The sequence below is a fragment of the Oryx dammah genome, unplaced genomic scaffold (genome assembly GCF_014754425.2).
Source record: "Oryx dammah isolate SB20612 unplaced genomic scaffold, SCBI_Odam_1.1 HiC_scaffold_26, whole genome shotgun sequence".
Lineage (NCBI taxonomy): Eukaryota > Metazoa > Chordata > Mammalia > Artiodactyla > Bovidae > Oryx > Oryx dammah.
Window position 1 is genome coordinate 43,774,272 of NW_024070210.1, and position 238,272 is coordinate 44,012,543.

The 238,272-nt window shown below is 38.1% G+C and overlaps 1 protein-coding gene across 2 annotated transcripts; it reads right to left on the reverse strand.

The window, feature by feature from the left end:
• Positions 1-12,215: 12,215 nt before the first annotated feature.
• On the reverse strand, positions 12,216-189,548 carry DMXL2 (Dmx like 2). 2 transcript variants are annotated; one of them, XM_040226515.1, is made up of 44 exons: positions 189,208-189,548; positions 151,730-151,855; positions 149,229-149,300; positions 145,903-145,981; positions 144,941-145,076; positions 144,246-144,312; positions 96,289-96,467; positions 94,410-94,593; positions 91,754-91,928; positions 87,684-87,923; positions 86,680-86,951; positions 85,147-85,843; positions 84,720-84,841; positions 78,864-78,953; positions 75,925-76,042; positions 72,199-72,318; positions 69,713-69,940; positions 65,966-67,642; positions 63,078-63,188; positions 59,634-59,803; positions 56,813-56,910; positions 56,217-56,382; positions 52,917-53,181; positions 47,229-48,310; positions 46,637-46,828; positions 43,525-43,601; positions 41,894-42,021; positions 38,780-39,028; positions 33,537-33,715; positions 29,070-29,200; positions 28,524-28,609; positions 27,859-28,060; positions 26,737-26,854; positions 23,204-23,266; positions 22,324-22,410; positions 22,119-22,240; positions 20,816-20,954; positions 20,092-20,152; positions 19,830-19,957; positions 18,095-18,172; positions 16,714-16,805; positions 15,988-16,040; positions 14,350-14,567; positions 12,216-13,676 (listed from the first exon to the last, which is right to left on the reverse strand). In XM_040226515.1, the coding sequence occupies exons 1-44, from the start codon at positions 189,292-189,294 to the stop codon at positions 13,467-13,469; spliced, it is 9,174 nt and encodes a 3,057-aa protein (XP_040082449.1). In that variant the 5' UTR covers positions 189,295-189,548; the 3' UTR covers positions 12,216-13,466. The 2 variants fall into 2 exon arrangements, with proteins under 2 accessions (XP_040082449.1, XP_040082450.1); XM_040226516.1 differs by lacking the exon at positions 23,204-23,266.
• Between the last annotated feature and the right edge of the window lie 48,724 nt (positions 189,549-238,272).

Below are 238,272 nucleotides of genomic sequence, written 5' to 3' on the forward strand. Positions count from 1 at the left end.
TCAGCTTTAGCATCATTCCTTCCAAAGAAATCCCAGGGCGGATCTCCTTCAGAATGGACTGGTTGGATCTCCCTGCAGTCCAAGGGACTCTCAAGAGTCTTCTCCAACACCACACTTCAAAAGCATCAATTCTTCGGCATTCAGCTTTCTTCACAGTCCAACTCTCACATCCATACATGACCACAGGAAAAACCATAGCCTTGACTAGACGGACCTTAGTCAGCAAAGTAATGTCTCTGCTTTTGAATATACTATCTAGGTTGGTCATAACTTTTCTTCCAAGGAGTAAGCGTCTTTTAATTTCATGGCTGCAGTCAACATCTGCAGTGATTTTGGAGCCCCCCAAAGATAAAGTCTGACACTGTTTCACCATTTATTTCCCATGAAGTGATGGGACCGGATGCCATGATCTTTGTTTTCTGAATGTTGAGCTTTAAGCCAACGTTTTCACTCTCCACTTTCACTTTCATCAAGAGGCTTTTTAGTTCCTCTTCACTTTCTGCCATAAGGGTGGTGTCATCTGCATATCTGAGGTTATTGAGATTTCTCCCAGCAATCTTGATTCCAGCTTGTGTTTCATCCAGTCCAGTGTTTCTCATGATGTACTCCGCATAGAAGTTAAGTAAGCAGGGTGACAATATACAGCCTTGACGTACTCCTTTTCCTATGTGGAACCAGTCTGTTGTTCCATGTCCAGTTCGAACTGTTGCTTCCTGACCTGCATACAGATTTCTCAAGAGGTAGGTCAGGTGGTCTGGTATGCCCATCTCTTTCAGAATTTTCCACAGTTGATTGTGATCCACACAATCAAAGGCTTTGGCATAGTCAATAAAGCAGAAATAGATGTTTTTCTGGAACTCTCTTGCTTTTTCCATGATCCAGAGGATGTTGGCAATTTGATCTTCGGTTCCTCTGCCTTTTCTAAAACCAGCTTGAACATCAGGGAGTTCACGGTTCACGTATTGCTGAAGCCTGGTTTGGAGAATTTTGAGCATTACTTTACTAGCATGTGAGATGAGTGCAATTGTGTGGTAGTTTGAGCATTCTTTGGCATTGCCTTTCTTTGGGATTGGAATGAAAACTGACCTTTTCCAGTCCTGTGGCCACTGCTGAGTTTTCCAAATTTGCTGGCATATTGAGTGCAGCACTTTTACAGCATCATCTTTCAGGATTTAAAACAGCTCAACTGGAATTCCATCCCCTCCACTAGCTTTGTTCATAGTGATGCTTTCTAAGGCCCACTTGACTTCACATTCCAGGATGTCTGGCTCTAGATTAGTGATCACATCATCATGATTATCTGGGTCGTGAAGATCCTTTTTGTACATTCTTCCGTGTATTCTTGCCACCTCTTCTTAATATCTTCTGCTTCTGTTAGGTCCACACCATTTCTGTCCTTTATCAAGCCCATCTTGGCATGAAATGTTCCCTTGGTATCTCTAATTTTCTTGAAGAGATCTCTAGTCTTTCCCATTCTGTTGTTTACCTCTATTTCTTTGCATTGATTGCTGAAGAAAGCCTTCTTATCTCTTCTTGCTGTTCTTTGGAACTCTGCATTCAGATGCTTGTATCTTTCCTTTTCTCCTTTGCTTTTCACTTCTCTTCTTTTCACAGCTATTTGTAAGGCCTCCCCAGACAGCCATTTTGCTTTTTTGCATTTTCCATGGGGATGGTCTTGATCCCTGTCTCCTGTACAATGTCACAAACCTCATTCCATAGTTCATCAGGCACTCTATCTACCAGATCTAGGCCCTTAAATCTATTTCTCACTTCCACTGTATAATCATAAGGGATTTGATTAAGGTCATACCTGAATGGTCTAGCGGTTTTCCCTACTTTCTTCAATTTGAGTCTGAATTTGGGAATAAGGAGTTCATGATCTGAGCCACAGTCAGCTCCTGGTCTTGTTTTTGTTGACTGTATAGAGCTTCTCCATCTTTTGCTGCAGAGAATATAATCAATCTGATTTCGGTGTTGACCATCTGGTGATGTCCACGTGTAGAGTCTTCTCTTGTGTTGTTGGAAAAGGGTGTTTGCTATGACCAGTGCATTTTCTTGGCAAAACTCTATTAGTCTTTGCCTTGCTTCATTCCACATTCCAAGGCCAAATTTTCCTGTTATTCCAGGTGTTTCTTGACTTCCTACTTTTGCATTCCAGTCTCCTATAATGAAAAGGACATCTTTTTTTGGTGTTAGTTCTAAAAGATCTTGTAGGTCTTCATAGAACTGTTCAACTTCAGCTTGTTCAGCGTTACTGGTTGGGGCATAGACTTGGATAACTTTGATATTGAATGGTTTGCCTTGGAGACGAACAGAGATCATTCTGTCATTTTTGAGACTGCATCCAAGTACTGCATTTCAGACTCTTTTGTTGACCATGATGGCTACTCCAGTTCTTCTGAGGGATTCCTGCCCGCAGTAGTAGATATAATGGTCATCTGCGTTAAATTCACCCATTCCAGTCCATTTTAGTTCGCTGATTCCTAGAATGTTGACGTTCATCCTTGCCATCTCTTGTTTGACCACTTCCAATTTGCCTTGATTCATGGACCTGACATTCCAGGTTCCTATGCAATATTGCTCTTTACAGCAACAGATCTTGCTTCTGTCACCAGTCACATCCACAACTGGGTATTGTTTTTGCTTTGGCTCCATCCCTTCATTCTTTCTGGAGTTATTTCTCCACTGATCTCCAGCATCATATTGGGCACCTAATGACCTGGGGAGTTCCTCTTTCAGTATCCTATCATTTTGCCTTTTCAAACTGTTCATGGGGTTCTCAAGGCAAGAATACTGAAGTGGCTTGCCAGTGGACCACATTCTGTCAGACCTCTCCACCATGACCCGCCCATCTTGGGTTGCCCCGCAGGCATGGCTTGGTTTCATTGAGTTAGACAAGGTTGTGGTCCTAGTGTGATTAGACTGACTAGTTTTCTGTGAGTATGGTTTCAGTGTGTCTACCCTCTGATGCCCTCTTGCAACACCTACCATCTTACTTGGGTTTCTCTTACCTTGGGCGTGGGGTATCTCTTCACGGCTGCTCCAGCAAAGCACAGCCGCTGCTCCTTAGCTTGGACGAGGGGTATCTCCTGCTGCCGTTCCTGACCTTCAATGTGGGATAGCTCCTCTAGGCCCTCCTGTGCCTGCACAGCCACCGCTCCTCGGGTTGCTCCTCCCGGCTGCCGGCCCTGGCCTCGGGCTCAGGGTGGCTCCTCAGGGTCACCGCCCCTGGCCTCGGACTTGGGGTAGCTCCTCCAGGCTGCCGCCCTGACCTCGGACGGGGGGTGTCTCCTCCCGGCCGCCATTGACCTCGGACGCAGGGTAGCTCCTCTCGGCCGCCGCCCCTGACCTCAGATGCGGGCTAGCTCCTCCCAGCCGCCACTGACCTCAGATGCAGGGTAGCTCCTCTCAGCCGTTCCTGCGCCGTCACAGCCTTGCACTCTAGGCCGCTGCCCCTGGCCTTGGACATGGGGTAGCTCCTCTCTGCCACGCTTAGCGCGCCGGCTCACAGCCGCCTGCGCTCAGTGCGCCGGCTCGCAGCCACCTTGCAGTAGATGGCCTGTTTTTAAAAATAGTTTTATTGGAACATAGCTACATCCATTCCTTTATGTATAGACTGTGGCTGCACTTATGGTATAACAACAGTCATGTAGTTTCAACAGAGACTTCATAACTTGCAACAGGAAACCATTTACCTTTCGCCCCTTAAGTTTACACCATCTGTATCTAATGTAATGAACAACATGTTTTGTTTACATCTACTATCTTTCTGTTGTCTCATGTGTCCTTTGCACCCTTTTTTCCCTTGTGCTGCTATCTTTTGGAGGAGTGAAAACTTGTATGTAATTTCACCTTATGTCCTTTCTGGCTTAGCAGTTATAAGTTCTTTCTGTGTTCTTTCACTTTAGTTTAACTGTGTATCTTTATCACAGTCCACCTCAACTATATGCCATTTTATGTGCAGTATTTGACAACCTACTTTCATTCTCCTCTCCTGGCCTCTTTGATATTGGTGTCATGTATTTCACCAGTATATAGGTTATAAAACCAGAAATGTTTATATTATTTTTGCTTCAGGGAATCTGATTGTCTTTTAAACAGAGGTAAATAGTGAGGTCAAAGTCTTTATATAATTTCCCAATATACTTACTTTTGTTCTTAAGTCTTTTGTGAAGGTCTAGACCTCCCTGTGGTACCATTTTCTTTTGGCTTGAAGGACTGATTTTCCTTTATATTCCTTTCACATTTCTTCTATATGGATGTGCAGTTGACAAACTGACCATTTTCATATTTGAGACTTCATGTTTAGGGGGAGCAGGCAATCAATTTGTTGGTTGGATTTTTCCTCCAGTTTTATGGACATATAATTATAACATTAATTTTAATCCATGCAACAGTGATTTTATACATACTTTATGTATATATGTAATGTGAAACGATCACAGTAAGTTTACTTAATATCCAACATCTGACACAGGTAAAAAAAAAAAAAATTGTGGTGAGAACTTCCAAGACCTAGTCTCTTATCAGCTTACAAATCAGCAGTACAGTATTTTCATTTATATTATCTATACTCAGCATGCTGTGAATTAAATACTCAAGACTTAATCTATAACTGAAAGTTTGTTCCTTATAACCACTTTCTTCTTTTTCCCCTACTACCAACAACCTCCCCCTTGCAACCACCAACCAGTTCTCTTGTCTATGAGTTTGGGGGGTTTTATTTTACTTTTTGTTTTTCATTAGTTTTTAATGGCATATAGTTTCTTTACAATGTTTGCTTCTTCGGAAGAGAAACTGAATCAGCTATATGATTACACACATACACCTAACTGACCTATATGTGTAAACATACATACATATGGACCATATACACATATAGACTTAACTGATCACATGGATCACAACCTTGTCTAACTCAATGAAACTATGACCATGATGTGTAGGGTCAACCAAGACATATGGGTCATGATGGAGAGTTTAGACAAAGTGTGGTCCACTGGAGGAGGGAATGGCAAACTACTTCAGCATTCTTGCCATGAGAACCCCATGAACGGTATGAGAAGGCAAAAAGAGGTGACACTGAAAGATGAGCTCCCCAGTTCGGCAGGTACATAATGCGCTACTGGGGAAGAGTGGAGAAATAGCTACAGAAGGAACAGAGAGGCTTTTGTGATTAGAAGTGCAGTGCATGTTGGGGTCCCTGTGTTTTCTTGAATGATAGATTTCTCGGAATCTAGAGCCAGGTGTAGAAATGTCAGCTCCTTGACTGACCTCTCTTGACAGTGTTTGGGCAGGTATTTGGAGGCTGTCCTTTCTTCTGGGCATTGACCATGTATACCCAGGGATAGGTAGTGGGGTTCCTTTCCTCCAGGCAGTCTCCCACATTTACTGTTTGTAGCCCTGTGAGGATGCTAACTAACCAGTAGGATTTGATTTCTTCTTGTCCTTCTAATGGACATGCCTGCAGTCATTAGGAATGTGGAAGCATTTTGGTTTCTTACTGAGGTTTAAGTTTTCTGGTTTTGATTGTTCCTTCAAAGGTGTGAAGATAATATAGCAATTGACTTCCTGAAGTTCCATCTCGGCCAAAATTTATTTCTGCAATACCCATCCCGGGACAAGTCCTAAGGGCAGCCATTATGGTTAACAGCCCCCCATGCCCTGTGGACTCTAGGTGCCCCTAAGCCCTGGCTGTCCAGTTGTACTGACAGGACATGTCCACAAGCAGGTAGCATTTTCCCACATCCACCTTGGGTTCCTAGTGCAACCAGAGCCTTAGGGAATGCCAGGTTCCTGGGCCGTGCCTTCCGGTGCAATGTGTCTCAGCAAACACCTAGGGGCTTGTGTCCCACAACTTCCTCTCCTTAAAGCTATACACTCTTGCATTTTAACTAATCCCAACAGGTCCAGAGCACCCAGATCTAGACACCAAGGTGCCTAGGAAGCTGCACTTTCAGGAAGGAAGCTTGAGCTGGGAACCTTAGCACCAGGAAAGGGTGGAGGTCAGTTGACTATTGCTTCCAAGATCCTCCAGGCCTTGATTCCACTCTGGACTCTGGTCCCAGTCACAGCTAAGCAGATACTAGAGGTTGAAAAGGGGTCGCCAGGAAGGGCACCCTGCCAGGCTGTCTCGACCTCACCCTGTCCCAACCTGGGACATAAGCCTGCATAGACTCCTGGTATAGGAGAAACATCAAATAAAGTAGGTTTGAGGGGATACAGTAGGAATTGCTTTTCTTTCTTTTCCTTTGACATTGTGCCCATGTTGTATAGTCAATTCGCTATTCTGTGCTCATCAGTGTACAGACCTCTGATACAGGTATGATGGTAACTATAGGGTGTATCTATGTTTCTGGGGTTTTTTTGTCACAGAGCTTCTTGCAGAAGGTCATGCCCCCTGCTGAGCACAAGGTCCTTGTGGATTATCTATGTCTGACACAGTTTTCAGTGTATATGAGGAAGGAAAGAGACTATCTCTGTGGATTACCTTTAGAGATTGCCATTTCTGTGGTCGGGTCAGAGATAGAAACTTCTGTGTATATGTGAAAAACAAATGAAAGAAAATAAGCAAGCTGATAATTCTGGTGGATTATCTATGATGGATACAGATTTCTCTCTTTCTGTTAGCCTGGACCCCCTAATTCATCTCCACCCCCTTCACTTCTGGATTTGTCTTTTTTTTTTTTTCTGTTTCCCTTGGTATGAGATAGGACGTTCTCAGGGTCTCTCTTTGGGGTGTAAATTCGATCCTACGTTTATTTTTTTTCAGTCCAGAGGGGGACATCATGGGCCCTGTGGTCTTCTGCTGTCTGGCTGAGTCTCTGGAACATAGAATCCTTCAATTTCCATCCCTGTGGCTTCCAGGGGCATAACATCCCTGTCTCTCACTGGGGTTTTCTCTGGCCGAGTAATAGTCCATCCCTTACAGGCAGCACATCTTGTTGAAGCTCTAACGTATTGGTGAGGATTTTTGCTGTTTCTCTGTCTTGGTTCCTGTGAATATTACTGCAATGCCTGCGGATGTGCACGTCTCTTTCTGAATGATGGGTTTCTAGGGCTTTAAGCCCAGGGGTGGGAATGTCAGGGCCTAGGCTTAGTCTCTCTTGAGAACTTTTTGGCAGGCATTCTAAGACTGTCCATTTTTCTGGGAGTTGCCAGTGAACCTGCACACCGACAGTGTCGGGGTTTCCCTTTGCTCCAGGCCCTCTTCCGCACTTAGTGCCTATAGCCTTGTGACAACACCTAACTTGCCTGGTGGATCTGATGTCTCCTTGTCCCTTTGACTGGTATTCCTTCAAGAATTACAGATCTTGAGTCTTTTGCCCTGAGTGTAGTATTATGTGCTTTTTGTTGTTCCTTCCAGTGTGTGTTGGAAAATTTACCTGTGCAGTTGGCCATCTGAAAAGTCCAAGGTGTGCAATACCTGCCGCAGGACAGGTCCTAAGAACAGTGGTTATCATTCACAGCTCCCTAAGCCTTGTGACTTACAGGTGCCCCTAAGCAAATGTGGTGCCATTATACTTACAGGTAGTGTCCACAAGGTTACAGCACTATTCCTGCCCACGTCAGGTTCCTGGGTCAAACAGAGCCTTAGCCAAAGCTAGCTTCCTAGGTTTGAATTTGCGTGGAATATGCCTGAGGCAAACTTCTTAGTCTTGTTCGCTCTGTGACTTCCCCCGGTGCTTTATATGCCAGACACCCAACTAATCAGATCCCTGGTCTCATCAAAGGGGCTGGACATGGAAGCCTAGCGTGCTGCAGTTCATGGGGTCGCAAAGAGTTGGACACAACTGCATGACTGACAGACTATACAGGTAGCCTGAGGCAGTTATCCAGTCCCTAAAGGAAAAGAGTCTCTCACAAGCTTATTTCCTCTAACTCTTTGTGTCAGCCTGCATACTCTTAATTCCCTTAAGAGTGGTGGGTGTGGGTGTGGGTGGGTGTGGGTGTGTGTGTGTATGTGTGTGTGTGTAGCTTAAGTTGAAGAATCCACCATGAAGTCCAAAGACATATCTAGTATCAGTAATATGCCTACCATGTATTTCTCTGAGTCCGTGGGAATCTGTGTGAAGTATTTAGATTATCTGTAGAGAAACCCAGGTGTTGTGAGAGGGCATCAGAGGGCAGACACACTGAAACCATACTCACAGAAAACTAGTCAATCTGATCACACAGAGCACAGCCTTGTCTAACTCAATGAAACTAAGCTATGCCGTGTGGGGCCACCCAAGACAGACAGGTCATGGTGGAGAGGTCTGACAGAATGTGGTCCACTGGAGAAGGGAATGGCAAACCACTTCAGTATTCTTGCCTTGAGAACCCCATGAACAGTATGAAAAGGCAAAATGATAGGATACTGAAAGAGGAACTCCCCAGGTCGGTAGGTGCCCAATATGCTACTGGAGATCAGTGGAGAAATAACCAGAAAGAATGAAGGGATGGAGCCAAAGCAAAAACAATACCCAGTTGTGGATGTGACTGGTGATAAAAGCAAGGTCCAATGATGTAAAGAGAAATATTGCATAGGAACCTGGAATGTTAGGTCCATGAATCTAAAGGAGATCAGTCCTGGGTGTTCATTGGAAGGACTGATGCTAAAACTGAAACTCCAATACTTTGGCCACCTCATGCAAAGAGTTGACTCATTGACTCACAAAGACTCTGATGCTGGGAGGGATTGAGGGCAGGAGAAGGGGACAACAGAGGATGAGATGGCTGGATGGCATCGCCGACTTGATGGACACGAGTTTGAGTGAACTCCGGGAGTTGGTGATGGACAGGGAGGCCTGGCGTGCTGCAATTCATGGGGTCGCAAGGAATCAGACATGATGAGCGACTGAACTGAACTGAGGGCAATATTTACAAAACAATGCAGGGCTATGTGGGTTTGAACTGAGGAGAGAAACTCATTTGAATTCTTACACTGCAGAGTTTGAGTCTCAACTGTCTTATCTATAAAACAGGGATTTTGAAATCTATTTAACAATAAAAACAATGCCTCATGGGTTTGTTTTGGGGGCTCTAGCATTGATGTTTTCACTGCTATGGCCTGAGTTCAATCCCTGGTCATGGAACTAAAATCCCACCAGCCATGTGGTACAGAGAAAAAAGAAGAAAAAAAAAAAAAAAAAAAAAAAGAAAGAAAAAAACAAGGAAAAGAATTATGCTGGATTTTTTTGTCTTTCAGACCAGCAAAAACTGTGGAAATCTCACTAACAGGTCTGCCTTGCAAGAAATGGTTAAAGTTCTTCAAGAGATAGAAAATTATATGGATCAGAAACTTGTATCTACATAAAGATTGGAAAAGAAATAGAAAAAATAAATGTAGGTAAGATCTTATTTTTTTATTCATAATTGATTTCCATACGTAACTGTTAAAGGTAATAACAGAGACAATGTACCAAGATGATGGAAAATGGAAGTGAATGATAGCAATGTTACAGAAGTGGCAGAGAGGCACCGTGAACAGTATAGTGCACCTGTACTATCTATGAAGCGGTATACTGTTAGGTGAAAGTAACTTAAATTTGTGGCAAATGTATAAGAAAAATTTTAGAGCAGCCACTTAAACTCGTTTTACAGAAGTATAATAGATTTAATAATAGAAGATAAAGTTGAATCACATTAAATGCTCAACTAACATCAGAGAAGGCAGAAAAGATTTTTTTAAAGTGCAACAAAGAGAAAACAGTTATAGCTGTATTAATATTTACCATTTTCTTCTCAATAATCACTTTAAATGTAAATGATCTAAACATACCAGTAAAAGACAGGATTTAAAAAAGACAACAACAACCACAACAAAACCCAAGACCCAACACCTACAGTAAAGACACAGATTAAAAGTAAAGAAATGGAGAAAGGTAAACTATGCAAACATGAATCAGAAGAAAACTAAAAGAGCTATGTTAATTTCAGACAAAATAAGACTTCAGAACAAGTAAAATATATCTACTTTTTTAGATTCTTTTCCCATATAGGCCATTAGAGTACTGAGTAGAGTTCTCTGTACGGTACAGTTGGTCCTTATGGTTTATATACGCTGCTAAGTCGCTTCAGTCGTGTCCGACTCTATGCAACCCCACAGACGGCAGCCCACCAGGCTCCCCCGTCCTTGGGATTCTCCAGGCAAGAACACTGGAGTGGGTTGCCATTTCCTTCTCTAATGAATAAAAGTGGAAGTGAAGTCACCCCGTCATGTCCGACTCTTAGCGACCCCATGGACTGCAGCCCACCTGGCTCCTCCATCCATGGGATTTTCTAGGCAAGAGTACTGGAGTGGGTGCCACTGTCTTCTCCGATATTTTATATATAGTATTGCCTATATGTCAGTCCCAATCTTCCAATTTATCCCTGCCTTCCCTTACCCCCCGGTAACCGTAAGTTTGTTTACTACATCTGTAACTCTACTTCTGTTGTGTTAAATAAGTTCATTTGTATCCTTTTTTAGACTCCTCATGAAAACAATATCATATGCTATTTATCTTTCTCTGACTTCATTCTGTATAACAATCTCTCGGTCCATCCATGTTGCTGCAAATGCATTTTTTTAATGGCTGCATTATCCATCTTTTCATGAACATTTAGGTTGCCTCCATGTTCTGGCTGTTGTGAAACAGTGCTGCAATGCACACTGGGATGCATGAACCTTTTTGAGTTATAGTCTTCTCTGGATATATGCCCAGGAGTAGTATCAGTTTACACAGATCAGAATGGCCAACATCAAAAATCTACAAACAATAAGAGCTGGAGCGGGTATGGAGAAATGGGAACCCTCCTACACTGTTGGGCAGGAATGTAAATTCCAGCAGCCATTATGGAAAACAGTATGGAGGTTCCTCAAAAAAACCCTAAAACTAGATTTAGCATATATGATCCTGAAATCCCATTCCTGGGCATATATCCAGAAAAGATGAAAACTCTAATTTGAAATACAAGCACCCAGTGTTCATTGTAGCACTGTTTACAACAGATGAATGGATAAAGAAAATATGGTATACATATACAATGGGATACTATGCAGCCATTAAAAAGAATGAAATACTGCCATTTGCAGTAATATGGATAGACCTTCAGATTTTCATACTAAGTAAACCTTCAGAGAAAGATAAATGATATCATTTATATGTGGAATCTAAAAAAATAATACAAATGAACTTATTTACAAAACAGAAATAGACTTACAGACATAGAAAACAAACTTAAGGTTACCAAAGGGGAAAGAAAGGTGGTATGGGGGATAAATCAGGAGGATGGGATTAACAGATACACACCACCTATATATAAAATAGATAAACAAGGATTTACTGTATAGCACAGAGAACTGCATTAAATATAATGGAAAAGAACTGGAAAATATATATATAACTGAATCACTTTTTAAAAAATTTAAATTTATTTATTTTAATTGGAGGCTAATTACTTTACAATATTTTATTGATTTTGCCATACATCAACTGCACACCTAACACAGTATTGTAAACCATCTACAATTTTGAAAAATTCTATTACCTTACAGATTGACCAAATCACCGGGTACTATTTTAGTATGATACATACAGGGATGGAGAGAATGCAACATATAGAAGTTACTGTATGCAGAACTGTGGTAAGTGTATATGGATGCATGCTCAGTCATGTCTGACTCTTTTGTGACCCCATGAACTGCCGCCCGCCAAACTCCTTTGTCCCTAGGATTTTCCAGGCAAGAATACTGGAGCGGGTTGCCATTTCCTCCTCCAGGGGATCTTCCTGACCCAAGGATCACACACTTGTCTCCTGCGTTGCAGGCAGATTCTTTACCTGCTTAGCCACTGGGGAAAGCCCCAGTAAGTGTATGTGTATACCTACAATTTTTGTCGCATTTGTGTTCCTACATATTTAGGCATCCTCCCTTTTCTTCACCTCTACATGAGCACTATCCCCAGCTTAGTTCCTTCACCAGTGTGGACACCAAAATGCACTCTAACTTCAATCAACAAGAAGATAAAGTAATGTTAGTTCTTACCCTACTGAATCCCAACATTGCATGCCTTCTGTCTGGTCACCTCTATATCCCGTTTCCTAAAATGGCTTTTCATATAGAAGGCACTCATAAATATTTGTAAATGAATGAACTGCCCAATATCTTAAGAATTTTCCAATAGTTAAGCAAAGTTTTATTAAAATGATCTCAACTGTTATAAATATTATCAAAGAATGCCACACCAAACTGAGTTAAAACTCTAACAAATAACATTTATTTTTCTTTTACATATGTATTTCACAGCCTAAATACCACACTGCCTTCAGAGAAGGTGCTTTGATGCCATTATATTTTACTATTTACTGCACAGGCATTAAACATTCTCATTAACATGATGAGACAATTTGCTGGTAAACATTTAAACACACAGACACTGGTTTCAATATTTCAAGAACATATTTTTGGTTACAACCAAGAAGTACATCAAAATATGACAACATTGGCTAATATTTTTCAAGCAAATAATATTTAACTCTGCATAGTTTATACAATAGGCTGTGATAATAAATAATATCACCAATCTCATCAACTATTAATTGGCCACAAAAAGCCTAACATTCATTTTAATTATGATATGAAATGCTCTACTGGTGTAGTTTCAACATAGCCTTCAAATGTTGTGGGTGTTTGACCTTGAATAGTGAAAAGAAAAAGTACTAAACTGGACTAAAAAAAGAAGTATTAACTTGGTATGGTTTGGTTAACTACAAATATGTCATGTCCAACTATTACATTCCTAACATGAAGGCAAATATTTAAATAGAAAAACTAGCAGTCCAAAAAATGTGAATGTGCAAACTGTGAGGAAAACATTGCATTTAAATTTGCACTCATTTGCAAATTACAGTACTAGCTCAGTATAAACACTACAGGAAAAATATTCAGCAGGAAAGAATGGGAACAACCTCTCACAGCAGAGAACTAGTCACTGAACACGGCTCCAAAGCTTAGAGTGTTTCTGGTGACCTGGAGCTTCAAACTCTTTATGACTGTTCTTCACTCAACAAAGGAGACTGCAGGCATGCTACAATCAGTGGTAAGAATAGGAAGAAAAACCTGAAACAGCAACATTTTCTTCCTAGATTTGGTGTAAAAGTCTTCTCATTATTATAACTTAGTTACAGGCTAACTTCTAACCTTGATTGTTTTCTGAGTCAGGTTTGCTAAATGCTGTAAAGAATAGCTACCTTCATACAATACTAGGTTTTTGCTTTATTTAAATATTGTCAGCATGATAAAAGGTTACATGCACAGTCATTCTACCAGCCCACATAGGCACAACTCGGCCTAACACTCACCTTCGATCAGATTCTACACAGAGATTCTCTGTATTGTTTTCAGTGGGTAAACAACTGCTTGGAAAGCAGAAATGCCTAATAATTTCTGCAGGGTGTTTTTAACTAAAGTGTTTATAAAAATAAAGCCCCAACCTTTAAGCCTACAGAATGTCAAGAATTCTATGAGGGATGTTAAAAGCACTGGGCAAAACCCTGGTTTTCAATGTCCCGTCTGCCCCACAGGAGAAGATCCGGTTGCCCTGGGTGATGTTGATCTGCATGACTCCAGCCCCCAGGTTCCTGAATATGGACTGTTTAGCGTGTTCATTTTTAAATGAATGAATTAGGCCATGGCCTGTCAATCTCCAAACCTAGTTTAGAGGAAAACGTGAAAACAAAAAGCGTAAGTCTTTTAAGAAAGAGATGAGAAACTTTCAAAAACATGGCCTTCACTTGTGTTATCCCAGCCCAAATGACCTCTGTAAAGCCCAAACTTCCCCCTCAACTACCTCCTTCCCAACAGCTTATTTAATTAGAAATACTACTACTCAACAAGGCTCATTTACAATCCTTACAGTTCCCTGTACCTTCTTTCAAATTCCTTTTTTTCACATCCTCTTATTTCATATTAACCATATATAACCCCATCTCTAGTTCAATTAAATACATTCCTAACATACTAAGCTTTGGCCCTGGGGCAGTATAAAAGAACAGTACTGCTTCACTCATCTGGAAACCTCAACTGTGCAAAATAGAGTCAGGGACTGGAGACAGACAGAAATGGGGAGAGGGGAGGAGGTTCCCAGAAACTCCATGCGTTAATTAAACACATAGAGTTCTTTAAAGCTTTTTAATGACCTGAGAGTATGCTGAGTTCATCTGGTTTTCTAGGTCCTAACAAGAACCACACAGAAGGAAGGAAGCAAGAGACAGACAGTGTTCGCACAGAGGGTGGTGAGTTTTTTGCTTTGGTTCCCCTTCCCAATCAGCCTTGATAGAAGATAAACATAAAAGCACATTTGCACATCTCTCATACTGACTCACCTTGATGTTACCTTCTGCTGAACCTGTAGTAAAATACTCCTCACAGGGGTCAAGAGCCAGTGCCTTAATAGCAGAGTCATGCGCCTGGAATGTGTGCATTAGCTGTCTCTGCCTGATGTCAAAAATGCAGATGTATCCTTTCCTGCCTCCAGATATGAGGAGTTGCTGTTTTGGTGCATACTGAAGCACCGTGGCACCATGATCGTGGCATGTGAAACCTGAAGAGAAGCATCAAGAGCCTTTCCCAAACCATGTCTACTTTGGCACTGCTGGTAATTTTTAAATACAGATTTCAGTAATACAGAAACTACTGTCACAGTTTCCCTTCTAAATTTCTATAATCATGATCAAAGTAAAAAGATTGTAAGCACTGACAGAAAAAACTTCTTATTCATAACCTCAGTATGAAAACACACATATACACAGGAAGTTTAAGCCCTAACTAAGCTGTACTGTCTCCTAAGAATGCAGAAGCCAAAATGCAGAGGAGAACAAGCTTCTCAGTGATACTCGATGTCTTTACTAATACCCACCAATGACAAGTATTCACCCTTTCACAGTCCCTGTCCATACATAAAGCCTCATCAAAAATTGTCTAGAGCGCAGGGAACAATATTTAATATCATGTGATAAACCATAATGGAAAAGAATGTAGGTACAACTGAATCTCTTTGCTATATAGCAGAAATTAACATTGTAAAACAACTATTCTTCTTAACGAAGTAATTAAAACTACACTAGTGTGAAAACTGCCAGCTACAAATTAAGAAGCTATCCTTCCTGGGACTCTCTGCATTCTAATATGATTAAAGCCTTAATTTAAAAGATGTTAATAATTATTCACTAAAAAAAGAAATTTTCAATCAAAATTGAAAATTACATCTCTCAAATAATACATCTTCATCGTAAAAGAAATCCTTTTTTTTTTTTTTAAGTCCCCCTAGCTTTGTTTAACTCAAAACTTACTAGAGCTTTGAGCATTTTTGGTGGCATTGTGTGGAAAACTGATCTTTTGGATGGCAATCTGGAAACACTGTCACAAAAGGAATAATGTTCAATTGGCATTGTTCATACTTCTAATTCATCATAAGGTTAACTTTCATTTTATGGTTAGGTTTAATTCTTTAAAATATGATCTCATTTCTGTTGAGCTCAATAAATACTTTGCCACTAAATCCTTCAACAGCCTTGACTCTGCGACCATATGGACTGAAGCCCACCAGGCTCCTCTGTCCGTGGGATTCCACAGGCAAGAAAACTGGAGTGGATTGCCATGACCTCCTTCAGGGGATCTTCCCAACCCAGGGATCGAACTCTCGTCTCCTGTGACTGCTGCATTGGCAGGTGGGTTCTTTACCACTGGCACCATCTGGGAAGACTTGTTAGTAGCACCACTCCCTATATTATATTTTCTGAAGGGAATACAACACAAAGATTATTCTAGCCTAGCTGGATCTCTGTGACCATACATATTTACCTCAGCAAGCCAGCCAGCATTCCAGTTAACTTTTAGAACTTTATTCATTCTATATATTTCTCCATTTTTAACCTGTGAACAAACTATACACACTGAACTTACTAGTTAAAACCAGGAAAGCACTCTGTCATAGCATAATGAAAATCGAAGAGTTGACTCACCATGAATGAGGCTGTTTCCGGGTGTTATCAATGTGTCCCAGAGGCATACATTTCTAATAAAAATACATCATAGATAAGTTGTTCTAAGTCATCACTGGGATAAACTATGTCTTTACCTCAAATATTTTCACTTATTGAGTCTTATGGTTTTTGGTTCACTTACATTTATAAAGCAGTGATTCTCAACTAGGATGAGGGTAGAGGTTAGGACTGAGAATATATCTTTTCCAAGAGTCTATCCTTTCCAAACTATAGGGTTCTGTGTCTCACATGGTCCCACTTGACTCGTCCCCATCTCATCTCCTGGCCCTCTCTCTTTTCCATTATTACTCCAGGGAAAATGAGACATTATTTCCTGAGTAGAAGAGATGCTTCTCTATCCCTGGGCATCAACACCACAAGGAAATGAGGGGTATCATTCATGGGCACATGCTGCCAATGAAAACAATTGAAGGCAAAGAAAATGTTGAGAATGCTACAGAGTCTCAAAAATCTGCCAGTATTTAATACCAGTTACAAAGAATTCCACATACTTATTAGTAGATTACATTGGGAGTAATTTTGGCCTGTTTCTGATAAGGAAAACTGCTCAAAAGAATTTGTAACAAAGTTTTTGTATTTCTGAGGTTGAAAAACCTGACTAAATATAGAAATCCATACTTTCTAGCAAGAGTACCTTTCTGCCTAAAATAGGCTTATTTCTGGTTTGCATCTTTGTCAACCCACCTATTGTCATTGGAGTGTCCAGATGTAGCAACTAGACTTGAAGAGGTAACAAATGCAAAGTCACTTGCGGCTTTACTGTGGCACTGCCAGCTCTGTGGGGACGAAGTGCAGCTGCTGTTATCTCAGAACCCAGTAAGATGTGGTACAGCACGCACACACACACACACAGCTCAGCTAATCATTTACGACATGCAAAAGCTGTAGACAGTTTTAAAAATCTAGAATAAAGAGTAAATGATAGGATTTGCTGTCATCTTCACATTATTTGGCTAATATCAAACAAGCTAGTAAAAACCTCCAACTTTTTTTAAGATTATGTAACAAAGGGATAAAACAAGTACATGAATTTAAGCAAGCAATTTAATTAAGGGCCCAGGCAATTTTAGGGCTTATCTCAAATACATTTAATAAGCTTTAATAATATTAAATCATAACAGCCACCATCCAAAGAGGAACAACTCCTACATGCCCATCTAGTCTTAGACCTGAAGGACTCAAGTCAAACTGTAACCTTAATATAGATATCTAGTGTCCTTAACCACCTCTATGGGCCCTGCCTTTACTCCAGGTAGAGCAATAATAAAAAAACAAAGTCAAAAGTGGTCCTTCAAAATAATACACAGGTTTAAGGTTGCCCAAGACTGCCTGAAGATGTTCCAGAGCTGTAGCAAACCACTTACTGAGACAGACATGACTCTCCTTTTTGGATCAGGTGTGGAAGAACAGAAACTTGGAGGTGAGGAGTCAGGAGAAGGAGCAGGGTATTTAAAATAAGACAGACATTTTTCTGTTTGGAATTATTTTGGTATATTACAGAAATGACAAGGACCAGAGGGTAGATTGAAGGTCACTTCCACTTCTATAAAGATTTTATGACACAGTCTATATGTATTAATTTAAGAGAACCATCTCCAGACATGCTCAACTGCATCATCAAATGACTGAAATGGGATTTGGATTAATGGTTGAAGTCGCCTATGGGGATCGGTTATTTTAAAATCTAGTAAGTAATATTCTGGAGCAAATTGGCATGCATGGAACTGTCTGGTTCTTATTATAGTACCTAAAATGAATCACTATAAAATTCTACCATTAAGAAGTTATAGATTTCAAAATGGATGAAAGTATAATAAAAATGTATCTTAAATAGTAGTACACACAGGGAAGGCCCCTAAAAATTTTCAAATACAATGGTTGAGGCTGTGAAAACCAAAGTTTTGGTTATTCTGATCTAGAATGAGGACAATGATGGGTGCTGGGCTGCGGTTCCTGGCAGAGTGGTCCCTTTTCCAAAAGATCTACCAGTGGCATTTGCTGTCTGAAACCCTTCACAAACAAGGCAGCCTCTGCACGTACCCTGGGAATACTGAGTGATACTTACCATATAAGGTTTAGGATTTGACGAAGTTTGGTTTACTTGCCAGATACTCAGAAAACCCTCTCCATCTGCAACACCACACTGTAAGAATAGTGTGAATATTAAACACAGCTTCTGAGTAGCCAGGTCAAGGTTAAAACCACTTATCAAGAGGAGAGTAACTCAGTCCCACTTTACCAACATCCTGCCTGTATGTATGTTCCTGCTGCGGTAGTTCTCAGTCAGTTCAGTCGCTCAGTTGTGTCCGACTCTAGATTGCAGCCCTATGAATCACAGCACGCCAGGCCTCCCTGTCCATCGTCAACTCCCAGAGTTTACCCAAACTCATGTCCATCGAGTCAGTGATGCCATCCAGCCATCTCATCCTCTGTCATCCCCTTCTCCTCCTGCCTTCAATCCTTCCTAGCTCAGGGTCTTTTCCAATGAGTCAGTTCTTCGCATCAGGTGGCCAAAGTATTGGAGTTTCAGCTTCAGCATCAGTTCTTCCAATGAATATTCAGGACTAATTTCCTTTAGGATGGACTGGTTGAATCTCCTTACAGTCCAAGGGACTCTCAAGAGTCTTCTCCAACACCACAGTTCAAAAGCATCAATTCTTCGGTGCTCAGCTTTCTTCACAGTCCAACTCTCACATCCACACATGACCACTGGAAAAACCACAGCCTTGACTAGATGGACCTTTGTTGGCAAAGTAATGTCTCTGCTTTTTAATATGCTGTCTAGGTTGGTCTCAGGAAACCCCAAGCACTGCAAATATCCTGCCACCTTTTAAAGGCTTTTCCATGCCTATTTCACTGCTTTACTCCAAATTTCTATAGTATAATTTGGGGGGGGGGGAACCTGGTTTCTCTCAGGTGCCTAACTTCACACAGGGGCACCATCAATACATGCAACAAAAACAGAATTCTTTACAATCACAGAATATTTAGTGTATCTGTAAGTAGATAATTAATTGATCCACACAAAATTCTGTGGATTTATGCTCTTATTAGAGCCAAAGGGCTATATAAACAGACACCAAACTGCCTCAGTTCAGTTGCTCACTTGTATCCACCCTCTGTGACTCCATGGACTGCAGCAAGTCAGGCTTCCCTGTCCATTGCCAACTTCCAGACCTTGCTCAAGCTCATGTCTATCGAGTTGGTGATGCCATCCAACCATCTCATCCTCTGTCATCCCCTTCTCCTCCTACCTTCAATCCTTCCCAGCATCAGGGTCTTTTCAAATGAGTCAGTTCTTTCCATCAGGTGGCCAAAGTATTGGAGTTTCAGCGTCAGTCCTTCCAATGAATATTCAAGACTGGTTTCCTTTAGCATGGACTGGCTGGATTTCTTTGCAGTCCAAGAGACACTAAACAGTCTTCTCCAACACCATAGTTTAAAAGCATCAATTCTTTGGCGCTCAGCTTTCTTTATAGTCCAACTCTCACATCTATATATGACTACTGGAAAAACCATAGCCTTGACTAGACAGACCTTTGTCAGCAAAATGAAGTCTCTGCTTTTTAATATGCTGTGTAGGTTGATCACAACTTTTCTTCCAAGGAGCAAGTGTCTTTTACTTTCATGGCTGCCACCAACATCTGAAGTGATTTTGGAGCACCCCAAAACTAAACTGCCTGCTAAGCTTAAATTTATAGTGACTGAATTTGTTTTTAGATGTAGCTTTACTAGCCATTTATTCATATATACCCACAATTATTTTCCGATGAATTTAGTAGTAACCCCCTAGAACTAACCTTGTTGCCCTGTGAATTAAAATATAATCTGGTGACTCTTGCATTGCCGGCTTGGCGGAAACAGACAAGCTGCTGAGGTCGTGTCCACTCAAACATTCGTACACTGCCATCCTGAGCACCTGTAAGATCTGAGACACAAGAGGAAAAGCAAAACCTTAAGATATAAAGCTAAAGAAAGGGTTCCAATACTTCCAATTCTATAAGCCAGCTTCAAAATGGTAGAAGCCACTCACAGTTCTTTGATGATGAATAAAACACTTACAGTACTGATGGACTGGGTGTGACGTCATTCTTTTAACATTATGGAGATTTCTTTTCATAAGCTTTAAAAAAAGATGAAAATGAATTTATATTGTGGCATCACAGAAGAGATAGGAAGGATATGCTTCAGGCCACATCTAATTCTATAATTCTAATAACATTTATTCTCTCACACTGGATTATTACTAAAATAAACCCTGTTGTGGATTTTCTGACCCCCTAAATACATGACCCTTGTCTGAACAGGCTGGGGAAGCAGTCACTTGATGGCTTGGCCCTGGTCTGTGTGGACTGTGAGGACACTGAGCAGCTTCATCTAGAGATAAAGGGAACTCTCCTCCAAGTGCCCGTCCCTGAGGACAATCAGAACTATCTCCAGATTCTTCAGAGCAGAACATGAGAATGGGACCCCTTGACTACCATGATTAACAATGTTATTGGTGCACTTTTCAAACAAAGAGTAGACACGAATTCCTTTCTGTCTCAGTTTACCACCATGTGCCTCTCAGTTTGCTCATTTATAAAATGAAAATCACCTAGGTTGTTATGACAAAAAAAAAGCATGCACCTGAGACAAACTCAGCACGCTAGCTATCGTCACTGTGGTGTACTAACTTCTGGTCAGGGCTCAGATCTGCAGCCCACCATTCCTATGTCAGAGTCACTTAAACCTAGTTTTGAGCGAGTCCATATCCAGAAACCATACCTAATAGTAAATGACATACCACACTAGCTCCAGTGCTAGTCTGTCCACTGCCCAGCCATGGCAGAGATGAAGATGGATGCACCTGACTTGCTGAATAGGATGTTGCAGTGGGTTGATAAAGAGTTGTAGTGGAACCACGATAATCAATATCATCTGAACTGTGGAAAACATTCGTGTGTTACTGTGAAAGTTCCATTTTTCAACACAAATTCCAATTACAGACCTTTTTATCTACCCAAAGGACAGTCTTTATTTTAAAAACATGAATAAATATCCATGAGGAAAACTTAGGTACAAGTCCTAATCATCGCCAATTTTAGTACTGGTTAACTTTTTGCATTTAGGCAAAATGTAAGTTAAATGTTTGGGGGAATTTTGTTGTTGTACAAATTACAGCAAATGTTTGTTTTGAAGTATTTAACACAGATTGGCTTTTTATCCTGTATAGAAAAAGATTGTATGTTCTCTTCAAGTACAGATACCCATTTATAAAATTCATACATTTTAAAGAAATCTGAGTTAAAAGTTTCCCTAGAGTGAGGTATTAGTTATCACATTAAAATGTTAATTTTTAATTGTTATATAACACAGTTCCATCTATCTTGAAGTATGACTGCAACTTAGTTATATTCTATACTAACAAGTGAGAACCACAACAGTGGAAGAGGCTATCCTGGCACCATTCCCAGTACATAAAATTTCCAAGAGTCTGGAGAAAAGAAGAGGGAGGGCAAACGTGGAGGAGACACCCCAAAATAGGAAAGTGTTCCTGCACTCTTGGTGCAGTGTCCAGAGTTTTACTGAAAAGTAAGGCTGTCTACATTTTTATCTTAAAAAAAAAAAAAGGTATGCTTATAAGGAGATAAGAAACACTGAAAATTAGTAAATATGACTCTGTCTACTTAATATATTTGTATATTCTGCTTTTTACAGTAATTGTCCAAATCAGCTAAATTTATTTACCACTGTGTAAATTTCTGACATTTCTTTGGAGTTAAATGTCAGTAATTAGCATTAGGCTTTGAGGATTATTCTGACTCAAACCCTAGGAATAGCTCAGGGTCTACCGGAAGAAGTAGGAGTACTTTGTACACTGAAGTAAAGGAGAGCCTTTTATTGGTAGCTAAACCAATTATGTTTGTCTCCTTCTCAAATGAAGGGAGAGAGACACACATAGTTTTCAAGACAATTCAAATCACAAGCATAACCATTTAATAGACTCTTTGAAGAAAGCTATATTTAAAATTGACTACTATACCCTGTGCAAAATGTTTTTGGTGTTAAAAATAAATAAATGAATTGACTACATAAGGTAATCAAACCTTTTGGATTCTCTGTCATAGTCTTCTCCAATCCATATGTATGATTGACAGGCCAGTAGAGAAGTAATATCGAGCTCTTGCACATCATGTGTTGAAGCCAAAACAATTTCATTACAGTTTGCCTATAAAGCAAAGGCAGAGTCAATAACTAAGCAATTTCACTAAATCAAAGTACTACATTCTTCATAATGACTGAAGCATTTACCTTATTAATGGAAAATGCCATGATCATATCCGACTCCTTATGAATGATTTTTGCCTTTCCGCCTGGATAGCCCAGATCTGCTTCAACCTACAAGACACATGTCAGCAGTTTTAGTTGTCACAGCACAGCTTTATAAAGATACACGTATATCCCACAAAACTTTAAAGGACAAGAAGAAAATGTAGCAGCAGCAAGAAAGAAGGTACCAGTAATTTTAGTGTGTTGATAATTAAATGTGGAATTAGCTTTGATTCTCTGATGCCCTGTAATCACCCCAGTTACAAAATTTCTATTTGATTACAGGATATTGAGTAACTGTCACAAAAGATTAGCTAACATAATTTTCATTAGTGTTTATAACAGAAAATGTGTCTCTTGTCTCTTCCCAAAGTGCACAAAGATACAGCAGCAAGAATGTGAGAGAAAAAGACACAGAAAGACAATGGAGTCACGTAAGAAATGAAATATTTTTAAATAAGGGTGATGAGATAGGAGTAAGAAGTTGGAGAGAAGAACAGTTAGAAAGGAATGAAGGAGATGGATGAGACGAAAGTGTTATGCTTAGAGTCAAAGGTGACAGGAAGGAAACAAGAGCCAGAATCAAGAAGGAGGAAACATAAAGCAATCATGCTTTAGAATAGATTTTGAAAAAGGACAGAAGTGAAGATGCGACAGGAAGCAACAAGGAGAAGAACCAACTGCAAGAGAGCTCAAGCCTGACACAGTGGAGCATCTCCTACCCTGCGCCACTGAGGCGTGTGGGGGCAATGAGCACTCTGACTAGTTAGCCAGCTGGGCAGATCATGGTTAGTATCAGAGATGCGGGGTTAGCTCCTTGAACTTTAAAGAATGAGCTAAATTTGAGAGCATGGAACACTACCTTGATGTGGCAATCTTCTGCTACGCAGTTTTGTTTGACCTGCTCCACATGTTCTTCTATAGACTTAAACAACACCACATCGTCACAAATGCAAAACACACACATGAAACGGAATTACAAAAAAAAAAAAAAAGAAAATCTTCAAATTGAAATGGACACTCCATCACTTAAAGATGGTAAAAATGAATTTACAAGCACAACATTAAGAATTAAACTGAGTAAAATGTGATATCAGATAAAACACAACACAAAACATGCAAAATTTATGTATTATACATTTAAAAGCAATTTCAAAATAAAAATTCATTAAATTCATTATTTGTATGTCAGTTATATAACTTGGAAGTTCTAACTGTAAACTCAAAAAAAAAAAAAAACCAAAAATTTGAAAAATAAAACCTATTTATACAAGCAGATGCATTCTCTACTATATAGATTCCTATCCTTATAGGCGTTTATTTCAAGTAAAAAATGAACACTTTTTTTCCCTAAACACAGATTAAAACTACTGATAATTATTTCATTCTTACTCAGAAGGAATATATCCATGAAGAGAGATTCAAGGATTAAAATTCACATCAACCATTTACTACACATAATCTTGGATTTTTCTCCTTACAAGTACATGTTTGATGAGCTGAGACTTGGTAAAGAAATCACACAAATAACTTTGCTCCTGGTTGATGACGGGGCCATTAGGGATGCCTATAATCAGAAGTGGTATTTCTGCTCTGCTGTGGAAACCTCTGAAGATTTCATCGCAGCAACATATTCCTCCTAATACCAAAACTTCCTGAAGTGTCGGCTTCTCTTTCAGCCAACATGCCCAACGCCCCACCCCTTCTGTGACTGCCCAAGGGCTGCTGCAGCTGACGCTGAAGGAATGGGACATGTGTGCAGAGGGTGACTCAGCAGAAGCCAACTGCTGAAGACCCTATCTACCTTTAATCAAGGGGCTAAGCTTCCCACACTTACCGATTTCACAGACTTGTTCTGTAGAGTAGTCTCTAACACACTCAGTGAGTAAACATATCTTCTAGTGATTCTAAAATTTCAGCATTTCTCAGAATTTTATTTTTATTAAGTGATTTTTAAAAATTAGCCAACATTTTAGCATTCTTAGGATTATTTTGTCAATTTTGGTAATTAATTCACTAGATTTACCAAACATATAGACCACCAATATCCTATTTAATAATCTAAAAAGATAAACCACTCTTATTATATGGGTAGTTTTAATAAATTTTGCATATTTCTGAATTAAATTACCAATTTTATTTTGTCCTAACAGCCTTAACATTGTTTTTATAATGTTTTTTCATAAATGAAAACCATTTTTCAGCAGATCTGTGCTTTCAACACAGTAGCCACTAACCATATGTGGCTGTTTAAATAAAATTAAAAATTCAGTTCCTCAATCACACTAGCCATATTTCAACTGCTCAACAACCACATGTGGCTGATGACTACTATACTGTAAAGAACAGATACAAATTTCCATCATCACAGAAAGTTCTACTGGACAGTACTGAACAAGACACTGGGCTTCGCAGGTGGCACAGTGATAAAGAACCACTTGCCAATGCAGTAAACACACGAGATGGACGTTCGATCCAGGGTTGGGAAGATCCCCTGAAGGAGGAAATGGCAACCCACTCCAGTATTCTTGCCTGGGAAATTCCATGGACAGGGGAGCCTGGTGGGCTATAGTCCATGGAGTCACAGTCAGACACGACTGAGCGACTGAACACGAAGCATGAACAAGATACTGATTTCATTCAACAATTTAAATTCAAAGGTACAAAAGGGTACATGATAAAAATTCTTCCATGTAAAGCCCCAGCCACGTACTTCCCATGCTGGAGCCAACCAACACTTACATAAACAGCATTTTAAGAAATGTTCAATTTATGTCTGTCCCACGTCCCTGTACCTGGAGAGCCTCTTCTGGTAGAAAAACAAAAAAGTACATACAGCTTGGCCTGCTGATTCCAAGAGCACAGAGATGGAGGGTCACAGAGAAGTGGAGGTAAGGGGCAGAATCGGGGAGACTTTTGTTAAGAATGAGGGAAACCAGAAAGGAGACAACAGATCCTGAATCGCAAGACAAGTACTGAGGGTCCAAACAACCTTGACCCTGGCTTCCCACAGCACTCTGAGGCTCTGATGGTTCAACAAAACAAAACTGCCAGAAACCTTATGAACAACTAAAGCATACTTTTAAGAAATCAGTCAATAATTTGAAGAACTAACACTCAGAAAATTGATCCTTCCATAAACTGGCTTGAACTGGCTTTCTGTGAATAACAGAGCTCTAATTAAGCAATATCTTTTATCTTAAATCTATTTCTTAGACTTTCTATATCTTATTTTATGGGATTTGGACTCAGTATCACTATAGAAAATACAGTAAACAACAGATTAAATGCGAGGAAATGAATTTAGCTCTGGGGTTCCCTCAACAAAACTCTACATCAATAATTTCCATACCATTGGGGTCTTTTGTTATCAAAAAAGCTTATAAGATACAAAAGAATCCCTATACTTCATTCCTCCAGTTCCTCACTTAAGTACATAATTTTTAAATCCACAGAAAAAATAAATGACTGTTGACCAGAACTGACCACAATGGCCATCCAAGTGAGTGAATGATTAGTGAAAAGAATGAGTTTGGTTCTGCTGCCATAGGCATGGGGAACATTTGAGAGGCAATTCTATTTTCTACCTTGGGAAACTGAACCACATAGACTGTCCCTCTTGGTGTGAAATATAATTCATTTTTCTTTTCTCACTGTTTTTGCCAAATCTTTAATCACATCTTACACTCAGAACACTCTTCAAACTGCTCATTAGCTCATTAAATAGCCAAATGGACTGAAAGGCTTATATAAACCATCTGCGTACCCCTCATTTTATAATGAGATCATTTTAAGGTCGAAAGTGCCACTCTCTCAAATTCATGATTCTTCTTGAACCCTGTATGGCATTACATTACTAACTTATATTTAGCCTAACAATCCCCATGCAATGTAGAATCTCTGCCTCACTTTTTAAAAGTAATCTCCATCTCACATTTGGTATTTCTGTAGTTTAATCTCTCTCACAAAATTATCTTGAGTTTGTTGCTTCTACAGTTTATCCTGTTCATTTCTAAATGCTAAGTAAATAAAGAGTTATGCTGCATTTTCAATTAAATGACATTTGGAGAATCATAACATATAGTATACTCATTTATATATTAAATTCCCTAAGCCATCCCTCACAATGTTTGTTACATGTAAAATCCCAATGGCAAATATTAGAAAGGACATATCAACTTTCATTTAATTATACAGGATTTATCCAAGGACCTATGTTGTTTCATTGTTATGAAATAAAAATTATCCGAAGTTTGGTACAATGTTACCTATGATGTATGAAAGATAATGAGTTCAAACCAAAAGTAAATTTCAAATAAATCAAGCACTAGAATCATTAAAAATGTTAAAGAAAACTAAATGAAAATTATGAGAGATTTTTTTTCCCCAAAATACCTCACTCTGCTTTCTTTTCTTAGTGAAAATATATCTCATGAATGTCTCTTGAAGTACTTCTTGTTTAACAAGGAAATGCCAAAGTCGTTTGGCTGGAAGTGCAGAAGAATCCCGGGATCTAGTTAAAAAAAACAAAAACAATGTATCACACTATTTTAGTATATAGAAAATGTTTCATTATTTGCAGATAATTTTTTAAAACCTTCATTATTGCAAAGAAAATATAGCATTAAGCTCAACAAAATTTAATGTTTCACTTTGAATTTTTAGTTCTATAAATTGTTCCTTCATCTGGCAGTTAATTCTCTAATTGCTGATTCTCCAAATGGACAAGCTGAGCTGAGAGTCAAATGAATCTCTTTTTATTCTTTTTTTAAATTATCCTTTAGGTTGGATCTGATGGTTATAGCATATCACCAATGAATATAAAGTCCCACATTTAACAGCCTAGCAAACTAAAAAGCCTTGCTCTTTCAAATTTATGAACAATACTCTACATCATGGCCAGCTGCCTCAAAAACAGGATGCTGCTTATCAAAAGGGGCTTCCCAGGTAGCATTAGCGATAAAGAACCCATCTGCCAAAAGACAAGAAATAAGAGGTTCGATCCCTGAAGGAAGGGATGGCAACCCATTCCAGTATTCTTGCCTGCTGAATCCCATGGACAAAGGATCCTGATGGGATATAGTCCATGGGCTAGTAAAGAGTCAGACATGACTGAAGTGATTTAAGCACACAGCACACAGATGAACAGATAGAAGATCAATACATCAATAAAAAAACCTTACTGTGTTTAGCATTAAATTACAGACAAAAGGTCAGTAGCATCTTATTTGCATATGTAGACTGTTATCCCAAAGCATTTAAGACTTCTTAAAATGATGACAAAAATAAAGGTTTCTTCCTGATTATAAAATTGTCTATGGAATTGTATATGTAATAGGGGAAAAATAATTTTCTATCCAGAATTCAGATATTTTCTTTGGCATAAACTGCTAGAAACGGGATTGCAAATTCAAGGTCATGCATGGTTTAAAGGCTACTGGCATAATATTGTGCCAAACTGTCTTCCAGAAAGGTTAAGCTGAGCTACACTTATTAGCATTATAAGAGAATTCTTACTTGAATGGAGTATTTTCAGGTTCTAGCATTGCTTTATTTCGAAGACTAGCTGGTCCAGCTCCAACTGAAAGATCAGTTGGATATGTGTTGATATAGTTGGGGGGAGGACCTTCAAAATGATCCATTTTCTCTTGTAAGATCTGCTCCCAATTCTCCAAGTTTTTAATCACAGCAATACCTAATGGTGATGTTACAGGCAACTCTAAAATGTAATAGAATATATTTTACTTTGATTAAAGATGTTGACCATCCCCACATATTTACAAAATCCAAACTGTTAGAGCCGAAACATCTGAAAATAGAAATAAATCTGAAAATGTTAATCTAACATCATTTGGATTATTAATGCTTTGAACAAAAGACCAACTTTCTAATATGAGCTGAGAAAATGTTCTGATGCTTTTAACAAAAGACCAGCTTTCTAATATGAGCTGAGAAAATGTTCCACTTCTACAGGCTGGTTTCCTGGTTTTTCTTCCAACCTTCCAGGTAGTCAGTAATTCTCACATTGTGAACTAAAAATCACACACTGGAACCTAAGATAAACAAGACACCTCATAACATCTCCAATGCAGTTTTTTTTTTTTTTTTTCAGTTCTTTTATATGGATCTTGTAACAAGAAACTTGGTAATTATTACCATTAATTTTCAAATTCCAAACTTACCAGAAAATTCCAATCCAGCAATGGGAAAGAAATTCCTGACATTGTGAAGTGCAAGCTTAACCATTGTCAAATGTAGAAGAGCCCAGCTGTTCAAACAGAATAAAAAAAATTCTCCTTAACTGAAAACTAAAATCATGAGAACATAGTACTGTGTCAATTGTTTGGCCCAATCTCCCACCCAGAAAATAAGCTGTTTTTTCCTAACCATTTACTATTAAAAAAAAAATAGTACTTTTGCAGTATCTGAAAATAAAAGATATGCAACAATGGAAAGGGTTGTATTACACAGCCACATGGAATCTAACAGCATATCAATAAATTACGTATTTTTCTCACTAAAAATGTTTTTGCCAGCTATTCTTTGAAACAAGATGTGAAATACTCTACTATCTAGCAAAACCTCAAAAGTAAAGAATTCCTAACCTGAAAGTATAAGTCAATTCTTGTATAAATTCATGATATAATAGTAACGTTGCTTAAAACCAGTAATATCAGGAATTTTTACAAAAGAAAAGGCAGAAAGAAAAAGAAGAAAGCCTCATTTACCTATAAGAGTTAGGGTCTTGGTGCTCCTGTATCTGTATATCTGAAAAAAAAGCATCATCTTCTTCTTCATCACTATGAATGCTTTCATCAGAATCATATATAACTCCACTATCAGACAAAGGGAGAAATGGCTGCAATAAAATGTGAAGTTATTTTTGAATGTATAATTGGGTTATTTTTATCCTAACTTAATAATGAACCACTTAATAAAGTGGTGTCAATCTAAATTAAAATTTTCTTTTAAAAATTATACTAGACCTGGGAAAGTCAAGAAACCAAGTTAAAACTCTAAGATTCAATAATAGCTACATATAACACAAATATTTTTTAAATTAATAGTCTTTTTCTTATATATCAGCAACAACTAGTTCAAAAACTCTGAAGAAAAAAAAGTAATTAAGAAACATAATACCAAAGGAAAAACTTGATGAAAACTGTGAGAGCTATGGTGAAGGAAATTACAAATCCCTTTAAAATCTAAATAAGGAGACTAAAGCATTAAAAATAATGATTCTTTAATTTATGTGTTTTAGGTAATTGCAATAAAAATTTCCATAGGGATTTCTTTCCCTTTTTTGAAACTTGATAATGACTGTAAAGTTCACAGGGAAGAAAAAAATAGGTAAGATTAGCTGAGAAATCTGTCTAAAGTGAAAGATAAGGTTTCTTAGTGAATATTAAAATCAGTAATTAAAACAAGTGCAGTCTAGCGATTGATCGATGGGAAAATATAGTCCAAGAAGAGCATATAAATAAGAAATTAATTGTAGGACACAGGTAACATCTTAAGTTGTTGGGAGGGAAGGAAAGACAACTACTTGTAAGGGTGGGAAGAGAGGATAAGGAGGGCACTAAAGTCTGATTCTCACTTCACTCTAGATGAACAGGAGAGTTAAAAGTTAAAAAGAATGAGGAGGAGGAGGGAACAAAGGAAGACGAGAAGATAGCAAAAGCAAACATTTATTAGTGGGAAGAACTTCGCTTAAAAACAATGTAACATCATTTTATAAAAGTATGGATAGACATGACTAAATAAACTTCCTAAAACTTCTGAATGTTAAAAACACAAACAGAATTAAAAGGCAAATAAACTGGGAAAAGTATCACAAGTAAGATAAATTGCTAATATCCTTAATAGTTCATTAAAAGTAAGAAAAATATTACAGTTCTAATAGATAATTTAGTTACGAATATGAAAAGTCAGTTCCTCAAAGTAGAAAACCTAATGGCTGTAGATTCATTAACATTTTTATATCACTATAACAAGAAATAAAAATTTAACCAAATTAACAAAAATGAAAAAGGAATACTTAATGAGAGTAAAGTCATATGTGTGCTCACTATTATCAGAGTATAAATCAGTAATCTGGAGATATATATCAAAAGCCTTTGACCCAGTACTTCTTAATTACATAATCAGAATGTGAATAGGCTTTTCAAAACAGATTATTAATCTCAGCATTATTTATAAAAATGAAAAAATAAATATAGCAAAAGGCTAATAGGAAAATGGCTATGTAAACTATAACATACTCACCAAACTGAATAGTTATTTCACGATTCACATTTTGAGATAGATTCTTAATACCTATTTTTTATAATTTTAAAAAATTCAACATTTGATCAGCTAAGTCAAAATGTGATCCTTTAAAAGGACACACTGTCTATGCAGCAACAGCTCCAAAGTATTTTTGGGCAGTTTGATACCTTTTATATCTGAAGCAGCCTTACCAGAAAAGAGAAAATCTAAAATTGACAAAGGAGTATTTTTTAAGACTTCAAAATGATAAATGATTTTAACAAACAAAATTTGCCTAAAACTAATAAACTTAAAATCTGTAGGGCAAATAAAAATGCCCCCTTCCTTTTGAACCTCCTTCCCACCTGCCACCACATCCCACCCTCGAGGTTATCACAGAGCACCAGTTTGAGCTCCCTGCACCATACAGCAAACTCCTACTGGCTATCTATTTTACATATGGTAATATGTTTCAATACTACTCTCTCCATTCATTCTACCCTCTTCTTCATTCACTGCATCTACAAGCCCATTTTCTATGTCTCCATTGCTGCCCTGCAAATAGGTTCATCAGTAACATCTTTCTAGATTCCATATACACACATTAATACAAGATATTTTTCTCTTTCTGACCTACTTCACACTGTAAAATAGGCTCTAGGTCCATCTACCTCACTAGAACTGACTTGTTTGTGTTCCTTTTTATGACTAAGTAATATTCCATTGTATATATGTACCACAACTTCTTTATCCATTCATCTGTCGATGGATACCTAGGTTGCTTCCGTGTCCTGGCTATCATAAGTAGTGCTGCAGTGAACACTGGGGTACATGTGTCTTTTTCAATTATGGTTTTCTCAGGGTATATGCAAAGAAGGAAATGGCACCCCACTCCAATACTCTTGCCTGGAAAATCTCATGGATAGAGGAGCCTGGTAGGCTGCAGTCCATGGGGTCACTTTCACTTTTCACTTTCATGCATCGGAGAAGGAAACAGCAACCCACTCCAGTGTCCTTGCCTGGAGAATCCCAGGGACGGGGGAGCCTGGTGGGCTGTCGTCTACGGGGTCACACAGAGTCAGACAAGACTGAAGTGACTTAGCAGCAGCAGCAGCAGCAGGGTATATGCCCAGTAGTGGAACTGTTGGGTCATATGGTAGTTTTATTTTTAGTTTCTTAAGGGCTACTGTTTCTCTATAGTGGCTGTACCAACTGACATTCCCGCTAAGAGTGTAGGAGGGTCCCCTTTTCTCCACACCCTCTCCAGTGCTCATTGTTTGTAGACTTTTTGATGATTGCCATTCAGACTGGTGTGAGATGATACATCATTGGAGTTTTGATTTGCATTATAAAATTTCCAGCAGATCCTTGCTTCAAGCCCTTGACATTTGAAATAGTTGGATACTTGATGAGGAAATTTAACTTGCTTCCAGAATTATAAAAATATCAGCTTTATAAAATGTATCTATTCATGGAGGTACTTTCTCTAATTTGGGATCAAAATGTAAAATGTTTACACAGGATAACTGCAGAGGATTAAAATATTCAATACATAAAACATGTTTAAATCCATAATAACAAAAGTCACTTGCTTCCTCTGAAGGATGCTAGAGAATCAACTCATCACTTTGAAAACTGGTACAAAAAGCAAAGAATAAAGCATTTATCCTGTATTTCTCTTTCAAAATGCACTTCAGGTTAACCAAATAGGATGAATAAGGAAGTATTTCAGCAAATAAATAAAACTCCCCAAATTTACGATAATGGATTCAGGCAAAGATCATCAGTTAACATCCCAAAAAAGAATGTATCCTGGTGGAAATACACAAAACCACCTATGAAGTAATCCTGTACTCCCTTTTCCCTACCTAATCATGGTGGAATGTGATAATGTCTCTAAATTTAATTCTCACTTTACAGAAAAACAGAAAATCAGAAGAATATGGTCAAAACACCAAACACAGGGATGCCATCAGCAAGCCACTGAGAATTTTTAAATGACAAATTCTGGAGCAAAAAAAGGGGCAGGGGTAAATTTAACAAACTGAGGTGGGGTAGAACCTACAGATTAAAAGAGACTTAAGACATATCAACCAACTGTAATATATGAATCATTCTGGATCCTGATTTAACAAACCAACTGTTCAAAAACATTTAAGGTATAATGGGGGAAAATGTGAACATTCTCTGGATACTTGATAGTAAAGAACCGTGTGTGAGTGTATGTGTATGTAAATGTGAGTGTTTATGTGTGTGTCTATGTGAGAGAGAGAGAGATAATGCTCGTGTGTTACTGGTTCAAAACACTTCTTTTTAAAAAATACATAATGAAATATTTATGAATGGAATTTCAGGTTTGGATTTGCTCCCAAACAATCTTGGGAGTGGGAAGAATTAAAATGCAACAGAGGTAAAGAAGGAAACCTATCAACAGAATGTGAAGTGCTCAAAAAACCAAGTGCAGAAAAGCACACACCCAGCACTGTACAAAATGGGACTATGTAGGATCTAGTCACCATGAGTATCCTGATCCCCAGAGAAGTTCCCTCTGCTTTGGAGAAATAGATATGTCATGGGGCCTCATGAAACCCATGGTCTAATGAAACTCTCAAATATCCATCCACCTTCTCCTGCTCTAATTTCATGCTGACCAAAGTAACTACTGACAATCGGAAGGGATGCTAGATGGTAGATATAAGTATTCCAGTCCCTAGAAAAGATGATGCTGATTATGTTAGTAAACTGAGTTCTGGTTTATACTTAAGTCCCATATGATTTTAATTTGTCTCAACCATATCAAGTGTCTGATCATTCCTGAATGATTATTCAGCTTCTGGAGCTGAGAGATGAAATGTCTAAACTATGGTGATTCAACCCAGAAGCTGCCCCATCATTCCTATGTGATGCAAACAGACACACATACAGAGTGCATTCCTCAGGCCCCTTACCTTTGCAACAAAATAATCCCACATACTAAGTTCAGGAGGAATAAACTTTTCTTTGTAAGATGGTCTTTCTGCAGGCACAGGTGGTGGGGTAGTGTCCTTTACAGGTCTTCCAGGGACCAGCATTCGCATGTTAAACCTCCTACGGTGTTTATCTATGTCTTCAGAAGGAACAGGAGGTGCTGAATTTAAAGACAGGAAAAAAAAAAATCCCATTCTTATTTTCCATTATTAATTCAAAGAGTTAACCTTTCTTTTCAGCCTTGAAAAGAACATTCTTGCCATGTTTTTAGTTTCCACTAAATTACTTGTATCTGTGCTTGTAAACTTTTCTAGTCACTGCATCAGTTTTCAAGCAATCATGACAGAGACGCAGACAAGGATAGACTATAAAAGATTAACTTGCAATGAAGCAGCCTATGTGCCATTAATAGACAGAATAAGGATTCAAGCAATTCTATACGTATCAAATAAATGATGTATATTCAACAAGTAGTAAGGAGAGCACTGAATGAATATGTAGGATACAAAGCATGTCTTAAAAGAAAAGCACAGGCTCAATGTGAAAAGAGGAAGAAACAAATGATCAATGGCTTGGCTAAATGAGGAATAATTTTCTTTTGCTAGACAGGTGGTCAGGGATGGGAGTAACAAGGATACTGTGGAGTTAGGCATGGACTAGCCTGTGGATAGAAAGCTGGGAGCTCATCCTGTGGGCCATTCTCATGAAGGCATCTTGAATAAGGCACGTGATGAGATAAAATCTGCACGATCAATGAGGATGGTACGGCCTGAACTAGCACAGTGGGTGGTAAAGACCGAAAGGAAGGTTTAGATGTGAGAAATACATAAAAGGAATATCAAAAGAATTCAGGACTAACTGGATATGAGATAGCCAGAAAGTCAGCCTGGTCCTCTCCTGAGGCTCCCTGTTACAGAAAATGATAATTCTATCTCAAGTTCATTTTGATGAACATGACCACTTTTCACTCTGTCCATCACTAGGCTATACCACTTTTATCTTTTTTAATTGAGGTGGAATTTACATAAAATTAACCATTTTACAATGTACAGTTCAGTGGCATTTAGTACATTCATACTGTTGTGCAATCAATATCCCTATCTAGCTGCAAAGTGTTCTCACCACACCAAATGAAAACCCCACACTAATCAAACAATCACTCCCCATTCCTCCCTCCCCCTAGCCCATGGCAACCACCAATATGCTTTCTGTCTCTATGGATTTACCTATTCTGAATATTTCATATAAATGGAAGCATGCGCTGTGTAACCTTTTGTGTCTGGCTTCTTAAACTAAGCATCATATTTTTAAGGTGCATGCTGGTTACAGCATGTGTTAATATTCACTCTTTTTTATGCTGGATTACGTTCCATTGTACTTATATACCACATTTTGTCTATCCATTCACTCTTGATGGTAACCCACAATTATCTTTCTTTTGGGAGAATACTTTTTTTCTCTTTTTAATTTTTACAGCATTGTGTTGGTTTCAGCCACACAACAACGCAAATCAGCCATAATTATACAAACACCCCCTCCCTCCCTCGCCTCCCTCTCCTCCCCGATCCCATCCCTCCAGGTCGTCACAGAGCACCAGAGTGGGCTCCTTGTACTACACAGCAACTTCTCACCAGCTGTCCATCTTACACCTGATAGTGTACGTATGTTGACGTTACTTTCTCCATTTGCTCCACGCTCCCCCTCCCCCACTGTGTCCACAAGTCTGTTCTCTACATCTGCGTCTCCATTCCTTCCCTGGAAACAGGTTCATCAATAGCATTTTTCTGGATTCCATACATATGTGTTAATATACCATATTTGTTTTTCTCTTTCTGACTTACTTCACTATGTATAATAGGCTCTAGGTTCATCCACCTCACTAGAACTGATTCAAATTTGTTCTTCACAATTATCTTTTAAGTGGCTATTCCCACAGCCTCCCACACGGGCTCCTTACTTTTATTCTTTCACACAGACTATTTTCCACACAGAAATCAGAGTGGGTCTTTTGAACATCTAAATCAGATTACATCACTCTTCTGCTTAAAATCCTCTAGTAGTTTCCTATCTTCCTTTAGAATAACAGTGATAATAAATGACCCATGAAGCCTCCAGTTACTTATCTCATCTCTGACCACACTCCCTGGCTCAGGATAGCCATCTGACCAGTACGACAGTTCCTGGAAAAAGTCAAATTAGTCCAACCTCATGAATTTTGCACTCACTTCTCCATCTGCCTGAAATGCTCTGGCCCCACATATCTACACAATCTTATCCCTGACTTCCCTAGGACTCTAATTAAATGTCATCTATTCAGAAATGTGTCTTCTGACCACCCTAACTAAACTCTTCCCACCCTCTTTTCCCTCATCATTCTCTGTCTACTCACTCTGTTATATTTTTATTGTAGTTCTTCAGTTCAGTTCAGTCGCTCAGTCGTGTCCAACTCTTTGTGACCCCATGAATTGCAGCACGCCAGGCCTGCCTGTCCATCACCAACTCCCGGAGTTCACTCAGACTTATGTCCATCGAGTCCATGATGCCATCCAGCCATCTCATCCTCAGTCGTCCCCTTCTCCTCCTGCCCCCAATCTCTCCCAGCATCAGAGTCTTTTCCAATGAGTCAACTCTTCACATGAGGTGGCCAAAGTACTGGAGTTTCAGCTTTAGCATCATTCCTTCCAAAGAAATCCCAGGCTGATCTCCTTCAGAATGGACTGGTTGGATCTCCTTGCAGTCCAAGAGACTCTCAAGAGTCTTCTCCAACATCACACTTCAAACGCATCAATTCTTCAGTGCTCAGCCTTCTTCACAGTCCAACTCTCACATCCATACATGACCACAGGAAAAACCATAGCCTTGACTAGACGGACCTTAGTCGGCAAAGTAATGTCTCTGCTTTTGAATATGCTATCTAGGTTGGTCATAACTTTTCTTCCAAGAAGTGTCTTTTAACTTCATGGCTGCAGTCACCATCTGCAGTGATTTTGGAGCCCCCAAAAATAAAGTCTGACACTGTTTCCACTGTTTCCCCATCTATTTCCCATGAAGTGATGGGACCAGATGCCATGATCTTCGTTTTCTGAATGTTGAGCTTTAAGCCAACTTTTTCACTCTCCTCTTTCACTTTCATCAAGAGGCTTTTTAGTTCCTCTTCATTTTCTGCCATAAGGGTGGTGTCATCTGCATATCTGAGGTTATTGATATTTCTCCTGGCAATCTTGATTCCAGCTTGTGTTTCTTCCACCCCAGCGTTTCTCATGATGTACTCTGCATAGAAGTTAAATAAGCAGGGTGACAATATACAGCCTTGACGTACTCCTTTTCCTATGTGGAACCAGTCTGTTGTTCCATGTCCAGTTCTAACTGTTGCTTCCTGACCTGCATACAGATTTCTCAAGAGGCAGGTTAGGTGGTCTGGGATTCCCATCTCTTTCAGAATTTTCCACAGTTGATTGTGATCCACACAGTCAAAGGCTTTGGCATAGTCAATAAAGCAGAAATAGATGTTTTTCTGGAACTCTCTTGCTTTTTCCATGATCCAGCAGATGTTGGCAATTTGATCTCTGGTTCCTCTACCTTTTCTAAAACCAGCTTGAACATCAGCGAGTTCACGGTTCACATATCGCTGAAGTCTGACTTGGAGAATTTTGAGCATTACTTTACTAGCATGTGAGATGAGTGCAACTGTGCGGTAGTTTGAGCATTCTTTGGCATTGCCTTTCTTTGGGATTGGAATGAAAACTGACCTTTTCCAGTCCTGTGGCCACCTGAAATACTATCATTTGTTAATTGTGTGTTTACCTCTACTAGGTGTAAGCTTCATGAAAGTATGGAGTTGTCTGTTTTGTTCACCATACCCCAAAGGCCTGGCATATGGCAGGTGTAAGTGAATGTAAACATGAATATGTCCTCAGAAGTTTAAGCATGATGATTTGATGAGTGAATTACCATGAAACAATAATAGTAAATTCAAGAAGAGAAAAGAAGTGATTTGGGAGGAAAACTTTTAAATTTACAGTGGATTACAACTGGATAGGAAGATGGAGATGAGTCATATCCACATATAACAGGAGTGGAGACAATGGGAGTCAGTAAGATCATCTCCCTTACTTTGATTTACATGGGAACTTATTCATTTGATTCCATCTTGGGCACCAAGGACACAGGTTAGAACCTGTGCCTTTAGCTAGTGGCTCTCTGAGCCACTATCTCATCATCTGTAACATGACCATTTCTATGGATGAATTAAGACAGGCAATTTCTGTGTTACAGCACCAAGGTGGAAAACGTTCCCATGGCATCAGTCTATATCTTACCATCCTACCATCTTAAAAAGTGGACTAAAAATATATTCTCATCCATAAGGAAAAAAAAAAAAGAGCACAGAAAATGGAATTCAAAAACCATGTGCATGATTGGAACAGCCTGAGTATGACCATGAGCTTAGTCTGAAGCTACCTGCTGGTATACTCTGTAAGGACTATGAGGATTTATCTAAATCTTCTCTACTTAAAAACTTTTTCTTTAAACTTTTAAAAAATAAGTGTGGTAACTTAAAATAAAAGCTGAGAAAAGAATGTGGGTTGCAAAAAAAATAATTCTCAATTAATATTTCTACCTTTTAAACAAACACATTGCTAAAGAAAGTTCTAAAGAATATTGACTAGGATACAGATTAGCTTACTATTCCATAGTTAAGAAATCTTTAACTTTTCATGCTATGTTACAGATAACACCCTTGATGCTTTTACTTACTGCAATCAACAAACCTTGAGTGTTTTTCTTATGTATGCCTATATATCATGGCAGTGAGTTCAGACCTAACTCAACTGTGTGCAGTACGGAAAGTCCAAAAATCTTAGCCCAGTTATTTATGATAATGACCAAAACTTATTAAGAAAGCTTTTATAAACTCAAAATCACCATGATAAACTATAAAAAATAAAAACTATCCTTTTCCATGACCTCATTCCTCAACACTATTTCCTCACTTAACTTTACCTTTCCTTTTTTCTTTTTTATTCTTTTCAAATTTATCAAAAGATGTTAAACTGAAACTGTACTCTTTATTCTAATATGAGATTATTTATTATTCTAAGAGTGATTATACATTAAACATCACTGATTTTCAAAACAAAAATTCTTAAAACATTAAAAAAAATCTTTAAGAAATTATTTATACTTATATACAATATACTTATTGTTATCAAATTTATCTTACCTGAAATATTTTCAGATTGTCTTTGAGGCTTCACAACAAGTTTCACACCTCCTCCAAAAACAGCAGCCCACATTCGGTTATTTAATGGGTGGGCTGCAAGTCGAAACAATTCATTGGAAGAATTTGTGGCAAGAGCATGTATCAATAAACTCAAGTACACAGCGACAACAGCTTCACACAACAAAATATTCAATTTTGGTTGGTCTTCATCTTGGGCTGAACTCAAGAGATTAATAAGTGAACTCACACCTGTAAGAGTATATAATATTAAAAGAAGTATATCAGCGTAAAGTTCCAGAAGGGAAACAAATCCAAATCTGCAATTAAACCACAATTATGTATCTATATTATACTATATATATAGTATCAATATACACACATGGATATATATATATAATCTCTCCACAGTTTTAGTCCACTTATGCATGCAGGCTCAGTTGCTTCAGTCGTGTCCAACTCTGCAACCCTATGAACTGTAACCCACCAGGTTCCTCTGTCCATGGGATTTACCAGGCAAGAATATTGGAGTGGGTTCCCATTTCCTTCTCTAGGGGATCTTCCCAACCCAGGGACTGAACCAGATCTCTTACATCTCCTGCAAAGCAGGAGATTCTGGGTTCAATTGCAGAGTCAGGAAGATCCCCTGGAGAAGGAAATGGCAAACCACTTGAGTATTCTTGTCTGGAAAATCCCATGGACAGAGGAGACTGGCGGGCTATAGTCCACGGGGTCACAAGAGTTGGACACGACTTAGTGACTAAATCACCATCCATAGTTTGAACAAAATAAATGACAGAAATGGCTTATAACCTACAGAATAAAACAAAAATCCATTCATCCACACTGAAATAATAAATGACTGAATAAACAAAAAGAAAAGAAAGCTCTTCCTTACAGCGCAATTTCAACTAATAGGTAGAAGGAAGCATAGAATTAGAAAATCACCACTGAGTAATCTCCACAGTTATATTTGATTCAGGCAGGAGTCATCACTGAACATTATAATTAGCAGGTAAAAGTATGACATTTTACACAATCCTCAAACACTCTCTTCAAAAGATACTTATGAATTGCAAAGGAGAATAATTTTGCAAAGGAGAAATCTGGGAGAAACTACCACACGAAGCGGTCAGAGTTAATGGCACCAGTGCTGGGACCAAAGTGGCATCATGTGCCTCTTGCTATTTTGCACTGAGAAGGGTACAATCTCTCTTCATAACCTGAATCTAATATTAACATCAGAAAAACCCAAACATAAGAACATTTTAAAAAATAATTGGCTAGTACTCTTTCAAAGTGTCAAAGTCATGAGAGACAAAGAAAGGAGGACTGCATATTAGAGGAGATTCATGAGACAATACAACTAAGAATATAACATGGAAGACCTCAGTGAGATGATAGGTGAAACTGTCAAAAAAAGAAAAAAACCCTACAGGTTAGACAACAGTATTGTATCAATATTAAGATGCTGAATTTCCTAACATATCCTAAACTGTCATAACAATGTTAAGTTTAATAAGAGAATGCCTATTTTTCAGTTCAGTCGCTCAGTCATTTCTGACTCTGCGACCTCATGAATCGCAACATGCCAGGCCTCCGTGTCCATTACCAACTTCCAGAGTTCACTCAAACTCATGTCCATCGAGTCGGTGATGCCATCCTCATCCTCAGTCGTCCTCTTCTCCTCCTGCCCCCAATCCCTCCCGGCATCAGGGTATTTTCCAATGAGTCAACTCTTCGCATGAGGTGGCCAAAGTATTGGAGTTTCAGCTTCAGCATCAGTCCTTCCAATGAACACTCAGGACTAATCTTCTTCAGGATGGACTGGTTGGATCTCCTTGCAGTCCAAGAGACTCTCAAGAGTCTTCTCCAACACCACAGTTCAAAAGCATCAATTCTTCTATACTCAGCTTTCTTCACAGTCCAACTCTCACATCCATACATGACCACAGGAAAAAACATAGCCTTGACTAGATGGACCTTTGTTGGCAAAGTAATGTCTCTGCTTTTTAATATGCTATCAAGGTTGGTCATAACTTTCCTTCCAAGGAGTAAGCATCTTTTAATTTCATGGCTGCAATCACCATCTGCAGTGATTTTGGAGCCCCCAGAAATAAAGTCTGACACCGTTTCCACTGTTTCCCCATCTATTTCCCATGAAGTGATGGGGCCAGATGCCTATTTTTAGGAAAGATAAACTGATATGTGTAAAGGGGCATCATGTCTACAACTTATCCTCAAATATTTCAGAAAAAAGTATATATATATATCCACACAGACACACAATAAGTGAGAGAGAGAGGAGAAATGAATGATAAGGCAAGTATGGTAAAATGTCTACACTGGGAAATTTGGGTGAAGATTATACAAAAATTCTTTGTGCCATTTTTGAAACTTCTACAAGTTTGAAATTACTTCAATAAAAAGTCTAAACAACAATGTTTTGAGAGACTTATGTATAAAATAATTTTAAATACACACTCTGAGTCTGTCACTGCCTCTGCTGCCCTGCTACAAAGATCATTAACATGTAATCATAGATATAGATTATGAGTAGAAATTTATAAAACTACAGTAAAACTTAAATGACATGGCAAATGAGGAAAGGATGTTGAGAGCAGAGGTTTGAAATAACTGATACTGAGAGTGAGAAAGAGCTAACCAGAGGAAAAGGACTGGCAGATACCATGACATATATGTCACAGGACGGTCACTCCTGTCCTACATATATACCGACACTCTTGAGAATAACTATATTCTGATACATCTGTGAGAAAACCTGTGTGATACTGGCTCTCTAAGACTCTAACTCAGGACGTCTAAGGATAAGAAACGCAATTGTGCTCACCCTTGGGAAAGATGTTAAACCTTGCTTTTTTATGCTGGTCAGCACAGCTGGTTTTTGAAGCCTTAACTTTCTGAATCTTCAGACAACATTACAGTACTTAAGAATTCCTAATCCATGGCAGAAAATATCATCAAAAACAAACAAATAAAAAGTGATTCACCAAATCCACAAACAACAACAATCAGGGAACCAGTTAGTAGGTTTGTAAAAAGGAGTTTCCAAATAGAAAATATAAACAAAAATAAAAACAGCACTCGAGTTCTCACCAGGCCATTGAGCAGGAGAAGAATTTGGTGTTGCATGTTCTTCAATGCTTTCTGTCCTTAGTCTTCGACGATCACTTAAAAGAAGGCCTTGATAAGCCATTCCTGTAACCTGGTTTCCTTCTGTTTGACTGCCAAACCAAACAAAATTCCGTTATTTATCGTCCACAGAGGTAATAAGCAAGTATACCTTAAACACACTTTTTAAATAACTGTAGCAAAAACAAAACTCTTAAAACTGAATTCAATGTTCCAATAATAACTTATTTCAGAAAGTTTAATTAGTTACAAATATTTATTGATAGTTTTTTAAAACAAAATACCAAATGTTCTATTTGGGCAGATGACATTTAGTCTTTAAAACCTTTCCCAAATGCCGCTTAAAACTTAAAAATCTTTTCCATATTCACTTCTTTGTATTTTAAAAGTCTGCTCTAAGGAGATTACTGTTGGTATCAGGAATATCAGAAAGTTTCAGCAACTATTTTGTTGTATTCTTAGTCCTGCCAAGTTGTGCAAGCTCAATTCTGAATTAAAAGGTCAACTAAAATCTGCAGGAAACTATTTTAGAAAAACCAAATCCTAAAGTCAAATATGCCCAAATATTTACTTTCCTCATCTTTATGGAGTGGGGAAAATACAAAAGAAGAAAATAAATCTGACTTCTCAGAGAGTCAATCACAGCCTAAGAACTAGAAAAGATATATTTAAACAAAATGTATTTGGATTCTCATCTGGCACCATTTTAAGCAGTGACTGATATCAAACAAATTGTCTTTGATCATTAAGGTGATCACTGTCAACTAAATAAACTCTTTTTCTTATTTACACTTCCAAGTTTTGAGAGTTCACTTAGACATGGCCTTACTAGGCTAACATCAGAGTTAGGCCATTTTGAGAGTTAACTCCTTATGCAATAACAGTCTTCCCACAAGAGGCTGCTGAATTTATAAGAAAAAAAATCTAGATAAATGTTTAATATACATTTAGTGTGATTCTATTTATAGTACAAACTTTTCATTTATTAACGTAATTCATTTAAGTCTAGGTCATCTTTCTGACTGATTCAATTTCTTACTACTTATATTGCCCTGGTCATTAAAATATAAAGTATACACTGATGAAGGCAATTAGACATTTAACAAAATTTCAAACCATTACAACACTTGATAAAAGCTGATATCACTTTTAAAGACTGATACCGAAATAGGTAAGTAAAATTGATTTTAATAATTCAATGCTAGGAATGTACTTTATCATTTTTCAAAAGTTTTTCCTCTTTCAACTGAAAACCAAACAAACAGGAACTGATCTAATGCCAAAGGAATAGTTCCTAAGGGAGAAAAAAATTAGAAAACTTCATATTATAAATTACTTTGGATAATGGATACTTTTTTTGAAAACAAAAAGAAGATGGTGATGATAATTTTCCTTTACTATTTGTCATTTTCTATTTGTCTCTGTTGTTGCTAGGTGATTGCTAAACAATTATTTTCCATTCTCATAAAGTACACACGGTGGTCATACTCCAGGATTTTTCAGTCCCTTGGAAGCAGAACCTTAATATAACTGTGGTACAGTTTAATGTTTTTGCTGTATAAATACTATTTGGGTGATTTTTTTTTTTTTTTTACCTGTAGCTATGACTGTCACATAATGCTTGGTAAATTGATGCAGAAAGTGATGCTGCTAATGAATGAAGTGTGTGCACCTAAAACCAAAACAGCCACAATTACATTTTGTACTGATATTTCTACAAACAGTAGTAGGTTAAAGATCAGAAAATACCCAAGAAACTAGCAATATCATAAATAAGACTAGATCCTACATAAGACTACTAACCCTACCTTAAAGCTTCTAAAATAACACTCACCTAATTTAATATGCATTCTTACAACAAAGTTAACTGATTTATACACATATTATTCAAATATTTGTTACTGTGAACCTGCCGTTTTGCAGGCCTTGAGCAAAGTGTCAACGTTCACATTGCTGAGACTGTCCTAGCCTGCTAATGAATAGCTTAAATAGTAATACTAAAAAAAAACAGAACCAAAATTAGCAGATAATTTTCAGAGCTTTTATTTAAACTTGCCTTATGAAATTCCCCTTGATGAAACTGAAGAACTGATCTTATCAATAAGAATGAATTAAATGTTTAGAAAATGTATCAATCACTGTGTGAAATGGTTAATTTCCCAGAAAGCAAGACATCCACTTAAAAGTAATGCAGTCTGAAATTTTTAAATTTTGATAGTTTAAAAAATTATCAATATAATATAAAAACCTACAATGCCATGCTGAATCAACACTTTGACTCATACAATCTTAAAATCTGAAGGGATCTTAGAAATAGTTTCATACTTCTTCAAAGCTTATCCAAATTTCCAGGAACTAGAAATGTTAACTTAGACTAAATTAAATGCCAACTTAATTATGAGCATTGAATGAATTTTCTACTTTTCCATATTCACCTATCAAATGATTTACGTAATCTCAACAGGGGCTTCCCCAGGTAGTGCTAGTGGTAAAGATCATGCCTGACAATGCAGGAGATGAAAGAGACATGGGTTCGATCCCCAGGTCAGGATGATCCCCCAGAGGAGGGCATGGCAACCCACTCCAGTGTTCTTGTCTGCAAAATCCCATTGACAGAGGAGCCTGGGGGACTCCAGTCCACAGAGTCACAAAGAGTTGGACACACCTGAAGTGACTTAGCATGCATGCAATAGGATGACATGACCAGCAAAGCTTGGGTTCTTCAGAAACACATACTACCAGAGACTGAATGTGCATTTCATACAAAAAAAATTTTAAAGAAAAAATGCTGGGGAACTGAACTGACATCAGCCACTGGAACTGGAAAAAGCACAGGCTAACACAGAGGAAGTTTGATCAAATCTCCAGATCCTGCCATACTCCCTAGGGTTTCTTAGCATCTACCTGCTTTTACATTTTCAGCACAGGATATAGTTTTAATTTGGGGTAGTTAATTCTATATATTGTCACCCTGCTTATTTACTTATATGCACAAGTACATCATGAGAAATGCTGGGCTGGATGAAGCACAAGCTGAAATCAAGATTGCTGGGAGAAATATCAATAACCTCAGATATGCAGATGACACCACCCTTATGGCAGAAAGTGAAGAACTAAAGAGCCTCTTGATGAAAGTGAAAGAGGAGAGTGAAAAAGTTGGCTTAAAGCTCAACATTCAGAAAACTAAAATCATGGCATCCAGTCCCATCACTTCATGGCAAGTAGGTGGGGAAACAGTGGAAACACTGGCTGACATTATTGTTTTGGGCTCCAAAATCACTGCAGATGGTGACTGCAGCTATGAAATAAAAAAACGCTTACTCCTTGGAAGGAAAGTTATGACCAACCTAGACAGCATATACAAACCAGAGACATTACTTTGCCAAACAAAGGTCCATCTAGTCAAGGTTATAGTTTTTCCAGTAGTCACGTATGGATGTGAAAGTTGGACTATAAAGAAAGCTGAGTACCAAAGAATTGATGCTTTTGAACTGTGGTGTTAGAGAAGACTCTGGAGAGTCCCTTGGACTGCAAGGAGATCCAATCAATCCATCCTATAGGAGATAAGTCCTAAGTGTTCAATGGAAGGACTGATGTTGAAGCTGAAACTCCAAAACTGTGGCCACCTGATGTGAAGAGCTGACTCATTTGAAAAGACCCTGATGCTGGGAAAGATTGAAGTCAGGAGGCGAAGAGGACGACAGAAGATGAGATGGTTGGATGGCATCACCGACTCCATGGAGATGAGTTCGACTAAACTCCAGGAGTTGGTGATAGACAGGGAGGCCTTGTATGCTGTCATCCATGGGGTCGCAAAGAGTCGGACACAACTGAGCGACTGAACTGAATTCTGACCATATTCTCATTACCCTGAACTACTGCAGTTTCCAACAAAACAAAATCCTCAGGCAGATAGCAATGAGACTACTTTCGCTGGGACCACTTCTAATTAGTCATGGTTTTCCCCAAGATACTTCCTGAACTTACATTTTCATAATATCCCAGCATGTAAGGAACAGTTATAAATATTTCTACATAATGATTCATTTAAATGAGATGGGGATCTAAAGGAATATGTGTTAAGAATACTATATAGAAAACAAATTAATTGTTACCAAAAAAGTATCTGCCTGTCTTAAAGGAAGACAGTAACTTTTCCACAAGTAAGAAGAAACTATTATATTAGATTCAGGTGTACAGCATAGTGGTTCAATATTTTTATACATAATTCTAAAATAATGGCTATATTTTCCTGTGCTATATCTTTGTTGCTTAATTATTTTATACTAAGTATTTTACACTTAATTGTTTATATCTCTTAACTCCCTAACCCTAACGTGCCCCCATACACATATGCACACTTTGTTAACCACTGTTTGTTTTCTATGTCTGTGATTCCATTTCTATTTTGTTACATAGTCATTTTTTTTTGATTCCGCATATAAGGGATAACATACAGTATTTGTCTTTCTATCTGACTTATTTTACTTAGCATAATATTCCATCCAGTATGGCAAATGGCAGAATTTCAAGAATGTTTACTTTCAAATTACATTCATTGGACAAACAGTCTTGAACTGATCAGGCTCAGAAGGCAGCAAATAAGAACACTTTCAATATTTCTTCTAAGTTCAAACCAGAAGAGAAGTATAACTTATTTACCTTCTCAGCATGTACAATACCAAATGATCATAAACTTTACATTACCTTCACATCTTCAATACTGGGATGAGGTGGTGTTTTCATCTGAACAATAGTATAGAGTATATCATGGATGTGATTATTTAAGTACAATACAGGATTAGCTATGACTGTTTTTGTTGAAGCAATACTTGCTGAAAGCAGAGGTAGAGTGGTAGGCAGTGGTAGTGGAGACTGGAGCTGCTTCACTGTAGTTTCCTGTGAGTGACAGTAGGTTATTTTTCCCAAAGTGGTTAAAATGCCAAGGAGAAAAAAAAGCAATTAAAAGTTATATGATAAAAACACTGGCAATAAACATGAGTAAAAGCAATATGTTGATGTACTTGCTCATTCTACAAAAACTGGCATACCAGGTACTATGTGTGATGTAGAAGGTATAGAGATGAGTTTGACACGGCTGTGCTCTCAAGCTTTTAGCCTACTTCTATTTATCAAAACTTTTGTCTAAAAATATGTATGCACAGTGTAAATATCTGCTTCTATGAATAGAGGAGCTGATGTTAAAATTAACTGGTAGAAAGAGCTTTAAAACTATAAGTGAAAGAGTTACTGAAATTATTAAAATAACCAAGATTGAGAACAAATGTAAGGTGGATACCTGCTGTGATTCTTGTAGCAAGAATTTGAGCTCCATTCGTACTGAGGCCAGACCACCACCTTGGGCTCCATGGAGGCTACAGTAACTAAGAAACACTCGAAGGAGGTCTTGGTTCTTGTGTAGCCATGACTTCCGTCTTTCTGCGTGCTCTCGTTTAGCCTGGAGTCTCCGCCTTTCTATCTGGTGTCGCTCATAGGAGCCAATATCTGGTTTGTCCACCTTCTCTTCCTGATCTAGAAGATCACTCTCTTCTTTGGAATACATTTTACTGGCATATTCTTTAATAACCGATTCATGATTACATATTTCATGCAAGGCAGCAATTTCCTTTTCAAGCCAGTTGTAGAGCTGAAATCTGAGTTTTCCTCCATCTACTTCATAACCGGTAGCCAATGTTCTTAGTTCAGTCATAAGGATCTTTAAACAAGCTCTGAATTTTAGTTGTTCAGCAATCACATCAACTTCAGTATCACCTTCAAGATGATCCTCTTCCTGAGGGGTCAATAACACATTAGGGTCTGGAGTTTTCTGATCTTCTTGTCTGTCTTTTTTCCTGACATCTGTACTTTTCATTACTAAACCAACAGCATCTTCTTCCTCTTCTTCTAAGGCACTATCATGCTCTTCACCCCAATCAAGAGTAAGAGGTTCCTCTTCTATCCTTACGACTGGCTGACTCCAGTCAATCTGTGATGAAGTGACATTTGACCAATCAGTGCCAAAACTTCTATCACTGTCACTCAGAGCTTTTGATTCTGAAGGTACAGCATCCATCTTTTTAGAAATGAAGTCAGGCTGATCTTTTTTTGAGGGTAAGGCAGACACTTTGGTAACTTTTGGAATTTTGGAGAGTACCTCCAAGGCTAAAACAGGGCATCCAACTTTAAAATGAGCATTGGCTGTAGTAAAGAATAATTTTCTTTCTATGAGGTTAATTTTATCAACAAAGTTCTTCTCAGTTTTGAGACCTACAGTTGCCAAAGTTCCTTCAGGGGAGACAAGGTTTCTTCGAATAAGCAAAGGATGAGTTCGAAGGTAGTTGTAGAAACTAAACACCACTGGGTTACAAGACTTGATGATAACTATAGAAATCAAACAGAGACAATTGCAAGGTATGATGTTAATTTGTAATTATGTTACAAAAGAATAAAGTGTGTCAGCACTTCCTCAAAATAAAGAAAACTTAATTATTAACCTAGGATTAGTTGAACTATGGTACATCCACACAATATAGCTGAAATTAAAATTTCCCTGTGATATCCAGAATATATTAAGTGAAAGAAGATTCAGAATAGCATATATAGTAAGCCATCTTTTATTTAAAAAATTAGAAAAATTAAAAACACATCTATACACACACACATTTTTTAATAGAAAAAGAATACACAATTTTTTTTCAACTGGTCCCCTAAAAAGGGAGGGTAAAACAGGGTAGAAAGATGAGGAAAGATGATAGATTCCTCTAAAAATACCTTCATTTTATTTCAAAACCAGTTAACGTTTTATATAATTCTAAAAGGAAATTTACTTTTTAAAAATTTACAATAAAAGCAAAATTACACAAATGATTCTTTGCATCAAGCTGGTACCATAATCACAAGACAGGAACTAAAAAGTGACTTAAAAATTTATGTAATATGACAGACCATCCTGAGTCATATATACCATCAAAACAAAAAACTGAAAAAAAAAAAAAGAAATGCTTCAACTGTTCTCAGTAACCATGCTGTTACAAAAATATCTGCATCATTATTCTGAAACTATTACATATATAATATAAAACAGCAAATAATTATGTTAATGTCATAAGCATCCAAGCTTTTCATGATACACATTTTTGAAATATCAGAACTCTATATCTGAAATTAGAAATGTCAGTGTGAACACACGTACCCCAGGGTGGAAAATTTTTCCTAGCTTCATTCATTGAAATAACCTAGGCACAATGGCCACACCTATAGCAACGGGGATCCCTGTGTTCAGGCTGTGGTGTCTAAATATCACTCCCAACTAAAAGGAACCAGGATTCTTTGGAGGATTGGTCGTTTCCAGGTCTTGGGCAGGAGATGTATAAGATGAGCCTGAAACATCTTACCATACCAGAAAGCAAAGAAACTATCAAAGAAAAATGTCAAATTCAAGGACTTAAAGAGACTCTGATAATCTGAGCATCCATAATAACAACCAGCAATATTAAAACACAACTCTATCTTAATCTGTGAATTCAAAATAACCTTAAAAAATGAAAGCTAATTGGTCACTTTTCTAGGATGCTAGAGAACCAAGCTATTATTTCGAAAACTAGTAAATATGAAGAATCAAACACTTATATTCCTTTTACTATGTATACGGCTGGAATTGAGTAATCAGGTCATTGCCAAGGGAGACTTACTCTACAGAAGCATTCCAGCTCAAAAAGTAAGGATAAAATGACAAATTTAGAATATTATCATTTTACAAAAACTAATAAAATAAGGGATGTAGATGGCAGTCACTGATAGCTGTTAATTCCACAAAAAGCAAAATAAGCTGACACTATGAGTTCCTTGAGGGTTTCCCTGGTGGCTCAGATGGTAAAGAATCTGCCTGCAATGCAGGAGACCCAGGTTCAATCATTTGGATGGAAAGAAGAGAATGGAATGGCAACCCACTCCAGTATTCTTGCCTGGAGCATACCATGGAGCACGCCATGGAAGCACGCCAGAGGAGCCTGGCATGCTACAGCCCACGGGGTCACAAAGAGTCGGACACAACTGAGCAACTAACACTTTCAAATGAGTTCCCTGGTGGAAGTGCTCTACCTATCTATTAAATATTTCTGCCAAAAAAACCTACTAAAATCCTCTAAAATCCTCTAAAATCTTACTTACCAATTTATAGGAAATACAGAGAAACAGAGGAGGGAAAAACATTAAATGAAACAACAAGAATACAACCAGCAAAATCTAAAACTCAGGAAACTACAGGACAATCAATCTGACTTCTTTAACAAATAAACTGGGGGGTGAGGCACGCTGCAGTAACTAAATATGGATGAAAACTGACATAAGAGGCACCTCAACCAATCACATGATACAGGCCTCATCTGGATCTTGGGTCAAACAAATCAACTGTATAAGATTTTATAAGACAACCAGGGAAATCTGAACACTGAGGATTTGATTACTCACAAAACTGTGTTATGTGTTATACCTGATATGTGCTATGTTCTTTAGAGTCTGTATTTTTTTAGAGATGCATGTTGCAATATTTACAGACGAAATGATCTGTTGGGTTTGCTTCAAAATATATCTATACAGTAAGTTCCCTACATACAAACCTTCAAACTGCAAACTTTCAAAGATGTGAACAGGCATTTGCATGTTTAGTTCACGTTTAGTGAACTTTTCAAGATACCATATAATTAAAAATGTTTTATTATTTTTTGTGTTTATGTATTATTTGTGTGAAAAATATTAGAAATCTATTACAGTACAGTATTAATATAGCTGACTGTGTTACATGGGTATAACTGTTTATGTATACATTAACATTTCCCCAATAACAACCTCTTAAAAGTTAACCTGAAAAATATTAAGAAATAAATAGAATCTTCCTTCTGTAAAAATGTGTATCTTTTATTAAAATTACTTGGGTAGCTCAGATATTTTTCTTCTAAAGGTTTTATTTCCTTTAAAATTTTTTTTAATATTTACAGTCATCCCCCCCTTGGCTGCAGTTTTGCTTCCACAGTTTCAGTTACCTGAGGTCAAAAATTTGGACCTCAACTGAGGTCCAAAAATATTCAATGGAAAATTCCAGAAGCAAACAATTCATAAGTTTTCAAACTGTGAGTTGTTCTGAGAAGTAAGATGAAATCTCCCACCATCCTGCTCCATCCTCCCCAGGACAGGGATCATCATCCTTTGTCCAGAGTGTTCCATCCACTAGTCACTTAGTAGCCACTGTGATTATCAGATCCCCTAGCACGGCATCAAGTGCTTGCATTCAAGTCCCCCTCATTTTACTTAATAACAAAGAGCCCCACATGCAAGAGTAGTGATGCTGGCAGTTCATCTATGCCAAAGAGAAGCTACAAGTGCTTCCTTTATATGAAAATTAGAAAGTTCTCTATTTAGCAAGGAAAGCAAAAAATTCATAAGCCAAGGGTACTATGGTCTATGGTCAGAAAAAATCTTCTATCCACAAAATTGTGAAGAACGAAAAAGAAATTCATGTTAGTTTTTCTGTCACACTTCAAACTGCAGAAGTTATGGGCACAGTACATGATAAGTGCTTTGTTAAAATGGAAAAGGCATTAAAATTGTAAAATAAGATTCTGAGTGAGAAAACCCACATTCTCATCTTTCATTACAGTATATTGTTGTTATAATTGTTCTCTTTTATTATTAGTCACTACTGTTAATCCCTTACTGTGCCTAATTTATAAATTAGACTTTATCTCATATATATATGAAAAAACATAGTTTATATAGGATGTGGTACTATCCACCATTTCAGAAATCCACTAGGGGTCCTAGAACATAATCCCTGTGGATAAGAGGGGACTACTGTATTAAATTATTACATTTCTTTTTGTAAAGAAGAAAGTAAAAAATGAGCCTGAATCTCTTTATTCATTTAAGCTCTTTAAGTATTTAAAAATAACACATAAAATTATAACTAAGGAAAGTACAAAATGAAAAGTAAAAGCTTGTATCTCTCCACTCCTATTCCTAAAAGGTAACCAGTGCCAATTTAGTTTATGATTTGTTCCAGAAAACAAAAAAGGGAGAGGGAGTGGCAAATCAGACACAGTCTGTGTGTGCACACAGTACGTGTGTATGACATATGTACATAAATACAACAAGGACCATATTGGGTTTTTTTCTTTTTGCAATAAAAAAAGGTTAATTACAACATTGTAGTGGGTTTTGCCATACATTGACATGAATCAGCCATGGGTGTACATGTGTTTCCCATCCTGAACCCCACTCCCACCTCCTGCCCCATCCCATCTCTCACGGTCATCCCAGTGCACCAGCCCTGAGCACCCTGTCTCATGCATCGAACCTGGACTGGTGATCTGTTTCACATATGATAATATACATGTTTCAATGCTATTCTCTCAAATCATACCACCCTTGCCTTCTCCCACAGAGTCCAAAAGACTGTTCTGTGCATCTGTGTCTCTTTTGCTGTCTCGCATATAGAGTCACTGTTACCATCTTTCTAAATTCCATGGAATATTACTCAGCCATTAAAAGGAATACATTTGAATCAGTTCTAATGAGGCAGATGAAACTGGAGCCTATTATACAGAGTGAAGTAAGTTAGAAACAGCTTTGTAATGTGGGAACATGCTGTATGCTTCAGTTTAATATATATGAAATTAGAATAGTATGGTAATCTTATATACCTTGATATATAGCTATGAGAGTAAAAACGTGTGTGAAGTCTTCTTAGTACTACTAAAATTATGACAACAAAATGCCAGATTCAATCACAGGTAGTAAGTGACTGAACCTCTAGCCACACAAAAAATTTTGGTACTCATTTCTCAACGATGAGGTGGGGGGGGGTGGGGGAGGATGGGGTGTGTGTGTGTGTGTGTATTATCTAAGTATATGTATTATCTATTCATATGTATTATCTAATCAGAAACTGCCTTTTAAAAAAGAAAAAAGAGAAACCCACAAAATGTCCTACCTTGATGTTCATCATCCTCCTTCGGTGTCTGTTCTAATAACGTGTCCAATGCTCGGGTGTAATCTTTCATTACCCAGTAAGCAAGACTACGGAGGAAAGGATCAGGATGTAATCTTTCACAATCGAATCCTGAGCCATCCTTTTGGCAACCCAAAATCTTCTGATTTAGGATGGACAGATAAGTGGAAGAAGTCTCAAAATCAGATTCATATAAACGGGCAATTACCATGGCTAGTTGGATATCTTCCATTTTTTCAAGACATACCTATAAATTTAAATATTAAGAAATACTTAATGATAATTATTTAGAGATATGAAATATCCCACTGAACTCCTGAAATTATACACTATTTACATTATCAGAGTAGAGGAAAGAGGTCCAGAGGCTGAGAGAGTGACTACGAAATAGCAAGAAATTTAAGAAACTAGAACTTAGTTTTCCGGGAGAAATATCAATAACCTCAGATATGCAGATGACACCACCCTTACGGAAGAAAGTGAAGAGGAACTAAAAAGTCTCTTGATGAAAGTGAAAGAGGAGAGTGAAAAGGCTGGCTTAAAGCTCAACATTCAGAAAATGAAGATCATGGCATCTGGTCCCATCACTTCATGGGAAATAGATGGGGAAAGAGTGACTGACTTTATTTTTGGGGGCTCCAAAATCACTGCAGATGGTGACTGCAGCCATGAAATTAAAAGACGCTTACTCCTTGGAAGGAAAGTTATGATCAACTTAGATAGCATATTAAAAAGCAGAGATATTAGTTTGCCAACAAAGGTCCGTCTAATCAAGGCTATGGCTTTTCCAGTGGTTATGTATGGATGTGAGAGTTGGACTGTGAAGAAAGCCGAGCACTGAAGAATTGATGCTTTTGAACTGTGGTGCTGGAGAAGACTCTTGAGAGTCCCTTGGACTGCAAGGAAATCCAGCCAGTCCATCCTAAAGGAGATCAGTCCTGGGTGTTCATTGGAAGGACTGATGCTGAAGCTGAAACTCCAGTACTTTGGCCACCTCATGCGAAGAGTTGACTCATTGGAAAAGACTCTGATGCTGGGAGGGATTGGGGGCAGGAGGAGAAGGGGACGACAGAGGATGAGATGGCTGGATGGCATCACTGACTCAATGGACATGAGTTTGAGTGAACTCCGGGAGTTGGTGATGGACAGGGAAGCCTGGCGTGCTGCGATTCATGGGGTCGCAAAGAGTCGGACACAACTGAGCGACTGAACTGAGAACTTAGTAGCTTCCAACCTAGAAAGTTCATTTATAAAATACGCATAAAAGAAGGTATATCAGTACTATCTCAGATTTGGATTAAACAAGGTTCATTTTTAAATTAAATAACACCTGTGATATTCGACTTTATATAATCAGTTCCTCTTAATTTCCAAATATATTCCCATATAAAAACACAATTCAGTTCAGTTTAGTTGCTCAGTCATGTCCGACTCTTTGCAACCCCATGAATTGCAGCACACCAGGCCTCCCTGTCTATCACCAACTTCCAGAGTTCACTCAAACTCATGTCCATCGAGTCAGTGATTCCATCCAGCCATCTCATCCTCTGTCGTCCCCTTCTCCTCCTGCCCCCAATCCCTCCCACCATCAGGGTCTTTTCCAATGAGTCAACTTTTCGCATGAGGTGGCCAAAGTACTGGAGTTTCAGCTTCAGCATCAGTCCTTCCAATGAACACCCAGGACTGATCTCCTTTAGGATGGACTGGCTGGATTTCCTTGCAGTCCAAGGGACTCTCAAGAGTCTTCTCCAACATCACAGTTCAAAAGCATCAATTCTTCAGTGCTCTGCTTTCTTCACAGTCCAACTCTCACATCCATACATAACCACTGGAAAAGCCATAGCCTTGATTAGATGGACCTTTGTTGGCAAACTAATATCTCTGCTTTTTAATATGCTATCTAAGTTGATCATAACTTTCCTTCCAAGGAGTAAGCGTCTTTTAATTTCATGGCTGCAGTCACCATCTGCAGGGATTTTGGAGCCCCCAAAAATAAAGTCAGTCACTCTTTCCCCATCTATTTCCCATGAAGTGATGGGACCAGATGCCATGATCTTCATTTTCTGAATGTTGAGCTTTAAGCCAGCCTTTTCACTCTCCTCTTTCACTTTCATCAAGAGACTTTTTAGTTCCTCTTCACTTTCTTCCGTAAGGGTGGTGTCATCTGCATATCTGAGGTTATTGATATTTCTCCTGGCAATCTTGATTCCAGCTCATGCTTCTTCCAGCCCAGCGTTTCTCATGATGTACTCTGCATAGAAGTTAAATAAGCAGGGTGACAATATACAGCCTTGACGTACTCCTTTTCCTATTTGGAACCAGTCTGTTGTTTCATGTCCAGTTCTGTTATTACTATATTAAAAGAATCTTCTATTTACATAGCAAGTAGCTTAAGAAATAAAGCTACATACGCTATTCTTACTCTCTCTTGAGTTTGTATTCTAAAGTAACTACTCATCTGAGAATCTGAGATCCTTCAGGCAATATGAGCATCTCAATCAATATTTCTCTTCCTGCCTGAGTATTTTCTAGGCTAAACTTCCCATTTGAAAATTATAAATATTTGTTATTTTAAAAAGTTACACACCTTGAGATAATTTTGAAAATAGGACTAATTCTACACATAGAGTACTTTCACTTTGTTGGATATTTTCTATGATGTATTATTCCAATTACATTTTTCCTTCACCTGTTTGGATTATTCATTATAACTGATATCCTAAGAAGACTATTTCATAAATAGAAATATTTGTAATTACTCTCTTAATCAGCTATCAAGATTCTATATCCAAAAATGCAAAGTTTTATCTCTTCCCACTCATCTTCCAATATCTAAGATGACTACAAAACAGTACAAACTGTATCTCAGTTCTTTAGCTATGAATTTCATTTAGAAGAAAAAGAACTTAAAATATCTGCCTGTCTATACCAAGTAAGGGGACTCTGAACTGACCTGTGCATACTTTGAATAGTTTAGCATCACAAGATGGCCAGGAAGAAGATATTCATAAACCACTTTTTCTACATATTTATAATTGAAATGCATACCTTGGAATGCAGTATTCTCTATATAAAATGTCCCATTTATGCTTCTCACTTGCATCTGTTTATAATTCCATTGTCACAGTGCCAATGTAACAATGTGACACAGTTATAACTTCTGTGTTTATTCTCTACCCTCTATCCTTACAAACACATGACCAAACATTACAATCTACTCTATGACCTTCCCAGATTTTCAAGCTCTTACAGGTATTTCATAGCACCTTTTCTCAGTCATACCTCAATGGCATCTTTCAATGAACCAGCTAGCAAGAAAAAAGCAGCAGATTGTTCAAAGCGTTGTTTTCCAAGCAAAGAGAAAGCATTTTTCAAAGCAGCTTTACGCCATCTATCTTCATTAAAGTTGTGGCTGAAAAATGTTGTCATTTTTTCATCATGCTGTGACCTGGGTACCAGAGGACAAACATAGGTGATTAAACCAAATTTCAAATATTTAATCCTGTACAGAATATATGAAAATAGACAATGAAAATCTCAAACAGCCAGCTAAAAGAAGAACAGTAACAACTTTAGGGAGATGTATTTGTTATCAAGCTTCGCTTCATTTCTTCTAATAAGGAGAAAACTCAAAATACATACACGTAAGTAGGAAGCAAGAGCACTCTACTTTCCCAATTGTTTTCATCAACTTATTTTTAACAATATCCCACTCTTTAGTTAAGCTCAAATAATACAGTGCTTATTTTTCTCTAATAAGGGGACCAAGGCACAAATAAGGAAACTGATTTATCCAAGTACTTTCAAAAGTGTTACATCTTCGATTCACAGCACAATCTTAATTCCATTAAATCATATTAAGTGTTGAACCAATTTACCTAAACAGACCCCACACAACTGCTTTCTTCTTCATTGAAAGGTAGAATAATGCAGCATCCAAGGCATCATTGTTACGCTGAAAAGAAGCTTTGGCAACCTAAATGGTCAATAAAAAGCTGAATTAACTATTTGATAAAAGAATTCCAACAATTAATGTTTCCCTACTACTTCCATGGCTGACAGAAACTATGAAGATGGGAAGAACTGACTCTCTTCCACAATCTCCAGTAGCTTATAACATATGCTCCTAGAGACAACCCTGGGCATACCTGTAATTACAATAAAAACAGTAACAGCAACTAGTATTTACTGACTACTTACCATGTACCAGGCACCTTTCATTTGTCTTACTGAATCACCATGATCCAAGAACTACTACTACTATCCCCATTTTACATGAGGCAACTGAGACACAGGGAGGTTAACTGAATTAGTTGAAGTCACACAGTAAATAAGCGGTGCAAAGGCATTAGAAACCAGATAGTGATAAAACTAACATAGGAAACAGTAAAGAAGGCAGAATATTTGATAGACATGACTTATTCTTTTTGGCCATGTTGCTCAGCTTGCCAGATCTTAGTTTTGTGTCCAGAGATTGAACCTGGGTCCCCAGAAGTAGAAGCACAGAGTCCTAACCACTGGACTACCAGAGAATTCCTGGTGAGACCTTTTCTTAAAAATTAAGCATATTAAATTCCTTAATGTTTTGTTAAAGTTAAAATGTTGACTTCTATGGTATATATATATATACACATATATATATATTGGAGAAGGAAATGGCAACCCACTCCAGTATTCTTGCCTGGAGAATCCCAGGGATGGAGGAGCCTAGTGGGCTGCCGTCTATGGGGTCGCACAGAGTCGGACACGACTGAAGCGACTTAGCAGCAGCAGCATGTGATTTCATAATATTGATAGACGTCTATGAACAAATATCAATTATACTCACACACACATTTAAAAAACTACAGGCAAAAATAAATGTTCTTTTTTTAAAAAAACAAACATAACTTGGTATTTTTCAATCAAATTTGACAGTTCTGAAGGACTGACACATGCTTTCTGGCATGTAATTAAAATATAGATGGTTGAAGCTCTGTTATTTTGAACAGGCTTCAAATTTTAGTTCTTAGAAATTTCATGAGAAAAAAGTCTCAATGAATACATAATTCCCCATGTACCATAACAGACAACCCCCTTTGAGCCATATGGCCAAACTTGCTAAATTATGCAGAACCAATGAACTCGATGTAAATTTAAAAATTATTAACCCAGTAACATTATTGTATATATCATACTGTTTCGAACACAGTAACATGCAGACCATATACTTCTCAAACATACCAAGCTAATATCTGCATAAAACTAAGTTTAGAAGCGAAACGATATGTTTTTTCAGCTAACATTGCCTGATGGTAGAGTAGAACGCTACCAAGGCATGGGAGAGACAGGGGAAGATACCTAAAAGTCACATCACAAAAATGCTTTACTTTCAATGCTTTTATTTCTCTTCCCCCTTTTTAAGCATTTTCTCTGCCTTCAATTATTTTAGTACTTCAATATTTAATAATTTTTACAAGAATTTTTATTCATCTTCAGTTAATGATTTATAACATACATTTCAAGAGAAAAAAATCTTATATATCCTTTTGATTGAATTTTAAGAGATAAATTACTTGTGGAAATTAATTATATAAAAAATACTCAATTTATAATGACAAAACACATTGTTGATAAAAAACTATAGAGACTTTGTTGGCAACATCTGAACATTTCAGAGAAAATGTGATCTCCTCATTTTCCCTTTGCTTCAGGATATGGAAAAAATTTAACGGGGACTTCTCTGGTTGTCCAGTGGTTAGAATTTGCCACTTTCACTGCCGAGGGCACAGGTTCAATCCCTGGTCTGGGAATTAACTACCCCAAACCATTCAGTGCGGCAAAACAAAAAAAATATTTCTGAGAGTGGAAGTGAGGGATGTGTGTTTTAGATAAGTTTGCCAGGTGATTCGTCAGACACTAAAATTTGAGAACTACTACTTTAGAGTAAATTCCTCTTGAAAGAAATGAATTCATACTCCACAAATGTATCATGAATTGTACTTCTGAGAACTTCAGTGGACTGGTTACCCAACCTCTCTGAGTCGTAGTTCTATCAGGTGGAAAATCGAGATAGTAACATGCAGCTGATGAGAAGATAACATGAAATATTTTATGAAAAGCAACTAGAACCAAGCCTGGTACACAAAAAGCGCTCAGTCATGGTCAGTTTCTGCCAACACTGAAATAACTTCCAGCTTCTACTAAAAATTTTTAAACATTTTTTTCTACTAGAAAACTGATTTCAAAAACCCATCTTAAAATTTATAGCATGTTTCATTTGCTGCCATAGGTATCTTCCTCAAGTGCCACAAATAAAAACTTTTTGAATGGTATTTTACATGTGCAAAGGAAGTTTGTTATGTATTAACCTAGCCATGCAGAGAATCTGTTTTATACAAACAATGTTTTTTCTATCTAATGTATACAACTGACATACAGTTTGTATTTTTCTAAACCAGGACACATCTCAACTGATAGCAGAATATACTATATTCCATAAGTATTATATACTTAGTATATATGGTAAAAGACAACTGATATACTGAATGGAGAGTTTATAAAGGTCAAGATTCAGAAATGTCCAAAAATTTTTATTTAAGAAATTCTCAAGATCTCAAGATGTACAGATGAATCCCTCACCACAGGTTTTCTGGGAAGATAATATCTTTTATGCTGTAAGAAAATACTTAACTCCAAAATTCAATGACATACACTTACCTTTTCAATGCATCTTCGAAGAGTGTTGATATTCCTGACCCACCAACCTATTCCCATAGCTCTCAACTCAGACCACTGAGGGTCCCCTCTCTGAATTGCTGGAATCATATTAATCAGCTCCTCCTCAGCCTCAGAATGAAAAGCCCAGGCAAAATGGCAAGTAGATACACCTAAATTAGAAACACAAAATAATAAGCATCAGAACTCTATCAAAACAAACAAAAATAATTTTCTACATACTCATGTATTTATTCCTCCTGGAAAGAATTTTCAAGCAGAAAAAAAGTATGAAAGGATTTCTTCATTCAGACTTTTATAGTGTAAGTATCTAAATACAAGATCACTGACAGGAAACACAAAACCAAATTCTTTTTCTGAAATGTATTTGCTGGAAGAATGGAAACATTAAAACCTAATCACTAGAAAGAAAGATATTTGAATATTGAGCCATTCATACGTTTTCACACATACCAAACCAATCAAGAATAAAAGGTCTGGTCAAGCCTATGTGCTCCATGAACATGCAGGTCCCATTTCACAGTGCCACCTCCTTGCAGACCATATCCATCACTACTGGACACTGAAAACTGCCCCATCCATCCCTCTGGCCAAGAAGCTACACGTATTACCTGAGAGCAAACTCTAACCTTAATGACAGCCCCAGGGAAGAACTGTTAGGAAGCTCATTCCTCTGTCTTTGGTGTCTCCTTTAAAAAGAGTTTAAAGCTGCCTAATTACTGATGGTATACAGCAAATACTTTTTTGCCCTGATAAAAAAAAAACTGACAGGGATCTAGGCTGTCAGTTAGAGGCAACAAAATGGATTTAGTGACACCCTCCATGAGTTTGTCAATAGCTGAATGACTGGCTTTTTCCACTTGGAGCAGGTGAAAAAGAAACATGACCGAAGTGACCCACAGAGTGATGTGAGACAGTGAGAATGCTACCGGAAGAGCCCTGAGGATCCAGGAAAGAAGCCAGGCAGTCAAACCAGCCATCCGTGAGAATCCCTTTGGAAATAAAGAAATGCCTGAGACCAATGACAGTCTCATAGTCACAGTACTACACAGGACTCTCAACACATTTCTCATTGCTACCATTTATATACAACTGTGTTTGAAATCGTATCACAAAATCAATGCAAAAAGCCTTAACTGTCCCTATAAAAATAGAGGAAAATGAACAAAACTTAAAAACGTCAATTTGTATTTTGTCAGACCCTAAAATGCAGATTAATTCTCTATTTAAATCTGTCTGGGGCTTTCCTCACAGCTCAGTTGGTAAAGAATCTGCCTACAATGCAGGAGACCTGGGTTTGATTCCTGGGTCAGGAAAATTCCCTGGAGAAGGAAATGGCCACCCACTCCAGGATTCTTGCCTAGAGAATCCCATGGACAGAGGAGCCTAGCAGGCTATAGTCCATGGGTTCACAAGAGTTGGACACGACTTAGCAACACCACCACCACCACCACCAAATCTGTCTGGTTTAAGAAATAGTCAAGTGTATAAAATAACTATTAAAAAATTAACACTGATTTAGAAATTGCTATTATAAGCCAATGCAAAATGCATACTTTTGCTGACACAAATATTTTAATATAAAATAACAATATAAAATATACCCTATACCCTTAAATGAATTTCATTGATTAAATTTTTGGTATAACTAAAGGGAAACCAAAATACACACAGGCATGTCAGAGAAATTTGGTTCAAAAATAAGATTAAGAGAGCAGTGACTGTATTTGGAAACCTAACTGTTAGAAAAAAGGTATTAAGAAGAAAAAAATCAGGCACACCAACAGGCACTTATTTTTATTTGTCTACCAACATCAGGCTATTCTTTGCAATATATCTTTGTTCTTCTTTAGCTTGTCTACTAGCTACTTAGACCCTGATACTGGGAAAGATTAAGGGCAGGAAGAGAAGGGAGGGACAGAGGATGAGATGGTTGGATGGCATCACCAACTCAATGGACCTGAGTTTGAGCAAACTCTGGGAGATAGTGAAGGATGGGGAAGCCTGGTGTGCTGTCACAAGAGTTCATGGGGACATAAGAGTCAAACACGACTTAGTGACTGAACAACTAGCTACTTAAGTTTTTCCCTGAAAACTGTTCCCCAGACCATCACCGACAATACCAGTCACTTTTCCCATCTCCAGTGTTTTAACTGTACTAAAGGGAAAATGGAATTTGACAAAGCTTTAGCAATTTGAGGTGTTTTAAATCTCCTTAGGCAATGTACATAATCGTCATTGAGTGATTCAGTACCATCTGACCATCATTTAAAACTAAAATTTTAAATATTAAAACTAAAATTTGAGATACCATTTTTTAACCTATTCCAAATGGCATAGATTGTTCTAAATGATAATATCAAGTATTGCAATGAGTTGAGTTTTGGCATCATTAACATTGGTTCTGGGAATTTAAGTTAGCACAGTCTTTCTGAAAGTAGCAATATTTATAAGTGTTAAGAATTTTCAAGCCCTTTGGTTCAGTGGTTTTACCACTAGAAAACTAATATGAGGAAGTAATTAGATATATATGAATATTTATATGTAAAGTTGTAAGGTCATTCAGTAGCATGATAATTCAAGTAAGAAAAAACAGCAAAATTTGTATTTTCAGAAAAAAAGTAAAGGACAGATGAATTATAGTTTAAAAACATGATAGACTATTAGACAGCTGTTAGAATCATATTTTCAAAAAAAGCATTTATTGACAGTAAAGGGTAAATACTATGGGTAAGAATAATGAACTATAAAGCCTGATATTCTAGGTCCTATAATATTAAAGAATATTTTATGGAGCTGTATCCAAAATGCTGGTTTCAAAAGGGACATAGCCCACTACACTGGAATTCTAGTTCAAACTCTAATAATAAACCACCTATATCTTGCCAGGTCACTTTAAACTCTACAGTTTTGATTTTTTAATCCCTAAGTTAGGGGGCTGATATAAGTCTATATATCTTAAATCAGAGTGGCAGTGTGCTGGAAGTATGCAAATCTACTGGGTTACTGTATGGCAGATATTCCTGAAACATCAACTTTAGTTGTGAGTAAATAACTTAGAACATAATGCTTATATTAAAGTAAACACAAGTAACAATTCATAGGGCAAAATTTTTAAAGAAAGCCTATCAGATATCATAGAAATTCAGGACCACTTTAGGTTATAAAACCAGACTACCCAGTTTACTCCTAAACTACTATGACTTTTGATGACTGAAGTCTGAAAAACTAAGACAGATGAGCAAAAGTCACAGAGTACAGCTGAAAAATAACACAGTAAAAGGGTAAGTGGGTACCCTGAGACAGGAAGATCTTAAGGCTAGTGATGGGTATGCATGTGATGACTTATCTAATGTTTATACACAACAGTGAGTATACCAACCACTTCAATATGAAATAAAAATTGCACAAAGGTTCAAACAATACCTTGATGAAGTAGCTGTACTCGGTATAAAGGAGGCAGCGATGTCAAAAGGCAAGTGTGCAAGCGCATCGCCAATAAGTACCGTAAACCACACTCATCCAATGTGTCTCTTCCTTTAAAGAGGAAATAAATTTAAGGGAAAAGGAATGCAACAGGTCATAAACCAATGGAAAGTTAGAAAATAAACATTAAATAATAACTTACAAAAAATACATATTTTGTATAGTTAGGTATATTTTTTAAAAATATTTTCTATGTGAATTTTTCCTATTTTAAAAAATAGGAATTACATAATAAAGTAAAATTATTTTTTATATTATTAAATAGGTAATATTTTCTAGATTGGTTAGCTCAAATGAAATACGGTACTATCCATATTTGAAATTTGACTCCTCAGGCTAGTGTTACCAAGTTAAGGTTGAACTTCAATTCTGATTTCACAAATGTGCTCAAAAGTTGAGCAGAGGTATGAAAGCATGGTAAGTTTGTTCAAAATTATAGCCACTGTTGGATAAAAGCAACAGAAAAATACTAACAGCACCTAGCCCAGTAACTGCCACTTAGGAAGTACTCAAGAGTATTGAATCAAATATTTTCTTGAAGAAAATAAAACATCTTAAACTGTCAAAGTTCCAGCTCTGCTTCCCATTAGCTGTAGTTGTTCATACACTCATTCATGTACCCATTTAACAAATTAAGCATCTGCTACATTGGAGGCACAGTTTAGGTACTGCAGATTTGGCAGGACTAAGGCAAGGTCCCTACTTCCAGGGTGCTTACATCTTAGGAGACAGGCACAAACAACAAAGAAGTAATGTGTCTAGTGGAAAATTAATGCTACAGAGAAAAATAAAGCCGGACTGGGAGAAAAGGGAGTACTGGAGTAAGAGGGTTCTATTTTATATTATGCGACCAGGGAAGAACTATCCACCAAGATGACATTTCAGCTCAAATCTGAGGTGGTTAGGGAGTGGAGGGTGCCTAAATCTGGAAGACAAGTATTCTGTGCAGGGGAAACAGTATGTACAAAGATGTTGAGACGAGTGCGCCTGGTGTGTTTGTGGGACAGCAGGGAAGCCAATGCAGTAGAGTGATATGAATACTGATCACCTGGAGCCTTGAAGACCACTGAAGGATTTGGCTCTTTTTCTAAAGGGACATGGGAAGCCACCAGTGTTTGTTGAGCAGAGGTGAGATTTAAGGTGATTTTGTTTTAAAACAATCACTAGTTCCCTTGTGACGGACAGACTGAGGCAACAGGAGTGAATCAGTTTTAGGAGATTTTGTCAGTAATTAGGCAGGATGTGACAGTGACTTGGACCAGAGTGGTAACAGGAAAGGTGATGAGAAATGTCTGCAGTCTCCACACAGTAGAACTAACAGCATACGCCAATGGACTAGATTGGGGTGTGAGAGAAAGCTGAGTTCGGAATACCTCTAGGTTGTCTCACCTGAACAATGGGAGGGATTCATTTACTTAGAATCTATCAACTGAGATAAGTAACTATTTAATCTCTGAGCTTCAGTTTCCCACCTGTGAAATGGAGACATTCATTCCTGCCTTATCCACCTCATGCAAGTCTGTGATAGGAGGAACCACTTTTATATTGCCTAACTAAGGATACAGTTTTGTATCTGAAAATTTAAACTGTTTTTCACAGATTATGACATAGCTCTTTTCTTAACACCCCAGAGTAAAATCTCTAATATATACTAATAAATATTAAGTTGGCAACAAAGGCTTAAGGCTCTTCTGGGAAGAATCCTGCTCTACTGCACACAACCTCATAATGATTCAAAAAAATTTTAATTACTAGAGTTATAAAATAAGTCATAGGCAAAATCCTCTAAAAGTCACTAGTTATTTGAATCTACAAAGAACTTTGGAGACACATTTTAAGGGTGTAAGTCTATATGAAGAGAGATATTCCAGGTAGCTTTAGGAACAGACTTTTTTCCTCAAACATGTAAATCTTTAAATAATTAAAAGAGTACAGGCTTGGAGGCAATGATTTATCCACATCTGAATCCCACTTCTGCCATTTACTATCTATGAGATCTTGTATGTTCTGGAATCTCTCAGTGTCTTATTCTAAAAAAATCAAGTATAATAACGGCTACCTACTAGCAGATTGTTGTGATAATTAAATAGGATAAAGTACATGAAGCTCCTGGCACAGAGCAATTTTTCACTCCTCCACAGTATTTACTGAATGAATGAATGATCAATCATTTTTGGTTTCCTTTGCTAATGTCATCATTTAGAATCAACACCATTACTTCAACTATCTGCATAAAAAAGAATGGCATCTCGTTTCAGGACGTAGCCAAAATTTTTCTGGTTACAGAATGAATTAAGCAAGACACGTATTACATTTAAATGTATGAAAACCTCTTTCTCAAGACTTTTTGGAGAAAATTAGGTGATTATAAAAAAATTATTTGTACCTAGAAATGTGAAGATGAACAAGTTGTGTCGGGGGAGTTGGGGTGGGGGGCGCTCCTTACAAACCTGGTGGTTCAATAGCAAAATTAACAAATGGGGCATTTTTATCGCTAAAAGCAAAATAAAAATAAACCATTGGAATCAATCTGTTAAAAAAAAAAAAAGACTGTATGTCCAAAATGATATGAGTTTCAGGATAAAAACTCAGGTGAGGATGCACAAAGATATCACAAATACATAAAGTTATGTGCACAAGTCAGAGTCTACCCCAACTGTCTTTTCTTTCACAACTGATCATTTTACCTAATATTAACTGTCAACTAGAGAGAACATTTCCCTGTAAGGTTTAAAGAAAGATTGCAATTTAATACATGAGTCATTATATAAATAACACAGACAGTTCTATTGACAAAAACTTTATAAATTTTTAGTGAGAGTATTTACCTGAGTAACACTTATCTCTGTTTTCATCAAGCTCAGTACTGGTGGTAGCCACCGTGTCAGCCAAAGCTACAAGGAACATTTGCTCCAAACGGGTAAGGCCTGGTAGACTTGAGTGCATGAGATGACTAGAAAGTACTCTAGCATGTTCTTGGCCAAAGTAAGCTGGCCCATATTGAGAAAGATTTATTACTTTTGATTTGTTGTCTCTCTTTTCTGGCTCTAAGTCGATATCATCTGTTGTTATATCCTGGATTTGGAACAGCTCTGAGTACTGGTCCTCTGGTTGACTTTCTGCATGATCTTCATAGCTCTGTGGTACTTTGGTACTTTCTTCTGAAACTCTGTAGGTTGTATCTTGATCGGCAGCAAGCAATGCATACAAGGGTAGTGGAGGAATAGAATCTATCTCAGTATAATCTCGAGTACCATCTTTGCCTATGGTAACTGTATCCTTTGCTGTACTGCCACTTACACTAATGGTTCGAGAGAGGTGTCGCTTAGTTCCTTCTCCGGCATCAGCATCTCTAACTATTGCAACTTCTCCTGCAATGCATTTTACTAAATGAGAGAGAATAGCTTTGGCCCTGCGAACCTTCCCTAAATCCATCAATTCCAACAGCTGGGTGGGATGATACTGTGGGAGAGTAGGGGAAAGGACATGTGCAGCTTCAAATAAGCCACCATCTTGAACTACAGTTGGTGAACAAAACACATCATCAGCAACAGCCGTTCCTTCAGCAATACTTTTTCTTGACAACATACTAGATTTAAAGGCAGAATGATCTTGTATTGCTGTCTCTTCTGCATCAGAACCATCAGTGTCAACATCTCCAAATCTGACAGCGTGCTTCCACTGCGCATATACGTGCATTTCACAATCCATTCCTACCACCAAGATCCCATCTCTTACCCAAGAGAGAGAGACAGGCAATGAAGGTGTACCATCAACAGAGGACACTAAGTCTATAGATCTAAGAAGAACCCATCGTGACCTAACTCCTTGCTTGATACTTCCACCTAGTGGTAAAGTAATGACAGCTACTCCATCCTTACTATTTGTTTGCTCAGTCACAATTCCTGAAAGCCGCCCATACATGAAGATATTAGCACCGACCCCCACTGTGAGAATGTGGGAACCATCTTCTTTTGATACCCAGTCCAAATGTACTAAATGTTTGATATTCGGAATAAGATATCTATCCTTGCTCAAAAGTGCATCTGATTTGCTGTACACAAAGAGATTACTGTCAACACTGACCCGTGAATCAAGTACACTCCCAACTTTGACCAAATCATCAAGATGAATTGTTTGTTCTAAAACCCATTCTGACCCTCCAGTAGATTCACATTCGAATATGCAAACATGCATGGAAAATTCTTTCGAAACAAAACCATTGTGGTGGATTGGTTGTTTGTAAGCCACTGCAAGGCGACCCGTGTATGAACAGCTAACAGCAACTGGTCTTCCCACGATGCTCACTGTACTGGTATTATCTTCTCCTTCGTCGTTCATCAAGGGCCATCTTCTCCAATGATAGGTTTCCTTCTCATCACCTTTACACTGTAGGTTGGTTTCCATACAACATTTCCAGAAGCGTACTTTATTGTCAGAACAAGTTGTAACAACTAAATAAGGTGCAAGGCACACTGGATAAATTGAAGAGGAACTCAAATGGCCTTAAAAAAGAAAAAGTAGGTCATCATAATAAGAGAGTCACAAAATAATATGCTAATACTCAAAGTCTAGAATATGATTAATTCAAATCCACTATGAACTTGTTCAGAATAACTCTGTAGTCCCTTACTAAATCAAATATTTCATTAAAATAAAACTCAAAATCAATTAAACAAGTCAAAGTTTAACCAATCAATAAACTTGTTATCTGCTATAAATTACATCTTTACCACACACACTTCACTGGACTTTCATGCTGTATCTTTTATCACTTTCATCATAAATACATTAACAGTCACTAGAATTTTCCCTTCAAATTCCTCTAACTGGCCCTCAAATAATCCAGACACTAGATCTACTCCACCGCAAAATGCTTTCAGTCAACCAGACAGACATTAGATCTCACCTTTTTCACAGGTTTAATTCATGCTCTCCTAACAGTGAACTAGAACCATCATATTTATCCCTGATGGCCAAAAGATTAACACTTCCCATTTATTGTCAACGATAACATGAGGGGTAACAGTGATTAAGACTGGGATCAGAAAGCCTGGATTCAAGTTCCAGTCTATCAACATGTTCCTAACAGTGGGAAACCCACTTAAACATCTGAGTCTGTTCTACCTATCTAATGGGGATTATGTTACTACTTCCCTTGGAGTGTTACTGTCCAGTAAGATGTTTGAAAGTATTTTATAAAGTCCCTGCAAAATAGAAATTATCATTATTAATTCTAATAAACTTATTTGAGTATATTGTGAACTTTCCAAATACTTTCAAAGTTTCAAAAGCTAGGGATGAGTAAGAGAATCTCATACTCAAAATCATTCACCAGTAACCAGAATAGTCTTGAACCTCTGATTCTGAGTCTTCAAAAACACTATTCTAGGAACTCCTCAATCACAAATTCCACAAATGACAGATCATTTTAAACTCAGATGTCAGTCCTACTCTCCAAACTATTTTATCCACCTTGCTAAAGTCAGTATCACTTTAGGCAAACCAAACTATAAACTTGTGTCCTGTATTTTCCCCCCAAAGTATCTGCCAACTCCTGTTCAAACATACTTAATAATAGCACAATGTGGATGAAAAGCCTTAATATTTTTTTAAAAAAAGCTTTAATAATTTACATATGAACATATATGTTCTTTGCAATTTTGCTATCACAATATCTCAGATGGTAAGGAATCTGCCTTCAATGCAGGAGATGTGGATTTGATCCCTGGGTCAGGAAGATCCCCTGAAGAAGGGAATGAATGGCTAGCCACTCCAGTATTCTTGCCTGTAGAATTCCTTGGAAACGACAGTGCAGGCAAGAAACCATGCATTAAAACATTCACACCATAATCTGACAAGCTGATTGTATTTATTTTATATTTATCACAGGAAATAATTTCTAATATATACATGTTTCTAAAAAGATGCATCAATAGTAGAAAACAAATCTTTCTTTTTAATTTTTTAATTTATACTGCAGTGGTGGCTCAGACAGTATAGAATCTGCCTACAATTCAGGAGATGTGGGTTTGATCCCTGGGTCAGGAAGACCTCTGGAGAAGGAAATGCTTACCCAATCCAGTATTCTTGCCTGGGGAATTCCATGGACAGAGAAGCCTGGCGGGCTACAGTCTATGGGGTCACAAACAGTCGGACGTGACTGAGAGACTAACACTTTCTTTCACTTTTCATAGCTAGTTAACAATGTTGTGATAGTTTCAGGTGGATAGCAAAGGGGTTCAGCCATATATATACATGTATCCATTCTCCTCCAAATTCCCCTCCCATACAGGCTGCCACATAACATTGAGCAGAGTTCCCTGTGCTATACAGTAGGACCTTGTTGGTTATCCATTTAAATACAGCAGTATGTACATGTCCAGCCCACACTCCCTAACTATCCCTTCCTCCATCCTCCCCCTACTAGTAATCATAAGTTCATTTTCTAAGTCTGTGAGTCTGTTAGAAAACAAAACTTTTAGTGTCAACTTTATACCTGTTTCAGAAGAGTTCATCCATCTTATGCACTGAAGACTGCTCTGAGCTATAAGTGTCCAGTTTTAACATCTTACCTGCTGAAGGTGTTGCTCTTATTACTTCAACTCCTACTGGGAGATCAAGAGGTTGGCTATATACCAATCTAGAACTCAGAATCAGTTTACTAGCAGTTTGAAGGTTGGCAATTGATGAGGAATGTGACATGGGGCTCACACTAGGAGAGGTTTCTGGAGAAGAGTCTACATGCTTCTGTCCAGGGACTGAAAGCAGACTCTCTGATGAAACACCTTCTGAAGCTTTAGCTTTGAAAACAAATTATGAAATACATTACTATCATCACTGTGTACATGAACTAGAACAACACTTTGTTATAATATAAGAAATATAGTTTCTTCAAAGTATTCTGGAGACAAGATCAAGTTTAAAATTTTCCTTGAGATAATTTTCTTAAACCATTTTACCCTTTCTTAGCATCATCAATTACATCACAGGGATACTGTCAGTGAAGAAGCACAACATGTAAGATATAGGGAAAAAAAAACTTAAGTTCCCTAGTTTCACTGTTTTCAACCTTGAAAACACATAAAAATCTTGAGGAAGCTTTAACATGAAGATTCTCAGGCCTAAACATAGAAACACTGAGTCAGTTGTTCTGGGGTAGATTCCAGAAATCTGGATTAATAAGCAGCCAAGGTGTTTCTGAAGGAGATAGGTCATAAATCAAATTGACAAATAACAAGGTACTGACTCACTTAAGAGAAGAAGATTTTTAAATTTGGAAAGCTTAATGATTTTCCTAAGCTCCTATAATTAGCTAGTGGCAAAGAAGACACTAAAATACCAGCCTATCAACTATCAAATGCTGAAACAATAAACACGATTTCAAGAACATAGGAAACTTCAGACAAACTTCAGACAGTACTAGTTGAATGGCTTTGTAAGCACAGTGATCTTGATCTTTGTTTAAAAAGTTTCCAGCTTTCAAATTTAGGTCAAGTGAAAAATCTCTAAGCAGATTTAGTTATCTGTGCTTCTGTGACATGTATGAGATACTCTGCAACATTTATTTATTATATTTGTATGTTCATCTCACCCTCTGTGCCTATCTCTAGAAAATACTATATTTTCTGGTAGGTTAAGAACTCTCTTCCTTGAGGGTATTACGTAAGTGAAATAAGTCAAATGGAAAAACACAAATATCATATGGTTTCACTCATATGTGGAATATTTTTAAGTAATAAGTGAACAAACAAAACAAAGACTAACACAGAAACGGAGAAAAGACTGGTAGTCACCAGAGGGGAAAGAGGGTGTGTGTGTGGGGTGGGGGTGTGAAACGGGTAAAGGGAGTCAACTCTATGGTGACAGATGGAAACCAGACTTTTGGTGGTGAGCAAACTGTCGTGTATATAGAAGTCAAATTAACTGTTGTACACATGAAACTTATATAATGCTATCAACCTCAATTTAAAAAAAAGAAATAAAATTCTCTTCCTGACAAGATTTTAGATCCTTCTACTCCTGCCTTTCTGTGAAACAACACATATGCCAAGAATTAACTCCAAAGGCTTTGAAAAGTTGTGGGGATTCCTCATACCACAAGAGGATTAGGCTCAACCAGGCATGGGTAAAGGTTCTACTGCATCATTTGGCTTCTTCAATGCCAGTTCAGGGCCCAGTTAGAACTGCTATTTACATAGTTACATGATGATGTTGATTATCAAGGGAACAAAAAACATATACACTAGTATTTTTCTGTAATGTTTAGTATGTATAAAATCATTAAAATTATATAAAAATCAATTTTCAAAATTCTCAAAAATTTTGGATTAATCAATTTAAGGCAGATGCAGTTTGATAAGGCTAACCATGCAATTATTCATTTAAATTCTCTCTCAGGAAGTCAAAGTTTGTTTTAAAAAGAAAGATTCATAATCAATTTCTGTACTTCATATTATACATCTTCTGGTTTGCAAAAACATCAATATGAATATGAATGGCAAAAGTGTGGCTGAAATTTTTTTTTAAATCACTGCTACATTTCCTAATATTCCACAAAATCAGTTCCACCCTTTGGAACTTCAGAATCACATTTTTCTAAATAGCAAATCTGTTTCTTTTAAAGATGCTATAGCAAAAAAAAAAAAAAAAATAAAAAAAAATAAAGATGCTATAGCAAATGTGCACAGTATCAGATGACAGTGTTTATTAACCAACAAAAAATTATAATATTAATTTTACAGGCAAAACTGACTTATACAGACATGGTATCTAGAACAGAGTCATACTAGACCTTTAGTACATACTAATTAAAAATCAATCAAATTTATTAATTCAATATGTCTAATGTACCCATTTGGTTTGTTTTTAGATTAACCTGTTTCATTAACAATTTATGGCCCTATAATTAAAAGTTTGGCATATACATACTTCAACTCAGCAATTCAATTTATAGTTCACTGGATCATCATTTTAAAGAGTTAACCAACCTAAAGCATGTCCAGTAAAAATGTATTTATCTCATATTATCTCTACATAAAATTGTTATATAATTACTTACCTAAACATGCCTGTATGGATTTAAGATGAAGGTGCCACATGTGGAGAATAGAGCAATTATCACTGTCCTTTTCAATTACTACTAGAAAGAACTTTTCTGAAAATGGTGGTGGCCGATATCCTATTGTTAAAGGAAAAGAAATATTTAAGTTAACATGTTTCTATAGGCAACCCACTCTAGTACCCTTGCCTGGAAAATCTCACGGACAGAGGAGCCTGGTAGGCTACAGTCCATGGGATCACAAAGAGTCGGACACGACTGAGTGACTTCACATGTTCACATGTTTCTATAGAGTTAAGAGAAAGACATTTGTTTAAACAAAATCTCTTGGTATGTATAGAAGCTGGAAGGAAACAGAAGAAAAGATGTTTAGAAACAGTTTTATATCTTTTGTGCTAAAAGTTAAGTGGCTATCAAAGACTAATGGGGCTATGTCATTAAGTACAAAAGCCAACATGAATGGATGCCTACTGATCAAAGATGGGACCATCTGAGCAACAAAGAATAAAAATGAACACAATTTATTAAAACACATTCATAAAAATACCAAAAATAAGAGGGCACTTAAAGATAAGTGAAGAAAGGAAGGACAGGAAGGACCAAAAGGAAGAAATGAAAGGAAGAGAGAGAGAGAAAGCAAGAGGGAGAGAGGGAGCAAGTCAGCCTCATTGGATGCCCCTGGAAGTAACTGAGGTACTAACTCCTTAAAGGGAAAACTGGAAATTAAATGCAAAGAATGAAGTAAACATATATTCTGCTTTTTCTATATGTAAGATATGTAAGACAGTCATGGTTAGTGGGCTGACTGTGGTGGTACAGAAGAGACTTTTTAGAAATTTTACATTTTATGAAAAGATTATTTGTGAACACAATTTTTCTGTTGACAATTACATTTTTCATATAAGATAATGAGATCTACAAAGGACAGCAAAAACTTTCTTGAAAAATGTAAACCTGTACATTATATGAAGTTACGGGTGTGAGACCTTTGAAAACTGTAAAGCACCACAGAATTTAAAGAATATTTCATTCAATGAAAAGAAAGAATAGAAAAAAATGAAAACTCATAATGGCAATTCATTGGCAAGGAGCACTGCTAAAATACAAATTGTGGCCTCTGAATACCATGCTCCACGGGAAGGAACAATTCGGGGGCGGGGGGTGACTCCATTCTTGCAAAGGCTATTTACAAGAGAAGCCTGGTATATCTTGCTGTGCCTGAAAGAAAGCAAATTATCAAAACTAATGGGGTTGTGTCAAAAGGACTCAGGACCAGCTGAAAGTATCTTCACCAGTCTAATACAGGACAATGTGAACATTAAAATTATGATTGCACTGACTGAAATATGTTAAGTATATAAAAATTAATGATTGATATATCTTTGTGTGCATATTATTCAATAAAGAGTTTTTCTAAAATGGGTTCATAATGACACACAAAATAAAAAGAAAGACAACAACATTCATCCGTAACCACTGACAGGAACCTGGGAACAAACTCCTTTGACACCATCAATTAAAGAGAAAGAACTAAGCACTTACTCTACCTTTTCTAAAAAGAACTCTATTTCAAGACAGCCAAAAAGCTCTTGTGGACAAGGAAAAGCTTTTCCTTCCAAATGCTTTCCAGCTAATAAATGGGAATTGACAAAACTAAAAAATCATACTTGAAAATCCTTAATGAAATAATTGACTGAAAAGCAGCAATATCAATGGAAGAAACCATGAGATAATAGATTGCTGGCATATTTTACACTGGCGCCACCAGGTGAATTTTCTGAACCCTAGCATCACTAAAAACGAGATCCTAACATTATGTTCTTTCTTATGTCCTTCTGTGATGGACATAAGAGCTCATTTGCACTTCACAGGAAAAATTTTAAATGACATCCACAAGTAACTGGTCAGAAAAACTGCTATAAAATAACTTTCTCTAAAACAAATTAGTGGCATGATAGGAGTATAAAGGGGGATTACTTTAGCTTAAAAGGCTCCTAGAAATGAAACACTATGTGTGGACTCTATATGGATATGGATCCAAACAAATTAAGAAAAAACAATGCTGGGCTTCCTTGGTGGCTCGGTGGTAAAGAATCTGTCTGCCAATGCAAGAGACACGGGTTTCATCCCTGATCTGGGAAGAACCCATATGCCATGGGGCAACTAAGCCTATGCACCACAACTACTGAGCCGGTGCTCTAGAGCCCGGGAACTGCAACTCCTGAGCCCGTGTGCTGCAACTGCTAAAGCCTGTGCTCTGCAACAAGATAAGCCACCACAATGAGAAGCCCATGTATCACTAGAGAATAGCCCCCACTTGCCACAGCTAGAGAAAAGCCCATGCAGCAACAAAGGCCTAGCATAGCTGAAAACAAAACACTTAACAGTGTATAGAATGCAGCAGGGAAAGGGAAGAGGAGAAACACACACTTCAAGCCCCTTAAGGAAACAGCTATAAAATCAAGAACATTGAGGAAACCGTACAAAAACTAAAGGAGATGTACGTATACCTATGGCTGATTCATGCTGATGTTTGAGCTAGCCTCACAGAGTACAGGAACTCATTCTGATTTTCCACTAAAGGAAATGAAATTAACCATACAAATTCAGTAGAAATGTCTTCCTTAAAAGTCTATACATAATTCTGTGATAAAAGCTATACTCAGAAAATAAAGTATGACCTTCTAATATTTACAAGCTATAACCAGACAAAGTATCTGGAAACTCTTCGAAAATTAAAAACTATTCATCACAGAAAATGAATTCTTAAAGTAGGACATATCTTTCCTACCTTCAAACAGAAAGTATTCTACTCAGTATGGCTATTTTCAAATTTCACTTTCAAATAGAACATGAATGTTTTATAATTGCAAAGTTGTAACCTCTAAAAGGAATATTTTAAGCTAAATAATAAAAGTTTAAACAGCATATGGTTTACATTTGTACATTTTATTTTTAATTGGAGGTTAATTTCTTTACAATATTTGATGGTGTTTGCCATACATCAACATGAATCAGCCATAGGTATACATATGTCCCCTCCCTCTTAAACCTCCCTCCCCATCCCACCCCTGAATGGCCTTAGGAGAACTACTTTCTCTCAAGAAGAAAGAAATACAACCCTTCAGAAAGGAAATCTATGAGACAGTACCTTTAATGCACAGAGTACCTGAGTTTCCTGATATACCATACAACATAGTATCTTCCTTCTACAGTCATCAATAATCTTTATTAAACTTATACTACAATTAATTGGCTTCCTTAAGACACCACAGGGATACCTACTAACAATCAAAATAATTTAACTGTAGTATTGAACAATCAAGGTTAAGTTTTTAAACAATTAAACTAGATTCCATGTAACATTTATTGGCAAAAGGCTATGTCACCAGTAAAAGTATCTTTCAAAATATAATTTTTAGGGAGGGTGGGGGAGAATGGGTACATGTATATGTATGGCTGAGTCCCTTTGCTGTCCACCTGAAACTATCACAGCATTATTAATCAGTTACATCCCAATACAAAATTAAAAGTTTAATTAAAAAATAAATATATCCAATTTTTACCCACATATGTTCTTTACCCAGAAAAACACAATAATGACAGAACTGGTGTATTTGTCAAAAATCATGAGAGTGATGACTTGATAAAAGACCTACACTCAGTGAAAGTTTAGAGTTTTTTTAAGATTAAGGTAGCAAACTCAAGACTATTTTTTAAAAGTACCTTGGGATGGTTGAAAAAATATTTCTGTTTCCTTTTTTTCCATATCTTCCTTATGTGGTTTATATCCTCTAATGAAGTCTTCTTGAAACACATGAAGCAACTGTGTATTTGAGCCACACTACAAATATGAAAAGAAATAAAGTTTTATCTTTGCAATTCCGTATCTTCCACTCACTACCTCTCCAAGAACCCTAATATAGAAGAAATAAATCCAACAATTTCTATTCTTTATAGAATAACTAAGTACAGTGGGAAAAACAAGAGAAAAAATCATTAGATAATTTACTTTCAAATATTCTATAGTCAATAGCAGAACTGTGAAACTAATAAAAACAAATCAATAGGTTTGCATCTCGGAAAAAGAAATACTGCCAAAAAACAAATTAAAAAAAGAAAAAAACAGGTTTCAAGGCCGGATGGAGAAGGCCATGAAGACCATATTAAGCACACTACTACAGGTTCCTTTTTCTTATTCCACTTGAGAACCAGAAAAAGAAAACCCAGAAAATTCCTCAAAGTACTTTCAAAAATTCTGTCTTGTAGGAATTATGAAGAATCCCAAAACAGCCAGTGGGAATGACACACCTGTGAAAAAATGTATCTACATTTAAGTAAGTAGGATTTCTAAAAGAATGGATGAAACATCACAATCAGCTGATTCTACATAATCATGTGGGACCACACAGAGAAGAAGAGTAAAGATGATCACAAATAGCTACTTAGAATCACAAAAGTGAACTGAAATTCAAAGAAAGGCTAAATCCAAACAAAAACTTACTGTGGAAGTAAGTCAAGACAATTAATTAGATGGCTGTCCCATGGATTTCAAGGAGGGGAAGCAACTGTGATAATCCTGGCACTCAACAGATGGGCTACAATCTTAGGATATAAAGCAAATCAGCCTCCTTTCATAGTAGAAGGAAATTAAAGGACTACTGATCAGATTGACCAACAAATTTTTAATGAAAATTATAAGGTATTTTTATGTCTCTCTATATAGAAACACTAAAAAAAAAACAAAACCTTCACAGTCAAAGCATAAACAGTCATCTCCTCCAGGAAAGAATGTTGCTGTTGTTGTTTAGTCGCTAAGTTGAATCCAACCTTCTGCAACCCCATGGACTGTACCCTGCCAGGCACCCCTGTCCATGAGTAAGTAGGTTGCCATTTCCTTCTCCAGGGGATCTTCCCAACCCAGGGACTGACTAGAAGGCAGATTCTTTACCATTGAGCCACGAGGGATGCCCAAATGTGAGAAAAGGGAAGGGTGATGCCTTTATGGATACAAAAATAATACAGCACACTGGAAACAAATGTAAAATGAGTTTTAAAATTTGTAATTTATAAGCATAAGCCATTTGTCAGTGCTTGCAGTTTACCAGCTCTTGTGATAAAGATAGCCACAAATGGAAAGGGGAAAAAAATCTTCAATAAGAATGAAGTAAAAATCAAAATGCTAAGTGAAAAAGGTCTGTAATAATATACCATAGTGAAGAGTAGAGAAGGGGGTACACTGGGGAAATGAATTTAACAGCCAGTTCACTAAAACTTAAGACATTTATGGGAATGAAGCTAATACACTCTTCTCCTATATCCCTATGGAGTAAAAAAAGGAAATTATAGGTTAAGGGTTTCCTGAAATTAGTAATGTCTGGCAGCCACATTTCTGTTGCCAAGAGCTGATGCGGTCATTTCTCCACAGTGGTGGAAACTTTTCCTGACATAATGTGCGAGGACTATGAAAAAATAATGACCTAACTCTGTATTTGTTTTTAAATATGGTCAGCTCTTTCTTCATTTCCTTGTTTGAAAATTGTTGGCAACTTCCTCACCAAAGTAACCTTTTCTCATATTTGGAATGAATATACTACTCTATCCTCTTCAGTCCGTAAACATGATCCTGAAGAAACAAATATCCTGAGGGCTATGATGGGATTTACAAACTCCCCATAGACAAAAGCATTCTCCTTCTTTCCTAAGTCAACCAGGGAAGAACAGTGCCCACATCAAAGAACTGTGATTAGAGAGTAAATGCACGCTTTGATCCTACTTCTATCTTCATTTTAATGGATCTCATAAGAAATATATAATACTCAGCCTAACAAGCCAAACACTCCAAAGGCATCTACTGAGCTGCAGTAAGTAATAATATATGGAATTTAGAAAGATGGTAGCGATAACCCTGTATGCGAGACAGCAAGAGAGACACAGATGTATAGAACAGTCTTTTGGACTCTGTGGGAAAGGAGAGGGAGAGGGTGGGATGATTTGGGAGAATGGCACTGAAACATGTATAATATCATAAATGAAATGAATTGCCAGTCGAGGTTCGATGCATGACACTGGATGCTTGCAGCTGGTGCACTGAGACGACCCAGAGGGATGGTACGGGGAAGGAGGAGGGAGGGGGGTTCAGGATGGGGAACACATGTATACCTGTGGCAGATTCATGTTGATGTATGTATGGCAAAACAATACAATATTGTAAAGTGATTAACCTCCAATTAAATAAATTTATATTAAAAAAAAAAGAAAAACCAGAAACTGAGCCTCTATGCAGCTGGACTCTACATAAATTATAAATTTTCACTACGGAAATCAAAAGAAGTTGGCTATATTTAGTATCAAACAACAGAATTACTCTCTGAATGAAATACAGTTGACCTCTGAACAACACGTAAGAATGATATACGTCCACTTCAGTGGGAATTTTTTCAATAGTAAATATTATAGTACTACATGATCTGCAGCTAGTTGGATATACAGATGCAGAACTGAGGACGTGGAGAGCCGACTGTTAAGTTATAAGTGAATTTTCTATAGTGAGAAGGGTCAGTGCCCCTAATTCCCACGTTCAAGGTTCAACTGTGTATCATATGCCAGTAAAGCACTCTGGGATAAAGCAAGTTAATATCACCAATTCACAAACACGTTTTTACTTGGTTGGTTATTGCATCAAGTTCAATGATACAGCCAGGTCGAGCAGTTGACTGTTGGCTCACAATATTAAACACTTCTCCAATAAGTTTCTGTTAAAAAAAGAAAGAAAGAAAAGGTTCATAGTCAATAATATATCTACTGTCAGTATGACACAGCATCTTGGATATTTAAGGCTCTTCTAAATAGTCACTGATTTGCAATGCCAATTCACAAATTCAAAGAAATATTTCAACTTTTTATACTCACTCTCATTTTTTAAATTAACTAAGCAAAAAAACCTATAGTGATTACATAAGCAGTATACAATTTCAAGACATCTAGTTCTTTGAACATGTCTTCATTTAGCAACCTTAATGTTCCAACACAGACCTGGCTGAGGACATGGCCCTATGCCTATGTGGATGGCTGCAGATCTACAATGCTAGTTAAAAATACAATCTTGCTAGGGCTTGTACTTGCCGTCAATGATAGGCACAAAGGATGAGAAGAAGTGGGACTCTGTGACTTGGGATGGAGATGTGTAAACAGAGGAAGCCTAACTCTGGATCCCCAAACCACAAAATCTTTCTGCTAAAAAATAAAATAAATAAATAAAACAGTCTTCCTTCCTTCTCCTTTCCAAGCAGCCCTCTCTTGCACAGAAGTCTTTCAGTTACTTCACCTGAAGCAATTACTTCTCGTGGAGATGCCCATTCTCCTCAGCACTACCTCCACTCTTACTGCCTTCAGAGCACTCAGAGTAGTAAGATCCCAGCTTAGCCCAGCATGTAAGTACAAGGTCAGCTATGGGAAAGTAGCAATATACACTGGAGTTGTAGAATCTTTCCAATTTATATCAGCAGAATTCCAGAGGGCGTGCAGATTCTAGGGTTATTAGACAAAGACAAAATAAGTGCTTGGGTAGGGATGAATTTATTGTTATGGGTACATTCACCCAAGATTCAGGATTTTAAATGTTAGTTCAGACACCTGGAAGTGCTGCCAACAGTCTGCCGGGTTTGTCCATTTAAAACCTGGACTCAACTGTGACCTACAATTAGTGAGTTTAGAACACTGGAATTTTTCTAACACACCATGAATCTTTGCTCCTTACAAGTGTGGTCACTGGAGCAGCAGCTTTTTACAAATGCAGTCTCTTAGACTCCAAAGATAATACACGTGTATTTTAATAAGCTCTCTAGATGATTCATGGGCATGCTGAAGTTTAAGAAGTACTGTTGCAGATCAATGGTTCTCAGCCTTGAACTATGGTTCAACTATGAACAATGGTTCTCAGCATACTGAACTAATAATCTCTGGTGCTTAGGTCCTACTTGTAGATACTGACTTATTGGTTCTTGGGTATAATCTGATCATCAGGCATTTTACAAGCTCTTCAGCTACATCCAGCATATAGCCATGGTTGATATCCCCTTACAGGAATATCTATCTGCCAGCATTATAACTAACAGACAACCGAATGCCTTGTTCAATGCTACAGGATCCCACTCAATGTCACCTTCAATTTTAAGGGGGCATCAAAAGCTCAAAAATCAAGATAAATACATTCTTAATGTAGTATTTTAAATAAAAATTAATACAGTAAATAATAGTGAAGAAAAAGTAGCAAATGTTTTAATACAGGATCCAACAGTGTCCTGATGAGCCATACTGGAGCCTAAGACAAAAGCAAAACTGCACAGACATGTTTTCATACATTTTTTTAAGGTTAATTTTTTTCAGAACATTAAAGTGGTTGAAAAACATTAAAAAATGAAAGGTAGTATATTGAAACTCACAAAATCATTTTAAATTTATTTTTACCAAAAATAATTTAACTTCAGCTTACCAAAACTTCTTTTTGCAGGGCAACATTGTGACTGGATTTTTTTTTTTTAAGTTCCCAAGTCCACTTCTAAGTATGGATAAGACTGCACTAAGCAAAATTTGTGAATTGGTTCTAGAAAATCCAAACACAATGCTGACTTTATATTGCATATTACTGACACTGCATGTCACTTAAAACTATTTGAGATGAAATTTCTTTAAGACTTAAATTATCAAAATATTTAAAAACCAAGTCAGTGGCTGGTTTTTGTAAACAAGATTATCCATATAACATTATTTTTATCCAGTGAGCACTTCTAAATCTAAAGCATTTCAGTTAATTTTTCACATCTTCATTTTGAACATGAAATTAGTGTGCTGTAGTAGTCAGAATAATGGCCCCAAAAGGTATCTACATTCTAATCCTTAGGACTTATGAATATGTTACTTTACATGGCAAAAAAAAAAAAAGTACATATGTGATTAAAGATCTTGATATGAAGAGGTTATCCTGTATTATGTCCAATATAATCTTTATAAAAAGAGAGGAAATATGGTTTGATTTGGAGAAAGAAGAAGCAGACACCAGAAAGAGAAAAGGATTTGAAAATATTATGTACTATGTTGCTATCTTCAAAAGGCAAGATGGGGAAGAAAGACAAGAAATACAGGTAGCCTGTGAAGCTGGAAAAGGTTTAAAAAAAAAAAAAAAAGACTCTCCTCTAATGTCTCCAGAGAGACCATGGCTTGGCCAATATCTTGGTTTTAGAGCCTCTGACCTCAAAGATATAATAAACGTTGTTTTAAGTCACCACATTTGTGGAATTTTGTTACATCAGCAGTAGGAAACTAATACAGATATCCACCAACAATTTTATCTGACATGTACTTTTCTAATAATAATTAATATCACATCTGATAATGTATTTCCAACTTTTTTCCATTCATTTCAGATTCATTTCACACGTCTTGCTATAATTTTATACCCACAAAACATACTTTCTTCTTTCCAAGTTTCTCCTTCTTACTCATTTTAAGTTACAACTCTCAACTGATAAACAGATTTATAAACAGAAAATTTCAAATAGAGAAAATTAGATAAGCAGATTTTTTTTTCACAACTTTGGTACGTGTTCTTTTTGTTTTTTAATTTTGCCTGTGGGGCTCTTTGTTGTAGCACTCAGGGGTTCCTCTTGTTGCAGAGCATGGCCTCTAGAGTGTGGGGTTTTGGTAGCTGTGGCATACCAGCTTAGTTGCCCCAGGGCACGTGGGATCTTTGTAGACGAGGGATCGAACCCATGTCCCGTGAATTGGCAGGTGGATTCTTAACCACTGGACCACCAGGCAAGTCCTGTCTCTGGGGTCTTCTGTTCAAGAATTTAGCTTATGAAAGTAGAAAGGGTCAAAAATTTTCTACAATGAATAAATATTACATTTTAACTTTAAAAAAATGAAAATGGAAGGTTTACGAAAAAACTACATTTGTAACTACACTGGAGCAGAAGACCAAGATAAATTTTAAAATTCCAAGAACGTATTCATCTGCTCTAAATGAAATTTCTATTTTCCTGGAAAAATAATGCCCAGGTTATTGATACATTTTGCCAGTGAGAAGAATGAACCATAGAGTATGTTCTCTGAGAAATTATGGGGATTGCCACAGCCAAAAGACAAAAAGCAGCCAAATGTTATAATTTTCAAAAAGGAAAACAGCATACTTCTGTAAGCTAGAATAAAGAGCCTGATGTCTATTTAGTACATTTTAATCATCAAAAGACATCAGGGTACACACAATCTACTGTACATTAAAACAATCTCATACAAATCTGACTTCCTTTTTTGACTACAAGAGATTTGGCAGACAGGATGTATTTTATTTGCATGACAAGCTGACTCATGCAAATACTTGGGATAAGCTGAAGAAATATTCTAGACAATAAAAAATGGAGAAAGATTTCAAATGTATATTGCTAGGTCCTTTCTTCAGCTCAGTACATTTAACATTTCTGTAATAAAATTCAGAAATTACGTCTGAATTTCATCTAATTGACTTAGATGAAAACGCAGAACAACATTCATTGAACAGGCTGATGATGTAAGTCATACAGAAGTAACACAAATAACAGAATCTGGATTCAAAAAGATACTAAACACCTCTACTACTGAGTGAAATGTAATAGGGAAGTAAGGCTATATTTGAGTCTCAAATTCAAATGCACAAATATAAGATGGCTTGCTAGCAAAAAAAAAAAAAGACTGATATTTAATTGAAAGCTCAATATGAATTAATTACATACAAAGAATGTGGCATGACTGACAAGACATAATCTACTGAGAGAGGGCATAATACTGCTATATTCTAGAGATCCTACAATTTCCAGCATATAAACAAACCGAAAGTTGCTTAGAACAGTAACCAGGGTCAAATACAAAGCAGTTAGATAAATTTATGGGCAGAGGAGCAGCAGGTCTGGCCTGAGGGAACAAATTTGGGGATTACAAGATAGGTGTCTGAGGTGATCTCTCATGTAAGAAATGTTGTTGTTTAGTCACTCAGTCATGCCTGACTCTTGAGATCTCATGGACTGTAGCCCGCCAGGCTTCTCTGTCCATGGGATTTACCAGGCAGGAATATTGGAGTGGGATCCTTCTCCAGGGGATCTTCTTGATATAGGGATTGACCCCATGTCTCCTACACTGGCAGGTGGATTCTTTACCACTGAGCCACCTGAGAAGCCCATAAGAAACATTAGACTTACTCTAAATGAAACTACAGCTAACCAGTAGATTTTAAGGATTACAAATTTAATTTCAATATAACTGTGATGGTAATTCAAAGACTGAATGTGCTGCATTTAGAGTGGAGTTTCCCTCCTCCGAAGTCAGAAGACAAGCTGGCAGGAATGTGGTGGAGAGAAACAAAGCATCAGACAGCTAGTTAGACTAGGGGAACTTCAAGTCTTCCACCTACATAATTTTAAGATGCTACTTTTCTAGACTTTCTCTATGTCAACCTTGTGACTCCAATCCAATTATCACTGTTTTTGGAACAAGACTTAGTTAGCCATGTACTTTCCTGTACCCACTTTCAGGCCATCCTCTCACTCAACAAAGACTAAGGATCTATCTTTCTAAATCTTATGCATTTATCAAAAATGAACTCGAATACTGTCCTTAATAAAAACTTCTATGGCTACCCTAATCTGATCTCTCTCACCTCTGAATTATGAAATAGTGTTTGCCAATTGATTATATATCACCTTCAGATACCTCTTCTGTCTTAAACTGTTATTTAAACTTTTAATAATTTCTCTCAACTAAATTTAAATCTCCTTAAAGGCAGACACTGTAGTCCCTATACATCTAGGGACACATGATAGGCATTCAAGAACAGTCACTGATTTTCAATATTGGGAGCATTTTTATTAGAACAGCTATTTTATAAAAAGCCATGTTTTCACAGCTAAATGGAAAATTCACCATTCAAATCTGAGTATTAACTAACATGCATGACTTCCAGCTGAAATACAGAACGAGTGGAATGAGATACTGCCACCCACTGATAACATATTCTAAGCACAGGACTTTTTAAAATAATAACTCAAGCTAAGAAAAGTTCAAATTTTCCCAACCTAAACATAGAGCTTGGTGAAGCTCCCTTAAAACCTTTCTTGAACAAAGAAAAATTAACGGAACCAAATGAGAGAGTGAAAAATGTCAAGAAAAAAATATATTTTAGGAAAAAAATTCATATTTATTTCTTTAAATGTAAAATTGATGTGTGCTGTATAAACTGTAATTTTTTTCTGGATTACAGGGATTCTAGTTCTTTGACAAGGGATTGAATCTGGGCTACAGCAGTGAAGGCATCACTAGATGGTAATTTTGACTCATTTACCTTGAAACACAAATTAAGGAAAAACAAACTAGTTACAGAGAGCCCAGAACAGATGCTTACTCCCTGAACACCTACTAACAAATGAAAGTCCTAGACAAAAGAGAATGGCTTCTTAGCTTAGATATATTAATAAAAATTAAGAAATACTTACTGAAGATTCTGGATCTGACAGTTCATCCAATAATTTCCTTGCATCTACTACAGCTTGGTAGAGTCTCAGATTTTTGCCATCAGAAGCAACAAAGCAAGCACTAGCAGAATTGCAATACGTGCCTGATAAAGTAAACACTCTGCATTATAATATATATATCTTTTACTAACTGAAGTACAAGAAAAAAAATTCCATAACCATGGTCCAGAATCACAATGAAATGGATACAATTAATAAATATAAAATTATCAACAAAAAATTCAATAGAAAATAGGTTATGAGCAAAAAAATTAAAAACAAACTTTTAGAAACTCTAAAGTCAGATACCTACATTTCAATACTTATTAAAAGCCCCCTAATAATAATAAATATAAATTACTTTGTATATAAATAACAGTTTTAAAGATTTATTAATTTTAACACTTACCAAGACAGTAACTGGGAACAAGAGTTGGAAGCCAAGCAACATTAGAGAAGGCTGAAGTATGTAAAGAGTTAATTCGTGCCAACTCTGACACTCCTCCAGTGTATGACAAGGGTCCTATTGGGTCCACACGCCACAGAATAAGTTCACTGTAGATGGCATTCGGGTCATGAAATGTACGCGTTGCTGCATTTCTGAGAGGTTGTTTCAAGGAACCCTTTATGTGTCTTACAGGATCTATCAATCTACTTAATTTACTGTCTGAGTCCCACTGAAAATCTGATTCAGGAGTCAACAGAGCATTATGATGAGATGATGTCAATAATAATGGTAAAACGGAATGACATGCCAGATCATTGAGGTGAAATCGATGACCACAATATCTAAATTTGTGAGATACGGTTAGAACAGTGGTAAAGGCAGACTTATCAGCAAACGTGACTGCCCACTGATTGAGAGAGCCATCTATGTGTTTAGAGACCATCATTACTGTGGGAGCTAAAATGTTCATATTTGTACTGTGTGATCCAGAGTGCGTCAGTGATCCACGAGGACTGCGTTCAGCCAGCATGTCTTGGTGTAAGGGAGTGTGGTGAGAATCTTTCACAGCATTTATACAGGCATACATCATGATATTTTTACTAAGAGAGCTTGCATCACCAGATGGAAATGCAACAGGAATCCGAGAAGAAAAAGAAACCTGAAAAACACAATTATTATGACTCAGTGTAAGTAGTTTGTCTCCTCTCAAAGTCTTCTAAAAATACTTTAATTTTCAAAATGTCAAACCTCAGCTTCCTAACAAAAAATATCATTTTCAACTTCATTATGTTCTAATCCTTTCCCTCTATTTATATAATATCATCTCTATTCATAGCCTATGAGGAGAGTGAATAGTTGCAGGTGTCTTGCCTGTACATCTAAATGACTACAACTACAAATCTAAACAAATATTGTTCAGAAAGGTAACAGATAAAGATAGCTAGATTTAATGAATAAAACTGGAGAAGTGGGGGGACTCATCCTGAGTCACATTTTTAGGATAACTTCTTGAGTGTTAAGGTCATTTTAGTCGTGTCCGACTCTGTACCCTATGGACAGCAGCCCTCCAGGCTCCTCTGTACATGGGACTCTCCAGTCAAGAATACTGGAGTGGGTTGCCATCCCTTCCTCCAGGGGATGTTCCCACCCAGTGATTGAACCCACATTTCTTATGTCTCCTGCATTGGCTACCTGGGAAGCCCCCTAGGGTAATTTCTTAAGTTTATTCAAAATACTGTTAATTCCTAGGGAAAAAACCTAATATACACATATTCAGACATTCACTATTGCATTTCATAGTTAAATTTACTTTACTTGAATTAATCAAGTTTGTAAAATTGGCTATTATTGATTCCCTTTGGGAGCAAGTTATTCTCTTCTCAGTTGCTTATCAAAAATAAAATGGCTAAATATTTCTGAAAAACTGCTAAATCTGAACGGCATCTGTTTCACTTTTTTAAGAAATGTAAAAACTGCTTCATCAGTAAAATATACCTGGACTTGTCTAAATATTCCAGGATTATATTCATCCAAATACTTTACATGCCACACTAGGAAGGTACCGTCTACTGGGTGTATGGTAAAAAGCATGTCAGGATTCTTATTCCATTCAGCTAGGAGCATTTCGATCTTCCGATCAAGCAGGACCGTAGGCAGTGGCATTGATATAATAGGCCGTGAATAGGTTCTAGGACTTCCCTCTCTTTCCGCATCTTCATGTTCTGATGATCCTGTTCCTGCTTCAGATTCTCTATCTAGGGATAATTCTAAGTCAGAAAATAAATTCATCAATACATACTAATAATACTATAAAAATTCATTTACATACTCAGTCAGTTCAATCGCTCAGTCATGCCTGACTCTTTGCAAACCCATTAACTGTACCCTACCAGGCTCCTCCTTTCATGGAATTTTCCAGGCAAGAGTACTGGAGTGGGTTGCTATTTCCTTCTCCAGTGGATGTTTCCAACCCAGGGATTGAACCCAGGTCTCCCACATTGCAGGCAGAGGCTTCACCCTCTGAGCCACCAAGGAAGCCTTTTTACATACGAGACAATCAATAAACAACATACTATCTTTAGAGATCATGAATCCCTTTACCAATTTATGGCCAGGGGAAAAAAAAACAAGGAAGGAAATTATTTTCTGGTCTGAACTGAAACTTACTACATTTCTTAGTTTTAGATAAATCAAAATTTCATTCACACTATCACATTATCTTTATCATTTCTATTATTAGCAAAACCTGTCCCCCACCACATACTCCCTACCCCACCAAAAAACAATGCTTGCAAAGTAATACATTATTCAAAGCAATACATTATAACAAAGCAAAGTTAGAGGGTAGATGGTCCATATTAGATGATCAGAAAAGACCTGAGGAATGAATGGAAAAGTGAAACGGAAGGAGAGGAGGAAGGAAAGATTACAAACCAAAAGTGGCTTCACAAAAAGCTGTCAGCCAGAAAAAAAAAAAAACCTGAATACAGGATACTCACCATGATCTAGTTTCATATGTAAACCCCTCTCTCTCTCCTCTTGTGAACGTTCCTCATCTTCTTTATCACCTTCGTCACTTTCATGATCTACCTGCCTTTCAGAAAGTTTTCTTAATTGCTGCATAAATATTTCAGTAGATGATGTAAAATGAAATTCTTTGTTGTTTAACCAATGAACTACAAAGCCCCCATTTCCATCATCAATGTTAAATACAGTGCCAACCAAGACATTTGGAATATCTGTGGAATTAAAAAAGATAAAATTTCTATATCAATTCTTAACATCTTTTAAAATACTACATGTATTAGTCTTAGAAAGACTAATTCCATTACACAAAAAATGTGCTAAACAAAAAGTAAATATAACTCTAGCAGGATTTGAAATTTTAATTAAATTTAATGGTAAATGAATTACTGGCATAGACTTACATGGAATTAATCATTTAAAAGCCAAACACACCAAATGCACAAACTTTTATCGAATCCTGGTTTGGGGACAAGGGAACAGAAAGATATAACAGAAAAGCAATTCTAAAAGACATTTTTGAGATGACTGAAATTTAACTATGATGATTAGAGACCATGGAATTATTTCTAATTTTCTTAGGTACAATAATGATATTCTGATTATGTGAGAGAATTTCCTTATTCTTAGGAGACACTTGCTAAATTATGTAAGAGTGATGTGCTATGATGTGTTACTTTGAAAACATTAAGAAAAAATTTCACTCACACACCCTCACATACACACATACATATGTGTGTATACACAGAGAGAATAAAGCAATTGGGAAAATGTTAGCAACTGTTGAATCAAAGTGGGTGAAATGAGTGTTCACTGTACTATTCTTCCAACTTGGTTGACTGTTTTAAACTTTCCTTAAAAGTTGAGGCAAATAATGCTAAGAAAGAACGCAGGAAGGCAAGCAAACTTCGAAGTATAGCAGATTTTCTCCATGTGGGGTAACTGAAATTCATGCTATAGATCAGTTCATGCGAAATAGTACAATTCAAAAACAACAACGACAATCTCCTTAATCCCAAATCAAATTATAAAGAATCCACTCAGTAGAAAGAAAAAAGACTGTCCTCTGCAAAAGAAGTGAGAATCTAAAGATGAAATAAGTAATATATTCTATAAGTGTTTTATTCATAAATATCAATGTTAAATAAAGCTCCAAAGTGTTCTTTTTTTCCCAATTCCTAGGTTACAAGCCTGGTTTTCTAACAGAAATTAAACAAATCAAATAAAATAAGAAATGTAAATTAACAATCCTATAAAACAGTACATCCCCTACATACCTATGTACTAGGTAAAAATCCAAATCTTCACCCAAATCTTACATTGGACAAATATTCTGACTCTAAGATATCTTAAAAGATAACTGAGAGATAACTGTCTTGAGACTTTTTTTTGAAGAATGATTATTCTAAATTAGTGGGATTTAAAGAGAAATAACAAATGCATTAAAAAAAAGAATGTAGATGGTAACAGTAACTATACCATTATAATATACTCTTTTTATCAGAAGATACGTTTTGAAATATTTAGGTAATGTTGTAAAATGAAGGAAAATGCCAGTGACTACACACGAAGAGAGAGAATAAAAGCAAACATGATGAAAGGTTAATGACTGAATTTGGGTAAAGAGCACATGGGTATTCACTATACTATGCTTTCAGCTTTACTCTAAGGTTGAGAGGTTTTCCTTAAAAAAAAAAAAAAGGCAGAGAAGTTCTGCAATATAAATTTATTTGTATTTAACAAACAATTAGGTCAACCTAAATGTATAACAAACAGTACCTATAAACACACGATGTTAAATATTTGTACAAAATAATTTTTAAAATAATGTGTAGATAAGTTAGGATGAAGATGGTTAAAATTGGCTAAATGGTGAAAATTAATAAAAATGCTAGAAGACAAGGCCTAATGGCCACAAGAACACATCTAGTACTTAGACTCAATGATATAACAGAATGCCTATACACAAGGAATGATCCTGTGATCCTATTTCATTTGATTAGAATAGTATATACAGGTAAAATGCAAAACTTTCTAACACAGTATCTGCATACTATCACTGATCGTTTTTTGTTTGAACTTAAGTCTTCATCATAGTCAATAACTCAAGATAAGGTTCTTTTACAAAGGTTGAAAATCTATAAAAATCTACAACCACCACCATTTTGAAAACAAGTAGTGTTATAAATCTTAGAATACAATTTTAAGATGTTAGGTCAGAAAAGATAATCTATTAAAAAAAACATTTAATCAAGTAGCACAGCAAACTTCTATTACTCAATAGAAGTATAATGCAAACCACAAATACAAGGCCAATATATAATTTTTACTTTAATAGCCACATTATATAAACAGGTAAACTTAATTTTAATAATATATTTTATCTGACCCAATATATGTAAAATATAATCATTTCAACATGTAATCAATTTAAATAAAATTATTAATATGAGATCTTATACTATTTCATTGTTTTCTAAAGTCTTAAAAACCCAGTGTGTGTTTTAGAGCATATCTCAGTTTGGACTATCCACATTGCAATTGTTCAAACAGCTACATGTGGTTCATGGCCACCACACTGAACAACACACACCTATATCCACTACTATTCAATACAATGGGGGTAAGCATCTGAAGGCCAGTCCAGGTTCGATGCATGACGCTGGAGGCTTGGGGCTGGGTGCACTGAGACGACCCAGAGGGATGGTACGGGGAGGGAGGAGGGAGAGGGGTTCAGGATGTGGCGGATTCATGTTGATGTATGGCAAAACCAATACAATACTGTAAAGTAATGAACTTCCAATTAAAATAATAAATTTATATTTTTAAAAAATAATAAAGGTCACTTTTTCACAACTCCATCTGCTGAGTATCATCTTTTACAAATAAATATTTTAAAATAAAATCCTGTCTTCACCCTGAAGCAACAGACTGCCATTTCAATAAAACATACCTATGTTTAGTTGCTAAATCATGCCTGACTCTTTTGCAACCCCATGGACTATAGCCTACCATGCTCCCCTGACCATAGATTTCCCAGGCAAGAATACTGGAATGGGTTGCCATGTCCTTCTCCAGGGGTCTTCCCAATCCAGGGATTGAACCAGCATCTCCTGCATTGGCAGGTGGACTCTTTAACAATGAACCACCAGGGAAGCCCCATAACCACAGGTGCGCATGCTCAGTCATGTCTGACTCTTCGTGAGTCCATGGATGTAGCCTGCCAGGCTCCTCTGTCCATGGGATTTTCCAGGCAAGAATACTGGAGTGGCTTGCCATTTTCTCCTCCAGGGGATCTTCCCGACCCAGGGATCAAACCCACATCCCCTGCATCTCCCGTACTGGCGGGTGGATTCTTTACCCACTGCACCATCTGGGAAGCCCAGATAAATCCCTCCTATAAGTCTGTACAAATATAGTTCTTCTAGCAATATAATATGAAACTCCAAGGCATTATCACATGTTTTTCATGCAGAAAGAAAACAATGACTTAAACAGAAGTTTTAAATATGCTCTTGCCAACAATGAACCTGCCTCAAAATACTTCTCAACTACAGGGGAAGAAAAAAGCAAAAATAAAATATAAAGGTTAGAAGAAAAACTATCTCGAATGCAGGACAAGAAAGTGTATGAGAGTATAAAACAAGATATGCTGAAATATAAAGGAAACTATACAAAAATAAAGTTATAAAGAAGAGTTGAGAAGAGAGAATAATAGTGAAAATACAGAAGGAAGGAAGGAATATCACACTAATTAACCAAGCTGCCAGTTCTGGTCATCCCCAGGTTCAACTAAAGCTCTAATTTACTTAGAAACTTTGCTATATTCTAGACAAACTAAGGTATTCAAAAATACTTATCCGAAATTATTCCCTGAGAATCACAGTCTCAATTTAAGAAATGGCATCTTATATTTCTATTCTAATTAAGATGTATTTTAAAAGGAAACATGGAGTTATTAATATAAAAACAGGTTATAAAAGTAGTCCTACTTTTCTATTTATTTATTTCATCAGATAGTAAGTAAAACTTTACTATCCTTTACCTGTGGCGGGGTTGATGCTTGCTGCAATGTGAAAATGACACAGTGCATTTGCGTGGTGGGAAATATGTCTTTGAACTTCATGTGTTGTCGTCTGGTCAGGCTTTAATTCAGTGTGAGTTACAAGAACAGAAGATCTCCTTTGTCCTTTTCTTAAATTTTTCAAATGGTGTATCGTCTAAAACAGAAAAATAATTACTAAATCTGGGAATAATTACCAAGTCTGGGAAGTCTAACTAATGTTGATCAAAGTACTTTTGATAATTAAGGATCTTATAATTTTCCTTTCTGTAAAACCTCTCTTATAGGAAAATTTAACTACAATAGAACAACTCTGAATATATTCTCCATTGGCCTTGCAAATTTTATAGTTCAAGGCAGCAGTTGCTCAAAAACACTTATTATCTACAGAAACTGCTATAAAGATTAGGAATCCAAAGTCTAGTTTTTTGGGGATATCCCAGTACTGAGATGAAATTTACTAGTCATATGAGTGTTTAAAAAAAATTCCAAATCTTCCTACCAGAAAGAATATTCCTCCTCAAAATTCTCACTGTTCTCTAGGCAAGAATATCAAAGTGGGTTGCAATTTCCTTCTCCAGGAGATCTTCCTGACCCAGGGATCAAACCCAGGTCTCCTGCATTGCAGGCAGATTCTTTACCTTCTGAGCCACCAGGGGAGACCCAAGGACTACATAGCCAGCTAAATAATCACATCTAACCTCTATTATAAAGACAAAAAGAGGGTACAAAAATACAGAATAACAACGGGAAGCCTTAACTTAGTGTAGCCAGAAAAGACCTCATGAAAGTGATGACCTATGGAATTTGTTTAAATTGTGATAGGTATCTATGATAAAAATTCTGTACTGACATACCCCATCATCTGAACTATTCTGACATGGGGCCATGTCAACTCTTGGCACCATCTTTTCTCCACATCGTAACTCCACCTCATGGCACTTCCTTATTGTGTCACATAACCACCCCCAAAACCATGCCTAATAATATTTAATAATATACCATTCTTTTCATTTATTCCTCACATTCAGTTAAATAAAATGTAGCATCCTTTCAGTTATTTCTGTGTTAAGGTAAAATATCTGCACCATCCTTTCAATTCCACAGCTCTTGTCCCTTTTCGTGTGAAAAACAGTATCAGTTCTATGGTGTGTCCTCTGTCTCTGGTCTCCCTGTTTATTTCTTTGATTATACCTATCAAATTATTTTCACTCGATCTTTGACATTTATCATTATTTTAAATTAGATTGGCAAGGCCAATTATTTTCTCCTAGAAACAAAAGGTATAATTTAAGTATATATAGAATTATATATACCTTACAGTTAGGAGTTTTGTAGGAAAGGGTGTTAGAAAGCAAAATAACTTGTAAGTCAGGTAATCAGGCTTTTTCTATTAAAAACAATTTTAACACTACTATTGAACAACATTTTATTAAAAGAGTGCAAAACTGTCAAATCACTGATTACATATTACATTTTTGCTTTTACTGTATGTGGCAGTAATTAAGTTTAACAAATACTTGAAAAGTAATTTATTAGGTAACATGCAGGATACAAAAATATCTAAAAGTCCTTAAGCCTCCAAAAGCTTATAATAGTTTAAAGATAAAATGTTACAGAAGTATATATAAATTATTGTAAACATCTAGTAAATAAAATACTTTTCCCTACTAAATTGCAATCAATATCAAAACATACTATAACTCTGTTCTGACTTCTTTTAATTTCATTTATGATTTAAATGTTGAAAAAATGTATAAATATTGCCTAATTACAGATAGTATCAGAGCAGGACTACTTTATATAAAATTTTAAAAGACCATATCCTTAAGCCTATCAAACCCCCAAAATACTTCTGCCTGCTGAAAATGCAAAAACTATTTTGGCTATGCAACCATTAAAGTGTTCATGTAAATATGCAATGTAAAAGTATAATTAGTAATGTCGAGAGATATTTATAACACATTAAGTATAAAAAGCAAGTTATAAACATTACTACAATCTCAATCTTATAAATAAAGAAAAAAATGCACAAACACACATACTGGAAGAGTTGGATTATAAACTCATTTTTATTCTTTTTCCTAATCTAATTTTAGAATAAGCATAAGTAATGTGTTTATCTCATTTTATTCCCTAATCATAATGGGCACAATAGTTCACACTATATTATAAAAATCTAACTTCTTAGAAAGCACTTTTATAGTATATTTAAAAATTAAAAATATTATTTCACTTTCAAAATAGTAAACCATGAAAATTATGCAATTATATAAGTTCACTTAATATCTTAACACTTTTATTCTTATTCACAGTCATTTTTAACTTTATTTTCTAATTATAAGTCACTCTTAGTAAAATTCACTCCTCACGAACAAAAGCAAAATATTTGTTTATTTTTTAAAGGTTATCGTGGTATTTTATTTTTTTTTATCTTTCGGCTGTGCCATGCAGCTTGCAAGATCTTATTTCCCTGACCAGGGACTGAACCTGGGCCCTGGCAGAGAAAGCACCTAGTCCTAACCACTGGACCATGAGGGAATTCCCCACAAAATATTTTTAATTACAACCAATTTCAAGGACTTTTACATGACACATTATCTTCAAGATTCATTTACTGTTTTATATAATACAGTACCTCAAGAGCATGCTGTATTCTGTCTTTCTGTTTTCCAGCATGAGTAAGGTTGCTGGAAACGCTGGAAGTGGTAGTCTCACAAATCTGCTCACCCAAAAGACAGTCTTCTGGAAGTAAGGTTTCTGCCCAGAGCCGGCAGACACCATCATGGCATGAAGTTAATAACACATTACAGACAGAACCTCTAATGATAAAGAGAAATAAACAGAAGTTACTATGAATACCAATGCCATCAAAAATTAAAGGCTATTCATAGTTCCTCATGCTTAAAGATGACATTAGTACAAAACTAACAATATATCTACCTGCAGTTCTTTTTCCAATAATGATAATAGATTTCTACTGACTATTTCACACTCTCAACACCCATTTATTACCTGCTCAGACCTGCAAGGTGGCAGGCTGGACTCAGGATGCAATCTGTTACCATGAAATAAGAACAACCTAACTGACCGACACTCACCTTAATACATTCAACTTAAACTCTGAATAGCTAAACTGAATGACAGTATAGTATGCGTCCAACTGTTTTAGAAGTTACACTGCGTGGAGAAAAAGTATCAATCAAAGAGCCTGAAATCACACACAGTATGGCTGAACACCACAAAAACTAGGAAGTAGGGGTGACAAAGGAAACAAATAAATTAATGCCAGATTATATACATGTGCTGCTTGAAAACAAGGCTCTGGAAGATTAGTATCTCCTAAACAAAACAAAAACAGCAAAAGGAAACCTACATTTCTGTCATTACAAATTACAGAATGACCATAATAAAAGATCATTAATTATTAAACTATGTGGTTTACCACAGTAGTCGCTTTATCCTTCTTATAATCTAAACAGTTATGAATAGGGAAACAAATGTATTAATAAAACTGTAAGGAGACTGTAATTTCAAACTATAAATCAATTTCCATTAAGTTAAGCAAAAATGTCACAGTATCAAGCAGCTGAAGTGACTTAACTTCTCATCATGAAAAAAAAAAGCACAAAAAGTTTTCCTGTTAAAAAAATGCTTACACAGAATCTGACTCAGTCAAAGGTAAAGTGTTCTGCAAATGTTTTCCATAGGTGCAAATAACTTAAGCAGATTAAGTTAGAATGGCCTTTTATTTAGATTCCAAAACTGTATACATTCCCCATGTTATCATTTACTGAGCCCCACACTGAGTGTGCTGTATTTCCCACCAAGGGCAAATGGTGCTCAGATATACTTAGCAGATGAAATAACCCTTCCTCAAGAATGAATACAGATTTCTAAGCAAGAATTTTTAGAACTTAAATATAATACAAGAATCATTTGTTTAGTCTATTTTATAGCTTGCTTAATCTTTCAAATGCTTTTAAAAGATGCTATAACAATGAGAAAAATTTGATAAGTTTCTGTTGCTAGCCTTAAGAAAAATTTGGGACACTTTATTCACTGTATGTGATTACACTTTACCAGCATGTGGATTACTAACAGTTTATTACTATGTTTTATTCTTCCTTAATGTGTGCTTTTCTGTTACCTGCAAACGTTTGCTTCTTAGAATCTATTGCTGCTGCTAATACTGACAATACTAGCTAATGCTGCCTGGGCACACACAATGTGCAAAGGCCTGTATAAGCATTCACACGCACTCACATATTTTAGTCTCTCACAACTCTCTGAGGCAGGTACTATTGCTACCCTCATCTATAAGGGTAAAAAGAGCTTAAGAAATTTAGTCAAAAGCTCACAAAGCTGGTAACAACAGCAAAATCTGAATTCAGGAAGTTGATACCCAGAACTTATGCTCTTAACTGTCACCATATCAATCAAAAGAACTTTTGTTTTCATTATTTTTATAAACATATAAGTATACAAAATGAAGTTATATGACACATTCGTCTAACCTGGGCATATACTTGCTAGTTTTACGCCATGAAAAACCTGTTACAGCTCGTGGATGTGCCAAATACACAAAGGAAAACTGAGTAGACGCCTGTCTCCTTTTCACTTCATGATGATCCTGAGGTATAATTGAAGACTTCCAACCAGTCATAGGATACCACACTTTCAAAAGACAATCATCCTGTAAAAATATATAGGCCAATATAAAATTAATTTGTATACAAACAATTCAAAATTTAAGTGGTTTGAACAGAAGCTTTAAAAATTAACCTATATATTAAAAACACATATAAAGTTTATATATATAGTATAGAACTAAATCTAGTAATAAAATGATGCTTATTACTCTAAATGATACCATTCATGAAGGATAAATGGACCAGATGCTCATTATCAATATTCTCTACACAGAGGTGGTTTTCAAATAGAGATTGAAGCCAAACTCCCCCACTTCAATACACCAGGGTCCTCCCTGTAAAGAAAAGACTCAAAAGACTCTGAAACCAGATGATAGCTTGGATAAGAAAGAAGCCATGTTATCTGGCACTGTTATCCTTTTCTCCTTTCTGAAGAGATCGGAAAGGATGAGTCAAATCTTTTTTAAAAAATTTCTTCTTGTTCTAAGTCAGGATGCAGCAAACTTTTCCTGTAAAGGGCCAAGTAAGTTTTGTGGACCACACAGCCTCTGATACAGATTTTTCTTGGTTTTGTGTTTGTTGTGTTTTTTTTTTCTTTATAATCCTTTAAAAATGTAAAATCCATTCCTGGCTCATGGGCCATATGTGTTCTTATGATGAGAAGGCATTTAGGCAGTTTATGGGAACCACCTTTATGCCCACTTAAGATATTTACAGGTATACCAATAGGCACTGACAATCATTTTTCTTAGCTCTAAGAATTTTGTTAAAAGGCCTAAACAATTTTATCTTATTTAACAGGAACTATCTCTTTTATAGTGCTTCATCCTCAATGGTGAAAAGTTTATAAAGGAAAATAATAAAATAACATTTATGGGAAAAAAATCTCAATCTCTAAGAAACAATGAAATTATGTGTTTCTGAGAAGTGTGTATAGGTGAAAATATTTTCATCTGAACTGGACAAACACTTCTGCCTCTTTTCCATTTTAGTATTCATTCTCAATATATATTACATAATGTATGTTTCTACTGAGGGGTCATTTATTCGGATATCTGATACACACAACAGATCTCTTTAAGTACTTACTCTGAGACAAAGCACTTAACCATGCACTAGTTGCTTTCCTTCAAATACCTTTCTCACCTAGTATAGTTTTCACCTTCCCAAATTTACTGCACAATCCATGTCAGTAGTTTCAGATTATGTACCATAAAAACCCTTAATGCACCTGAGAGCCCCTAAGGAGTCAAAAAGGAAAGTCACAGAGTCTCCACAACCAAGGCAATCTATTAGCCCCTTCTCCTATTCCCACTAGCTTCCCCCCTAGTGAAGCAGCCTCAACACTTTTATATATTACTATCTAAAACTCTAAAACCACAAAGAATTAAACTAGAAATCAGTACTAGAGAGAAAATTCTCAAGTATTTATAAACTAATCAAAACACTTCTAAATTACAAGAGAGAATTTTATATATGTTGAACTGAAGGAAAATAAAAACAAAACATCAAACTTGGAGGGTTGTAGCTACATGAGCGCTTAGAAGGAAATGTATAGCTTTAGATGCTATACATCAAGAAAGAAGAAAAGTCACAAATCAATGGTTTAAGCTTCAACCTGAAGCATCAAGTAAAAGAAGAGCAAAGAGAACTCACATTAAAGAGATAAGAGGAAGAATGAAAACCAAAGAAATAAAATACGAAAAAAAATCAAGAAATCAATTAATCCAAAAGCTATTTTGAAAAGATCAATAAAATTTATGATCTAGAGTGATCAAAAATATTTAGAGAGAAAACACAAATTACTGTTATCAAGAATGAAAAATAGGACATTACTACAGATCCCATAAACAACAAAGGAACTGGGGAATATCATGAACCATTTTATCCCAATCAATTCAACAATGTATGTTAAATCCCTTAAAAGATAATTTCAAAACAACTGACAAAGGAGGAAATAGAAAACCTGAATAGTTCTACATCTATTAGAGATGTTGAATTCACAATTTGAAATATGCTCACCAAAGGACAAAACAAAACCCTAAAACTGTAACTAAAATACTAGCCTAGATGGCTTTACTGATGAATTTTACCAAACATTTAAGGAAGAAATAGCACCAATCCTTCACAAACTGTTTCAGAAAATTAAGGAAAAAATGATCTCATTGTATAAGAGCATTATTATTAGTCAGACACCAAAACCAAAGACGTAAAAAAACTATATATGAATATGTTTCATAAACAAAGATGCAAACACCTTTAAACTTAATCCAGCAGTATGTTAAAAAACAAGTTTTGAACAAGTGGAGTTTATCCCAGCAAAGAGAAGTGGGTTTAACATTGGAAAAATCAGTAACTGCATTTCATCATATTATTGATAACAGAATGAAAAAGAAAACTTACATAATTATCTCACTATATGCAGAAAAAGCACTTGACAAAAGTAAACACTAATTTATGGAGGAAAAATAACATTCTCAACACACAGAAATAAGAAAAATAAAAGGGAATATATCACATGATCAAGTTGAGTGACTACGATAAACCTTCAATGCTTTTCCTGTAAAACTGGGAGCAATAAAAGAACATCTGTTCTCATTGTTTCTATTCAACAAATTGGATTAGATGTCCTAGTACTTGGTGATATATTGGGTAAGGGAAAAAATAAAAGGCATACGGATTAGAAAGGAAGAAGTAAAACTGTCTTTATTCACTAAATCCTAAGAAAACTACCCAAAAAGGTTGCTAGAACTGATAAGCAAGGTCATGAGATTAAGGCTAAAAATTCAAAAATCAATTCTATTTCTATATGTTACCAATAATTAGAAGTGCAATTTCTGTAAATACATTTTACATTAGAAAGATAAATTGTGTACACTGAAAATGATGAAATGCTGCTCAGAGAAAGAAAACCTAAATAAAAAGAGAAATATACCACATCTGTAGATAAGAAGACCAACTATTACTAATGTAGAATTCTTCTCAAGTTGATCTGTAGAGATACAATGTAAACACTATCAAAATCACAGCAGGTTTTTTTTTTTTTTGGTAGAAACTGACAAAATCTGTAAGGAAATCAAAGGACTGGCACCACCAAAAATATTTGAAAAGAAAAAAGTTAAGAGGAGTAACAGACTTCGAAACAGAGTTTGGGATGGTTATGTACACACTGCTATATTTAAAATGGATAACCGACAAGGCCCTACTGTATAGCACCCGGAACTCTACTCAGTGTTGTATGACTGTATGGAAGGGAGGGCCGTTTTGCAGGGAATGGGTACACATATATGTATGGCTAGTTCCCTTCACTTTCAACTGAAACTATCACAACATTCTTAATCAACTATCAGTTCAGTTCAGTTGCTCAGTCGTGTCCGACTCTTTGTGACCCCATGAACAGTAGCACACCAGCCTCCCTATCCATCACCAACTGCTGGAGTCTGCCCAAACCCATGTCCATTGAGTGAGTGATGCCATCCAAACATCTCATCCTCTGTCATCCCCTTCTCCTCCTACCCTAAATCTTTCCCAGCATCAGGGTCTTTTCAAATGAGTCAGCTCTTCGCATCAGGTGGCCAAAGTATTGGAGTTTCAGCTTCAGTATCAGTCCTTCCAAAGAACACCCAGGACTGATTTCCTTTAGGATAGACTGGTTGGATCTCCTTGAAGTCCAAGGGACTCTCAAGAGTCTTCTCCAACACCACAGTTCAAAAGCATCAATTCTTTGGTGCTCACCTTTCTTTACAGTCCAACTCTCACATCCATACATGACCACTGGAAAAACCATAGCCTTGACTAGACGGACCTTTGTTGACAAAGTAATGTCTCTGCTTTTTAATATGCTGTCTAGGCTGGTTATAACTTTCCTTCCAAGGAGTAAGTGTCTTTTAATTTCATGACTGCAATCACCATCTGCAGTGATTTTGGAGCCCAGAAAAATAAAGTCTGACACTGTTTTCACTGTTTCCCCATCTATTGGAGATGAAGTGATGGGACTGGATGCCATGATCTTCGTTTCTGAATGTTGAGCTTTAAGCCAACTTTTTCGCTCTCCTCTTTCACTTTCATCAAGAGACTCTTTAGTTCTTCACTTTCTGCCATAAGGGTGGTGTCATCTGCATATCTGAGGATATTGATATTTCTCCCGGCAATCTTGATTCCAGCTTGTGTTTCTTCCAGCCCAGCATGTCTCATGATGTACTCTGCATATAAGTTCAACAAGCAGGGTGACAATATACAGCCTTGACATACTCCTTTTCCTATATGGAACCAGTCTACTGTTCATGTCCAGTTCTAACTGTTGCTTCCTGACCTGCATACAGATTTCTCAAGAGGCAGGTCAAGTGGTCTGGTATTCCCATCTCTTTCAGAATTTTCCACAGTTGATTGTGATCCACACAGTCAAAGGCTTTGGCATAGTCAATAAAGCAGAAATAGATGTTTTTCTGGAACTCTCTTGCTTTTTCCATGATCCAGAGGATGTTGACAACTCTGGTTCCTCTGCCTTTTCTAGAACCAGCTTGAACATCTGAAATTTATGGTTCATGTACTGCTGAAGCCTGGCTTGGGAGAATTTTGAACATTACTTTACTAGCATGTGAGATGAGTGCAACTGTGCAGTAGTTTGAGCATTCTTTGGCATTGCCTTTGGGATTGGAATGAAAACTGACCTTTTCCAGTCCTGTGGCCACTGCTGAGTTGTCCAAATTTGCTGGCATATTGAGTGCAGCACTTTCATGGCATCATCTTTCAGGATTTGAAATAGCTCAACTGGAATGCCATCACCTCCACTAGCTTTGTTCATAGTGATGCTTCCTAAGGCCCACCTGACTTCACATTCCAGGATGTCTGGCTTTAGGTGAGTGTCAGTGATCACACATCATCATGATTATCTGGGTCTTGAAGATCTTTTCTGGACAGTTCTTCTGTGTATTCTTGCCATCCTTTATTGAGTCCATCTGTGCATGAAATGTTCCCTTGGTACCTCTAATTTTCTTGAAGAGATATCTAGTCTTTCCCAGCCTACTGTTTTCCTCTATTTCCTTGCATTGATCACTGAGGAAGCCTTTCTTATCTCTCCTTGCTATTCTTTGGAACTCTGCATTCAAATGGGTATATCTTTCCTTTTCTCCTTTGCTTTTTCACTTCTCTTCTTTTCACAGCTATTTGTAAGGCCTCCTCAGACAGCCATTTTGCCTTTTTGCATTTCTTTTTCTTGGGGATAGTCTTGATCCCTGTCTCCTGTACAATGTCATGAACCTCTGTCCACAGTTCATCAGGCACTCTATCTATCAGATCTAGTCCCTTAAATCTATTTCTCACTTCCGCTGTATAGTCATAAGGGATTTGATTTAGGTCATACCTGACTGGTCTAGTGGTTTTCCCCACTTTCTTCACTTTAAGTCTGAATTTGGCAATAAGGAGTTTATGATCAACTATACTCCAATACAAAATAAAAGTTCCAAAAAAAAGAATAGCTGAGGAGTATATATGTTCACAGAAGTATTTTATTTAATAAATATAATTCCCAAAGGGGAAAAAAAAGTTACAGGAGTCATACTACTCGATTTAAAGCTAACTATAAAGTCATTGTAATCAAGACACATACCATTAGCATAAAGGCATATATATATATACACACATACACACACACACATAAATGTGTGTGTTAACTTATATATGGAACAAAATAAGGAAGCCAAGAACAGATCCACATATGTATGGAAAACTGATTCTCAACAAAGTTGTCTAGGACATTCAATGGAGAATGGATTCTCTTTTCAAAATGTAACTGGAATTATCTTGATATCCCCTTGGGAAAAAGCTGACTTCAAACCAAATGCAAAAAAAAAAAAAAATCCCAAAATGTAAAAATCAAAACTCTAAGGGCTTCTGGTTCAAGATGGTGGAATAGAAGGACATACACTCATGTCCTCTTGTGAGAGCACCAAAACAGTAACTAGCTGTTGAACAATGATCGACAGGACACTGGAACCCACCAAAAAAAGATACCCAATGTCCAAAGACAAAGAAGAAGCCACAGCAGATGGTCGGAGGGGCACAATGACAATAAAATCAAATCCCATATCTGACAAGTGTGTGACACACAGACTGGATAACAAAGAAGTTCTCACACTGTTGTGAAGGCTCTGAACCCAACATCAGGCTTCGCAGCCTAGGGATCTGACAAACAGACTGGAATCCCCAGAGAATCTAGTGTTGAGGGCCAGTAGGATTTGATTACAGGACTTATAAAGGACTGGGGAAACAAGAGACTCCAGCCTGGAAAGGCATAAACAAAATTTTGCACGCGCCAAGACCCAGGGGAGAGAAGCAGTGACCCCACAGGAGACTGAACCAAAACTACGTGCTAGTGTTGGAGGGCCTCCTGTGGAGACATGGGTCAGCAGCGGCTCACCACAAGGACAGGGGCACTGGAAGGTTTCCCTTGGCACAAACCCTTTTGAAGTTCACTGTTAACCCAACCATAGAGTCCACAGACCCTAGAGCTTGGTTACCTCATGCCAAACAACTACCAGGGAGCAGTGCAATTCCACCCATCAGCAGATAATTGGATTAAAGCTTTACTGAGCAAGGCCTTGCCCACCAGAGCAAGATCCAGTTTTTCCCATGCCACTCCCTCCCATCAAGACGCTTACAGAAGCCTCAGCCTTATCCATCAGAGAGAAGACAGAAACCATATAGGTTTCTCAAGAGGCAGGTCAGGTGGTCTGTTATTCCCATCTCTTTCAGAATTTTCCACAGTTTACTGTGATCTACACAGTCAAAGGCTTTGGCATAGTCAATAAAGTAGAAATAGATGTTTTTTCTGGAACTCTCTTGTTTTTTCCATGATCCAGCGGATGCTGGCAATTTGATCTCTGGGTTCCTCTGCCTTTTCGAAAACCAGCTTGAACATCTGGAAGTTCATGGTTCACGTATTGCTGAAGCCTGGCTTGGAGAATTTTGAGCATTACTTTACTAGCGTGTGAGATGAGTGCAATTGTGCGATAGTTTGAGCATTCTTTGGCATTGCCTTTCTTTGGGATTGGAATGAAAACTGACCTTTTCCAGTCCTGTGGCCACTGCTGAATTTTTAATTCCCTTAAATGTAAATGGATTAAATGCACCAACCAAAAGACATAGACTGGCTGGGAGATGAAAACACGTGCATGTATGCACTTCCACTTACCACAACACTCTACTTGACACCCTCCCCAAAATTGTTTTATATTATTAAGTTAATCATGTTCCCATTATGAATTACAATTGTAATTATTTTTTGTCTGGCTATTGACTGTGAAAACTGATAAACATCTTTTACTGTTGTGATGATTTAACTACTTCTCACTTAATATCACTGACTCATTTGGTCAACAGAAAAATAAGAACTCTATATAACCAAAACTAGGATCTCATAAGAAAGCCTGTAATCACTTTTTAAAATCCAGATTCATATGAGAATTATCTTGAAATCTTTTGAAAAATACAAATACTCAGGCATTGCTTTTTTTCTCCAGAGCTCCAGATATGTTTCTAATGAACAGTCCTGTTTAAAAACAACTGGACTATATGATGATCATTTATTTTTATATAGTATGTTTCACTTTTTCTATTTCATATTCATTGCTCCCATTTCATTTAGTTTATGTTCTCCAATTTCTCCATCATTTTTTTTGCTATTCTTTTCAAGCCTTTATCAACTGTAGTAAAGCTTTTATATATATATAACTATGTACTATATATATATTAGAAAACATCAATTTTTTCCTAACTGAAAAAAAATTATGACATTTTGATTCCACTTGTTTGACTTAGTATGAGTAGAATGCTATTATTTCTAATAAAAAAATAGATAGGCAATAAGCAACAAAGGTTTACGGTATAACATAGGGAACTATAGTCAATATCTTATAATAACCTATGATAGAAAATAATTTGAAAAATTATATATGTGTACTTTTATAATTGAATCACCTTGCTGTGCACTTGGAACAGTGTAAGTCAACTATACTTCAATAAAATATACATATATATATTCTTTTAAACTGTAAAACTTCTAAGAGAAAACACAGTAAAATATCTTTGTGATTTCAGGATAGACAAAAAAATTTTTTTTTAATGACAAAGAATTTTTTAAATCTAGGCCATAAAGAGCACACACCAATATTTAAAAAATTATGTTGGATTTCTTCAAAGTTAAAAACTTCTACACATCAAAAGATCATGGTATATGGTCCCACCACTTCATGGCAAATAGATGGAGAAAAAATGGAAACAGTGACAGGCTTTTTTCCTGGATTCCAAATTCACTGTGGATGATGACTGCAGCCATGAAATTAAAAGACGCTTGCTCCTTGGAAGAAAAGCAAGACAAACCTAGATAGCGTATTAAAAAGCAAAGACATTACTTTGCCTGCAAAGGTGTGTACAGTCAAAGCTATGGTTTTTCCAGTAGTCATGCACAAATATGAGAGCAGGACAATAAAAAAAGGCTGAGTGCCAAAGAATTGATGCCTTCAAACTGTGGTGCTGGAGAAGATTCTTGAGAGTCCCTTGGACAGCAAGGAGATCAAACCAGTCAATCCCAAAGGAAATCTACCCTGAATATTCACTGGAAGGACTGATGCTGAAGCTGAAGCTCCAATACTTTGGCCACATAATGAGAAGAGCTGACTCACTGGAAAAGACCCTGATGCAGAGATAGATCAAAGGCAGGATGAGAAGGGGACAACAGAAGATGAACTTGTTAGATGGCACAGCCAACTCAATGGACATGAGTTTGAGCAAACTCCAAGAGAATGGTGAAGGACAGGGAAGTCTGGCAAGCTGCAGTCCATGGGATCACAAAAAGTTGGACACAACTGAGTGACTGAACAACATACATCAAAAGACACCATTTAAAAAAATTAAAAAGCAAGTCATAATCTGGGAGGAAATATCTACATTTATCTTTCTTTTTTCAAATTTTTAAAAATTTATTTAATTGGAGGCTAATAACAATATTATAGTGGCTTTTGTCATACATTTATATGAATTAGCCATGGGTGTACATGTGTTCCCCATCCTGAACACCCCTCCCCATCCCATCCCTCAGGGTCAACCCAGTGCACCAGCCCTGAGCACCCTGTCTCATGTATCAAACCTGGACTGGGAATCTATTTCACATAGGGCAATATACATGTTTCAATGCTATTCTCTCAAATCATCCCACCCTTACCTTCTCCCACAGAGTCCAAAAGTCTGTTCTTTACCTCTGTGTCTCTTTTGCTGCCTCGCATATAGGGTCATTGTTACCATCTTTCTAAATTCCATATGTATGCATTAATATACTATATTGGGTGTTTTTCTTTCTGACTTAACTTCACTCTGTAAAATAGGCTCGAGTTTCATCCACTTCATTAGAACTGATTCTAATGCATTCTTTTTAATAGCTGAGTAATATTCCATTGTGTATATGTACCACAGCTTTCTTATCCATTCGTCTGTCGATGGACATCTAGGTTGCTTCCATGTCCTGGCTATTGTAAACAGTGCTGCAATGAACATTGGGGTACACGTGTCTCTTTCAATTCTGGTTTTCTCAGTGTGTATGCCCAGCAGTGGGATTGCTGGGTTGTATGGCAGTTCTATTTCCAATTTTTTAAGGTATCTCCACACTGTTCTCCATAGTGGCTGTATTAGTTTGCATTCCCACCAACAGTGTAACAGGGTTCTCTTTTCTCCTCAACCTCTCCAGCATTTATTGTTTGTAGACTTTTTGATAGCAGGCATTCTGACTGGTGTGAGATGGTACCTCATTGAGGTTTTGATTTGCATTTCTCTGATAAGGAGTGATGTTGAGCATCTTTTCATGTGTTTGTTAGCCATTTGTATGTCCTCTTTGGAGAAATGTCTGTTTAGTTCTTTGGCCCACTTTTTAATTGGGTCACTTATTTTTCTAGAATTGAGCTGCAGGAGTTGCTTATTTTTGAGATTGTCAGTTGCTTCATTTGCTATTATTTTCTCTCATTCTTGAGGCTGTCTTTTCACCTTGCTTATAGTTTCCTTCATTGTGCAAAAGCTTTTAAGTTTAATTAGGTCCCATTTGTTTATTTTTGCTTTTATTTCCATTACTCTGGGAGCTGGGTCATAGAGGATCCTGTTGTGATTTATGTCAGAGAGTGTTTTGCCTATGTTTTCTTCTGGGAGTTTTATAGTTTCTGGTCTTACATTTACATCTTTAACCCATTTTGAGCTTATTTTTTTGTATGGTGTTAAAAAGTGCTCTAGTTTCATTCTTTTACAAGTGGTTGACCAGTTTTCCCAGCACCACTTGTTAAAGAGATTGTCTTTAATCCATTGTATACTCTTGCCTCCTTTGTCAAAGATAAGGTGCCCATATGTGTGTGGATTTATCTCTGGGCTTTCTATTTTGTTCCACTGATCTATATTTCTTTCTGTGCCAGTACCATACTGTCTTGATGACTGTAGCTTTGTAGTGTAGTCTAAAGTCAGACAGGTTGATTCCTCCAGTTCCAATCTTCTTTCTCAAGAATGCTTTGGCTATTTGAGAGTTTTTGTATTTCCATATAAATTGTGAAATTATTTGTTCTAGTTCTGTGAAAAATACCATTGGTAGCTTGATAGGGATTGCATTAAATCTATAGATCGCTTTGTGTAGTATACTCATTTTTACTATATTGATTCTTCCGATCCATGAACATGGTATATTTCTCCATCTATTTGTGTCATCTTTGATTTCTTTCATCAGTGTTTTATAGTTTTCTATATATAGGTCTTTTGTTTCTTTAGGTAGTTTTATTCCTAAGTATTTTATTCTTTTCGTTACAATGGTAAATGGAATTGTTTCCTTAATTTCTCTTTCTGCTTTCTCATTGTTAGTGTATATGAATGCAAGGGATTTCTGTGTGTTGATTTTATATCCTGCAACTTTACTATATTCATTGATTAGCTCTAGTAATTTTCTGGTGGAGTCTTTAGGGTTTTCTACATAAAGGATCATGTCATCTGCAAACAGTGAGAATTTTACTTCTTTTCCAATCTGGGTTCCTTTTATTTCTTTTTCTTCTCTGATTGCTGTGGCTAAAACTTTCAAAACTATGTTAAATAGCAGTGGTGAGAGGGGGCATCTTTGTCTTCTTCCTGACTTTAGGAGAAATGCTTTCAATTTTTCACCAGTGAGGATACTGTTTGCTGTGGGTTTATTATATATGGATTTTATTACATTGAGGTATGTTCCTTCTATGCCTTCTTTCTGGAGAGTTTTTATCATAAATGGGTGCTGAATTTTGTCAAAGGCTTTCTCTGCATCTATTGAGATGATTATATGGTTTTTATCTTTCAATTTGTTAATGTGGTGTATCACATTGATTGATTTGCAAATGGTGAAGAATCCTTGCATTCCTGGGATAAAGCCCACTTGGTCATGATGTATGATCTTTTTAATACGTTGTTGGATTCTGTTTGCTAGAATTTTGTTAAGGATTTTTGCATCTATGTTCATCAGTGATGCTGGCCTGTAGTTTTCTTTTTCTGTGGCATCTTTGTCTGGTTTTCGTATTAGGATGATGGTGGCCTCATAGAATGAGTTTGGAAGTTTACCTTCCTCTGCAATTTTCTGGAAGAGTCTGAGTAGGATAGGTGTTAGCTCTTCTCTAAATTTTTGGTAGAATTCAGCTGTGAAGCCATCTGGTCCTGGGCTTTTGTTTGTTGGAAGATTTTTTATTACAGTTTTGATTTCCATGTTTGTGATGGATCTGTTAAGATTTTCTACTTCTTCCTGGTTCAGTTTTAGAAAGTTATACTTTTCTAAGTATGTGTCCATTTCTTCCAAGTTGTTTATTTTACTGGCATATACTTGCTGATAGTAATCTGTTATGATCCTTTGTATTTCTGTGTTGTCTGTTGTGATTTCTCCATTTTCATTTCTAATTTTGTTGATTTGATTCTTCTCCCTTTTTTTCTTGATGAGTGTGGCGAATGGTTTATTTATATTCTCAAAAACCCAACTTTTAGCTTTGCTGATTTTTGCTATGATCTCCTTTGTTTCTTTTGCATTTTTCTTTCCTTCTACTAACCCTGGGGTTCTTCTTCTTTTTCTAGTTGCTTTAGGTGTAGAGGTAGATTATTTGATTTTTCTCCTGTTTCTTGAGGTAAGCTTGTGTTACTATGAACCTTCCCCTTAGCACTGCTTTTATTGAATCCCATAGATTTGGGGTTGTTGTTTTCATTTTCATTCATTTCTATGCATATTTTGATTTTTTTTTATTTCTTGTGATTTGTTGGTTATTCAGAAGTGTGCTGTGTAGCCTCCATATGTTTGTATTTTTAATAGTTTTTTTTCCTGTAGTTGACATCTAATCTTACCACATTGTGATCAGAAAAGATGTTTGAGATGATTTCAATTTTTTAATTTTTGAATTTACCAAGGCTAGATTTATGGCCAAGATGTGATCTATCCTGGAGAAGTTTCCGTGTGCACTTGAGAAAAAGGTCAAATTCATTGTTTTAGGGTGAAATTTCCTATAGATATCAATTAGGTCTAACTGGTCCTTTATATCATTTAAAGTTTGTGTCTCCTTGCTAATTTTCTGTTTAGTTGATCTATCCATCAGTGTGAGTGGGGTATTAAAGTCTCCCACTATTATGGTGTTACTGTTAATTTCCCCTTTCATACCTGTTAGCATTTGCCTTACATATTGCGGTGCTCGTATGTTGGGTGCATATATAATTGTTATTTCTTCTTCTTGGATTGATCCTTTGATCTTTATGTAGTGTCCTTCTTTGTCTCTTTTCATGGCCTTTATTTCAAAGTCTATTTTATCTGATATGAGTATTGCTACTCCTGCTTTCTTTTATTCTCCATTTGCATGAAATATCTTTTTCCAGCCCTTTACTTTCAGTCTGTATGTGTCCCTTGTTTTGAGGCGGGTCTCTTGTAGATAGTATATATAGGGGTCTTGTTTTTGTATCTATTCAGCCAGTCTCTGTCTTTTGGTTGGGGCATTCAACCCATTTACATTTAAGGTAATTATTGATAAGTATGATCCCATTGCCATTTACTTTGTTGTTTTGGGTTCGAGTTTATAAACCTTTTCTGTGTTTCCTGTCTAGAGAAGATCCTTTAGCATTTGTAGAAGAGCTGGTTTGGTGGTCCTGAATTCTCTCAGCTTTTGCTTGTCTGTAAAGCTTTTGATTTCTCCTTCATATTTGAATGAGATCCTTGCTGGGTACAGTAATCTGGGCTGTAGGTTTTTCTCTTTCATCACTTTAAGTAGTTCCTGACATTCCCTTCTGGCCTGAAGAGTTTCTATTGAAAGATTAGCCATTATCCTTATGGGAATCCCCTTGTGTGTTATTTGTTGTTTTCCCCTTGCTGCTTTTAATATATTATTTGTTTTATCTTTAATTAATTTGAATAATATGTGTCTTGGGGTGTTTTGTCTTGGGTTTATCCTATTTGGGACTCTCTGAGTTTCTTGGACTTGGGTGGCTATTTCCTTCCCCACTTTTGGTAAGTTTTCAACTATTATCTCAAGAATTTTCTTATGGCCTCTCTTTTTGTCTTTTTCTTCTGGGACTCCTATGATTTGAATGTCGGGGTGTTTAACATTGTCCAGAGGACTCTGAGGTTGTCTTCATTTAATTCTTTTTTTCTTTTTTCCTGTCTGCATCATTTATTTCCACCATTCTACCTACCACCTCACTTATCCTATCTTCCACCTCTGTTATTCTACTGTTGGTTCCCTCCAGAGTGCTTCTGATCTCAGTTATTGCATTATCCATTATTGATTGATTCATTTTTATTTCTTCTAGGTCCTTGTTAAACTTTTCTTGCATCTTCTCAATCCTTGTTTCCAGACTATTTATCTGTAACTCCATTTTGTTTTCAAGATTTTGATCATTTTTACTATCATTATTCTGAATTCTTTTTCAGATATACTCCCTATCTCCTCCTCTTTTGTTTGGTTTGGTAGACATTTATCATGCTCCTTTACCTGATGAATATTTCTCTGCCTTTTCATCTTGTTTAGACTGCTGTGTTTGGGGTGGCCTTTCTGTAGGCTGGAAGTTTGTGGTTCCTCTTTATTGTGGAGGTTCCTCCCTGTGGGTGGGGTTGGACGAGTGGCTTGTCAAAGTTTGCTGTGTGGGTGTTCTGGTGGGTGGAGCTGGATCTCTTCTCGCTGGAGTGCAATGAAGTGTCCAGTAGTGAGTTTTGAGGTGTCTATGGGTTTGGTGTGACTTTTGGCTGCCTGTATTTTAATGCTCAGTGGTATGTCCCTGTGTCGTTGGAGAATTAGCTTGGTATGTCTTGCTCTGAAACCTGTTGGCTCTTGGGTGGAGCTTGGTTTCAGTGTAGGTATGGAGGCTCTTGGATGAGCTCGTCGATTAATGTTTCTTGGAGTCAGGAGTTTTCCGGTATTCTCAAGTTTTGGATTTAAGCCTCCTGCCTCTGGTTTGCAGTCTTATAGTAGCCTCAAGACCTCTCCATCCATACAGCACTGATGATGAAACATCTATGTTAATAGTGGAAAGATTCTCCACAGTGAGGGACACCCAGAGAGGCTGAGTTACATGGAGAAGAGAAGAGGGAGGAGGGAGTCAGAGGTGACAAGGAGGAGAAGAGGAGGAATCAAAAGGGGAGAGAGCAAGCTAGCCAGTAATCAATTCCCTATTTGCTCTCCACAGTCTGGAACACTCAGAGAGGTTCACGGAGTTACACAGAGAAGAGAAGGGGGAGGAAGGCGATAGAGGTGACCTGGGAGAGCAGAGGGGGAGTCAAAAGTAGAGAGACCAATCTAGCAAGTAATCAGTTCCCTAAGTGCTCTCCACAGCCCAGAACACCCAAAGAGAGTCAAAGAGTTAAGCAGAGAAGAGAAGGGGTAGGGAGGAGATAGAGGTGACCTGGGGGAGAAAAAGGAGAGTCAAAAGGGGAGAAAGCAATCAAGTCAGTAATCACACTCCTACGTAAAAATGGGTACTGATGATTGGATTCCTAAAGATACAAAATTCATAACAAATACCAAAAAGCAAAGATTAAAAATCCAGAGGAGAGATTAGACTCTCAAAAATACAATATTAAAAAAAAAAAAAAAAAAAATTGCAAAAATTATGAAATACATATATATGAAATTTGCTTTAAAATAGGGTCTTTTTTGGCAAGGTAATAGTAGGTTTTAAAAATTAAAATTAAAGGAGTAATAAAGAACTTTAAATTTTAAAAAATTTTAATTAAAAAATGATAATAGTAAAATATATTTACAGGAATTTCTCTGGAGCTTTTGAGGGCAGTGTGGGGTCAGTTCAGTTTCAGATAGTTCCTTGTTCCAGCTTATACTTCTTCTTAAGGTCTACAGGCCCCTTCCAATGTAGTCAGTGCTTACTACACAATTTTAATCTGTTGCACCTGTCACTTCCAAAGCAGTTCCCTCTTTGTTTACTTGGCTGCTTCTGTTTGCAAGTCTCTTCAGTGTCTAATTTCCACCCTGACACAAGGGGGTGAAGGTGGTCATTTATTTAGGCTCACTTGTTCAGTTGTGCTGTGGGGAGGGAGGAACACTGCAAACAAAGATCACTGGCATATCTGGGGAGTGCTCGCAGTGTCTGGACCACTCTGGGTTTGCCCCCGCTCATGTGTGTGCTTTCTCAGTCTATACTGCTCAGGTTCCAGGTTGCTCTGCAGGGGAACTGTCTCAAGAGGGCCTTGGGTTGCATGCACTTCCCAGGTCTAAGCCACTCAGGTTCAGGTTCAGGTTCTTGGGTACTCCACAAAGGCACAGACTCGTTTGAACCTGCATTTTGTGCCCTTCCCAGGTCCAAGCACCTCAGGCAACCAAGTGCTTGACAAGCACATTCTCCCTAAGTGGGTGGTGTGTCATCACCTCCCAGGTCCCAGCCACTCGGTTTCCCGGGTGCACCACGAGAGTGCCGTCTCAGGTGTGCTGTGTGTCTCCTCTGGGGAGCTGATCTCTGACTGCGGATGTCAACCATCCAGGATCCCAGGAAGACTTGGTTAGCAACTGGGAGCCCACTCGCAGTTTGGTAGAGGGTACCATCTCCAGGGATGAGACTGCCCCTTGCCTCCTGGCTCTGGCTGTCGCCCGCCTGCCTCTCTGCCTCCAGTGGGCGGAGGGGCCAGTCCGCAGCCAGCTAGCTCTCCTCTGCTATTCGCTCAGTCCTTTGTTCTGTGAGTGGGCCAGGCTGTGCCTCAGGTTAAGAGCTTTTCCTGGGAAAGTTCTCTCTCTCATTTTCTTTTTCTCTCTGGCTATCCCACAGTTTGGATTGCTATCTCATGTTAGCTCCCTCAGATTGTCCTCAGGGCATTCAGGCCTTGTCCTTACCCTAAGCATGTAGCTGGTGCCTCCCTGTTCAAGCTCGCCACTGGCGGACGCAAGCATCTGCGCTACTTATCTGCTGGGAAATGCGGTTAGGTGAGTAATATGTGGGGGTGTGGTTTCCTGGTGTTTAGAAACTTCTCCTTCACAACTCCTTCCCCAGGATGGGTCTCTGTCCCTAACTCTTTTGTCTCTCTTTTCCTCTTTTATATTTTGTCCTACCTCCTTTGAAGAGAATGGGATGCCTTTCTGGGTGGCTGGTGTCCTCCGCCAGCATTCAGAAGTGGTTTTGTGGAATTTGTTCAGCATTCAAATGATCTTTCGATGAATTTGTGAGGGAGAAAGTGGTCTCACCATCCTATTTCTTCATCATCTTCCTGCTCTCCTTTATCTTTCAATTACACTAAATTTACAAAGAACTCTTACAACTCTGTAATGATCAGAAAACCAACCCAATGTTTTTAAACTGGCAAAGGCAAATAAACACTTTACCAACCAAAGGATACAGACACCCAATAAACATGTGCTCAACATCATTAGAAGTCAGAGAAATGCATATGAAAACAACAGTAAGATACCACCTACACAAACTATTACAATGGCTAATATTAAAAAGGCTGACAGTATCAAATGTTGGCAAGCAAGTGAAGCAACTGAAACTATTCAATTGTTGGTGAGCATGCAAAATGGTACAACTTTGGAAAGTATTTGGTACCTTTTTGTAAAGCACCATAAAGTGAAGTCGTTCAGTTGTGTCCGACTCTTTACGACCCATGGACTGTAGCCCACCAAGCTCCTCCATCCATGGGATTCTCCAGGCAAGAATACTGGAGTGGGTTGCCATTTCCTTCTCCAGGGGATCTTCTCGACCCAGGGATCGAACCCAGGTCTCCCACATTGCAGGCAGATGCTTTAACCTCTGCACCACTAGGGAAGCCCATATGATCCACCAATTTCACTCCTACTGTATTTTTCCAACCATGAGAAACAGAATGTTTATACAAAGACTTGCAAATGAGTGGTCATAGTAGCTTTGATCATTTTAGCCTAAAACGCCAAATGTCCTGTATGTCCATCAACAGATAGATGGATAAACAAATTATGAAATATCGAAGTAACAGAATTCAACTCAGAAATAAAAAGAACAAATCACTGATGCATACAACATAGATTAATCACAGAATATTGTGCCAAGTGCAAGAATTCAGACACAATAGATATATATACTAGTATTCAACTATACAATGTCATTTACATGCAACTCTAATGAAGGCAAATCTAAGTATTAGAAAGGAGAGCAGCTATTTATTATCTGGGATTAAGAATAGGAGTGAAGATTAATTGGGAAGAGGTAAAAGAAACCTTCTGAGATGATGGAACTGTCCAATAACTTGATCATGGTGGTGATTACACAGGTCTCTAAATTTATTAAAATAATCTGAACTGTATATTTTAAATATAATTTCATTTTATGCTAATTATACCTTTTAGGTTAATTAACTTAATGAGATAATTACACCACATAGAGTTAATTATTAAAAAATACAGGGACAAGATTTACACAAAAGGATATTCATTCTTTATAGCAACAGAAAAAAATGAGAACTATTCAATGTTCATTAATATTTATCTGGTTAAATTAACTGTGATATACATTCATTCATATAGTGGAAAACTATGTAACCTTTAAAGATATATGTGTATTGACACATTAGTCTTTGATACATTAAGTGAATAAATCAGCTTAAAGAATATGTATACACATACACTTCTGTGTGGTTTACAAAGGCATCAAAATGTCTAAAAGAATATATATTAAATAGAGAACAGTGGCCTTTTGTTGTTGTTAAGTTGAGGTAGGTCTATTTGGCAGGGGATTTTTATTTTCTTTGCATGTTTCTCTTAATAAAAATACATAGTATGCTAAAGACGTAAAGATATTTCCATGTTACAGGGGAAATAAAGGTCAATAAGCGAATCTTTGAGTAACCAAAACAGTATGTCTAGGTAAAGAGAAGCACTCTCAAGAAGAGGAAAAGTTTCAAGGAACATTCTGTAGCCTGCTCCTTCCCTTCCTGCCAAAATCATCCTCTTCAAAAATTCTTCTCACTCTAGCCCTGAGAAAGCCCAGTTTTTTTCTCAATGGGTAATCCTCTATTAAGGAAAAGTGTTTTTGAAAAAAAAAAACAAGATATTTTAAGTTACTTTCAAATTTTAAAAAGTAATCAACTGTTATACAAAGTATTTAGATATAAACTTCATAAACATGAACAGAATTTGTTTATACTGCAAGATCCTTTAAAATCTATAGTGCTATATAATTTTAAAGTTTCACACACATGATTTCATATAATCCCATAATAACCCCCTTTTCAAAATTCCCTACCTTTACATTGCCCCTCCCCCATTTCCCACTCCCTACATTAACCACTGTTCTCAATATTTATATTTATCTCTATAGAGTTTTTTCTCTAAATTTGTGAGCCTGCTTTTTTTGTTTAATTCGCTAGTTTGTTGTATTTTTTAGATTCCACGAATGCATGTACACCCGTGGTGGATTCATGTCAATGTATGGCAAAACCAATACAGAACTGTAAAGTAAAATAAAAAATTAAAAAAAAAAGTGATATACAGTATTTCTCCATCTGATTTCACTTAGTGTAATACCCTCCAAGTCCATCCACATTGCTACAAATGGTAAAATTTCATTCTTTCTTATGGCTGGGTTGTATTTGTGTGTGTGTGTCTGTGTCTGTGTGTGTCTGTACACCACGGAGAGCCCAAATCAGTAAAATCAGAAATGAAAGAGAAGATGTTATAAGTGACACCACAGAGACACAAAGGATCGTGAGAGACTACTATAAGCAACTATATACCAGTAAACTGGATAAACTAGAAGAAATGGATAAGCTCTTAGGTACAATCTCCCAAAACTGAACAAGAAGAAATAGAAAATATGAACTGGCCAATTATCCATAATGAAATTGAATCAGCAATTTTAAAACTCCCAACAAACAAAAGTTTAGGACCAGATGGCTTCACTGGTGAATTCTACCAAACATTCAGAGAAGATTTAACACCTATCCTTCTGAAACTATTCCAAAAAACTGCAGAGGAAGGAATAATTCCAAACTTATTCTATGAGGCCAGCATCACCCTGATACTAAAACAAGACAAAGACATCACACACACAAAAAAATACAGGCCAATATCATTGATGAATATAGATACAAAAATCTTCAACAAAATATTAGCAAACCAAATTCAACAGTACATTAAATGTCTCATATACCATAATCAAATGGGATTTATCCCAGGGATGCAAGGATTTTTCAGTATCTGCAGATCAATGTGATACATCACATTAATAAAGGAAATATAAGAGCCATATGATCATCTCAATAGATGTAGAAAAAGCTTTTAAGCAGACATTTCTCCACAGGAGACATACAGATGGCCAATAAATACTTGCAAAGATGCTCAACATTGCTCATTAATAGAGAAATGTAAATCAAAACTACAATGAGGTATCACCTCCTACCATTCAGAATGACAATCATCAAAAGAAAAAACAAAAAAACTGTAAATGCTAGAGAGGATGTGGAGAAAAGGGAATCCCTACTGCACTATTGGTAGGAATATACATTGATAAAGCCACTCTGGAGACCAGTATGGAAATTCCTTAAGAAACTAAGAATAAAACTGCCATATGACCCATCAATCCCACAACTGGGCCCATACCCTTAGAAAACCACAATTAAAAAGACACATGTACCCTAATGTTCATCTCAGCAGTATTTACAGTAACAAGGACATGGAAGCAACCTAGATGTACACTGACAGATGAATTGATAAAGAAGATATATAAAAAGAAATATACAACAGAATATTACTTAGCCATAAAGAGGAATGAATTTGAGCCAGTTGTAGTGAGATGGATGAACACAGACACTGTTGCACAGAGTGAAGTAAGTCAGAAAAAGAAAGACAAATATTCTATATCAATGCATATATATGGAATCTAGAAAAACTGTACTGATGAACCTATTTACAAGGAAGGAAAGGAGATGCAGACTTAGAGAATGGACCTGTGTACACAATGGGTAAAGGAGAGGGTAGGACGGATTGAGAAAGTAGCACTGACATATATACACTATCATATGTAAAACAGATGACTAGTGGAAAGCTGCTATATAACACAGGGAGCCCAACCTGGCACTCTGTGACCACCTAGAGGGGTGGGATGGAACAAGGAATGGATGCTTAAGAGGGAGGGGATTTATATATATAACTATGACTGATCTGTCCTATTCTACAGAAGAAACCAACACAACATTGTAAAGCAATTATCCTCCAATTAAAAAAAAATTTACAAAAAAGCTTTTTAAAAAGTTCAAGCCAGAAAGAAAAACACCAATACAGTATACTAACACATATATATGGAATTTAGAAAGATGGTAATGATAACCCTGTATGCGAGATAGCAAAAGAGACACAGATTTATAGAACGGACTTTTGGACTCTGAGGGAGAGGGAGAGGGTGGGATGATTTGGGAGAATGGCACTGAAACATGTATACTATCATGTAAGAAACGAATCGCCAGTCTGTGTTCGATATAGGATACAGGATGCTTGGGGCCGGTGCATGGGGATGATCCAGAGAGATGATATGGGGTGGGAGGTGGGAGGCGGGTTCAGGATTGGGAACTCATGTATACCCGTGGCAGATTCATGTCAATGTACGGCAAAACCAATACAGTAAAGTAAAATAAAGTAAAAATAAAAATTAAAAAACAAAAATAAAAAGTTCAACAGCCATTTACAGTGAAACCTCTACAGAGAGTGGACACAGAGGGAACCTACCTCTAAATAATAAAGGCCATATATGACAAACCCAAAGTAAACTTTATACTGAACAGTGAAAAGCTGAAAGCATTTCCTCCACGATCAGGAACAAGACAGGGTGTCCACTCTAATCACACGTATTCAATAGTTATGGAAGTCCCAGCCACAGCAATCAGAGAAGAAAAATAAATAAAAGGAATACAAATTGTCACTGTTTCCATATGACATGACACTATTCACAGAAAACCCTTACGATGCTATCAGCAAACTAATAGCACTCATCAATGAATTCAGTAAAGTTGCCAGATACAAAACTAATATACAGAAATCTGCTGCATTTCTAAAAGTCACAATGAAGTATCAAAGAGAAATTAAGGAAACAATCCCATTTATCACCATATCAAAAATAATAAAATACCAAGGAATAAACCTAAGGAAGTAAAAGACCTATACTCAGAAAACTGTAAGACAGTGATGAAACAAACTGAAGATGACACAAACAGATGGGAAGATACGCTGTATTCTTAAACTGCAAGAATTAATATTGCTAACATGACCATGCTTGGAATTCCCTGTCAATCCAGTGGTTAGGACTCAGAGCAATCTGCAGATTCAATGCAATCCCTATCAAAATATCAATGCCATTTTTCACAGAACTAGAACAAATAATTTCAAATTTTATATGGAAACATACACAGAATTTAAATAAACCTATCAAGGAAACAAAAGAGAAAAAACAATTATTGAGCTGAAGATTTACTTGGGTGTTTCCTAGAGGAAAGGGCTCTTTAGTAAGTAAGACTCTACTTAGACAAAAAGTTAAAATACTCGTAAGCTATCCACAAATTTAATTTACTACACATTAAAAAAATATAGATATCAGCTTAGGGTTCAAGATGATGTTCAAGTAGAACAACATGCACTCATCTCCTCCTGTGAGGGCATCAAAATCACAACCATCAATAGGAGGACACTGGTACCTAGGAAAAAAAAAAAAAAAGATAACCCATGTCCAAAGACAAAGAAGCCAAGGCAAGGTGACTTAAAGATTTACTGAGCATGACCTGTCCAGCAGAGTAAGATCCAGTTTTTCCCACAGCCAGTCTCTCCCATCAGGAAGATTCCACAAGGCTCTTATCCTCATCCATCAGAGGGCAGACAGAATAAAAACTACAATCACAGAAAACTAACCAGACTGATCACATGGATCACAGCCTTGTCCAACTCAATGAAACTATGAGCCATGCCATGTATGGATACCCAAAACAGGTCATAGTGGAGATTCTGACAAAACATGGTCCACTGGAGAAGGGAAGAGCAAGTCAATTCAGCATTCTTGCTTTAAGAACCCCATGAACAATATGAAAAGGCAAAAAGATATGACAATGAAAGATTAACTCCCCAGGTCGGTAGGTGTCCAATATGCTACTGGAGAAGAGTGGAAAAACAGCTCCAGAAGAAATGAAGAGGCTGACCAAAGCAGAAACAATGCCCAGGTGTGTATGTGTCTGGTGGTGAAAAGTAAAGTCCAATGCTGTAAAGAACAATACTGCATGGGAACCTGGAATGTTAGGTCCATGAATCAAGGCAAAATGGAAGTGGTCAAACAGGAGATGGCAAGAGTGAACATTGCCATTTTAGGAATCAGTGAACTAAAATGGACCAGAAAGGGTTAATTTAATTCAGATGACCATTATAATACTGTGGCAAGAATCCCTTAGAAGAAATGGAGAAGCCTCATACAAAAGAGCCCAAAATGCAGTACTTGGGTGCAATCTCAAAAATGACAGAATGATCTCAGTTCGCTTCAAAGGCGAACTATTCAATATCACAGAAATCCAAGAATATGTCCCAACCACTAATGCTCAAAAAAAAAAAAAAAAAAAAAAAAAAAAAACCTGAGGTCCTTTTTATCACGGGGAACTGGAATGCAAAAGTAGGAATTCAAGAGATACCTGGAGTAACAGGCAATTTACCCTTGGAGTACAAAATGAAGCAGGGCAAAGGTAACAGAGTTTTGCCAAGAGAATGCACTGGTCATAGCAAACACCCTCTTCCAACTACACAAGAGACAACTCTACACATGGGCATCACCAGATGGTCAATACTGAAATCAGATGATTATATTCTCTGCAGCCAAAGATGGAGAAGCTCTATACAGTCAGCAAAAACAAGACTGGGAGCTGACTGGGGATTAGGTCATGAACTTCTTATTGCCAAATTCAGATTAAATTGAAGAATGTAAGGAAAACCACTAGACCATTCAGGTATGACCTAAATCAAATCCCTTACGATTACACAGTGGAAGTAACAAATAGATTCAAGGAATTAGATCTGATAGACAGACTGCCTGAAGAACTACAGACAGAGATGTGTAACACTGTACAGGCGTCGGTGATCAAAACCATTCCCAAGAAAAAGAAACACAAAAAGGCAAAATGGTTGTCTGAGGAAGCCTTACAAATAGCTGAGAAAAGAGAAGCAAAAAGTAAAGGAGAAAAGGAAAAACACAGCCATCTGAATGCAAAGTTCCAAAGAACAGCAAGGAGAGATAAGAAAACCTTCTTAAGTGAACAATGAAAAGAAATAGAGGAAAAGAACAGAATGGGAAAGACTAGAGATTTCTTCAAGAAAATTAGAGATACCAAGGGAACATTTCATGCAAAAATGGGCACAATAAAGGACAGAAATGGTATAGACGGAACAGAAGCAGAAGATACTAAGAGGTGGTAAGAATACATAGAAGAACTATACAAAAACAATCTTAATGACCCAGATAACCATGGTGGTGTGATCACTCACCTACAGCCAGACATCCTGGAATGAGAAGTCAAGTGGGCCTTAGGAAGCATCACTACAAACAAAGCTAGTGGAGGTGATGAAATTCCAGCTGAGTTATTTCAAATCCTAAAAGAGGATGCTGTGAAAGTGCTGCATTCAATAGGCTAGCAAATTTGGAAAACTCAGCAGTGGCCACAGGACTGGAAAAGGTCAGTTTTCATTCCAATCTCAAAGAAGGGCAATGCCAAAGAATGTTCATACTACCGCACAATTGCACTCATCTCACATACTAGTGAAGTAATGCTCAAAATTCTTCAAACTAGGCTTCAACAGTATCTGAACTGAGAACTTTCAGGTGTTCAAGCTTGATTTAGAAAAGCAGAGGAACCAGAGATCAAATTGCCAACATCCGCTGGATCATAGAAAAAGCAAGAGAATTCCAGAAGAAACATCTACTTCTGTGTCACTGACTACACTACAGCCTTTGACTGTGTGGGACAACAAGCTGTGGAAAATTCTTAACGAGATGGGAATACCAGACCATTACCTGCCTCTTGTGAAACGTGTATGCAGGTCAAGAACCAACCAAACAGAACCAGACATGGAACAACAGATGGGTTCAACTGGGAAAGGTTGTATACATCAAGGTTGTATACTGTCACCCTGCTTATTTAACTTCTACACAGAGTACATCATGCAAAATGACAGGCTGGATGAAGCACAAGCTGAAACCAACACTGCTGGGGGAAATATCAGTAACTTCAGATATGCACACGACACCATTCTTATGGCAGAAAACAAAGAAGAACTAAAGAGCCTCTTGATGAAAGTGAAAGAGGAAAGTGAAAAAGCTGGCTTAAAACTCAACATTCAAAAAGGAAGATCATGGCATCCAGTCCCAACAGTTCATGGTAAATAGATGGGGAAACAATAGAAACAGTGACAGACTTTATTTTCTTGGGCTGCAAAATCACTGCAGATGATGACTGCATCCATGAAATTAAAAGACACTTGCGCTTTGGAAGAAAAACTATGACCAACCTAGACAGCATATTAAAAAACAGAGACATCACTTTGCCAATGTAAGTGTATAGCCAAAACTATGGTTTTTGCAGTAGTGATGTATGGATGTGAGACTTGGACTGGAAAACTGAGCGCCAAAGAACTCATGCTTTTGATGGTGTTGGAGAAGACTCTTTAGAGTCTGTTGGACTGCAAGGAGATCAAACTAGTCACTCCTACAGGAACTCAGTCTTGAATATTCACTGAAAGCACTGATGCTGATGCTAAAGCTCCAATTCTTTGGCCACCTGATGCGAAGAGCTGACTCACTAGAAAAGACCCTGATGCTGGAAAAGACTGAAGACAGGAGATGGGGACGACAGAAGATGAGATGGTTGGAGGACATTACTAACTCAATGGACATGAGTTTAAGCAAGCTCTGGGAAATGGTAAAAGACAGGGAAGTCTGGCCTGCTGCAGTCAAAAGGGTTTCAAAGATTTGGACATGACTGAGGGACTGAACAACAACAACAACAAGCCCCAAGGGCTGGGTCGCCTCAGGCCAAAAACTACCAGGGAAAGTGCCCATCTCTAACCATCAGCAGATGACTGGATTAAAGCTTTACTGAGCAAGGTCCTGTCCACCAAAGCAAGACCTAGTTTTTCCCACCATCAGTCCCTCGCATCAGAAAGCTTACACAAGCCTCTTAGCCTCCTCTACCAGAGGGTAGAGAGAAGTGAGAAGAACCACAATCCCACAGCAACAAAAACAAAACCAATTACAGAATATCAATAACCATGAAAAAGCAGAAAGTTATGTCCCAGATGAAGGGACAAGATAAAACCCCAGAAAAACAACTAAATGAAGTGGAGACTGGCAATCTTCCAGAAAATAATGACAGTGAAGATGATCCAGGATATCTGGAAAAGAATAGAGGCAAAGCTTGAGAAGATGCAAGAAATGTTTACCAAAGACATAAAAGAACTAAAGAAGAAACAAACAGAAATGATCACAATAAACTGTGGAAAATTCTGAGAGAGATGGGAATACCAGACCACCTGACCTGCCTCTTGAGAAACCTGTATGCAGGTCAGGAAGCAACAGTTAGAACTGGACATGGAAAAACAGACTGGGTCCAAATAGGAAAAGGAGTACGTCAAGGCTGTATATTGTCACCCTGCTTATTTAACTTATATGCAGAGTACATCATGAGAAACGCTGGACTAGAAGAAATACAAGCTGGAATCAAGATTGCTGGGAGAAATATCAATAACCTCAGTTATGCAGATGACGCCACCCTTATGGCAGAAAGTGAAGAACTACAGAGCCTCTTGATGAAAGTGAAAGAGGAGAGTGAAAAAGTTGGCTTAAAGCTCAACATTCAGAAAATGAAGATCATGGCATCTGGTCCCATCATTTCATGGGAAATAGATGGGGAAACAGTCGAAACAGTGGCTGACTTTAGTTTTTGGGGCTCCAAAATCACTGCAGATGGTGATTGCAGCCATGAAATCAGAAGACGCTTACTCCTTGGAAGGAGAGTTATGACCAACCTAGACAGCATATTAAAAAGCAGAGACATTACTTTGTCAACAAAGGTCCGTCTAGTCAAGGCTATGGTTTTTCCAGTGGTCATGTATGGATGTGAGAGTTGGACAATAAAGAAAGGTGAGCACCGAAGAATTGATGCTTTTGAACTGTGGTGTTGGAGAAGACTCTTGAGAGTCCCTTGGACTGCATGGAGATCCAACCACTTCATCCTAAAGGAGATCAGTCCTGGGTGTTCATTGGAAGGACTGATGTTGAAGCTGAAACTCCAATACTTTGGCCACCTGATGCAAAGAACTGACTCGTTTGAAAAGACCCTGATGCTGGGAAAGATTGAGGGCAGAAGCAGAAGGGGATGACAGAGGATGAGATGGTTGGATGGCATCACCAACTAGATGAACATGGGTTTGGGTGGACTCTGGGAGTTGGTGATGGACAGGCAGGCCTGGTGTGCTGCATTCATGGGGTCACAAAGAGTTGGACATGACTGAGCAACTGAAATGAACTGAATACACAAGAAGGAATCCGTAACAGAGTAACTGAGATAGAAGCATGGATAAATGACCTGGAGGACAGAAAGGTGGAAATCACTGCCACAGAACAAAATATAGAAAAAAATTAAAATGCAAAGAAATGAAGACAGCCTAAGAGTCCTCTGGGACAACATTAAGTGCACCAACATTCGCATTAGAGGAGTCCCAGAAAAAGAGAGAGAGAAAGGACTTAGGGAAATATTTGAAGAGATAATAGCTGAAAACTTCCCAAACACAGGAAAGGAGATAGTCAATCAAGTTCAGGAAGCAGAGATTCCCAGTAGGATAAACCCAAGGAGGAACACACCAAGACACAGTAATCAAATTGACAAAAATTAAAAGACAGAGATAAAATATTAAAAGCAACAAGGGAAAAATGACAAATAATATACAAGGGAACTCCCATCAGGCTATCAGCTGATTTCTCAACAAAAACTCTATAAGCCAGAAGGGAATGGCATGATATATTTAAAGTGATAAAAGGGAAGAACCTACAACCAAGAATACTCTACCCAGCAAGACTCTCCTTCAGATTTGATGAAGAAATCAAACGCTTTCCAGAGAAGCAAAAGTTGAGAGAATTCAACACTATCAAATCAGCTTTACAACAAATGCTGAAGGAACCTGTCCAGGCAGGAAACAAGAGAACAAAAAAACCTACAGAATGTAAGCCCAAAACAATTAAGAAAATGATAACAGGGTCATATATATCAATAAATACATTAAATGCGCCAACCAAAGATACAGACTGTCTGAGCAATGAAAACACAGGCATGTACGCACTTCCAATTTACCCCATCTCTCTGCTTGACCCATGCCATCCCCATTCTAAGTAATTATTTTATGTGTGTGCCTGCCTAGGTGCTCAGTAGTGTCTGACTTTTTGCAACCCCATGGACTGCAGCCCACCAAGCTCCTCTGTCCATGCAGATTCTCCTGGCAAGAATACTGGTGTGGGTTCCCATGCTCTCATACAGGGTATGTTCCCAACCCAGGGATCAAACACAGGCTCCCATAATGCAGGCAGATTCTTTATGTCTGAGCCACCAGTGATGCATGTTAGGTTAATCATGTTCCCATTATGGCTTGTAATTGTAATCATCTTTTATCTTCTGTCTGGTTATTGATTATGAAAACTCATAAACATCTTTTACTATTGTGATTATGTAACTATTACTCACTTAATACCATTGTATCATGATTGGTCAACAGAAGAATAATAGAACTCTGTATCACCAAAACTACCATTTAATAGAAAAACCTGTAATCACTCTTTAAAATCCAGATGCATATCAGAATTACCTTGGAATTTTTTGAAAAATACAAATGCCCAGGTATTGCTTTTTTTCCTCCAGAGCTCCAAATATGTTTCTAATGAGCAGCCCATGTTAAAAACAACTGAACTATCTTTTACTTTTATCTAGAACTATCTTTTACTTTTATCTAATCTGTTTCACTTTTTCTATTTGATATTCAGTGCTCCCATTTCATTCAGTTTATATTTTCCAATTTCTCCTCCTTTTTTTATTTTGAGGTCCTCTCAAGCTGTTATCAAGTACAGAAGAAAAGCTTCTGTGTGCATATATATAAATAATATGTATAATATATATATTTTGAAAACTTATGAATTTTTGCCTAAAAAGTTTATGACATTTTGATTCTACTTGTTTGATTTAGTAAGAGTAGAATGCTAGATTTCTAATTTAAAAAAATAGATATGCAAGAAGCAGCAAAGGTGTACTGCATAGCACAGGGAGCTATAGTTAATATTCTGTGATAACCTATAATGGAAAATTATTTCAAAAATAATATATGTGTATACATATAACTGAATCACACACAAAAAAGAATTCTTTTTGAAATTTAGTAATGTCTTTTGCCAGTTTTTCTAAATGTCCTATGGATATCTAATAACAATGTATGAGATACAAAATTTTAAATATATTTGTGTAGGATACAAGATTAATACAAGTTAATTAAATGTAAGTCTATTATAGTTAAATTATTAATGACATCATTCAAGATGCTGTTATTTTTTTCTTCACTTGATAAAATATTCTCAGAGAAATGTTAATACATCTCACTATGATCATATGGTTTTTTCTTCTCCTTTACATTTCTTAATTTTTTATTTATCTCTGTTCTTTGTTGTTAGGTGTCTAGCAGTTTATGATGTCTATCTTCTTTGTGAACTGCACCTTTTATCATTAAAAATATTCACCTTTGTTTCATTTAAAATAAATTTTAAAATATAGATCTTACCATCAAAATTACTCAATGAACTAGAATATTAGAAATCCTGAAATTAATTGAATTTTAGTCCCCAAACCCCATAACTGAAATCCTGTCATGTGCAACAGAGGTGATGGAAAATGCCTTCTAGTGGTAGATCACAGTCACCATCTGTTTCATCAAGTCAGACAAACTTGGCTTTATTAACAGCAGCAGAACAGACTGAAGAAGAGGGAGAGACAACATTACAATGTTAGTTTCTGTTCTTTTTATCAAGATAGTATTAATCAGATGTGGTTATCTTCTCAAAAAAGTAAGTTTTTTAAATCCATGAGTATAGTTGATTTACAACCTTGTGTTAGTTTCTGCTACATGGCAAAGTAAGTCTGATATACATAGATATATCCACACTTTTCTAAATTATATTCCTATATAGATCATTATAGAGAATTGGATACAGTTCCTTGTGCTATACAGTAGATCCTTATTATCTATTTTATATATGAAAAGAAAGTGAAACTGAAGTCGCTCAGTCATGTCTGACTCTTTGCAACCCCGTGGACTGTAGCCTACCAGGCTCCTCCGTCCATGGCATTCTCCAGGCAAGAATATTGGAGTGGGTTGCCATTTCCTTCTCCAGGGGATCTTCTGGACTCAGGGATCGAACCTGGGTCTCCCACATTGCAGGCAGATGCTTTAACCTCTGAGCCGCCAGGGAAGCTTTTATATATAGTAGTGTATATATGTCAATCCCCAAACTGTTCTTATCTTTCCCTAAGAAATGTAAAGCACTTAGCTCTCAGAAGAATTGAACATTAAAAACTTAAGGGAATGTGATTAACACAGTGGGAAAAAATCAATCAATCAATCACTAAGGCTGTGTGCAATAAATTCAGGGGGAAAAAAGGGTATGAGGCATTATGGAATGCACAAACAGACTCATCTTTGAGGAGCTTAAAATCTAGCTGCCCCATTTAAGAGGACATACCTTTTAGTCTTATTACTTTTTTTTGTCTGAAGCACAAAGGTATCTTTCAGATTCATTAGAGGAGATAGTTCAAATAATCAGAAGATGTTCAGACAATGAATAATGATCATCTTACATGGCTCATTAATATTTTTTAAAGCACCAAGTGACCCTGTCAAAAGACCATATATCCTAAAATAGTCTCATAGCTTAGCCAGCTGTAACACATAGCAAAGGCAAACGTCATATACTGGGTAGGCAAAAGGAGATAAACAGAAACATTAAAATATATGAGGGAAATCAACTACCAGCCCTGTCATTCAGCTACAAAGGAAGAAACCCTGCAACAGCCTGAGAGAATCTGGAAGAGGATTCTGCCCTAGTCAAGTCTCCAGGTGAGAATTCAGCTCAGCAACACCTTTACTGCAGCCTTTAGAGTCCCTGATCACAACACCCAGCTAGCTGCATCCAGACACTTAACCCATGGAAACTGTAATAATAAATGTGTGGTTTTAAGCTGCTAAGTTTGTGGTAATTTGTTATGCAATAAAAGAAAACAAACACAAACTCCTAGTGATAATGTTGTGAGTAAAATTAAGGCAGGCAAAGGAAAAAAGAAAGTACAGTGGTAGGTGAGATGCCATCTTAAAAGGCGTGCTTAGGGAGAGCCCCACTGAGGCAGTGACATTTAAGAAATTAAGGGGAAAATCCACACAGGTCTCTGGGGAAAGGATTTTCCTGAGTTAAGAGAATAACAATTGTAATAGCAAATGAGAAAATAGAAAAACTTGGAGACAGCAGCTTATAAGCAACCCCTTCAAAGTGTTATGAGGCAAAGAACTAACAGAAGCTGAGAGAGAAGGTCAAGAGATGGTTTGTGTTAACTGCTGTTGTCTGTTTTAGAATGGGCAAGATTATATAGAGCATGTTTGGTATGCTATGCTGTATTAGTCAGCTCAGGCTGCCATAACAAAATACTATACACTGGGTGACTGAAACAACGGAAATTTATTTTCTCACAGTTCTGGAGGCTAGAAGTCTAAGATCAGCGTGTCAGCATGGTCAGGTTCTGGTGAGACCTTTCTTACCAGCTTTTTGACAGCTACCTTCTTGGTATGTCTTCATGTAGTAGAGAGAGAACAAGCTCTCTGGTGTCTCTTCTTATAAGAGTACTATTCCTAACATGAGGTCCACCCTCATGACTTTATCTAAGCTTATTACCTCCAAAAGGCCCCATCTCCAAATACCATCACTTTGAGGGGTGGGGTTAGAGCTCAACATATGAATGGGGAGGGGGGGACACAAATATTCAGTCCATAACACATGCTAATATGATGCCCCAATGGAGAAGGGAAACTGAGAAAAGAGGAGAGAATTGCAACAGTGAGGTCCTTGAGGAAGCCTGGACAAACAGAATCCAGCCCAAAAGTGGAAGAAATGACTTGTATAAAAGCAGATAGTTCATCCATGGCAACACAAGGGAAGGCAGAACACACTGGCACAGATGTAGGGGGACAGGGGTAGGTACATAGTGGGAGTTTATCAAAATTCTCTTCTGATTACATTGAATTGCTCAAATGCTTACAGTGGGAGCATGAACTGCGTAAAGGACTCTACCAATGTCCAATGGAATACAGCTTCAGTTTAAAATACAGTAGCTAGGTCAATGAATTTAGTAAAGTCACAGGATACAAAATCAATATATGGAAATCCCTTGCATTCCTATACACTAACAACAAAAAATCAGAAAGAGAACTTAAGAAAACAATCCCATTCACCACTGCAACAAAAAGAATAAAATACTTAGGAATAAACCTACCTGTGAAGAGACAAAAGACCTGTATACAGAAAACTATTAAGACATTGATGACAGATATCAAAGACAAAACAAACAGAGAGATATATCACATTCTTGGAAGAATCAGTATTGTGAAAATGACTCTACTACTCACAACAATCTACAGATTAACACAATCCCTATCAAATTACCAGTGGCATTTTTCACAGAACTAGAACAAAAAATTTCACAACTTGTATGGAAACACAATAGCCAAAGCAATCTTGAAAAAAAAACAGAGCTGGAGGAATCAACCTTCCTGACTTTAGACTATACTAAAAAGCTATAGTCATCAAGACAGTATGGTACTGCCATAAAAACAGAAATGTAGCTCAATGGAACAAGACAGAAAGCCCAGAGATAAACCCACACACCTATGGGCACCTTATCTTTGACAAAGGTGGCAAGAAATGGAGACAAGACATTCTCTTCTGTAAGTGGTGATGGGAAAACTCGTCAGCTATGTGTAAATGCAAAAGAATGAAATTAGAACACTTCGTAACATCACACACAAAAATAAACTTAAAATAGATTAAAGACCTAAATGTAAGACCAGAAACTATGGCTAAGAGTAAAACATAGGCAAAACATTCTTTAACATAAATCACAGCAAGATTCTCTTTGATCCACCTCTGAGAGTAATGAAAAGAAAAAACAAAAATAAAAATAAACAAATGGGGTCTAATTAAACTTAAAATCTTTTGCACAACAAAGGAAATAGTAAACAAGAGGAAAAGAGAACCCTCAGAATGGGAGAAAATAACTGCAAACAAAGCAACTGACAAAGGATTAATCTCCAAAATATACAAGCAATTCATGCACCTCAGTAACAGGAAAACGAAGAACCCAATCAAAAAAAGGGCAGATCTAAACATTTCTTCAGATAAGACACACAGATAACCAATACACACATGAAAAAATGCTCAATATCACTCATTATTAGAGAAATCCAAATTAAAACTACAATGATGTATCACTTCACACCAGTCAGAATGGCCATCATCAAAAAACCCACAAAAAATAAATGCTGGAGAGGATGTGGAAAAAAGGGAACCCTCTTTGCACTGAAAATGAGAATGTAAAGTGATGTAGCCACTATGGAGGACAATATAATAGTTTCTAAAGAAAAAACCAGGAATAAAACTTCCATATGACCCAGCAACCCCACTACTGAACATAAACCCTGAGAAAACCATAATTCAAAAGACACATGTACCCCAATGTTCACTGCAGCACTATTTACAACAGACAACATGGAAGCACCCTAGATGTCCATCAACAGGTGAATGGATAAAGAAGCTATGGTACATACATAAAAAGGAATATTATTCAGCCATAAAAGGGAACAAATCTGAGTCAGTTGTAGCACGGCAGATGAATAGAGAGCCTGTTGCACAGAATGAAATAAGTCAAAGAGAAAAACAAATATCATGTATCGGATCAGTTCAGTCACTCAGTCATGTCCGACTCTCTGAGACCCCATGAATGGCAGCACACCAGGCCTCCCTGTCCATCACCATCTCCCGGAGTTCACTCAGACTCACATCCATCGAGTCCGTGATGCCTTCCAGCCATCTCATCCTCTGTCGTCCCCTTCTCCTCCTGCCCCCAATCCCTCCCAGCATCAAAGCCTTTTCCAATGAGTCAACTCTTTGCATGAGGTGGCCAAAGTACTGGAGTTTCAGCTTTAGCATCATTCCTTCCAAAGGAATCCCAGGGTTGATCTCCTTCAGAATGGATTGGTTGGATCTCCTTGCAGTCCAAGGAACCCTCAAGAGTCTTCTCCAACACCACAGTTCAAAAGCATCAATTCTTCGGCGCTCAGCCTTCTTCACAGTCCAACTCTAACATCCATACATGACCACAGGAAAAACCATAGCCATGACTAGACAGACCTTAGTCAGAAAAGTAACGTCTCTGCTTTTGAATATACTATCTAGGTTGGTCGTAACTTTTCTTCCAAGGAGTAAGCGTCTTTAATTTCATGGCTGCAATCACCATCTACAGTGATTTTGGAGCCCCCCAAAATAAAGTCTGACACTGTTTCTACTGTTTCCCCATCTATTTCCCATGAAGTGATGGAACCAGATGCCATGATCTTCGTTTTCTGAATGTTGAGCTTTAAGCCAACTTTTTCACTCTCCTCTATATAAACACATATATATGAAATCTAGAAAAATGACAGTGATGAACCTGCACAGTGCAGACATAGAGAACAGACTTGTGGACACAGCAGGAAAGGAGAGGGTGGGACAAATTGAAAGTAGCGTTGAAACATACACATTCAGTTCAGTTCAGTCGCTCAGTCGTGTCCGACTCTGCGATCCCATGAATCACAGCATGCCAGGCCTCCCTGTCCATCAACATCTCCCGGAATTCACTCAGACTCATGTCCATCCAGTAAGAGATGCCATCCAGCCATCTCATCCTCTGTCCTGCCCTTCTCCTCCTGCCCCCAATCCCTCCCAGCATCAAAACCTTTTCCAATGAGTCAACTCTTCACATGGTGGCCAAAGTACTGGAGTTTCAGCTTTAGCAGCACTCCTTCCAAAGAACATCCAGGGCTGATCACCTTTAGAATGGACGAGTTAGATCTCCTTGCATCCAAGGGACTCTCAAGAGTCTTCTCCAATACCACAGTTCAAAAGCATCAATTCTTCGGTGCTCAGCCTTCTTCACAGTCCAACTCTCACATCCATACATGACCACTGGAAAAATCATAGCCTTTATTAGATGGACCTTTGTTGGCAAAGTAATGTCTCTGCCTTTCAATATGCTATCTAGGCTGGTCATAACTTTCCTTCCAAGGAATAAGTGTCTTTTAATTTCATGACTGCAGTCACCATCTGCAGTGATTTCGGAGCCCCAAAAAATTAAATCTGACACTGTTTCCACCGTTTCTCCATCTATTTCCCATGAACTGATGGGACCGGATGCCATGATCTTCGTGTTCTGAATGTTGAGCTTTAAGCCAACTTTTCACTCTCCTCTTTCACTTTCATCAAGAGGCTTTTGAGTTCCTTTTCACTTTCTGCCATAAGGGTGGTGTCATCTGCATATCTGAGGTTATTGATACTTCTCCCGGCAATCTTGATTCCAGCTTGTGCTTCTTCCAGTCCAGCGTTTCTCATGATGTACTCTGCATAGAAGTTAAATAAGCAGGCTGACAACATACAGCCTTGACGTACTCCTTTTCCTATTTGGAACCAGTCTGTTGTTCCATGTCCAGTTCTAACTGTTGCTGCCTGACTGGCATATAGGTTTCTCAAGAGGCAGGTCAGATGGTCTGGTATTCCCATCTCTCTCAGAATTTTCCACAGTTTATTGTGATCCACACAGTCAAAGGCTTTGGCATAGTCAATAAAGCAGAAATAGATGTTTTTTCTGGAACTCTCTTGCTTTTTCCATGATCCAGCGGATGTTGGCCATTTGATCTCTGGTTCCTCTGCCTTTTCTAAAACCAGCTTGACATCTGGAAGTTCATGGTTCATGTATTGCTGAAGCCTGGCTTGGAGAGTTTTGAGCATTACTTTACTAGCATGTGAGATGAGTGCAATTGTGCAGTACTTTGAGCATTCCTTGGCATTGCCTTTCTTTGGGATTGGAATGAAAACTGACCTTTTCCAATACTGTGGCCACTGGTGAGTTTTCCAAATTTGCTGGCATATTGAGTGCAGCACTTTCACAGCATCATCCTTCAGGATTTGTAATAGCTCAACTGGAATGCCATGAACTCCACTAGCTTTGTTCGTAGTGATGCTTTCTAAGGCCCACTTGACTTCACATTCCAGGATGTCTGGCACTAGGTGAGTGATCACACCATCACGATTATCCGGGTCATGAAGATCTTTTTTGTATAGGCCTTCTGTGTAGTCTTGCCACCTCTTCTTAATATCTTCTGCTTCTGTTAGGTCCAAACCATTTCTGTCCTTTATCAAGCCCATCTTTGCATGAAATGTTCCCTTGGTATCTCTAATTTTCTTGAAGAGATCTCTTGTCTTTCCCATTCTATGGTTTTCCTCGATTTCTTTGCACTGATCACTGAGGAAGGCTTTCTTATCTCTCCTTGCTATTCTTTGGAACTCCACATTCAGATGCTTATATCTTTCCTTTTCTCCTTTGCTTTTTGCTTCTCTTCTTTTCATAGCTATTTTTAAGGCCTCCCCAGACAGCCATTTTGCATTTTTGCATTTCTTTTCCATGGGGATGGTCTTGATCCCTGTCTCCTGTACAATGTCACAAACCTCCGTCCACAGTTCATCAGGCACTCTATCTATCAGATCTAGGCCCTTAAATCTATTTGTCACTTCCAGTGTATAATCATAAGGGATTTGATTTAGATCATACCTGAATGGTCTAGTGGTTTTCTGTTGGGAGCCAGCGTGAGGAACTCCGCCCATGGCAAAGGTCATGAGGAAGGAAGCTTGGCATACGCAAAGGCGTGATCAAGCCTCAGGAGACCCCGTTTCCGAGCGTCTACCCCCAAGACCAGAGTGCTTTATAGGGAGCTCTCCCCCATAACCATTTCTCTCAGAGGAGTTAACTTGCAGCTCCAGTTAATAAAAATTCCTGGGCATGACAAGAGTGTTTCAACTTACAAACTCTGAGGGTTCTCTGGCCTGCCTGATTAGGCTCGTCTGGCCGCATGTGATTGTTTACAGCCTCCCAACTGTGAGAGGCACGGGATGTTTTAAAACTTTCTAAATACAGACTTTTTGAGAAGTTAGAAGATTATTAGTATAGTATAGTAGGTTGATTAGGAATTATATTGGTGAAGGGTTTTTTCTTCATTTGTCGTGCCAATAATTACTGCTAATTCCCTGCCCTGGGTGTGACAAGGATGTCTCAGGTCAAACCTCTCTGCTGACAGACTAGCTTGTGTGACAACCCCTCAACCATAAACAGCACAGAGAGTTTGGAGTATTAGTGTAGGGCTTTTTTTCATTGATGAGTCAATGATTGCCATCAGGCCTCCATATCCTTAGGCACCTGGGAATATCTTAATCAATGTATTTGGAATATAGAAAAGGAAATATAGTAGTTTTTCGATGTTAGCAATACTAGACTTTTGAGTTAATGAATCTTCTCTTTTGTTACAGATCACTGTACTTTGTTATAAATCACTGTGTCCTTGCTATGCAAAAATGTAACTTTATCACTATCTTAAGACAAAATAGATCTTAAAGGGAACATTGGTGAAGGGTTTTCATTTGTTGGGCTGATGTTTGCTGCTAAATCTCCATACTCCCTGCCCTTATAATGAATATAACTAGCATATAGGAGAAATAAGTATTAACCTTTAAGATTAATCACGTTAAACCTTAGGTTAAGTAAATTCCTTTCTTGATTGTAACTCACTACACCCTCACCCTATAGGAATGCAACTTTATTTGGAGGGTGGCACCTGATTTAAGAAAAAAATCACCCCTGGAAAAATAAGTTTTCTGGTTAACTGACCGATATCAGAAAGGGCCATAAAATGTCAGCAGACATCATGGCCAGAAGATGATGAAACTCATAAGACCTTTGTATAATTTTATACGAAGCACCTGATTGTGACAAGGGTCAGGTCTGCCGACCCCCGCGTGACTCTGTATTCATCCCTATGTATAACAAAAAGGTATATAAACAAACCTGAAAAATAAAGAAATTGGATCAGTTTCTGGAAAGACTGATTGCCCTGTGTCGTTTCTTTCTCGCTCCCCATTTTCCTGGCTGAATTCCCATCTGGTACCATTAATTTTTCTACTACACTATCTGTTTCTAATTTCCCTCTATATCTGTAATTAAATAAGTTTTTTCCAGGACACCAACTCCGTCCCCACCTTCGAATTACCCTGGATCCACCAGGGCTGGACCCCGGCAGTTTTCCCTTTCTTCAATTTAAGTCTGAATTTGGCAATAATGAGCTCATGATCTGAGCCACAGTCAGCTCCTGGTCTTGTTTTTGTTGACTGTATACAGCTTCTCCATCTTTGGCTGCAAAGAATATAATCAATCTGATTTCGGTGTTGACCATCTGGTGATGTCCATGTGTAGAGTTTTCTCTTGTGTTGTTGGAAGAGGGTGATTTCTATGACCAGTGCATTTTCTTGGCAAAACTCTATTAGTCTTTGTGCTGCTTCATTCCATATTCCAAGGCCAAATTTGCCTGCTACTCCAGGTGTTTCTTGACTTCCTACTTTTGCATTCCAGTCCCCTATAATGAAAAGGACATCTTTTTTGGGGTGTTAGTTTTAAAAGGTGAACAGTACTGTTCTAACCCCATGAACAGTATGAAAAGGCAAAATGATAGGATACTGAAAGAGGAACTCCTCAGGTCAGTAGGTGCCCGATATGCTACTGGACATCAGTGGAGAAATAACTCCAGAAAGAATGAAGGGATAGAGCCAAAGCAAAAACAATACCCAGTTGCTGATGTGACTGGTGATAGAAGCAAGGTCCGATGCTGTAAAGAGCAATATTGCATAGGAACCTGGAATGTCAGGTCCATGAATCAAGGCAAATTGGAAGTGGTCAAACAGGAGACGGCAAGAGTGAATGTCAACATTCTAGGAATCAGCAAACTAAATGGGCTGGAATGGGTGAATTTAACTCAGATAACCATTATATCTACTACTGCGGGCAGGAATCCCTTAGAAGAAATGGAGTAGCCATCATGGTCAACAAGAGAGTCCAAAATGCAGTACTTGGATGCAATCTTAAAAACGACAGGATGATCTCTGTTCGTTTCCAAGGCAAACCATTCAATATCACAGTAATCCAAGTCTATGCCCCAACCAGTAATGCTGAAGAAGCTGAAGTTGAACGGTTCTATGAAGACCTACAAAACCTTTTTTAGAACATATACATTACTGTATGTGAAATAGCTAGCTAGTGGGAAGCTGCTATATAACTCAAGGAGCTCAATCTGGTGCTCTCTGACAACCTAGAGGGGTGGGGTGGGGTGGTGGGTGGGAGGGCAGGCAGTTCAAGAGGGTGAGGACATATGCATACTTATGGCTGATTCACAATGCTGTTATGGCAGAAACCAATATAATATTGTAAAGCAATTATGATCCAATCAAAAATAAATTTTAAAAATAAAATACAGTAGCTACATAGAGACAGCACACAGTGTACATGCAAGGTGAGAAGTCAGACCAGAGGTACTTGCATAACACCATTAAAAAAAAAAAAGAAAGAAAGGGACCAAAAAAAAGAGCCACCCTAAGGACTATCTATAAATGAAAGGGTGAAATCAAGAAAAAACCCTCTCTGAAAAGGAGTATGGTAAGGAAGGATTCTCCTGCACCTGGACTCTGAGTGGAGGAAGAAGTCTCTGCTGGGCATCTGCACCCACAAAACAGGTCTCATGAGACCCAAGCACACACTGTATGGCATGACTGCCAAGCTGAGAATTTAGTTTGAATTGGGCATGCCCCCAGGTACCTGGTGGCTCAGACAGTAAGGAATCTGCATTCAATGTAAGAGACCAAGGTTCGACCTCTGGGTTGGGAAGATCCCCTGGAGAAGGGCATGGCAACCCACTCCAGCATTCTTGCCTGGAGAATTCCATGAACAGAGGAGCCTAGCAGGCTGCAGTCCATGGGATCACAAAGAGTCAGACATGACTGAGAGACTAACACTTTCTTTCACTTCCTAGGCACCTGGTAGAAACTATATACACCTTTCCTAGAAGAATGCATACTCAACTCAAGCCTCAAAGCATCTGCACAAATGCACTTGCAATAAGTATTTCTTCATGAAATATAAAGCCAGCTGATTTGGGTATGAAATCCAAAACATCTGAGTTAAAATCCCACCTCTACCTTCTGACTACCTTTGTATTCTCAGGCAAGTTGTGAAACTGCAGTTTCCCCTTCTGTAAAACACTTTGCCCCATAGCTTTTGAAGGCACAGTTTCTGGTACATAACTGTCAACTACTAGTAGTTGCTATTTTAACACTATCACTGGTTATTACTTTAACAACCAATTACTTGTAAGTTTACTTAGTAACGCAAAATAAATTTGTCACCACCAAGAAGACACTTCTACATCATCCACCACCACCCAAAATAATTGAACCATGCTCTAATCCATACTCTGGACAACCCATGAATCAAAAAATGAACCACACTGAAAATTAGAAAAATTTGTATTTAGAATAATAATGAAAATAATACATGTCAAAAATTATGGAATAAAAAACCTTATGGAATAAAGCTAAGCTTAAAGGGACATCTATAGAGTCAAATGTACACATTAGAAACAACAAATGCTGAAAAAAAGCAAAGAAACAAAAAATGCTAAACATCCATCTAAAAAGTTTGAGAAAAAAACAGAACCAAACAAATTAATAAAAGAGTAAACAGACATACAATGTGTAAGCCTACAAAACCAAAAGTCAGTTCTTTGAAAAGATTTATAAAATTGATAAATTCTTAGTAAGATAAAAAAATCATCACATATATATTACAGATATTAAAAAGATGTTTTGCACAATTTTACACCAATAAATCTGAAAATTTAGCTAAAACAGGCAAATTCTATATAAACCTAATTTACTAAAACTTACATAAAAAAAGAAATATAAGATCTGAACAGCCCTATAACTATTTAAAAAACTGAATCCCACAAAGGAAACTCCTGGTCCAGATGGCTTCACCAGTACATTTAAGAATAAAACACCAACCTTGCAGAAACCCATTCTATTGACTATATTTTAAATATATATATCCAATTCATTTTATGAGGCCAGCATGACACTGAAATCAAAATCACTACAGGCCATCTCAGAGATACTACATTTTTAGTTCCAGACCACCACAATAATGCAAATACTATCACAATAAAGGGAGTCCACACGAATTTTTTGGTTCCCCAGTGCACACAGAAGTTCCATTTGCACTATACAGTAGTTTATTCAGTGTGCAATGGCATTACATCTTTTAAAATGTACATAGCTTAATTTTAAAATATTTTATTGCTAAAAAAATGCTAACCATCATCTGACAACACAGGGTTGACACAAACCTTCAAAGTGCTAAAAAAACACATTAACTGCAAAGCCCAATAAAGCAAAGCCCAATAAAACCAGGTATACCTGTATAAAAGAGGAAAAAATATTTGCCAAGTCTCACTCTTAACAGAGAGCTCTCCTAAATCCTAAATGAAACATTAGCAAAGCAAATCCATCAAGGACAACACATTACAATCAAGTTGAGATTATTTCAAAAACACAAGATTTATATAAATAAGTCCAACAAATTTCATCTCACTAATAAAGAAAATAAGAAAATAATGACAATATGATTAGATGCAGAAAAAGTATTTGCTAAAATTCAACATTTGCTATTTTAAAAATTCTAGCAATCTACAAATAAGAAGGAAACTTCTTTTATCTAAAAAAGAGTATAGTAAGCACCTATGGTAAATATTATACTTAATGGCAACCCTGTGAAAGGTGTCCTTTTGATATTGGGAACAAGGAAAAGATAACCAATCTCAGACCTTTCCTCAACACTATCCTGGAAGTTCTAGATACTAGAGTAAAAAAAGGAAAAGACATTAAAACACTTAAGAGTTAGGAAAGATGAAATAAAACTGTCATTATTCACAAATAATAGAATTATGCACACAGAAAATACAGAAAGATCTACAGAGGACTTGTTAATATTGAGTTTACTAAGACTGCTAGATATAAAGACCAAAATTAATTGCATTTCTATATACAATTATAAAATGATGTCATTTACAACATCAAAAATATCAAATACCTAGGAATGAATCCAACAAAAGATATTTAGGACTGCTGCAAAAAATTATAAAACATTACTGAGAAAAGTAAAAAGATCTAAATGAAAGACTATGTCATGTTCATAGATGAGAAGGCTCAACTGTAAAGACGTCAACTCTCCCAAAACTAATCTATAGAATCAATGAAATATCAATCAAAATCACAAGAGGTTTTCTGTTGGTTTTATAAAATTTATCATACTCATTCTAAAGTTTATATGGAAATATAAAGGGCCAAAAGTAGATAGGATAATCTTGAAGAAGAAAAACAAGATGTGAAGATATGTTCTTTCACACATCAAGACAATTTAAAAGCTATAGAAATGAAGGTGGCATTGCTACAAGGAAAGACCAATGGACCAGAGAAAAGAATTCAGAAACACAGCCACACTAGTTTGGATATTTGCTTTTGACAAAGGTGGCAACACAGAGGCTTTTCAATAAATTTAGCTGCACAACTGGATATCCATATGGAAAAAGTGAAACCTGACCTCTTCGTCAAACCATAGAATTTTTGTACGTGGATTTTAGATTTAAATGTGGATGACAAAAAATAAAATATCCAGATTTTATCAATGTGATACACCATACTAAAAAAGTAGAAGATAAAAACCATACGATAATCTCAATAGATGCATAAAAAGCCTTTGACAAAATTCAAAGGCTTTTTTGATTTTAAACAACACACAACTTTTCAAAAAATGGGCGTAGAAGGAATTCTCAACACAGTAAAGGCCATAAATGATAAACCAACAGCAAACATTATTCTAAATGGTGAAAAACTGAAAGCATTCCCTCTAAGATTAGGAACAAGACAAGGTGCCCACTCTAACCACTAATATTCAACATAGTTTTGGAAGTCCTAGCTACGGAAATCAGAGAAGAAAAAGAAAGAAAAGGAATCGAGATTGGAAAAGAAGTAAAACTCTCCCTCTTTGCAGACAACATGATACTGTACATAGAAAACCCTAAGGATACTATCAGAAAATTACTAAGGCTAATCAATGAATTCAGCAAAGCAAAATCAATACATGGAAATCACTTGCATTCCTATACAATAACAGTGAGAAAATCAAAGAAATTAAGGAATCAATCCCATTCACCAATGCAACAAAAAGAATAAAATATCTAAGAATAAACCTAGCTAAGGAGACAAAAGAACTATATTCAGAAAAATATTTAAGACACTGATGAAAGAAATCAAAGACAACATAAACAGGTGGAGAGATATTCCATGTACCTAGATTGAAAGAATCAATACTGTAAAAATGATTACACTACCAAAAGCAATCGACAGATTCAATGCAATTCCTATCAAATAACCAATGTCATTTTTCACAGAACTAGAAGCAAAAATTTCACATTTCTTATGAAAACAAAAAAACCCTGAATAGCCAAAGCAATCTTAAGAAAGAAGGATGGAGCTGGAGGGATCAACCTTCCTAACTTCGGACTGTAACACAAAGCTACAGTCATCAAGACATTGTGGTACTGGAACAAAAACAGAAATGTAGAACAATGAAACAAGATAGAAATCCCAGAAATACACACCTATGGGTACCTTATTTTTGACAAAGAGGCAATAATATACAATGGGGCAAAGATAGCCTCTTCAATAAGTGGTGCTGGGAAAACTAGACAGTTACATGTAAAAGAATGAAATCAAAACACTTCCTAACACCATACACAAAGATAAACTAAAAGTAGATTAAAGACCTAAATGTAAGACCAGAAACTATAAAACTCTTAGAGAAAAACATAGGCCAAACACTCTATGACATAGATCACAGCAACATCCTCTATGACCCACCTCCTACTGTAATGAAAGTAAAAACAAAAATAAATAAATGGGAACTAATTAAACTTAAAAGCTTTTGCACAGCAAAGGAAACTATAAACAAGATAAAGAGACAACCTCAGAATGGGAGAAAATAAAAGCAAATGAAACTACTGACAAAAGATTAATTTCCAAAATATACAAGCAGCTCATGTAAGTCAACACCAGAAAAGCAAACAACCCAATCCAAAAGTGAGCAAAAGACCTAAACAGAAGATGTACAGATGGCTAAAAAAACTCATGAAAAGATGCTCAATATCGCTCATTATTAAAGAAATGCAAATCAAAACTACAATGAGATATCAGCTCACACCAGCTAGAATGGCCATCATCAAAAAGTTTGCAAACAATAAACGCTGTAGAGAATGTGGAGAAAAGAGATCCCCCTTGCACTGCTGGGCTTCTCTGGTAGCTCAGCTGGTAACACACCCGCCTCTTTTAATGCAGGAGACTCTAGTTTGATCCCTGGGTGGGGAAGATCTGGAGAAGGGATAGGCTACCCACTCCAGTACTTTTAGGCTTCCCTAGTAGCTCAGATGGTAAAGAATCCTCCTGCAATGCAGGAGACCTGGGTTCGATCCCTGGGTTGTGAAGATACTCGAGAAAGGAATGGCCATCCACTCTAGTATTCTTGCCTAGAGAATTCAAGGACAGAGGAGCCTGGCAGGCTACACAGTTCATGGGGTTGCAAAGGGTCAGACACGACTGGTCGACCTGCACTTGCACTGTTGGTGGGAATATATTGATACAGCCACTATGGAAGACAGTATGGAGATTCCTTAAAAAACCAGAAATAAAACCACCATATGACCCAGCAATCCCAGAACTAGGCATATACCCTGAGCAAACCAAAATTCAAAAAAGACACATGTACCCCAATGTTCACTGCAGCACTATTAACAGCTAGGACATGGAAGCAACCTAGATGTCCACTGACAGATGAAAGGATAAAGAAGCTATAGTACAAATATACAGTGGAATATTACTCAGATATAAAAAGAAATGCATCTAAGGCAGTTCTAATGAGATGGATGAACCTAAAACCTATTATATAGAGTGAAGTAAGTCAGATAAAGAGAAAAACAAATATTGTATACTAATGGATATATGTGGAATCTAGAAAGACTGTACTGATGAAACTATGTGCAGGGCAGCAATGGAGAGAGACACAGAGAACAGACTTATGGACTCAGTGCAGGGGTTGGGGGGAGGAAAGGCTGGGATGGATAGCAGAGTAACATAGAAACTTACATTAACATATTTAAAATAGATAGCCAATGGGAATTTGCTTTATGACTCAAGGAACTCAAACCAGGGCTCTGTAACAACCTAGTGAGGTAGGATGAGGAGAGAGGTGGGAGGGAGGTTCCAAAGGGAGGAGACATATGTATACCTATGCCTGATTCATGCTGATGTTTGGCAGAAACAAACACAATACTGTAAAGCAATTATCCTTTAATTAAAAATAAATAAAATATCCAGGTTTAGACCAGAGGTTCTGAGGTCTTCTAACCCAAGGCACCTGCAGATAGAATTCAAGATACAAAAAAATATTTTTGATACATCAACTGTATCCTCTCATGCCTTAGCATTTCAGTGAGCCATTTCCAATTGACAGTATCTACATAATTTTGCCTGAGTTTTTCAGAAATTGTTTGTAAAAGCTGAGAACCAATGTTCTGCCCCCACTAGCCCTTAACTAATGTGTGTATGTGCGATGTGTGTGAACAGTGTGAGGCACGTAATGGTGCAAGAAGCGCTGGCTCCCAGAGTTAACCCAGAGATTTAAGCCTGTTCATCACCTGTAAATACAGTCTTTTTAAAGAACCTCTACTTCCCTGCCTCAAATCCAGTATATTTCTTTGTGAGCACCACCCAGATTAACGACTTGAACTAGAATCCTTGTTTGGGAGTCTGCTTCTTGAGAAACCAAGATCCAGAGATACCAGGAACTTGAGTCAGAGAAAATAATTACTTCTCTATTTTGATAACTGAACTGAAGGAAATGCTAAATTTCAGTTATGAATATAAAGAACATACCAAAATGATATTAACAGTATTTGTGACTTTGTGTCTAAAAGAAATCACAGATGTGTTACTATTACGTGACAGCTCACCTCATGCAAATACCTCCAAATATTCTTTGAAATAGTTATTTATCAGTTTACTACTAAACTGCACACAATTGCAGACTTTCTGCCTATGTTACACAATCTTCCTGTCTATAATGTCATCAACTATTGAGCAACTGATTAGCTCTGTGCCAAATAATTATTCAACCACAAAACAGTTGATGTGTTCTACAACTGAAGATCAACTCAAAGAGCCTTGAGTGAATTCTGATGTTGTTGGAAAACCTATCCTTGCCTTGTGAACTGTAATATGGAAATTTTAATTCCATACACAACTGAATATAAGTAAATACACTGCATGTGTTTAATTATCATTTTATACTTATGAAATACTACATAAATTTAAAGGAGCATTCGTAGAATTAGGTGAAAAAAACTCTTGCAAATAAAATATGTGACAGTAGGAAAAAATTATTTCAAAATTAAAGCTAAAAAAAAACCCAGAATTTAAACTAACAAAAAAACAATGAGGGGGCCCACAGAAAATTAGAGGATCAGTATAGAAGGATCCACATCTGAATAAGGGGAGATTCAGAATGAGAGAAAAGAGAACATGAAAGGAAGGAGATAACACAAAAGGAATAATATAAAGCAATTCCCCTGAACTGAAGAACATGAGCTTTCAGACTGAATGGGTACTCAAATTACCTACACAAAAAGAGTCTTTATCCCTTATATGTATATATTTGTATGGAAATATTTATAGCTGATTGACCCATTCCACCACTTCTTGACATTTCAGAACACCAGGATAAGGGGAAGATTCTTAAAACCTCTACAAGCTGGATGGAGCTGGGAGAGCAGGGTCTTAATGGCACTGTACCTCTCAAATAGCAACAATGGAAGGCAACAGAACCATGACATTTAAAATTCTCAAGGAAAATTAGTTCCCACCAAATTCTATGCCCAATCAAATAAAGCATAATAGCAGATGAAAGAATTGCTCAGATTTGAGAGGCCTCTAGCGTGTTTTTTTCCCATTCATCTTTTCTCAGGAACCTACTAGAGGATATCTCCATCAAAACAAGGAAAGAAGATAAATGATGTTAAGAAATAGAGAATTTAACAAAGGAGATCAGCAGAGAATCCCCTGAGGCTGGTAGAAGAAAATCCTGAACTGAGAGCTCTATATTAGACTCCAAGAGCAACTAAGCCAGACTGAGCAACTAAGCCAGAGCAAAGAGAATACATGTTTCCAGGATACCTTCTACCGGGAATTATACTGAGAGGAGATGCAAAGAACGTCAGAGGTGTGAGGGATGAATTAGGCATACAGAAAACTAAGCAAACAGTAAAACATATTATTAACACCAAAGTAATTATTCCATGAAGAATCTTTTACAGACTCTTAATAATGTGCATAATAAATACTGGTTTTCCCAAATATTATGAGACACTTAGAGCAGAAAGATAGGAGGAAGGGAAGTGAATACACTTATGTATGGTTAAGTGGAGATGGAGTTGGGGACATCAGCTAGAGAACTAGTCTCAGCTTCCATAGTAGTGAGGCCAGAGATGATACATAAAACCAAAAAGAAAAAAAAATAATAATTAAACAATGGGAGCATAAGCAAGTTACTTAAGAATATGGAAAAAAGTATTTAAATATGCAATTTTACAAATCACTGCCTCTAAGACACAGGAATTAAGAGTGGGAAGAAGGGAGTGCATCTTTTCATTGCAAATCTAGTAGTATTATTTTACTTTTTAAATTATGCATATATGCTATTTTTTAAACACAAAAATTATTTTTAAAAACCATAAATTTTTGCAATGGTCAAATAATAAAAATTATAGCCACTATTTCTCAAATGCCAACTGCCTATGGGAGACATACCAGATATTTCACAAAGCTATCACCTATTCCTCAGGCCAGCTTTGTAATGTAGGAGCCTTCCAATTTTACAGATGAAAAATCTGAAAATGAGAATGAGTGAGGAATATTTCTAATTCTTTTATTTTTTCCTGTTTATGTACTGTTTGTTCCTTTACCTTTCCAGCAGTAGCAAAATATTCACCATCAGGGGACCACTCCATCAAATGTACAGATACTGAGGTTCTAAAAAGACAAAGTTAAACAGTTACCATTTTTAAAATCTGGAACACCTTTTATATATATATATATATAAATGGTCAAAATAAGATTTTTTATAACATCAAACAAGAGTGTTTTTACCTCTCTAAAAATAAGTCTAAATATTTCACCTCCCTAAAAATACAAATTAACTCATTAAAACCAACCCAAGGTTCACTGTGGGGATCCAAAGAATGCAATTAACATGCTTAAATGATATCACAACCTACATGCTCCACCAACATCTTAATGCAACATTTTAAAAACTGAGCTCATCACCTTCCCTGGCTAGTTGGATCCCTTCATATAATCTGTGTTGTCAATGGTACAGCCATCCTTTCACCACATCTTCCCTCTGCCTATCCCATCTATAGTTTATGCGTTAATGAATAATTCCTTTATGTCAACCTTCTCAACCCAAGTCCTGAGGTTATTAACTATGAAAATATCTTCATTTTTTTTAACAATCTATTGTAGCACATATTAGAGGATTATGTTATAATGGGTTTTGGTCAGAAAAAGTCTATTTTCTAGGCTTCTAAGATCATTATGAAAGGGAACTTTGTTTAGAAAGCATTTTTTAAATTAATGAACAACAGAGTGAGACACTAACTTGCACTGCCAGATGCACTTCCAATCATTTAAAACAGGAAGAATTTTATTATTGATTTCTTCCTCCTCTTCCAGAATGTCACCTCCTGGAGGAGCCCACAACTGAAGAGCATCAGTTGCTGTCAACAATCTGTTATCTGAAAATTAAAGAATGTTCTGTAATAAGCAAGGATTATCTGGAGAAATAAATGCACATGAGGGCGTCTACTCCAGTCTATAAACTGTTCTGTGAAAAATAAGCAAAACTGTCTATGAAAAACACTTGTAGAGTATATCCACTTAAAAAGTTGCATGAATCCACTAGATAAGAAAACTTGAGAGAAATCTAAGAACAACAACAACAAAAAAGCCTACAGAGACATTGTCTATCACGTAAAATCTAGGGGAAAAAAAAAAAACCAGCAAAGTAGAATAACAAAACAAACCCCCCAAAACTCTGATATATACAACACAGGACATTCTCTGGCTATAAGACATAACTAAAGATTAATAAAATTTGTTTTTCTACATCGACTATTAAAATTACCTTCATTAACTGTGAATGTAAAAAGGGACAATAACCATTATTATTATAAGTTTCTAATCTTTCAATATTAAAGACAATAATTTCTTGAAATACAAATAACAAAGTGAGATAGGTTTTTTAATCTTGTTTTATTCCTGATTTGATTTCTTAATAAATAGAATAAGAGTAAAGTGCAGCACATTAACTAATGAAACAAATCATCATTGTTTCTTGGAACAAAACATTCAAAAGTAGGGGGGGAAGCACAGAACTAATAGTAAATTTAAGCACTATACAAAGCAGTGTATATGAAAAAGGAAAAAGTACACTCATTCAGTAGCAAAAAAAAAGAATATTACTGATTATTTTCTTATTGTGGGAGGCTATATCACATTGTAATCATACACTTAAAACAAATTATTAACTTTCCATAATTTCTAAAGATAATTGCTAAATACCTTGAGGGTCCCATGCTAAATTGTATGTCACGGAACTCAAAAAAAACTGCCCAGTTTTAAGCCACTGACACTTGAGTTGCTGAAATATATAGAGAAAGAAAAAAAAAGAAAAAGATACATTTTCAAAATAATATCCACAAACACTACCATATTATCATCTTCTTCAACTTAAGACTTTATAATCTGAAACAAAGATATAAATATTTCATTATTATTTTCAAAATACTGTTTTAAAAATCATTTACAGTAGTTCAACTTACTATTCTACTATATAAAGCTGTTTGCCATGCCTAGTCAAAGCATGTCTCCCAGGCTTCCTTCCTTGTCTATAAACACATTCTTATTCCTAGGGTATCCTCTCTTCTCTACCTGCACACTCCTACAGTTACATCAATAACTAGCTAAACCATTACCTCTCCAGTGAAGCCTCTTCTGACATTTTGGCAGCACTCAGAGCAGTTTTTACTTGCATTATACCACTGTAACAACCCACTCCAGAATTCATGACTGGAGAATCCCATGGACAGAGGGGCCTGGAGGGCTACAGTCCAGGGGGGAGCAAAGAGTCAGATACAATGGAAGCGATTTAACACACACGCACCATGATAACGCTGATCAGACTGAATTATCTGTTTATATGTCTGACTCTATTACACGGTAACTCTTTAAGGGCAGGAATTATGCCATAATGAGCTTTGTGTACTGACTGTGGTAATGACTAGTACACAGATGCTCAATAAACATTTGTAAAAACAAAGCAAATGCACATTAGAATGAAGTGCAAATTAACATCATATGCTGGCATCAAAGTCTAAAATAAAACTAGGTCTACCCTGATAGCTCAGTTGGTAAAGAATCCAGCTGCAATGTGGGAGACCTGGGTTCGATCCCTGGGTTGGGAAGATCCCCTGGAGAAGGAAAAGGCTACCCACTCCAGTATTCTGGCCTGGAGAATTCCACTGACTGTGCATGGGGTCACAAAGAGTCGGACATGACTGCACAATTTTCACGTTTTCTTTCAACCTTCCAAAAAGTCAACAAATTTAAACTATGTAATACATAAAACCCACAAAGCTGACATATATATATTTGAGTAATCTACATCCTATTTTCTTACTGTTTTCACTTCTAAAGTATAGAAAGAAGATTTAAAATCTAAAAGCCAAAGGCCTTTCACATGAAATACAGTAAAAAAGTTTAGCTATTTCTTTGCAGTAGACAAACATAAAATGTACTTTCGTGAAAGTATGGTGCAACATAAAGCCATGTCAAGGCTTTTTATTAGGCAAGTTATATATTAACTGCTTGGCAAGTATAATTTAATAAGTGATAATACCCTAATTATAATACCTTAAAATATTTTTAACAATTAAATGATTTATTCAAGATTTTATGACTATCTAGAAGTGGAATTTTAAAATACAACTACAAAACCTGAATTTCAGTATATATATAAAATACATATATAAAAATTTTTATATTTTTTAATTAGGGAAAAGGTTATTTTTTAAACCCTATCCCTACTAATCCAACAAGTCACAATAGTATTTTAAATACTATTCAACAGATCTAGTTTAAAATAATAATTAAATCATTCCTAAAACTGGAGCTATCCCTAGTATTCTTCCCTTTAATATTTTCTCAGAGTGTAACCTGTGGACCAATTACAAAGCAAAAATTTTGGAAGTGAGGTCTGGAATCTGAATTTTTTTCCTTTTTTAAAATTTTTATTTTATGTTGGAGTACAGTTATCTACCACATTGTGTTAGTTTCAGGTGTACAGCAAAGTGAATCAGTTATACATATACATGTATTTTTTTCAGATTCCTTTCCATATAGGTTATTACAGAATACTGAGTAGAGTTCCCTATGTTACAGAGTAGGTCCTTGTTGATCATCTATCTTATATAGATTAGTGTGTATAAGTTCATCTTGAACTCTTAATTTATACTTTCCCCCTATCTTTTCCCTGTGGTAACTGTAAGTTTGTTTTTGAAGTTTGAGTCTCTCTCTGTTTTGTAAGTAAGTTCATTTGTATCGTTTATTCACTTAATCTGAATTTTTAAACATGTACTCTAGATGACTCTTAAGTACCCAAAACTTTGCTATGTATTTCATAACACTATTAGAGGGAAAATACTGATATAATTTGTACTTCTGAAAAGAAATGTAATATTAACATACATATATTTAATGAAAAATATCAAAAACCACTTATTTACTGCATTTAATAATATAATATTTTTTTAATTATTGGTAAATATGTCAAGAAGTGAAATCCTGGCATTCAGATTTCACACTAGCAGTTGAAAATATGTCTCAGATGGTGAAGTCCCAATGCATATAGTAATTTTAAATTTTTTAAAGCATTCTACCCATATTGGATTTTCTGAGTATTAAATAACAAAATATAATTCAGTGCCCAGAGAGTAGAAGTAATGTTCCAGATACTGTTCTAAGTACTTGAGCGGCATCAGTGAGCAACAAAGCTCCCTACCCTCATGGAGCTTACACGGAGCTTACATTACTTACTAAATGGTAATCTATAAATAAATAAACAAGGTTAAGTGCTATGGAAAAAAGGTTAAAAATAGAAGGACAGGCAGGTCAGAATGAAGGTGGGAGAAGCAAGTGGCAATTCTGACAGTCAACTCACATCCCACTGAAAAGGTACCACTGAACAAAAACTTAAAGGGTCTGTAAGAGCTGGCCCTGGAGCTCTCTAGAGAAAGAGGGACATTCCAGACAAAAGAACAACCAATGTAAAGGCCCTAAGATGGGAGGGCAACTATCCATACAGTGAAAATGCCACTTTGGCTGGAGTGACCAGAGAGGACAAAAATAGGAGATGAGCTCTGAGAGGTAATAAATGGGAACAGTTGCGGGGGCAAGATGAGGGGTGGAGGAAGGACTGTGGTCCACTCTAAGAATTTCTGGCTTTAAATGTGAGAAATATGAAGCCATAAAAGAGTTTTTAGCAGAAAAGTGTCATGATCTACTCTGCTAAGAGAAGAAGCAAGGGGTATAGATATTAGACAAGAGATTAATCTAGTTATCTAGATAAGAAATAATAAATAAGAGTTCAACTAGGGTAGATCCCAATTAACAAGGCAATCTCTATTAGGAATACTCTAGAAAACTGAGTTTCTAAAAGGCCTAGGGATATATTTTAAGTGAACATAAAAGATCTTACCATAAATCACCAGACTAACTTTACACTGATATTCCAGCCCACCTTCAGCACCTGCTCCTAAGGAGCTCTTTACTGCTGTCAACTGGATTCCAAACTCAATTATAAAATTTTTCTACTACCATTTAATACTTACACAATTTCTCTTATGAGAATTTATGCCCAAGGGCTCAAAAATACAAACAGCATTACCATATGAAGCTGCAATCTAAAAGAGAATAAACAAAGCATTAATATTTAAGGAAAAAAGAAAACAAAATTAACTTCCTTTTTACAATAATGTGTAAACTGATTGCATGCAATCCGAATACAGTATTCATGGTTTATTCTTTTCCATAAATATAACTGGAAAAGTCCTGGACTTAAGAATCTCTTCTCTGTTCAAAAATTCAGCAGGCTTTATTTCACATATCAAATATAAGGCTGACCTATTCAAAGAAATCATCTTTTCCTATAAAAATTTCATTTTTAAATACAGAAATAAATTTTACTAACAAAGTAAAATTTACTTACAGTCCAGTGAAAATACTATTAAAACCATGAGAAGTAGAAAAAGACATCAAAGAGCAACAGGTATTAAAAATATATCAAAAAAATGACATGAACTATACCATCAAACAAAGAAACAAAAATTACCAACTGGGAACACCATGGAGAAGAAGGAATAGAAAAAGGGACTAGGGAGAAGCCAGAGAGACATTCTGCAACTAGAGGATAAACAACTGACGTGGACATCTCCAATGAACTTAAGCCAAGGGCCTGGGGGCCAAGAGGACTTTGTTCCAGGTCACACACCTAAGAAGAAGACACACAAATTCCTCTTTCCCTAGGAGCTATCAGTGCCTATTCTCTAGTAATTCCTTGAAAGCCAGTTCCCAGTTTATCCTCCTGTTGGCAAGAGAGAATCAACTGCAGGGAACAGACCAAAAACCCTCTCTTCTTACACCTCTGGGTCTATGAGTTAACCTATAAAGCTAAATTAGGCATTGGTTTTTAAGGTCAACCAAAAAGATCCACTCTGATTTCAGGGCACTCTAATGCAAAAAAAAAAAAAAAGTTATTTTAATTGTTATTCAATATCTAACACTCTTTTCAAGAAAAAGCTTTCCCTCCACAATGGTAGGAGGACAGCTACTTAAAATGGCTAAGGTAACACTCAGGTGAAAGTGTTATGAATGATCACACTCAACACGTAGATGAATGAATGAACAAATGATTATCATGGCTTAATACAAAGTCCTAAATTGAGAGTAATCATCACAAGGACTGGGGATAAAGAAAATTTTAAAAGATGGCAATGAAAGACAATGAATCAGGGATGTCCCAACTTGGTCTTCTTTACCTCCAACCAGGTTAGAAAAAGTAAAATCACAGTTATGAAAACCAAGGTCTTCTATATTTAAAAAAAAAAAACTTTGCTCCCAGAGAATCTGCTTATTCTTATTACCACCAGCACATAAATAACTTTTTAAAACGCATCTCTGACAACTATCATAACAGCTCTAGGCAGGTTTAAAGCTACCACACTTGGCATAGGGAGATAAGCAATGAAAAATTAATGAGAAATCTGACACTGAGTGTTTTCTAAAAAGTAAACAATACTTAAGGAGAACAAATGGGGGAAAAAAATCAGAAAAGCAAGAAACAAGTATCAGAAAACACCAGGAAATTCAGTGTTTTATACTATGTCAGTTTTTTTTTTTACTGGATTGTCATATTATTCATACAAATATTAAAGCTTGATACAAATGGAAGGTAGGACGATGTGGGTACTCAGCAGGTGGGCAGGGGTAGAAATGGTATAATAAGTGGAATTTATTGTTTGGCATAAATTTGCATTACTATGTAGCACCATAAATATTCTGATTAAACATATATTTGATAAAATTGTTATTATTCAGTAAATACAAATTTCTAGAACACTAAAACTATTATAGGAAAAATATCATTCTTATACTCTCATAGAAACATTTAACTCTGCTACACAACACTGGCCTTAAAGAACTGCTAGAATATACAGCAAAAATGCTACATTTACTTTACATATAATCAAAATTTGATGTATATCATGTTTGGAATTTGGGGGGAGAGCAACAAATGATGAAATTTGAATAATTTTAAAATAAATTCTCTGGTCAACTTCTGAATGTATGAGCTTTAATATTCAAACAACAAACAGTTTCATTAAATTAACAGAAACTTTACAAAGCATCAGTTATATGACAAATTTTATATTAGATGTTAACAACTTGCTACATTTCTTGATAAAAATCTGACATTATTGTAATTTGAGAGAGATAAGGTATGCTAGGTATAGAAGATAAAAGTTTACTTTCCTGCTACTGGCATAATAGCTGCCAGAATTATCAACTGACAGAATATCAATAGGTACAGGAATGTGAAGCTTGCAGATCTTTTAAGACAGTATATACAGGAAGAACAATTATCACTTATCAGCTTAACAGTTGTTCATAATTTGTATACAACCTATCATTACCCTTTGCTACTAATAGCCACCTAAGCAAGGTATCCTACATAATTAGAAACCGTAGGCAAGCCTTGTATAGAAGCATAAGAATATTCTCTGAGATAAATATATTAAAAGATGATATTTAATAAAGTAAATAAATCCCTTACTCTTCCATGTTGGTTAGCACACTCCACACAGCTGACTTGGATGTTTCCATGCTTAGCACCAGGGATGATCTGCACACATTCAAAGTCACTTGACAAAATAACAATATCACAGCCTGATCCATACGCCTAAAAACAAAAGTTTTATATCATGTAAAATATGTGACTTGTGAATTATTAATAGTTTATCTTTGTTTTTGTTGCTATTGCAAAGGATACTATGATATATCTTACAAATATAGTTAATATAATATTAAAAATATCAGTTTCCAAATCAGAACATTAAAAGTCACACCAAATGCATGACACACCATACACTATCATTCAATAACTGCTAACTAACAGGAAAAAAGGTTCTTCCAGGTCTTAAACATTATAGCCTCCATACCTCATTAATCCTTTTGTTTGGAATTTCTCTCTGATGCTCATCTCAGAGATGAGATGAGACCCTAAAAAATAAAACCTTCATCTGAGAGTAATAAGGCATTGAAGGCTGCAATTGTGTTCCCAGGGTTCAAACCAGGCTTCAGGAAGATCAAGATAGAAATCAGATGCATTTTCCAACACAATTACACAAGGCTTAAAGAGCTAGTTAAATAGACATGAACCCCTGAGGCAGAATTACATGTACTACAGGCAAACTCTAACCAAACTCAACTGCCTAAATAAATCCATGATGAAGCCTGCCTGCCCCCTCCCCTCAAGCATAGATAAAGAAAGAGAGAGAGGCACAGAGAGCGAGACACACACAGACGGGGAGGAAACCAATTCAAAGTGGCTACACACACACATTTAAACAAAATAAAAAACAAGCCAATATATAAAATGTGACAGATATTTGCTATGGAAAACAAAGCACAAAGTCAAGTTCCTAGAAAATTCCCTTGTTCAACAGAACTATACTGAGCAAAACCACGTTATTTCTTCCTATTGCCACACTTCTTGGTGTGTGCTATTCCTGTTTTGCAACTTTGTGAATTTTATGATGACACATAGGGCAGAGGATGGGGACATGTTTCTTTTTGTTCCAAACTCAACTTACACGTAAATATTCAAAACAAATTAATGATAATTCTCAAATTAAAAAGCACCATAAATATAAGGTTTATGAGGTGTTTCCCCCACACACACTATTTCTACAGCCTTAAGCAATATGGTTACATCCTGCAAAATATAGACATCCAGTAGCCAGGGCTGACATCTGTTAACATCTAAGCCAGTGAGGTCCACATACGGCTGTTAATGAAAGAGGGAACTGAAGGTAAAGACCAGAGAGAAAGACAGACACTATTTCTACCTGTTACCAAAACTTCCAATGTTAGCAAAATCCTTCTATAACTACTATAAACTATCTTCAACTCCTGTGTTTATGTGTACCACATAAAGTTTCCCAAATGGAAAAACAAAAACAGAATTTTAAGCATAGGAAATGTGGGGGAAAAAATCACTCACAGGAGGAAATAACTACTTATACTCTCCCAGACAAGGCAGATTTGCTACACTATACATTTGAGAAAGCTAAACTGATTGGTAATAGTACAGGCAGAAAAGTCTTTACACTTACATTATTAAAATAACAAAAATAATCTTACCCTTAAACATTTCACAATTTCCAAAGTGCTTTATAGCATTACCTCAGCAAAGCAGATTGATGGCAAGAGCAAAACTTGGAGATTGGAATCACCACAGGCAGGGTTTTCAATGTTTGTTTTGCAGTACTACGTGATCTTAAGCAAGTTACCAAAGTTCTCTGAGCTTTTCCTTATGGTAAAATGGAAGAAACAGTACTTACCTCATAGGATAATAGAACTGAAGCAGAAACTCTTATCTACAGTGCTTAGCACACATCACTCTCAAAGAAACAAAACAGTGCATGATGTCCCAAGTTTGGGCTAGCAACTGGGAATACAAAAACCCAAGATGTGGTCCCAGTGAGTCTAACAGGGAGATCACTTAGTGAATCACCAATCACAATTAAAGGATGAACTGCCACAAGAGAGAGAGATGTGTTAAAGGTACTCGCAGAAGACAAAAGGCATTCAATAAACATTAGGTCACTCCCTCTTTCACCTTTGCAACAAACCTGAAAGGAAGAGACTATCATTATATAAATAGATTCAAGTTCATTTATTTTCCCAAAATTATACAGTAAGTGGAAGATATTCAAATTCAGGCCCTTATAATTCTTATGTTCTTTTCCCCTACATGATGTCAAAGAGACATGAAATAGTTCAAATAAGTCTTCTCTGGAAGATGGGCCATCCCCAGCAACTGCTGCTCTGGACCTGGACTCCTGCTGCTCAGTAACTGAAGAGGATTTTTACTTCTCCCTAGATGGCTGTAGCTGCCTGACCTTTACTACAGGACATGTACCATGCTCCTTAGCAGTAGAGAATCTTGCCATCTTTCTGAACTGCAATAGTTTTCAAACCTGGCTGCATCAAAACCACGTAGGGAACTTGTTAAACATACAAATTGCTTGGTCCCACCTAAGACTTACTAAATGAGAATCTTCATGGGTAAAAGAATTTGGCAATATCTATCAAAATTAAATACAACATACTCTTTGATTAGACAAGTCCTTATTTTACTATAAGCATACTTACAAAGTTTGCCAAAATATATAGAGAAGGATATTCACTGCTTCATTATTTAAAGCAGCAAAAACTGAGAATAACCATACCATCTATCAGTAGGAATCAGTATTTTGGTCATTTGATGTGAACAGCTGACTCACTGGAAAAGTCCCTAATTCTGGGAAAGACTGAGGGCAGACGGAGAAGAGGGCATGAGAGGATGAGATGGTTGGACAACATCACTGAAGCAACAGACATGAGTTGAATTTGACCAAACTCTGGGAGATGGTGAAGGACAGGGAAGCCTAGCATGCTGCAATCCATGGGGTTGCAAAGAGGGAGACATGACTGGGCGAGTGAACAACATCATCATCAGTAGAGAAGTGGTTAAATAAATTAATGAATATCCATAGAGTAGAATACTACACCATCACTAAAAGTTTAGGGACCACTGGTCTAAAACAGAGTCAAATCCTTTATCAAACTAGTAATTAACCATCGTAACAGAACAATAATGTGTGGCACTAGGCTCCTGTGGAACCACACCTGGGTAACACCTACTATTTTATATAATATCCATGGTCATGGCTAAAATGGAACCCATGAACTACTGCACACACAGAGGTGGAAAAGTACAGAAGCTGAATATTATAATTCTTTATCTTTCTCCAAAGAGTCTAAAATGCACATGATCCCCAAGTATGGAAGGACAGAGGACTCATATCAGTCACTACTGAATTACATGCATTCCAATTACATGAAGGCTCACAGATTTTATATACATGTGTGCTTATCTGGTTGCTACTATACTGAAAGGTCCATCAGAGCAAGGATCAGGTTCTTGCTTACCATGGTAGTCCCAGCACTGAGCACATAAGCAGCCCTCAATAGATACAGATACCTGTATAACAAATAAATGATTCAAAATCATCCTAATTTCTGGGTCCAGATGTCTATGTACCTGAAAACTTGGTTAAAGAATATGGAGTTCAGACAGTTAATATAAACTAATAATTTGGCCAAGTTTATGATGGTAGCTATACAAACAAAGAGATATCTTGGCTCATCTTCCAATCTTATAGCATCATGGATTTAGAAGATCCACCAGAAGGGAATCTATCAAAGCCTTCCTTAATTATTTACCATTTATTGAATACCCTCTATGATCTAGAAGTCTGCTAGGGGCTTTATGTACATTATATCTTCACAGGCCCCCTTTCAAAGATGGAGAAACCAAGGCCCCAAAGGATAAGTGACTCTCTCAAGTTCACAGAGTGAGGATTCATTTGCGTGATAATAAAGCTCCTTCTCTTTCCACTGCATCACCCCAACTCCAACTCTCTTCTGTTAAGATGTCTTAAAGGCCTATGTACATCTTCGTGACAAGTCAAAGTTACTCAGTCGTGTCTGACTTTTTGCAACCCCATGGACTGTATAGAATTCTCCAGTCCAGAATACCGGAGTAGTAGCCTTTCCCTTCTCCAGGGGATCTTCCCAATCCAGGGATTGAACCCAGGTCTCCTGCATTGCAGGCAGATTCTTTACCAGCTGAGCCACAAGGGATTGCAATCCCAAGTATAATTTCCCACAGCACCTAGCTAAGACCAGCAACTAAGAAGGTTTATACAAAATCTATAATTACTCAAGAGATTTCCATTCTCTTTCAATTTTAGGTCAAATGCAATTTTTTCCATTCTTCTTTATCAGAATTCAGTTTTACCAGAGGAAGAATTTTTAGTGCAGGAAGAAAAGCAAGTACTCACTGGGACTACAAGCAAATACTAACACAACTCCAGAGAGTACAGAATGTGGGCTCCTTTGTACTAGGTAAATAAATCTTTCTGACTTGGCCAAACATAATCTAGCTACTCCACATGTGGTATAGAGGTCACAGGATCATTACAGAGAAGCAGGAAAATGGGCACTAAGCCCTTTCTGGAACAAACTAAGTTCATCTTCCCTTGGGTTCCTGGGAGAACCATCCCTATGCCCTAACACCATATACCAGTATGTATAACAGTATGACCTATAAAATATTTTATCCCTAAGTCAAGGATATGATTTGTCCAAACACAAAGATGAAGTCCAAGAAAAGAGGAAGAGTCTTAAAAAGCATCTTTTCCTTCTATTCATGTGGGAGTTTCTTTTATGGAAGGACTGAACTGTCCTTATGATGATAAAGAATAACTACTATAACTAAGAGATAATTGTGTAGCACAAGTTCTTACGGCAACGACATGCTCTAAAAATATCAACCCTCACTTCTTTTAACCTTACTTTTGGAGACCAAATCCATCCTATGAGGAAAGAGAAAAGTAGTCTCCTTTTTGAGCACTGAAACTAACTTTCCAACCTGGTTGAACTTTTCAACCTGAGTCTAATGTGTGTGAGTCATAGTTGATCTGGTGAGGTCTCTGAAATCCTGCAAATAATATTTAAAGTCGAGTGAATGTGCTGATTTTCCCGGGGTCCATAAAACTCCTTTGTCTTAAAGAATCTCTTCCTTAGACAAAGTGTTATATTACCCCAAAATTATTACATGGAAGCTAAAAACTTGTGTATTTGTTACTACCAAGATTTTATGTTTTTAGTTGTGATGCCCAAAATTTCATTAGGAGTCCTGCCAATTAGTTGAGGCTGCAAAACAAAGTGACTCTCTTCTACTTTATTAAAATGTTACACGTGAAAAAAAATGTAAGTCTCATTTTCTAATGCCATAAAGTTCTCTGAATTAACACACTATCATGATCATAATATACTGCTGCTTCCTCGAGAGGGTTCAGTGTCCTTCTCAACAATGATTAAGTATATCTGAATGGGCATAACAGAGTCTTCTCTAACCTCAGTGTTACAGATGCTAATCGCTGTGACTATATTATTTTTTTAAATGCAAATAACTAATATTCATAATGCAAACACAGTTCTAATTTCTCAGATTTCCCTTCAGTCTTAGCTAAATTAAACTGTAAAGGAATAGGATCTTAGCTGCCTGACCAGGGGTTGAATGAATCCAGGCCCTCAGGAGTGAAAGCACTGAGTACTAACCACTGGACCACCAGGGAATTCCCAATTTTCTTTAAAATCTTACACAAACATGACCTTTACTAAAAGAAAACAGAGTACAAGTATATTAAACTGGCATTTTCTATGAAGCAGTTGGATGTTTTAACATCCTGGTAGTTACAGGGTCAAAGTTTAAGATCACTGACAACTGCTGACAGTTGGGTCTATATTTTTAAAAGAATAGCACTGATCAATCAAGAGGCACTAAGCATGTTGAAAGGTTTCACTAATAAAGTGTTACAGTCTAATTTAACAAGAAAACTCCACAAAGAGTGTTACTGTTAGACTACCACCTCTCCCTGAGAGTTTTGATTCATATAAATATAGGGCACCCATAATTAAAAGCTAGAAAAATAAATACAAGAAAAAGCTGCCATTTATTGAAAGCCTGCTGGGTAACAAGTATAGTACTAGGCATTCCATATTCCTAGTCTTTCTTTCAAGATTGCAATAAATCTACAAGTTAGTTGTTAATTCCACTTTACTATAAGGAAATGGAAGTTCACACAATTTAATCAAAATTTTAAGTCACAAGGCAAAATTTTACGGCACAAGGCACACACACTGGCATATAAATTTGGATCTTTTTGCACTTTCATTTATACACTGGTAACAGTAAGCCTTATGTACTGGCCAGCACGTATAAAAACCTTTCAACCTCATATCTGTACTCTAAAGTTTAAAAGTAATTTGCCTCATCAGTTCAGTTCAGTTGCTCAGTTGTGTCCACCTCTTTGCAATCCCATGGACTGCAGCACGCCAGGCCTCCCTGTTCATCACCAACTCTTGAAGTTTACCCAAACTCGTGTCCATTGAGTTGGTGATGCCATCCAACCATCTCATCCTCTGTCCTCCCCTTGTCCTCCTGCTTTCAATCTTTCCCAGCATCAGGGTCTTTTCCAATGAGTCAGCTCTTTGCATCAGGTGGCCAGAATATTAGAGTTTTGGCTTCAACATCAGTCCTTCCAATGAATATTCAGGACTGATCTCCTTTAGAATGGACTGGTTGGACCTCCTTGCTGTCCAATTGACCCTCAAGAGTCTTCTCCAACACCACAGTTCAAAAGCATCGATTCTTTGGCACTCAGCTTTCTTTACAGTCCAACTCTTACAACCATACATAACTACTGGAAAAACCATAGCTTTGACTAGATGGACCTTTGTTGGCAAAGTAATGTCTCTGCTTTTTAATATGCTGTCTAGGTTGGTCATAACTTTTCTTCCAAGGAGTAAGCGTCTTTTAATTTCATGGCTGCAATCACCATCTGCAGTGATTTTGGAGCCCAGAAAAATAAAGCCTGACACTGTTTCCACTGTTTCTCCATCTATTTGCCTCATAGAGAATATTGAAGTAAAATACTACTTTTTAAAACTTCTACATCTAAGAAATAGAATGAACTTTTTGAACATTAAATTATTAGAAATAGAGAAAGTAAGTATCCAATATTTTGGTTCTTAATTTGTTCTTAATATGCTTTCCATGTGAAAGAATTTTAAAGTATATTATAGAGCAATATTATTATGAAATGTTTATGAAAAATTTCAATTACTTTGTAACTACTGGGGATTTACAGAAAATCTTTTGACCTAAATGTTGATATTCTGAGGGAGACAGTCCTGATAGTATTCATAAAAATATTTCCCAGCTAATATGATTAAACCATTAAACTGTAATTAAACTTCCAATCCTACAATATGATGGAAAGAGTACATTCCTGAGAATCTAGGGGTGCTAACACTGACGATAAAAATGGAAAAATCATAGTCTCTATGTACATGGTTCTTCAGTTAGCCAAATGAAAGACTGTGACTAGCTCACTTCTGAGACTCGTTTCACCTTTAAACTGTGGTTCTGTTCAGTTCAGTTGAGTCGCTTAGTCGTGTCAGACTCTTTGCGACCCCATGAATCGCAGCATGCCAGGCCTCCCTGTTCATCACCATCTCCCGGAGTTCACTCAGATTCATGTCCATAGAGTCCATGATGCCATCCAGCCATCTCATCCACAGTCGTCCCTTTCTCCTCCTGCCCCCAATCCCTCCCAGCATCAGAGTCTTTTCCAATGAGTCAACTCTTCGCATGAGGTGGCCAAAGTACTGGAGTTTCAGCTTTAGCATCATTCCTTCCAAAGAAATCCCAGGGCTGATCTCCTTCAGAATGGACTGGCTGGGTCTCCTTGCACTCCAAGGGACTCTCAAGAGTCTTCTCCAACACCACAGTTCAAAAGCATCAATTCTTCGGTGCTCAGGCTTCTTCGCAGTCCAACTCTCACATCCATATATGACCACTGGAAAAACCATAGCTTTGACTAGATGGATCTTTGTTGGCAAAGTAATGTCTCTGCTTTTGAATATGCTATCCAGGTTGGTCATAACTTTTCTTCCAAGGAGTAAGCGTCTTTTAATTTCATGGCTGCAGTCACCATCTGCAGTGATTTTGGAGCCCAAAAAAATAAAGTCTGACACTGTTTCGACTGGTTCCCCGTCTATTTCCCATGAAGTGATGGGACCAGATGCCATGATCGTCATTTTCTGAATGTTGAGCTTTAAGCCAACTTTTTCGCTTTCCTCTTTCACTTTCATCAAGAGGCTCCTCTTCACTTTCTGCCATAAGGGTGGTGTCATCTGCATATCTGAGGTTATTGATATTTCTCCCAACAATCTTGATTCCAGCTTGTGTTTCTTCCAGCCCAGCGTTTCTCATGATGTACTCTGCATATAGGTTCAATAAGCAGGGTGACAATATACAGCCTTGATGTACTACTTTTCCTATTTGGAGCCAGTTTGTTGTTCCATGTCCAGTTCTAACTGTTGCTTCCTGACCTGCATACAGATTTCTCAAGAGGTAAGTTAGGTGGTCTGGTATTCCCATCTCTTTCAGAATTTTCCACAGTTGATTGTGATCCACACAGTCAAAGGCTTTGGCATAGTCAATAAAGCAGAAATAGATGTTTTTCTGGAACTCTCTTGCTTTTTCCATGATCCAGCGGATGTTGGCAATTTGATCTCTGGTTCCTCTGCCTTTTCTAAAACCAGCTTGAACATCAGGAAGTTCATGGTTCACGTATTGCTGAAGCCTGGCTTGGAGAATTTTGAGCATTACTTTACTAGCATGTGAGATGAGTGCAATTGTGTGGTAGTTTGAACATTCTTTGGCATTGCCTTTCTTTGGGATTGGAATGAAAACTGACCTTTTCCAGTCCTGTGGCCACTGCTGAGTTTTCCAAATTTGCTGGCATATTGAGTGCAGCACTTTCACAGCAGCATCTTTCAGGATTTGCAACAGTTCAACGGGAATTCCATCACCTCCACTAGCTTTGTTCGTAGTGATGCTTTCTAAGGCCCACTTGAATTCACATTCCAAGATGTCTGGCTCTAGATTAGTGATCACACCATCGTGATTATCCGGGTGGTGAAGATCTTTTTTTTTACAGTTCTTCCGTATATTCTTGCCACCTCTTCTTAATATCTTCTGCTTCTGTTAGGTCCATACCATTTCTGTCCTTTATTGAGCCCATCTTTGCATGAAATGTTCCCTTGGTATCTCTAATTTTCTTGAAGAGATCTCTAGTCTTTCCCATTCTGTTCCTCTATTTCTTTGCATTGATCGCTGAAGAAGTCTTTCTTATCTCTTCTTGCTATTCTTTGAAACTCTGCATTCAGATGCTTATATCTTTCCTTTTCTCCTTTGCTTTTTGCCTCTCTTCTTTTCACAGCTATTTGTAAGGCCTCCCCAGACAGCCATTTTGCTTTTTTGCATTTCTTTTCCATGGGGATGGTCTTGATCCCTGTCTCCTGTACAATGTCATGAACCTCATTCCATAGTTCATCAGGCACTCTATCTATCAGATCTAGGCCCTTAAATCTATTTGTCACTTCCAGTGTATAATCATAAGGGATTTGATTTAGGTCATATCTGAATGGTCTAGCGGTTTTTCCTACTTTCTTCAATTTGAGCCTGAATTTGGTAATAAGGAGTTCATGATCTGAGCCACAGTCAGCTGCTGGTCTTGTTTTTGCTGACTGTATACAGCTTCTCCATCTTTGGCTGCAAAGAATATAATCAATTTGATTTCGGTGTTGACCATCTGGTGATGTCCATGTGTAGAGTCTTCTCTTGTGTTGTTGGAAGAGGGTGTTTGCTATGACCAGTGCGTTTTCTTGGCAAAACTCTATTATTAGTCTTTGCCCTGCTTCATTCTGCATTCCAAGGCCAAATTTACCTGTTACTCCAGGTGTTTCTTGACTTCCTACTTTTGCATTCCAGTCCCCTATAATGAAAAGGACATCTTTTTTGGGTGTTAGCTCTAAAAGGTCTTGTAGGTCTTCATAAAACCGTTCAACTTCAGCTTCTTCAGCATTACTGGTTGGGGCATAGACTTGGATAACTGTGATATTGAATGGTTTGCCTTGGAGACGAACAGAGATCACTCTGTCCTTTTTTTAGATTGCATCCAAGTACTGCATTTCAGACTCTTTTGTTGACCATGATGGCTACTCCATTTCTTCTGAAGGATTCCTGCCCGCCGTAGTAGTATATAATGGTCATCTGAGTTAAATTCACCCATTCCAGTCCATTTTAGTTCGCTGATTCCTAGAATGTCAATGTTCACCCTTGCCATCTCTTGTTTGACCACTTCCAATTTGCCTTGATTCATGGACCTGACATTCCAGGTTCCTATGCAATATTGCTCTTTATAGCATCAGATCTTGCTTCTATCACCAGTCACATGCACAACTGGGTATTGTTTTTGTTTTGGCTCCATCCCTTCATTCTTTCTGGAGTTACTTCTCCACTGATGTCCAGTAGCATATTGGGCACCTAATGATCTGGGGAGTTCCTCTTTTGGTATCCTATCATTTTGCCTTTTCATACTGTTCTGTTAAGTGTACACAAATGTGCTTCCAAATATCCTGATAAAAAGATCATGTAATCCAGTGTACAGTATCATACACAGAACCCTAGCTAAATGTTTTATACCTTATGACTCTTTCCCCTACTCAAAGCTGACAGGAGACAAGGATGGGTCCAGTATAATGACCAGTGGCTAACAGATGGCAAGCATAAGCTATGCCAAAGTCTAGTCTAAGAAAGTTAAGCCAAAGAAACCAGAATCAACAAGAAGAATTGATCTGAAAAGTCATACATATTCAGGGATAAGGCAGCCATTAAGACCCATGTGCACTTTGAAACTGAAAACACCAGTTTGAGAAGCAAATGGATGAAATATCAAGAAATAAGAAAGAACTCATAAGAAAACATGTATCCAAACTCTCTAAGAAGGGGCAGTTTGATCTTACCAGTTTTTTAGTTCAAATCACGCTGAAGCTCAGTTGCCCTCCTTGATGATTCAATGTGTATACAGAAATAAACCTTGCTTTTACTTCAGTTCCTCTGTCCCTTGCCCTGAGTGGAACCTCAACTGGTACAAAGACTGGGGACATGCAGAGCAGGGCTTCAAGGAAAATGTGGAATTGTCCATGATATTGCAGCAGTAGCAATGAGGATATGCTAGGATAGACAGCTAGCAAAAAAATGTATAACAGAGATACAGTTACTAAAGTAGTCATCTGTGATCCCTTGGAACCCAGAATATGTGTCTGGAGAAAGGCTTTGGAGCACTAAATAGCCAAGCACACTTTTTTCACCTTTGAAGAACAAACAGCAAAAACCAATGAGCAAGAATATGGTGCACTTCTCCCTCTCATATATCACTGCAGTATAAAAACATGTGACTTTTCTGGAAAACAATTTGGTAATATGAATTAAGAGACTCTAAAGAGACTCCAAAGAAAGGCAATGCCAAAAAATGCCCAAACTACTGCACAATGCCACACATCTCACATGCTAGTAAAGTAATGCTCAAAATTCTCTAAGCCAGGCTTCAGCAATACGTGAACCATGAACTTCCTGATATTCAATCTGGTTTCAGAAAAGGCATAGGAACCACAGATCAAATTGCCAACATCCACTGGATCATGGAAAAAGCAAGAGAGTTCCAGAAAAACATCTATTTCTGCTTTATTGACTATGCCAAAGCCTTTGACTGTGTGGATCACAATCAACTGTGGAAAATTCTGAAAGAGATGGGAATACCAGACCACCTAACCTGCCTCTTGAGAAATCTGAATGCAGGTCAGGAAGCAACAGTTAGAACTGGACATGGAACAACAGACTGGTTCCAAATAGGAAAAGGAGTACATCAAGGCTGTATATTGTCACCCTGCTTATTGAACCTATATGCAGAGTACATCATGAGAAACGCTGGACTGGAAGAAACACAAGCTGGAATCAAGATTGTTGGGAGAAATATCAATAACCTCAGATATGCAGATGACACCACCCTTATGGCAGAAAGTGAAGAAGAACTAAAAAGCCTCTTGATGAAAGTGAAAGAGGAAAGCGAAAACATTGGCTTAAAGCTCAACATTCAGAAAACGAAGATCATGGCATTCGGTCCCATCACTTCATGGGAAATAGATGGGGAAACAGTCGAAACAGTGTCAGACTTTATTTTTTTGGGCTCCAAAATCACTGCAGATGGTGACTGCAGCCATGAAATTAAAAGACGCTTACTCCTTGGAAGAAAAGTTATGACCAACCTAGATAGTATATTCAAAAGCAGACATTACTTTGCCGACTAAGGTCCGTCTAGTGAAGGCTATGGTTTTTCCTGTGGTCATGTATGGATGTGAGAGTTGGACTGCGAAGAAGCCTGAGCGCCGAAGAATTGATGCTTTTGAACTGTGGTGCTGGAGAAGACTCTTGAGAGTCTCTTGGACTGCAATGAGATCCAACCAGTCCATTCTGATGGATATCAACCCTGGGATTTCTTTGGAAGGAATGATGCTGAAGCTGAAGCTCCAGTACTTTGGCCACCTCATGTGAAGAGTTGACTGATTGGAAAAGACTCTGATGCTGGGAGGGATTGGGGGCAGGAGGAGAAGGGACAACCGAGGATGAGATGGCTGGATGGCATCATGGACTCGATGGACGTGAGTCTGAGTGAACTCCGGGAGATGGTGATGAACAAGGAGGCCTGGCGTGCTGCGATTCATGGGGTCGCAAAGAGTTGGACACAACTGAGCGACTGAACTGAACTGAAAGAGATTTAAGTCCTTTGATTCTATTTCTAGGAGTCTATCCTGAAAGACATTCACACATGCAAACAAACATTACAACTAGTACCAAGATGTTTACTGCAGTATAATTTAAAGTTAAAAAATAAAAAAAGGGCTCTGTGATGACCTACAGGAGTCGGGTGGAATGGTGAGGTGGGAAGGAGGCTCAGGCGGGAGGGGACATACACATCCATATAGCTGACTCATGTTGCTGTGCATCAGAAACTAATAACACTGTAAAACAATTATATTCCAATAAAGAACTTCACACAAAAAATTTTTAAAGGAAATCTAAACATCCCATGAAATTAAAAGACACTTACTCCTTGGAAGAAAAGTTATGACCAACCTAGATAGTATATTCAAAAGCAGAGACATTACTTTGCCAACTAAGGTCCGTCTAGTCAAGGCTATGGTTTTTCCTGTCATGTATGGATGTGAGAGTTGGACTGTGAAGAAGTCTGAGCGCCGAAGAATTGCTGCTTTTGAACTGTGGTGTTGGAGAAGACTCTTGAGAGTCCCTTGGACTGCAAGGAGATACAACCAGTCCATTTTGAAGATCGGCTCTGGGATTTCTTTGGAAGGAATGATGCTAAAGCTGAAACTCCAGTACTTTGACCACCTCATGCAAAGAGTTGACTCACTGGAAAAGACTTTGATGCTGGGAGGGATTGGGGACAGGAGGAGAAGGGGACGACAGAGGATGAGATGGCTGGATGGCATCATGGACTCGATGGACGTGAGTCTAAGCAAACTCCGGGAGATGGTGATGGACAGGGAGGCCTGGCGTGCTGTGATTCATGGGGTCGCAAAGAGTAGGACACAACTGAGCGACTGGACTGAACTAAACTGAAACATCCCATAATAGAAAAATTATGCTTTATCATGTCAAGTGTATTGTCTACCATACTCACAGACCTTTCAAAGCAAAACTGTCCCACCCACAGTCCTTCTGAGAGGGCAGCCATGACAGCCGTGACTGCACTCACTGCATACAACTGCTTGGACCAACCAGGGTGTGACACCGATTCTGAAGACCAAGAATTTAATACTAAAAATTATATTCTGGCAGGGAATCCATGATGTGGCCTGGCTTTAAAAGGTGACCTGGGTCAGATTCCAATTTCCAGTGATTCAAGGAAATACTAAGAAAGGTAGCAGGCAGTAATAGGCAGTAAAGCCAATAGGACTTTGTACACAAACACCAGGGCAGTCCCTGTGATCCTCATGTAAGCCAGGTTTGATGGATCCAACAGAGAGAGAGGCTGAGATATTATGAGAGCCACAGAGCCCAAGAGAGACAATGGAACCAGGCTCCAGAGAGGACCAGCTTCCTGATTTGCGAGGCCCAGCTGTACCATGAACGCCTTGTGTTACAAGATTCTTGGAAGAGTTTTCTTGTTGACTGAAAAAAAATAAAATACACAACCTAAAAGTTCAGAATTATATTTTATTTGATGGACTTTCTGAGGACCTCAAGGCTGGGAGGCAGCCTCTCAGATAGCTCTGAGGGACTGCTCTGAAGTAGTAAGGGAGAAATTAAGATATACAGGAGTTTTGCAACAAAGACCAGGTAGTCAGAACATTAAAAGATCACTGTTAACTAAAGAAAACCAGACAGACATCGCAAGTTAATGAATTGAGCACTTTTCTATGTACAGGAAAATGAAAGAGTTGGCTCACTGAAAGCATAGCTTGATATGCACCTTAGCTGCCCAGGACCAGTATCCCTCTCTTTCCCATCCTGAGTCTCCTGGCGGTTCACCTCTGGGGGTGGCTGCAGTGGCTGAGGAGTGGCTGCAGGCAGCCCAGTCATCTCTGCCCTGTGTTCCAAGCTGCAACACCCTTTGTTTACTGACATGGCAGGCAACAGTTTTCAGTCAGTCAGTCAGTCTTCTACTCTTCTATATTCTTACAATTCCCCATTACCTAGGTAATTTGTATCTTGACTTGTTCCATTTAACTCTGAACAAGTATTTATAGCAAGATGACTGGTGGGGATTCAAGTCAACAAATGTCTACTGAGCAGTTAGTGTGGACCAGGCACTCAGGGCATAACGTGATAGGAAACAGGCAGAGTCTCTCTATCACATGAAGTTTACATTTTGCCAGGGAAAGGGAGAGGCGGATGTTAAGTTTTTGTTTTTATATTTCTTAATTTACAAAGAAGGCTTCAGATTCTCATTAAAAATCATGGACAAAAAACCAAAATACATCTATATTCACTTACTCAGAAAACTCCACTAAGCCAATTTTTTTTAAATGTAGAGGTTTACATAAAACAAATAGACATCACAAAGAATAAACTTAAAATGAACATGTGTGTAACCATCACTTAAAAAAGACAGTATTTCCAGCAGTCCAAAAGACCACATGTCCCTTCAAAAGTACACTTCTCTCTTGCAAGCAGAGTAGCATTACCCTGACTTTTTTGGGAAACCACTTCCTTGCTTTGCTCTGTAGTTTTTCTACTTGTGCATGCGTGTCTAAATAATTTGGTTTAGTTTTGCCAGTTCTCTGAACTTTGTGTATATGAAAGCATAATGCATATATTCTTTTATCTTGCTCTCTTCAGGAATATTTAGTCAGAGGTAAATTCATGATACATGTAGCTGTGATTCATTCACTTTCATTACTTATTAATATTACCTTTTATGTACCACAATGTATCCATTCTAAGTCCCTGAACAGCTTGCATATTAAAAACCATGCTGCTCTAAAAAACAAATAAACCAGAATGCTGCTCTGAACATTCTTGTAGCAATATACTGCATATCAAATGTTTTTCTCTAGAATATAGAGAGGAACAGAGGAGGAACTGATTGATAGATTATAGAGTATATGTATCTTAGATTTTGGTATATAATGATAAAACATTTTCCAAAGTAGCTATATGAAATAATATTCTCACTATCAAAGTGTAAGAATTTCCATTTCTGGATATTCTTGCCATCACCAGACACGTCAAATTAATCTTTTGCAAATGTGGTAGGTACGCAATGGTATTTCATGATTTCAACTTGCATTTCTGATTACTATGGAGGAAAATTCCCTTTTCGTATGCTTGTAATTCATCTAGATTTTCTCTTTTTTGTGAAATACCTGGTCAAGACTTTTATCTACTTCCTAAAAAGTTCTCGGTTCTTTTCTTATTGATTTGTAGGTATTTTATATTCTGGATACTAAACCTTTGTTAAATATATGTGATGCAATTATCTTTTCCAAATCCACGGGCTACATTTTCAGATCCTCATAATTAGATTCCAGTTATGCATTTTGGGCAGAAACAGCATAGAAATGTGGCTACTTTCTCACAGCATTTTACTAAGAAGCACATTCATCTATCTGTCCCATCTCCGGTGATGTTAACTTCGATCAGTTGATAAAGGCGGTATCTGCAAAGTTTCTCCTCTATAAAAGTATTAATTTTCCTTTGTAATTAATAAGTATCTTGCAGGAAGATATTCTTGCAAGCATCCCTCTGATGATTCTTACCTAGTCAGTTATTACTATTAAATATGATGGCTGTCTAATGGTAATTTTCTAATTCCATCATTGCATTGTTTATTAGTTGACTTTCTTCTATGAGGAAGAGTTTTCTTTTTTTGGCTGAGCAGCTTATTGGATTTTAGTTCCCTGACTAGGCATCGAACCTAGGCACTGGGCAGTGACAAGTGGAGTCTTAACTACTGAATTGCCAGGGAATTCTTTTTTTTTTTTTTTTTTAATTGAAGCGCAGTTAAAGTGTAGCTGATTTACAACACTGTGTTAGTTTCTGGTGTACAGCAAAGTGATTCAGTTATACATACATATATTCTTCTTCATATTCCTTTCCACTAAAGCTTATTACAAGATACTGAATATAGTTACCTGTGCTATACAGTAGGAAATTGCTATTTACCTGTTTCATATATAGTAATGTGTATATGTTAATTCCAAATTCCTCATTTATCCCTTCCCTTTGAGTTTTCTTCATGATTTTTGCCCTTTTTATATTAAAGATCATGGATTCTTACCTCATTCAAAGGGTGATAATCTACTACCATCACTTATTTTCATATTCCAGTTGTCCCAGACTTGGCCAGTAGGAATCCTTCAAGCTAGCCCTGCGTTCTTTTGACATATTCTCGCCATTCTTTGAACAATTCCTTACTTTCTGGCATAAGAAATTCCAGGTTCCATCTAGGCTTATCATCCAACCTAGAATCAGATGTTTCCCCAATGCTGCTTCCTTTTAGTGGAAAATGGCATTCAGAAACCAAGATCTTGATGCCAGTCATTTCTGCTACTGGAGTACCAACTGCATCCAGGCCCCTCTCAGCTGACAGACTAGGAAACAGATATGTCTGTGTGCGCACATGCGTACATCCATAAACACATGTGTGTATGTATGTGGACACCAACATACATCTTCAACTCTCCACTGAAAGGTTTAGAAGCAATGACATCCAGGACATACACACATTCCGACCATATCTATATGTCTCTATACCTATACATCATTGCTCTCTCCCTCTCTTGCTCTCTAAATATATATAAATATATACACAAATTTATACATTATAAACACATAACATATACATATATGGATATACACATATATATATGAGGTCCCACTGACACCTCTAATTGGATTATATCCACCACAGGTTTCATTCTAGCCTTCCTACATTACATATTTTTAACTCCCTTCTTCAATAATGAGAAATCTGGTTCACATCAAAAAATAAATTTATTTATATACAATTGTGGTATATTTAGTGTTTTAAGAAATACTTTGAAGCCTGAAGGTCATGAATAAATATAGAAAATAAAGCCTTCTAAAAGCTTTATTGTTCTGTCTTTCAGACTAGATCTGTAACCTACCAGATGAGGTATATGGGGTGAGATAGAAGCCAAGTCTCTTTTTTTTCCTATATAAATAAGAAAATGCCCCAGTATTACTAAGACAATCAGCCATTCTATACTATTGTACCATGTCATCTCTGACATAAACCAAGCATCAGTTGGGAATTCCCTGGTGGTTCAGTGGTTAAGACTGAGCTTCCAATGCATGGAGGCACAGGTTTGATTCCCAACAAGGGAACTAAGATCCCACACATCGCACAGCATGGTCCAAAAGAAAAAAAAAAGCATCAAGGAATGTGTGAGTCTGTTTCTGGTGCTCTGTTTTGTTACTGTCGTATATTTTTAGGCCACCAACACCACACTATCTTAATGACTACAACTTTATAAATCTTGGGCTGGCAGAAGTCCTCTCATCTTAAAAAAGACTTTCCTATTCTTGGCCCTATCTATTTTCATCAAATTTAGAATCATTCTATCACATCTCACAAATCCTCTTAAATTTTTGGCTGGGAATACATCAAAGTTATAAGTAAGCTTGGAAATAACTGATACCTTCACAGTACTGATTCTCCCAGTCCATACATATGGTATCTACGTCCTGTTGTTTAGGTTTCTCAATAAAGTCTTATTAAATTCTGCCCACAGAAACTTCTACATGTATTATTAGATTTATTGCTGATCCTTGATATTTTCTGATGATATGAAAAATAGTATCATAGTTTCAGGTCCAAGTAAGGATGACAGTATGTCTCTGCCACTGAATGCAGCTATTAAAACATGGATAAAATGCATGGAATAAATATTTTAAAACTGAAAAGTAAATGATAACAGGTGAAATAGCAAAGAACAAAATTTGAAATTTACTGTACTAGCAGAGAGTTTAAAGTTAGGATGATGACACTGGAGCCTATTATACAGAGTGAAGTAAGCCAGAAAGAAAAACACCAATACAGTATACTAACGCATATATATGGAATGTAGAAAGATGGTAACAACAACCCTGTATGCGAGATAGCAAAAGAGACAGAGATGTATAGAATAGTTTTCTGGACTCTGCGGGAGAGGGCGAGGGTGGGATGATTTGGGAGAATGGCATTGAAACATGTATAATATCATATGTGAAATGAATCACCAGTCCAGGTTCGATGCAGGATGCTCAGGGCTGGTGCACTGGGATGACCCAGAGGTGTGGTACAGGGAGGGAAGTGGGAGGGGGGTTCAGGATGGGGAACATGTGTACACCCATGGCAGATTCATGTTGATGTATGGCAAAACAAATACAATATTGTAAAGTGATTAGCCTCCAATTAAAATAAATAAATTTATATTTTAAAAAATAATAAAAAATAAAGTTAGGATGAAACCAGAACACACGAAAAAAAGAGCTCCAGGAGCAGCAACTTACTTTGGGCTCAAGAAGTAGGAAAAGAAACTCTCAATTTTCCAAAAGAGGGAGAGGAAATTCCCCGTTTATTCTGTTCTTTTCTCCATTTTCTCATATGTCATCCCCAAGCAATCTCAGAGCTCCAACAGGAGGAGTTATAATCCCACAAGACTCGGGGAAATCCCTGGTACTTTCCTTTCTCTGCCCTACTGCTACTTGGCACTGAACACACACACAGTCACAGGAAGCACAGAGCAGGGTAACTGAACTCTCAACTTTCCAGTCAGAGAGCCACCAAGGGGAGCCCTAGCAAACCAGAAAGTATCAGAGAAATCACAAAAAGGGAAGAGCTCGGAAGAACAATCCAATGCTTATTTTTATAAATTTCTGGGCTCATCCTTGGGCAGCACATGCACAGATCATACCTAAAACAGCAGAATAAACACCCTGGGGATCTGAACTACGGGTAAGACCACTGCCCAGGTCTTACTGTATACTGGCCACTTGCTGCATATACACAGGTTATCTCCAAATAGCACTGCAAGGCCCTTGAAAATGGAACTCACACTGAAACTACAACCTATAGGAGGCCAGTCAGACCTTTCGGCACGAACCCAAGTAAGCTGACTGCCTGCTGAATTAACACCCTCCACAGAATTTACACAAAACCTAAATACTGTGTCTCATAACACAATACTTTAAACAGCCCAGATTCAATGCAAAATTACTGAGCATACAAACAGCTGTGAAAATCTCATATGGGAAAAGACAACAGACACAGACTTTGAAATTATCACACATAGATATTAAAGTGGCTACTATAAAAATGCTCATCAGTTCAGTCACTCAGCCATGTCCGACTCTCCGTGACCCCATGGACTGCAGCACGCCAGGCCGCCCTGTCCATCACCATCTCCCGGAGTTCACTCAGACTCACGGCCATCGAGTTGGTGATGCCATCCAGCCATCTCATCCTCTGTCGTCCCCTTCTCCTCCTGCCCCCAATCCCTCCCAGCATCATAGTCTTTTCCAATGAGTCAATTCTTCGCATGAGGTGACCAAAGTACCGGAGTTTCAGCTTTAGCATCATTCCTTCCAAAGGACACCCAGGGCTGATCTCCTTTAGGATTGACTGGTTGGATCTCCTTATAGTCCAAGGGACTCTCAAGATCAATTAGAAAAAGAAGGGCAAAACAAATTCAAATTCCTGGCATGCAGTAGTCAGGAAATAATAAAGATAAAAGGAAAAATCGATGAACAGGAAATTGTTGTCCTATGACAACAGGAAAACAATATGAACAAAATAAAAATCTAGTTCTTTGAAAGGACCATGAGAGACTATTACAAACAACTATATGCCAATAAAATGGACAACATGGAAGAAATGGACAGATTTTCAGAAGAGTTCAACCTTCCAAGACTGAACCAGTAAGAAACAGAAATTATAAACAAGCCAATTATAAGCACTGAAATCAAAACAGTGATCAAAAATCTTCCAAAAAACAAAAGCTCATGGCCAGATGGCCTCACAGGTGAATTCTATCAAACATTTAAAGAGCTAATGCCTATTTTTCTGAAACTCTTTCAAAAACTTGTAGAAGAAGAAATACTTTTAACTCATTCTACAAGGCCACCATCAACCTGATACCAAAATCAGACAAAGACATCACACACAAAAAAGAAAATTATAAGTCAATATCACTGATGAACAAACATGTAAAAATCCTCAATAAAATTCTAACATACAAAATTCAGCAAGTCATTAAAAAGACCACACACTATGATCAGGCTTCCCTCATAGCTCAGGTTGTAAAGAATCCACCTGCAATGCAGGAAACCCCAGTTCAATTCCTGGGTTGGGAAGATCGGCTGGAGAAAGGATAGGCTACCCACTCCAGTATTCTTGGGCTTCCCTTGTGGCTCAGCTGGTAAAGAATCTGCCTGCAGAGTGGGAGACCTGGATTCGATCTCTGGGTTGGGAAGATCCCCTGGAGAAGGGAAAGGCTACCCACTCCAGTATTCTGGCCTGGAGAATTCCATGGTCGGACACAACTGGGTGACTTTCTTCTACACTATGATCAAGTTTGGTTTATCCCTGGAATGCAAGGATTCTTCAATATAAGCAAATCAATGTGATACACCATATTAACAAACTGAAAGATAAAAACCATATGATAATCAATAGATGCAGAAAAAGCTTTTGACAAAATTCAGCATCCATTATGATAAAAACTCTTTAAAAAATGGGCAGAGAAGGAATTTACCTCAACATAATAAAAGCCATATATGATAAATCCACAGCAAACAGTATTCTCAATGGTGAAAAACTGAAAGCATTCCCTCTGAGATCAGCAACAAGACAAGGGTACCCATTCCTGCCACTATTATTCAATAGTTTTGGAGGTTCTAGCTATGGCAATCAGAGAAGAAAAATAAATAAAAGGAATTCAGATGGAAAAGAAGAAGTAAAACTCACACTGTTTGCAGATGACCTGATATCATACATAGAAAACCCTAAAGATACTACTAAAGCTAATCAGTGAATACAGTAAAGTCACAGAAATCAAAATCAGTACACAGAAATCACTTGCATCCTACACATTAACAACAAAAAAATCAGAAAGAGAAATTAAAGACTCAATCCCATTTACTACTGCAATAAAAAGAATAAAATGCCTAGGAATAAATCTACCTAAAGAGACAAAAGAGCTGCATACAGAAAACTGTAAGACATGGATTAAAGAAATCAAAGACAACATAAACAGATGGAGAGATATTCCATGTTCCTGGGTTGGAAGAATCAATATTGTGAAAATGGCTATACTACCAAATGCAATCTACAGATTCAATGCAGTCCCTATCAAATTACCAGTGTCACTTTTCACAGAACTAGAAGCAAAAATTTTACAACTTGTATGGAAATACAAAATACAAAAGACCCCATATGGTCAAAGCAATCTTGAGAAAGAAGAATGGAGCTGGAGGAATCAACCTTCCTGACTTCAGACTATACTACAAAGCTACAGTCATCAAGATAGTATGGTACTAGTATGAAAACAGAAATATAGACCAATGATACAAGATAGAAAGTCAAGCAAGAAACCCACACACCTATGGGCACCTTATGTTTGACAAAGGAAGCAAGAACATACAATGGGAAGAAGACAGTCTCTTCAATAAGAAATGCTGGGAAAACTGGACAGCTACGTGTAAAAGAATGAAATTAAAACACTTCCTAACACAATACACAAAGATAAAGTCAAAATGGATTAAAGACCTAAATGTAAGACAAAAACTACATAAAAGTCTTAGAGGAAAACATAGGCAGAACACTCCATGACATAAATCACAGCAAGATCCTCTATGACCCACCTCCTAGTGTAATGAAATAATATCAAAAATAAACAAGTGGAACCTAATTAAACTTAAAAGCTTTTGCACAGCAAAGGAAATTATAAACAAGGTGAATAGAGAACCCTCAGAATAGGAGAAAAATAAAAGCAAATGAAACAACTGACAAAGGATTAATTGCCAAAATATACAAGCAGCTCTTACAACTCAATACCAGAAAAACAATCAAATCCAAAAGTAGGCAAAAGACCTAAACAGACATTTCTCCAAAGAAGACATACAGATAGCTAATAAACACATGAAAAGATGCTCAACCTCACTCATTATTAGAGAACTGCAAATCAAAACTAAAATGAGCTATCACCTCAAACCCAGTCAAAATGGCCATTATCAAAAAAAGAAAGAGAAAAAAAATCTACAAACAATAAATGCTGGAGAGGGTGTGGAGAAAGGGGAACCCTCTTACACTGTTGGTGGGAATATATATTGATACAGTCACTACAAACATTATGGAGAACAGAACATTATGTAGATTCCTTAAAAAACTAGGAATAACACTACCATATGACCCAACAATCCCACTACCGGGCATATACCCTAAGAAAACCATAACTGAAAGACACACATTCCCCAATGTTCACTGCAGCACTATATACAATAGCCAGGACATGGAAGCAACCCAGATGTCCATCAACAGATGACTGACTGGAAAAAGAAGCTGTGGTATATACATACAATGGAATATTGCTCAGCCATAAAAATGAATGCATTTGAGGCAGTGCTAATGAGACGGATGAACCTAGAGCCTATTATATAGAGTGAAGCAAGTCAGAAAAACAAATATCGTATTTTAATGCATATCTATGTAATCTAGAAAGACAGTACTGATGAACTTATTTGCAGGGCAGCAATGGAGATGCAGACATAGGGAACAGACTTGTGGACACAGGGCCAGGGGGACAAATGGTGAGGACAGCACGGAAACGCATACACTACCGTATGGAAAAGACGGTCAACAGGAACTCGCTGTATGATTCAGGGAACTCAGATGAGGCTGACAACCCAAGGGATAGGGTAGGGAGAGGGAGGGAGATTCGAGGAGGAGGGGACATATGTATACCTATGTTGATTCAGGCTGAGCGCTGAAGAATTGATGCATTTGAACTGTGGTGTTGGAGAAGACTCTTGAGAGTCCCTTGGACTGCAAGGAGATCCAACCAGTCCATTCTGAAGGAGATCAGCCCTGGGATTTCTTTGGAAGGAATGATGCTGAAGCTGAAACTCCAGTACTTTGGCCACCTCATGCGAAGAGTTGACTCATTGGAAAAGACTCTGATGCCGGGAGGGATTCGGGGCAGGAGGAGAAGGGGACGACAGAGCATAAGATGGCTGGATGGCATCACTGACTCGATGGACGTGAATCTGAGTGAACTCCGGGAGTTGGTGATGGACAGGGAGGCCTGGCATGCTGCAATTCATGGGGTCGCAAAGAGTCAGACACGACTGAGCGACTGAACTGATGTTGATTCATGCTGATGTATGACAGAAATCAACACAATATTGTAAAGCAATTATCCTTCAATTTAAAATAAATTATTTTTTTAAATACAGTTCTTTGAAAAAGTTCAATTAAACTTATAAACCTCTAGAAGTATACACAGAAAAGGAGAAGACACAAGTTATAAATATCAAGAATAAAAGAAAGAATATCAGTACTAATATTGCAAACATTAAAAAGATAAGATACTGTAAACAACCTTCCTGGAGAAGGAAATGACAACCCACTCCAGTATTCTTGTCTGGAGAATCCCATGGACAGAGGAACCTTGCAGGCTACAGTCCATGGGGTCACAAGAGTCGGACACGACTGAGTGACTTTCACCACTACTAAACAACTCTACACACATAAATCTAACAGTGAAATAGAAGAAAAAGACTAATTCTTCCAAAATGAGAAACTACAAAAATACACCCAAGATGAATTAATTACCTTAATAGTTCTTTAACTGTTAAAGTACTTACAGAATGATATCAATTCTGCCTGATCCCTGGTAGAAAATAGAAAAGGAAGAAACACTTACAAACTCATTTTACATAACCAGCATTAAAATGATACCAAAACTAAACAAAAACAATATGAGGGGAAAAGACAATGGGTCAAGAATGAACATAGATGCAAAAACACTCAACAGAATATTAGCAAATCAAATCCAGTCCTATATAAAAAAGATAATACACACCATAACCAAGTGGGATTTATATCAGCAATACAAGGCTAATTCAATTTGCAAAGTATCACAATGTAACTTATCACACTAACAGCTTAAAGAAAACATCACATGACCATATCAATGAAAAAAAATTGACGATATTCAAGATGTCTTTGTGATAAAAACTTTCAGCAAAAAAGGAACATTTTTTTCAATCCTATAATGCACATACAAAAAACAAAATCTAGGACTAGCCAGTGCAGTAAGTACAATAGAGCAAATTAGATATTACTTAAGATAGGATTAGCAAATGGACTTAGAAAAAAACGATTTCTGAAAACAATCAAAATACAGTAGAGATAGTTTTAGACATAGAACTAGAAGTCTAATATATGTTTAATATATTAGTCTCATGAGGGCAATGGGGCAGAGACAATAATCAATGAGTTATTAGCCAAAAAATTTCCAGATTTAAATCTCAAAAGTCCCAAAGAAGATTTTTAAAAAAGAAAAAAAAAAAAAAAGACACACTTAGACTCAACACAGTTAAACTCCAGAAAGACAAGAAAAATCTTAGAAGCAGTTAGAGGGGAAAAAAAGCAAAAATACAACTTCCAAAGGAACAACAGGCTGGCAGCTAACTTCTCAACACAAATAGTGGAGGCCAGAATACAAAGGAGTGACATCTTCAAAATGCTAAACAGAAAATATTGCCATCCTCAACCCAGCAAAAATGTCTTTCAAGAATGAAACACAAAACCTAAAGTCAATAGAAGGAAGGAAATAATAAAAATCAGAGAGGAAATAAATAAATAAAAGAGATTTTTAAAAAGTCAATAATACCAAGATCTGATTTTCTGAAAAGATAAACAAAAATAGACCTCTGGCCAGGCTTACCAAGAAGAAAAGAGAGAGGAGCCAAATAAAATAAAAAATGAAAGAGGAGAAACATCAACCAAAATCACAGAAATACAAAATACCATAAGAAAATATTATTAACAGCTAAATGCCAAAAAAAATGTACAACCAAGAAGAAATGGACAAGTTTCTAGAAACATATAGCCTGCCAAAACTGAATCAAGAAGAAACATAATTTGAATCCTCCCAGACTTATAAAGCTACAGTAATCAAACACTGTGGTATTGGCACAGAAACAGCCATATACATCAATGAAACAAAAGAGAGAGCCCAGAAATAAACTGACACACCTACCATCAATTAATCATCACCAAAGGAGGCAAGAATAGACAATGGAGAAGAGTCTCTTCAGCAAATATAAAAATATTTTTGTAGATTATACATTAAAAATTATTATAAGATAAATAGCTATAATTCCCTGTGCTTTACAATATACCCCTGCTGCTTACCTATTCTATTGGGTTGCCCAAAAAGTTCATTTGGGTTATGGGACAACCCAAACAAACTTTTTGGGTAGCCCAATCCTGTTTTCCTAATTTGCCCCTCCCCCCCTTACCTCTCCCCCTTTGGTAACCACTAGTTTATTTTCTATATCTGAGTCCACTTCTGTTTTCATTTTTGAGTATCATTTGTTTATATTATTTTTTAGATTCCACAGGTAAGTAACATCATGAAGTGTTTGTCTTTACCTGACTCACTTCACTAAACATGGGGCTTCCCAGGTGGCTCAGTGGTAAAGAATCCACCTGCCAAGCAGGAGATATAGGTTCCATCTCTGGGTCAGGAAAAATCCCCTGGAGAAGGAAATGGCAACCCATTCCAGTATTCTTGCCTGGGAAATCCTGTAAACAGAGGAGACTGGCAGGCTATAGCCCAGGGCATCACAAAAGAGTGGAACATAACTAGCAACTAAACATCAACAACCCTAAGCATAATATTCATAGGTTCATCCACACTGCTGCAAATGGTGGAATTTCATTCTTTTTTATGGCTGAATACTATTTTATTGTGTATGTATATGTGTGTATATAAATACAAACACACACACCCCACGTCTTCTTTATCCATTTGTCTATTGATAGACATATAGGTTGCTTCCATATCCCAGCTATAATATAAACAAACATCAGGGTGAAGCTGTCTTTTCAATTTAGTGTTTTCATTTTTTCTGGATATATACTCAGGCATGGAACTATATATGATAGTTTTAGTTTTCTGAAGAACTTCCATACTGTTTTCCATAGTACCCACACCATCATTACATTTCCACCAAGAAGGTACAAGGGTTTCTTTTTTCCTACATCCTCTCCAACATTCATTATTTGTAGACTTTTTGATGACAGCCATCCTGATAGGTGTGAGATGATACTTCACTGCTGTTCTAATTTGCAGTTCTCTAATTTTAAAAAAAATGCTCAGCATCGATTACTACGTGCCTGTTAGCCTTCTCTGGAAGGTATGTCTTCTTTGGGAAAACAAAAAACGTCTACTCAGGTCTTCTGCTCATTTTTTTATTGGGTTGTTTTTGATTTTTTTTTTAACCTATATATTTTGGACATTAATCCTTTGTCAGTCACATCATTTGCAAATATTTTCCATTACACAGGATGTCTTTTCCCTTTGTTAATGATTTCCTTTGCTATGCAACAGCTTTTAGGTTTAATTAGATCCCATCTACTTACTGGTTCCAGTCTTAATCCTACCACTGGTTTTGCTGTGTGGCTTTGACTAAATTCTTTAATTCTGAGATTGAAAATTCCTATACTAGATCTAAATTGTAAAGCATTTCATTTCATATACCACTTTAACATACAAGATGAATATTAATCCTTTCATTTCAAAAGAATTGTTTCTATGTCAACCACATACAACGGGCACTATTAAATATTGCCAAAAAGAGCAGCTACTGTTCAACTACTTTAGCAATTTTACTGGTTTACCGCTTATAACAATACACACCAACAGTATACAACAGTGCATTTTTAATAGCTGGTTTACCTTAGAGGGTATGCACAATGCTTAAGCACTCAAATATTTTTTCAATCAAAGATAACCAGTAAGTTAGGCTAAACAAAATTCTACTGGGAAAAGGAAACTCTCCTTTCCACTTACTATATTTCATCATTGTTTGCACTGTTGAGTTTTTAACACTAGATACCATATTAATAATATTAAAATAAAAAATCGAGTTCTTAATGATTTTTGTTTGCTTTTGGTTTTAATGGCCAACCTGGGCTTTTGATTATATAAAATATTTTCAGCATAAAATGATAGCCATGTTTAAATATTCCATAAATGTATTTATTAGCACATTCTTTTTTCTTTTTTTGGCAGTGCCCCAAGGCTTTCCCCAACCAGGTGAAAGTATGGAGTTCTAACCACTGGACCGCCAGGGAATTCCCAAGATTCTTAAAATTACTTTCTAAAGAAAATCTTGTTTCTAATCAGGAATACTGCTCTAGCTGAGTTCAGTTTACCACCACGTGGGGCAACTACCTCAATCAAGTCTTTGTTGGACTCCTCGATTTTCAATCTCAGGCCCCACCCCACCTCAGCTATTTTTAAAACCCTGTAACTTAAAATACAGAATCCCTACAGTCCAGGTTTTAGGTTAATCTAATTTTTTAGGTATTAAAAGTCTTTTAAAAACACAATTGTGAGAAATTTAGAACTGCTTAATGGGCACAAAATCTGTCAATTCCTCTTAATACTTTAAGATGCATCCTTAGATTAAACCAAGAGCTTCCCAGGTGGCTCAGGGGTAAAAAATCTGCCTGCCAATGCAGGAGATACAAGGTTGGGAAGATCTCCTAGAGTAGGGAATGGCAACCCACTCCACTATTCTTGCCTAGGAAATCCCACAGACAGAGGACCATGGCAGGCTACAGTACATAGTATCACAGAGTCAGACACAACTGAGCACACACACGCACACACACAGATTAAACCAGACCAATAAAGCTTTATACCTGGATTGTATTCTCTGAGCTTTCCCTGCCCCCACCCATAACTCATTTATACAAATATGGCCTAACTGCCATTGACCTGTATCAAAAGTATTATAAAATAATCTTATAAAAGTGGTGGTGTTTACTTAGGAATGTTTCATATTATACTAAGGTGTCTTTTTTCATCTATTAATTTATTGGGTACTTTTTTACACCCCAACAAGTTTTTGTTCTAGGTGCTTAAAGAAATAGTAATAAAGGGCATTGAAAGCACTTGGGTCTTTTCTCTGAAAAAAAAAGTCATTTGAAAATTTTGAACAAGAAACTAACAAGATCTGATTTATACAGGAGAAGGCAATGGCACCCCACTCCAGTACTCTTGCCTGGAAAATCCCATGGGTGGAGGAGCCTGATAAGCTGCAGTCCATGGGGTCGCTAAGAGTTGGATACGAGTGAGCGACTTGACTTTCACTTTTCACTTTCATGCACTGGAGAAGGAAATGGCAACCCACTCCAGTGTTCTTGCCTGGAGAATCCCAGGGACGGGGGAGCCTGGTGGGCTGCGATCTGTGGGATCGCACAGAGTCGGACACGACTGAAACGACTTAGCAGCAGCAGCAGTAGCAGCAGGATCATTCCAACTATTATGCTGAAAATAAACTGAAGAAGGATAAGACTAAAAGCAGACAAGGCAAGGAGACCCATTAAGAACCTATTGCCATAACTGTGGAAAAAGATGATGGTGTCCTGGACCAGGGTGGGAGCAGCACAGGTGATAAGTGGGCAGATTCTGGATGCATTTTGAAGAATAGCCAACAGAAATTGCCAACATTAGGTCTGGGGTGGAAATGAAAGAAAAGATTCCAAGGGAACTGGGGGAGGGAAAAAGATAAGGTAGTCATTTATTGATTTATTGAAGGCTGAAGGAGGAGAATATTATTAGATAGCTATTACTCTCAAGAGGGAGATATCAAAGAAACAGCTAGTTATAGCAATCTGGAATCAGGCTGAGAAGTACTTAAGGGAAGTAAAAGAAAACCAGGAGAGGAAAATGAAGAAACTATTTCAAAGAAGAATAAAAAGCAATTTTATAGGACAGCAAAAAGAAAAACTGCTAAAGCAATACCCTTGAGTAGATAAGAGGAGATGGGACCTAGGATATTAACCAGGGTTTCTCATAATGGCAGCAGCATTGACAATTTAAGCTAATTCTTTATGGGTGGGGGGCTGTCATAGATGTCATAGGATATTGATCAGGATCTCTGGCATCTTCCCACTAGATGCTAGTTCTTCCCCCACAACCTTATCAACAACCCATCTCCAGATACTGACAAATGCCTTGTGTGGGGTAAAATCACTTCCAATTTAAGATCATCGGTACCAATAGAGGAACTGGCCTTTGCTGGAAACACTGACAATTTATCCATATAAAAGATGCTATGGTTAGAGTACATGATAATAATTTGAATATCTCCTTCTGATTAGATCCGCTTAAGTAGAGACATAGTCAAGGCCAAAGAAAACATGAGGAGGCTGCTGGCACATCACAAAACCAAAGTCATTACTCCTGGAAAAATATCAGCCTTAAACTGAACTGTAGCTACCATATAAGCTACCTGTGTCTCTGAATTCAGACTGAGCCAAAACTTTTATTTTTTTGGTGCGGGGGGAGTCTCTCTATGCCCCGCTGCATAATGCCCAAATAGTCTCCGGCTTCCTAGGTTTCTTCTAAAACCACAAAAGAAAACATGACTTAGTATGAATTGAATTATTATTCCTGAAAGGGTCCAATTTTAAAAGGAATACCCCTAAAGGAACATATATCCAATGATAATCTAAGAGGATGTCATTATGCTTTTCAAATCACCACACCAAATTATCATGTACTATGTTTAAAGGAGCCTGGTTCTATCCAGCGACCCCTTTATACCGAGTGACTTCTCCATCAAAAAGATGTAAGATAACCATATTTTTTGTGTGTTTAGGGTGGAGGGAGCATTAAAGGAGCCCTTAGCAATCATAACATGAGAAAGACAGAATAAAAGCACAGTCAATTGGTTTCCTGTGTTATATACCAAGTGCCAGGGTTACGTGAGCTACAGCCACACCACCTGTGTAGCCTGCACCTGCTTCCTCAGTAACAGGTCCTAATATATCATGAATTAGCATTACAGAGCAAAAATACAATGAAAAAGGATTCTACAGACTCAAAAAGATTGAAAATCCTGAAACTTCTCATAATATTAAAATATTTGGCTTCCAAATTTGTTTAAAAAATAAGCCACAAGTTAGAAGACCCTTACTGAATCTGAATTACTGATATTCTCTATTAGTATCCCCTTTTAATCACTGCTTTGTATTCTATCATAGAAGGAAATTAAATTGGTCAGGCATGACTTGTTTTTCCACTGCGCCTCTGAGGTTGTAACCCAACATCCCATACTCTTTTTGATGATTAAATATTGAAACTGATTTGTTCTAAGTGTCTCAAGATCCAAGTTTAAAAAGATATTAAAAATTTTTTATTGAAGTATTTACATACTTACAATGCTATGTTACTTTCAAATGTACAGCAACATGATGCAGGTATACACATGTATGCATTCCTTTTCAGATTCTTTTCCCTTGTAGATTATTCTAAGATGTTGAGTACAGTTCCCTGTGTCATACAGTAGGCCCTTGTAATTCACCTATTTTATATATAGTAATGTGTATACGTTAACCGAAACTCATTTTTCTCCCCTACCCCTACTATTCCCTTTGATAACCAAGTTTGTTTTTTATATGAATCTATTCCTGTTTTGTAAATAAGTTCATTTATATCATCTTTTAAGATAATTTCTAAAGTCATCTTTTAAATACCCAAAAAGCTAAGAACAGAAAGTAAAGGAGTAAATCTATCTAGCGGGATAGAGACCCTGAACACCATCACCCTGGCCCCATCTTGCACTCCATACTGCACTCTGACAGTACTAAGGACCAGATACTGAGGATACAATCATAAACAAGAGCCTCCTTCTCAACTGTGAGCCCAAAGAAGACCCACTACTTCAAAAGGCTCTGTACGGCTTAATCTCTGAGCCAGAATGGAGGTCCAGGTTCCCTGACTGTGAAGTGTGACCAACAGTCTCGTATATACATACAAGTGGACGGGCAGTATACACAGACTCCAGACCCACAACCTCACCACAGTTACTTTATGTTTCTGGTTACATTTTCTCTTTGCCCCTTGGCAAACTCTAGAGAGGTCCATATAATGCCATCCAAGGTCTGAATACTTAAAAGAGAACCTAATTTAAGAACCTCATTCTACAGATGATAAACCTAAAAAAGTTTCAGTGATTTAACCAAGGGTCCAATGACTAGTTGGTCTCTGACCTCCCATTTCTAGGGAGGCACTAGTTGGGGCTGTACCAGAGTTTCAGGATAGCTGCCAAGAGTCTTCTCTACAAGGCAGGCTAATTAACAATCTACACAGGGACATAAGTAAAAACTTACAGAATCTCCTATTCACCTAAAGGCTAACAATGAATACAAGGCTACAAACTCTAAAATGTATCAATTTAAACACACAAGAAGCTACTCTCCCAGAATAAATGGGCCAATTTCTCTTGGAAAACAAGTCCACTCTAAATTCTTGACTTGTCTTTCCCTTTATTCTCAGCATAGGCAAAGTCCTTAATACCTGTTGATAACTAGTCAATATAGCAGAAGTTTTTCTGTCCAACTCCCCAGTCTCCCCTGCCAAAAGTGATCTCTTTTTCCTCTGAATTCCCGCAAGAATTTAAATACCTCACAAGACCACACAGCTGGCCTGCTGTGGTGAAGTATATGTCTTAATTCCCCTAGTAGATTACCAGGTTCTTACACTTTTTAATAAACTCCCTGAAATCAGGACTATGTTCTGTTCTGTTTTTTTAAATCTCCACAGAGCCACACACATCCATGTGCTCAACAAATATCTGTTAAATGTATAAACAAGCTGATTATTTTCAAAGTTTGGTGGTGGTGTAATTCTAGGACTAGAATACTATTATGCTACAGTAGAATTAAAATATATCTAAATGTCAAGAAAATCATATATTATCTTCTAACTTTTAAATAAAGGGGTTTTTCATTCATTACTAGAAAAAAAAAACAATAATAAAAGTCAAAAATGTCAGAAAATACATTTTCCTAAAAAGCTATAGGTAAAGGATTTCCCTGGTAGTCTAGTGGTTAAGAATCTGCCTGCCAATGCACAGGACATGGGTTCAATCGCTGACCCAGGAAGATCGCACATGCTGTGGGGCAACTAAGCCAAGTGCCACATCTACTGAGCCCATGCACCTAGAACCCATGAGCCTCAACTACTGAAGCCCTCACACTCTAGAAAAGAAGCCCACGCTCAAGGCAACTAGAGAACGCATGCAGGCAGCAACAAAGACCCAGAGCAGCAAAGAAATTTAAAAAGCCCCAGGGAATGTTTGCAAATCCTATTTCTCAAAATTCTAACTGAATTTGCTATCTAATAAAGAAGTCTTGTTTTGTTTTTTTAAGTCCTGTGTTTGTTTTTTAACCACTTTTGTGAAAGAACAGTCACCCAATAATGCATCCTTTGGGCTTCCCAGGTGGTTCAGTGGTAAAGAATCCGCCTGCCAAAGCAGGAGACACGGGTTCAATCTCTGGGTTGGGAAAGATCTCCTTGAGGAGGAAATGGCAACCCACTCCAGAATTCTTGCCTGGGAAATCCCAGGGGCAAAGGAGCCTGGCAGGCTACAGTCCACGGTGTTGCAAGAGAGTCAGACACAACTGAGCAACTCAACAAGTACATCCTTTATACTGTACCACTCCTTGACTTCGCTGCTCTGGGTCTTTGTTGCTGCCCGCATGCTTTCTCTAGTTGTTGTGAGCATGGACTCAGCAGCTTGGCCCGTGGGTTCTAGGTGCATGGGCTCAGTAGTTGTGGCATACGGACTTAGTTACACGCAGCATGTGGGATCTTTCTGGGCCAGGGATTGAACCCATGTCCCGTGCACTGCATTTGTTGTTCTTCCCATCCAGAAACACCTAATACCACTCTCTGTCTTTCTAAGTATCAATCTTCCAAGAAATATTTATCTTCCCAACTACACGTGATCGCTTTCATCTGCCTTATATTGTAATTATGTACATCATTTTTATCTCTGCCAGTATAAGTTCCCTGAGGCTAGAAATGGCTAATTTTTCTTAATATTTTTCAGTGTGTTGAATTCATATCAGAATGGAGTAAATAACATCAACACCCCCTATATGTCTGAAAATACAGACTATACCCCTTAAGTGAAAAAATACTTTTAATATTAATAATCATCATGTACCATCATTGTTTTAATTAATATTCTAATGCTTCAGTTCAGTTCAGTCACTCAGTTGTGTGCGACTCTTTGCGACCCCATGGACTGCAGCACACCAGGCCTCCCTGTCCATCACCAACTCCCAGAGTTTACTCAAACTCATGTCCATTGAGTCGGTGATGCCATCCAACCATCTCATTCTCTGTTGTCCCCTTCTCCTCCCACCTTCAACCTTTCCCAGCATCAGGGTCTTTTCAAATGAGTCAGCTCTTCGCATCAGGTGGCCAAAGTTTTGAAGTTTCAGCTTCAACATCAGTCCTTCCAATGAATATTCAGGACTGATTTCCTTTAAGATTGACTGGTTGGATCTCTGTGCAGTCCAAGAGTCTTCTCTAACACCACACTTCAAAAGCATCAATTCTTCTGTGCTCAGCTTTCTTTATAGTCCAACTCTCACATCCATACATGACTACTGGAAAAACCATAGCCTTGACTAGACTTACAGAAAAGTAAAATTAAAAAACTAAAGACTACTTTCAGAGAGTAATAACATAAATAAGGAGAAACTTACACTATCTGCTGCATTAAGCCTTAAACATCCACCTACCTACCTACTATAAGAAGGTAGTTGGAAATGTCTTGATAGCATAATAAAAGTACACCAAAGCTCATACATGGTAGATCAACCCTGAACTACCTGGGACTTGACTTATTGCAAGATAACAATATTTCCAGAACTCAGAACTTATATTGAAGAGAAAAGAACGATTTAAAGGTGGCATTTATGTAAGTGTATTTATAAAATTATAATGGAGTGTTTTTAAAAAACTGTCAAAACACAAGTGAAAAGCATCACAGCCCAGATGCCAGCACTAAAAGTAGACTCATCACTGAGACTGTCCACTACCAACTGCGCCACATGTCAGCAGAGCAGAGATCATGCCCCGACAACACAGCCACCACACATGGTGCAATACGTAGAGACGACTGCTTTTCAATTACAATGTCATGAACACATCAAAATCCTTTTACCACTCTTTTTCAAAAACTCTGTGTGTAGACTCTGATATAATTGATCTGCCCAATTTTGAAAAGGTCCTCAGATTACTACTGGCTAGCTCCAAGACGGTCTTTCCTTCTACACTGGCCACGTCTAGGCCTTCCACACAAACACACCCTTCAGAGCGAGCACTCTGACAGGAAAGAGGCATACTACAGAAAAAAAGCCCACCAGATGAGAAGTCACAAGACTTCCATTACAGCCCTGGCTGGTCCCCTTTTTAGTCACCTGACTCAGAACTAGAGCTGTTTCATCTGATTCCTGTACAAGTCAAATGGCATACTAACATAAAGGAGGTTTGTTTTTTTTTTTTTCACTTTTTAATTTTTTTAATTTCATTTTTCCCTGTACTAGCACTGGCATTGAAATAACTGGTAGCTGATTCCTGAGTACTTGAAAACAGTTTGTTCTCATTTTTTTCAAGCAACTCTGTTCTTCACAGAACCCAAAAGGTCATTTCTAGTTCAAGGCAAAATTATAGCTGGATCAGTGCATTCAAAACCAAGATGTTAAAATGAGATGGTATACAACAAGAGTATAAATTCCAAACAACCAGTGTCACAGGCAGCCATCCTAAACCAGGTAAACTGTGAGTCATTATAAGGGAAAACAAAAAGGATTCTCTTGTTGCAACATAAAAATGTAGGCTGGAGTAAGAAGATTAGTATGTCTGTAGCAGAGGGGCCAAGATAAAGAGTATACTCTCAAATATAAAGTCAAAAACAGCAGAAGAATATCTGACAAGTTTAAATTTCACAATACAGCTATCAGGAACAACTAAGTATTATTGAGCCAAGAATAATAGGGTAAAATGGTATCTGAAGATTATTATACACCAGTTGTGTGGAGGATGAACTGAAGTGATCAGAGATGTCAGGAAACCCAGTTTTGAAATCCTTAATATTAAGTAATACAAATAAGGTTCTACAATAAGCTAAGGACATGAAAGGGGGAAAATCTGACAGCCACTGCAGAGAGTCAGCTAGACTTGGTAACAGACTAATGAGGGAGGAGTAGAAAGATTTGAAAATGATTTCCAAGGACCTGGTCATGGGCAGCCTACAGCATAACCACACCTGCGCAGCATTAACTGGCTTTTCCTGACTGCACCTGAACTTGTTTAGCCCTATATACCAGCCTCACAATAAGACACCGCTCTATTCTAGATAGAAACTAAAGACTACCACCACCGTAATAGTATAGAGATACCCCATAAGCCAAGCTTCCAGATTGGTTTCTTGATGGAGAAAGCCTGCTTTTCTAACCCTGGTGAACTTCCTCTCCAGCTACAAAACTAGGGGAGAAGGAAATATCTTCTACATCCCCCAAACTGTCTACACACTTAAAGCCCAAGTTCAACACCATATGGATCTTTTAGGTCACCAGTACACAAAACACAGATGACAACATTGACAAGGATAGGTATAACAATACAGTCAAGCAAATTATATTTTCTAATGGTTCATTCTAAACTGATACAAAGCCAAGTTGATTACATTTACAATTAAAGTGCCCAAAAAGCAATATTATGGGGTTATCTCTAATGCATCACAATGATAGATAATTTCTGCTCCAGAATGCACTGTGCTACATAATGATTCTGCAGTTTTGCAGGAGCTTTTCTTATTTCTGCAGCTTTAAAAACACGCTTCTGGAAAGCAGACAAAGTGTTTCCCTTTTCTTAAAAGCACATCATTATACTATTTCCAATTTTACCAAGCAGAATGGTTATTAATAACAATGTGTATTTAGTTGAGGTCTCATCGTCTACATTTTGTTGTGAAGCGGACGAATTTTCTGAAGAGGACAAAAAACTCATATTAATCCATGGGAGTCTCCCTACGAGTAAAAGAAGCTCCAGGGCTTGGTTTGAATTGGCTATACTAACAACATCCCATTCTCAAAGGGACTAATTCAGCCATGCTCCTTGAGAAACATGTCTGTTTCATCCAGATTTTTAAGAGGTTCTATCTAACACATTACTGTTTACCTACACTTTAACCTCACAAACAAAAACACTATCATAAAATTTGCACATTGCCTTATAAACAAACCAGTCTACCTGGCAAACGGATTAAAATATTATCTAGGGAGGTTACCAAACCGTGATCTCGTGATAAATAACAGCGCCCCAGGCCTCTGTGACTCTAATTATTCCTTTCTAAATTTCTCGGGGGCAGAGAATGAATTTTTCCATTTGCGTGTGGGAATTAAGATTCTGCATATCAGGAGGCAGAGGGTCGGGCTTCAAGCCACCGGCTCCAGCGGCTCCTCGCCGCCCTAACACCGCGGGCAGGGGGAGCCAGGTGCAGCATCGCCTCCACGCGCCGAGTCTCTGCGCCTCCAAGAGCAGGTGCGAAACGGACGCTCTGGGCTTTCAGTGGTTTCATCTTCCTCCACCCAGACGCGGGGACCATCCTAGGCGAGGAACCTTCTAGTCCAGTCACCCCCAGGGGCCCGCTTGCTGAGGACGGACAGTACGGTGGATTCCTAAACCTTCCCCCAGACGGGTAATTTCCTTCAGCAGTCGCAGGACTCACAGTCCCACGGCCCGCCCCCTAAGCTGCGGTGCAAAGAGGACGCGGGCGGGGCCCCCCAACACTTCGCAGCCTACCGAGGAGGCGTGGGCTCGGGACAAGGTGTTTTCGGCCCCCGCGTCGAGCCCGCGGCCTCTTCCCCTCAGACTCACCGTGAAAGGGACATCCTCGACGCTGCCCACGGAGTAGCAGTTGTCTCCAGGGTTGACAGCTCCGGTGAGGACCTGATGCAGATGCATCTCCGGAGACCCGGCTGGTGAGGCGAACGCGCGAGGAGCGCAAAGAGCCCTGCTCCCGGCCCTCCTCCGGCCTCGAGAAAGCTTCCCGCTCCGCCTCTCTCGGGACCCACCCCCGCTGCGGCTCTGGCTTAAGGCCTCGTCCCCCCTTCGTCTCCCCCCGACGTCGTCCCGGCCATAAGAGCTCCTCGGCCGCCGCCGCCGCCGCCGCCGCCGCCCGGATCGCCGCTCGGCTGCGGAAATGCCCGGATGCTCCCACCGCCGGGTGCACCGGCGCACAAATGCGGGAGGAGAGCAAGTGTGCGGGAGGGGGAGGGGTGAGGAAGAACGCGAGCCGGGCGCGTGCTGGAAGAGACGCTCCTCCCGAGGGAGGTGGGCGGCGCGCGCGTCCACCCTCTGGGCAGCGCGGGACGAGGGGAAGGGTAAACCCCTCCTCCCGCTGCTAAGCCCTCAGCAGGGTCTTCTCACGCCACGCTTGTGCGCGTGCGCGCGCAGAGGTTTCCAGGGCAATAGCGCGCGCCTCGCGGACCCCTGTCCCGGGATTGCGCGCGCAGACTTGCGGGAGTTCCCTTGGAGCCTCCGGGTTGCGGCCGCCGGGGGCGGTCGCCGGGGTGGCCGCGGGGCGGGGCGGAGCGGAGGCCGCTCCTGGCCAAGGCCCAATCCGTCTCGCAGACGCACCGCTGGTGTGTGTTTCGTTCTCTGAGTCTTTAATCCATCACCAAGCACACTGCATGATGGTCAGTGCAGTTGACCTCAGGAGGACACCCGTTACCAGGAAATTCCACCTCTGTAAATCTAAATCCCTTCGTGCTTTTTAAAAGTACAGTGCATTAGATATTTTATTTGATGTAAACAGTGAAAATATCTTGCAACTGTGTAGAGAAGCCGTCTAACAGCAAATTATTTTGTTCCCCCTTTTCGTCACAAGTTTGTTCTAGACCATCGAAAGGAGCCCCCTGGAATGAGTGACTCCTCTATACTCTTTTTTCATGCGTGATGTCATGGATTCCCTGATTTTTTTAGACTGTCCGTCACAAGGTTTTCAGCCTACACTGTGTGTGTGATTTAAGTCACTGAGGCAAGGAGGTAGAAGGGAGCAAGATAGAACTATAAAACCAAGCAGAACGCCGAAAGTGTTAGGACTGAGATACAAAAGCCTATGCACCACAGAAGAAGAAAAAGATGGGTGTTAGGAAGAGGCTGACATAAACGCTGCTTTCAAATAGAGAAAATAACCTGAGCTAAGGCTTAGAAGTGTAAAGTGACAGGATGTGCCAATGTAAGAAGACAGATAAAGTTTCGATCCCTGGGTGGGAAAGATCCCCTGGAGGAGGAAATGGCAACCCACTCCAGTATTTTAGCCAGAAGAATCCCATGGACAGAGGAGCCGGTGGGCTCCAGTCCATAGGGTCGGAAAGAGTCAGACACGACTGAAGCGACCTAGCAGCCGACAGGTTAAAGGAACAGAGATTAGATTAACGTTTAAGTCTGAAGGTATATAGGGTGGGGAAAAGGAAAGGAAGTTAACATGAGATGGATACCTCCAAGAAGTTAGCTTGGGGCCAGCCTGAACATGTGGAGTCCTGAATGTTCCACTAAAAAGCTTAGATTTTAGATTTCAATCTGCCTGCAATGTGTGTGGCTGGGGGTGGGGGGTTGGGGTGAGGAATGTGTGCGTGCTCAATCGAGTCATGTCATACTCTGCGACCATGGACTGTAACCCGCCAGACTCCTGTCCATGGGATTTTCTCGGCAAGAATACTGGAGTGGGTTGCCATTTCCTCCTCCAGAGGATCTTCCCCACCCAGAGATGAACCTTGTCTCCTACACTGGCAGGCGGATTCTTTACCACTGAACCACCTGGGAATCTCGTGGGGTGGGGATGGGGGTGTCCATCAAATGCTTCAAATGCAGAAATGTATAAACCTCTGCTTCTTTAGGAAGGTGACTTTGTTATCACTGTGAGCATAATTAGAAGTTTGGGGAAGACTGCAGGCAAAAACCTGGCCAGAGTTGGTAATCTGTTTAGTGAAACGAGTCAAAAGATAATTCCCAGTGACCTAAGGCCTTTTTATTTTCATTTTCAATTAATGGCATAACTGTTCCCCCAGTCATCCAAACTAGAAACTGCAAGCTAATTTCACTCCCATTCTCTCTCTTGTCCATATCCAAGGATCACTTTTCCAGGTCCCTAATTCATGCCCTTCATCATCCCTACTGCCCTTTACCTCATCATTTCTCAAGTAATTACTCTAAAAGCCTCCTAACTGGTTTGACAGCCTTTCATCTCCATGCTCTCCAATCCATCCACAGCTCGGTATCCTGAGAAACCTTTTTAACGGAAAAATTCCTCTGCTTAAAACCTCCACTTTCTACAACTTCTGCCTAATCTATTTTATCTCAGGCTGTTCCCTCACACCCACTATGCTCCAGCCCCACAGAGCTATTTGCTGGGTCTGGGGCATACTGGGTTCTCTTAAGCTTCTGGGTTCATGCTCTTTACTTTCTCCTTCCCCTTGTTGATCTGACAAACCAGAACTTAAAAGTAGGTTACTCAAAACCTTTCTTGTCTACTTTCAAACACCTTGAGGCTTCTTCCTCTTGAAACACACATATCACATACCAATCTCAGTCTTGGTTTGTGTCTGTTTCTTCTACTAGAGTTGTAGATACTTCAAGTCAGGATCAGTATCTTATTTTCTCTATGTTCTTGATGCCTGAGTCATAGTACTCTATTTGTGCTGAAATACAAGATTTTAAAGTGAGTAAGATAACCCAATTTTTCCTGAAAAATTTATGGGGTAAAAAATTACCTGTCAGGGGCTTTCCCAGTGGCCCAGTGGTTGAGAATCCACCTGCCAATGCAGGGGACACAGGTCTAATCCCTGCTCCAGGAAGATCCCACATGCCTCAGAGCTACTAAACCCTTGTGCCACAACTACTGAGTCAGAGCTTTAGAGACTGTGCTCCACAACAAGAGAAGCCACTGCAATGAGAAGCCCGTGCACCACAATGAGAGAGTAGTCCCTGTTCTCTGCAACTAGAAAAAGCCCCTGCACAGTAACAAAGACCCAACACAGCCAAAAATCAATAAATCAATTAATCTTTGAAGTGAAAAGAAAATAATAAAATGCTTAAATACAAAGATCAGTCATGCCTACTATAATTCTAGATAAAGTATTAATAGTGATTGAAAAAAAAAGTATTTGTCAGTATACATGGGATTTCCCTGATAGCTCAGTTGGTAAAGTATCCACCTGCAATGCAGGAGGCCCAAGTTCGATTCCTGGGTCAGGAAGTTTCACTGTTGAAGAGCTAGGCTACCCACTCCAGTATTCTTGGGTTTTCCTTGTGGCTCAGATGGTAAAGAACCTGCCTGCAATGAGGGAGACCTGGGTTCTATCCCTAGGTTGTTAAAATCCCCTAGAAAAGGGAAAGGCTACTCACACTAATATTCTGGCCCGGAGAATTCCATGGACTGTATAGTTCATGGGGTCACAAAGAGTGGGACACAACTGAGTGACTTTCACTTCACTTCACTGCAGTATACATGTATTTATTTGTGTGAGTGTAAAAGTGTTTAAATGATTTTCAATGGTTTTGTGGAAGTATAACATACTCATGTTAATAAAGTATACCATATACAGTATGTTGGGTTCCAGGAAATCACAGGTTCTGTATATTTAACAGTATATTACTAACCATGAATAAGTGTTGTTTTTGTTGTTTATTCTCTAAATCATGTCCAACTATTGCAGCCCCATGGACTGTGGCCCACCAGGCTCCTCTGTCCATGGGATTTCCCAGGCAAGAATACTGGAGTGGGTTGTCATTTCCTTCTCCAGGGGATCTTCCTGACCCAGGGACATCTGCATATCCTTAATTGCAGGCAGGTTCTTTACCACTGAGCCACTAGGGAAGCCCATGAAATAAGCCATATTTTAAAAAAAAATAAAAGGGAAAATAACACAGACAATAAAATGTACACACAAAAAATGAAGCCCCATACTATGCATGATGTACTATAAAGGTAAATACTGGTGCTGCACCTTGGTACTAGCAACTAAAAAGCATGCCACAGTATCAAATACATTTGGGATAATTCCTATATATACAGTATGTAGCAGTAAGAATTGGTATAAGGCAAGCAGTTAAATACAGTAAATTTAAATAAATTCCTTTAGAAGAAGGTGTAATATGTGTAGACAAACATTTCTGTAAAAACTGGAACAAAATATAAGCAGATTAATAGGTCTGAAGAAATCCCAACATTATGTTCATACACAAGGCAAATATTTTATTAAACAGTAATACATGTTGAATAACAGGCAAAATGAATATGTGTTACAGAAGCTAGTGTTTTAGTGAATTATAGCTATGTACTAAGAAATGAACAGTTTCTAAGTGTCATAAAGATTTTTAATCTTCACCCTCAAAACTTAAAGAAACATTTCCAAAGCCTGAAAACCATTGCTGCTACTGGATTTTAAATGAATCTCTTAATTGTCAACTTTTGCTGCATTAGAAACTGAGTCAAGGAGTTCCTTGGCAGTCCAGTGGTTAGGACTCATGGCTTTCACTGCCAAGGCCCAGGTTCATTCCCTGGTCAGAGAACTAAGATCCCACAAGTTGTGCAGTGTGCCCCCCTCCCAAAAAAAAGAGTCAAAACCATTATCAAACAAAAACTTTTACTTGGATTGTCAAGAGCATTTTTAATTTCACAGTATATAAACCATTTCACTATTGGCTCTCGTTTTACAACATCCCATGAGGTTTTGGCCCAGTCACACAGTTGTGAGATTGGAGACTTCTTCCTTCTTCTTTTTGGTATCAACTGAAAATCTGAAGCCGGCATCCACCTATTCCACTCTTCCTTCACGAATCCTTTAAATGACTTCATGATAGCTAAGCAACATCTTAAAGTTGGCACTGGTTAGTTAAGTCTCCTGGAATCACAGCCAAGCCTTTTGTTGTCCAATCTGATCAATCAAAACTCATTCCAGACTAATATGGTAAGTTTCCTTAGTAGCCCACCCACTAGGACAGTTTTACTACATTTTAACTGTCTACAGTCATTTCTTCCTAGTTCATCAACCTTTTGCATGGACCTGAAAATAAAGTGGGGATTCTTATTCTGATCTGGTAATTACTTTTTAAAAAATAAATTAGAAAAAGTATCAGTTCTGTAACATTAACAAAATATTTCAATACAACTAAGTTATGGCTTCTCATGTCATGTCCACAAGTTTTGATTTTTTTTTATTAAAGTATAATTGACATATTAGTTTCAGGTACACAACATAAGGATTTGATACTTATACATATTGAAAGTGATCACCACAATAAGCCTAGCTAATATCCATGGCTTCACATAGTTACAAAGATTCTTTTTCTTTTGATGAGAACTTTTAAGACCTCTTCCCTTAACAACTTCAAATATGCAATATAGTATTATTAACTATAGTCACTATGCTGTACATTGCATTTCCATGATTATTTATTTCATAACTATAAATCTATAAGTTTTAATAATAAAAATATTGTACCTTTAGGGTTTAATGGAACATTGGCTGTCTGAGGTACTTAGTTTCCCAGCAGTAATCACATACTCTTGTGCACTAGCTACCCATTACTGTATAACAAATTACCCCAAAACTTAGTGGCTAAAATCAACAATAAACACACAGTTTCTGTGCCTCAATAATTCATTAGTGGCTTAGTTGGGAGGTTCTAGTTCTTGGAGTGTCTCCAAATGTCAGCCAGATAATGAAAGCAGCTAGACACAAAAGGCCATACATTGCACGATTCATTTTGATTACGTTTTCTGAAAAGGCAAATCTATAGACATAGAAAGAAGATTCGTGGTTGCCTGGAGCTGGTGGTGGAATGGGAAGTAACTGCTAATGGGCATGGGGTTTCTTTGCGTGTGACAAAAATATCCTAAAAATAGACTGTGGTCATGGTTGCGCAACTCTGTAAATTTACTAGACATCATTGAAGTACACTTAAAATGAGTAAATTTTATTATAAATAAACTGTAGCCTCATAAAGCTATCCTAAAAAAGAAGTGTCAGCCAGGGCTACAGTCATCTGAAGCCTTGACTGAAACTGAAGGACCCTTTTCCAAGACAGCACACTCTGATGGCTGGCAATCTGATCCTGGTGGCTCCGTGGTTGGGGGGTGGGGGAGCTTCAGTTCCTGGCTATGCGGTCCTCTCCATAGCATTGTCCACTCCATAGCAGCTGGCTTCCCCAAGAGCCAGTGATCCGAGAGAGACCAAGGTGGAAACTGCAATGTTTTTTATAACCTGGCCTCAGAAGTCACACACCATCACTTCCACCGTATTTTATTAGAAACACAGGCGAGCCATGATGTGGTGTGGGAGAATATTTTCCAAAACAGTGAATACCAGGAAATGAGAATCACTGGGTACCACCTTGGGGGCTGACTACCGTGCCATGGAACTCAAGGATTTTCTCTTCAAACATTAGGGGGCATCATTTCTGTCATTCTTATTCTTACCTACAGCGGTAACTAGAATTTCTACTTGTAAACCTAGAGTGTTATAATGCTGATCTTTAATATGTCTGTTATCAGTTCTTTTTGGTTGTTGTTGCTGAACTGGGTCTTTATTGCTGCACAAGGGGCGTTCTCTAGTTGCAGTGCAAGGCCTTCTCATTGCAGTGGCTTCTCTTGTTGCGGAGCACAGAACGCACATGCTTAGTTGCTCAGTGGCATGTGGAATCTTCCTGGACCAGGGATCAAACCCATGTCCCCTGCATTGGCAGGCAGATTCTCAACCACTGAACCACCAGGGAAGTCCTATTATCAGTTCTTTATTGGTGAACTATCCGTATGTTTTAAATATTGAATTTGCCAAGTGAGTCCATTTGTTTGAGGGGTCTGATACCCATATTTTTAAATATTTACTCTAGTTGTGGAGACTTTATAGTTTTCTTACAGATGTCTCACACTTTAAGATGCTATTTTCTTTGGTGGATAGCAATGCAAGCCCTGACTCCCCGTTACAGATGCTATGAACTGTAGCCTGCCAGGCTTCTCTGTCCATAGGATTCTCCAGGCAAGAATACTGGAGTGGATTGCCATGCCCTCCGTCCAGGGGATTTTCCGACCTGGGGATCAAACCCAAGTCCCTTGCGTCTCCTGCACTGGCAGGTGGGTCCTTTACCACTAGCCCCACATTAAACACAGGGCAATTTTTAAACACTTTTTTGAAGGGTAGGGATGAATCTTATAAGCAGCTGAAGAGTTTTGCCAAGAAAATGCACTGGTCATAGCAAACACCCTCTTCCAACAACACAAGAGAAGACTCTACACATACACATCACCAGATGGTCAACACCAAAATCAGATTGATTATATTCTTTGCAGCCAAAAATGGAGAAGCTGTATACAGTGAACAAAAACAAGACCAGGAGCTGACTGTGGCTCAGTTCATGAACTCCTTATTACCAAATTCAGACTCAAATTGAAGAAAGTAAGGAAAACCGCTAGACCATTCAGGTATGACCTAAATCAAATCCCTTATGATTATACAGTGGAAGTGACAAATAGATTTAAGGGCCTAGATCTGATAGATAGAGTGCCTGATGAATTATGGAATGAGGTTCGTGACATTGTACAGGAGACAGGGATCAAGACCATCCCCATGGAAAAGAAATGCAAAAAAGCAAAATGGCTGTCTGGGGAGGCCTTACAAATAGCTGTGAAAAGAAGAGGGGCGAAAAGCAAAGGAGAAAAGGAAAGATATAAGCATCTGAATGCAGAGTTCCAAAGAATAGCAAGAAGAGATAAGAAAGACTTCTTCAGCGATCAATGCAAAGAAATAGAGGAAAACAACAGAATGGGAAAGACTAGAGATCTCTTTAAGAAAATTAGAGATACCAAGGGAACATTTCATGCAAAGATGGGCTCGATAAAGGACAGAAATGGTATGGACCTAACAGAAGCAGAAGATATTAAGAAGAGGTGGCAAGACTACACAGAAGAACTGTACAAAAAAGATCTTCACGACTCAGATAATCATGATGATGTGATCACTAATCTAGAGCCAGACATCTTGGAATGTGAAGTCAAGTGGGCCTTAGAAAGCATCACTACGAACAAAGCTAGTGGAGGTGATGGAATTCCAGTGGAGCTGTTTCAAATCCTGAAAGATGCTGCTGTGAAAGTGCTGCACTCAATATGCCAGCAAATTTGGAAAACTCACCAGTGGCCACAGAGACTGGAAAAGGTCAGTTTTCATTCCAATCCCAAAGAACGGCAATGCCAAAGAATGCTCAGACTACCACACAATTGCACTCATCTCACATGCTTGTAAAGTAATGCTCAAAATTCTCTAAGCCAGGCTTCGGAAATACGTGAACCGTGAACTTCCTGATGTTCAAGCTGGTTTTAGAAAAGGCAGAGGAACCAGAGATCAAATTGCCAACATCCGCTGGATCATGGAAAAAGCAAGAGAGTTCCAGAAAAAAATCTACTTCTGCTTTATTGACTATGCCAAAGCTTTTGACTGTGTGGATCACAATCAACTGTGGAAAATTCTGAAAGAGATGGGAATCCCAGACCACCTAACCTGCCTCTTGAGAAATCTGTATGCAGGTCAGGAAGCAACAGTTAGAACTGGACATGGAACAACAGACTGGTTCCAAATAGGAAAAGGAGTACATCAAGGCTGTATATTGTCACCCTGCTTATTTAACTTCTATGCAGAGTACATCATGAGAAACGCTGGACTGGAAGAAGCACAAGCTGGAATCAAGATTGCCGGGAGAAATATTAATGACCTCAGATATGCAGATGACACCACCCTTATGGCAGAAAGTGAAGAGGAACTCAAAAGCCTCTTGATGAAAGGGAAAGAGGAGAGTGAAAAGTTGTCTTAAAGCTCAACATTCATAAAATGAAGATCATGGCATCCGGTCCCATCACTTCATGGGAAATAGATGGGGAAACAGTGGAAACAGTGTCAGACTTTATTTTGGGGGGCTCCAAAATCACTGCAGATGGTGACTGCAGCCATGAAATTAAAAGACACTTACTCCTTGGAAGGAAAGTTATGACCAACCTAGATAGTATATTCAAAAGCAGAGACGTTACTTTGCCAATAAGTTCCGTCTAGTCAAAGCTATGGTTTTTCCAGTGGTCATGTATGAATGTGAGAGTTGGACTGTGAAGAAAGCTGAGCGCCGAAGAATTGATGCTTTTGAACTGTGGTGTTGGAGAAGACTCTTGAGAGTCCCTTGGACTGCAAGGAGATCCAACCAGTCCATTCTGAAGGAGATCAACCCTGGGATTTCTTTGGAAGGAATGATGCTGAAGCTGAAACTCCAGTACTTTGGACACCTCATGCGAAGAGGTGACTCATTGGAAAAGACTCTGATGCTGGGAGGGATTGGGGGCAGGAGAAGAAGGGGACGACTGAGGATGAGATGGCTGGATGGCATCACAGACTCAATGGATTTGACTCTGAGTGAACTCCAGGAGATGGTGATGGGAGGCATGGCGTGCTGCGATTCATGGGATCACAAGGAGTCGGACATGACTGAGTGACTGAACTGAACTGAACTGAAGCTAAGTTTTGATCTACTTGGATTCTTTTGTTACTAGGATCTGAGAAGACACATCATCTTAGAGGAATTATAGTAAATGGTTCATTTCTTTGCAGAAACTGTTTGATTCTACTGTGAATAATAAAATGCTCTATAAACAAAATTTCTTTCCTTAAATATCAATGTTTCATAAACTCATTTAAGTGAGAGCTTACAGGGAAACTAATATTTTTGGTTTTAGTTTTTGCCATTTAAATAATTGCTATGTAAAGTACACCAGACATGACATGTACTGACCCCTGCTTATCTTTCTAGATTCATTTTTTGATACTCTGAACTCTAAGTATATGTTGCAACCACACTGACAGTTTAGTAATTCCTTTGACTTTTCTAACCTCTAGAAACTGGCTACCTCCCCCATCTAGAAACTCCCTCACCACAGTCACCATCGCCTCCACCACACCCTTCGCCTGACTAGTTTCTATTCTCCCTTCTCAGTGGATGTTCCATCACTAAGTCGTGTCTGACTCTGTGACCCCATGGACTGCAGCATGCCAGGCTTCCCTGTCCTCCTCTATCTCCTGAAGTTTGCTCTAGTTCATCTCTGGAGAGTTGTGCCCAGAGTGAATAGGATCCCTCTGTCATGCACTCCGACCCTTCTCTTATGTGTCCAGAGGGCAGGGCCTGTGTCTTGATGACAAAATGGCTGAGTACCTTCACCTCTATTTGTTTTCTCCTCACTAGAATCCCACATTTTACCTGGAAAATAGATGCCCACATCTCCCAGCCTGCTACCTTGCTGTTTGGTCATGTGGCAAAGTTCTGACAAATAGGATATTAACTGAAGACACAAACTATCTCACAATTGCACTCATTTCACAGGCTAGCAAAGTAATGCTCAAAATCCTTCCAGCTAGGCTTCAACAGTACATGAACCAAGAACTTCCAGATGTTCAAGCTGGATCTAGAAACGGCAGAGGAGCTAGAGATCAAATTGCCAACATCTGCTGGATCATAGAAAAAGCAAAGGAATTCCAGAAAAACATCTACTTCTGCTCCATTGACTAAGTGAAAGCCTTTGACTGTGTGGATCACAACAAGCTGTGGAAAATTCTTAAAGAAATGGGAATACCAGACCACCTTACCTGCCTCCTGCAGAACCTGTATGCAGGTCAAGAAGCAACAGTTAGAACCAGACATGGAACAATGGACTGGTTCCAAATTGGGAAAGGAGTACATCAAGGCTGTATATTGTCATCCAGATTATTTAACTTATATGCAGAATACATCATGCAAAATGCTGGACTGGATGAAGCACAAGCTGGAATCAAGATTGCTGGGAGAAATATAAATAACCTCAGATATGCAGATGACACCACCCTTATGGCAGAAAGTGAAGAGGAGCTATAAAGCCTCTTGATGAAGTTGAAAGAGGAGAGTGAAAAAGCTGGCTTAAAACTCAACATTCAAAAAATGAAGATTATGTCATCAGGTCCCATTCAGTTCAGTTCAGTTCAGTCACTCAGTCGTGTCCGACTCCTTGTGATCCCATGAACTGCAGCACGCCAGGCCTCCCTGTCCATCACCATCTCCCGGAGTTCACTCAGACTCACGTTCATCGAGTCCGTGATGCCATCCAGCCATCTCATCCTCAGTCGTCCCCTTCTCCTCCTGTGCCCAATCCCTCCCAGCATCAGAGTCTTTTCCAATGAGTCAACTCTTCGCATGAGGTGGCCAAAATACTGGAGTTTCAGCTTTAGCATCAGTCCTTCCAAAGAAATCCCAGGGCTAATCTCCTTCAAAATGGACTGGTTGGATCTCCTTGCAGTTCAAGGGACTCTCAAGAGTCTTCTCCAACACCACAGTTCAAAAGCATCAATTCTTCGGCGCTCAGCTTTCTTCACAGTCCAACTCTCACATCCATACATGACCACTGGAAAAACCATAGCCTTGACTAGATGGACCTTAGTCGGCAAAGTAATGTCTCTGCTTTTGAATATACTATCTAGGTTGGTCATAACTTTTCTTCCAAGGAGTAAGCGTCTTTTAATTTCATGGCTGCAGTCACCATCTGCAGTGATTTTGGAGCCCCCCAAAATAAAGTCTGACACTGTTTCCACTGGCAAATAGATGGGAAAACAAGGGAAATAGTGACTTCACTTCTTGAGCTCCAAAATCACTGTGGGCTGTGACTGAAGCCATGAAATTAAAAGACACTTGGTCCTTGAAAGAAAAACTATGACAAACCTAGATAGCATATTAAAAAGCAAAGACATCACTTTGCCTACAAAGTTTCATATAGTCAAAGCTATAGTTTTTCCAGTAGTCATGTATGGATGTGAGAGCTGGACCATAAAGAAGGCTGAGTGAGCACCAAAGAATTGATGCTTTCGATCTGCAGTGTGGGAGAATACAATTGAGAATCCCATCAACAGCAAGGAGAGCAAACTAGTCAATCCTAAAATAAATCAACTCTGGCTATTCATTGGAAGGACTGATGCTGATGCTGAAGCTCTAATACTTTGGCCACCTGGTGTGAAGAGCCAATTCATTGAAAAAGACCCTGATGCTGGGAAAGATTGAAGGCAAGAGGAGAAGGGGACAAGAGAGGATGAGATGGTTGGATGGCATCACCGACTCAATGAACATGAGTTTGAGCAAACTCCAGGAAATGGTGAAGGACAGGGAAGCCTGGTGTGCTACAGTCCATGGGGTTGCAAAGAGTCAGAGACAACTGAACAACAAACTGAAGACGAGATGTACAGCAGTTCCTAAAAATTTTCCTTACAAGGTAGTCATCAGAGCCTTTATGCCTTCTCCTTCCTCCCTCCCTCCTGTTTCTCTAGGATATAGACGTGATGGCTGGAGCTCTGTCTTGGCACATGTGGGTGAGACTCAACCCCAAGGATGGCAGAGTAGAAAGTTGGACACTTTCCTCTGAGTCCCAGACAACTGTGGAGCCATCTTTCCAGCCTCGGGTTTCTATATCTGGATTTTTACATGAGAGAGAAATAAAGATATGTCTTGTTTAAGCCAGTATTTTTTATGAATGCTGTTAGAATTGTTTCAAATCCTAACTCATATTTTTAGCTCTTTTTTTTAGTTCCTAAAGCCTGGCAGAGTGCCTAGAAAACAGTAGGAACTCAAGAAATGTTTATTAAGCCAAGTAGTTATTAGCTGGATTGGGGGTACATTATGTAAATTGAGTTTGTAAAAATTTGACAAATACTTTAGAGCTCACATATCTTTCCAAGATCTCAGAAAACAAATACCCCTCCTGGTCTCCCCGGTGGCTTCCCCAGTAGCTTCCCCAGTGGCTCAGGCAGGTCAAGCGCCTGCCTGCAATGTGGGAGTTCCGGGTTCGATCCCTGGGTTGGGAGTTTTCCTGGAGAAGGAAATGGCAACCCTCTCCAGTGTTCTTGCCTGGAGAATCCCATGGATGGAGGAGCCTGGTGGGCTACAGTCCATGAGGTCGCAAAGAGTTGGACACAACTGAGCAAGCTCACTTCATGGGGAGGGGTAGATAGTGGTTGTGGGGCTAAAGGCCAGCAGCTTTGAGATGAAGAACAACCATTGAAATTAGTTAGCAAAACTTAGGTGTGGCCTGCTGAGGAATACACAGACCATGCTATGCCTCTGGAGAAATGAATTGAGTTAGCTAGCATGGGGCTTGAGAAAATAAATGTTTAAATAGGCAGTAATAGGTATTTAAAATGGTATGGACCTAACAGAAGCAGAAGATATTAAGAAGAGGTGGCAAGACTACACAGAAGAACGGTACAAAAAAGATCTTCACGACCCAGATAATCACGATGGTGTGATCACTCACCTAGAGCTAGACATCCTGGAATGTGAAGTCAAGTGGGCCTTAGAAAGCATCACTACGAACAAAGCTAGTGGAGGTGATGGAATTCCAGTGGAGCTGTTTCAAATCCTGAAAGATGCTGCTGTGAAAGTGCTGCACTCAATATGCCAGCAAATTTGGAAAACTCACCAGTGGCCACAGAGACTGGAAAAGGTCAGTTTTCATTCCAATCCCAAAGAAAGGCAATGCCAAAGAATGCTCAAACTACCACACAGTTGTACTCATCTCACACGCTAGTAAAGTAATGCTCAAAATTCTCTAAGCCAGGCTTCAGATATACGTGAACCATGAACTTCCAGATGTTCAAGCTGGTTTTAGAAAAGGCATAGGAACCAGAGATCAAATTGCCAACATCCACTGGATCATGGAAAAAGCAAGAGAGTTCCAGAAAAACATGTACTTCTGCTTTATTGACTATGCCAAAGCCTTTGACTATGTGGATCACAATAAACTGTGGAAAATTCTGAGAGAGATGGGAATACCAGACCACCTGACCTGCCTCTTGAGAAACCTATATGCAGGTCAGGAAGCAACAGTTAGAACTGGACATGGAACAACAGACTGGTTCCAAATAGGAAAAGGAGTACGTCAAGGCTGTATACTGTCACCCTGCTTATTGAACTTCTATGCAGAGTACATCATGAGAAACTCTGGGCTGGAAAAAGCACAAGCTGGAATCAAGATTGCCAGGAGAAATAACAATATCCTCAGATATGCAGATGACACCACCCTTATGGCACAAAATAAAAAGGAACTCAAAAGCCTCTTGATATAAGTGAAAGAAGAGAATGAAAAAGTTGGCTTAAAGCTCAACATTCAGAAAACGAAGATCATGGCATCCGGTCCCATCACTTCATGGGAAATAGATGGGGAAACAGTAGAAACAGTGTCAGACTTTATTTTGGGAGGCTCCAAATTCACTGCAGATGGTGACTGTAGCCATGAAATTAAAAGACGCTTACTCCTTGGAAGAAAAGTTATGACCAACCTAGACAGCATATTCGAAAGCAGAGACATTACTTTGCCAACTAAGGTCCGTCTAGTCAAGGCTATGGTTTTTCCAGTAGTCATGTATGGATGTGAGAGTTGGACTGTGAAGAAAGCTGAGCACCGAAGAATTGATGCTTTTGAACTGTGGTGTTGGAGAAGACTCTTGAGAGTCCCTTGGACTGTAAGGAGATCCAGCCAGTCCATTCTAAAGGAAATCAGCCCTGGATGTTGTTTGGAAGGACTGATGCTAAAGCTGAAACTCCAGTACTTTGGCCACCTCATGCGAAGAGGTGACTCATTGGAAAAGACTCTGATGCTGGGAGGGATTGGGGGCAGGAGGAGGAGGGGACAACAGAGGATGAGATAGCTGGATGGCATTACCAACTCAATGGACGTGAGTTTGAGTGAACTCCGGGAGTTGGTGATGGACGGGGAGGCCTGGTGTCCTGCGATTCATGGGGTCGCAAAGAGTCAGACATGACTGAGCGACTGAACTGAACTGAATTGAACTGAATCTGGTCCTAGAGTTAGAGAATGAAATGAACTGAGTATGTTCTTCTGGTTGCTGGAAAAGAATCCAATCATGCAAATAGCTAGGCACTATGGTATTGAGACCACTAAGTACAGCACTCTTAGGGATGGGCCAAGATGACTAAAAGACTGGGCCTTTTAACACCACACCCCTCAAGAGAGGTGACAGTGAACGGGAGTCAGCACTTCCTCATAATATCCCCTCCTTCAAGAAAGAATTCATATCTGAAGGCAGAAACAAAAAAGGAAACTCAGGAGGATCTGGTTCCAGTGGTAAAGGTAATCACAGTATGTGTTTGTCAGTGTGGAGGTGTACTGATATGCATGAGGTATTAATCCAAAACCTGAAGTTCTAACTTAACTCTTCTTTTAATCTATTTCTAAATGGTGCATTTGTATAGGCGTGTTCCTGTGACCTCTTGTGGAGCAAGACTGTAAAAACTGTTCAAGGACAAGTATTCAGGATGTATTAAAGTTTTATTATGTACTTTAACAAGCAGATTGTAAAAAGAAATAGCCATCCACCAACAGAGGAATGGATAAACTATGATATATGCATCCACTCAAATGCTATTCAGCCACAATAAGGAATGAAGTACTGATACATGCTGTAATGTGCTGAACCTCAGAAAACGTATGTTCAGTGAAAGAAGACAGACTCAGAAGGTCACATATTGTATGATTCTGTTTATATGAAGTAGCCAGAATGGGTAAATCCAGAGATGCAGAAAACAGATTGGCAGTAGCCAGGGGGTGGGAGTGGATGGAATGAAGAGTAACTGTTTAATGGGTACCAGGTCTCCTTTTGCAGTAATGAAAATGTTTTCCAACAAGATCCCCAGACCTGTTCACTTTTAAGTGGCTAACTTTATGTTGTGTGAATTTCACGTTGATATTTAAAATTGAAAGACAGAAGTAGCCATGTTTTTGTAAATTAAAAAAACAAACTCTCTGTGTGAACAAAGAAAAAATCCTGGAAGATATGTTAACAGCCTAGTTGGTAGAATTATGAAAAACAAGTTTAATTTTAATTTTTTTGCCCATTTTTTTCCAATTTTTCCACAATGAACACATACATTTCTTTTTATACTGAGAAAAAATATAAATGATGGCATTTAAGTCTATTAATAGATTTAATTAGGAAACCATGCTCATGATTAACATTATGTAGTTAATCTATGACAGTTTTCCTATTGCAGAATTAAATTTTCAATAAGAATAAGGGGTTGTGGGATATATTTCACTATTTTTAAAATATAATAATTTGTACACATGCACACAAAATTTCAAATATGAATGAAAATATGTCTAAATTTATTAAGAAGACAAGCATTTCAGTTCTAAATCCTGAATTAGTCCTAATTGTGGTGTTGAAAAAGACTCTTGGGAGTCCCCTGGACTGCAAGGAGATCAAACCAGTCAATCCTAAAGGAAATCAACCCTAAATATTCATTGGAAGGGCTGATGCTGATGCTGAAGCTGAAGCTGTAATACTTTGGCCACCTGATGCAAAGAGCCAACTCAATGGAAAAGACCCTGATGCTGGGAAAAATTGAAGGCAAAAGGAGAAGGGGGTGGCGGAGGATTCCATGGTTAGTTAGCACCACCGACTCAATGGACATGAATTTGAGCAAACTCCAGGAAATAGTGAAGATCAGAGAAAGCTGGCATGCTGCAGTCCATGGGGTTGCAGAGTTGTACATGACTTGTCGACTGAACAACAAGCTCTAAATCCCCAGTAAGTCTACATAGAGTATGTGTTGCGATACGTAAAGGGGTCAAAGCCCTACTGGGCCTTTGATCCTGGAGCTGATGATGACTTCCATGGGATACCACAGTATCAGGAGGGCTAACTGCAAGGTCTCCCCACATCTGAAAAGAGGTTGAAGAGCCAGTAAGAGCTCTAAGGCTCATTTGGAAGAACAGGAAGGCTCTTGTGAAAATTTGGCAGGAAATGAGGACTATCGGCCCTCAAAAAAGGAGGTGGCTCTAAGAAAAATGGGTTGGACAACACTGGTGCGTCTGATCCATGCTGCCTGAGGCCCCAAGGGTGACCACATCTTTGCTGCTGGCTGGAAGACATTCAGCATCTCGCTTTCCTGGTATTTTAAACTGTCCTCAGTACATGTCTCATTCAAAAGTGAATTATGACAAAGTTATATCTCTAGTTTTGGGGTTTTTTAAATGCCTCTTAAGCATTGGGAGCCGAGGGGAATCCCTCAACAGATCCCACAGCTAGTTTGTTTTGACTGCAGTTTTTCTTTCCCTCCATCTTCTCTCCTAACTACAATTTCACCTCAATTCAACTCTTCTTTCAAACTCCAGCTTAAAAGTCCCCTCCTAGGTGAAAGCTTCCCTCTCCGGTGATGGCAAATAAATTGATCCCACATTGTGTTCCTTGGTCTTTGTGCCTCCTTTATAGGACTTATCACATTATTTCTATTAAAGTATACTTTTTCAAAGACTTAAAATCACTATTCCCATGCAAATACAAAATCAAATTGTGCCAAAGATTTTATTCATCTCACTCATTAATGAGAAAACCAGTAAGATGTTAAAGCAAGTTCATTTTGACTGAGAGATTTATATGTTCTGCCTGGTAAAATTCATTTGCATTGCTAAGATCGTGAATTATTTGTATTGCTATTAGCTTCCTAAAATTTAACTTCTACTCTCACAGTTTTAAAATAGCCTAGTCAATAGAAAAATCAGTAAAATAGAATAAGATAATCCTCAAGGGACGGGGGAGCCTGGTGGGCTGACGTCTATGGGGTCGCACAGAGTCGGACATGACTGAAGCGACTTAGCAGCAGCAGCAGCAAGGTTCCCCCAGACATTGCCCAACACTCTACTGAAAGGACATCCAATCATTTCTTTTGACCATCTCCAAGTCTTGAATGTTTCTTGACACTTTATCACTTGTATATCTGTCTACAGGCCTGCTAGAATAAGAGCTCAGAGCTAGATCTTCAGATACTTGTTCATTACTGAGCTCCTTTGTGCCAAGCTCCAAGCAAAGATTTTAACAGATACAAATGTGACACAAAGGCAAAAAAGTGTCTTCCCAGAGCAACCTATTTAGCATATGTTAAACATATGTAAGCAAATAATTTATGTACAATATATAAGAGCTATATGTTTGGGACTTCTCTCGAAGTCCAGTGGTTAAGACTCCAGGCTTCCAGGGCTGGGGGTGTGGGTTTGATCCCTAGGCAGGGAACTAATGCTACGTGGCACAGTCAAAAAGGGCAAAAAAAAAGAGCTATATCATTGAGGAAAATTGATCAGCTATATCAACAAAATGGAACAGTCAGAAAACTGGGAAAGAAAAGGCACAATTGGCATTATTCTTAAGAAAGAAGTGATCCCACTCATTCCTAAGGCAAAATCCACTCATGATTTCCCAAAGAAGAATTCAGTCCAACCACACAAACACATACACACACACATTTCTAAATGCCACTCACCATTGGTATGTTGGGAAGAGGGAAACTGAAGAAGCTACAGAGAAGAGGAGACAATATTGAAAGGTAATATTTACTGAGCACATTATCTTTAACCCTTACAAGCACCTAATGACCTAGATACTTTTATGAATCTGTGAATGAGAGGAAATTTTCCATCCTGCCTCTTGAGTTCTTGTGACTAGACTAATAATAAAATTGACCCAAGAAAAACTAACAGGAGAAAAAGAAACAAATTTAATTCGTGTGTACAGAAGTGCTAAGTCAATTCGATCGTGTCCGACTCTGTGTGACCCTATGGACTGTAGCCCACCAGGCTCCTCTGTCCATGGGATTCTCCAGGCAAGAATACTGCAGTGGGTTGCCCTGATCTCCTCCAGGAGATCTTCCCAATCCAGGGATCGAACCCACAACACTTGCATATCCTTCATTGGCAGGTATGTTCTTTTACCACTAGCACCAGAACTAGGACCTACGAAGTGCTCAAAGCAGACAGCTTTTATATTTTATAGACAAAGAAACAATACATTTGTGAGGAATTAACAGAATAAACAAATCAGACTTTGAATGCTTCATCAGTGAAGCATCTAAACAAAGTTTGGGCGTGGGGTGGTAAATTAAAAGAAGTAAGAAGGTTTGTTCATATTCAAGCTTGCCCGCCATTTCAGTAAACAGAAGATGCTGTGGGTGCTAAAGCCATCAGCCACTGGAGTTGGCCCTGATGGTGCACCCTGAGGGGAATTCAGGATGGAGAAAAACTGGATACAGGCCCTAGACAGGTAAGATGCATATTAAGGAATGATTTCAATAAGTCCAGACTCTTAGATCTTCCTCTACATAGAGAAGCACTAAAATCATTAACTTGAGATGCTGGTTTTTGTAGTTAGCAGTAATCTTTTGATGTTTGACTGCATGTTTTGTTTTGAGCAAGAACCTCTATACAGCCTGGTCCCTTCCTTACCTCTTTAGAACAGTTCCTCGGAGCTGTCTGAGAGGCTGCCATCCCAGCTACAGCCCTCACTAAGGTGACCAAATAAAATATAATTCCCAACTTGCAGGCTGTACATTTTTTTTTTCAGTCAACACTCCAGAAGTAGAGAGTGCACCTTTCATATGAGAGATTTATTTCCTACTTTCAGGAGACAGAAAGGAGGACCAAACTTTGAATTAACTTTAGTTCAAAAATAATCAATAGGCCATTAGGAGTATTTTGGAACAGCCTATTTTGGAGCAGCCTGTCCTGGGCCCCAACAAATCCCTTTTTATAGATGAGGAAACCAAAGCACACTGAGGTCCCACAGTGCTAAATCTTGCCCTCTAGGAGCGGCAGTCCATGGGGTCACAAAGAGTCGGACACATCTGAGCGACTGAACTGAACTGAACCCCCTACTAGCTTCAGTGCTGCTGGAGGGCCAGGGACTGGTTTTGGCTTCGGGGTTGGAGTTGTTTTGTTCTTAATTCTGTGTCGTTGTTGTTTTAATTCTATATTGTTTCATTTTCATTTTACCTAGTGTTGTGTCCTTTATTTTGCCTATATTAACCTGATAAACATTAAGAGATATCCCTTGATTCTAGTTTGCTACAGTTGGGTAAAGAAGTCTCCTGTCAATTTGTATTTATCTGTTGTGATTTGTAAATGCCTTTTGTTTATTCATTCATTCATTTCACAGACCTTATTTGAACTCCTTGCTTGGCCCAGGACCTCCGTGAAGCAGCTGGATTATGCACCGTCTCTGCCCTCACTGGGTTTAGTCAGGGCCTAGAATCCCATGGATGGAGGAGGCTGGTGGGCTGCGGTCCATGGGCTCGCTACTAGTCGGACACGACTGAGCGACTTCACTTTCACTTTTCACTTTCATGCATTGGAGAAGGAAATGGCAACCCACTCCAGTGTTTTTGCCTGGAGAATCCCAGGGACGGGGGAGCCTGGTGGGCCGCTGTCTATGGGGTCGCACAGAGTCGGACACGACTGAAGCGACTTAGCAGCAGCAGCAGCAGGGACACTGTAAACTATATTATTATATCTACGCATGTGTGCATGCTCAGTCACTTCAGTTCTGTCTGACTCTTTGTGACCCTATGGACTGTAGCTTGCCAGGCTCCTCAGTCCATGGGATTTTTCAAGCAAGAATACTAGAGTGGTTTTCCATGCCCTCCTTCAGGGGTCTTCCTGACCCAGGGATTGAACCCATGTCTTCTGCATGTGTCTTCTGCATTGCAAGCAGATTCTTTACCACTGAGCCACCAGGGAACCCCTCTATTATATCTATGCCTGATACTAAAATAAATACTTAATAAACATTTTCACTGTAGCACTGAAACTCCCTGGTTTTTTTGCTCTCCAGAGTTGTAAATGGAGAATTTCCTGCTGGTTCCTCTGGCTCAGGCTAACATCCAGATACTAATGAATGGGGTTTAGAGAACTTAAGGATGAGTTACCATCTTAAACAAATGAGTAACAGAATATAATTTTGTTTCACATTTCAAATTTGTTATAAATACCAGAAATGGAAATGTCACTCAGCTCTATTTTTCTCTGATTCAAGACATACTCACTGAGGAATAATTGATCTTAAGAATAGGCCAGGACTTGTTTGATTGATATAATGTGGAGGTAAGAACGCAGGCTTTATTGTAGCTCAACTATACATCAATTAAAAATCAATCAAGGGTCTCACTGGTGGCTCAGTGGTAAAGAACCTGCCTGCCAGTGCAGGAGACATGAGTTCGACCCTTGATCTGGGAAGATCCTACATGACTAAGAGCAACAAATCCTGTGCACCATAGCTATTGAGCCTATGCTCTGCAATAAGAGAAGCCACAGCAATGAGAAGCCCTTGCACTGCAACAGAGAGTAGCCCCCACTCACTGCAACTAAAGGAAAGACCTCACAGCAACGAAGACCCAGCACAGCCAAAAATAAATAAAAAATTTTTAAATAAATCAATCAGAAACACAGGCTTTAGAATCAGACAGACTTGAGCTCAGTTGGTGCCTCTGCTAGCTTTAGGCAGGTTACTTCTCTGATCTTCAGTGTTTTCATCTGAATAATAAAAATAAAACCATACCTCTAAAAATATGATTTAAGGATGAAATATAATAAGTGTTTAGGATCTAGAACATGTTAGTTGCTACTATAAACTAGTTAGAACTTTTTGATGTCTTTTTTTCATGATATAAACACACAGACATTTTAAAGAAACAGTGCAGTTATATCCTCCTACCTCCACCTCTCACTCCTCACCACCTTCTTATCCCAGGACAGAGCATGGTGTTTCAAGGCTAGTCTTCAGGGACTTACTTACTGGTCTAGTGGTTAAGACTCCATGCTCCCAATGCAGGGGCCCCAGGTTTGATCCTTTTCCAGGGGACTAGATTCCACATGAGGCAACTAAGAGTTCACCACAACTAAAGATCCTGAGACCTGACACAGCCAAATAAACAAATAAATAAAATAAAGAGGATAGTAGAGACACCAAAAACCTCAAACTAGTAAACCTGGAAAAGTCTTTAATAGATACCGAAACATCTTGTGGCAATTACTTAAAAGACTATATTTATCAAGAGCCAGCAGGCACTCACCAAGAACAAATCATGTCAAATTTTTTAATGCTCATTTTTCAATAGTATAACTAATGTCATAAATAACTTATTTTGTTTCAGAGGGAAATTTGACAAAACCCTTACTGGATGATCATGCCAAAATACGCATGCTGATCAATGTCCCAAACTGGCCTCTGCAAATTGGCAAGTCCCTTGGTATAGTCACCATTGTCGAGATTCTGACCTTCAGCCTGGCTCACTCAGAAACTCGATCTCTTCCTGCTTACAAAATCCCTGAGAAACTGATTAAAACCAAATGCTTTTTGTCATTTTAACAGTGCTATATTGAAATTACACACAGATAAAAAGCCCATAGTGTAGGATCAATCTTAGCAGCCTATTCTCTCCCTGTGGGTTTATCACATGAGTAGCTGAATCCTCAAAATGTGTCTATATGAATGTGGAATCAGATATAACAAAGAGAATTTGTTAAGTGATCCAAATATCCAACTTTGAACAGAGACATTCTATCAGGAGGCTTGACAGAAGGCTAGAGAAGTGAGGCTGATATTGGTCTCAAGGATCACATTTGTTTCTCCACAGCTGATTCCACACCCTTATGATAGATACATCCTCTCTTTAGACATATTAATATTGATAATAAGCATTTCCTGAAACTGAAAGTGTTAGTCACTCAGTTGTGTCTGACACTTTGCAACCCCATGAATTATATAGCCCACCAGGCTCCTCTGTCCATGGAATTCTTCAAGCGAGAATACTGGAGTGGGTAGTGATTCTCTTCTCCAGAGGATCTTCCCAATCCAGGAGTTGAAGCCAGGTCTCCTGCACTGAAGGTGGATTCTTTACCCGAGGGATTCTGCATCACCAGGGAAGCAGGAGGAGAAGGGGGTGACAGAGGATGAGATGGATGGATGGCATCACCAACTCAATGGACATGAGTCTGAGAAAGCTCCAGGAAACAGTGAAGGACAGGAAAGCTTGGTGTGCTGCAGCCCATGGGGTCACAAAGAGTTAGACATGACTTAGTGACTGAACAAAAACAGTAACAAACATTTCCTATGCTTTGAATACCTCAGCTATTGACTTTTGGTTGAATTATCTGAAGTCCCCCTTCCCTCCACTCCTAATACATGTGTGGAGGACTTTCCTGTAATCCTGACCTAAAGGACCACTTACAAGATTTTCCCAGAGGTTGGGTTAATGGCGCCCCAGCCACCTGGAAGAGTCGTGTAGAATCAGTCCCCTTCTGCATTACTCTGATAGGTCTGGAGGAACATAGTAAGCCTTGTCAGACTTGTAGCTGTCCAGGATAGCTGACGCAGGGGCTATCAAAGTACAAAATAATTTAAACAGACTAATGTACAAAACCAAACCAACAATGTAAGTATAGAGAATTCAATAGAGGTCCAAAAAACATCAATCACAAGTACAGTTTTAGAGAAATCTGATTTTGCCATAATTTCCATTTGAATACAGCTTAATAAAAATTCACTGTTAATAGAAACATCATTTTATTTTACTCTGCATTGATTCAGACTATATCTAAGAATAATTTCTAATTCTGACCACCACAAGAAATTCTAATTCTAATGAGTAATATCATAGAGATTTGACCAGCTGGGGGTTCTGCCCCCAATTCTGGTGTGTGTGTCTATGTGTGTAGGGGGTCTCCCACATCACCTAGCACTTTTCCATCAGTGAGAGTCCTTTAATTCAACTCAATTTTGACACTATCCACCTGGAGATAGCATCACACCCACAGGTGAAGGGCTCAGTTCTACGTGAGGGCACTTCCTCCCTTCTTCAGAGACACGTCTTAAGACCAGTTTGTCACCTGTGCTTTGGAAATGGCTAGAAATCAGAGAGTTTCATGACCCCCTCCTTGGGTTCTATTAATCTGCTAGAACGGCTCACAGGATTTAGGAAACCAGTCTCCTTACTAGATTACCGGTTTACCATAAATGATAAAACTCAAGAATAGCCAGATAAAAGATATATACAGTCAGGATGGGGAAAGGACACAGAGAATCACCATGCTCCTCAACCTCCATTTGTTTGCCAGACCAGAAGCTTTCAACGCCGTCTATTTTGGGGGGTTTAAGGAGGCTTCATTACATAAACACGATTGAGTCAATCATTAGCCATGAACATTTATTCACACTCCAGCCCCTTTTCCACCCCCTTTACCTCCGACCCACAGGTCAGAGTGGGAAGTGGAGTTGAAAGTTCCAACCTTAAAATCACATAGTTCTCCCGGCAACCAACACCCTAAGTCCTAAAGTCACTTTATTAACATAATAAAAGATACTTTTGTCACTCTTATTACTTAAGAAATTCCAAGTTTCAGGCGCTCTGTGCCAAAAACCAAGAATGAAGACCAAATATTTATTTCTTACTGTGTTGTGTGTGTGTGCTCAGTCATGTCTGATTCTTGCAACTATGGACTGACTGTCCATGACTCCTCTGTCCCTAGAATTTTTCAGACAAGAATACTGCAGTAGGTTGCCATTTTCTTTTCCAGGGGATCTTCCCAACCCAGGTATCAAACCCCTATCTCCTACATCTCCTGCACACAGGCAAATTCTTTACCGCTTGAGCCACTGGTGAAGCGCTAAGTCACAATATCAAACCAGCACTAAAATATTCATTCAGGAAGTATTGAGCATTTATTTTGCTTCAGGTTCTTTCATACTGACAGGGGTTCTGAAAAAAAGAACCAACCAAGGTCCTGCCTTACGGTGCCTATATACTAGAAGGAAGATAGGAAATAAGCAAATAAAAATATATATTGGGTCTGGAGGAGTTCAATGAATAAAAATAAAGCAAAGCAAAGGAATAGAGAAGGGGAAGGCTGTGTGGAATGAAGTGGCCAGAGAAGAGCTCTCCAAAGAAGCACATATGAACAGAGATCTGGTAGATATAAGTAAGGAAGCAGTCAGCAATCTGCGAGTCAAATTTGACGAGCTAACTGCCTGTTTTTGTACAGCTTAGAAAGCTAAGGAGCTTCCCAGGTGGTGCTAGTGGTAAAGAACCGCCTGGTTTTTACATTTGTAAATGATTTAAAATTTCTTGGAAAAATATTGCATATGTGAAATTCATAAGCAATTCAAATTTGTGTCCAAAAACAAAGATATATTGGAGACATGCATTTATGTATTGTCTATGATTGCTTTTGCACTATCACAGCAGAGTTGAGTAGTTGCAACAGAGATGATATGGATCACAAAGTACAAAATAGTGATTCCCTGACCTTTTATGGAAAATGTCAATCTTTGATCTAAGGGAGCAAGCACTGCCAATATGTATGAGAATAATGCTTGGCAGAGAGAATGGCAGAAGCAAAGTCTAGGACTGTTCAGTTCAGTTCAGTCACTCAGTCGTGTCTGATTCTTTGCGACCCCATGACTGCAGCATGCCAGGCCTTCCTGTCCATCGCCAACTCCCAGAGTATACTCAAATTCATGTCCATTGAGTCAGTGATGCCATCCAACCATCTCATCCTCTGTCATCCCCTTCTCCTCCTGCCTTCAATCTTCCCAGCATTAGGGTCTTTTCCAATGAGTCAGTTCTTTGCATCAGGTGGCCAAAGTTTTGGAGTTTCAGCCTCAGCATCAGTCCTTCCAATGAATATTCAGGACTGATTTCCTTTAGGATGGACTTGGTTGGATCTCCTTGCAGTCCAAGGGACTCTCAAAAGTCTTCTCCAACACCACAGTTCAAAAGCATCAATTCTTCGGCACTGAGCTTTCTTTATTGTCCGACTCTCACATCCATACATGACTAAGGGAAAAACCATAGCTTTGACTAGACGGACCTTTGTTGGCAAAGTAATGTCTCTGCTTTTTAATATACTGTCTAGGCTGGTCATAACTTTCCTTCCAAGGAGTGAGTGTCTTTTAATTTCATGGCTGCAGTTACCATCTGCAGTGATTTTGAAGCCCCCAAAATAAAGTCAGCCACTGTTTCCACTGTTTCCCCGTCTATTTCCCATGAAGTGATGAGACCAGAAGCCATGATCTTAGTTTCTGAATGTTGAGCTTTAAGCCAACTTTCTCACTCTCCTCTTTCACTTTCATGAAGAGGCTCTTTAGTTCTTTGCTTTCTGCCATAATGGTGGTGTCATCTGCATATCGGAGGTTATTGATATTTTCCCCAGCAATCTTGATTCCAGCTTATGCTTCACCTAGCCCAGCAGTTCTCAGGATGTATTCTGCATATCAGTTAAGTAAGCAGGGTGACAATATACAGCCTTGATGTACTCCTTCCCCTATTTGGAACCAGGCTAGGACTGTGGTTGACTGTAATCAAAGAACTGCACAGGGGACTTCCCTGGCAATCCAATGCTTAGTTCAGATTTTGCCTTCCAATGCAGAGGGTTCGGGTTGGATCCTTGGTCGGGGAGCTACAATCCCACATGCCTCAGGGCCCCCTTGCTGAAAAAAAAACATAAAACAGAAGCAATATTGAAACAAATTCAATAAAGATTTTTTTTAAAGAATTGCACACAAGGCTGGAAGGCAGGAAAGGAGAAGGGGACTGGTAGGAAATGCTATCAGGAAGGGAACTATGAAGCCAGATTTTCTTGGGGTAAATATTTTAAATGAGATAGGAAGCCACTTGGGGGTTTCAAAGTGGACTGACATGATCTGAAGCTGGCTAGATAACAGACTGGAGGGCCAGGTTCTTACCATACATCCCAACGGTATTAATGCTAGTTTGTAGCTGCAGTTTAGCATTTCCTTCAGTTATGAAAACAGCCAACAAAACACAATGACTGTCACCAACAGAAATCACAAATACTTTCATATCAAATCATCATTGTAATTATCTTGAAATATCACATTAGTATTTCCACTTAGAAAATTATTACTATACCTTCTAGTAACGTGTGTGTGTGCTCAGTCACTTAGTTGTGTCCGACTCTTTGTGACCCAATGGACTATAGCCCACCAGGCTCCTCAGTCCATGGGACTCTCCGGGCAAGAATACTGGAGTGGGTTGCCATGCCCTCCTCCGGGGGACCTTCCCGACCCAGGGATCCAGCCATGTCTCCTGCACCTCCTGCCGTGCAGGCAGATTCTTTACCACTGAGCCACCAGGGAAGCCCATACCTTCTACTACATCTTCTTTAATATGTTGATAAAGAAACATATATAACATAGATATATCATTTAATATAAAATATATACTATAAATATATATACATGTTACTATATCATAATTTTTTAGATATTTTAATAATTGTATTTCAAAGTAACTTGCTTCCTATTTAATACAATGTGTTTTATGTATTTAAAAACATTATTCTGGAGTCCATACGCTTGATCAGGCTGCCAAAGAGTTCGAGGGCCCCAGCAAAGCTAGGAATGGAATGAGAGAGAAGCATTAGAAGGATTAAGTTAGAGTAGGAAAAAGTAGGTGGGTCCAAAGTAGTTATTTTAATCTACCTGTCACATAGTAATCACTGAATATATGTTAATTATTATTGTCATTATTAAAATGTTGATGTATTTGTGGTCTGTTACCTGTGTGTGATGTATGCTACTTTGTGATCTGCATTTTACACTAAAAAATAGATTTTCAATATCTTGTCTCTGCACATTTTTAATATCATTTTAATGGTCACTTTAATTACAGAGGTGTATTGTTATTTATTCAATTAATCCTCAATTATAGGACTATGCATTATCTTTCTTGTTATAAAAAAATTATAAACACCAACATTAAATCTTTGCACATCCATGATTATTTCCTTAGGATAGATTCTAAAATTGGAACTAAGATACATTATTCAGCCTACTACGTGCATTTCTCAGTATACTCAGTGTACAATTCAGTCCCTTGAAGCTCTGAAGGTTCCCACTTCAGCCTCCCTTCTAGTTGGGAGTTCATCTTTCCTCCTCGGCTCACAAATACCCGAGCAGCTATTTGAGTTAATCCTCCTGGTTCAACCCAAGCCTCTGTAGTTTCCACAGACATACACACACAGCCTTTGGTCTTTTAACTTTTATACAGAATTAAAGCAACCGGCGAAGAAGGCAATGGCAACACACTCCAGTATTCTTGCCTGAAAAATCCTATGGAAGGAGGAGCATGGTAGGCTACAGTCCATGGGGTCACAGAGAGTCGGACACGACTGAGCGACTTGACTTCACTCACTTCATACTTTATCCCTGGAGAAGGAAATGGCAACCCACTCCAGTATTCTTGCCTGGAGGATCCCATGGACAAAGGAGCCCGGCGGGCCGTGGTCCATGGGGACGCAGAGTCGGACACGACTGAAGTGACTGCAACAGGAACGAAATTGCTGGAAACAGGAACTAAATTCCTACCGTCCACTGGGTGGCAGTATTTCCTAAATGTTGGGTAGATTATCTGGGATGAAATAAGTACCTTCTGTTATTTCAGGAGTACTTTCCATGTAAACCTAATTCTATAACGTGTCCAGTGTCACATGAGTGGAAAGAAGCAGGACTGTTTCAGCAAAAACTTACTAGGTCAGTACTGTGGTGTGGTATTTCTAGAAGTTTATGTTGAGGATTGCTTTAACAAATAGCTTCTGTTTAAAAGCTTGTAATGTTAATTTTTCTCATTAAAAATTGCAAAAATTTTTAACAGAGAAAAATCACATATATTTTTATTAATATAACCTGTTAGCATATTATATTCCTTTCTGGAATAACAATGAAAACAACTGACATAAATTTGGTCAATTAATTTTGACACCTCAGCCAATAATACACAATGGGGAAAGAATACTGTTTCATAAATGGTGTTGGGAAAACTGGACCGCAACATGCAAAAGAATGAAACTGAGCCACAGTCTTATGCCAAATACAAAAATTAACTCAAAAAGGATTAGAGACCTGAATGTTAAGACCTGAAACCATAAAACTCCTAGTAGAAGAGTGGTCTTGGTGATGATCTTTTGAATTTGACATAAAAAGTAAAGACAATGAAAGCAAAAATGAATAAATGGAACTACATCAAACTAGAAAGCTTCTGCACAGCAAAAGGAACCATCAATAAAATGAAAAGGCAACCTACTGAATAGAAGAAAATATTTGCAAATCATATGTCTGATAAGGTGTTAATATCCAAAATATGTGAAGAACTCATACAACTCAATGACAAAAAATAATAATAATCGAATTGAAAAATGGGCCGAGGATCTGAATAGACGTTTTTCCAACAAAGGCAAACAAATGGCCAGCAGGTACATGAAAAATTGCTCAGCATTACCAGTCATCAGGGAAATTTAAATCAAAACTGAAATGAGACATCATCTTACACCTGTTAGAATGGCTATTATTAAAAAGCAAGTGTTGGAGAGGATGTGGAGTCAAAGAAACCCTTGTGCACTGTTGGTAGAAATGCAAATTGGTACAGCCACTATGGGAAGCAGTATGGAGGTTCTTTTAAAAATTAAAAATAGAACTATCATATGGTCCAGCATTTCATTTCTAAGTATTTACCTGAGGAAAACAGGAACACTAACTTGGAAAGATATATGCATCCCCATATCATTGCAGCATTATTTACAATAGCTAAGATATGGAAACAACCTAAGTGTCTATCAACAAATGAATGGATAAAGAAGATGAATATATATACACACACAAATTGAATATTATTCAGCCATAAAAAAGAATTAAACTTGTCATTTGTGATAACATAGATGGAACTTGAGGGCATTATGCTAAGGGAAATAAGTCAGAAAAATACAAATATGGTATGATCTCAGTTATATGTGGAGTCTTGAAACAACCACAACCTCAACCAAGCTCATAGATACAGAGAACAGATTGGTAATTGCCAGAGGCAGGGAGTGGGGTGGGTAAAACAGGTAAAGGGATTCAAAAAGAACAAATTTCCAGTTGTAAAATAAATAACAAATGGGGATCTAATGTACAGCTTGGTGACCATAATTAATAACACTGTATTGCCAGTTTGAAAGTTGCTAAGATAGTAAATCTTAAAAGTCCTCTTTACAAGAAAAAAATTCTGTAATTATGTGTGGTGATGAGTGCTAACCAGTCTTATCATGGTAATCATTTTGCCATGTATACAAATATTGAATCATTGTAGTATACACCTGAAACTAATATAATGTTTTATGTCAGTTATTTATACCTTAAATAAATAAATAAAACCAAACAAATCCTGCTGATAGAATAGAGCTGTATCTTGAGCCAACAACCGGATATGGATCTTACTATTTAGAATGGTCTAACTCATTTTCAACAACCAGAAAAGACCTTTAATCGCTCATTTCTAGTTACTCTGAAGAAAGCCGTTTGCAGAACTGTTATAACTAAAATTGCACCAGCATCTGGCGAGGAACACACACACATTCAGTACTGGCTTGGGTAAAAGTACCCCACCACTTCATACTGAGAGAAAGGATTAAAGACACCAGACCTGGTACTTGAAAGGTCACCTCTATATCACAGAAGTCTACGTGTAGCTGAGCTCAACTCCACCTGCTTTAAGAACGATGCCTTTTCTTTCTCTAAAATAATCTTCGGATATAAAAGAAGTCTCAATGTTTAAAAGACTGTCTCAAAAGTTAGGAATAATATTTGGATGACTTAAGTGACTTGAATAAACGATATGTAAAGTTTGGCCCTCTAAAAATCATTATCTAGCTATTACAAGTATGTAGAAATACAATAGCATTTAAACTATTGACCTTGCCTTCGGAAACCACCTTTCTAACATTGCTTATTCTGTTTTTCAAAAGCAGAATCCATTGTTTTTTCTACATACACAATCGTGTCATTTATGAAAAATATGCCATTATTTGCTTTTCATTTACATCAGAAATTTTAGCCTAAATTAATTTGTTTTTCATGTCCAGACAGTGTAGTTTTCAGGTTGTCTAATGCAAAGAAATTTGGCAATATAAAATGTTCATGTTCTTTGATTCAGCAAATTTCCTCCTAGAAATCTACCAAGAAAATAAATCCTTAAAAAAATTATATACCTGGGCCTTCCCTGGTGGTCCAGGGAAGAATCTGCCTGCCAATACAGGGGATGTGGGTTCCATTCCTAGTCAAGGAAGAGTTCCACAGGCCTCAGAGGAACTAAGCCTGCACACCACAGCTAGAGTTCTTGCTCTGGAGCCCCATGAGCCACAAATACTGAAGCCTGCATTCCACAGCAACTAGACAGGCACTGCACCTGGAGAGCAGCCGCCCACTCGGTGCCACTAGAGAAAGTCCTCGAGCAGCGATCAAGACCCAGGGCAGCCATAAATAATTAAACAAAGTGCTATGGAACCACAGTGTTAATATTTTTCAAAATGATACACCCAATTTATGTCTACTCAATTAGTAGATATTAAAAATGAGATGATAAGAGCTTATGGTTTAGTGAATGCATGGAGATTTGGAGACAGTAGTGTGCTCAGAGAGCATGGAAGCTTCACGCTCTTTCCCTGTTCCTGGCCCTATATATCTCTTCCATTTGGCTATTCCTGAGTTTCATCCTTTTGAAAAACTGGTAATCTCATCTCACTCTAGAATGTTCAGTAGTGAATATTACTGTTACCATGGAAGCTACAGCTAAAAATAACCTTGGAGGACACCTGCTCTGATTCATTACCATGATGATTAAAAGCTGCTGAGAGATGTTGCTGCCCAGTCACCTCTGCACCTGGAATAAGGCAGCCACGTGAAGCCTGAGGAAGCCCTGAGCCTCTCACAGCATGGAGGTGGAGCTGCAAAATTACCCTGAAGCTGAGCATCTCAAAGTTGAAGCAACACTAGTGGTCATCTCCTGTGATTTTCCATTTTATTACAATATTCCTCATAGCAAGACAACCATCCTCTGTTTGAACACTCCAAGGACAGGGAGTTCTCTCTTTCTCACAAGAGCAACTCTTATCATTCAACAGCTCTAATCATTAAAATGCCTACAGTTATATGGTGTCAAATTATACCTCTGAATAACTTGGGTCATTTTGTCTTTTAGACTTGTACAAAGTAAGTCTACATGGTAATGCTTCCAATATTTGAATTTAGTTGTTAAAGAGTAAGTCTTTATTTTTAAAAAAAAAAGTCTCTCCAATCTTTAAATTTTCCATTTAAGTTCATTATCCCTACCTACATAACTTCTTGTTTTTTCATGTCCACTTTAAGAAGGCAAACACTGGAATAACTTGAAAAATTCTGAAAGAGATGGGAATACCAGACCACCTGACCTGCCTCTTGAGAAATCTGTATGCTGGTCAGGAAGCAACAGTTAGAACTGGACATGGAACAACAGACTGGTTCCAAATAGAAAAAGGAGTACGTCAAGGCTATATATTGTCACCCTGCTTATTTAACTTCTATGTAGAGTACATCATGAGAAATGCCAGGCTGGAGGAAGCACAAGCTGGAATCAAGATTGCCGGGAGAAATATTAATGACCTCAGATATGCAGATGACACCACCCTTATGGCAGAAAGTGAAGAACTAAAGAGCCTCTTGATGAAAGTGAAAGTGGAGAGTTAAAAAGTTGCCTTAAAGCTCAACATTCAGAAAACGAAGATCATGGCATCTGATCCCATCACTTCATGGCAAATAGATGGGGAAACAGTGTCAGACTTTATTTTTCTGGGCTCCAAAATCACTGCACATGGTGACTGCAGCCATAAAATTAAAAGACGCTTAATCCTTGGAAGGAAAGCTATGACCAACCTAGACAGCATATTCAAAAGCAGAGACATTACTATGCCAACAAAGGTCTGTCTAATCAAGGCTATGATTTTTCCAGTGGTCATGTATGGATGTGAGAGTTGGACTGTGAAGAAAGCTGAGCGCTGAAGAATTGATGCTTTTGAACTGTGGTGTTGGAGAAGACTCTTCAGAGTCCCTTGGACTGCAAGGAGATCCAACCAGTCCATTCTGAAGGAGATCAGCCCTGGGTGTTCTTTGGAAGGACTGATGCTGAAGCTGAAACTCCAATACTTTGGCCATCTCATGCGAAGAGTTGACTCATTGGAAAAGACTCTGATGCTGGGAGGGATTAGGGGCAGGAGGAGAAGGGGATGACAGAGGATGAGATGGCTGGATGGCATCACCGACTCGATGGACATGAGTCTGGGTGAACTCCAGGAGTTGGTGATGGACAGGGAGGCTTGGCGTGCTGCAATTCATGGGGTCGCAAAGAGTGGGACACGACTGAGTGACTGAACTGAACTGAAAATAGCATTTCCTTCTTTTCAGAAGCTCCATCACACTTGTGGTTCATTTACGACTTCTGTCTGCTTTTAAATTCTAAAAATGAGATTATAAAAGTGGGGCTGTTAAGATACTTTCAGATGAATGCAGCAGTACTATGCTGTGTTAAGCTGCTTCCGTCTGTCTGACTCTCTGAGACCCTGTGGACTATAGCCTGCCAGGCTCCTCTGTCCATGGGATTCTCCAGGCAAGAATACTAGAGTAGGTTGCCATTGCTCCCCTCCAGGAAATGCAGCAGTATACCCAGCTAAGTGTGGCTTAAACTTTAAATAACATATTTTTTGACCTAACTAAAAGACCAGAGGGAAGACAATCTGAGATCTCCTAAGTCTTTTTTTTTTTTTAAGTAACTAGGTGATTTGTTGGAGAAGGCAATGGCACCCCACTCCAGTACTCTTGCCTGGAAAATCCCATGGACGGAGGAGCCTGGTAGGCTGCAGTCCATGGGGTCGTGAAGAGTCAGATACGACTGAGCGACTTCACTTTGACTTTTCACTTTCCTGCATTGGAGAAGGAAATGGCAACCCACTCCAGTGTTCTTGCCTTGAGAATCTCAGGGATGGGGGAGCCTGGTGGGCTGCCTTCTCTGGGATTGCACAGAGTCGGACACGACTGCAGCAACTTAGCAGCAGCAGCAACAGCAGCAGCAAGTGATTTGTATGTCCATTAAAATCTGAGAAACATTGTAGCCTGAGATAATTCCCCTTAACTTACATTGACCTGGCTTGTTATCAGGAATGGAATTACTGATGGTTCTCAATCCTGCTCGGACATTGGAATCACCTTGGGAAATCTTGGCCAACTTCAAGGCCACCAAAATTTTCCTCTATGTTGTCTTCTCAAATTTTATAGTTTTACTAAAATTAGAGCTACCATATGACCCTGCAATCTCACTCCCGTGCATATATCTGGAAAAAAAATATGATCCAGAAGGATACATGCCCCCATGTTCACTGCGGCTCTATTTACAATAGCCAAGACATGGAAGCAAGCCACATGTCCATCAACAGAGGAATGGATAAAGAAGATGTGGTACACATATACAATTATGTGTATATGATAATGGCCAAATGATTATGTGTGTATGATTATGGCCGAATAATATTCAGACATTAGAAAGAATGAAATATTGCTATTTGCCGCAACATGGATAGACTTAGAGATTGTCATACTGAGTAAAGTAAGTCAGACAGAGAAGGAGAAATATTGTATGATCTCTCTTCTATGTGGAATCAAAAAAAAAAATACGAATGAGCTTACTTATAAAATAGAGACTCACAGACTCAGGAATGATCCTTGACAGGGGAAAAGATGAGGAGAAGGGATAGTTAGGGACTTTGGGATAGACAGGTACACATTGCTATATTTAAAATGGATAACCAACAAGGACCTACTGTATAGTACAGGGAACTCTGCTCAGTGTTATTTGGCAACCTGGATGAAAGGGGAGTTAGGAGGAGAATGGATACATGAAAATGTATGGCTGAGTCCCTTTGCTGTCCACCTGAAACCATCACACCATTGTTAATCTGCTATATCCCAATACAAAATTTAAAAAAAGATTTAAAGGAGCTAACAAAAGAAATTTTTATAGTTATAGCTTTTACATTTAGGTCTGTGATCCATTTTGAGTTAATTTTTTAAACTATGTGAGATTCAAGGATTTATGTTTTGAGTTTTTTGTGTTGTTGTTCTTATTATTTCATTGTGCTTTTTTTTACCCATACCTATCTAACTACAACTACAAAATCACAAACTGTAAAATAAAAAATCCATAATTGGACTTAATCAAAATTAAAATCTTTTGCCTCTTGAGAGACACTGTTAAGAAAATGAAAAAGCAAGTCACTAATTGGAAAACAGAAGTGTTGAGAAAGAAATCAGACAAATCAGAAAGGAGGGGGATTATAATTTTGCAAGGCAATTGTTCAGTGATATGAAAAAAGAGGATACTCTAGATTAAAGAAACTTAAAAGACATAATAATCAAATGATTTGAGTAAATCAACCATAAAAGACATATTGGGAACATCTGGGAAAATTTAAATATAGACTGGGTATTAATCAGTGTTTCTTCAAGTTAATTTTTTTTGCCCAACAAATTGCAGACCATTACATTTGCAAAATAAAACAAAATTTAATTACTAGAAAAATGAAGTGAAATAAAGATGTACAACAAATGTCTATAGTTTTTATTATTATTAGAATCAATAGACACAAAATTATCTTATGAAATTGTTATGCTTATTCTCAATTTCTTTACTTATTTCTTCACAGACAGGTAGTAGTAGTTTATGGACCAGCATAGTGACCCACACATTTTGTGCAAGACTTTATTGGATGATATTAAGGAATTACTACTAATTATTTCTCTGACTTTCAGAAACGCCCATGGCCACTGACCCAACATCCAGCATGAGGAGAAGTTTGATGAAAAAGACAAAGGTCTCAACCAATTGTGTTTTAAAACTCATTCGAATTTTTACAAAAGTATAAGGCTACAGGCTTCCCTGATGGCTCAACAGGAAAAGAATCCACCTGCAGTGCAAGAGACACTAGAGGCACCAGTTCGTTCCCTAGCTCAGGAAGATCCCCTGGAGAAGGCAACGGCAACCCACTCCAGTGTTCTTGCCTGGGAAACCCCATCGACAGAGGAGTCGGGTGGGCTACAGTCCGTGGGGTCGCAAAGAGTTGGACACGACTGAGACTAAACACAGCGTGTGAACAAAAGGTGTTCCCCTTAGAAGAAGTTTGTACAAGTTTAAGCATGCTTCACTAGCTTCACACCTAGTCTGTCCTTAAGTGTAACTAACAATGGCTTGACTGGAAGTAAGACAAAATAGCTATTTGTTTATGATTTGCCGTTGACCCTACTGAGAGAATCTATGTGCCTCTTCTTTCCCCAGGTCACCCGAATGACAAGAAACAGCAGAAATGGGGAATTTCCTAGTGGTCCAGTGGTTAGGATGCTGTGCTTTCACTGCTGGGGCCTGGGTTCAATTCCTGATCAGGGAACTAAATTTCCCCAAGCCACAGGACATGGCCAAAAATAAAAGAAAGACCAGAAATGAGACAGAAATCTTTGGGTAGACAGCACAGGGAGAGTAATTGGACTATGGAACCCTAAATCAGTACCTGAAGAAATTAACAAGTTTCTTTTTTCTTACTGTTGTCTGCTGACTCCTACTGAAATTTTAAGAATACAGTGCTTCTAACTTTTAACATGTGGTTAACATTGCCATATTTTGTGATCCCAGTGTAGGGATCATAATATGATAAAGGACATTTCCTGGTATGTGAATTTATGTGCTTGGAAGTTTTACATAGTTACATACATTTTAAATTCCCTTTATTTAAAAAAGAACAGTATTCTATGAAATGCAATACAAATTTCAGTAATATTTGGGTTGTTATTTTGTCACGCACATGTCTACCACCGAAGTCGATACAACACCTATACTTTATTTAGCTGAGAGGCACAGCATGAGGGATCTTAGTTCCCCAACCAGGAATTAAACAACCCATGCCTTCCACAGTGGAAGCACTGTCCTTTTTTAAATTTTTATTTGTTTTTGGTTGCACTGAGTCTTTGTTGCCAAGAGAGTTTTCTCTAATTGCAGCGAGAAGGGCATTGTGGCAGGTGGGGGCTACTCTTCCTTTCCATGCCTTAGCTTCTTATTGTGGGCGGCTTCTCTTGTTGCAGAGCACAGGCTCTAGGTACACCAGCTTCAAGAGTTATGGCACATGGGCTTAGTTGCTCCGTGGCATGTGGAATCTTCCCAAATCCGGGATTGAACCCTTGTCCCCTGCATTGGCAGGCAAATTCTCACCCACTGTGCCACCAGGGAAGTTTGAAGCAGAGTCTTAACCACTAGAACACCAGGGAAGTCCCAGCCACCTGTATTTTAACACAGAATTCAGGATTGCTAAAAATTATTTATATTTCTTATTCAAATATCTCTTGGGAAAAAAATCTTTGGATAATTCTTTTGCTTTATCATTACAGATTTCACAATTTCCTAGCTCTAAAAGTTTTTTAATGACAATTTTCAAATGAATGACAGAGGAACTAGTAAAATGAACCCCCATATACATGCTTAACTTTTTTTTTCTTTTTTAGCTATGCAGCATAGCTTGTGGGATCTTAGTTTCCCCAACCAGGGATCAGGCCCCCTACAGTGGAAGCATGGAGTTCTAACAACTGGACCACCAGGGAAGTCTCCATACATGCGTAGATTTAACAGTAGTTAACATTTTGCCATATTTGTTTTATCTATATTTTTTTCTGATGTTTTTTAAATTAAATTACAGACATTATGACATTTCACTCCTTGAATACTAGAGTAGACATCTGTAAAAATTAAGTATGTATAACCACAACTTCTAACGAATTAGTAATATTCTTCTTTTTATATGATAAAATACCCATTCTATTCTTGAATTTTCCAATTGTATCAAAAATCTCCTTCCTAGTTGGTTTGCTCAAAATAGCATCCATTGCATTTGTTACATGCTGTAAGTCTTGTGAAATCCGAAACTATTTCCATCCACTTTCCCTTCCATAACAATGACTTGCTGAGGAGGCTAGAAGAGTTTTCTGGTAGAATTTTTCTCCATCTAGATGTGTCTCATTGCTTCTTCATGGAAATACAGAATTTATTCCTAGAATTAAAGATCCCCTAGAATTTATATCTAAAAGCTTGACTAGATTCAAATAAACATTTTTTCCAAGACTATGTCAGAGATACTTCCAAATGTATCATAACAGAGTATTCATATGAGTGGTTATTCCACTGTTTGGGATGCTAAGATTTATTCCTAGATTTGGATAATGACAGCCTGATTCTTTTTTAATATCATAGCTTTATTGATATATATACCATATATAAACAGTTTATCTACTTAAAGTGCATAATTCGGTGGGTTTTAGTATATTCACAGTGTTGTATAACTATTACCATAATGACTTTCAGGTAATTTTCGTAATCCCCAAAAGATAACCCATACCTATTAGTAGTCACTCCCCAATTCCCAGCCACTACCAGCCCCAAGCCCTAGGCAAACACTAGTCTATTTTGTCTCATAGAGTTGTCTATTCTAGGCATTTCACATAGAATCACACAATATGTGGTGACATCCCAATTCTTGCATAGTACAATGCATCCTTCCTTTCCCCATAACTAGCAGGTAATCTGTCACATCAAATATTACTTAAATAGTGAAATCTCCTTTTCTAATAGTATTCATATTAGACAATGAGAGGACAGATGCACACATTTTTAAATTAAAATACTATGTCAAAAATCCTGAGTAACATTTATCTTTGATCTATAGAACTTCTTGTAATTTCTTTTTATGACATAATTTAAAGGTTCATATTCATTTAAAAGCTTATAATAGTGCAGAAGAGGAGAGAGATGGTCTTTAGAAAAGATAGATTGACTGAGAAACACTGCAAAAATCAGGAAGATGATTTTCCATTGCAATAATCTTCTTAGGACTCTCATATGTAATTCCAAAATAATTCATAGAGGTATCAATATTTACCTTTCAAATATTTAGTGATTTTCTGTCTAACTTGATTGCATACTACAGTGAATTTTTAAACACTTACAGTGCCAATGTTCAGATTCTACTCTGGGCAAAATAAACCAGCGTCTTTGGAAATAGTATGAACACTTGATAGTGGTGCTTGTGTACCTGATTTTAGACCCCTTCAAGAGGCATATAATGTCAAGTCCCATAATGAGCGATGCTCAGTTTCATCATCATATTAAACTGGTAACTACCAAATAAATCCATCTTAAAGGTAAACATATTCTTTGCATTAGCAAGTAACCTGTGCAATAATATTATAGAAACTTGGAAATGTCCTCACCTAATTGTTTTGGAATTCATTGATAATTCTTGCAATGTGAGGTTGCAGAGTGATGATTTTCTAGTTCTAGTATTCTTTTCTAATTTGTTAGCGTGTGCTCTTCTGTAAAGAAGGATTTCAACTCCTCCTACTTCTTTTTGTTTTGGACTCATGGCTTATTTGTCATGAGGGTTACTTTTAGTTTTCCTGTGTCTTTATTTTGATGCTAAAATTGTTGTGAGTTTGTAATTGGGGATTACTTCAAGCCAGCTCCTGTTTGTGTCCTTTGCCCACTTTTATTCTCTTATTAAGAACTTTTTATACATTATGTAAATTTATTTTTGCAAGTATTTTCCACAGCTTTCAAGCTTGTTATAACATACTTTATAAAAAAAAATTAGGTAGTTAATGTATCATTCTTTTCCTTTATGTTTTGTTTTGTCTGTAATATTTAGAATAGCATTTTTCTTCTCAAGATCATAAAAGTAGTCACACAATTTTTCATGTTTTCATATTTAAATCTTTGATCTATAGGCCTTCAATGAAGGTATAAGGAATACATCTATCATTTTAAATACTGCTAGTGAATTATCCCAACATCATTTATGAATGAATTATCTTTTCCCCACTGATTTTCAAGTGATACTTTTATCATATAATGAATGACCATATTGCAGGGGAAACAGTCAGGAAGCTATTATAGTGGTTCTATTTCTGGACTATGGTATTGTATTCCTGTGCCAGGGTCAAAATGTTCTTGTTACAGTAGCTTTATAATTTAGTATCTGTAAGACATTTCCCTTCATTTTATATAAGAATTTTCTTGGTTATCTATTTGTTCATTAAAAAATATATATTTATTGTGCACCTACTAGATGCCAGACTCTGTTTCAGGTGTCAGAATAGAAGAAAGACAAAATTCCCGCCCTTAGTGAGCTTCATAGCCTGGAGGAGGAGACGGACAAGGAGACAAACTTATCAAAGGTAAGTTTGTAATAAATGCTAAGAAAGAAACAGAATGGTGTAACAGGAGACAGCTGAGTGAGGACACTGATCAGAGAAGACCTGTCTAAGGCAGGGACATTTGCCAGGATAAGGAGCTGGGTCTGTGAAGGAGCACTCTGGGCAGAAGCACGTGCAAAAGTCCTGTGTCAAGGGAAATCTCGCCGTGTTCTGGGAAGGATGTGAAGGGCCATAGGAGTGGAGCAGCAAGAAAGAAGACATAAGGTGGACATTTTCAATTTTCTTCTCCCCGCCCCTGCCCTGGATTCACTGTGAGCCCTGCTCTGTACCCAAGAAGGTTGACTTCCAAGGACTGTCTCGGTAACTCCCTTGCCCTCTGGTCTCTGGTTGATTTCAGCCACTGGGGACACTTGTAGGAGATGACTGGAAGGAAGGAAAATGCTGCCAGGAGATTTATTTCCTTGGCTCCCTCCCTGTTATTAATAGATTGCCTCCTCTCGGCTGCATCCTCAACTAAAGGCCACAGTTCTGTCAGCTCACACCAGGCTCAGGCCTTAGTGGTAATGTCTCCCACCTGCGACCAGGTGCCGGCTACTACACCTCTCCATGTTGCTCTGCCCAAGCCCCACCCACACCTTTGATCAGACTTAAAGTTTTACTTTTGGGGGGCTGTGTCAGGTCTTAGTTGCCATGCAAGAGCTTCTCTCTAGTTGTGGCCCACAGACTCCAGAGCGCATGGAACCAGTAGTCCCATGGCATGTGGAATATTAGTTCCCTGACCAGAAATCAAACCTGCATCTCCTGCACCAGAAGGTGGACTCACCCACTGACCTCCAGGGAAGGCCCTGACTTAAACTTTTAAAAAATCACTCTGGTTGTTTTGAAATATGAATTGAAGGCTTGTAGATATAGAGCAAGATGAACGCAAGCAGAGAAATCCTATCAGGAAGAGAGTTAAAACCAGGACTGCCTTGAAAATCTTTAATGTATGGTCACTGTCTGAGAAACACATGACTCCGAGTTCCATTCATTCATTCATTCAATGTTTTTGATAATTATTTATGTTCCAGGCACTATTTTGGGTACTCAGGATAGACAGATCAAAAATTAAATAGTATGTCAAAATAGAAAAGTGGCAAGAAATAATGAAAAAGTACAGCAAGGTAATAGGGTAGGGATACAGAGGTGGCAGACATAGGTATAATTTTAAATAATCTGTCACAGAGAAGGTGAGACTTGACCCAAGCTCTGGAGGAGGTGAAGAGATGAGCCATGCAGAGAATATTCCAGGCAGAGTAGGAAGGCGCTGTAAAGGCAGCAGTGTGAGGGCGTGTCTGACTGTGCCTGTGACAGCAGAGGCCAGTGTAGACTGAGCTCAGGGGCTTGGGGGTGAATGCAAGGGAATGAGGTCAGGGAGGCTACAGGAGTCAGAGCATGCAGGGCTTCCTTGTAGGTTTGTTTGGAGTAGAAGGAGCAGAGAAGAGAGAACTGCTTTCCTCTGTGGGTCAACCCACCCTCTACTTTAGAGAGAGGTATGGCACCCCACTCCAGTACTCTTGCCTGGAAAATCCCATGGACGGAGGAGCCTGGTAGGCTACAGTCCATGGGGTCTCGAAGAGTCAGATGCGAACTGAGAGACTTCACTTTCGTGCATTGGAGCAGGAAATGGCAACCCACTCCAGTGTTCTTGCCTGGAGAATCCTAGGGATGGGGGAGCCTGGTGGGCTGTCGTCTATGGGGTCGCAGAGAGTCAGACACAACTGAAGCGACTTAGCAGCAGCAGCAGCAGCAACTATTGAAAAGAACCACCTCATCCAAGGTCCTGACTGCTTCCTGGTAAGGCCTATACTCAGTGACTGATCTATTCAGGAGTATAAAGGCCTACATCTCTTGCCCCAACTCCAGACAGCTCTGAAGGATCATCTCATCTTTAAATCCCCTGCAGGGTTGGGGATCTAAAACCTCCACTGATATTGTATCATGGCTCAGTTTCTTCCACTGGCAAATCCTTCTCATCTTTTCCTTCCATAGATGTTGATTCAAGAGACTATCCTGCATGGTAATCTCCATTTCAGAGTCTATTTCTCAGGGAACTCAACCTGAGACACTAGGTCTTCCCATGTGTCTAGAAGACCATGACTTCTAGCAAAGATATGATCCGTGGTGATTGCAGCCATGAAATTAAAAGACACCTACTCCTTGGAAGAAAAGTTATGACTAACCTAGATAGCATATTCAAAAGCAGAGACATTACTTTGCCAACAAAGGTCCGTCTAGTCAAGGCTATGGTTTTTCCTGTGGTCATGTATGGATGTGAGAGTTGGACTGTGAAGAAGGCTGAGTGCCAAAGAATTGATGCTTTTGAACTGTGGTGTTGGAGAAGACTCTTCAGAGTCCCTTGGACTGCAAGGAAATCCAACCAGTCCATTCTGAAGGAGATCAGCCCTGGGATTTCTTTTTAGGGAATGATGCTAAAGCTGAAGCTCCAGTACTTTGGCCACCTCATGAGAAGAGTTGACTCATTGGAAAAGACTCTGATGCTGGGAGGGATTGGGGGCAGGAGGAGAAGGGGACGACAGAGGATGAGATGGCTGGATGGCATCACGGACTCAATGGGCATGAGTCTGAGTGAACTCTAGGAGTTGGTGATGGACAGGGAGGCCTAGCGTGCTGTGATTCATGGGGTTGCAAAGAGTAGGACACGACTGAGCAACTGAACTGAACTGAAAGGATTAAGCCCTGGGACTATTTGGAGGAAGAATATTGCAAGAAGAGAAAACAAGTTCAAAGGCCCTGCAGCAGAAGTAGGCCTGTTGTGTTTGAGGAAGTCAAGAATAGCCTGGACTTCATGCCAGCTGAACACTTTCTGTCAAGTAAGATGGTAGGTGTTGCAAGAGGGCATCAGAGGGCAGACACACTGAAACCATACTCACAGAAAACTAGTCAGTCTAATCACACTAGGACCACAGCCTTGTCTTACTCAATGAAACTAAGCCATGCCCACGGGGCAACCCAAGACGGGCGGGTCATGGTGGAGAGGTCTGACAGAATGTGGTCCACTGGAGAAGGGAATGGCAAACCACTTCAGTATTCTTGCCTTGAGAACCCCATGAACAGTATGAAAAGGCAAAATGATAGGATACTGAAAGACGAACTCCCCAGGTCAGTAAGTGCCGAATATGCTACTGGAGATCAGTGAAGAAATAACTCCAGAAAGAATGAAGGGATGGAGCCAAAGCAAAAACAATACCCAGCTGTGGATGTGACTGGTGATAGAAGCAAGGTCCGATGCTGTAAAGAACAATATTGCATGGGAACCTGGAACGTCAGGTCCATGAATCAAGGCAAATTGGAAGTGGTCAAACAGGAGATGGCAAGAGTGAACATCGGCAGACTAGGAATCAGCAAACTAATATGGACTGGAATGGGTGAATTTAACTCAGATGACCATTATATCTACTACTGCGGGCAGGAATCCCTCAGAAGAAATGGAGTAGCCATCATGGGCAACAAAAGAGTCCGAAATCCAGTACTTGGATACAGTCTCAAAAACGACACAAGGAATTTACAGTTGCCTAATTAACAAAGAAAAAGTTCTAACCTGGCAACCACTCTAAACATAATCAGTTTGGTTCAGTTCAGTTGCTCAGTCATGTCTGACTCTTTGCAACCCCATGAACTGCAGCACACCAAGCTTCCTTGTCCATCACCAACTCCCAGAGCTTGCTCAAACTCACATCCACTGAGTCAGTGATACCATCCAACCTTCTTATCCTCTTTTGTCCCCTTCTCTTCCTGCCTTCAATTTTTCCCAACATCAGGGTCTTTTCCAATGAGTTTGTTCTGTGCATCAGGTGGCCAAAGTATTGGAGTTTCAGCTACAGCATTAGTCCTTCCAGTGAGTATTCAGGACTGATTTCCTTTAGTGAAAGTGAAGTCGCTCAGTCGTGTCCGACTCTTTGCGACCCGTGGACTATAGCCCACCAAGCTCCTCTGTCCAGGGGATTCTCCAGGCAAGAACATAATGGGAAATAAAATTTTCAAGTCACTATTTATGAACACACACATGTACACATGCATACAACTTTTATGATAGGAATCATACTGCTATCAAGAAACTTGATATTTTTACTCAGTAATGTTTAATCTATCTTAAATACTACATTCTATGATGTAATGAGCATCTGTTGTTTTGTTTGCCTTATTCGCTCACCCTATTCCTTCTGGGAAATTGCTCTACCATTGTTTTTCTGGAGAAAGTCCTTGTATGACTCACTTCTTCCTCCCATGACCCCTGGAGCAAATGATTGACTCAATCTGGTTTAGTCATCATACAAACAAGGTAAGCAAACTGCAGAAAACTTTGCCATTCAGCCACCTTCTCCTCCTTCCCACTCTCAGATTCGGTGCTAGCCCTTTGCTCTCTGTAGGTGACCTATCACATTTTGTCATTTGGGCCCATTTTCTTTATTCATATACTTTTTTCATTTCCACGCTTTCACTTTCCTTGTTTTATATGTTTATGGCTGTGCTGGGTATTCATTGCTGCCCTCGGGCTTTTCTAATTGCAGAGAAGCAGGGCTGCTGCTGCTGCTGCTGCTGCTAAGTCACGTCAGTCGTGTCCGACTCTGTGTGACCCCATAAAAGGCAGCCCACCAGGCTCCCCCATCACTGGGATTCTCCAGGCAAGAACACTGGAGTGGGTTGCCATTTCCTTCTCCAATGCATGAAAGTGAAAGGTGAAAGTGAAGTCACTCAGTCACATCCGACTCTTCGCAACCCATGGACTGCAGCCCACCAGGCTCCTCTGTCCATGGGAGTCTCCAGGCAGGAGTACTGGAGTGGGGTGCCAGTGCCTTCTCCATGAGAGGCAGGGCTGCCCTTCACTAATGCAGCGGGCTTCTCCTGGCAGTGGCTTCTCTTGTGGTGGTGCACAGGCTCTTCAGTAGTTGTGACGAACAGGATTATCTGCCCTGCAGCAAGTGGAATCTTCCCAGACCAGGGGTGGAACACATGTCCCTGTTGTCAGGTAGATTCACAACCCCTGGACCACCAGGGAAGTCCTCACTTGTTTCAGTCGTCTTATTTGCTCATTTTCATCATCCTTGATTACTTCAACTTCCATCTCATGGTGAACGTCCAGATTCCACATTTCTCGTCTGAGCCCTACCAACAGCCATCTCTAGTGTTGGCATCCTGTGTCAGTCTTTTTAACAGCAATGAATCCATGCCTATAGCTGTAGCTGTAAAAGCTCTTGCCAGCTCTGTCTCTCTCTTCTTAGTCCTTTTGTGAATACCTCTTCTGCAAGACTACTCCTTTGTTAAGAAAATGCTGAGTGGCTAATCATGCTGACAGAGTGGCTAACAGCTCGTGAAGGAACTGGCAGCTCCTGGAACTGGAACGCTGTCGTGATCCTCCCGTCATGGTCTCAGCATTTGAAGAGCAAAGGTAAACAGACAAGCCTCCATCGCTTTGTTCATTTACTTAAGCAAATAGATTTCCAGATACTGCAAGAAGGGCTGAGAAATGAAGAGGGAGCAAGATAAGACCTTTCCTCTTGAAGAGTTCATAGATTAGTGGGATAGACAGATATGTATACAATAATAAGATTTTATAAACATATGTATAAAACATTTTCTTAGAAAAACATGCACCAAAAGGAAATATGCCAAAAGTTAGCAGGGATTATCTTTATCAGATGATTTTTCCCCTTTTAGCTTACTGTATTTTTAGAATTTTTCCTTCAATGTATATTTATTAATTTTGAAATGAAAAGAATCATGTACAAAGAGTGGCACAATAAGACACATGCTGTATTGGAAGTGTGCACAGTATTCTAAAGAAGCAACTAACATGTCTTGGGAAATGAAAAGAAAACTTTGCCATATCTTATACTGGTATGTGTCTTTCACAAGCCAAACAAATGCAATGTATGGCCTTGTCTAAATTCTGATCTAAGCAAACCATCTGTAAAAATATTTATAAGGCAAGTGGGGAAATCTGAACTTTGGCTGGATATTTGATGATAGTGAAGTGTTATTATTATGAGATATGATAAAGGTATTACAATAATGCTAGGAAAAAAGAACCCTTATCTTTTAGGTAAACATACTGGTATGCTTGTGGGTGAAATGATATGAAGTTTGGGATTTTTACAGGTGAATATAAAATAAAAACAGTGGTCATGAGTTAATGTTTACTGAAATTGGGTAATGAATTCATGGAGTTTGTTTCAATATTTTTCCTCCTTTTGTGTTTGTCTGAGACTTTCTACAACATGCAACAATAATATAAAATTTTCTCTAAACAACTTCAAATATCTCCATCTTCAAGACTAAGCTCAAAAGGCATCTTCTATAGTGAATGATCAATCCATATGTAACACTGATGAAGTTATTGTGCCTTGTATGTTATTTCACAATCACATGATCTGCTTCAATGACACTTGTCTTGCAACTTCAACATATATTTGTTTATATTATTCAGTGTTTCTGGTGTGCTTATATATAACAATTGAATATTTTAATCTTTTTATGATTAGAACAAGAGATCTTCTCTTTGAAGCCTTTCCTGATCATTCACTCCATTATTTGCACCCCACCTGAACGCTGCATATACAACAGGGAACCCATAAACACTCTTGTGTTTATTTGTTCACTTATATTTAAGTGACATCAATGTGTAGCTCATGAAAAGCATTCAGTAAACAGTTGTGGTGATGCTTGTTATAAACACAGTCATTTCTCCCAGGCTATAAAACCAGCAGTGACTATATCTTACTTATCTTTGTATACTCGGCAATTATCTTAATACCTGGTACATTCTGAGTGCTCAATAAATATCTCTTAAGGGAATGAATGAATAAATGAAACTTAGGATTACTCTACTCATAGATCTATACTGAGTCTGGTTGAAAAAAAAAAAACATTCATAAGACTGAGAAATGTAAATTAATTCGTGCCTTAGAGTTTACCCCATGCTCCACAGTTCATTTGGTCAGAAATGTAACACATTCTTAGATTTAACACTTTGAGTGCAAATGACAGGGAAATACTTTTTTCATTTTTGGCAAGCAATGCAATGTCCTCATGAAAAAGGACAGCCGTGAAAGTGAAAGTCAATCTACTCTTTGCAACCCCATGGACTATAGAGCCCATGGAATTCTCTAGGCCAGAATACTAGAGTGGGTAGCCTTTCCCTTCTCCAGGGGATCTTCCCAACTCAGGGATCAAACCCGGGTCTCTCACATTGCAGGTGGATTATTTACCAGCTGAGCCACAAGGGAAATCCAATAGCCTTCCCTTACCATAGCTGTATCCTGAGACCCTCCCAACTGCAAACATACATTGTGGGGAGAGGTAAGTTAAAGGATGGGACATAGGATGGAGTGGAGCTGAGGGATTAGATCAGAGACAGAGTAAATCTCCATGAATGGCTATTTCACCAAATTTTTGGTAATGTTTCTTAAAAACTAAAAATACTTCATGACTTATTTTTTAGGTTGTGTCAAAATATTCCTGGCATAAAATGATTTGATCAAGGGACTCCCCTGGCAGTCCAATGGTTAATACTCTCTGCTTCCAAAAGGGGGCAAGAGTTGGATCCCTAACTAAGATTCCCACATGCCGTACCATGAAGTTAAAAAAACAAACAAAATGATTTGATCAAGACACGTATTCAGCTGTTCTCCACAATTACATTGCAAAGTAAACAGAGCCTGCCACCTCTGTTTTAAAGAAGAGGAAAATAAGGAAATTTACCCTTCACTTGGATAGGATTTTAAATTGGGAGATTTAATTTTTTCAAATGTGGCCTACTAGGATACTAATGTTATGTCATTACTGCCAAGAAACAACTGTTTGCTTTATTTATTTATTGTAAAGTAGAAAAAAATAGCTTTATTGCTTTGCTAGGCAAAGCGGGCATCAGGTGATGATGGGAGAACTGTGACCTTCTCTGAAAGAAGAGTGCTCCATCAAGTAGTTAACATCTTCAATTTGGTGGGGTTTTTAGTTCTACAGACGATCTCAAATATATTGTGTTTCCCTTGAGGGAGAACCTGGACCCTGCCCCCAAGGCTGCATTACTATTTCTTGAAGTATGTGCTAGATCCAAAGTACTCTTTAGATTCTTAAAGTATTTGAGTGATATCCAAACTCAAAGCCCTTCAGAATGAGGGAGATTTGTTTGTTAGCTTGGTTGCTTGTTTGTTTATTTTTAGGTACTTGAACAACTAACTTGCTCCTTGAAAAGCAGGGATACAGAAATCAAAGGCCTGATTGTGCTGAATTCTTCTCTGTGGTCATTATTCAGACTAGTTCCCAGCATGCCACAGTCCAAAGGAAAGGGTCCAAGATCTGTTTAAAACTCAGAGACTAAACAACTTACTCAGCACCCTGCTCACATTATTAGTGTTGCTTGTATTCATTATTTTAAAGTCTTTTTTGATAGCTCTTTTCATGCAATAATCTTAGGCTTCTGGAAATAGTCTCAAAATATAGGAAGCACCTCCCTGACCTAATTATGATGAAAAATGCTTTTCATGACTATGCTGTCTCTTCAAGGAACCTTGGAACAACCAAGTTCTTAGACATAATTGAATCCCAGGGAAGAATTTAACAGAAGGGCAGCTTTCCCCCCGCCTTTCCCCTTTCTTTCTTTGAAGAGGGGTTTCCCATGGTGAGAAAGGGAATTTTTTTTTAATTGAAATTGGCTCCTCCTGCTGCTCACCTACCCCTGACTATTGAGGATATTCACTCTTAGGGGAACAAGCAGTGTGTGTGTGTTTTCTGTTTCAGCATCTAGGAGAGTGACTGTGTTGCAGCAATCTATTTGAAAGAATGTTCCCTAAATATCCCAATTTAAAAGACTCCATAGAGCTGAAACAAGAGCACTAAGAGAGCCCTGGTATTGACAACCCAAATCACAAAAGGCACAGCTTTTCTA

Bases quoted from the DNA above. Each gene is read 5' to 3' on its own strand.
- DMXL2 (XM_040226515.1), bottom strand. From the start codon at position 189,294: ATGCATCTGCATCAGGTCCTCACCGGAGCTGTCAACCCTGGAGACAAC. The intron at 87,924-91,753 runs GTAAAGGATAGT...TTAATTCCACAG, and splicing joins AAGCATCAACCCCGCCACAG to ATATTCCAAATGTCTTGGTT. The intron at 76,043-78,863 runs GTAAAAACGTGT...TCATATTTGTAG, and splicing joins TTGATGCAATAACCAACCAA to TGTGGCTCAAATACACAGTT.